Consider the following 271103-nt stretch of genomic DNA (forward strand, 5'->3'; position numbering starts at 1 on the left):
ACAATTGTTGCAGCATGGTTGTGATCAGCTCCTGTCCCTAAAAGTTCACTACAGTTATACCTTGGATCCCAAACGCCCTGGAACTCAGACATTTTGGCTCCCGAACGCCACAAGCCCGGAAGTGAGTTCTTTTTGAACCCGAACGTCCAACGGGGCTTCCGCTGCTTCTGATTAGCTGCTGGAGCTTTCTGCAGCCAATCAGAAGCCGCGATTTGGTTTCCAAACGTTTTGGAAGTTGAGCGGGCTTCCGGAACGGATTCCGTTTGACTTCCAAGGTACGACTGTATTAAACAGGACTGGCCCATTCAGCAGTGGAGTGTGTCTTCAAGGTGCCTGGCGCGGGCACACCCGGGCAGGGCATGTTGTGGAGGGCAACATGAGGAAGACACAACAGGACAGGCACGCGCTCTTCCAATGATTTGAAGGGCACATTCCTGTTGCGTCTTCTTGACAATGCCCTGCCAGCCCCACGCTGCTTCGCAAGGCTGTGGGATCGGACTCACAAAGCAGCGTGGGGCTGGCAGGGGCAGTGTGAGGAGCCAAATGCGCCCTTGAGAAAACTGCACCCGGGGCAACAACCCCCCTTGCCCCACCCCCACTATGCCTCTGGGCCCACCCATGAGGTGGAGTGTGGCAGCTGCTTCGAGCAGGAGAAGTCCAAGAAGAAGAAGACGAAGAAGAGTTTGGATTTGATATCTCGCTTTCTCACTACCCGAAGGAGTCTCAAAGCGGCTAACATTCTCCTTTCCCTTCCTCCCCCACAACATACACTCTGTGAGGTGAGTGGGGCTGAGAGACTTCAGAGAAGTGTGACTAGCCCAAGGTCACCCAGCAGCTGCATGTGGAGGAGCGGAGACGCGAACCCGGTTCCCCAGATTACGAGCCCACCGCTCTTAGCCACTACACCAAGAGGCTGTTCCCCCCCCCTTATTGCTGCCAGTGGAGAAGTGGCAACAGTTTCCATCAAGAAACAGCACTGCTGCAGATGCTTTGCAGGTGCTGCCACACAACACAGGTAAGGGGAGGCCAGCAAGGTGGGGAAGCACATTCCTTCAGATCCTGGGCTGCAACCTTTTTTTGCTGGCCGAAGACCCTAGACCAGAGGTTGTCCACCTGGTCCCTACGGCCCACTAGTGGGCGTTTCAGGATTCTAGGTGGGCAGTAGGGGGCTCTACAGCACAAGCTGAATCCTCCTTCCACCGAGCACTGGTGGGCGGTAAGGAAATTTTACCGTCAAGAAAGATGCATTAGTGGGCGGTAGGTATAAAAAGGTTGACTACCCCTGCCCTAGACAATCATGGGGAGCGTGGTTTGGGAACGTTTTCCTCCACCTGAGGAAAGGCGTGAAGGAAGATGAGTGGGGCAAGTCCTTTTAAAGGTCTCTGCCCCTTGCCCCTTGCTGCACCATATGAGGCCTAGTGCCTGCTATGATCTCGTGAGGGCAGAATCTCCTCCCACCCTCCGGCCACGACAGCTGCCATGCCACCCCACAACCAGACGTTGTTGACAAGCTCACTGGCCAACCATTTTGTTAACGTCATAATGATTAAAGTCAGGGAAGGGGAAGGTTATTGGCTACCACCAGAGAGTCCTTCTGCGGGTTCAGCTGCCTGAATTTTACGACAAAACTGGAATAATCACAACGAAAAGGTGTACTAACTCTCTCTACTGCTCTCTGCACTGGGAATCCCAAGTAGTTGCATGTGTCAGGATTCCTGACAGTAGCATCCTGTGGAAGCCTTTCATAGGATCATAGAATTGTACCATTGGAAGGGACTCTGAGGATCATCTAGGCCAACCCCCTGCAATGCAGGAATCTCAACTAGATCATATATGACAGGTGGCTGTCTAACCTCTGCTTAAAAATCTCCAAGGAAGGAGAGTCCACCACCTCCTGAGGGTGTCCACTGTCAAACAGCTCTTACTCTTTTATGGAGGGGAGCAGGTTGTTCTTAAATCTGTACACTGCTATCATGTTTGTTATTCCTACATACCAGAATGTACATCCTTTAAACTAATTCATTCTCTGACATACTTTGCCCTCTGCAAAAAAATAAATAAATCTATTTTACTAAACATCATAAAATTCACATACATAAAGGGAACTATTTAAAACACTCACAAGAGAGAGATTATTGTCATGTGGAAATGACTATTTATTGCCAATTGAGGAGGGAAAATAGAGAACAGCTTTCTCTGTGTGACAGATACTAATGAAAACTTACTCTGTGTGTCATATAATTTGGCGTAATTAGAGAAAATTAAATCATTTAGTGTGGTAATTGTAAAAAAAGGTCAGAACAGGAGTTCAAGAATACTCAAATCACTTCCATATCCTATTTTTATATTTAGCATCTTAGTACTGCGTATCTAGACCAGGGTTCAGTCTGAAAAATAATAATTCAGTAGTTCTAGTGTAACCCCTGCTGCTGTCAGTAGCAGGTATGGAACAGAAATTCGGTATGCCTATACTATTTACCAGCATAAGGTGTGACAATTTCTCTTCCCCCTTCTATGGGAAGGGCTATAGCTCAGTGGTACAGTAAATCTCAGGTTCAATCCCCAGTACAGCGGTGCCCCGCAAGATGAACGCCTCGCAAGATGGAAAACCCGCTAGACGAAAGGGTTTTCCGTTTTGGAGGTGCTTCGCAAAACGAATTTCCCTATGGGCTTGCTTTGCAAGACGAAAATGTCTTGCGAGTTCCTGCGGGTTTTTCCTCCTTTCCCCCCCCTTTTCCTAAGCCCTAAGCCGCTTATCAGCTGATCCGCTGATAAGCCGCTTAACAGCTGATCGCTAAAAGCCGCTAAACCGCTAATAGCGCTAATCCGCTAAGCTGTCAATGGGCTTGCTTCGCAAGACGAAAAAACCAATATACGAAGAGAATCGCGGAACAGATTCTTTTCGTCTTGCAAGGCACCACTGTAGCTCCAGGTAGGGCTGAGAGAGACTCAGGTCTGAAACCTTGGAAAGCTGCTTCCAATGAGTGTAGAGACAGTACTGAGCTACATGGACCAATGGTCTGATTTTGCATTAGACAGCTTCCTATATCCCTGTGTTCTTTAAAAGAAAAAAGAAAAAAAGTATACAGCTCTTCATCCAAAGCTCACAGGTCAGTGCACAACACAAAAATGCAAAATGAGAATGCAAAATACACAATAAAATAAAAACCATCCCCACCCTCCTACAAACACATGTTAAAAGCCATGGATTGGTAATCAGACAAAAGCCTGGTTGAAGAGAAACATTATTGCCTGGTACATAAAAATATGCAATGAAGGCACCCGGTGAGCCTCCCTGGGGAGAGCATGCCACAAGAGGGAGCCACTGCAGAAAAGGCCTATTCTTGTGCTGCTACCCTCTGGACCTTTTGTGGAGAGGCCAAATACCGGTAAGGGCCTCAGAGAATGACTGTAGGGTCCAAGTCAGTTCAGATGGGGAGAGGCGGTACTCTGAGGTACTGCTGTCCTGGGCTGTTCAATGCTTTATAGGTTGAAACCAGCACTGTGAATTGGACACAGAAACTAACTGGCTACCAGTGCAGTTAGACCAGGATCAGTGCAATATTCTCCAACTGTCTTGCCCCGGTGAGCAACCTGACTGCCAAATTCTGCACCACTGAAGTTTCAGAACCATCTTCAGAGGCAGCCCTAGATCTAACACATTGTGGTAATCTAACCTAGAGGTTATCAGAGCACAGACAACAGAAGTTAGGCTATCCCTGTCCAGATAGCCTACTGTGCTAGAACCATCTGGAACACTTGAAAAAAAGAGGCCACTGTACTGCAGTGATTTGGCTTCTGCCTGAACAAGTATGCCTGGGAAGCAGCACTGTTCTAGTCTACAGAAATGGCTTTCAGGGGAATAGGGACTTTTCTTACAGTGCCACACATTCCTTGGCTCCTTCTACCACTAAGGGAATAATTGTTTTATTATTTTAAAGAAATTTAAGCTACTGAGAGATATTACTTGTATGTGGTTTTATGGTTTTTATTATATGTTTTATAATATTATATTATTATTATATAAGCCCAGGGAGGGAGGGATATAAATAAAAAATTATTATTGTTGTTGTTGTTGTTTAATTAGTAACCGATTATATTACTTTGTGTATAATTTGACAGAAAAGAAACTAATTTTAAATAATATACTGCAGCAAAGATATGCCTGGCTCGAAATAAAAAACACAAAACGGTAAGGTTAAGTCTTTCAAAAGAAAGCAAAAACTGCAGCAAAATTATGTATGGCTTTTAAACACTCAGTTTTCTCTGCTGCTTTCATGATGCTTTTAGCTGTTTTCTATTTCTGTTTTCTATTAACTATTTCATTGTTCTTTAAAGGGCAGCATATACATTTTAATACATGAACAGAAAGTATACAAAAAATAATAATGTCTTGTCCTCAGACGTTACCATCAAAATACATGATCCAACAAAAGTAAGAAATGTTTATATTTAATGAATACAAAATCTATCAGAAATGCCAAGTAAAGTACAAACAGTCTATTATCTGATCAAGTTCAACAGCAAGCAACAAGGAAATTGAATTTTGCAGTTAGCAATGAAAACACAATTTCAAGCATTTTGAGGGATTCACCTTGACATTTCTTAATGGAATGGTGGACTCTTTATATTTCGCTTTATATTTTTTATCCCTTTCCTACTTTTCAAAAGATAGTTTGCTGGCAAAGGAGGTGGTGTCAGGACATGTAATTTCTAAAGAGAGGTGCACTGCGACTATCATTGTTGGAAGAAATGGCATCACTTTATTAGCCCAGGTTCTTAATTCTGAGCTTGCAAGCCGGGGAGATGCTGCGGTTGCTCAATCGTGACGGAAGCACTCTATGTATTTTTGGATGTACTGTCCTCAGTGTTCCTAATAAAATTGTATTTATATCCCTCCCTCCCCAGCCGAAGCCGGGCTCAGAGCGGCTAACAACAGTAAATAGTGTTATGTCCAAGGCCAGATCACTCATGAGGCGAAGTGAGGTGGTCATCTCAGGAAGCAGATCTGGGCCTGAGGAGAGTGCCGCTCACCGACTCCTCCTCAAATGAGGGTGCTCACCACGTCCTCTGCCCTTGCGCCATGCCCACACCACACCCCCACTGCCACTGCCTCTGCCACAGGTAGTGGGGAAACACTTATTGTGGTGGGGGCATACCTGTGGAGGCAGAGGCAGGACAGCCATCCTGACTCGGCTGCAGGCACACTGATCAGATGTTTGGAAGCTGTGGCTGGATGGTTATGTATGAGCCGGTTGAAGTTAAATCCTTCGAAGACAGAGGTCCTTTGGCTGGGTCAGGACGATATGGGATTGGGGGGGGGCAACTCCCATCTCTTGCAGGGGCGCAATTAGTGCCAGCACCATCCGTTAAGAGTTTGGGTGTAATCTTCGGCACCTCTCTTTCCATGGAGGTGCAGATTGCAGCTATAACAAAGGCGGCATTTTTTCATCTCCGCCAAGCTAAGCAGTTGGCTCCTTACCTCTCTCGCCCTGACCTAGCCGCTGTGTATCTTAAGAAAAGTGAGTTTTTCACAGAATTATTCTACCCTTATTTTCTTCAAATCATAGTGCTAAATTAAAACAAAGCAAATGTTTTGCCTTGCTTTTGCAATAAATATGCCCACAACGTAACTGTCTGTATTTAACTATATAAACATAACTCTTTTCACATTATCTAGTTGAGTAGAAGCAATCAAGGACCAACATTTAGAACAGGAAATACAAATAGATCAGTTCTGAACGTAATGTCCAAATAAAAGGTTTTGTGTTCCACGTATGTCTTAGCCAATACCAGTGTCAAACGTAACAACTTTAAGAAGCAGAACTTGCAAACAATGAACTTTTCTTTGTAATGTTCCACATCTGCCTTTGCAAAGTATGGCTGTTGTATGTAGCTGCTGTATGCAGGCATCAGACGAAGGATACGAAAGATCTTAACATGTGCATTTGCAAAATATAGTTGTTGTATGCCGGTGTCAGACGAAAGAACTTAAAACGTGACAAGGATTCCTGGAATAATACATTGTTTCGCCCTGCCGAGCTTTGTCAGCCGAGCACACTCTAAATAATGCAGATAAACATAATAATGTAGGGGTTTTTTACAAATTAGAAAATAAAACATATAACACACATATTGAGCAATGGATCTACATACCATATTTTGTGTATCAGAGACATGGAACAAGTGACATGGCAGATACTGCATTAAACAACCAGTAGTACTATGTTTGCTTTTATAGAGAGACACAATGTTAATTCTAATTACAGGTGGCAGCAATCTACAGCAAAGTTTTTTTCTCTTAAAGTGACCCCCTTGAAACCACCATGTTCAATGTAATTTTTTTAAGGTTATCAGTGGTATATCAATCAAGCATAACCAGTATAGTATAGTACTGTATCAATGTTTTTTTTATTTGCAGAATATGGAAAGATATTCAAGAGCATTGGCTATTCTTCTACGGTTCTCCGTGACACATTGTTGTGAAGAAGGATTTTAAACTCTGACAGATATGAAAGATCAAAAAAGACAACGGCTTCTTTGTGTTGATGAGGAGATGAGAGTTTGTTTGATTCAAATTAGACCTAATATAGATGAGACTACCCGGCGAAAGCAAGCTTACACCTCTCATAAGTACTTAAGGCACTTATGTAAGGGGCTCATTTACAATTACATTTTGGGACTGATTCATGTTCTTGTGTAGCTGCATTCTTTAATACTTTCTGGATGTCCCATGATCATATTGTAAAGTAGTTGTGTTCTTTGCTATGAAACAGACATTGCTAAGATTTGTATCTTTTTGTTTTCCAATGTCTTTCTTATCACTGTGGTGCGAGCAAATTGTTATTCTGAAAGTGTGGCCCAGAGAAAAAAGATTGAGAACCACTGCTTTAGGGTCATAGTTATCTTTTTGGATGCATTTTTTATAGCTACAAGAAAGCAACCATGTTGAGTAGCAAGCAGCTCACATATTACACAACAGATGAGCATCTTTTAATAAACAAACATGAAGAGGAGGTATTTGCAAGTGGATGGGTTTGCGTACTCTATTTAACAGGTGGAAAGGGATATAGAAAGAAAAGCAGCAGCTAGTTCTGTGTTTGTCCAGTCAGGCTAATATAGCAGAGTTGGCTGCACCTTGGGGTCATTTTTGCTTCCTCTCCTCTTCACCGGAGACAGTCCAGCCAAGCAGGGTACAGCAGCGGCGTAGCGTGGGTTGTCAGCACCCGGGGCAAGGCAAGTAATTTGTGCCCCCTAACCCGGGGCAAGGCAAGTAATTTGCGCCCCTAACCCCTAACCTGCCGCCGCTGCCAGCTTCTTCTTGCTGCTGCCTGGGCTGGGGTATTTACGGTAAGGTAGCCACAGCGGCAGCGGCGGGTCTGTGTCAGGTGATCTGAGGCGGGTTGCCGCTGGCGCTGCCGCCCAAACGACGCCACTTGCCCGGAGGAGGAGGAGGAGGAGGGCAGAGAGGCGAGGAAAATGCAACATGGCCCAGCAGCTGCAGCGGCGGCAGGGCTGTGAGGAGGGGCTGCCTGGCGCGCCCTCCGCGGCCCTGACGTGCGGGGACCGCGGCGAGCGCTGAGAGCCGCTGCCTGCCGGACGCCTTCAGCCCAGACGCGTGCACAGCTCGTCGGTTCCGCGAGACATGGGGCTCTGCTACAGCCTGCGCCCGAGGCTCTTCGGCGACTCCGGAGGCAGCAAGCGCGCCCCCCCCCCAGATGTTGCGCCTGGTGCGGCCGGCCCCCCCTGCACCCCCCATGCTACGCCACTGGGGTACAGCCTTCCAAATGGAACTCCATTAAGCCACATCTCCATCCTCCATACTATTTCTGCCTTGAAAGGTTTTATAAGGGCAAGGAATCTAAGTCTAAGAGAGAAAAGGGCTTGGGTAGAAAAGGAAGAAGACAGCCTTGGTATTCATATATTCAGAAATGTCCTGACAAAATGTTCTAGTTCCAAACATGGCAATTTGGAAAGTTACTGCTGACATTAGTGACCCCATGGGAATTATTTTAATCTATCAGCAATTTGTGTTTGTGCATTGGGTAGTCTTTGGAAAATCTAGTGCTTTTTTTGTCAGAAATAACTTATCTTTGCATACTTCCTTTCTAAAGCTTCCCAGAAGACAAAATAACCTAAAAGAAATTACTATACTAATTTATCTCCCCCACATTCCGGTAATTGTCACATTGTACCGGCCACAATTAGACTGAATGACAGTCTTTTCTCCGTTGATCATAGGAATTTCTTATATACACAAACTGCAGCACAATATCAATCTCCTTTGGCTGGTTTCAACCAACAACTGTGGCTGATTGCAAGTCATTTGAAAACACTGAGCCATGCATGAGCATGACAAAAGTCAATTTAGATGGATTTGCAGGAGCACAAAGACCTACAGATGTAACACAATTCAAAATGCTGCATTTTGGCAGCATATGTTTCAATCCATAGCCCCTGCTATTTCATTAAATGATGGAAGAAGGTCAAAAGTTTAATAAACTTCAATTTTATGTGCATATTGAATATCATTTTATATCTCATCCTAAATTAGTGAAGGTCGTAGTGACAATGATCAAGGTCAGCAGAGCAATTTATAAGGACGGCCCTCGGCTCTGCAGGAACAAAATTAATCACTTGACTTTGGATCATATCTTAGGACTATTAGGTGACATTGGGGATATAAATATACATTTGTGTTTTGTTTTTTTTAATTCCTTCCCTATCTCTTACAGCCCCAATTGAATTCACTTTTATGACACACCATCATCACTTGTGTCATGTTATACATCTCATTTAATTTTTGAAGTAGCATTATTTATAGAGCTTCCGAAAGCACTTCATGGAGAGTGTCAGCTATGGGCTAAAAGAAAAGAGAACGGTTTAAGGTCACATTTGAACAGAGCACTGGTAAAAGGGGAAGGGAGTTCTTGATGGAAGAGGCAGTTCAACTAGGACAGACATCATTAACTGAGGAAACTGATGGGGAGTCAAGTCGATAAGCAGGTTGAGAATTGGTTTGGATCAGACCAAAGGTCCATGCAGTCCAGCACTTTTGCTCCAAAATAGGCCACTCAGAGGCAGGTGGGAAGCTCACAAGTAAAGCATGACAGAGCCCCTCAAGGAGGGACTATAGTGCAGCTGTTCAGCTTTCATTTTGCAGGCAGAAAGTCTCCAGTTAAAAGGACCAGGTGATGGGAAAGACTTCTGCCTGAGACCCTGGCAGCTGCTGGTGGTCAGAATAAATAGTAGTGGTCAAGACAGCTTTCTTTCTTTCTGCTGTTTTTGCCTAGCATCAAGTAATCCATCATCCAGCCCAGACATGAGATGTGAAGCTACAGGGAGGCAGGCAGAGGGCCTTCTCAGTAGTGGCACCTGCCTAATGGAACGCCCTCCCATCAGATGTCAAACAGGTAAACAACTATTTGACTTTTTAGAAGACATCTGAAGGCAGCCCTTTTCATGGAAGTTTTTAATGGTTGATGTTTTATTGTGTTTTTAATATTTTGTTGGGAGACACCCAGAGAGAGTAGGGCTACTCAGTCACGTTAATCATGCTCAGGTTCCTGTGAGTCACATCCACATCATACATTTAAAGCATTCTTCCCCAAAAGAATTCTGGGAACTGTACAGTAGTTTGTTATGGGTGCTGAGAATGGTCACTCTGTGAGGGGGTCTCTACAGCTCTTGTGATTACTTGGCTATTCCTAGGATGACTGTTAAAGTGGTATAAGGGTAAAGGTAAAGGGACCCCTGACCATTAGGTCCAGTCGCGGATGACTCTGGGGTTGCGGCACTCATCTCGCTTTATTGGCTGAGGGAGCCGGCGTACAGCTTCCGGGTCATGTGGCCAGCATGACTAAGCCGCTTCTGGCGAACCAGAGCAGCGCACGGAAACGCCGTTCACCTTCCTGCCGGAACGGTACCTATTTATCTACTTGCACTTTGATGTGCTTTCGAACTGCTAGTTTGGCAGGAGCAGGGACGGAGCAATGGGAGCTCACCCCATTGCGGGGATTCGAGCCGCAAGCCCTAGGCTCTGTGGTTTAACCCACAGCGCCACCCACGTCCCTTAAAGTGGCATAGAAGTGCTTTTAATGCTCGGTGTGGTTGTGACCACTATTGCAATTCTGAGAGTGGTGGATGGGGGTGGGGGAAAGTGAAGTATTTTGAACGTGCTTCAGCTTCTTGTGAATCTCTCTCTCTCTCATAAAAATCATTGGTGTATGTGTTTCTTCATTTAGGAAATCATAAACCTCTCTACATTTGGAGAATACTTGGGTGATATACAGAAATAGGGTATGCAACAAACAATACAATTCATAAAACATTACTAAAACAATGTAACAACTTGGGACCGGTTTACCTACAATATCTCCTTACACCACATGAGCCCACTCAGCGGCTTCGATCAGCGGAATTGGCACTGATACAGGTGCATGTAATACCCATTCTGCATTGGTAAGACCTCAGTCGTTTAGTGTGGCAGCACCTGCACTTTAGAACCCCCTGCCTGCTGAGATTAAGCAGGCGCCCTCACTGTACTCTTGTCGCCGCAAGCTCAACAACTGCTACAATCGTAAAAATAAAAATAAAAAGCGCTCAACACTTTAGGGGTTAAATCCTAAAAAAACAACTTGGGGGGGAATTGTATAAAAAGTTCAACAACTTCAGTCCTAAAAAGAGCTCAATAACTGGTAGGCCCTCATTCATGGCCCTCTTTGAAAAAAGTTTGGGCACCCCTGAGTAAGGCAATAGTACTCTTTACAGTGGTGCCTCGCAAGACGAAATTAATCCGTTCCGCGATTCTCTTCGTATAGCGGTTTTTTCGTCTTGCGAAGCAAGCCCATTGACAGCTTAGCAGATTAGCGCTATTAGCGGTTTAGCGGCTTTTAGCGGATCAGCTGATAAGCGGCTTATCAGCGGATCAGCTGATAAGCGGCTTAGGACTTAGGAAAAGGGGGGGGGAGGAAAAAAACCCCACAGGAACTCGCAAAACATTTTCGTCTTGCGAAGCAAGCCCATAGGGAAATTTGTTTTGCGAAGCGCCTCCAAAACGGAAAACCCTTTCGTCTAGCGGGTTTTCCGTCTTGCGAGGCGTTCGTCTTGCGGGGCACCACTGTATTAAACTTTTTTATAGCTGGAGCACAGGAGACTAGGTATAGGTAACTTCAAAATTTGGTTACCATAATGCATACTTGTGCTTGGTCCGGATACTGCAGTTAATGCAGAATGCCTCAAAAACCAAGATCCTGCCAGTATATATCATTCCTGCTCAGAGATCTACACTGGCTGCCAATTTGTTATTGGGCCAAATTCAATGTGTGACTATTTGTATAGTACTTGCTAAATACTTTTTTGTTTAGGCCAGTGTACCCAAACATGTAATTTTAACAAGTAATTTTATAATATATGCTTTTTTCACATATCTGCTGGATTTACTTTTATTTTATTAAATTTCAGGTCAACTTGCTTTTAATGTTTGATTTTAAACGTGTTTTTTTAATGAACATTTTATGTTTCATGTAATCCACTGAGAGATTACATGTGCTTAAGCAGCAGGGCTTTTTTTCAGCTGGAACTCATAGAAACTCGGTTCCGGCACCTTCTCAGGTAGATGGCATTGCCATTGTAAGAAAATAAATTAAATCGTATCCTAGGAAAAGTTGGTGTTAGGAGGCACTCTTGATACTGAACCATCATCTGACTTTATTATAATTTTACACATCAAGAGTAAATTTTGATGGGAGACCTCAGAGGCAATAGCCAATTAGTTAAAAGAATCCCATTTAAAGCTATAGAGCTTAGTTGAGGGAGTGAATAAGTCCCTGTACAACAACATACATTAACTTTAAACTGATAAACACACACACCCCTTTCATATGACACCCTAACACACACACACAAAAGAGTCAAATCTTACAAGCCATATAATTTGAAATAGATTTTTCTGTATGCAATGAATACTATTTAATGTTCGCCAAATCATATAGCATAGGCATTATATGCATATACGATAGTAAAGCTCCAAGCTTTTTCAGATCTGGTCTAAACAAATTCTCTGTTCTTCCTGATCCTAACTGCATACTGACTGTTACAGTTATTGGTGTATTTTTCTTTCTTTAGTATGCTAACTGTACAAAACTGTGCAGCGACATTTTCCATTGTGCCAACACTCACTTCTAATCATGCTCTGTCTTGTCCTAAGATTTTGTGTTTTTGCATTTAACAAAATAACTGCAAATGTCAGGTATTAGAAGGACTGAAACACCCTTTTCTATTTGGCTGTCTTTAGACCCCCATCTTTTATTCATAGCCTTTCTCATGGTGCTGGAAGGCAGACTGTGTTGCTATAGCAATGCCCTGCATATCCTTGTGGATAGCTTACAGTTTTACTCTCTCTCTCTTTTTTAAACAACAAAGAGCCATTGATAGCACATGTTGCCAAAGGTTACAGAAGTTGAATGCTAAAATGGAAATATTTCTCTTTTATAGAGTTGCACTGTGGATGCATCCTGCAAATTCAAAGAAACAGGTAAGGGTATGACCTCTTTGTGAAGAAAGATGAATAGTTGAGTTTCAGGACATTATTCAGAATCAAACGCAACCTTGGTGTGTGTATGTGTTGTTGTTTTTTACTATTTCACTGTCGTACATTTATGGTGCAATCCTATGCACGTCCACTCTGTAAACCCCAGTTAGTTCAATGGGACTTACTCCCAGGCCAGGAAAGTAGATGTTGGGTTGTAGCTTCAGCCTCTCAGAACGCTGACGTGTTAGCACTTTTTCTTTCTTTCTTTCTTTCTTTCTTTCTTTCTGGAATAGTGCTAAAATACATGCGCGCGTGCACACACACACACACACACATACACAACATTTTCTAGCCAAATAATAAAATATTATTTCAGAATTAATGTAAGATCTAGTAAAAAAAAAACACACACACTCAGATATGGGAGCAGTCACTTGTATGATCTCTAGCCACCCAGAAGTAATATGAAGTGTGTCTGAAGTGTGTCCCTTTGGGTCACTGAAACACTTTTGCCATCATAATTGATTTCTCTCCCTCCGCATTTGGAAACCTCACACCGAAATAAACTCTGAACTGGCTAACAATCCTGTAAGCAGCATTTGAAAAGGCTATGTATGACTGCGAAAGCGAAGTGGTGGGAAGAAGATGGGAAAAACAACTTCGCAGCACAAATAGAGACTAAATACGAGTATTTCCTGGTGGCATGCATTTTGCTCGTTGTAACTCTGAAAGGGGATGTGCTAATTAAGGATGTGGGAGGTGAGGTTTCTCCCCACCTCCTTCACCCCAGTTCCGTTCAGGAACACCATAACTGCTTGTCTCCTGTGTGTGTGTTTGCTATTAGCAACAGCAGTCACTTAAATAGCCTCTTCCCCCTGCCTACTTGTTGCAGCAGCAGAAGTCTGGGGTGTTCACAGAAAGGGCTTTGTGGAAGACCTTTGTAATTCACGTGGCTCAGTCTGGAACTCGCATAGTATAATCGGAGTAATATTTCCCATGGATTTAGGAGTGAATTGTAAACAAAGGGCATCATGACAGTACATGGGCCAGGCTCCTTTGGGAAGGTGTGGGGTGTTTGGAGGGAGGAGGGCTGCCAACTTCCAAAATTCTGAAACAAGTGGCTGAAGAATGTTTGTCCTCCCTTGCAGGCAAGATATGGGTTAATTGAACACTGTGTGGCAAGGGTGGGCAAGGTGCAGTCCTCTGCCTAATTTCATGTGCCTGCATTGGGAGAGAGAGGAGAGAGCAGTCCCATCCATCTTTGGCTTAGATCCACAACTTACCCTGAAGGGGATACAGCCCTTGTCAAAATGGCGAAGGACCAGTGGTGGCTGGTGCACTTTGGGACTGATGAGGCAAAAAGCAGAGTCAGCCATAGGTGGAGCAAGAGCCAATGACAGACAGGGCCAACCAGGTGTGGTGGAGAAATTCCATTCAGTTCACATTTCAAGCCGAATTCATCATCTGTGTCCCGAAACACAGCCCTCTTTCAAACTTGGCACTTATCTGAATTTTGCAATGCAGTTCTCCAACCTGGTAATATTTGCAAGAAGGCACATATTGGGCGTGGGCGTGGGAAGTGCCTAGAAATGAATATGGTTGTGAAAATAACAGAAAAATGCATCAATAAACTGTGCTTATTAGAAGAGATTCACACAAAAACACTGCAGGAATTTAATGCGGACAATTCACAAATTGCTGCAGAAATGTGGAGAACTGAATTCAAGATTAGAAAAAGTGAGAAATGGAGAGGACTGAAACTGACAGATCCTTCCATCCCTAGAGACAATTAATTCTACTTTTGTCCTCCCCCCCCCATCTTCCCCTCTGTCAAGTTATAAAAAGGCAATGCTTATATGGAGGAGAAAGAGAAATAAATAAACATGTGGTACCTTCCCAAGGACAAGGGATGCAGGTGGCGCTGTGGGTTAAACCACAGAGCCTAGGACTTGCCGATCAGAAGGTTGGTGGTTCGAATCCCCGCGATGGGGTCGGCTCCGGTTGCTCGGTCCCTGCTCCTGCCCACCTAGCAGTTCGAAAGCACGTCAAAGTGCAAGTAGAAAAATAGGTACCGCTCTGATGGGAAGGTAAACAGCATTTCCGTGTGCTGCTCTGGTTCGCCAGAAGAGGCTTAGTCATGCTGGCCACATGACCTGGAAGCTGTACTCCGGCTCCCTTGGCCAATAAAGCGAGATGAGCGCCGCAACCCCAGAGTTGGCCACGACTGGACCTAATGGTCAGGGGTCCCTTTACCTTTACCTTCCCGAGACTTGTCATAAGTAAGAGGGCAGACAGCTGAGGGCAAACTGAGGTTGCTGGGGCCACGCTCCATTTGAGTTAATGAACCAGCCTCCACTGCAAAGGATCCTTACTGCTTTACCTTGGATTTGACCCATCTTCCTCACTGCCTCACCGTGATTTAAGAAGGGTGCTGCATAAGACCTGTTGCTCTGAGTTACTATGGATCTCTGTGAATGGTTTTAGGAGATGGGATGTTAATAAAGATAGCTGGTGCCTGGGATGGAGCCACCTCTCACAAAAGGGTCTCAAACCTTCTGCCCCCCCAACCCCAGGCTAAAAATTACTGAAGCCCACCAGTAACAAAATAACAGTGCAAAATGTAATGAAATGAAAGAGTAGGGTGCAATTTGCTGATCCAGAGCCTCTACATGGAGAAGGGTTTTTTATTTTATATCTTCCTTCCCCGTGCCTCTCAATATTTTTTTTTACTCACCAATCATTTCTTCTCTTTCCCCTTCCTGCTTAACTTCCACCAATGTCCATCCCCTAACTGCCAGCTTTTTTAATCCCTCCTTCCACCTCCTTTTACATTCACTTTTCCCTCCTATAACAGATTCCCTCTTTTATGCTCTTCATCTCTATTTAATTTCTGCTCCTTTGGGGTTGCTGCTGGCACTAGTGTCCAGTCATACAAAATGCTATTGCATGACTAAGGGTGTCTAGATTAAATCTTTCATCCTCTATTGCACATCACTGATATGCCTGGTGTTAGAAAAGTTTTATATTTGCCCCACACCTTCATGTAAACATGAATGATATTGCTTTGTCCATCATACTATTTCTTCCTACCCTTTCTGGACATCCACAGTAAATTGATTATATCTGTTCTTACTTTTAGGTCTCCTAGAGTCCCAATATTTGCTTTGCTTTTTGGAACCATGGTGTGACTCAGAATAGGAGATCTACAACTGGGATTCCAAGTCTTCTGCTTTCTCTCCAAGTGATGGTTTCCACTTGGTCTTTCCTCCTTGACAAATAAATCTGACTCTTACTTTTTGCCATTCCATTAAGGCCTTATTTGTAACAGTAGCTGGCAGGTTTTACAACAGAATCTGACCTTCGACGAGTATGTACGTAAACTATTTTTAACTTACCAAACATGTGGTAGCTTTAGAAGCAGTTTAGAAGGGAATATTTTAAAGGTCTAATAGCCTATATTACCACACTTTTTGCTTTGCTTTGCGATTTTAATATCTGCTGGGGTTCTCTCACCAAAGAGTACTTGCTCCAGATCTTGGCATCTGGAGAATTCTCCTTTTATCCTTTAAACAAAATATTACAAAAGCACCAACAGACCGGGTGATGCCAATCAGCAGCCATGCTGGGCTTCCTGTGTGTGGTGTCTCAGGAGCAGACCAGACAGAAGACTGTTCTGACTTGTCCACTCCTGGGGGTATAAAAGGCTGACCTTGCCTGCCCATCTCACTCCAGTCAGTCTGGACACCTTTAATGCCCATCCCTTAATGTTTGCATTAATTCTTACAGCTTTGCAGGTATGGATTTGCTGCCCAATTACTATGGACCGCCATTAGTCGCTGGTTTCTGGTCTGGGCACAAATTTTGCCCACAGGCAGATTGGCTTTGATCCTGTGGGTTTTTGCCTACCTCATTGCATAGGATGGTGAAAGAGGCATTGAGCTGGATCCTTAGGAGGGAGAGGCAAGGAATGGACACCTTGCCCCATTCCATAGGGGGATCCCTTTAGGGGTTCCAGAAGGTAATGCTTTCTGTCCAGAAGCCCAGTCAGGGACCGACGGGCCATAGTTCCCCCTACCAGTGGCTGAGTGGGATCTACCAGAAGCAGTCCATGCAACAGGCAACCACAGCATCAACCAAACCCCATCAGTTGTCTGACAACAGATCACTAAGCTGGCAGGCTGTGTGATTAAGGAATCCATGCCCAGTGTCTACAGAAAACCTCTTATTAAAGTTGTGGCCTAATTTTACATCGGGCACATAGCTCTGTGTCATTCTTTGCTACTGGCAATGTCTGAACAGAACATTATAGAAACAAACAATCTGAAGGGATGTTAAGAAAGGCTGACAGATAGGAAGTCAGAACAGACCAAATGCAAGTTGGCAGGAAAAGAACACAAACATGCCATCCATGGGGGAAACAGAGCACAGCAATGTGCAATGAAATATCAAATGATCCACATGGAATATTCATTCACCATCATGTCAGAGATGAGGAACTTTAGGCCTGGAGGCCAAATGGTGCTCAGGAGTCACCCCAGTTGCATATCCCTCAACTCTCCCGGTAAAACTGGGACATCCCGTTTTTTCTTGTGAGAGGACAGTGGCCATTTTGGGCACCGCGATCTAGCTCAATTTCACATTGTTTGGGGGCTACAATCATTTGCAGCACCACAAAAAGGGGGGTTTGGGATGCCACACCTGAAAAAAAGTGTTTTTCCAGGTCCATATTCTTGCATGGGTAACATAATTCACACGGGCATGTGACGATGTCCTAGTTTTTCATTGAGACATGTTGGAGGGTGTGCAGTTCACACTTCCACCCAGACCAAACCTCTTACCAGCAGTGCTTTGTCCCCTTCTTGGCATTTTTTCATGGCTAAAATGTATCTCTGAATTCTGTTCATGCTTCTTCCATCCTTGAATGGAGACTAGAGAGGAATATGTGAGTATGCAAAAACTAGCCTATTGTACAAAATGTAAAATTTGCACTCATTGTTTTGCCCACACCCACCACAGACATGTCCCCACCCTGCCACTCGCAGTGGTTGTCCAGAAAGGAATAAGCCATCAGATCGAAAAGGTTCTTCATTGCTGATGTAGATGAATGTGTACTAGAGCTTCCATCACTGGGCATCTTCTGAGGTTGCCAACTCAGCAAGCAGCTTGTTGCTGAGCCCAAAAGTTGCATAGTTCTGCCCCTACTGCTGCTGCCTACCTACAATTGCCTACCATCTCTGAGTGAGGAGTGACAGAGGGGAAGGACCAGCAGCTTCTGCTCACCCCTGAGTGGCCACATGGATTGCTGTAGTTCCAGAAGGAAAGAGAAAACGAATGGCCAGCAGTGAGAAGAAGGTGGATCCTCAGAACTCCTGGAAGCAGCTCTGAGGCACTTGTACTTCCTCCCCAGGAACTGTGTGTCAGGCTGCCGCATCAGTTGGCTCACTGCTCCCAACAACATCTTTATGCCCCAATATTCAAAAGCCCTCAGCCGACTGCTCTTGAATGCATTAAGCAGGGCAAAGTGGTGGGCTGGGAAAATGGCTTATGTGCATGGATCAAACGGAGAGAGGGGGGGAGAGGGGAGCTGTTCAGAAATAAGTGGATATAATGGGTTTTTAAAATCCAGTATGTTTCCAGAATTAACGGTGAAATCGACCACTTTTTCTGAAGTAACTGTTATAATCAGAGACAGTAGGAGGTGGCGTATGCCTCGCCATAGGCTATATGCTGGTGCCCTAAGATATCAAAGTTCTAATGTTTAGCAGCAGAAGTAAAATGGTGAAACTCACGCTTTCCCACAGCTTTCAAGGCTGCCAAAGTATATATTTGTTTTGATGGTTATGCCTGAACAGCAGCAGGTTTGCTGTATGTTTATATATGTAATTTTCAATGCTTTTGGAATCTGATGTTCATAATTTTGGCCCAAAGTACTTTTTTGATAGGAGTGGTATGTCTGTAGCTTTGCCTGCTGAGTGTTGGCTCTTTCACCCAGCTCTGGCCTCACCGTGAAGCAACGTGATTCACAGATCAATTCACTTTAGGGGACAGATTCAAGAGGAGAGTCAGGTTACTAACTCGGTAATCTCCAGCCTTTTGTATTATTATTTTTTAAAAATGAGAACTCTATTCCACTGTCTGTTCCAGATGTGAAGGAGTGTTTTGAGGCCCCTACTGATTTCAATGCCACACATTCCAAAAGCAATATAATTCTCTCTGTAGTCATAGAACCAAACACTGTACATGTTTATGTTAGGTTATGTTTTGAGAGCAAAGGTTCCAAGGGAGCTAACTGGTTTTATAAATGCAGGCTTCTGATCTATTGAACCAGGTAGAAAAGATGGCAGTGAGCAAGGGGCACGGGAGAGACATTGTAAGAGACCGAATAATAACAGGAAGAATAAAACATGACCGGTTCTCCTGGTTTGCTTGGTTTTCTTAAAAGGCAAAGTTCATGAATTTCAATAGGGACAAGTGCAAGTTTCTGCACTTAGACAGGAATAACCAGATGCCCAAATATAGGGTGGCAGACATGTGGCTTGACAACAGTGCATGTGAAAAGGGTATAGGGTATTAGTAGACCAGAAGCTTAATATGCTTTAACAGGTTGATGCAGCAGCCAAAAATGATAATGCAATTCTAGGCTGCATCAACAGAAGTACAGTGTCCAGATCAAGGGAAGTAAAGGTAAAGGGACCCCTGACCATTAGGTCCAGTCATGGCCAACTCTGGGGTTGCGGCGCTCATCTCACTTTATTAGTCGAGGGAGCCGGCGTACAGCTTCCGGGTCATGTGGCCGGCAGGACTAAGCCGCTTCTGGCGAACCAGAGCAGTGCATGGAAATGCCGCTTACCTTCCCGCCGGAGTGGTACCTACTTATCTACTTGCACTTTGACTTGCTTTCGAACTGCTAGGTTGTCAGGAGCAGGCCACCCGCGTCCCATTTTCTCTTGGTCAGGCCACACCTCGAGTCCTGTGTTCAGTTCCGGGCACCACAATTTAAGAAGGATTGTGTGCAGGGAAGGTCAGTCAATATGACATAGGGTCTGGAAACCAAGCCTTATGAGCAGAGGTGAACCAGGGGGTTGGGCAGGTTGGCCCTGCCAAGAGCGCCCAGGGGGGCACAAAAATAATGCCTCACTACTCTGGCTCAGAGTGGCTAGAAGCCACACTCTCCCCGGACTGCTCCTTCACTGCTCTGGGTGGCCAGGTGAGATGTGCAGGCTCCTCTGGCAAGGGCACACGAAGCAGGGAGCACCGATACAGGTCCTTGCCAAGGGTGCAAGGGAGCCTAGGTATGCCTCTGCTTGTGAGGGATGGTTTTCAGAGCTCTCTGGGAAGAGGAGGTTATTGTTAAATCCCTCTAGGAAGTGTAGCTCCGTGAAGGGAACGGGGGTCTCCCAGCAACTCTCACTAGCCTTGCCAAACTACACTTGCCAGGATCTTTGGGAGAAGCCATGACTGTTTAAAGTTGTATGAAATTACTTCCATGTATAGGGCTGATGGGGCCCTATACACTAATAGTGAACTCATTCTTCAAGTGCCTTTTGCCCATACAGCATCATCCACATACAAGAGGGAACTGTGAGCTTACAGTAACCTCAAGGTCTGCAGCCTTCCTACAAAAATCTTTGAGGGGGGGGAACCCTCAAGGGGGAACAAGGCCCAAAACAGCCCAATGTGGACTGGTCACAAAAGGCTCTGAAATAGCTCAAAAATGTCCAGTTTCTTTGCAAAAAAAAAAAAAAGCTCAACAACTTTTCTGTCTGTATTTTCAGTTTTTGAAATATGGCAACCCTAGCAGGTTGTCTCTTGGGGTGGGAGCAGAAACCAGAGGGAATGCAGAATGGAATGGAGTGCCCTGCAAAAGAGGATGGATGGCTGAAACATTGAGCAGGAGCACTCCACACTGCAACATTTCCTTCAGGAACTACTTATCAATTCCTATAAATCAAGACCGATAGAACTTCCTTGTTCAGAGATAGCATTGCTCTCAATTCAAGAGACTGGGAATTTTTGGCAAGGATCTTGTTCTTCTTCTTATGTTATACTTCAGCATTGTCCAACCCTAGCCAGCACCATGCTGAGGGGAGTTGTCCAAAACAACTCGAGGGCACCAGGTTGGGGAAGATTGTTATCATCTATTATACAGGCAAATATAGTCAAAACCCCAGAGAAGAAAAATGAACCTGTGCTTAATAGGGCACAAGTTTCTTGCATTGCCTGGACACTTTATCTTCCTTCGTTTGATATTAATATCATTATTATATGTAATTGTGCTGAAACAAATGTACAAAGAGACAGAGTGAAATAAAAAAACATGTGCATCCTTTTTGAATGAGAAGCTAACTGACAGATAAATGCCTGGGTAGCAAGGATAGAAATCTGTACTGAGTTTTTTTGTGGATTTAAAAATCCAATTAAAGGAATGCCTGATAAGGGAGAAATTTCTAAGCATACAGGTAAATGCTGCAGGACAACTCTACAAAACCAATCCAGTGGCGGCAGCTCTCAGATTTATAGGTATCCCGTTTTTCATTCAATAGTCAAATAGCTCTGACTGGTCAAAGTCTGCCTTTGTCCAATTGTGACCTCCATGTTCCTGTGAGGGACATCTTTGTCTCACTTTTCTTTGGTCACCGAGTTCATGTACATCAATAGGCTGAGACTCACAGTCCATTAACAAGCGTTTTCAGCTCAGCCCCGGGCCACCCAGAAGCCCTGGTGCATGTTCTCACTGAATGGCTTCACTGGTGGCCCATTCAAATGCTCTAATGTCAGGGGGGAACGACTTGAATGGAGGAGCCAATGTACACCATTGCTCAGGCAAAGTGACTGCAGGTTTCAACAAAGCCTCCCCTGTGGCGATGTTAAGCAGAGTTATCAATAGTGCAGAGGCAGAGGAAGAACTAATGCTCCAATCATGCCATCAACAGGTGGCCCAGATGCAGCCACTTCAGAGCAAAAACTGCAGGCCAACATTTACGGGTAATTCTATCCTCTTTCCAGTTCCAGCATACAGATGTCCTCTGCCTGCCTGCCTGCCTCCCTCTCCCACATTCTGTCAGCCTCCTTGAAGTGAATCCCTAAAGACTTTTTTGTTTCTCTGGCTATTCACGCAGACAGTAGAGAAACACACTCATCTAGTTATCAGGGAAGGCCAATTTACTTTTTTTTAAAAATGAGCCTGAGTTATTTGTTTACTCCTCCACTATTTTTTGAAAGCTCATTTTGTTGCTATTTTATATTATGTGTGTGTGTGTCTGTGTGTATCCTCCAACACAGTGGTGCTTATTCTTAAACCAATTAAGACAGCAGAAGCAAACTCCATTTTATTTCTGCAGCCGTGATGGTACTATGCTTTAGAAAATGCACATATGCATAGCATTCCTTTCCTTTCCTTTTTTTAAAGCAGGGTTTGCAAACTGTTTTGTTTTTGTTGTTACTCTAACATACCAGGAATGTAGCAGTTGCAAAGCATGGAATAGTGGTGGAAAGATAAATGTCCATGATATGCTTCACAACGGAAGTAATACACATGGCCACCTAAAAAGCAGGTGCCCTAAAACCATTAATAACAGGGCCTAAAATTATTGAGACACACACACACACACACACACACACATACCTGAGATGCTACAGTGGAAGATCATACGGGAGAACGTTGCAGTAATCAAGGTGGAACTCAGTCAAAGCACCAACCATAGTTTTCCTAGCAGGTCTGTAGTTACACAATTTTGCACACGTAGAAGTATCTTGGCTTGGTGATAGATTAAACACTGGGAAGTGGGTAGGGAAAGAAGCCTGCAGTGCTCGTGCCTGATCAGTAAGGCTGAGAATATACATGGGGAATATATGAAGGGTATGTAAGGCGAGAAAGACTTGAGTGTGAAAAAAGAGAAGACCAGCCTTGAACTTAGGGACTGTCTGAACAGGGCTTTCTTGTGCCCACCCTGTGGAACGCCCTCCTGTCAGATGTCAAGGAAATAAACAGCTATGCCTTTTAGAAGACATCTGAAAGGCAGCCCCGTACAGGGAGGTTTTTAATGTTTGATGTTTTGCTGTGGTTTTATAATTTCCTGGACTGGCTGGGGCAACCCAGTCAGATGGGTGGCGTATAATAATAATAATAATAATAATAATAATAATAATAATATCCCAACTTGATTCCTCAGATCATCTGTAGCAGCATCTTTGGTTGTTCCCCAAGTTGGTGAGGCTTCCTTGCTGTTGGTCCAGTCTTCGGGAATGCTCTTCCACCAGAAATTCAGCAGCTTAAATTTTTTTTTCTTCTGTATTTGCTGAAAACCCCTCTGTGCTGCCAGGCTTATGCAGACAATTAAAGGGCGGGGGAGGAAATCATTTACAAGTGACCCCTGATCTGTGATTTAGTTTTTTATGCAGTTTTTAATGTGTGTGTGTGTGTAGATATTTGTTGTACGATACATTGGTATTTATCAAGTTACGATGTGTAAGTAGTTTTATTATAATAATTTACAATAATGTTAGGTTTGGATGGTGATGAAACATCCAAGTGGGAAGATCAGCCAGGCAGATGTGAAAGCCATGTGAGGTACATTTGAAAGCCATGGGAAAGAGTGGGATAGAGAAGCTATGCCCCCCCACCCTGATGCTGCTAGACTCCAGCTCCTGTCAGCACAGGCAATAGCCAGCTGTGACAATTTTCTTCTGTTCAGGGGGGAAATCTAAGCCTGGGCTTCTGTGTAACAGACACTGACAGCCAAGTTTTTCACCTCAGTTCCGTCTGCAACTGCCACATTAAGGGGGAGTGTTAAGCCCCTTTCATATCATCACACAGGGAATTTAAGGTTCAAGGATGGGTCTTGAGGCAAATGGCAAATTCATTTCCTTCCTTCCTTAGTAGAACTTGAGCATTAGAGGGGGAAAAGATAAATGAGGTTTAGGATAAAAAAAGAAAACCTTATAAAATACTAGCATTACAAATAAAATATATTGGTTATAGATGAAGAGCTGAGAAACCCTAATTAAATTATGATTACCTGAATCAGCAAAGCTAGAATTAGGCGGCAAGCAAAATGTTATATGGGCCTCCTAAATGAGTGAAAGATGCTCAGATATTTATACCCGTGTTTTTTTCTCTGAAGGAGATAAACTTCGAAGAAAAACAGGACATTTTACAAAATATCCAACTATATGAAAGGATTCAGTGAACTGTTTATCCAGAATACATGCAACACAACTTTTGCAACAACAACAAAAATTGATTCGACATAGATTCCTGTCATCAAAGCAAAATAATTTTAGCAACAGCCGATAAAACTCCATCAAAAAGTAACAAAAACATTTTTTTTTAAAGTCTATGAGTACATAAATGTATTATCAAAGCCTAAATTATACCACAGCGTATCCAGTCCACATCTGAGCATGGTAAAAGGGTCAGTATTAAAAATAGCATTCACTGTGAATTCAACTAGTTTAACTAATCTATCATCACAAAAATAGGTGTCTTTTATTCCGGTTTTAGTAAGTTCAATTGTATTGCACTGGAGTGAGGAAAATGAGCTCTAGCGCCTGTTCCTATGTCTCTGGAACCAGCCCAAACTGGGGTAGAAGTGTGAATATCTGCCACATGCGGTTGGTGGTAGTTGTAACATACCAGTGACTTGAGGGCCACAGACTCCCGATCCATGGCGTAGAGCCATGGTTCCCAATGTGGGGTACACACCCCGCAAGGGGGCAATTTGATTTTTAAGGGGGGCAATTTGAGAACAGGAGTTCACTTTTTGAATAATAAGAATTACCGTATTTTTCGCTCTATAAGACGCACCAGACCATAAGACGCGCCTAGTTTTTGGAGGAGGAAAACAAGAAAAAAAATATTCTGAATCTCAGAAGCCAGAACAACAAGAGGGATCGCTGCGCAGCGAAAGCAGTGATGCCTCTTGCTGTTCTGGCTTCTGGGATAGCAGCGCAGCCCGCATTCGCTCCATAAGACGCACACACATTTCCCCTTACATTTTAGGAGGAAAAAAGTGAGTCTTATAGAGCAGTGCTCCCCAACCTTTTTATCGCTGCGGACCGGTAAATGTTTGATAATTTTCCCGTGGCCCGCTTGTTTTGAGCTGAGTCCCCCCCCCCCCCCGTGCACTTACCTCACGGCAGCTTCTCTTCAGTCCCCGCGTCTCCGACCTCGAGTCCTCAGTCCTCCCGTGGCGCCTCCTCGGCCAATGGCGTGAGGTTTGCCTTTCGGCCAATCAGGAAGTGGGAGGACCCACTCCCTGATTGGCCAGGAGGAGCATCAGTGTAACAATAGCGAATTTTCATTCGCTATTGTCACACAATGGGCGGGCTTGAGAGGGCGCAATGCTCTGCGCCTCGGCCGCCCGCCACAGTGAAATGATTTGAAGTTCCTTGGGCGGCCTGGTGCCAATTGATCCACGGACCGGCACCAGGCCACGGCCCGGGGGTTGGGGAACACTGTTATAGAGCAAAAAATACGGTATATATCATGGGGGGGATCGGGGTTTTAGAAATGTTTAGGTGGGGCATAGCTTAAAAAAAGGTTGGGAACCACTGGTGTAGAGGAAGAATAGCAAGGAGCCGAGAACAGTTCCCTGGGGGATTTCAACAGATAGAAAGGGTTTTGTTCTCAATCAAGAAAGTGATAGAGAAGGAGGAGGAGGAGAGGCAGAATTGAAAATCTGCATATTGTCCTTATCAGGTGTAAGAATTTTTCCATGCCAAAGATAATATATGAAGCAAAGAATTTCTTCATTTTTACTTTCCATTTCAAAAAGATGGAATCTTTAGAAAGCTAGTTATTATTCCTAAGGCCCATTGAAATTGCATTTGAGACTTCAAAATGGATTTCTTTAAAATAAAATAAAAAGTAGTACAGTGGATTGACAGGAAAGCAGCTGCACAGCAACAAATGAGAGTGAAAATTAATAAGAGACCAAGGCAAAAGAAAGACTATTGGTTTTGCACAACCACGGCAAATTGGCTGGATTTAGAAGAACACACTTTGATCTTTCCTACACTAATTACTGCTCCATGTTTGAAGGTTTTGTGCATTCATTGCCCTTCATAGAAAAATGAAACTACTCTAAAGCACGGCTGCAATACAAATGAAAAGGTGACATCCAACAAATAAAGTGTGGCAGAGGTCACCCAGCACAATAACTGTATAATGCAACTTTAAAATACCCTTTATATACAAACAATGACATATTTGCTGCACTTCTGAATAAAGAATTGACATTAAATGGAGTAAGAGTGTTCGAAGGTAATGAAAAAGTAATTGCACAGAAGACTGCCGAAGGAAAACTATGAATTGAGTGTTTTGGAGACAACACGCGAAAGTCAAATCCGTTAAACGTTACTGACGTTGGAACATTCTTGTTATTATGGCTGCAGCTGCAGCATGTACAGCTTTGACTTAGGAAACAGAGGTGGGAGAATACCATATATCTCATCCAAACACCCAGACCAGACTTGGACCTGCAACAGGTCAGCAACATTCCTGCTTGCTTTAGAAAGCACAGGCTCTGCACGCAGAAAGCCCTTCTATGTAACATTTATAAATATCTTCTCACTGATTCCTTGAGTAACTCAGAATTGACTGCAGGCAGGGAAATCTCGTAAGCTGAACATATGAAGCTGTCTTGTCCCAAGTGAAACCATTGATCCATCGACTCAGTACATGGGAAGGGTTGTAGCTTGTTGGTAGAAAAACTCTGGACATCTAGGAATGTCTCTTGCCTGAAACCTTGGAGAGCTACTGCCAGTCAGTATAGACAGTGCTAAGCTAGATGGGCCAATGGTCCGGCACAGTATGTTCTCCTATGTTCCCATGCCCTTCTCTAGGGATATCCAATTTGGTACCCTCCTGGGCCAAAGGGACGCAGGTGGCGCTGTGGGTTAAACCACAGAGCCTAGGACTTGCCAATCAGAAGGTCGGCGGTTCGAATCCCCGCAACGGGGTGAGCTCCCGTTGCTCGGTCCTTGCTCCTGCCAACCTAACAGTTCGAAAGTACGTCAAAGTGCAAGTAGATAAATAGGTACCGCTCCAGCAGGAAGGTAAATGATGTTTCCGTGCGCTGCTCTGGTTCTCTAGAAGCAGCTGGCCACATGACCCGGAAGCTGTACGCTGGCTTCCTTGGCCAATAAAGCGAGATGAGCACCGTAACCCCAGAGTCGGTCACAACTGAACCTAATGGTCAGGGGTCCCCTTACCCTTTACCTTACCCTCCTGGGCCAGAGTTCTTATACTAAAGACCCTTACCAATGAGGATCCAGTTACAGATAGGTAGCCGTGTTGGTCTGCCATAGTCAAAACAAAATAAAAAAATTCCTTCCAGTAGCACCTTAAAGACCAACTAAGTTAGTTCTAGGTATGAGCTTTCGTGTGCATGCACACTTCTTCAGATACACTGAAACAGAAGTCACCAGACCTTTCTATATAGTGAGAAGGTGGGGAGGGGTATTACTCAGAAGGGTGGTGGGAATGGGTGATTGGCAGATAGCTGTGATGAGCCTGTTGACAACTCTTAACGACTGCAATAGGTCTTACAGGAAAAAGCAAGGGGTGAAAAGGTGAAAAATGGCTTTGTCATGTATAATGAGATAAGAATCCAATGTCTTTGTTCAGACCAGGTCTCTCCATGGTTTTAAGTTTGGTGATAAGTTGCAATTCAGCAGCTTCTCTTTCCAGTCTATTTCTGAAATTCCTTTGTAATAGAACAGCTACTTTGAGATCTTGTATAGAATGTCCTGGGAGATTGAAGTGTTCTCCTACTGGTTTCTCTATCTTGTGGTTCCTGATGTTGGATTTATGTCCGTTTATTCTTTGGCGTAAGGTTTGGCCTGTTTGTCCAATATAGAGAGCTGAAGGACACTGTTGGCATTTTCAAATAGCTCATCACAGCTATCTGCCAATCACCCATTCCCACCACCCTTCTGAGTAATACCCCTCCCCACCTTCTCAATATATAGAAAGGTCTGGTGACTTCTGTTTCAGTGTATCTGAAGAAGTGTGCATGCACACGAAAGCTCATACCTAGAACTCAAGGAGGATCCAGACCATCTTAAGGATCTCCTGATCCATTAACTCCTAGCCCGATCACTGAGATCTTTGGGGGGGGGTCTCTATTGTTGCCCCCTCTCCATGGCTCAGATGCATGGATTGCTAACCACTATGACCTATGCATTCAGTGCAGTGGAATCAAGTCTGTGGAACTCCAACCCACTTGCGATTAGACAGGCACCCTTCTTGCTGAACTTCAGGCTCATGAGAAAGACTTTCTTATCCCAGTAGGCATTTCAAGGTAGTGTTTGGTATTAGGATTATTGCTTTATTGTCCCTTTTTTCTGTGGATTGTTTTTATGTGCACTGCTCAGAAGTGCAAATAAGCAGTATATAAAAGTCTTAAATAAATTAAAGACATCACCTTTCCGACCATTCGCCATGCTGGCTGCAGCTGATGGCAGTTGAATTCCACAACAATATGGAGGCTGTCGTGTTGGCCACCCCTGGTTACAACCATAACTGAAACCATTTCCATTTTTTATACCAATAGCAGCAACAAACCCCCAGCCTAAGCCCAGCCCAAGAGTCTCAAGTGAAGTTTAACATAAGAAGATAAGAGCCTGCTGGATCAGGCCAATGACCCATCCAGTCCAGCAGATGCCAATGGGGAACCCGCAAGCAGGATCCCCGCACCAGAGCCCTCTCCTTTCCTGCAATTTCCAGCAACTGGTTTTCATAAGCATTACTTCTTCCGGCCATGGAGACAGAGCATAACCATCACGGCTAGCAGCCTTCATCAGCCCTCTTCTCCATGACTTTATCTATAGATTTTCTTTTTCTTTCTTTGTTTGGACTATTATACCCCACCTTCCTATGCTGAAATTAAATTTACATTTATAGTGTAAATGTCCTAAAAATGTTTCCTTTACTGACCATGGAGCAGAGACTGCTTTGAGGTCATTGAGGTGACTATCAGCATTCACTGATGTATCTCTGCTTTTTAGAAGGTTCACAAAATTCACCTGGGATTGTCAGCATTTACCTGTGAATGACATCACTCACCAAATTTTGGAAATTCACCATACAAAGGGAGTAAGACATAGTTTGGTGTGTTTAGTCCCAGAGAATAAAAGAGACATACAGGTAAAACAATGTTTCTTATCAAACCAATGTCTGTAAGAATACTCAAGATGTCAAATAGCACAATTATTACCTCCTAAAGGGCCAATTTTAATCAGCATGGACAAATTTTAATTGATAGGGTTGAATGTTAAGGGCACACTTGTGTATTTTTCAAGGCTAATTGGATTGTAGTGTGTTACTGTAATGGGGAAAGGATAATGTTAAAGATGGCCTTTATGTCTAACACTGAGTGGTATTTTGTTCATAAAACTGTACATTATCCCACTTCATTCAATATATTTTAAAAGGTATCCATAGCAAGGGTTTGATAATATGCAAATTTCATTAAATGTAATTGTCACAGAGCAAAGCATCTCCTCTCCCTCTGAAAAATCCATGGTCTGCCATAGGCACTTCCCCCTACCATTTGGCAAGGTGAGGAAGATTCTTCCTATCTGTGGCCTACAGAGTGAGCTAGCACACTAGGGACATGGAGGTACCTTCTTTGTTCTGCCTGAATACACTCCTGTCTGTCAAGGAGGGACAGAGAAACCTCCTCAAGTTAGCACCTTTTCTAGACGACTAAGCATTTAGTACTGTTTCTTTCGTACACGCTGGACTGGCAAACACTTCACGATCCTTTCTGATTGGATGCTGACCCCTTTACCCCTCCAGCCTCCCCCATTCTAAGAAGCAAGCTTTAAAACAGAGAGTTGGGTTGTGCCTTTTGTCTCCATCTGCCTGAAGATGTCTGTCCTTCGCAGAACATGGGATCTGCTCATTAAGTGAGATGCAATCCATTAAGTGCTGAAAACCAACCTGGTATAGGATCACTTAATGTTATCTTGTGTTTTCAGTGCAACCTACTACATACACAGTGGGGCAGCGTGGGAGGGACACAGGCACAGTTGCCCCAGGTGCAAAATTGTTAGAGGCACAAAATCCCAACACCCAGTGCTGCCTCAATACAGCTGTGTGCTTTTGTTGCTGTACTCCATTGAAAACAGCTTCTCCATGCGAACCAGGAAGCGACTTCTCCAGACAACGGAATGACTTTTCTTTTCTTATCTCTGTGGCTGTGATCTCCTGGATAGTATACACAAAAAGTATCAGGTGTAATGACAATTGTAATAATTGTAATGACAATTATTAGACAACAAACCAACAACACCAAAAACTGGCTTATGAATATAAAGGACAATTTTACTAGAATAGTTATATAAACTCATAAACCTACTAAACAGAGAGACATTAGTGCATTCTATGTTTATGAGTATCTCCAGGCTTGGTTATGCACATTGCACTTTAGTTTGCTTACTGTTTAGTAGGTTTATGGTTTTGTATACCTATTCTAGTAAAATTGTCCTTTATATTGTTGTTGGTTTTTTGTATAATAATTGTGATCTCCTGGATGACACGAACACCATCAGGCAGTTGAATGTGCATGCATATTCCATCTGCCTCCTGCGTTGTTTTTGCTGTGTTAGCAGCACCCAAGTGATATCTATTTGGCACAAGCCTAGGCAGTGTATATGAAGATCCTCGGCTTTCCAGACAATAAGATCTCTCCCCCCCCCCCGCCCCAGCCTAGCTGATATGGTCCAAAGGAAAGCAGAACAATACATCTGGAACCAGCTTGGCTGCAGGAGTTGCCGGAAGGAAACTTACAACATGCCATCCAACTGCCATAGGCACCCCACTCTGGATTTGTGTAGGGTTTACTCCTTAGCCTTTTCTTCTCCTGAAGATATCCTGCAAGGAAGCGAGTCTCAACAGGATACAAAACAACATTCCGTGCATATAACAGAATCACATACACTTCCACTTACAAAAGGGGAAAATATTGTTGCACGCCACCCAAATCTCTGAGCGGTGTGAGATTCATGGGGTTCCAGGTGCTTACCCAAGGTTTGTGTTTCCTTCGGAAAGAGGCAGGGCAGAGACTGAGGAGTCTATGGGTTATTTACACATACAGTGGTACCTCGGGTTAAGTACTTAATTCGTTCCGGAGGTCCGTTCTTAACCTGAAGCACCACTTTAGCTAATGGGGCCTCCTGCTGCTGCTATGCCACTGGAGCACGATTTCTGTTCTCATCCTGAAGCAAAGTTCTTAGCCCGAGGTAATATTTCTGGGTTAGCGGAGTGTGTAACCTGAACCATATGTAACCTGAAGCGTATGTAACCCGAGGTACCAATGTATATGCAACCTGAGTCTGAAATGGAGGGGTTCACAGCATGAACACCCCACAAGGATATTGTTTCTCCCATAGCTGTAGCCTTTGATTCAAGCAAGAAATCAATCAGAATTCAAAAGTTGCTCTCAGACATTGCTCTGGCTCTCTCCCCAGTTTGCTGCTTCACTTCTAGGTCGCATCACTGCAACTCAACTCTAACTCTGGCTTTGTCCTTTTAACTAACTGGGAGTTTGGGGGATCATCTCACACCCAGCCCCCTTAATCCTTTGTTCTTTTAATGGCCCATCATCTAGGTGACCGCCTCATAAGGAAGCTAGCCTGACTATTATTTTAACACTTGCTGGATCATAACACTGACTATGCCTGTTGTGAACTGCTCTTGTGAACAGCCAGCATATTAATGATGCAATTGCCTTTCAGTGCTGTATGCATTTAATTGCCTTCTCACCTCAGTTTCTGCACCCCCTGCCCCTCACCAATGCTTATGTCATTACGTAAGTGTTTCTTACTTTTTAGGGTGCCACGGGACATTCTTGCTTGTCAAACAATGACAAAAAAATTAAGAATTCATAGGAACACTTAACATTAACATAAACGTACAAGCTCAACCAAATGTTCAGGGTTTACAGCATTAACCTCCCCAGAAGGTCCTGTTTCTCCCGTAGCCACAATCTTGGATTCTAACAGAAATCAGGCCTGGTTCTCTCTCTGCCTTTCGAGCCTGCAGCCTTTGCATCCAACTTCTAGCTCATATCACTCAGTTCTCCACTCTGGCCTTTTGTCTTTCTAACTAACAGACAATTGAGGGAGGGAGGCCCACCCATTTTTCCTCTGGCATGGAGCCACTCCCTTTGTTATCTTAATTATTCATACTTAGGCTGAATCTATGCTGGATCCAGGTATTAGAAGAGTCTTGCGTACAGCCTACTTCCTCCCCGCCCCAACTCATAACAGCAGGTACATATTGCTAACCAAACTCTTATACAGGACCTTCTTTTGCCCTAGGTACACAGGTCAGGAAATTGATATCTGCTGAGGCAAAATATAATATGTGAAGCAGCATTAAGAATTCAAGGACACTGGGCATGTTCTGTGTGATTCTGATCCATTATCATTCAATATTTAACATAATAATAGAGTGCAGGTTAAATCTGAATAGGAGATAATGTCTTTATCTGGGTTCAGGCGTTTCTGCCTCCTGTGACGCCTAATATTTAAAGTGCATTTCTCAGTGTTGAATAATAAGAGGGAACCTCACTGTTTCTGCTCTGCACAGCTGACCTTTTCTTTCAACAGGAAGCCACTCTTTTATATTAAGAAATGATTTGGAACATGCTCCGTTCCTATACTTTTCCAATATGCCAAGGTGTGCTACATTTCTGAATAAACAGGCTAATGAGGGCCGCAACCTTAAACACACATGATTTGTTACAGTTGCATCCCTATATTGTAGAGACAGTATTGCAGAGACAGCCCCCGTTTACACGGGCTCAATTTGTGTGCGACCGTGTATACACGCATCGTGTCGAACCCAGAAGTGACCTAGAAAGGTCATAAAGATGTCACTGAAATGTCACTCTAACAGGGAAGAATAGGAGCAGAACCAATCCCCGGCTTCTGGGCTTTCTTCCTCTTGTGGGGTTCCCCGCTGGTGCCTCCCCACCACTCCTCTGCATCCAGCAAGTCCATGACAAAGGTGCATTTGTTCATAAGAGGTGGGGGAGCTTCAGAATCTGATCCCCCCCGCCATGATTGTATCAGTCAGATTTTGGTAAAGAAGACTGGGGAAAGAACAGTTAAAGAATTGGTATGCCATAGGCCTGCGTATTCCCAACTTTATGGAAATCTACACAGAGGCAGGTTCTCAAACCCAGACTTCCACCTGGCAATGTCCTCTCAATCGCACGGACATTGAGGAGGCAGGGCCAGTGGCACAGCGCTGTTCTTCTCCAGTCATAGCATGGAACCCCCTTCATGCCATTAGGAAGATAGGAAGGTGTCTTCTATCAAGTCAAACCATTGGTCTATGAAGCTCAGCACTGTCTATACCAGAGTTTCCCAACCTTGGGTCTCCAGCTGCTTTGGGACTACAATTCCCATCATCTCTGACCACTGGTCTTGCTAGCTAAGGGTGGCGGGAGTTGTAGTCCAAAAGCAGCTGGAGACCCAAGGTTGGGAAACACTGGTCTATACTGACCGACAGCAGCCACTAAGATTTCCAGATGGGATTCTCTGAGCCCTACCTGGAGATACCAGGAACTGGGCCTTATATTTTCTGCATGCAAAGCCCTTCCTAAGCAATGGCAACTTTCAACATTTAATTATAACTGTTTGGCTCAATACTGATTTACTAGCTGCCTCGATATTTCAGGCAGAATGGTGGTATAAATCCAGTAGTTGGATAAATGCAAATAAATGGTAAGCTATGGTTTTCCCAGTAGTGATGTATGGAAGTGAGAGCTGGACCATAAAGAAGGCTGATCACCGAAGAATTGATGCTTTTGAATTATGGTGCTGGAGGAGACTCTTGAGAGGTTCGCACTAACTGTGAATAATCCATGTGTTTCAAGAGAGAATTTGCTACACTTTATGTAGAAGAGTTGTGAAAGAACAAAACTAAGCAGCTTCGAGGTGGATTTGATTAGAGCATCCTTGGCCAACATGGTGCCCTCCAGATGTTTTGAACTAAAACTCCCATCAGGCCAGGCCAAAGGAGCTGACTTAGGGAAGTGAAAAAGACAAAGGGCATAGATGCCATCTGGAAAAAGAGAATGAGGAGCATTGGTTTACTAAGCTGCATTTTACTAGACGTTTTGAGGCATTCTTCCCCACCATGTCAAGACTATTACCAAGATGGTGCTTACAATAATGATAACTCTATACCAGGGATAGGCAACCTAAGGCCCGTGGGCCACAAGCGGCCCACAGGGATCATTTAACCGGCCCCCAAGCCGCCCCTGAACTGAGCCGCCTGCTTGGCGAGTCCCTGCGTGCTGCACTAAACTGGTGTAGCGCAGTGCAGGGATTCACTTCCATGGCGCTTAAAATCATGTCTGCGCAGACACTGGAAATTGCGGGTGTGCGCACCATCCGGCCCATGGAGGGATTTCTGCAGGAGTGAACCAGCCCAGGCGAGGTAAACCTTGCCGACCCCTCCTCTATATGGAAGTTAATATTCCACCTGTTGTAAACAATATTATGGGTTGGGAGAGTCAGTCTGAATGAAACCCTGGTTCCTCTTCCAAACCTGGGGTCCTATATCTATGAGGATAGAATGCATTGTGGGATGGTAATGGCTTTATTTGGCTGGCTAGCTAAGTACCAAAATTTTGCATAACCTAAGAAGTTGCTCTGTGCCACAGAACAAATGGGTGGGCTCTTCCTCCACCCCCTCACCTTGCTGCTAGGTCAAACAATAGCTGTGTTTGTGTGTGTGTGTGTGTGTGTGTGTGTGTGTGTGTGTGTGTGTGTGAGAGAGAGAGAGAGAGAGAGAGAGAGAGAGAGAGAGAGAGAGAGATGGAATAGCTGAAAAACAGAAATAAGTTTGATCTGTGCTACACTGGGGGCTCCTCTGAAAATGATGAAGCAAGATCTGTTGGGGTGTTAATGCTGTGAGCCCTTCCATTCTATACTCTGGTTGTATATATGTATGAACAAAACCTTATATCCTACTTCATAGTCTCCAGTGGCCTTCACTCCACAGAAACCAAAGCTTGGATGAGCATTTAAAATGCTTGGAGTTTCCCATCACTCGGAGGTTTGGGTGGAACATAACATCTTACAGAAAGGTGGCTTTTATATGATGTGTATATGTTTTAACTTTTGTTTGCTTTGATAGTTTTATGAAGTACGAGTTATTTGTTTGTAAAATTGGGGACCCACCACAGACGAGCAGGAGAGTGTCTATTGCCAACTGGGGAAAATAGAAAATGCCAAAGCTATCGACATCTTTGACCTTGCACATATGTTCAGATATGTGCCCAGGCCTGTGTCTTGGCAAACAAGAAAATAACAAGAGGGTGTGGCATGATGGCAGTGGCCTTTTTGAATGTCGGATGCAGCCACTGCTCATCACCTCATCTCACTGGTTCTTGCAGGCTCCTCCCACCATTGCTTGTTCCACCAAGCCTGACTTCAGCTAGGCATAGTAGCACCAATTCAACTCAGCTTTGCACCTGCCACCTGCTGACTTGCTCTCCTGCTGGGTCCAATCCATGCTGTTGGATGAGGGATATAGCAATGCAAGGGGGGAGCAACTACTGCTGCAGGTGTTGAGTGGCTGGAAGGAAAGGAAACCCATGGGTGCACTGGTGCCCACAAAAACATGCAGCTGTAATGGCATATGCCACAACCCCACAAGCAACTGATGCTTGAACACTCTGCATAGCAGCTGTAAATCACTATTAATAGGATTCCTCTCTATTGGGTTATGGCAGCCAGCAATTACTGAGGTTTTGCTAATTAATTCCAAAACTTAATAGCTGCCACATTTGTTCACCTTTTAGAGGATCTGTCGCAATTATTATTAATTACTATTTATTACATGCATTTGACGCTCTATACAAAAGAAGAAGTCTCAAAGCGGTTTTACAAGAAAAAATAAAAACAGATACAATCAATTAAAAAGCACACACTTAACAATACCAAAATCCCTAAAGTGCTCATCAAACAACACAATAAGGTCAATTCCCACCCTTTCCTACTAAAAGATGGACACCATAGTTGAGGCAAACCCAACTACCAAAGGGTTGGGCAAATAAAAATGTCTTATCTGGAGGCCTAAAAACTGACAATGAAAGTGCCAGGTATGTTTCCATGAAGAAAGCATTCCACAAATTGGGGGGGACGACCACTGAAAAGGCGTGTTCACGCATGGCCACCCTCCACACCTCCCTCAGATGAGCTATATGGAGAAGAGCCCTGATGAAGGATCTGGGCTGGTTCATTTTTAATGGTTTCTGATCTTGAAAGCCTACCAGAGTGGAGGATGCATTCCTTTTAGTGAGAATAAAATAACAACAACATCACCATAACCATCAATGTGTATGGCACTTAATGGAGTACAAGAGGATATTGTCCGTTGAGGATGGAACTAGTCATTATAGAAGATTTCCTGCAGCCACCAAAAGAGCAGCCCCATCTCTCACACATTGTCTAGTAAAAGATGGTGCATCACAAGGCGTCGTTGTTCTCAGGGTTTCCTCACCCTTGCTGCACTTTGCTGGCTGAAGCAGAGTAGGGGCAAAGAAACTTGAAACAGCATTGTGTATATGCAGTTTCTTTTACAAAATATAACCAGAGAGAGAGGAAAAGGAAGAGGCTGAGATCTGAGGCTACTGTTTTCCATGGCAGCCCTGCATTTCCAAGACTCCTCCTAATAACAAATTCAGTGAGTGAGTGCTGAGGGGCTTATAGCCAAAATGAGATCACAGAGGAACTCTGAGATTTCTAGACGTACTCCCAAAAAAGTCTTTAGAGAAAAGGAACCTATGGAAGCAAAGAACAACCACCCCACCCCAAATCAGTTGAGTGAGGACTGAGCATAGACTGAGCATAAGCTACAGGGAACCAGGCAGAGGGCCTTCTCGGTAGTGGCGCCCGCCCTGTGGAACGCCACTGTGGACGACAGAGGACGAGATGGTTGGACAGTGTTCTCGAAGCTACTAACATGAATTTGACCAAACTGCGGGAGGCAGTGGAAGACAGGAGTGCCTGGCGTGCTCTGGTCCATGGGGTCACGAAGAGTCGGACACGACTAAATGACTAAACAACAACAAGGCCTGGCATTAGGTGTTAATATGTTGGGTGAATATGGTTTTGAATATTGCCAGGCCTCAGTAGGACTCATTTCTGAGCCAACCCTGACAGCCTGTTGGAACCAATAGCAACACATGAGCTGGGCCTTCTGGCTGTTCCCTCACTGTGAGACATGGAGCAAGAGGGAACTAGGCAAGGAGCCTTCTTAACAGTGGCAACGTCCTCTCATCAGATGTCAGTGAAATGAATGATAGAACCTTTAGAAGACATCTGAAGGCAGCCCTGTTCAAGGACGTTTTCAATGGTTGATGTTTTATTGAGTTTTAATTTCGTTGGGAGCCACCCAGAGTGGCTGGAGCAACCCAGTCAGATGGGCAGCATATTATTATTATTATTATTATTATTATTATTATTATTATTATTATTATTATTAAACACCATGAGAAAGGGGTCAACCAAGCCTAGAAACCCACATTTTCAAATGAAAGCTTGCAGACTAAGACTTCCCTACTTTTTTCACTGCCAGAAGATGGCAGGACAGGGTTCAGGAGCTTGCAGGAACCTGGGGGTAACCAGATCATATTAAGCTCCTAATATTATAATTGGTAGTGTGGAATTGGCCTCAGAACAATATGAGCTATAGCAACCCCAGTTCTGAATCAAACTGAACTCCCATTGCTAAGAACCACCGATCAGCTCAAGCAAAGCTATCTTGCCCTCCTGTATATGCCATCAAAGGTTTGCTTAGGATTGGAGCCAAGACTAGCCCACCCATGATGGAAAGTGAGTCAGCCACCTCAGACAGGCTCCATAGGGGCAGCAGATCTTTATTCCCATCCCTTGTTTCTGATGTAGAGCTTCATTCACCCCTTCTTCCCCTGCAGGGAGGGTGAGCGCCATTTTGTGATTTGCCTCAGGTGCCAAAATGTATTGGGCCAGCCCTGCTTGCAGCAATCAAACTTTGCAGAGAACTTTGAAAATAAATTGTAGTCTTTAATGCAAAATGGTTATCTATTTCACCGTTAAGGCATTTTCTGATTTGGAAAGAAATGAAAAATTGATATGCTCTTTTTCTTGCATGTCTATAAATCTCAGGATGACAAACAATTCAGTCTTGGCTTGATATCTTTTCTCTTAACCTTTCCCCCCACAACTCCTGTATTCTGTATTGTATTCTGCTTCTAAAAGTGATACTTAGTTTTAAGTAGATTGCAATTTAAGTTTTAAAGAGCTGTAATAGATTTCCTTGGATGAACAAAGCAGTAGTTATCAAGGGCAATGCCTGTAGGGACTTTTGAGATGCAAGAACTGAGTAGACCTGTCTCTTTAGGTTTCATACAGATGGTGCTCATCTCTTTAAGATGGCAGTTGTGTAATTGAGATACAGCCAGTACAATTGGGGATTTTTAAGTGTAGGCAAAGGCGGGCAGCGCCAATTTCCAAAACCAACAAACAAAGTGAAGTGAATCTCAAAAGGTGCTAAAACACTTCTATGCTGAAGCACTCCAGAAAGTTTGTTATATCTGATGAATGTGGAATATAGCATAACTTTTTATCACAAGCAATGGTCACTTCAGAGTTCCTGTGAGAAGATGCATTTTGCTAGACAACTGCACACAGTATTTCAAGTGTGGTGGTCGTAAAGGGATTATGATATTGGCAGGTCTATTTTCAAATAAAGAGTTAAATATAATGGCAGTTGACAGGGGCATTGATGGTGCAAGATTTTTCATGCTCCATTTCCAAATTATCAAAGTTGTTGTAGAGAATTGATTTGCAATCCAATTAAATTTTTTTTGTCCCCCCCCCAAGAAACGCAGCTGTTTTGTAGAATTTATCCCATTATCAGATCCAATATTTATCTTTATCATATGATATTACTGAAATCATATTTCAAATGGATGTGGGATGTACTTACAACAATGTGGCAACTGAATTTCGAAATGAAATACAGATATACAAGGAGATATTTGAAGAGTAAAGGAACAGAATAACAGAATCGTTTCACATCTCTTCATATCCCCAATATTCATTTATATTATGAGGCAAATCATTTAAGACAATTTGCTATTAGTAAAGAAAGAAAAGGTTAAAGTGTGGGTAAGAATGCAAAATGATTGTCAATATGGTATCCTGGGAGTGGCAGCTTTTTTCATTAATAAAAATCTTAAGAATCTAGAATAGGTTTAATTACAATTTTCAAATCTAGATGGAAGCAACTGGTTCCCAGTCATTTACTCCCTTTTTATTATCTACTTTTCTATAACAAGGATAGAATGCAGATTATTATTATTATTTAAAGTCAATAAACAGATTATATAGGATTAGGGCTTTCTATAATAATAATAGTCTGCCTACAACAAAACAAGAATTCCAAGAAATTTCAGATAACAAGAGAACTCTTGGTTATAACTTTGGCAGGTTAGTTCCTTTTTTTAGCAAAAGATATAATTAAACAGCAATAAAAAGAGAATTAATGTCATCTGAAGCCTTGATTGTGGCACGTGATTTTAGTGCCAAAGGACAGATCACTCACGTTTATAGAATATCAACAAAGTCAGATACAAGTGATCTAAAAGGATTACAGAAATGTTGATTAAATAGTTTGTTATGATATTGACTGCATCAAATGGGAAAGAATATGGAACAAGGTGCGTATGAAATCAAGCCTGACAAAGATTCAAGAATCTCCTCTTAAAATAATCACAGGTGACATTCTACTTCAGGGATTTTATCATGCATTAACCCTAGTCCATGCTGGTGCTGGGGGGGGGGGGGACATATTTCCACTTATGGTGGGAGTGTCACCCAGTAGCAGCATTTGGAGAGATGATGTTCATATGAATTAATTTCATAATAAAACAAGAATTGATATCAATCCCTTTGTCAGCGTTACTGGAGATATGAGATGGGCCAAATGAAGATGATTTAGATAACAAATTGAGTCTATATTTATTGTTAGGTGCCAGATTACCATCACAAGAAACTGGAAATATTCAGAGTGATTAAAATAATAATTTATGGCATAGTCAAATCTAGTCCATAGTTATTGCTGAAAAAGTAACTCAAAAATTAAGGGATACTAGAGGACAAACATTTTCATTTTATTTTCATTTATGTGGCCAAAAAAATATTTTATACATTAATGCTATCATAATGATTAAGGCCTTAAATGATAATTTTAGGTTATATGTTAGTGACTAAGTTTTAATTTATATATTTTTTAACTGTTGCTATATCTGTATTGTCCCTGTTATACCTAATTGCAAATTCAAATGTTTTATGACTTCCTTGATATTGTATGTGGGCTGGAACTGGTCTGTGACCGAAATAATAAAATTCATTCATTAATGACAATAACAATGATCAAATCCCTGCAATGAAATATGCTACTTCTCGGCTTTAAGTAAGAATATCATAAGGCCTTGGGACACAATCCTGATATTTATAAATAAAAGATACCTTTAAAAATGTTACTACCCCCCCCAAACACCAGTAATAATATTTTTTCCCAGGCACTGTGAATGAAATTATTCTAATTTGGATTTTGTGCACGCGATTAATTTTAATTTTCATTCAACTTTATTTCCATTTCTTTATTTTTGTATTCCATTGAAGCATATGTTCTTGTTTAAATGAATAAAAAGATTGTTAAAAGCCTGTCATGTAGGTAATGTTTAGTCAGAAGAAAAGCTGTCAAAAAGTTAAGAGGGGGAAACTCAAAGTGCCCTCTTCTGGCAGCTGGTAATAACTGCTAGTAAATTTGACTTAATTGTTGAAAGTTACTTTGTATGGTGTCATGTAACAGTACAGTCATCTTATTAGATAGAATTTACCAGTTAATTCTTGCTATGTGAATGCAATTTTTTTTTTAAAAAAAAATTGTAAATATAGCTACCCTGCTGTACACATAAATGCCTAAATGTATCTGGGGTTGGTGGAGGTGGGGAACAAAAATATTTCTCCAACCATGTACAGTTGTACCTTGGAAGTCAAACGGAATCCGTTCCGGAAGTCTGTTCAACTTCCTAAACATTCGACTTCCAAAGCACGGCTTCTGATTGGCTGCAGGACGCTCCTGAAGCCAATTGGAAGCTGCAGAAGCCCCGTTGGACATTTGGCTTCCAAAAGAATATTTGAAAACTCACTTCCAGGTTTCGATCATTTGGGAGCCAATTTGTTTGGGAGCCAAGATGTTCGAGATCCAAGGTACTACTGTAATACCTTACGTCGCTTCATTCTGTCACTTATGAGGCTAGACTGGCTCTCTTCTGGATGGAGAGCTACTATTATGGAGCCCTGAGCAAGACACATAATAATGCACCATTTTCAGATTTTACTACTAAAGTAGAGACATCACCTTGCCAACAAAGGTCCGTAAAGTAAAAACCATGGTTTTCCCAGTAGTGATGTATGGAAGTGAGAGCTAGACCATACAGAAGGCTGATCACCGAAGAATTGATGCTTTTGAATTATGGTGCTGGAGGAGACTCTTGAGAGTCCCATGAACTGCAAGAAGATCAAACCTATCCATTCTTAAGGAAATCAGCCCTGAGTGCTCACTGGAAGGACAGATCGTGAAGCTGAGGCTCCAATACTTTGGCCACCTCATGAGAAGAGAAGACTCCCTGGAAAATACCCTGATGCTGGGAAAGATGGAGGGCACAAGGAGAAGGGGATGACAGAGGACGAGATGGTTGGATAGTGTTCTCGAAGCTACCAGTATGAGTTTGACCAAACTGCGGGAGGCAGTGGAAGACAGAAGTGCCTGGCATGCTCTGGTCCATGGGGTCACGAAGAGTCGGACAAGACTAAACAACTAAACAACAACAAAAAATGTGTACCAAATTTCAGCCTTCTGAAATTGCCTTACAGTTTATGAAACAGTGAATAGGGGAAATGCAGGCAGTAGTGTTTAAAACCAAGGCTAATTTGTGGTCTTCCAAGTGGGCTGCAACTCTCAATGAACTCACATGAACCTGACTATTCACTATAGTCAATGAAGGGGGTTGGAAGCCAACGTTTGGAAGGTCACAAGTTAGTCACCCAGGAAAAAACCTCTAGCGGCCCATAACAAGGTATTGAGCTTGTGCAACATTCTCACACAATGTTCTTCAGCTGAATCAAAACTATTATTGTTACTTATTTAGTTATTTATTTAGTTACTTATTTAGTTGTTACTTATTTAGTTCATAATATTTATACACTGCTTATTGTAAATAAAACCTCAAAACGGTTTACAAATATGATAAAACAGTAACATTTATCACTAAGGGGGGGAAATAATTTAAAACCTTTTGAAAAGTTAAAAATAGGCAAATATGCAGGCAACTAGCATAGAATTACAGCGTTTGCTAAAATGCTTGGGATTCCCATATATATTCCATTTTGGATTGCTTAATGGTCACATAACAAACACCAATGACCTCAAGATGAGTGATTGCTCTTGATGCCTTGGGACGGTGGAGGAATCCAATAAAAGAATGGATGAATCCTGGCAAACTGGAGGTGCTGTGGGGGAGCAATTCCCTAGTCTAGATAACTGGTCAATTGCCTGCTTTGAATAGGGTCGCGTCCCCTAAAGGAGTAACTTCGTATCTGCAGGTGCTCCTGGATCCATTTCTGTCACAAGAGGCCCAGTTGACCTCAGTGGCTAGGAGTACCATTCACTTCCTTTGGCTGGTAATACACTTTTAGTCCTTTCTGAAGTGGGATAGCCTGTCCACTGTTGCACATGCCCTGGTAACCTCCAGAATGGATTGCTGAAATGTACACTATCCAGGGAATTTCCTCTGAAGTTGACCCGGAAGCTGCAGCTTGTGTAAAATACAGTGACTTGACTGGGGCATAATATTACCACTTTGTTACCCTGCTGTTGAAAGAACTGCACTGGCTGACAATTAGCTATCAGGAAGGAGTGCATGGACCTGTCAGTTTCAGTTTTCTTAGTTTCTCATTTTCCCCATCTTAAATTCAGTTCACATTTTTAGTGTGACTTTCTCCCAATAAACATTATGGCAAAACAATTTCCCCTAATGTAGTGCATTTTTGTGTGTTGTTTTCACTAAAATGTGCATTTTTATGCACAGTTCATTAATTTTCTTGTATGCATTACTTTGCTTGAGAACTGCATCGCAAAATTCAGAGAAACGCAAATTTCAAAGGATGGCTATGTCTTGGTTTGTGTATTGTTTTGCAAAATGTGAATTTGGTAAGTTTGCCTTGAAATTTATTTGTTTTATTTCAGGTAGTAGCTAACAACTGACTCAAAGAGTGGCTGTTTAGGGACTTGGAAGATTAGATAAATAATATCTCAGATCTTAGGAGAAGCTCATTCTACACTTTTCTTAGTTCATCAGTATAACTGTTGAAATATGTTTCTTTTTAATTACATGCTTGTAACTATGGCAACTATAAATATAATTACTCTCCGTTCTTAAGCTTCAGCATAGTGATTTCCTTTCAGCAAAGAGCAGTAAAAATAATCCTTCTTTAGAAGTCTGGACTTTTTCTCTCCTGAATATCCCTTAATTAGTATGCCATAGGATTAGATCCAGTTATAACTCTTTTGCAACTACAAGAAACCAAATAACTAATATTGAACAGATTTGGGGGAAGGGACGAGGAGGGGGTGTAAAATCTCAAGTTTGCTGCTTAAACACTCTGGTAGGAATTTGCTGCCATCTTCAGGCTTTCAGCAAAATGGATTTTGCAATCCCAAAAATGCACACCTTATTCTTCAGATTATCTTCTTGGTAGAGGATGAGCAAATGTAATTTTATTGCTCCCAAAACATAATACAACAAGCAAGAATAAAACAGCAGCCACAGTCATAAGCCTTATTTCCAGTTAGACTAACTCATATTTTATGCATATATTAGAGCAAATTTAATTCTAATCATGCCATTCACAAAGCATTTCTGCAAGACACCTCCCACTGATTTCAGTCAACAGCAGCAGTGCTCAACAGATTAAGGCTCCCTGAGAGTAAGCCCCATTGAATTTAGACTTTCTTCTGAGTAGCCATGGTTAGGATTTCAGCCTAAGCCCCTAAAGGCGGTGAATCAGCATAACTTTAGTACTCCAAAGAGTATTCATTAATGGTTCCTCGTCATCCTGGAAAAAAGTGACGTGGGGTGCCGCAGGGTTCTGTCCTGGGCCCGTTGTTGTTCAACGTCTTCATAAACGTTGGACTTGGATGAGGGAATTGAGGGGATGCTCATCAAATTCGCAGAATGCACCAAACTGGGAGGGGTAGCTAATGCCACAAAAGACAGAATCAGAAATCAAAATGATCTTAACAGATTGGAGAACTGGGCTCAAGCGAACAAAATGAATTTCAACAGGGGCAAATGTAAAGTTCTGCACTTAGGCAGAAATAACCAGTTGCACAAATATAGGATGGGGGACACCTGGCTTAGTAGGAGTACATGTGAAAAGGATCTAGGGGTCTTAGTGGACCACAAGTTTAACATGAGTCAGCAGTATGACGCAGCAGCGAAAAGAAAAGAAAAGAAAAGAAAAGAAAAGAAAAGAAAAGAAAAGAAAAGAAAAGAAAAGAAAAGAAAAAAGCTATTGGCTGCATCAACAGAAGTATAGTGTCCAGATCAAGGGAAGTAATATTACCACTTTATTCTGCCTTAGGACCACACATGGAATACTGTGTCCAATTCTGGGCACCACAATTTAAGAAGGATGTTGACAAGCTGGAATGTGTGCAGAGGAGGGCACCCAAGATGATCAAAGGTCTGGAAACTAAGCCTTATGAGGAGCGCTTGAAGGAGCAGGGTATGTTTAGCCTGGAAAAGAGGAAACTGAGAGTAGATATGATAGCTTTCTTCAAATAACTTGAGTGCTAGCACATGGAAGAGGGAACATGCTTCTTTTCTCCTGCTCTGGAGGGTAGGACGCGTGGCAATGGCTTCAAGGAGATTTTGACTAAACTTTCGAAAAAACTTTCTGACAGTAAGAGCTGTTCAGCAGTGGAACAGACTCCCACGAGAGGTGGTGGACTCTCCTTCCTTGGAGCTTTTAAAGCAATGGTTGGGTGGCCATCTGTCATGGATGCTTTACCTGAGATTCCTGCATTGCAGGGGGTTGGACTAGATGACCCTTGGGTTCCCTTCGAACTCTACAATTCTATGATCTTCATAACCAACGAAGAAGATGCAGTCCATTTCACCCTTCTTACAAAGATCCAGAGATTTCATAACTTGTTCTTAGACGCTCCTTACTTTATTGCGATCAACTGCAAGTCTCTTATCTTCTTCAGTGATCAAGCCAACATCCATAAAGATGGCAGTGGTGATGGCTAACACCATATCTGATGCTCTGCATAGCAACCTTATGTATTTCATACCCCATCTTTTTATTAGAAGTGGAAGGCATACTTTATTTTCCTAATGTCAATCATGGCTTCCGTCATTTCTATCTTGGGCACCAGCTATTTATTCTTCATTTTCATTAGCAGAGAAAATTATTTCATTTCATGGTACTGAAGCATTCTGCTTATTTCTCTGCTTATATTCAACAAGCCTCCTTGTCTTGTCTTCTTGCCGTTTCTGCGTTTTGACTTGTCTGTTATGCTTAGGCATAGGCAGGCCTGTAGCAATTTCAGCCTTCGCTGAATGGGGAGGGTCCAGAGTGCTGACACCATTCCTACAACCCATGTCCAGCTACTGTGCTCAGTAGGCCCCATTGTTCTTGCAGGAGGGGTTCTCTGAGGTGACGGAAGCTGGTCTGTGGTCATACGTTTGTATGTGTGTGGCTCTCATTCTGCAGCAGGGTTGGCAGTGACCAGGCCTAGATGTGTGGGTGCCTCTTTGGGGCTACGTTTCGCTAGCACCAAGCGACTCCTCTGCTTCCTCCCTCCATCACCCTTCCTTGGGGGAGCTGAGTTGGCTGCATTGTCCTGCCACAGCTATGCTGGAACGCAGCCAGTGCTCCATCTCCATCATAAGCTTAATTCATCAACAATAATGAACATCTTTGCAAGTTAAAAAACAAACAGCATTGCAACCATGAATTGCTGTTCTTCAGTGGTTCAGTATCAGAACCATTACAATACAGTGGTACCTCCGGTTACATACACTTGAGGTTACATACGCTTCAGGTTACAGACTCCACTAACCCAGAAATATTACCTCAGGTTAAGAACTTTGCTTCAGGATGAGAACAGAAATCATGTGGCGTGGCAGCAGCGGGAGGCCCCATTAGCTAAAGTGGTACCTCAAGTTAAGAACAGTTTCAGGTTGAGAACAGACCTCCAGAATGAATTAAGTACCTAACCCGAAGTACCACTGTACTGACAGTAATTCATTAATATTTTTGGATTTTAAGACCCCAACTTGATGGGTCTGGTTGCTGGGTTTTCTTGTAGGTTTGATTTCCTTCTTTCCCCCCCACCCCTTTGGCTAAAACACTGAGCAGGAGCACTCCATATTGCAACCATTTGTTACAGGTCACGCTTGCCTCCTGTGTTTGCCTGTCGGGGGGGGGGGGGGCGGTAAGAAAATAGAGGTACCGGTAGCTAGACGCTGAAGCTGCTTCTGCAGCCACCTGGTGGAAAAACTGAGCCTTGGGGAAATGACAGCAGAGGATCGGGGAGAGACATTTTTCAACCAAGCTCCTTGAGTGAAGCATTGAAGGGAGAGGAGGACTCTGTACTTATTGCTAAAGGTAAAAGTAAAGGACCCCTGGACAGTTAAGTCCAGTCAAAGGCGACTATGGGGTGCAGCGATCATCTTGCTTTTCAGGCCAAGGGAGCCGGTGTTTGTCCACAGACAGCTTTCCGGGTCATGTGGCCAGCGTGACTAAACCACTACTGACACATGAAGGACCGTGACAAGTGCCAGAGCACACAGAAATGCAGTTTACCTTTCTGCCGCAGCGGTACCTATTTATCTACTCGCACTGGTATGCTTTTGAACTGCTAGGTTGGCAGTAGCTGGGACAGAGCAATGGGAGCTCACCCCGTCACAGTGATTCAAACTGCCAACCTTCCGATCAGCAAGCCCAAGAGGCTCTATGGTTTAGACCCAGTGGCGTAGCGTGGGTTGTCAGCACCCGGGGCAAGGCAAGTGATTTGCGCCCCCTAACCCGTGGATTTGCGCCCCCTAACCCGTGGATTTGCCCTAACCCCAGAAGTTGCGCCCGGTGCGGCCGGCCCCCCCTGCACCCCCCACGCTACGCCACTGTTTAGACCACAGCGCCACCCGCACTTGGCTCAAGATAGGCTGCCATAACATCTGCCCATCTTTGTCTTCTAGAACAAGGTGGAGGAGCCAGAAATCTAAAGCATGAAATGCAGATCTTAAACACATTTCAGGCTCAGTTAACATTTTTACAGGTTTTTAAAACCATAATCGGGGACGCGGGTGGCGCCTAGGACTTGCCGATTGCATGGTCGGTGGTTCGAATCCCCACGGCGGGGTGAGCTCCCGTCGCTCGGTCCCAGCTCCTGCCCACCTAGCAGTTCGAAAGCACCCTTAAGTGCAAGTAGATAAATAGGTACCGCTTTATAGCGGGAAGGTAAACGGCATTTCTGTGTGCTGCGCTGGTGCTGGCTCGCCAGAGCAGCTTCGTCACGCTGGCCATGTGACCCGGAAGTGTCTGCGGACAGCGCTGGCTCCCGGCCTCTAGAGTGAGATGAGCGCACAACCCTAGAGTCTGTCAAGACTGGCCCGTATGGGCAGGAGTACCTTTACCTTTACCTTTACTAAAACCATAATCACTAGAAAGGTGAATCATATGTTTTCCGCTGTGGCATACCTGTATAATTTACTTACTTGCCTTATACAAAAAAAGAAAGAAAGACTTGCAAAAAGAAGCAAAACACAAAAACATATAAAATTAAAACAGATCCTCCATAAAATAATTTTTAAAACTCACCCCCTAACCACCATATAAGCACGATCACTATTCATGTTAACCAGCTAAAGAATACCCTAGAAGTAGCAATCGGGTGTTAATAGCCTGTGAGGAAAGTCCTTGCCTGGCACTGAAAATATGCAATGCAGGCTCCAGGCAAGTCTCCTGGGGAAAGCGTTTCATGAATGGGATCACCAGTTTCCTGTGCGTGCCAGGAATTTTTCAACTCAAACACTGAATTTTAAATTTTCAAATTAACGAACACCTGTAATCTAAGAATGAAAGCAAATGGATAAATGTATAGCTAACGGCCGATTCATACAGAAGCATGTGAATATTTTATGTGTACAGAAGCCTCTGGTCACCTGTAGCAGCTACTGAATGAATTGCCAGAGCGCCGTTCCAGCCCCCTCGGCCGTATTTCCCTCAATTGTCAATCTTGCTCTGCAGTGGGAGCATCTTCCCTTGCCTTTTCTATTGCCAGAGGACAGAAACTGCCTGAGGCAGTCAAAGCACACATGGTAGTAGTAGTAGTGCTAGCACTGGTGACAGGACTGCAGACGTGCTCTCTGTAAGGATTTGTCAAAGCTCATTTTGAAGATGCAGGAAACTACTTTCCGCTGAGTCAGATCATTGGTCAGTCTAACTCAGTACTGTCTGCACTGACTCACAGCAACTCTCCAGGGTTTCAGGCAGGTGTTTTTCCCAGTCCTATCCTGGAGATGCTGGGGAGTGAACTTTGCATTCACAGCATGAGCTCTACCAGTGAGCCAAGACCATTACCTTTGCTCACAGCCAGCCTCATTGCTGCAATGATTGCAGCCAGTCATAGTGTTGATGTAGCTAGCCAGTGGCTTCTCTGTATATAGCGTAGGTCCACAGGCTCTGGTTGTCGTAGAAACAAATGGTTTGAGAATAACAGCTGCTTCAGTTGTTTGCATGGAGTATCAGAACTATTAGTCCATTAGACTAGGCAATAAAATTTTAAAATATTTCCTCCTCCAAGGTGCTTGAATACACGGCAATTTTTATTTTATTTTTTTTAAAAAAGGTTTACACTACAGAAACCACATTCACAAGCTGTACAACTATTCAGATTCTCCATGACAGGTTCATTTATTTATATACTAGGTTAAAAAATACAAATATCTCATTACAAAAAAAGCTTTATCAAACTGTGTACATACAGTAGGTTTTGTCAAAGGCCAACCTGTCAGAATTACTTTATATACATTTGGCTAATATGTGTGACATGCAGAGTAAGAAGAAAACCGTTGCAGGCCAATTTCAGAAGCCTGGGATTATAGACTTTTGACAACAGTCAAATGGGTTTCGCATAATCGGTAAATACATTTTCACATAAACATGAAAGCAGTTTATAAACCAGGATAAGACTTTATTCTGAGCCCCAGCAACTAGAATCAATCAAACTGGCAAGTGAGAGACAATTCCAACGCAGAGGAGATGTGTCATATTACCAGCCGTAGTGGAAGCATGGTAACATGAATACAAGAAATAGTTATTTAAGCAGCAATGGCTGGCATCCCATGGTTCTATCCAGCAATGCTCAAGTGCCCCAGCTTGGACGGTAATGCAGATTGCTGCAAGGTTAGTGTGTATATGTATGTACAAACACACACACACACACACACACACATGTTTAAAGCACACACCTGTTGATACTGAAGGACAGATGAGATTCCAACCTGCAGAAGTGCGCAAAGGCCGACGCTGCCAATCCTTCATTTTTTATTTTTAAAAAGAAGACAATAGTCTCAGTGTACGTTGCTCTGAGCTCAGGCAGGCTCTTGCTGCTAGGCTGAGCTGAAACTGCTCTGGATGCAAAAGAGGCGACAGGGTAAAAATTTACAAGAAGAGCAAATTGTCAGAATCCTGCCCATAGGGCTCCTCACTTCCAATACACTTTACGCTCAAATTTGAACGATGAGACATAAAAATACTTGGGGTAGCATCCAACTAATGCATCCCATCAGCACAAGGATTCCTGCTTGTGCAACAGAACCACCCCCACTCCACAAATCCACTTCAGAGGGTTATGAGAACTCCTAGAACAGAGGGGAGGGGCTGTGGGAGAAGTTCCACTCAAGCAGAAATCCTTATGCTGATGGAGTAAGTTACTACTTAGCGCTGCTTTGGATAACTCCCTTGATTTTTCCACAGGATGCCATTTTCAAGCAGAGCAGACTCCCCTAAGATGCCCATCCAGGCCCACCATGATATTTGCTTGCTGGGATGAGACTGGAGTACTGCAAACACACTGATTAATTTATTTTACACATAGGGGTTTCAATTCAGGACTTGAAATAGAGAGTTAAGATGCATGTTAAGATTCCAGATTTAGCACCAGTCCAACCTAGAACGTAAAAACACTTTTGGCAGCCTTTTCCATCAGATGCAGACTTCCTTCAAAGGCTCATCTCAATGGATAGTAAAGTGCACAAAACCACCAAGTAACATCTCCTCCTCCTTCCACCCAGCCACGGTTCACGCCTCCAACACAGACCCATAGAATTGCAGAGCTGGATAGGACCCTGGGGTCAAATCCCCAGCAATACAGGAATCTCAGCTAAAACACCCATAACAGGTGGCCAGCCAACCTCTGCTTTAAAAAAAACTCCATGGAAGTCCACCACCTTCTGAGGAAGTCTGTTCCACGTCAAACATGTAAGGTAAAACTAAAAGATCTTACTCCTGATGCTAAGCTTACAAATGCTAACTTTTTGAGGTTGTTAAGCAGCAAACACCATTGTTTCTGCCCAGGATACAATTTTAAAGGATTACATATCATTGGACTACGGATATATTTAATTACAGAGCTATATGCAACAATACTTTTGGTTATCGGGTTACCATTTTCAGACCAGGCACTCTTGACCTTTGGAGAGGGGACTTAATACTAGCAGAAACGGAAAGAGTCCTTTGCTTTTGCACTGATTCTCTCCCCGCCCCCCGACGGTGCTAGTTTTAATAGAAATCAGTAACAGTTTTTCTGAAGTAGCCAAGCTAGGATAACTGTTTGGGGGGGGAGTCTCCACTTTTTTCCAGTTGCCCATCTAAGTATACTTTTCCATTAGGCTACATCAAAGTAACATTTGCGCAAGCTAACATAGGTTTGCAAGACGAAGATGACATGTTTTCTAAAATTCAAGGAGTTCTTATATATGTAGTGATAGACAACACAATCATCACATGATCCATTCATTTCTTTATATATATAAATAGCACTTCTTTCCCATTTTATACAAGTGGATTTAGACTACAGTCTTAGAAACTAGTGGCCATGTGGTGAAGAACCAAAAATGTGCCCAGGTGGTGTCTTTCTGCAGCATCCTCTCACTTCCCCCAGCAGCTCAATAGGCAGTTTTAAAATTGGCTCACACATTGAGCCAGGCAAGCAGCTGCAAAAGAAACTTAAAAGACCCCAAGCAGCTGCATGCGCCATTCTCCCCCATGCATGCACATAGCTTTGTAGGACTGCAGGCTTAGTCAGATGTTCTCAGGCTCTCCAAAAGGTTAACGTTTTCTATCTGAGACGCTGGAGCCGAATTAGAGGCGAGACGTCATGGTAGACATGATTATGTGTCACTTATTCTAAGACATTTGTATGAAGATTACTGACACTACTACAAATACACAGATACTGCCACACAAAATAGATGAGAACAAATAGTAAATACATCTTTCATCTCATGGCACATCTAGCAGGATAACACTGTCTGGTTGGTTTAACGGTCAGTTGTGATTATGCTTGATTGAATATTTTCCTTTCTGTAGCTGAGAAATATACAGTTTGGATTTGCTTCCATCAGGCCTCTTAAACCACACTTCATCATGGTTAATTGTTGTAATTATGGCACTGAAAAGAAAGGAGGGGGGAATCAGGAGCACATTAGTGTCCATATAAAACTACAGGATCACCTTAAACTGCACTGCCATTTATAAACGGTACTGTAATTATTGGTAATAGAACACACAAGCATTATAACAAGTGCCTCATTAAATTAAGGATAGTTAATAAAATACAGGAACACTGATATTGGAAGTGTACTAAACATTACTATGTCTGTTTACCAACCATTCACATCTTTAATAGCCGCCCTTTGTTAAGGAAGGGAAAGAGAGAGAGAGGCACGTGCGCAGGCTTAACAGCAGAGTGACTAGCTGGCAATGATGTAGCTACAGCAGCGCTCTATAGGATGCTGAAGTCAGTATCCTATAGTACAGTTTGCTTTTGTACAGGTGGAGACCATCCTCAGTCTGTCCAATTGATGTGCGGCTGTCAACACGTCAGTCCTTTTGGACCGTGAAGAGGGCATAACGGGGGGAGGGAGTAACGGGGTGGGGCATAATGGGCTGGCTTACAAACACTGACAAATGCAGGGACCAGAAATGGAATCTCTGCGCAAAACAGCTGCTGTCTGTATAGTATATTTTACAAGGCCTATCAGTAGGAATCCTACAATAGCATCTAGCTATTGTAAGTAACACTGATGGAGGCTCGATTTGTTGTGGGATTGCTACTGATAGGCATAATAAGGTACCCTATATGAAAGCATACTATTACTATAGGATACAAAAGTCACCTCTGTGGATGCTACTGTAGCTACATCATTGCCAGCTAGTCATTCTGCTATTGACTCCATACTGACAAAAGTTCTCATCGAGTGATGCATAGGCAAGCTTCTCTTGTCCTGCTGTGATTTAACTCATTTCTCTCTATATGTTTATAAATTAATGTTTATATTGTCTGTATGTACCAGGTATAGGCAAACTCCGGCCCTCCAGATGTTTGGGACTACAATTCCCATCATCCCTGACCAATGGTCCTGTTAGCTAGGGATGATGGGAATTGTAGTCCCAAACATCTGGAGGGCTGGAGTTTGCCTATGCCTGGTATGTACTATGTACTTTCCCCATACAAGAACATCATTCAGTATATAATATAAATTTATTCACAGACTTGAGTCTTGTGGGGTCTGCTTTGTTTATTCTTTTAACTAAAACTCTCAAGATTCCTCCAACCAGAGACAGGTTCACTAGGTGAATCCGGCCCGCTATCTTTACCTTACAGGGCATTCATCTTTCCTATCAATACATATCGCTTGTCCACGTCCGTACCACTCCCCATTATAATACAGCCTTCCATCTTCAGATCTTGCATTGTGTACATGTTTTTCCAACTTGACAGGGGCTGAAAGAATCAGTGCAGACAAAACAGAACAGGAGATTTAAGAAGGCAATTTCTGTCTACCTCATTTCTACTCTAAGTTTGCCTTTTTGCTTGGAACGCCTCCCACAACTATAGAACAGGAATGGGGAGCCTCAGCCGCAGGGACTGAATGCGGCCCCTCAGACCTTTCCCTCTGGCCCTGGAGCCTCTCCAGCCACTCCCCATTTCCACAAACTACACCCATAACTGGCTCTGCATTGCACCCTACTTGAGTATTTTTGCCAGGTTAGAATGTCCTTGAACTCTCATAATGCTCTTAAATGCCTGAAGGATGAAGAGGTTTGCGTGAGTAGATCAGTACTTGGTGCTCCACCAACTTTTGCTTCTACCACCCCCACCCCCCCAGTTTCCAAACCACACAAGACAAAAAACAGTGTCTTGCTGCCTAATCCGTACACAATTAAGAAACCCCATAGTAAACTCTTAGCATCTGTGGCTGAGAAATCCTGAGCTATTATATAGGCAAGGATTGAATAAGTATAAAGCAGATTGTCCTTACGTTCTGTTTTCACTCTATGTGGCCCCAAAGTAGCCATTGCCTGAAATAAAAAAATGGTAAGTTAGTCATCATTTCGGCAAATCAACTTAGGAGCTTTGCTTTAAAGAGCATCCCTCTTGAAACCTAAGCTATGCCCATTCATACCAGCCATTTTCTTTAAAAGAAAAAGGAATACAGAGAGCAACATTCAACAATACCTTTCTTATTGTGGTCCAGTCTTCAAGTATATCAAGATCTTGCAGCATGTACACTATATAGGGTCGTTAATATGTTAAGGGACTTGCACATTTCCAAAGAGGGTCAAGTTGTTTTTTCTTGTTTTTTTTTTATTAATTTTTTTAAAAAGATTTTTCTTTTACAAATTTATATAAACACATTCATATCCAATATAATACGAAATTCTTTTAGACTTCCCCCCGCTCCCTCCGCAATCCTCATAATTTTAAATTTAGTTCACATTTCCTTTATAGTTGTATTGCCAGTTTATAAATCTTTACAGCTCTTTTCCCTCTTACAATACCCTTTCTCCTCACAAAGCCTCTTTAAATCCAACTAGCGTTGTCTGTTCATCACAAATGTTTTCCAGATAAATCGTAAACTTTCTCCAGTCCTGAGTGAACTTGTGATCTTTTTGATATCTGATTTTTCCTGTCAGTTTATCTAATTCAGCAAAGTCTATCAATTTCCGTCTCCATTCTTCCAATGTTGGTAATTCTTCTTGTTTCCATTTTTGAGCCATTAAGATTCTTGCCGCAGTCACTGCATATTGAAAAAGTTTATGATCACTTCTGTTAATTTCTCTTCCTGTAATTCCTAACAAAAAGGCTTCTGGTTTCTTCACAAACGTATATTTAAACATCTTTTTCAACTCATTATATATCATTTCCCAGAAGCCTTTTACTTTCTTACACTCCCACCACATATGATAAAACGACCCTTCCCTTTCCTTACATTTCCAACATTTGTTACATGTCTTATACATTTTTGCTAGTTTAACGGGAGTGATGTACCATCTATATACCATTTTCATAATGTTTTCCTTTATCGTCATACATGCAGTGAATTTCATATTTTCCTTCCATACCTTCTCCCAATCTGCTAGCTGTATATTATAACCAAAGTCCCTGGCCCAATGTATCATAACCGATTTGACTTCTTCGTCTTTTGTTTGCCATTTCAATAGCATTTTATACATTTTTGACAATACCTTGTAGTCATTGTTTATTATCTCTTTCTGAAATCTAGACTCTCCTTCAATATATCTCCTCTCTTTACAATCCTTTTTAAACATTTCATTTGTTTGGAAGTAGTGCAACCAATCATATACATATTTTTTAACTTGTTCATATGGCTTCAATTTCCATTTCCCCCCTTCTTTAATTACAATATCTCCATAAGTCATCCAGTCCTCTCTCATGTTTGTCTTTTTGACACTCATGACCTCCAATGGGGATAACCAATGAGGTACATTTGGTTCCAAAATATTTTGGTACCTATCCCATATTTCTATTAGGGCACCTCTGAAAATATGATTGGCAAAACTTTTATGAGCTTTCTTCTTTCCCAACCATAAGTAGGCGTGCCAACCAAACCTGTTGTCAAACCCTTCCAAGTCCAATAACTTATTATTTTTTAGTGTTATCCAGTCCTTTATCCAACAGAGACAAGATGCTTCATAATAAAGTTTCAGGTCTGGCAGGGCGAAGCCACCTCTTTCTTTCGCATCAGTTAGTAACTTAAATTGTATTCGTGGCTTTTTGCCCTGCCAGATATATTTTGAAAGCATTCTTTGCCACTCTCTGAAGATCTTTGTCCCCTTGATTATTGGAATCATTTGAAATAAAAACAACATCTTTGGAAGCACGCTCATCTTGATTGAAGAAATTCTGCCCCAAAAAGATAGTTTCATCCTACTCCACACTTCGAGGTCTCTCTTAATAGTGTTCCAAGTTGTCACATAATTGTTTTGAAATAAATCAATGTTTTTTTGGGTTAACCATATTCCTAAGTATTTTACCTTCTTCGCCACTTCCATCTCTGTTTCTCTTTGCACTTCCTCTATCAAACTTTGGTCCAAATTCTTCACCATAAGTTTAGTTTTCCTCTTATTTAATACAAATCCGGCCACTCTTCCAAATTGGTCAATTTCTTTTATAACTTCTTTTAGACTACTTGTCGGATCTTCCACCGTAATTACCAGATCATCGGCAAAGGCTTTAACTTTGTATTGGTTTTGACCTACTGTTACCCCCTTTATTAGTTCATTTTGCCTAATTGAACTAAGCAGGACCTCCAGAACCGTAATGAATAACAGTGGTGAAAGAGGGCATCCCTGTCTTGTACCTTTCTTTATATTCACATCCTCTGTAATTACATTATTTACGATCAATTTTGCTCTCTGTTCTGAATATATTGCCTTTATGCCATTGTAAAAATCTTCTCCCACTTCCATAATTTCCAAATTTTTCAACATAAATTCCCATGAAACATTATCAAACGCTTTCTCTGCATCCACAAACATTAAAACGGCTTGTCTCTCATTACTGGCAGTCAAATATTCCAAAATATTTATTATGTTTCTTACATTATGTCTGCCAGGAAGGAAACCTGCCTGATCTTTATGGATATGTTCTTGCAATATCTTCTTGAATCTTGTTGCCAAAATACCCGAGAAAATCTTATAATCTGTGTTTAGCAGAGATATCAGTCTGTAGTTCTTAACTTGTGTGAGATCAGAGTCTTGTTTTGGTATGAGTGTAATAAAGGCTTCTTTCCATGTTTCTGGTATATCCTGTTGTTTCAAAATATTATTCATAACTTCTTTAAGTGGTACCGTCAGGGAGTCCCTCATTTCTTTGTAATAAGTTGCTGTAAATCCATCTGGTCCTGGTGCCTTCCCTTTTTTCATCTGTTTTATAATTTCTACTATCTCCTCATTCTCTATTGGGGCATTCAGTCTGTCTTTCTTTTCTGTCGGGATCTTTTGCACCTTTTTTTCTTTCAAAAATTTCTCTATCTTCTTTATATTGTTTTTCTCTCGTTTTGCATACAGATGCTTGTAGAAATCCAAAAATCCTTTCCTGATACCTTTTGGGTTTTCTATTTCTTCGCCATCCACAATAATTTTATTGATTGTACTTTGCTCTTTCCTTTTCTTAATTTGCCATGCAAGCCATTTTCCTGGTTTATTTGCGAATTCAAAATTCCTTTGTCTTAATCTTTTAATGTTCCATTCAACTTCTTTGTTTATAATCATAGCAAACTGTGTCTGCAGAACTTTAATATTTTGTTTTATTTTGGTATTATTTGGCTTTTTAATTAACTTTTGTTCATTGTCCATTATTTGTTTTAGGATTTCCTTCTTCCCTTTCTCTCTGTTCTTATTTTTGATCGCATTCTGTTGGATGAAAAATCCCCTCATTACCGCCTTGCTTGCATCCCACACTGTGCTGATCTTTGTGCCTTTATTCATATTCTCTACAAAGTATTCCGTCAATTTTTTACGGGCTTCTTGAATGATTCTTTCATCTTCCAAAAGGTAATCTTTCAGTCTCCATCTGAATGTTCTTTCTTCATACACTTTTATCTCCATTTTTATCGGATTGTGATCCGAAATTACTCTGGGTTGGATTTCTATTTGTTGGATTCTGGTGGTTAGTTCATTCGAGATCCAAATTTGATCTATTCTTGACATGGACTGATTCGGTTCCGAATAAAATGTGAACTCTTTTTCTAATGGGTGTCTGAGTCTCCAAATGTCAATTAAATTAAAATTTTGCACCAATGCGAAAAAGGTCTTCGGTAGTTTTCCTTCTTTACTGTCACTTTTTTCTCTTAATCTGTCAATTTCCGTTGATACAACTCCGTTCATATCTCCCATTATTATAATTTTTTGATCCATATATTCAAACAGCCTTTCTTCCAATTTCTTGTAGAAATCAGTCTTGTTTCCATTAGGTGCGTAGATCCCGACAATTATTAATTTTTCGCCCTGCCAATTGATCTGTATTGTGATTATTCTTCCTTCTTCGTCTTTGAAGATCTGTTGAGCTTCTATGTTTTTCCTTTCTTGTTTTTTAAAAAGGTTCTAGCAGATCACTTTGAAGTATGCTTGGTATAACGCAACTAAAATCTGTGGCAAGACAGATCCCAAGGGATGCCTTGGAGCGCCGACACAAATTTATCAGTGAAGCAGCATTGCTTCATTTCCTTGTATTCAAAAGGGCTCATTGTGTGGCTACACATCCTTTCGGGTTCTAAAGAATGAAAAGTTGTGGTTGTGGCAGGTTCCTCTGCATACATGCACAGAAAAACAAAGGCATCTCATTACAACTGTTGCCAAAATTTCTGCAAACTCTTAAGCTTTTTAAAAAAGTTGTGGGAGTTGGAGAATAGGAATGCTGGGTTATCACTAGATGGAGATTTTATGCTGTACCACCTGCCATCTTCTCTTTAATAATCCACATTATAACCAGGAGGGTGATATCCAACATTATTCATAATCAGACTAGAGCCACTGAAAGCAGTAGAACCAAGTCCACTCATTTTAATGGGTCTACATTGAGTATGATTTAGCTTTTGAGCATCATCCTGTTACTATAACCATACCACATACTGTGCAAAAAAAAGGAGTGACAATCCTAATGGACAGACCAGCTCTTAGTCCCCAAGAAAAATATTGTTCTAAATTCTCAGCTTTCAAACCATTGTCTTGTGTTTCACCCCACTTAGTTTCTTAATGAAAGTTTTATGAAGTGTTAACAACCAGCAGCACTGTAATTCAGCGAATATTATATCCAGTTGGCAACCATGAAAAGGATATCTGATACAACAACCGGTTTCTTCTTATCGGGACTGAAGGGATCCTTCCTTTTTTTCCTAGACTGAAGTTCATCATTCCATAACTCTGAGGAAATGTAAGAACGTGGCAGTTAAAACAATTCTCTTCACATAGCACACAGGTCTCCAAGCTCATCTATACATACAATTGATAAGCAAGCTGTGCTGCTTTAGGAACTGGAACTGCCACTTACACTGACTATCCCGTCTTATTAACATTTAGAAAAGATTTTTCTATATGGCATTAGGCCAAGAGAGAGACCCTTGCATTTGAGTGTTATAAACCATGCCAGTGACCAACTCCAACTTGACACAAGTATTTGGTCACTTCATGTACACTCTTCCTTTCCATTTCTCTTCCTTTCCATTTCCATAACCTTTATTTTATGGGCTGGCTGAGTCAAGACAATGCAGATTGAGAACTGCCCAAGTGCCGGAAGAAGGCTCCAGTGGAATATGGGAGCCGCTGCTGGCAGTGTGGCAGTGTGAGCAATGACCCCGGGGGATGGAGTTTCCCCCCAACCTGCTCTTCCATCTCATTTGCCCCCGTGATGAGAGCCGAAAGTCCCACCTCTCTCTCTTTCCAAGGTAGTCACAGCCTCTCTCTGACATACCCTCTCTCTGACACGCTCTCTGCATCCCCCACCCCAGAGCCACCAGTTACTGGGAGTAGCTCTGCCTACACAGAAGGGGATGTTTCACTGGTCCCAGCCACCTCTCAGGAGGCAGAGACACTTCCCTTATCACCTAGGTCCAGGAGAAGCCAAACGACAGTAATAAATAATAATAATAATTTATTATTTATACCCCACCCATCTGGCTGGGTTTCCACAGCCACTCTGTGCGGCTTCCAACAGAATATTAAAAGCATGGTAAAACATCAAACATAAAAAACTTCCCTAAACAGGGCTGCCTTCAGATGTCTTCTAAAAGTCAGATTGTTGTTCATTTCCTTGACATCTGATGGGAGGGCGTTCCACAGGGCAGGTGCCACTATTGAGAAGGCCCTCTGCCTGGTTCACTTCTCGCAGTGAGGGAACTGCCAGAAGGCCCTTGGAGCTGGACCTCAGTGTCCGGACTGAACAATGGGGGTGGAGACGCCCCTTCAGGTATACTGGGCCAAAGCCAGAGAACAGCAAGAGAACAGTAGATTCCGCACACTAGGCGTAGTGAGAGATTTCAGAAACGCTTACTGCCCTAAGATGGGCCCACCCCATTCCTATATATAGGATAGCAAAAGGGGTGTGGCAATGTAGGATCAAAGTCTAAAACTTTGGTAGTTAGAGTACCTGCCTTTCATATAGCTGTGTTTAGGATTGCCTGAAGTGCCTTAAACCAGTAATCTGCATATGTGCAGCGGTAATCTATACATTAAAGCCTTTGGAAAGAATCTTTCTTCAAGTCTTTGTCGTCAAGAACTAGGAGTCAGGACACTCCACCAGCTCTTAGTTACCTGAGGTAATGTCAATGCTATGTCGGTCTTCTTCAAGTCGTCTGATTTTCTCTTCCAGTTCACTTTGAACTGTGTCATACAACAAGAGCTTTTCACTCTGAAAGGAAAAGTTAACAATGTAGTCAAACATTAGCCAACGAAAAGCAGTCAACACATCATCTTCTACTGGATTGGGGCACTCAAGAGCAACGGAAGAAGCTTCCAACAAAGACCTGATGTATAAGAACCATTCTCTTGCTGGGTTCAGAGTGCCAGAGGCAATGCAAAAAGACTGTCTTCTGATGTTGAGAAAGGTAGTCTCAGGTGCGTGAGGCAGATGCAATAGCGCACAGAAGGGTTAACATCCTGCAGAACATTCAAGTGGGTGCATGGCATAACAAAAGCGAGGGGTTAAAAGGGGTTTTCGTCTTCCAAAGAAGTGTTTTGAATCTACAAAGCACCAAGCCTAGCCTGATAAATGTGAAGGGCTTTACCCATATTTTCCAAACAGTGGGAAATTATATAAACGCAAGAAAATGAACACACTAGACTTAAAAAAGGAGAAACCCAAAACCTCATTTTCCTTCTAAATATGTTATGATCTGTATGTAGCTACTTGCAAAGGGCTCAGGACAAGCAACCTGTAGGAACACATGGGAGAATTTCAAGTCATCTTGGGGGGAAGTACAGTGGTACCTTGGTTCTCAAACGTCTTGGTAATCAAACGCCTTGGTTCTCAAACGCCGAAAACCCAGAAGTAAGTGTTCCGGTTTTGGAACGTTTTTCGGAAGCTGAACGTCCGATGCGGCTGTTGGCTATTGTTTCTGGGGCGCCTGCACCAAACAGAAGCTGCCAAACGGACTTACGGAACGGATTAAGTCGGGCACTTTTGTTTTTGCTATTTATTTTGCGTTTTTGTTTTTGAGGCTTTTTCGGTTAATTTGTTTTTGTGATTGTGTGGAACACAGTTCAGCTACTGATTGATTGTGTGACTGCGGAAGTGGATAAAAGCCCCCCATGCAAACAATGACTATCATCAGTGCAGGTAAGACAAAATAATAATTTTAATTTTTATCACCTACAATACTATCTTATATATTTTATAGTACAGTACACTGATTATTGCTTTCATTTTATGGATCAATGGTCTTGTTAGATAGTAACATTAATGTTAAATTGCTGTTTTCGGGGTTGCGTTTAAAAGTCTGGAACGGATTAATCGGTTTTGCATTACTTTCTATGGGAAAGTGCGCCTTGGTTTTGGAACGCTTTGGCTTTGGAACGGACTTCCGGAATGGATTAAGTTTGAGAACCAATGTTCCACTGTAAAAGAAGCAATGCAGCTGGAATACAAAGACTATGCAACTAGTCCTGTGTACTTGGAGATGCTTTAAGAAATTTCAGCTTGTGTATCCCTGCAAAAGTAGCCTCCCTTCCTTCCCCACTGGCCACACAGTATATCATGTTTGGAACTTATTGCAGGGGGGCTATCAGTATGTAGCCGCCTTATATTCAAAATCAAATGGTGCAATCAAACCCTTCAGCATGAACTAGATCTTTGGATTCTGATCATTCTGAGGGAACTCAGGGTGGATTATGCAAATTAAAAACAGATATTTTGATTTATTTCTCCAAAAAAAAAAAGTTGGGAACAATATGGTTTAAACTTTAAACTGAATTCTGAATTTAAAACATGCAACGTCTACACTTATTCAGGTAACTCACAATTATGTGCATTTAACTTCTGCTCATTCATCTTCAGTGAAAAATAAAAATAAAAAGGGGGCAAAAAACTTTGCCAATCCCACCCACCACTACACCCAGTTATTGTTTTAACAGGAATGGGATTTTAACTTGGGTGGGTACTGTTTTAGGGGGGGGGCATTGTTTTAAATTGTTGTTAAATGTTATATGTTAATTTGGATTTTTGGATTTGTATTTGAGTTGGGGTATCGTTTAGGGGCTTTTGCTGGGGAGTGTATTGTTTATACATTAGTATTGTTATGCATACATTAGTATTGTTAATTGTTTTGATTATTTTTATTATGTATTTTGTGCTTTGTATATTGTAACTTTGTGCTGTGAAATGCCCCAAGACCTATGAGTATAGGGAAGTATACAAATTTTAAGGATAAGAACAATAACGTGTCCTTTGACCAGTCACTGTCTCTCAGCCTAACCTACCTCAAAGGGTTGTTGTGAGAATAAAATAGAGAAGAAGAAACTGGTACAACACCTTAGCACTTTGGAAACACCAGTCCATCCTAGGATATCTTGATGCAGAAACAAGCTTCCATGCAAACAATGGATATGGACACATTTCTGTCATACAAGCCTCTTTGAACCAGTTGATAGGGTGTGTGTGTGTGGGTGTGTGTGTGTGTGTGTGTGCATATATACATGTATATGTATATGTATATGTATATGTATATGTATATGTATATGTATATGTATATGTATATGTATATGTATATACACACACAGAGAGAGAGAGATGGGAATTCCTACCAAAGGCCACAAGGTATTTCATTAAATTAGCTGCACAGGACTAGTTCTGGATCAGAACTATTGTGTTTGACCTTCCACATACTATTGGGAAACCATGTACAAGTGCATTACTTGCAAGTGGAACATGCAACAAAATGCCGCAGCGCATCACCACCTCTAACAAGAGTGTTGCTTTTGAGAGTCCCAGCCACACAGCACATCCTCTGGAATACAAGGGCTGAAGGAGGGCACTTTTATTAGTCATCTGTTGCCACACCCCTTGTTCTTCCCAAGTGGCATTCAGCATTCTCAGTCCTCACTGTACTGTTTTGGCCCTTCAGAGTGTTTGTGTAATTATCTCCACCATCCTCAGGGTTTCCATAAGCACACTCATACTTCCCTCTTGGTTCCATTTCTGTTGACACTCACCATCTGAGTTTGCTATTAAAAGGAAGTGATTATTGCATTTCTTATTGTGGGAAACTATGAAAAAGCAGGGCATTAATTTTTGTCTCACAAAGAAACACTGTATTGTCCAGGTGCGCTATATAGCACCTGGTACTTCTGGAAAGCAATGCAGCCAGGATCCAAAGAGCTGCAAGGTTCATGCAAGGCTTTAATGTTGACCCAGTGGAATTTTTAATCCTGTTAATTTTGCTTGAATCAGGCCTTAGTGTTTTTAACTGTTTACAGGAAGAGCCTTTAACAATTACAGCTGGTGCTTTTAGGCATATATGGATCTACAGAGCTACATGACCAACGTTTTTGTGATCATGCTCTCAATGTAGAATGAAGTCTCAATGTAGAATAAAGTCTCTTCTTCACTGCAAACTAATGTTTTGATTATTACAGTAACCAGTTAGTATGCCTATGTTTTTCAGGGGGAAAGCCAGAAACTACAGAACTGTGAGCCTGAATTGAATCATCCCACCCAGAGCTCATTCAAAGATTTTCAGTGCCTCTCAATGATTTTTAGTACTGCATGAACCTTCTTCTGAATCAAATCAACGTCTGAGTTCTTGGTTTCCCCTCCAGGCAGCAGAAATACGCCACATATCACAGAAAAGTTCTTTGAAAATGACACCACACACAAGAGATGCAGTCAAAAATGTGGTTCAGGTAGCATCGCAGAACTGAAACAAATCACATGGCAGTGACCTGACCTAGCAACCACTTGTTTATGCAAACTTGAAACATACATAACTTAGCTGAAGTAATTTGCTTCATTTTGTGTTCCCAGTGTACCCCTCAGGTGGCACGCTGGTTTCCTTTTGAGATTAAGATTTTACACGGCTGATTAGACATGCTACCAAGAGCTTCAACATGATTTTCAAGAAAGCCCAGTAATTAAAATCATTGTTCTCTTTTCTGTGGATGAAAATGCTGTAATATTCTACGTTCAAAAATAACTTGTCAGCTGCACAACCTGATTGTGTGCATGTTTCTCCAGAAGCAAGCCCCAACAGTTACAGACAAATGAAAACTCTCTTCAGCTATGAACGGTACCTCACAGTGCTGGCGGGAAGCTTGGATTTCACATTCATATTTGTTTTTCACGGACTCTAAACAGAGCTCTCTGTAGATACCTACAAACAAACATTTTTTTTTGTTTAAACCTTCTGTGGGAAAGGCAAAATAGGGCCTACAGGCCTCATTTAACCTACCAGTGCATTTCCCCATAAGCTGCAACTTACCAAACCCTAAGGAATGGGGCATTTTAAACAGCGGTGAAATCCCAATCATGCCTGGCCCTCATGAATTCTCCACAAGTGAATTCTAAATTCCCCATCAGTAAAAGGCCCCTTTTCAGTTCAGCCCATTCAACCCAAGGACAAGGCTCTCTTTGCTCCACTGCCCATCCTGTGCCCAGTAAACACAAACAAAATGTCCCCTCATGTGCCCTTTTCACATTTCCCAAAACACATCAGGGCTGTGATACCAGGAAAACAGGCTAGAAATAAAGCTGCTTGTCCTGTCTTTTTCCTAGCTCTGAGTGCAGCCCGTTTGCTCCTCTGCTCCTCTTGATTCTTCAATGTTAAATGTGGTAAAAGCTTGATGAGATATTAACTGCCCACTTTCTATCTTGGACGTGGGCATAGAAGTGTATGGGAAAGCAGCTAAAGTGCTCCCCTCATGTATCCAGGCTTTGCTATTGTTTGCTTCCTATGCTAGCGGGAAAAGGGGTGGGAGGAAGAGAGGAGAGCCTAACTCTGCCTTGCTAAAAACACAGTAAATAAGAGAATGCCTTGGAGGCCAAGCAGATGAGATGAGAGTTTGATTTCATCTACTCTGGGTATTCTTATACGATGCCCTCCTTGAATTTTTCACCAACGAAGACAGAAGTGCCGAAGAGCACGGTGTAGTTAAAAAGGAGCAGATTTAAATGTTTTTGTTGGTATTTTACTTCTACTAACAAGAAGTACCTAGCTGAGTCAAAAACAACCCCTTTGCACACTTACCTGCCACTTTTGTTCGGATTTGCATGTTTTCTTGCAGAGCTGCCAGCGGTTCCAAGTACTCTGGTGCCTTTCCCGCAATGACCTCCTGCAGTTTTGCATCCACTTGGCTTAATCTCTCTTTGTAAAGTCTTAAAAAATGCAGATGAAAGATGGAGTGCATTGCATTAAAGTAGTGTAGAGAATACTGTATATTAACATTACTAAGAATACATTTTCCACAGCCAACAATGGCCAGAACCTAGAAAACCCATTGAACCTGCCAACCTTGCAGAAATTCAGAGGACTTAAAAAAATAATAAACTGTACAGAAAAATTATCACTTACACAATGCTTATACAGTGCTGGATCTTTACATTATGCTTCCTGATTTTAGCCCGCACAGATGAAGATCAGACATCCATTTAAGACTGTCTCCTAGTACCCAACACATACATACAGCTATATGAATTGGAACTCTTTGCTAACTAGATATTTACAGTATTTATTTCAAGTCTTAGTCTGGGAAACATGCAGAACATGCTATTTTTTAAAATGTTGAAATGCATATCCTGCTCTCAGGGAAGCTAACAATATTAATAACTCAGTAAAAACAGCACAGCAGCTGTAGATAAAACACAATGAAGTAATTTTTCTTTAATGAGGTTGGACTAAGGACTTATTATGGCTTAAACTGGTTTAGCACAAGTGAGTGTTGTTTCACAGTAACTGAACGTTTCAAGAGTCCTCACTATGGTGCTACCAAATACTTCCATTTCAGCAACCCAAAGAATTTCACACTCTGCACCAGAAAGTAAAACCATGTTTCCTGATTTGCAGTTTACAGGGCAGCCATGCACCTAGAGCTGCCACATTCAAATACAAAACAGGACCAGTCTGGCCTTTATTTGAAGCAGAATGTGCAGGAGAGTGAAATGAAGCATGCACACACTTTCACCTTGTAGCATCCATTGCTACCTAGAGTTTTGTTACTGCCCATATCACTTCCAGAGTTGGAGTCAAGCCTGGTAAAAACCGCTTAAAGTGTAGTGGATTGTAGCTATGTAAGGCGAGGGGTGGGGAAGTTGGTTCACTTCTACAGCATGATCCTGTTGAATGGTTTCTTTAAATGTAAAGGTTCATCATTGTTCCACCTAATGTGTATGTCTTTAAGGGGCCAGAGCAAGGGCCAGAGCAAGATAACGAGACCCAGCTTTACAGCTGTGAAACATAGCAGGTGCTGCTGAGTTGCATTGATTAAGGTGTGTCAGCATTTGCATGTAGTATATAAGGAGCAGCACCTAGCTCTCCCATTACCCTGGGGGTTGGGTTGGTGGTTGGGTCTGGTTTGTTGTTAATGTATTTAGTGTATAAGGAGTTTTTGTAATTAAAACCTTGTTTAAGTTATTTTTGAGTCCCTTTCTTTTTAATGCATGATCTCCCCAGCAAGCTCTCTGCACCGCTACCATACTGCAAATAGTCAACATCTTTGGTTATGGGCCCAGCTGCTGAGTGGATGACTGCATATTTTTGGACTCTGAGAAAGGTTTGAAAACTCCTTCTCCTGTTAGTGTAGTTTTTGTGGGTCTGGAAGATTTCCAGAATGGTTGACCGGGTTCCTGAAGCTGAGAAGGCTCTGGTCTTCCCACAGCTAACAGATGAGAACTATAGTTTATGGTCTTTTCGGGTGGAGGCGCTTTTGACCTCTAGGGAAGTATGGACCTATGTAACTGAAGACCCTCCTGACCCTGTAACTAATGCTTGGTCGAAAGGAGATGCAAAAGCCAGGGCGATAATTAATTTGGCAGTCAGCGACCAGCAAGTAGTCTATATAAGGAATAAGAAAACTGCCAAAGAAATGTGGGACAGTCTTGCAGCAGTGCATGTTAGAAAAGAGTCAGCGTCTGCATTGACGTTTTTCAAGCAGCTGTACCAGACGAAGTTGCAGCCTGGTGGTGATTTGGCAGCACACTTGAGACGTCTGGAGGCAATACGCAGCGAATTAATTCGAAGGGACATGGACATACCTGATATTCAGTATGTTTTTATCATTCTTTGTTCCCTTAATGAGGACTTTGATGGTATAGCTAGCCAGATATCTGCCGTCCCACCAGCACAATTAACTGTGGAAGGGGTGACGGCAAGATTAATGGGCGAGTTGGATAGAAGGGAGGCTTGTGCCAGAAGCAGTCCTATTTCCAGAAAGAATGAGGAACGCCATATGCAAACTTGTGGTGATGCGACTGCATTTAAAGCTGCAAAGCGTTGTTGGTTCTGCAATAAGCAAGGACATTTTGCAAAGGACTGCAGAGCCAAAAGAAAGCAAAGTACCCCCAAGCCTGTTTCTGCTCATCAGTCACAGTTGTCATCTCAGCAGCCAACATCGCACCGTAAAGACAGAAATGAGCCGCGAGCTTTTCATGCTCGGACAACAGATCGTAAAAGAATTAAAGATGCCAAGTGGAAGTCTTTTATTATCGACTCAGGAGCATCTCAGCACGTTTGCAATGATCGAAGCTTGTTTATTTCTTTCGAAGAGGAAATTGGTAATGTACATTTAGCCAATTCACAAGTCTTGCAGTCGCTTGGCAGGGGTACTGTTAAACTTGACTCTTTAAACATAACAATAGCGAACTGCATTTACTGCCCGTCAGTGGACAATTTATTGTCAGTAAGGTGTTTTGCTCATCAAGGCATAACTGTGCGTTTCTTAAGTCAATGTGTGAGTTTTTCGATGGGAACAAACGTCTATTGTATGCCCGGGAATCTGATGGTTTATATAGACTGTATTTTCGCACCTACTCCCAATTGCCTATAAACTGCAGAGCAGCACAGTCAAGCCAGGGGTTGAGGAATGTAAGGCCACATTCTGGGTGTGTCCATGAGGCGCACAGAATTCTGGGACACCTGAATTTTGCTGATGTAATTAAGACAAAGAATATTGTTAATGGCCTCAACTTAAAACCATGTAAATTCTTTATGCAATGTTTATCCTGTTGCAAGAATAAGATTAAGGTTGCACGCAAGGGTAGGTGCTCAGATAGGAAAGTAACTGAGCCATTTGAGCGTGTACATTGTGACTTAGTTGGGCCACTCCCACCATCATTAGGAGGTTCAAAGTACTGGCTCACCCTCATAGACCAGTATAGTAGAAGATATTGTTGGACTTATGCAATAGCTGAAAAGTCACAAGCATTTGAGAAGTACAAAGTTTTTTGCAACTGGGTAAAAACGCACTTTAACAAACCAATTAAGAACCTGTTTTCTGACCGGGGCGGGGAATTTGTTTCTGAGGATTTTGAGAAATTCCTGGAAGCGCAGGGGACTACTCATGAGTAATCTTGCCCCCGAAGTCCCTGGCAAAATGGGCTTGTTGAAGTTGTGCAGCGTGACCTGCAGGCAGGGGTTAAAACGTATCTGCACGATGCTAATCTGCCCAAAGACTTTTGGGCTGAAGCGCTTAATGCGTTTTGTTATGTCAGAAATCGCAGTTATCATTCTGGTTTAGATGTCACCCCCTATGAGAAGCTGTTTAAAAAACGCCCTAATCTGAAATACCTACGCATTTGGGGTTCAGATGTAATTATGCATTATCCCGCTAAGCAGAAATTGGGTGAGCGTAGTGTTCAGGGAAAATTCATGGGATACCAGCAGGGGGCGTACAGAATTTACATACCAGCAACTGGCAAATTTCATATTACCAGAAGCATGATACAAACTGTAAATTGGAATGGAGTTGCTGTTTTCCAAGATACTGATGGTATAGATAGTACTGAGGAAGAAGAGGAAGAAGCAGCAGCTGCAGGAAATGGTGCTTCTGAATTAATGGAAAAAGACAAAAAGCCTGTTGAATCTGATAATTTGTTTGATGATTTAAAGTCACAGGCACCCAAGGGGAGGTTAAATTCTCTTGATTTTTCTGACCGTGAGCTTAGCCTACAGGCATCTCTTCAATCTGACAGTGATGATTTACAACCTGAAACTTGTAATTTACTTAGTCCCATTAAGTCTGAGGAGTCTGACTCTCCTTCTGGACTAAGACGTTCAGATAGAAAGAGGCAGATGCCACAACAATTTGCAGATGAACATTTTAATACTGTGTATGCCAATAAGGTGGTTTTTGAGCCAAAAAGCTACAGTGACGTTCAGAATTTACCTAAGCACCAAGCTGCAAATTGGTATAAAGCTATGAACTCTGAGATAGCTTCTGTAAAAGAGCATAACACTTGGTCTCTTGTACCACAAACCCCAGATATGAGACTTATTGATTCAAAATGGGTTTATAGAGTTAAAATGAATGACAAAAATGAAGTTGTAAGGTACAAAGCAAGATTAGTTGCTAGGGGTTTTCGACAAATTCCAGGCGAAGATTATGATTTGTGTTATTCACCAAGTGTAAAATATGAAACAGTTAAGCTTTTGTTAAAAGATGCATCACAACGTGGACATTCTGTTTATCACCTAGATATAAAAACTGCATATTTGTTTGCAGATTTAAAAGAACAAATTTTTATGCGTGTTCCTGAAGGCATAGACGCTGCTGAAGGTTTGGTATGCAAATTAAATAAATCCCTTTATGGTCTGCACCAAAGTGGAAGGAATTGGCACCAAACTTTAGCAAAAGAATTGCTGGATATTGGTTTTTCACAAGGAAAGGCAGACAACTGTGTGTTTATAAAGGAAAGGGCAAACTCTGTAACAAAGATATGTGTGTATGTAGATGACGTGTTAATTTCTACAAAAACTAAACAGGAATATGAATAGGTAGTTTCACAGTTACAGAAGAAATTTGATGTGGTGGAATTAGGCATAGCTAAAAATTACTTATCCATGCAAATTGAGAAAGGCAAAAATGGATCTTTTCTGGTTCATCAAACTGCAAAAATTGATGATCTTGTTGAAATGCTACATTTAGAAAATGCAAATGGGAAGGAAACGCCTATGGTGTGTGGTTTCACCTTTACGGGTGAAGATAAGCCATTCCCTAACAAAACTTTGTATCGTTCTGCCATAGGCAAGCTAAATTTCATTCAAAGAATCTCAAGACCAGATATAACTTATGCTTTTCACCTTCTGGCAAAATTTGTGGAAAAGCCTACTACACAATGTTTCTCTGCTCTTAAGAGAGTGGTAATTTACCTTAAACATACCAAACATTATAGGTTGCAGTTTACATCAAGTATTGACAAAGGTTTTGAAATTTTCTGCGATGCATCTCATGCAGTGGAACAAAATAATTGCAGGGGTGTGTCTGGTATGGTGTTTTGTTATAACGGTTGTCCATTTGAATGGAAGTCCCAGACACAAACCATTATTTGTCTCTCCACAACAGAGAGTGAATTATGTGCACGCATTCAGGCCACTCGTGATGTGGAATGGTATCTGCAAGTATTTGCAGACCTGCAGATGCAGGTAACACTACCAGTAAAAGTTTACCTTGATTCCCAGAGTGGACTTGCTATCCTATGTTCAGAAACCAATACGCAGCGCACTAGAGTCTTGAGATTACGTTTGCAGTTTGTAAAGAAATTAATTGCTGACGAAATGATTGTATTTGAATATGTCCCAGGTGATAATCAAATTGCGGACATTTTTACAAAAGCACTTCCAAAGGTTACACATGAAAAACATGTACAAAGTATGCTTTATGTTTTTGTTCCACAATGATGAACCGCAGGGGAAATGTTGAATGGTTTCTTTAGGTGGAACAATGATGAACCTTTACATTTAATGTGTATGTCTTTAAGGGGCCAGAGCAAGATAACGAGACCCAGCTTTACAGCTGTGAAACATAGCAGGTGCTGCTGAGTTGCATTGATTAAGGTGTGTCAGCATTTGCATGTAGTATATAAGGAGCAGCACCTAGCTCTCCCATTACCCTGGGGGTTGGGTTGGTGGTTGGGTCTGGTTTGTTGTTAATGTATTTAGTGTATAAGGAGTTTTTGTTTTTGTAATTAAAACCTTGTTTAAGTTATTTTTGAGTCCCTTTCTTTTTAATGCATGATCTCCCCAGCAAGCTCTCTGCACCGCTACCATACTGCAAATAGTCAACAGATCCTTGTACCTTGGTTCTCGAATGCCTTGCAACTCAAATGTTTGGGATCCCGAACACCGCAAACCTGGAAGTGAGTGTTCCAGTTTGCAAATGTTCTTTGGAATCTGAACTTCCGACACGGCTTATGCAGCTTCTGACTGAGTGCAGGAAGCTCCTGCAGCTAATCAGAAGCTGCACCTTGGTTTTCGAACATTTTCAGAAGTCGAACGGATTCTGTTAGAGAACCAAGGTACGACTGCATAGAGAAGACCCCATTTCCCCACTTTCTGCTTGAATGGGAGGAGGCATGGGCATAAAATGCAGGTGGCTATGCCATCACAATTAGGATGGCCTTTTAGAATGTCCCACCCTAGCAGAGGGCAAAAGTTGCTTCTCCCTTTGCATATAAGGTCTAGGAAGACAAGGGTGAATTCTTCCATTTCAGATGTACAGCAATATAAAATTCCATGGTAACTACATTGGAAATCTCTACGCATCATTGTATTGATTATCTGTCCCTCACAAGGAGGTCCCAACACAGATCACAACCATGTAAAATACAATAAATATCTAGAAACTTCCCAAAATTTCACCAGCATACATTAATCTTTCAGCATAAACAATCATGATTGCTCCACAAACCTTTGGATCAGGGATAGGCAGACTTCAGGCTTGGAGAAGGTCTGTAGTCCATTAGCAGAACATACAGTGGTACCTCTGGTTACGTACTTAATTCGTTCCGGAGGTCCGTACTTAACCTGAAACTGTTCTTAACCTGAAGCACCACTTTAGCTAATGGGGCCTCCTGCTGCTCCCGCGCTGCCGGAGCCCAATTTCTGTTCTTATCCTGAAGCAAAGTTCTTAACCTGAAGCACTATTTCTGGCTTAGTGGAGTGTGTAACCTGAAGCGTATGTAACCTGAAGCGTATGTAACCCGAGGTACCACTGTATGCTTTGCATGCAAAAGACAATCAGTTCAATCCCTGGCAATTCCAGATTGGGCTTGGAAAGACCCTCATTTGAAACCTTGAGGCGCCACATCCAGCCAGTGCAGACAGAGGCAGATGTTTTGATGGTCTGATTCCACATACAGCAGCTTCCTGTGCTCCACTTACCTTTTAGTTTTACTACAACCCATAATCCATCAACTAGAGACAGGTGCAGAATGGCGGCAGGGGTGGGGAAATACATACTGAGAATTAAGGAAGAGGTCTCAGCCCAGGGATTTGTTTTGATAGCACATCTGAGCTCACAATTCTTTTACCCATAAAGCCTACTCATGCCTTCTCCCAAGCATCCTACACTTCAGCCTTTCCATTGTAGCTACTGTCACAATCCCATCAGAGAACCCTGTGAATCTACTGCAATTCACCCAAATTTGTACCAGTAGATCCCAATATATTTTATGCCTTCCCTTGCTTTACCAAATACAAAGCTAACCCAGGATGGTGAGAGGACTAGAATCCAAAGCAAATTCAAATCTGTAGTTTACTTACTGGTCTTTGAGGTCTGTAAATTGTTTTTCAAGATTGGACATCTCATCCAAACACTCCATTCTTCTTCTTTCACAGTCCTCATCGTCCATTTCTGAGAACAGAATTATTCACTTTAAAAATACACAACAGCAACTGGTTTTCCTCCAGTCTATTTTATAGAATTTATACTCAAACAGTTCATTAAAAAAAAACACACAAAAAGTTAATATTCCAAAGGATGAAGTTTTAAGAGGAATTAATGCTTGGCCATCTTTATTTTTTCCCTGCTGCACAATTCATCTTGGAATATAACCAAACTGGATCATCCATCACTAGTTCAGACTCACTTGAGCGGGCATGTGAAATTGAGATTTATTTATTTTTTGCCCCAACATGCATCCCTTTACACCTGTTTACACTGAATTGCACGTCATTCTACCGCTCATTCACTGACTTTGGACTTGGAAAGGCCCTTTTGGAGCTCTTCACTATACGGCAAGTACCCTTGCAGTATCACCAGGAGATGTGGTACTGGTTTTATATCAAGGCAATTTAAACTCATCTCTTTTAATATTAATGTGTTTCATGAACATGTGGATGGCATGCACTGCAGAATTAAAAATAAGGGGGGGGGGGAATCTGTTGCATTCTCTGTCTACATGTTAGGATGCTAATCAAGATCATCTTCTTGAAAGCTAAATATATGGACCCAAGGACTGGTAGTTACTGGGTAATGGTTTTTCCACAAGATGGAAAGTAAATGTCCATGACAGGAAAGAGCCTATTCTATTGTGGCTGCCTATTTCTGAAATTTGCTCCTGTGAAAGTTGCACCTGACACAACCCTTATTCTCTTTTTCTTATCCTTTTTATTTGCTCAGGTCTTTTAAGTTTCTAAGGTTTTATACTAACATTTTATTTTGCTTTATTGTTCTGTGCTTTATTATGGAGGCCTAAATCAGATAGAAAATCTAATAACAGATTTATGACTTTCTGTACTTCAATTATTTCAGGGGAATACACAACGCTTACTTGACAAATCAGAGAAGTGATACTTCCTAATTTAAGTAGCAGCTTTAAGCATTACAGCTGCTTCATAAAAGTGTACATATTTTAATAATCCTCTTAACTGCATCCCAACCTATCAGTGTTATTTCCATATTGCACATGGAAGGCTAAGGCTATGATGTCTTTGGACAGTGAGAGTACATTGAGGAAGTTTCCTGCTTGGCAGGGGGTTGGACTCGATGGCCCTTGTGGTCTCTTCCAACTCTATGATTCTATGATTCTAAGTGAACTAGAGACAACCTCCTGTTGACATGTTGCTCCTTTTGACACCACAGTGCACCGGCTCTTTTGGAATATTTTACAATAACAATCCTCCAGGATTTTGTTTATGAGTTTGCAGAGTCAATTCTGGGCTGACAAACAATGACCAACAGCAGTATAAATTATAGCATGAGAAAGTCTGTTGTGTACTAAGTGGTACAGATACATTCCTAAGAATCAACGCATGTCTGTTAACAGTTATCTGTTGACATTATTCTTGGGATGAGAAAAATGAACAAAAGCTTAACTGTTTGTCTAATTCAGAAGCAAGATACTAGCAGGTGGTGCTGTGGTCTAAACCAGAGCATCTTGGGCTTGCCAATCAGAAGGTTGGCGGTTCGAATCCCCGTGACGGGGTGAGCTCTTGTTGCTCGGTCCCAGCTCCTGCCAACCTAGCACTTTGAAAGGATGCCAGTGCAAGTAGATAAATAGTTACTGCTGTGGCAGGAAGGTAAATGTTGTTTCCATGTGCTCTGGTTTCCATCACAGTGTTCCGTTGCACCAGAAGCGGTTTAGTCATGCTGGCCATATGACCCGGAAAGCTATCTGTGGACAAACGCCGGCTCCCTCAGCCTGAAAGCGAGATGAGCGCCACAACCGCATAGTTGTCTTTGACTAGACTTAACTGTCCAGGGGTCCTTTACTTTTACCTATACCAGCAATGAATAAAATCTGTGCCAAGAATCTCCTCGTGATTTCTGAAATGAAGCTTACCTCTGCCACCATGCTACTTGCTTTGTCATTTCAAAAACAGATTTGGTGCTTCCAGAAGTCCCATCCAATCAAAAAACAATTGAGGGGGGGAGAACAGCACATACTAGTTGGGATTTATTTACCACACTCCACTGAAAGCACAAGTGACAAAAGTGCTCCGTGAAATATTGAAGAGGCCTAAAAAGAATGGCTTTGGACATGAGACTTCCCCCACCCCAGACAGAAACCCAGGTTAGAATTTGCTCATCCAAGTAAGTAGCTTAAGTGCTTGACACTTCAACGTATTACGAGTCTGAAATGTGAAGGTTTGATCAATGGGTTGCAACCTATAGCACTGCACTGGAAATAGCACAGGCAAACAGGCTTTCTGGTGTACCTAGGCACCAAGGAGCAAGGAGCTGCATGTAGTCTGCAGGGCACATGTGTCCTAGTGTGTCGGACTAGGACCTGGGAGACCAGGGTTCGAATTTCCACATAGCATGAAGTTTACTGAGTAACCTTGGGCCAGTAGCTGTCTCTCGGCCTAACCTGCCTCACAGGATTGTTGTGAGGATAATATGGAGAGGTGGAGAACCTCCTTGAGCTCCTTGGTGGTGTATAAATGCATTTTCCTCAACATGTGGCATACTTGCCCCAAAAGTCTGGCTGCCAATTATTTAGTGCTTTTCTAGGTAGGCTTGCTACCTAAATCCACTGGATCCACTCTGTGTGGTTCAGAAGAAACTTGGCATAATCCCCGCTGTGTTGTTGTTTTTTACTGATACTATACAATACGTCTTCAAAAAGTGAGGATGAATAATAGCCACTATTAAAATAGTGAACAGCACTGGGGAGTTGTCTGATGGAAAGTCTCCTGGGAAACATAGTTCCCTTTTTCCTAGGGTTTGCCCCCCCAAAAAATATTTGGATTCCAAGTTAGAAAGATTAATACTACAAAGTCAAATATTTCGAAGTGTGAAATCCTCATGTCAGAACATAAAAAGAGCCCTGCTGGATCAGGCCAAGGGCCCATCTAACCCAGCATCCTGTTGTCACAGGGGCCAACCAAATGCCTCTGGGAAGCCTGCAAGCCTAGACCTGAATGCAACTGCCAAACTACAGGATAAGGAGATTGTGCTGTGCCAGCACTTCATCCAGCCTCTTTCTTGCACACTGCACAGTGTTAACACTCGGCTTACTCCAGCAAGAAATCCTGATTCACATTCAGTTTATTTTAAAAGCTTAATGCAACTTCTATTTTGTAGGGATGATCGCTGGGTGCGGAGCACACTCCCCACCCGCAGGCAGCCTCAGCTGCCTGCACGCGTGACCTTGGGGTGAGGAGCACACTCCCCCTCACAGATAAAGCCACAGCTGTCTGAACATCTCGCCCTCTGTCTAACCTTTTGTGGTCTCAGTAGTCTGCAGTGTCCTGTCTGTAATCTTTGTCTCTTTTGTCATACATTGTGCAAGAGGAAAATGACGCGGTGGAAACAGGTGCCAAAATAACTTTGTACCACCCCACGATATCGGGACCGGAAGATGTGTAAAGGTCACAGCCCAAAATGTATCTGCCTGGGTTTGCATATTATGTCAATAAAAGGAGCCTCCACAGAGCTGGCTGGCAGCTTGCTTGCAGCTCACCTGTGCGCAGCTCACCTGCATTATCAACTCCTGCCTCATGTCCTTCACTTCACTATTTGAGTTTAAAATAATGTACACATATAGTACTGTTCCAGAAAGAGTTTTTCCCCTTAAAAATACCTAGAGGTTCTTACCGTAATACTGTGTTTTCGAACCTGACCAAGACTGAACTCACAAGATCAGTTGGTTTACAGAATGCATGTTACCATTAAATGTTTTTTTTTTAAAGTATTTGAAAGAAGACGGACGAGCACAAGGTTTAGTGTTTTAATGCTCCATATATTGGAGGGGGTTGGTGAGAGAAAAGAGCAAAACAGCCTGTCGTCTTTGTAATAAAGCATATTACATGTTCACAGGCAAATGCTCTCATTTTATGACTTTAACTGATGTTTAGCTTTTCTGTGTTGATTTACTTGTACACCACTTCAAGACAATTCTAATTAAGTGGCACATAAATTGGTGAAATAAATAAAATAAATTATATTTTTTCTGGGTTCCAGCAAGATTTCCATGGGTCATGAGCCTAGAGTAGAGCTACTAGCACATGGCCACTACTGGCTCAAGAGCAGTTTATCCAAGAGAGGTGTCTGGCCACAGAAACTAAACAACTGTTTGGTAACAACAGTTAATAAAAATAAACGCATCTGATAAAGTGGACTCTGGTCCATGAGAGCTTATGTCTTAATAAATTTACTGTTGTTTTTAAGATGCTACAAGACTATTGGTTTTGCTGCAACTGATGAAAACGTCTGCCTCTCTGAAAATGACTAGGCAGATCTCCAGTTCTGCCAGGATAGTGTTCATCAAACACCATTTTTATGGTTGGCTTAATTGCTCTGCCAAGCAATTCACTCCTCAAATGAAGGGAAAGAAACTTACTTCCTCTGTTGCTTTTGTAATGTTGGGATAAGTGTTGGAGGATGTGCACATAAAATGGAGAAAATGCACTATTAGTATAGTTCAGTGAAGAAAAGAAATGAGGGTAGGTAAGAGATTTTTATGGCACTATAACAGTTATGCCAAGAATGAAAAGGAGAAACAAGTGCTTTTGAGAGACTTTGCAAATCTCTCCTCCAAGACTTGTGAGGGGCATAATTTTGTGAGCCATGCTAAAATAATTGCAACTCTGTCTTGCACTCAGATTCCTGGTATAGCAACTGTACCTGCGCTATAGAGAGTTTCATTCTCACTTTCTATGCCTTCTTTTGCAGCATTCCCTTCCCATGCTTCTCTCCAAATACTGTTTGCAAAAATGTAAAGAATTTTATCTTCTCCCATTCCCTTCAGGTCCCCCCCTCAAATTCAATCTCAATCTAGCCAGTCAGATCAAACTACTTTGTGCTTCCTTCCCAGGGACCTTAGTTATTCATAGAATTCCCTTGTGTTCTCTATGACTCTACAGATGTTGGAGAGCTCCAGCTGTACCTCTTCACTGAAACTCATTGTATGCCGAACTGTGTGTGTGCATGCGTAGACAATCCATATTCCCAGATTTTAGTGTGCAAATAATTATAGCTACAGGTTGAGATGCTCTCACTTCAGTTTCCCTCTCTCCTCCAGTCTGTCCTACACGCACAATGTAGGAAACCTGCATGGGAGAATATACATACATGCAATTTCCCTTTAAAGATTGGGTACAGCAGATCTGTGCTAGGTCTGGCTTGAGTTTGGCTCTTCTCTGTATGCTTGCCTGTTGTAACACAGGAAGCAGTAAAAATATGATCTTGATTTCCCTGACCTGGGAGTAAGACCTTAAACTCAAAAGGAGCCAATTCTGAGTAGGCAGAAATAGAATCAAACTGTATAAATGGAGAAGATGCCTGAAGGCATTAAGATTTTTCTCTACTTTCTTCATCAGTCTGCCCACACATCTGAGCCCAGACACTCCATTCTGTTTTTCCCTTCCATTACTCTGAATCATTTCTGACCATATATGTTTGTCCAGTCATTTCCTTGCCTCTGCCTAGCCTCATATGCCTCTTCTCTTCCCCTTCTCAGATCAGTCTTATCCGTCTCCTCTATCTATCAATAAATAGCCTCCTTCTTGGAAGCTAATATATCTTAATCTACTCTGGAGCCATCTCCTCACTCATCCATCCACACCTGCATCTTTTTTTTTTTTTTTAATCAGGGTTGCAACTTGAAGGGGGGGGGGACAGATGAAGAAGTATGTGTGGGTGGATGTGGGTGTGTAGTGGCTTGCCAAATGCAAGAGAGGGCAGGTGGCTCCTGCAACTTTATTGGTTTACAGAAAGGGGGAGGGGAGCAGGCATCCCTGCTGAATACCACTAAGAGCCCTGTTTCTTTTTTTTGGGGGGGGGGTTGCCTCCGGAAGGCGCGGGCAAGCAAGAGGGATGCTACGCAGGTCTGCTCGGAAAGGATTTCCACTGAGTTCCACGGGCCCTACTCCCCTGCCAGCATGCACGGGGTTTTGCAGCCCTGGCCGAAAGCAAGCATCTTGCCTGCCTATTGTTACCCCGGGCGACACCTAGGGCGAGCTGCCCTGCCCTCCGCCCCACAGCCAAGGGGGTGCATGGGGGAAGCACCGGGCGGGAGAAGGGGGCGGGGCGGGCGGGGCAGGGGGCGGGGCTAGGTCCACCTTTTCCCACCCCCCGGCCCAGCCCGAGTGGGCAGGAGAGAGAGGGCGCCCCGCTGCCTCGCCGGCTTCACCTGAGCTGTCACCCTCCTCGGACACGGACGAGCTCTCGGACTCCTCCTCCTCGGAGCTGCTGCCCTCGTTCTCCCCGTAGTCCACCTCCATCTCGTCGTGGTTGTTCTCCTTCTTCTCCCGCGAGTGGACCGGCATTGCGCCGCCCAGCCCAGCCCGCAGGCGCTCGGCGTCGCTGGCTCCTTGGGACCGGGGGACAACAGCCCTCGGCTGGCCGCCCGCCTGCCTCCCCGACGCGCCGAAGCTCCGCCTCAGAGAAACCCCGCCATCCACCTTAGCCCCGCACAGCCTCACGCTCCGCGCCGCCGCTCATTGGCCGACGACCCGCCGACGGGCGTGGCGCGCGGGTGGGCGGCGGGGCGGGCGGCGGAGCCGGAGCGGCGCGTGGCGGAGCTTCGCTGCGGCGCGGAGGATCTCGGGACATGTAGTCTCTCGGAAGGAAGGCTTCACTCCCCCTAACCGCCCGCCCGCCCCTCAGTGGGCGGCCTGCCAAAAGAGCCGCAACAAATGATGAAGATGGTGGAAAGATTTATGAAAGGGTTTATTGAGGAGCCAGACCCGTAAAACCGTACATGGAGGCAGCAGCAGCAGGCACGGGGAATTTGTGGGCGCCCAGATGCTGCCCGGACTACAGCTCCCACTATCCTTGGACATTGGCCATGCTTGCTGGGGCTGATGGGAGTTGGAGTCCCAACGACATCTGGAGGGCCTCAAATTCCTCGCCGCTGTTGCGCAGGATGGCACTCTTTTAGAATGTAAGAAAGGTTCTTTTGCTGGATCGGACCAAGGGTCCCTTTTAGAGCGAGAGCCAGCCTGGTTTAGGGATCGGGCTTCAAATTCCCACTTCGCTACCCTATCTCTCAGTCTAAAGTACTTTGCTTCCAAGGATAAAATGAGCTGGGGAGAACTACTGTGCTGAATTTTTTTATAAAGGCATTGCAAGGTGGGGTGCTTGATTTTCAATCCACTCTGAAGACGAACTGTGAAATAAACATGGAGTTTGCCTTCATTGTTGTTGCATAATCTTTAATGCTTCAGCTGATCAGTCCGCTACATTTGCAAGTCTATTTTCACCTGTTCAATTGCTATATGTGAAGTTAGGCTATCATGCCAAAAATTTACTTTCACTGAGGTCACATTCACATCATACATTTAAAGCACCTTTATAGCACTTTTCACAGCAGTGTTTTTTTCTGGGGGTACTCAAGGGTATGCAGTACCAGCACTTTTTTAAAGGAGAAAAGCACTGGTTTAAAAGTGTGGCACTTCCTGTAACAAATTCATGGTAAGTACAGGCACCATTTTTCTAGAAGAACTGTTTAACAGACATAGCTTCCCCCAAAGTATCTTGTGAACTAAACTTTACCCATCACAAATAGAATTCTCAGAACCCTTATCAATTCCCAAGATGCTCAGGGGGAAGCAATGTTCTTAAAACGTTCTTTAAATGTATGGTATGAATGTGACCCTAATCTCATTTGCCATTTTGTTGTCTGTTGTTTGAAGAAACCCTTTTGGTCGCACTAGGGAGCCTTGTTTGGAAACAGTTCTTAGCTTCAGAGACCAGCATAGTTCCCATGGGGTCCAAATGGAAGAGGACCTCCTGCCACAAAAAGTTTTGTGCCAAATGAGTGATAGCAATGAGTGAAAGCAGTGTTTGGGAAGGAGCCGATGTCTGAAAAGCAATTCATGATTCAGCCAACCTTCACTAGTCAACAATTTAAGGATTTATCTTCCTCCTAATTTTGTTCTGCAACAACTGTGTAGTGCCTTCTCATCCAGGAATTTCTGGGCTCAGATGTCGTAGAACAGTAAGGAACCCCACCATGTCCCCACCCTGCTAATGTGTTCATAGAAGCTCAGAGAGCAATAGCAAGCACATGACAGGCCAGCTTATTTTATAGCTATCCTCAAAATAGTGGCAAGTAAAATGAAAGTTAGAATCATTAAGTTTGTATCTTGAAACAGTAGAGGCAAAAGGTGAGTTCTCCTGTGGATTGAAAACTGGCTAAACAAAAGGAAGCAAGGTCAAGACAATATATTTTTCACAAAAACGGGCAGTAGGGTCTGCACTTGAACTGTACCATTTAATTTATATATGATAGTGAATCAAGGGTGAGTGACAAGATTGCCAAAGTTGTAAATGATTCCAAATTAATCAGAATAATGAAAACTCTTCAAATAATGACTCTTCAAATGCTCCAGAAAGCCAATTTTAGTGACAAACATATTTTTGTTAATAAACAATTTCATACTTAACTGTAAGATATTAATTATAGTCTTTTGCCTCAATCTTTAAAGCTGCCTTTATGTACGATGAAATAGTTATTGTGTGATATGCTTTCTTGAACATTTTTTACTTCTATTTCAACATGTCATTTGATTGCAAGCTAATCTAAAAGTACATGCTGCAAACAATCTGGAATGTGTGCACAGATGAGAAAGGGTCTGGAAACCAAGCCTTGTGAGGACTGGTGGAGGGAACTGGGTATGTTTAGACTGGTAAAGGGGAGACTGAGAGGATATATGAAAGCTACTTTCAAATATCTCAAGGGTTTCCACATGGAGGATGGAGCAAGCTTGTTTTCTCCAGGCTAGAACCTGAAGCAATAGAAAGGAGATTCCAACTAAACATCACGAAGAACTATCTGACAGTAAGCTGTTTGACAGTGGAACAGACTCTGTTGGGAGGCTGTGGACTCTCCTTCATTGGAGGTTTTTAAGCAGAGGTTGGATGGCCACCTGCCATGTATGAGCTAGTTGAGAATCCTGCATTGCAGGGGCCTTGGGGTCCCTTCCAACTCTATAATTCTATGGTTCTTTTAACTTCTTAATGCCTGTAAGGTATAATCCCATTGTGTGGGGAAAAAATTCTGACACCCATAAAAGAGTACAAGTGAACGGAGAGGAAAATTAAAGGTTAAAAAATTAAACAATTTATATTTTTGCTAATGTACAAAAAGTGCAGTGTTCAGGCCAGAACCCTCACAACACTTTCAGCAATTAAGTATTGATCCCAACTGCCAGAGTTGGCATTTGTGTAGATATATGCACAAAACCACAAATACAACAGAAAGTTTTAATGATGATAATGTATAATATTTTACAACAATGCTGGAGATGTTGAACCAGGAAAGGGAAGAAGAAGAGGTTGTAAGAGAAACTGAATTTGATATTTGTGCAACATTATGCAGCGGACAAAAGGCACACTAATTTTTCTCTGTTTTTACCACTAAGTATGGGAACCTGCACAAAGCCTATCACAAAATTCCAAGAGAGTTCAAAGTATGTAAGGATTAAGCATCAAATACAGAATGTCTCGCTTTCCCTGAATATTAAGTACAGAAACATATAAGAGTCCATCCCAAAGAAAAACAATGAAAAAATAGAAAAATAAATTTGTCCAAGGAGCCCAATGTTGACCTATAGCTGTGGGGTAAACAGATTTTTAAAACTTGAGTACAGATTATGTTGGTTTGCAGACAATGAAAAATGAAGCAGTAATCCTCTGCACATTTAAGTAAGAATAAAAGAAAAACCTCTGAAGACAGTAAGACTTTCTTACAAGTAAATATACTTAGATTCACACTACATGAGTATCTCTTGTATTGATGAGGACAATATGAAAGTTAGTTCTCTATTGCATTCAAAAATACTATTGTGGGGGAGTGAGTGTTTAGAGAACATTCAGGCAGTATTTGATATGAAAAGGTAATTTAGGGGCAAAATGAAGCAAAGCGCTACAGATAGTAACTGAGAATAAAGGATAACTGAGTATAAAGCAGTGAAGGTGAACAGAACAGGCAGGAGGTCACGTACAAAGAGGGAAAGGTACGGGCCAGAAAACAAATGTACATATCTGGTGCCTGTTAATCTAAATTCCAGGTATGTTAATCTGTAACCACAAGAAGTGGTGCTTTAGAGACTAACTAGTTTATTACAATATTTGTTTTCATTGGAGCTCAAATGCAGCACAGGATAACCTAAGATAAAAACTAAAGCTAATATGAATACAAAACACACCCTTTGTTATTGGTGCACCAAGTCTATATGAAAACAAGGCAATGCATGTGACATTCTAACTTTTGGTAAAGCATAACTACAAGGAAAGGGAAGGTGTTATTTTTATAGTAAGTCAATAATTCACAATCCTGAAAAATATAAAGTTGCTAATTAATTTCATTCTATGATTCTGTTTCCTTATCCCCTTGCAACTAAAAGTGAATGGATGGACACACACATTGCATGCATCCAATGAAAGCTGATGAGAACCCCTGCTCTCTCCCTGAATTTGTGCAGGGAGTATTTGTCCCTTAAGTTTGCTCCAGTACCCATTCACCTGTCCTGATTGTAGTGCAAGTTTAACTGGCTACATCTGGCCAAGTAGGATTTTACTACCACTACCCAAACTTCACTGGCTGTAGTTTTTTGTTTTGCCTACTAAGTCTACACTGTTAGGTCAAGGGAGGAGGAGTTAATGTTAAGTGTGATGCCACTGGACAGGTTAAGATGTCCAGGTGTAGGCACAACTGTTTGATACTATTCTTTTTAACTCATTTCACGATCTACTCCAATGGCACCTTCTGGTATTGCAGACGCCACTGCCGATTCACATCTCTACCTACTGTGCCCTAAAATACCTGAAAGACAATGCCACGAGAAGAGTATGAAGCATATTATATTCTTTTCATATGTTTTGATGTGTTTAGATTGTTTGCAATCCACCTTGAGTACTAATGGTTGGTATAAATGTTTAAACCCCCACCCCCACCCCACACTACAAGTACTCAAAGCAATGTGGAAAAAACTAATCTACAATAAATTATGTGCATGGGAGTGGCTTTCATATGACAGATTCAGAGTGTGGCAACTGGGGATAGGTCAGTATGTGCACTTTTATGGGGAGTCAGGAGACAAAACTGGAGCAGTTAGGAAAGATGGAAATACTCCTTCTATTTTCAAGTTTCTTACTTTAATGCCCTTCTTTGTTCTCCTGAAGAGACTATGTAAACTGCTGAATAGCAGCACTGATGCTAAATTATGTGGGACAAGTTCCCAGAGGACAGGCTGCTCCTGTGTAGAAATGTTTCAGTGGTATGAGAATGGCACTTCTTTTGCAACTTTGCTTGCAGACAGAATGCTACACTGAATGTGTGAAATGGGAGACAAATGACCTTACCTCTGAGATTGATTCTAGGGATTGATACTTGCACACCTGAGCTTAAATTAAACACTGAAATTGTTTGTTTTTCCTTCCTTCTGTTTTGCTAGCTGTGCAAGTGAACTCAGCCAGATATATATAGCTGAAGGAAAGGGTTTTTTTTCATAGTGGGGACTGACCTCTAGGATAGGTAATTACATTCTTGCACAATCCTATAATGTATCAGTGACCGGAAAATGTGCAAGTGGAAAAGAGGGCTTGTCCCCTTTCAGAATAAAATACCAATTCAAAGTGAATGGACATATAAAACACTTAATTTAAATTAATTAAAAGTGCATGAACATAGTGCAGAAGTTCTTCCAAGTCCTGACAATGAACATGATTTCAAGCATTGAGCCATAAGAGCCAACTATAGAAGGGCCACTATACTCAGCAGATAAACTGCATGCAGATTTGCGGCCTCTTCTTAAAACAATCACAGCCAAGAGGGTTCCAAACTTTTCCTTTCAGTTGTTTAGCTTAAGAATTTTTATATTTCTGAATCCCTAGATTTTATAGCTCTAGCTTCTGCCAGAAATTTTTTTTCTAAAAGCAATGTACAGAACACCTAAAGTAGCAAAACTGATTTCCTCACCGGACAGGCACCACCCTTTGCTTCTTTAGAGTACAAATCTAACTAAGCATGCTTACTCGGGAGTAAATTCTAATGAGCCCAAAGTGGCTTACTCCCATGAATCTTCTCCCCCCACGTGAGTAGTAGTAAGAACTGCAAAGGGGCTTGGCGGCACCCAAAAGACCAACAAATGTATTGCAGATCACGCCATAGGAAGTTCGTCAAGCTTTCAGGGTGCCACAAGACTCTCGGCTGCAGGTGGTCGCAGCCTCGACGTCCGAGCGCCAATAAACCACGCCACTCTCCTCCTCTGCCCTCACGAGACCCCACTGATCAAGGCTCCCCCAGCACGTAAACGAAGGCGACGCTGGAAGAACCGCCTTCCCTTTGAGTCCCCCGGCTATGACGTCAGAGCGAAGGCGGTTGCCATGGGAAGCCTGGAATTCGCACCTGACGGCTGTCGTGAAACGTTGGGGGGGGGGCAGTGCTCGGAGAGTAAGGGAGGAGGGAGGAGGAGGAGGAGGAGGAGGAGTAACGCGGTGCTGCGGAGCGAGAAGCCCTAAGCCAGCCCTGCCTACCTCGCCACAGCCGCCGCCAACCCTCCCTTCACCAACCCCGCGCGCCCGAGAGCTTCGAGTGCGCCGGCCGCACCCGCCCCTTCGGAGCCTCGGGGCGCCGCCGCCTGCTATGTAGGCTGCGCTGACCGGGGGCGCGGATCCGGAGGCCGCAGCGCACCTCAGGTTTCGCCGGGGGGTCCCGGCGGCGTCGACTGTACGGGGAGGGCGTCGGCCAGGACAACAGCGCGGCTGCCCGCCCCGGGGGCCCCGCAGGCGGGATGTTCTCCAAGAAGCCTCACGGCGATGTGCGGAAATCCACGCAGAAGGTGCTGGACACCCGCAAGGACCCGCTCACCCGCCTCAAGCACTTGCGCGTCGTTATCGGTGAGGAAGGGGAGGCGGGGGCCCCGAGGCCCTGCTAGCTGCTGAGGGTCTGGAGGGGGGCGGGGAGGGGGGGACCTTGGTTGCAAGGAAAGAGGCCGGGTTGGAGAAGAAGCCCTTGCTGGGCTGGTGCCCGAGCGAGGGGGGAGGCCGTCCCGAGAGCTTTCTCCTCCTCCTCCTCTCCCCTCCCTGCCTTATCTTTGCTAGAGGCGGGTGGGAAAGAGAGGCTGGACGGTGCTTGGGGTGCTTTGAGGTTGGGGAGCAGCTGCGTTTTTGGCGAGAGGTGAGGAGAAGCTCCATCCCAACTCATTTGTTGGCATGACAACCTGATGGCACTGTGGGAAATGACAGGCGAGGAATACCTGGAGAGTGATGAAAATATCCACCAGCTGCCTGTTTTTACACACGCTCATGCTATTTACACACACACCCATGCCTGACTTGCCTTGCATATATTAAGATGAGGCAACCTGTTTTGCACCCTGTGTTGCGATAATGTTTTGGGGGTTGTTGACTGCTGGATAAATATGCTGCTTTCATAGGTGCAGTTGGGATGGTTTTCAGCCCTGTGCTTTGAGTTTGTGTTTGGGCATGTCTAGAATGCCTTAACTTTGTGGAATCTGGTATAGGGTTTCTTGTCTTCTTATGCTTACTGCCCAGAGTAGTACTTACTTCAGGCTGTGCAGTCTCTGAGAACACAAAGCTGAAAGTTAGGGACACAAATTGTTCTACCTATGCAGTTTGGGATCTTGTCTTCAGCTCAAGAGTGTATTCGGGCAAATCTGCCCCAGGAAGCTTCCTGCTTTTCTACTAGTGCATTCCAGCACCTGCCTAAGACTATGAAAAGTTGCAGGAAGTGAACATTTGGATGGGCTCTGATACAGAGATTCATTACTTGTTTCTATTTGTGGTCCATTTTGATGAAAATATGTATTGAGATTGCTGTCTTTGGTTGGTGACATTCATTAAAATAAACATAACATATTATAGAGTTCTAGTATTGTGGTGTGGGAAGGGGCAGCATAAATTAGCTAATCTTAATTAACTAATCCCTGAGGCAGGAACTCAGATACTTGTTTTGACTGTGTAAGCCCAAGGGTTTGATAGCATTGGATCTGACTGCTTTTTTTCTACAAACTTGTTACTCACTCATGCTTGATTGAAGTGCATTATTCCACATGTTTTCATGATGAGTTTTCATTCTGTTGGCTTTGCAGGTGTCAGCTTATTTAAGATGAGTACTTTATGACAAGTGTATGATAAAATGCAGAATCAAAAATGTTTCAAATTACTTGAGTCTTCTTCAGAGTTGTAGTCCTATGCATGTTTACTCAAACCTAAGTCACACTTTAACCATTGGGCCTTACTCCCAGGAAAATGAGAGTTGGATTGTATCCTGAAGCTTTCATATGCAAGCCTGTATATCAGCTTACAATTAACAGAATCAGCAGCTGGTGATACACAAGTGTGTGTGTGTTAGGGTATCTAATGGAGAGAACCCTGCTAGTATTCAGTATTGTAATTTATGCATTTATTGATTATTTTCATTTCTATACCTCTCTATATAGATTTTTAAAAAAGCTCAAAGTGGTTTGCAACACATTAGAACATCATATAAAACAATCCAGAATCATCATCTTCTTTGGTGATCACTTGTAGCTATAAGATTGTCTTCCATGAACACGGTCTTAACAGTGAGTCCGTAAGTGACTGTGGAGGCCAATTCTGGATCCATATGTCCTTCCACGGTGGGGACATAGGTTTCTGGGCAGGAGTTGATCACAGTCAGGGTTTGCCAAACATGCCTTCTTCTTAACTTGTTTCTCCTTTTCGCCCTGAGTTTGTGCTTCTTCAAAGTCCATGACACTTTGGTAAAGGCTGTTTTCCAGTTGGAGCGCTTGCAGGCCAGTGTTTCCTAGTCATTAGTGTTTATGTTACATTTTTAAGGATTTGCCTTGAGAGCATCTTTAAATCTCTTTTGTTGTCCACTGGTATTTTGATTTCCATTCTTGAGTTGGGAATAGAGTAGTTGCTTTGGAAGACGATAATCAGGCATCCGAACAACATGACCAGTCCAACAAAGTTGATGTCGAAGAATCATTGCTTTGACACTAGTGACTTTTACTTCTTCCATTATGCTGACATTAGTTCACCTGTCTTCCCAAGTGATGTGTAAAATTTTTTTGAAACACCATTGATTGAATATTTCAAAGAGTTGTAGATGGCGTTTATAAGTGGTCCATGTTTCACAAGTGTAAAGTTGGTAGTACAATAGCTTTGTAAACAAGCATTCTGGTTTCTCTGCAAATGTCCTGGCCCTCAACACTCTGTGATTCAGTAGGGAGACTCACACAGCTCAGGCGATGCTGTCTGCTCTTGTTGAAACATAACTGCCCAGGTTGGAAAAGTGATCAGTGCTTTCCAACATTACACCATTAAGTTGGATTTGTGGTGCTGTAGAGGGGTCGTTTTGTGCTTGTTGGTGCAGCATTTTGGTTTTTTGGATATTGAGCGATAGGCCAAGTTTTCCATAAGCTGCTGCAAAGATATTTAGGATGATTTGGAGGTCATCCTCTGAGATATAAAAGATGTTGTGTAAGAGAATACACAATGACTTGTGTTGCATGCATCTTGAGATTATTATTTTTTTGTGGCTCTGTGTAAGAGATTGCACGAGTCATTGTGCTAGCACCTTTTTGAGACATTGTGGAACATATCGTAGAATGCTTAGCACTACAAGAAGCACTTTGCTTTTTTGTGCTAAGTCAGGAAAAGCCCTTCTGCTCACAGAGCAGCATTGCTGGATCCAACCCACTGATTGTAGCTGCATTTCAAAGGATACCATAGAAATGACCTCTGTTTGCCCAGAAATACTTGTTTGCATGATATGTTTTAAAGCAGTTTCTGTCCTACTCTTTGGATAAAACCTTTCAGCCCAGCAAGCACAATAGGCCTAGATTCCACTTGATAAGTTGCCTTTAAAGTAGGAAATATTAAAAGCAGTTTCTGATGCAGTTCTTGAGTAGGAGAGAAGCACATCCTTAAAGGTGTTCTTTGGATCACAGCCTATCTAAATATTTTGTGGTACCAGAGTGCTATAGTGGATGGAGTGTTTTATTTGAAAGTGTGGGGTTATATATAAAAAAATCCAGTCTCACTCAGTTATTTGAACTCTTTAGCGACACTATCCCTAAGGCTTTGAATGGGTTACAGGGTTAGAAACATACAATCAATTTTCCATTTTTTTAAAATCAAGATTTTAAAAAGCCAGCTCTTAATCTCATTCTCAGTTAGAGGCTTAACACTGGCTACCAAAAGCAGAAGGCTTTAACAAGACTCTGAAGGAACACTGTTACTTTATTGTGAAACCTCCAATGAGAACATTTCTCTTTGCCCACAACAATGATCATGTTTCATTTTATGCATAGTGATCAGATCAATTGGAAGTTACACTTCTCAGAAGAGTAAGTTTGTAAAGATGTTTCCGGTAGTTACATTGTCTACTATTTTGAAACTCATATGGATGTTAACTGTGCATTGAATTACAGTGGTACCTCGGGTTACATATGCTTCAGGTTACATACGCTTCAGGTTACAGACTCCACTAACCCAGAAATAGTGCTTCAGGTTAAGAACTTTGCTTCAGGAGAAGAACAGAAATCGTGCTCCTGTGGTGCGGCAGCAGCAGGAGGCCCCATTAGGTAATGTGATGCTTCAGGTTAAGAACAGTTTCAGGTTAAGTATGGACCTCCGGAATGAATTAAGTACTTAACCCGAGGTACCACTGTATTCCTGATGAAAGAACTGTGTGCTTAAAGCAAAATTATTTTAAATTTATTTATTTGTCACATTTGCATTGCAAATCATTTGCCATTTACTATTTTGAAATACATATTGTCTATGAAATATATATTGTGTATTCAGGTAGTACCACACCTGTTACTTTTAATTCTGATTTTATTTGTGGCTTTCAGGAAGTCTGTACATTCCTAGCCTTTGAAATTGGATCCACTGTATCAGAGGTTTACTTTGGAAGTGATAAGTTGATCCATGATTTAAACAGAGACTTCTCTGAAAAGTGGCAATAGGGACTCCTGACCCTTTCTGTCAGTGTTTTGAAAAGTTGCTCATTGCAGTGTTATAATGTATGACCAGTCCTATAGAATACTGTGAGTCTTCTGAAAAATGTTGAACTGGCATTAGTTTGGCTACGGAGTCAAAGTCTGGCATACTACAAAAATACTATGTCATGTCAATTTTGCATGCTGAAAAATATCTAAATATCTCACATTTCCCCCCAATGGCTAAAGGTATTGGAACTCCTATATGTGATTTGTTGGGGGATGGGAGGCAGAGCAGTAAAATTTATTTAGGCTGCAATCCTATGTAAACTTGCATGGGAATAAGTCGAGTTGAAACTAAATTGCCTTTCTTCTGCATAAGCATATTAGAGTTTTGCTATTAAGTGTGTTTTTAAATGTTATATTCAAAGGGTTGCATCAAATGGGGTTGCTTAGCTTTTGTAAGTGAAACAGGGAAACAGGGAAGGAAGCAGTTTTGCCACGTTTTCCAGCTTTGATTTTAGATTTGAGTTGCATTATATTCTAGTATTTTCCATTTTGGATATGCCACCCCACATCACTGGTCTTACTGTATTTTATTTTTAATTTATTTGTTAAATTTCTATACTTCTCCTCATCTGCGGGACACAGGGCAGTTTACAATATAAAAACACAAAAATACATAACATAATAACAAACAGAAACAATACACACTCACCCCACAATTTAAAAAGCCATATATTGTATTATTTAATTAGCCAAATTTTGCTGACTATTCCTGTTTACTTGGAACATTCCTGAGTTGGAACCATAGAAGAATTCAGGAGAGGAGAAAGCTGCAGAAGTTTATTTTTCTGGATAGGTAATAAGAAGTGTAAGTTACCCCAATGAAAGGATTTCTTAATTCAGAAATATATTGTGCACTGTAGAACATATTGGCACTTTGAGAATTTGTCCTCTTTGGGGTTTTTCTTGGAACCATTTCTGCCACAAGAAATTTAGTAGCTTCTAGAGCTTCAACCCATTTAAAACAATTTTTAGTTGAGTAATCAATTCAATTTGTATATGGGTAAAGATAATATTTCTGAAGCAATAAATATATGATTAATCAATTAAACCTTGTAGCTCTAGTCACCTTCTCCTGCTTAAACTAATTGTAATGGAGCGTTTGTAGTCTGTATGGGAATACAGTATGTTGTTTCTTTTACCTTCCATTTGGGCAAATCACATGGAATCCACAGGAGAGAAATAAAACCTGTATATGAATGTTGGAGAGTGTTGGACACAATGCTTCCTGCTGTTTGCCTTGCCTTGCCACTGACTGTTTTAGGGTTATGAGGCAAGCAGCTCCCACCCGTGCCCTTGCTAACAAATGGCATGACAAAATATTTTTTTTAAAAGAAGGTGATATGGGAGACAGGAAGATAAACTGCTGCCTCCCCAGTGGCTTTATAGAATATTTGAAAATATTTTACCATGGTTGTATAATAGTTGCTGATTTTACACATGAGCATGAAAGCAATACCACCCCTTTGTCAACACAGGCTAGTATACTGGAACATAACCATCTGAGAAGCTAAAAAGCCCTCTTTGGTCATTCTGCCTCACATGATTCACAGTTGTGTGCAGCAGGCAGTGGGGCTGCACTTGCTGACCCTGTTGAGTAAGCCATGCAGCAAAGTTACTCTGTATTCTCATACTTGCCTGTATATCAACAAGGTTGAAACTGTCTAGGCTAGGGCATAGAGCTTGCCCAGACACATGAAAGAGCAGGAAAGTATTTACCATCCTGGTTTTTAGCAATCTTTTATTGCTTCTTTTGAAGGGGGTCTCAAGGGTATGAAAAAGGAAAGGACTACTTATTTATTGTTGTACCTAGATCATCCTTCAATTTCCTCCATCTGGTCTAATTTCTGGCCTGCAGGATCGTCTGGGAAGGGCAAATACAAAAGGTCTGCTTGTATAATAAGATGCAGCAAACCTGAAATGAGATTAGGAAAATGATTTTCCAGAAATTGTGGGTGACTTAACTTCCTAGTATTATTCTCTGATGAAGTAGCTTCAGAATTTTGAAAACAGGGCAGTGTTGTACTTACTACAGAATGAAGCCCCCCACCCCTCAAAGTTCCTAGTGTATATCTGGATGGCAGTGCATTATAAAACATTGCAAATATCTCCCAGGACCATTTTTTAAAAGCATGTTATATTGAAGAATCAGAAGTATCATTTCCCTACTTACTTGCACTCTTTACCTAAAATGTGCATTTGCCAAGTGGGTGCATGACAAGAGTTACAGTGGGGAGGGAATCAAACTGCAAGGCAGCCAATCCATTTAAAACACACACAAACATACAAACATACAGAAAAAAACACACACACATGGGAGACCACACCTGCATAACAGCATAGTTCCACATCCAAATCAAGGTAAAGGAAAAGGTTCATAATAACCCAAACTGAAATTTGCCACTGTAGATAAGTAGATGTTGTTCACAGATTGACATCTGTGCGGCAGATTCCCCTGGCACTGCAAAAGTAGTCAAAACACTCTGTTGCTTTAACATGGGAATGTAGCTCCTTCCCCACCTCCTTGAATTTTATTTTATTTAGAACAAAATCTAAACAGTTTAAGCAAAAAACAACACACAAGTGAACATAAACTACATTTGAGATAGTGACCTTCTAGTGCTAGTGAGTGCATTTTGTGCTGTATTTGCGTGTCAGAGTGAAGCCACATGATGATAAGCACTTGTATCAAAAGCATTCTGTATGAAACCTTTAGGTTGCTTCTGTGCTGACAGAGAATTCTCATTACATTATGATACTACTCCAAATAAAAATTTCCACACCTCCCCACATTTTTTTTATATATATAAAAAAAACCCTACCATCTGTTCAAAGATCATTATAGTGTATTGCAGGGGGCTTACTAAATATAAATAGACACAGCAGTGGAAAGGAAATGCTTAAAATTATGCATTAAGGTTGTTTGCTGATTGCTTTCACCAAGTTGTTTACTTCTGTCTTACCCATGTCAATGAAATGAGCAATAAAGCCACATATGCTTGAGGATAAATATACCTATATATACATGCATTATCCAGGTTTCTATAATGGATGCCATGACAGTATTCTGCTCCATATAGCAAATGGTAGAACTTAAGTTCTTTGTTTACCATTGTCTTAATTTTCATTCCTTCCCCCTATTGCCTCCCGTATCTTGAATTCTATATTGTAAAAGATCTGTCTTCGTGGTGTTACTCTGTAAGGTGCCATGCATATTCATGGTGCTGTATAAATTAATAATAATCATTCTATGCACAAATTGGGATGCGGGTAGCACTGAGGTCTAAACCACTGAGCCTAGGGCTTGCCGATCAGAAGGTCGGCAGTTCGAATCCCCGCAACAGGGTAAGCTCCCATTGCTCTGTCCCAGCTCCTGCTAACCTAGCAGTTCAAAAGCCCACCAGTGCAAGTAGATAAATAGGTACCGCTTCGGCGGGAAGGTAAATGGCATTTCCATGCCCTGCTCTGGTTTTGCCAGGAGCATGCTTAGTCATGCTGGCCACATGACCCGGAAAAACTGTCTGCGGACAAAGGCTGGCTCCCTCAGCCAGTAAAGTGAAATGAGCGCCGCAACCGCAGAGCCGTTCGCGACTGTCAGGGGTCCTTTACCTTTACCTTTTTTATGCACAAATTAGATTTTTAGCATTTATCTAAATGAGTGCTTTAGGTTTGTCCAGATGTTTAAATGCTGTAATACCACCACCACCACCCACGCACACCCGGCCAACTGATTAAAATAGCATTGTTGTGAAAAGCTGTTTACAAGTATTCAGTTTGGTGCGGTGCTAGGAGAGAGCAATGGGTTGTATTAAATGGGTAGTATAGCTGATGGTAAGGCTTCCATCACCAGAATGGAGATGAAAGCAATTTTTGGATATTCCCACTCTGCCTTGCAGCCCCTGACCCTGCAAACTGTTAGTGATTCTCCCTTCCCCTTTACTTCCCGGGACCATCCAGAGCTGATCTTTTTTCTTTTCTTTTTTTGCCGGGGGGGGGGGCTTCAGGGAGAGGAAGAATAGCTGAAAATTGTTTTCCTCTTCTTTACACTGACAGAAGCCTACCATCAGCTGAATAATGCTGTTGGCTACAACCCTATGTCTTTTGCTATGTAAAATGCCATGTCTAGGGATGGTTTCTCTCTCTCTCTCTCTCTCTCTCTCTCTCTCTGTGTGTGTGTGTGTGTGTGTGTGACTCATGCTTATCTTGTGTCACTTACCCCAACATTTTTTTTAAAAAGTGCCATTGGTGTTAGAAAAAGGAGCGGGTAAGAGAATAGGCTGAAGGAGAGGGCCCATAATGCACAGTGATATTCACACAAAAAACGAGCAGGAAAGAGCCATAGCACATCTTTTGTATGCAGGAGGGCCCAGGTTCAACTTCTACCATCTCCAGGTAGGACTGGAAAATATCCCAGTCTGAAACCCTGGAGTGCTGTTTGTTTGTTGGTTGGTTGGTTGGTTGGTTGGTTGTTCATTAAATTTGTATACTGCCCATACACCCATAGATCTCAGGGTGGTTCAAAACATAAAATTACAGTATAAAAAACACGAAATAAGCAATAAAAATAAAATTAAGACAACCCAATAATCCCCCCTCCCACAACACATTTAAAAGGGCATTAGATGTAATTCAGCCCAAGGCCTGGTTAAAGAGGCACATTTTCGCCTGACACCTAAAGGTGTATAATGAAGGTGCCAGCCAAACCTCCCTGGGCAGAGCATTCCACAAACTGGAGCCGCTGCAGAAAAGGCCCATTCTTGTGTTTCCACTCTCTGAGCCTCTTGTGGAAGGGGCACACACAAACATGCCTCAAAGGATGATCTCAGGGTCTGAGCAGGTCCATATGGAGAGAGATGGTCCTTCAGGTACGGTATTTATCAATCTATTGATAAGCCATAGCTATAGGAGAACCTAGATCAGTCCAAATGCACATGACAGGACTACAACAAAGTATGTATGAGCTAGGCATTAAATGTTGAGGTGTTTGTTTTGGGAAAAAAAAGTCTAAATGTCTGCACACCCCCTAAAAATTGATTTAATCAAATACCAAAGTTTTTCCTTCTTTATTGTGCTACTAGGCATTTGGCACAGTGGTTTTAATCATCATCATCAAGTCCGTATGAGGCTGCTAAACTGGAGGTTGTATTGGAATCTAGGCAGAAGTCTGCCTCACATTGCATGGCAACAATAAAGGAACAGTTATTAATATCTACATATGCCGCCCGAATGTTAGCATAAACAAAAGCTCCTGCCAAGTACGGTGTCTGATCTCGCAAACAGCTCCCTAATGCAATAACCCTCCAACTCTGAAGGTTGGGCCTATCCTTTCTATTGTTTAGGTTGCTTGAAATCACTTCCTGACAATCCATTTTTCTTAGCCAAACTGTTTTAAATAAATTTCTGCCATGCTATCTTTGGGTGATCCCTCACAAGGCAGCTCACTGTGAAAAACGCTCAAAAGAAAGCAGCTGATCAACAATACATGAAAACAACATTGGATAAAATCAAATGCAGAGGACCAACAAAACACAGTAACAACAAACGTGGCCAAATAAACAAGTCTTCAGGGGCCACTTAAACTTTGGCTGCAAGGAACTAAGGCCTCCTGAGGGCAGTGGTTAGTAATTGCTATTCTGTGCTACAGAAATATATCAAGAATTGCCTTAAAGCTCTATTGCAGTAGAGTAGACTCTATTGAGTACAGCAATGACGTTATAGCCTAAGTGCAGTGACCAAGGAAAGATCAACATTTTAACAGAAAGTCTCCTTAGAGTTATGCCAGGTCAAGGTCTGTAGAATCTTGTCAAATATGACTCACGTCCAATTTATGTACTAATTCTACCACCCATTCTTGGTCCTTGCATGCTAGAGGCCAGGGACTTCTCTCTTGCTATATACAGATAATTTAACATAACACAGTATTCATAGCAATGCTGATTGCTGCTGTTAAGTCACTACTTAACCTTACATACTTTTGAGCTTTGCAGAGATCTGTCATGCTTGCATCTCATTGCCTTTGGGCCTAAAGTTAACATTTTCTTCTCTCTTCTTGTGTTCATGCACACATTACATCTATCTTTGCAAAATGACAGCAATGTTTCATTCATCTGATGAGTGAGTTCTAGTCCATGAAAGTTTGTGGCACAATAACACTAAATTAGAAAAATCAATTCTGCCTTGTGATATTACCAAGGCTTTAACATGCTAATTTTCATATTCTTTGTATGAGTTGTTAGAATTGAACTTTTTATATTATCCAAAGACAGCACAAGAATAAATGTATTATTTGCTTCCAAACTTTTTATGAACTGTGGGGAATTGGTATGGTGGGGGGGGGGAGGAGCACAGACTGTGGGGAGGTAAATTGCAGGGGAATCTATAGCAACCTTCCGTTCACCTGTTTTTTGAAATCCAGCTCCCCCATAACTTCCCTAGTGTAAATAAATGGTTTCACGTAGTTTTATCCTTAGCTGCAAATTACTGAAACTGGGCTACTGCCTAAGTGTTTGCTTTTTCTGATTGATTTGAAGAGGAATTCAAACAGAAGGTCTAGCTTAAAGTTAAAAAGTGTGTGCAGTTCATGAAAGTACCGTATGCCTGACTGAAGATAGTTACAGGTGCCCACATTTACACAAAGAAGTGCATTTAGGAGATCCAGTCTGGTTTGTCACCTTCTGAATGTGTATTTTTGAAAGTGGTTATAGTTTTTACGATCTCTCAAACTTTCAATAGGACCTATGGATGTGCATAGGGTTCCATATATCATAGTTGCTATGTCATCTTTGGGAAATTGCTGTCATAGTTTACAAAATCAGGACAGTGCTTTAAGCCCTTGTTTGAGTTGAAGGCACTTCTGCTTGTGCAGATTTTTTCCCACCCCATCTGCACCCCCAGAAGCTACATCCCATGCTATTCTGGAGGGTCCTCCAACTCATAGGAATGGTTTGCGGTGAGCAGTCAAGGTTCTGCAGCAGGAAGATAAGACCTGAGAAGTTTCAGTGCAGAACTGGAAAGAGGGAGACATTTTTCACTAGTTTCACTTAGCAGCATTTCTTTTTCTGTTGAATTTTGTTTTGATGTAGCTGTCGGTTTTGGTGGTGAAATTCCTCTTGATAGCAACCAGGAGGAGTACTGCTACTCCCCAGTAAACCCCTCCCTGCAAACTTGCAAAAAGAATAAATCACTGAAATAGCCCTTAAGATTTGCTGCTTTTGAACAGGCATTGAATTGGAGGGAGGATTTTTTTGTTGTTGAAACCTATAACATCATTTGTGCAGTGATGTGTTATGTGCACCACAACATGTTGTTAATAATGGCTTTTTCCGACTTGTTAAAAGATCATTAGAATATCGTCAGTAATTCACATTTTGTTTGTTACATTCTCTTAATTTGATCTCCTTGTGTATATCTTTTCATTATGTGAACATATCGTTCCTAGTATTATGCTCTTGCATTGCACTGCAAAAGCTACCCCCTTCTTCACTGATGAACTTCTACATGGCATTTATATTGGGCAAATATACATAGCATGGGTAAACAGAGAATCCAGATTAGAGAATTCTCTAAAGGTGACAGTTAAGTGTTTTGCTATGTATTGATATAGGAAATAATTGCATATTAAACTCTGTGCCTGTCTTCTGAGAAGTAAGTCCAATTGAGTTAAATGGGGAGTTACTTTTAGGTAAGTGTACATAGCAGCAGTGGGGAATCTTTGGCCTGCGGGCTTAATTATACACTCCAGTCTCTCCAAATAACTTGCAAGGCCATTTTTTTTAGACCACATCCACTTGGGTAATGGTATCTGCTGCCACCTATCAATCTCTTCTGCCACTTTGTGTTTAAATCACAATTTTTGTAGATTTCCATCTGACCATGGCACTTCCTACTTCAATTTCTCCTTCCATCACCACTTTCTGTGTGGCATGGGTTTATTTTGGAGGTCCCTTTGGCAGCATTTAAAAATGGTACTTTTCGCAGTGTCTGGTATCTGTTGCTAAGGTTATTACTGGGACACTCTGGACACTGTGATTTACTTCCTGCCTTCCTTTGCATGACCAGCTTGAAATCAAGGTGGACTCCAAAGGAAAAATTGGGACCATGCTTAGAACTTCTAAGGAAAAACTATGTATTCTTCCACATGACGGAGTGGATCCAGTTCTCCACCAGTGTGTAGGAGTGTGGCCTTAAGCTATGAACATTTTGAGTCCTCCTTAAGAAATTGGTACCACTGCAGGTACCAATAATAGAATTTGAGAGTGTGAGGGATAGACCATCAATTAAAGAGATTGTGTTTGGATTATCAAGAAATTACTCAAGGGGCATTTATACTTGGTGGGCGTGGCAGAGATTAAAATGTGATTACGGTAAATAGTTCATATAGTGAGTTTTAAAAAACAAATTATTTTCCCCAAATATGTCTCCTTTTCTCAGTTAATTTGGCCTAGCTGCAGCTGTGACATAAAACCCCTAAACTATCTCTGTAAAAATATAAGGGGGTATAGAAGGTTATAAAACTGGTTACTCATGTTTTGTAATGTAATTATTAACTGATTTTTCTATTGTCATTCAGGAGTGTTAAGTGTTTTGTAGTGCTGGGTAATAATGAAATTATATTTTGTTTGTTTTGCAGAGAATGCAGAATCTATTGATCTTAAGCAGTTTTTCGACCTACATTTTTCACATATATATTACATCTTTTTTGAAAATTTTGTGACTATTGAAATTAGTCTTAAACAGAAAGGTAAGAATTTTTATTAAAATGTTTGACTTTGATTTTAATTTTTACATTTTGCATACATGTCATTAGCATTACCAGCCAGTGCTACATTTTCTTCTGCAGTGTGCTGGGTCTGATAAGTTCAAAGTTTTTAACTTGGTTTACTAAAAAGAAGTAAAATAAACATGCTAAACTATATCACTCTCTAGAGCAGGAGTAGCCAATGTGATATCTTCTAGATGCTGCAGCCCCGGCCAGTGGTCAGGAATGATGGTGGTCGGATAGAGGACAACATATTGGCTGCCCCTTCTCTTGGGCATCAGGAATATTTACAATGCAAATTATCTAACTTTGCCTTGGGAAATTTCCCCTGTTCAAAATTTTGGAAAACCCAGAACACCAAGCTATATTATTAGATGTTCCGGTGATTCATTGTTTAGGCTGCTGCAGTGCATTCTTCATGGGACTGCCCTTGAAGACAGTCCACAAACTGTAGCTGGTGCAGAATGCAGTTATCAGGTTACTTACTGGTGCCACAAAGTGAAACCATGTGTCACTGCCTAGCTGATTTAAAGAGTTGAGTCTGTACTATAAAGTCCTTAACAGCTTGGGACTCCAGCATTTGAAAGAGTACATCTCCTGCTAACCTGTGCCTTAAGGTGTGAAGGACAGGCTCTGTTTGTAGTTCCATCAACAGTAGTTTGTTGTGTGATGCTGTGGAGGAATGCCTTCTCCCTTATGACCCTCTGGAACTCCCTCCACTGGATATATGGGCATCTCTCATGTTATCTATTTTTATATGTCATGAAAATGTATTTCTGCATTCAAGACTCTGAAGATGGCTGATTTCAATTATATTTTTTTCTGCGTAACTGTTTTAGGGTAAAAATAATTTGTTTTATGATTTTGTATGTGTGTTGAATTTTAATGACATATTTGTGTACCCGCCCACCCTGTGCCTGTGGGTTGAAGGACGGGTTATAAATATGATAAATTTCTCCCTATTAGGCAGCTGGGTAAAATAACATAAATTTCAAAACGATAATAGTTTATTATTACAGAACTGTAGTTATTTTCACTATCTTTAGTTGTTGAAAACAATCCTGTTTTTGAATTTAGGTCACAAGTCACAGAGAGAAGAACTAGATGCAATACTTTTTATTTTTGAGGTAAGATTCTTCCAATGTAGAAATTCTGTTGTCGTCTAGGTCTTTTATTCTGATCACATTTTTTATACATGTTCTTGTAACGCAAGTGGTAGCGTGTAAAAGTTAAGCTGGAAAGTCAAGAATTAGTCTCTGATGAAGGGATAGTTAGCTGGACTCTTAGCACTCCTTGTCAATATGGCCAGTAGTCAGGGATAATGAATTGTAGTGCAGCAACACTACATGGGCTCTTCATCCCTGCTTTAACGATTTCATAAAATCCATTTGTGGATTTTAATTACCTGTTGGTTTTTTTTTTATTTTTTAGTAGTAGTAAAATCATAGAATTCCATAGGTGGGATCATAAGGGTCATCTACTCCACCCCCTGCGATGCAGGAATCTTTTGTTCAACGTGGGGCTCAAACCCACAACCCTGAGATTAAGAGTTTTATGCTCTACTGAATGAGCTGTCCCAACTACAAGTAGGACTCAGTCAAATGGCAGAAGGCAGAAGACTTTGGGGGTGGTTTTCATTGACTGTAAACCAGAAAACTGTTGTTAAGTATCCAGAAGGACTTTTGATTAGGTTTCATGTTACATACCCCTTAACACATACACCAAACTGACATTAATTAAAATTTCTCTTCCTCCCACTTTTCTAAAGAAAATCTACCAAATTCAGTTTAGAATTATATAACTCATCTGTCCCAAACAAAGATCGATTCATCCAGACTGGGGTATACACAATAATAAATCCTTGACAACTGATTTCGGCTAATTTCAAGGAAGTGATACATTTGATATAATTCTATGTCATATTATAAACAGCTGCTAGTTCAGAGTCTTAAATGCCATGCAGTGTATGGGTACTTAAAACTAGGGTTGGGAGGAGGAATCCCAAATTCTTCTGTTCTTTGAATTTTAGTCATGATTGCCAATTGTTCAGACTTCAAACAATTGAAAAAGGCGCATGTAGAGCTTCCTCCCTTGCTTGCAGCTTGGTCTGCATAGCTGGAACTTCCAAATTTGATGTTTGATATAAACATCAGCTAAGGATTTTTGTTGGCATTCTTTAAATTAAACCAATGAAGCTGTGTCAGCTTTGATCATTTCACAAAAGAAAACTGAGTCAATAGTAATCTGAAGTGCCAATTTGTCTCCACTTCTCAGGTGACGTTAGAATATCCCATACAGACACTTGTTGGCTGGGGATAAGAAATTACAGTGCAGCTTTTTTGTAATTCCAAAGCACATTTCTTTTATGGTAACATTGTTCTTGCTTGAATTTGTTAGCAACTGAAGTGAATGTCTAATGCCAACAAGGAAAAAAAATTCTGAAATGGAAAAAGTAGTTGGAAAACTTGTGAATATCTGATCTGAAAGCCCCTGAGGTCCTGTAATTAAAGTCCTGTAATGAAAACCAGGACCACCTTCAGTTACTTTAAGACAATACATAAATGTGTTAAATGACATAACATAAGATTATGCAAACTAGTTAGTTATTTATTTGTTTGTTTAAATTATAAATTATACATGATAAATAAATAGCTTTAAATTCACTATATTTTAAACACTTTGTTCACTCTTTGAAATAAGGACAAAAAAAATCCTTTAAGGAAGGCTGGGAACCATTTTTGGCTTATTTACAGAATCACTGCAAAGAATTGGACTCACTAGTAGTATTTTTTTTTTTAATAATATTTATTAAAAATTTTCAAATATAACAGAAAAGAAAAACATCCAAATTTAAGGCCTTATTTTCAATGTCATCTTTCCAGGACTTCCCCTCCCCTCCCCCTCTTGTATTCCAATTCTTTCAAATAGATTCAGCAAATTCTTACCCTTACTTACCTGGCAGGGGAGATACCATGATCACTAGTAGGTTTTGAGTAATCATTTACAATTACAAAAATTTACACAAATTATAAGTTAAAATATAAAAAAGGAGCAAAAAGGAAATATGCAGGAAATAATATTATTTTGAAATAAACCAGAGAAGGGGGCTGAGGGAAGTCCAGGGCGAATGGGGAAATTTTGGAATTATGAAGTATGTTATTTGTTATGATGTAATATTGGAAAAAATTGAAAACTTAATAAAAATAATTTTAAAAAATCATTATATTTTATGTTAACCCTTCTTGTTACAGTAGATTATTTTGTTTTCACTTCTAGTGATGGTGGTCTTCAGAAGTTTATTATCTTTGAAACTTTTAAAATACCTGTTTCTAACGGTCTTTTATTGATAATTTTAATATTTTGTTTTTATTTTGTAATCCTCATAGAGATTTTATTTCAATGAAGCTAAATAAGCATTTTTTAAAATAAGTAAATGATACCTGATAGCAGCCATTGTGCCCTAATGATTGTTCTACGTATTTATTGACTTCTGCTTTTGTAGAAAATTTTACAACTTCTTCCAGAAAGAATTCATCAAAGATGGCAGTTTCACAGTATTGGTATGTATTGGTAATATGGTAATGGCACTATCATTTTTATTAATGTAATCAGTATTCTCAAGCATCAAACAAATGCTAACATTGCTTTATACAGTGTTATCTGCTGTCACGTCTAATTAGTGCTCTTGGAGAGAAAAATATTAATGTCATGGACTGAAGGAGGAGTGGCTGAATTGATGGCCTGGGAGCTAGACCAGACCTCAAAGTAAAATTACCCAGCCCCTGGCATTCTGATAAACTTTAATTAGGGTCTGATTTAAAAAGTTTGATCACTGTGTTTCAGTTGTAGGGGGAAGAAATATTTGCATGTTCCAAGCATTAGAGATATCTTACATCTCTTGTAAAATTAGTGATGTAAAACATCTCATTTTGGATTTTATATCTAATGCTGCGCTGTGCCTGAGGGCTTATCCTCCATGACTGCAACAGAAATGTGGACATTTGGGTGGGTGGGGAGGGCCTAGTTTGTGGGGCAAAATGCACATCTGATCCACATGAGAAGCAGAGCCACAATACAGAAGTTGGCCATCTGGGGCTTAGCGTACCCAATTCAAAATGTTTCTTTTGTTTTGTCACTGATTAAGATAAGTTAAGGAAAATTCCATGCATTTGCTACTTTGCCAACTCATGCACACATTAGTATGTAAAATTGCTGGCAAATGCTGCATATATTAGTCATGTTTAATGCCTCTTCATGGCGTGTTACAAAGGCACAATGAATTCATTAATTGATGGGAAATTCATGATTGGAATTGAAATTAAAATATAATTAACATACATATACTTTAAATTATAAACAACATGAATTATGCATGTTTCGTACTCCCACAGAATCCATCCAACGCTGCAGTGTCTTCTTTAATTTTTTGATGGCAAACTAGCTATTACTTTTGCTGAATGTGATAATTGGAATTATTTTATTGTTTGTATGGAGAAAAGTATAGGTCCAGTTTTATTAAATGGATAGAGAAGGTGGACTTTTCTCACTTCTGGCATTAAGCTTGTTGCCAGAGGGCTTGAAGGCTCACCAAGAATAATCAAGAGTTTGCCAAGGACTTGTTATGAAGACTTTATTAAGTCCGACCGAGGGCTCTCACACATTAAAATGGCAATGAAACAACAAATACTGAATGTGTGGTTTTTCTTTTCAGGATTAATTTTAAAGAAATTACTTCACACAGGGAATTCTTTAAAGGTATGACTGATAACCATCTTGTTTTTTCTTCGTCGAAGAAGGGGAGGGAGGTAAATAGTATTTCTAATGTTGGGCCAAATCTTTAGAAAGCTATTTAAAGGTGTCTCATTGATTGTAATTGGATTAATCTAAGAGTTGTATCAGCACTGAGTTCAGGTAACTGTTGAAATTGTAAATTTAGCCTGTAAATGTGAAATTAAAACCTTTTATCACCTTGTTCTTCAAGATTCGTCGTGAAGGTGTACGTCTCTTCCTCTTGTGGTTGCAAGCACTTCAAAATAATTGTAGTAAAGAACAGCTATGTATGTTTTCTTGTTTAATTCCTGGATTTCCATCACCGCAGTCTGAACACGGGCCTCGAACACTAGATAATCTCATTAATCCTGTGCTCAGTGTTCAAGAAAGTAAGTATGTAATGGTCATGTAATGGCATACAGTATATTTGTGATTAGTTGTTGGCACCTGACTGTCTCAAAAGACAGTAGAGTATGCCTCTGGGGTGAAATCAAACCACTGTGTTAGCAGCACAGAAGTAACCCCCCCCCCCGGGGTGTATGGACGTCCTGGGCTGCCCAGACAACAAGCCTTTGGCCTCGCTGGTGTGGCCCAAAGGAAAGCAGAGCAATACTTTGACACCAGCTTGGCTGCAGGAGTTGCCAGAAGGAGGTGTACAAGGCACCATCCAAGCATCTTAGGGACTCCATTCCAGATTTGTGTAGGGTTTGCTCCTTCGCCTTTACTTCTCCTGAAGGTGTCGCACAATCAGTGGAGGTTTAGGATCAGAGCTTTCCTTCTCCTGGATGGGCTACCTTCCCACGTCTATGAGCCCCATCTGCCCCTCACTTCCCTCCACAGCATGTGCAGAAACTGCCTTCTTGACCGTTGTTCAATCCGCCGGAGGCTGTCTTTGCACGCAGGGGAAGTCCCTAGCTCACCGAGGGTTTGAGACCCATCAGCTACCCTCACCTGGTTTAACCAGCCAGTCAAAGCCGTTCCCGGGGTGTGGCCGCTGTCACATGCTGACAGCTTCTAGGAGCCACAGGTGAAAGCTGAGTGGGGAGTGGGGACCGAAGTTGTACACAATACCCCAGAAGGAGCATGATGTGTCCCCCACCAGAACTACTATCCTTTCCTTACACACACCCCACTACCCTTGTCATTAGTAATGCAGTCCTAAGCATATTGACCCAGAAGTAAGGCCTTCTGAGTTTGAAATTGAGTTTAGTGACTGAGATGGAGAGCATATTGCAATCTTTCACTTGTGATTCTGCACCCTTGGAAGGAATTACCATTGAACTTAGTGGATCCTCTTTTCCACCTGCTGCCTTGTGTGTCCCCAAACTGCAGTGTGTTAGCCATTGGGTAGAAGGAGGGAGCACATCCTTTTTGATGATCCAGCCCTTGCTAGACTCCTGGTTTTTCAAGTTATTTCTACCTGAATCAGAAGTAACTCAATGCCTGGAGCTTTGGGGGAAGGCGGGATTGCTAGAAGTGACATGCACATATCTACATAATGGATGTTATGTTGCAATTCATTCCTATCCCAGAAGGTTGGTTGATTCATAGTTGAGCACAGTGTTAAAATAGTTCCTTAAGACAGAAATGGTGTTCCTTTATTGTTCTTCTATGCGTAGTTTTGTGTTCACTGATAGAATGCTCCCTGCTTTAAACAAAGGAAGCTATGTGCTTATGAACTGAGAACAATCATGCATTAGCTTTCATAATGTATCCATTTTATTTATTTGAATTTAAGGCATCCACAGTATACACTGTAACATACCCAACCTAACAACCTGAATATTTATTATTTGAGCAGCACAAGTGACTGTAGAAGAAATCACTCCACTTGTCCCCCCACAATCAGGAGATAAAGGACAGGACGATCTAACAAGCTATTTTTTAGAAGCACTTTTGAAATACATAGTAATTCAGGTATGTTGTGTTGCCTGCATTTACTTGAAGAACTGTTTTTCTAACTAATATGTAATTTTATTATTGTCGACTGCAGGAGATCCACTCCATTCCAATTTCTTTCTCTTGCTGAATAATGGTCATCTGTTTAATGCCATTTTAACAGCCTAATCGCGGGGGGCGCGGATGCTTTAAGTTTAGTAATATGTATAAGTTTGGAGCTGCTGTTCTGAGAGCAGAAGAGCTCTTTCCATCCCCAAAAGGGTTGGATCCACCAGAGGCGCCTGTTCTGCAAACTAGATTTTTCAACTGGTGGAAGTCAGGGGAGGATTTTATTATTATTATAATTAGTATTATTTTTATTTGCTGATTCCTCATCTCTTCTGCATCCCCAGATCACATCCCACACTGTTCTAGGGAGTTGGTTCTTAGGGAGTTACAGGGGGGAAAGGGAATAATTTAAATTTTTCCTTCCATCCTGTGTGAGCATCCATTTTGCACATTTCTGTTCTTTGCAACTTTGGTTCCAACTTATTATGTTTACCTTAATCTCTCAGAACCACTTACAGTGGATATATTGTTATATTAACTTAAAACACTTCAAGAACTAATGATCCTTACTTCCCTGTTAGAGTATTCTAATGCACATAAATGTCTCTCCCAGTGTCTTCCTCATAGTTTCTATGGGTGAATCTGGCACAAAGCAAGCTTTGCTGTCTCCTCCTTTTTTCCTTATTTACTCTCCAGTATTGAAGGGTAGATATGAGAGTACAGTGCAGTTTTCTATGTCTTTTCAGTTCATGTTTTCGTCCTTGCAGCAGGTAATAAAAAGGAAGGTGAGTGTATAGGGTGCAGAAGCTGCTTCCCTTGTCTCCTCCTAGCTGTTTCTCCCTTGGCCCCTCTCTTCTGTTTCAGAAAAAATGTAGTGGCAGCAGAGTATCAATTCCTCTGTTCCATCTTGCATGCAACTCAGTCATATCAAGAGACACATGCTAAAATCTTGTACAGTGAAGGATCTGGAAGCTGGGCAAAAATGAAATTATAATTACTGCACTATTTCTGCACAGTTTTAAATAGGAGCACATTAACATGCAGAGAGAGAAACTGATGGAGAACGGGTAGTTGAATATAAATAATATTGATTCCACATACCTGTTACATTGGGATGTACTGCTACACTCTTTTTGCCTCCAGAATACCTGTAAAATAATCTAAAATTCATTTTTGTAGGTCAAAAGCCTGGAATGGAAGAACAAAGAAAACCAAGAAAAGGGATTTTCATTCTTATTTTCACATTTTAAGAAATACTACTTGCCTTATATTTTCCCAAACATGTGTAAGGAGAGCAGCTTGTATAACCCTGTACTTGGTAAGCATTATTTCAGTATCTCTTAGAAGCCTTCACCATTTGTAATATGATGTATGACACAGGGGCACAGTACTTCTGTGCTCTTCTTCTGTAGGATCAGGTCTTACATAATGGTAATGTTACAGAAAGCCTATGCCTAGCTTTGCCTATACCTAAACTAGCAGCTCTACCATCCTGTATCTGTATTCTTACTAGGATTTGAATGGAAAAACTTTAGCTGGTTTAGTGACCCATTCTTAAGCATCTTTTGAATATAAATGTCACTTTCTTTGCATTGAGAGGAATTCAATGCTGCAATATTATGATTGTGTTCCATTAGCACAAGCATCTCTGCTTGCCAGATGGAACAGTCTCCCCTCTCCTCCTCCTGTACGCTGTTGTGGATTTTGTCCTGGACCCTCAAAGCCAATTTTTTTTTGGGGGGGGGGTGGAATGCGGATGAAGGAGAGGTCGAAAGCCCCTTTATGCTAATAGGACTTGTTGCTCTGGCTCCTGCTAGTACAACTATTCATATTAATCTGGCCCACTTTGTTGTAGACTGCAGTAAACTTTGGGTTGTATCCAGCAAAGTTATCCCATTTCTGCCCCTTCCTTTTCTCATGTGCCTGCATGTTACCCTGCACATCTGCTGAGGGTTGCAGAGAAACCAGAACACATTTGGGGAGTATACTGGGGGACGAGAGGGATTGGAAATTCGTTACAAAAGCAGAAGTTCTCACACAAACAGGAATACTTCATCAGGTGCAATCCTTGATTTCAGTAATGCTGGTGCTAAAGTTGTCTCTCGTGTTTAGAACAATAATTCTTAAACTTAGCCATTTTTGCCTATCTTTGGGTAAACTCTTCTTTGTCTGCGTAGTATTTGTAATTGTGGTTTTCTTTGTACAAGGTAGAAAGTGATAGAATCCATATCTACTCCACTACCCAGCTTTATTACACTGGACTATGCTAGAGATCCCAGAAGTACCTAGACTGTTAATCATGTACGCAGCTGCTTTCCTAAGTGGTGGCCCTCTTGTGGCAAGTTGATCAATATTCAGCAACATCTTAGCACATACATATGACTACATTCTAATAAAATGAGTTTAATCCTGAGGAAATTTAAGGCTGCTATATTAGGCCCTGAACCTCAGCACATTTACTTGGAAGTAAGTTCTCTTGATTTCAACAGATCATTTCTAAGTAAGTGTGCATAAAGAGTTTCAGCTTTAGTTTGCTTTGCTATATTTTCCTAACTGTTTAAAGTCTCACTCTTTAATAATATAGTGTTTAATAATACTGTTTGAAATTAATGTGAAACATTTATAGCCATACTTTATATTAGGGGGGGGGTGTGGAAGCATGGCATTTGAAATTATTTGCTCTTGTACAATTAAATTTCTGTAACTTTTATGTACTGCTTCAAACTTTTGAGGCAAACTCCATGTAATATCTTTCTCTCTCTCATATAGATATATATATATATAGAGAGAGAGAGAATTGATTTGTTTGGATGGGTTTCATTGCAAAATGTATTACATCTTAGTAATGCCTGGTGTAACTCCTATCTAGTTGTATAGTGGCTAACTACTTTTTAATTAAAATTCCTTCATCATCACTTTTTTTATGTACCCAGAAATCTGAAATGGGTATATTGGCTTTGATTGGATGCTTTCTATCCCCTTATTATTTAGAAATTGTTTTCTTCTCTATAGAGATACCACAGACGAGACCAAAGCCACATTATGTAATGATAAAGAAAGATGCTGAAACCAATGAAGCAATATATTGCACAAAGGAACCTTTCCTTAAGGCCCGGGTTATTGTCATCCGATGGTTGGTGTCTTTCTGGCTTGAGCCAAAACCTCATGCAGGACCTCAGATTCCTGGAATGGAGGGTGAAACTGTGCCAAAGAATATTCAGGTAGAGCCAAAAAGGTGATTTGGGTGGGACTGAATAGGGATGAGACAGATCCTACTATTTTACTTATTTCACATTTATCCCACTCTCCTTTGAAGGAGCTCTTGGTTCTCCTCACAACCATGATAAGTCTAAGGTCATTTGGTCAGCTTTGTGGCTGAATAGATTCTGGCTTTGATTTAAGCACACACATCCCTCGTGTATTCACACTTGATTTCAAATCATGCCTCCTACACTTTAGTCATTGCAGTACAGTTTATTTATTTATTCCTTTGTACAAACAATAATATAAAACACTCTCAAACATCAGGGCTGCGTACAGCAATATAAAAATATTTGTTAAGCTGTTAGAAGCAGTACAGAACCATCACTAAGAAGACTGGCGACTCAAGAAAACTGTAAACAGCTTCATAGGCCTATCAGTATAAAAAGTCTTCAAGAGGTCCCTGAAAGTCAAATCCTGGATGCATGCCAAATCTCTACTGGAACAATGTTCCATTGTCCAACTTCTGGTTGACACCAGTGCTCTTCTGGATGATCTCAGTGATGTCCTTAAGGTATCCTGAATTCAAGTTGTAGAGAACTTTGTATACCAACTCAAGAGGCTTGAAACAGGCTTGATAGCATATGGGCAGCCAGTGTAGATATTTTAATGCTGTCGGCTGTCTGTCCCCGCCAGCAGTCTAGCCACTGCATTCTGCTGCCCCTGGAACTTCCAGATCAGGCCCAAGGGCAGCTCCACACAGAGCACACTGCAATACTCTATTGCAATTATTGTTTGGGGAGAAATTAAACTTCTTATTTCATACTTTAGCCAGTACACCACACCACCTCTCAGCAGTGCTTTCTCGCAGTAGAACCATTTAACCTAGAAGGTCAGGCTGTCATAAGTATATTTTCATTTCTGGTTTCAGAGAGCAGCTGCTAGCCTGGTATCTAGAGAAGACAGCAAAAATGACAGTACTGACAGACCTGATAGAAATGCAGAGCCAGAACAGTCTCATTCCAACACAAGCACACTAACTGAAAGAGAACCCAGTTCCTCCAGTCTTTGCAGTATTGATGAAGAACATCTAACGGACATTGAAATAGTTCGCAAAGTGTTTTCTTCAAAGAGAAGTAACGTTAATTTTCTTACAGAAATCTTTCGTCAGGTAAATAATTCCTCTATTTCTGAAAAAACATGCATAAACTTCTCTATCATACTCATCCAGAGAGAATTAGTAGTTGTCATAACCCACTAGGCATTTGTCTATTTACAAGTTTGCTTCTGGTTTTATTTAAATAAATGCTCTCCCCTGTAATATCAATGTGTGCACCATCATCGTTTTTCAGATATTGCTGATAAATATTTGCACATAGCTTGGCATAGATTAATGTGAAAGTGAGTGTCAAGCATCTGCAGTTTGGTCTTGCTAATTGTCAGTTAAACTCACCTGACTTCCATTGCTCTTACGATTCCTAGCAACCTATACAAAAAGGGCCTGTTGGCAGGCTGGGTAGCAGCCCATGTTTACAACTCTCTATGTTCTATACACTTGAACTCACATGTTTTTGTTCTTTGTGTTTTTCCTTCCTTGCCCTTGGCTGCCCTTCCAGATGTTCATTTGAAAGTCCTGTATTTGTTCAAACCAAATTTGTCTATAATACTTCCTTAAAAAAATGAGAAATGCCTTGAAAGAAACTTTTCACAAGAGCTGGATTCCATTTGTACAATTTTGGAATAGATGCAGACCAGCAATGTTAGCACCAGCTGATATTTTGATGACGTTTTGTTGAACTATTAAGTCTTCCAAAGGACCTAGCCATTTTATATAGTACAATTTTCTATCTATTGCTGTTGGTAAATGGATATGGAAATAGTATATTTTCTTCTTTTTATATTTTTGTGCACTGTATTTCTTCTCTTTATATATTTGTCCATATATCTATTCAGGTAGTAAAAAGTACTTTAACATGAAAACCAGTTGGGTAGCTTTTAAATCAATTCTTTAAGATGAAGTACATGAATGCTAGAATTGTTGTAGGGGGCACTAATGTTCCGTGATAAATGCTATGAGCTTTCCCCCCTCTACTAGGCATTTTTACTGCCAATATGTGAAGCAGCAGCTATGAGGAAGGTGGTAAAAGTATATCAGGAGTGGATCCAACAAGAAGAGAAGCCTTTATTTATGAAAGAACCAGAAGAAGTTGTGTCACCAAGTATAGACTGTGATGAAAATATTACAGAACATAATTCATCAGAAAAGGGAAAAGAAAGGGAGGAGGTAAACATATCAGAATTTCTTCAAGTTGTTCAGTTTCTATTTTTACAAAGTAGCAAATGTACTTCCCATATCTCCACACAGCAGCATTTTCTTACATTACAGATTTTGGGAAAGAGATTAGCGAACAATAAGATGTAGACTTAAAACAGTCTAGTGTCAATCATATTTGCTTTGACTTAAATATACTAGGACATATCAAATGATATTCCATCAAACACTTTTTGGTTTTGGCTTTCTAAACAGATGTTACTTTTTAATGCTTTGTCAGTATTAAGTGCACTTTCACCTTCTTCCTTTTGTTGGGAATCAAGCTGCACCATAACGATTTACTTGAATCTGGCTTTTCTCTCTCTCGTGGTGTTTATATGGCATTCTTCATCATCTGGAAAATGATTGCTGGGAGTTTAAGGATTGCAGCAATAGCAGTAGTAAAGGTTACAAGACTTCCTGGAAAGAGACAACCCACGCGTCAGTGGGAACTGACTTCTGCAACCATAAGAAAAAAGAGGTGGCAAGTAATCAAAGCTTGAAGCCCACAGAAGGGGGAAACCAACCTTCTAAACTGCTAGGTCAAAAGATTAGTAGAGAAGGAAGTTCAGGCTTTAAAACAGGAATGAGAACCCAGATCTAAATAGCCTACCCATAAGCCGCTCACCACTTGTCTAGAAGAGATCTGTAGTGTAGCTGTGCTGACACTTGGATTAAACGCAGATACTCCAACTGGAGTTAGTGGAAGTGTTTTTCCACCTTATAATAAAATAAATTGTTTCCAAAGGATGAAGAATGTCATGCCTTCAAAAAAATAGAGAGAGGAGAAATGAACAGAGAGAATGCAGAACTGTGAATTTTTTAAAAGCAAAAGCTGAAAATTTCCAAGCAGAATATGAGCCATCCTAGTATGGGTTAAGCAGGCCCTCCCACTTGCTCTAGGCAGAAAATTGTGTGTCTAAATTTCTGCTAGGAAAGGTTCATTCATGGTAAGTACCCATTGTTCCATTCCACCAATTGCTTGGTGGAGGAGCAGAAGGGAAGGCGGAACATACCATATTTTTCGCTCTATAGGACGCACCGGACCATAGGACGCACCTTGTTTTAGAGGGGGAGAACAGGGGGGAAAATTCTCCCCCTCTCTGCACAATGCCCCTTCAGCGAAGCGGCAGGAGAAACAGAGCCCCTTCCATTTTTTCTCCCGCTTCGCTGAAGGGGCGCTGCGCAGAGAGGGGAAATTGTGCAGTGCCTCTCCAGCGAAGCGAAGCCTGGAGAGCAAGAGGGATCGGTGTGCACCGACCCCTCTTGCTCTCCAGGCTTCAAGCGGCTATCCGCAAGCCTTCGGAGTGCGGCAGGAACTCCCGCTGCGCTCTGAAGGCTTGCGGATAGCCGCCCGAAGCCCCCGGAGCGCAGCGGGAATTCCCGCTGCACTCCGGGGGCTTCAGGTGGCTTCAGTGAAAGCAACATGAGGCCTCCGGAGCGTGGAGGGAGCGCTCCCTCTGCGCTTCGGAGGCTTCGTGTTGCTATCGCTGAAGCCAAGGAGCCTGCATTCGCTCCATAGGACGCACACACATTTCTCCTTAATTTTTGTGTTTTTTAAAAAATATTTTTTATTAACAGGCCAATCACATCACATTATCCAAATCACATTAGTTCCAAATTATACAGCCAAATTTTAAATTTTGTTGGGGGTACCCATACATCAAGCTCCGCATGAGTCCAAAACTCTGAACAAGTCCAAACATCACTTATATTACTACTTTAATTAGACAGTTCTATCCAGTTCAATCCAGATAGTCTTTTATTACTTTCTTTCTCTTCTTGTTGTTATCGTATATTCCTTTCTTTGCGATCTCTGATAATTTTCACAAGCAGATTGAAAACAGGCATCCTCTGTGTGGGTTTTGTACTCTCCAAAGATCATATCGCTCAGGGACAGCCTCTGTTCAACGCTTCCATAAAAAAAAAAAAAAACTTCGGTCTGTCCTTTACTTTTCTCAGGCTTGCCAAATAAATCAAATGAATCAGGAGGCTCAGTCAGGTCAAGATTGCGTTCCAACATTCCTTCTCTTTCCAATGGTCCTGATTCTCCTCCCCCTGTCCTTCTTTCTCCGGCAAGCCTGTCTTGGCGAGACGCCATTTTTTAACTGCATCATAAAAATTTTCCTCTTTCTCACCGTTCACCAATCCTCTCTCCTGTTATAATCCATCCCACACAGTTCTTGAATTCCTGCTTGTGATTAGTAAAAATGCAACGATCTTATTTCTATCTGGGGTGAAGGGTTATTAATATCACATCGTGCAAAGAAAAAAAAAATTCCTCCACCCCCCTTCATTCCAAACATACAGTCTCCTAGTGGTGATTCATCAGAAGATTTACTTATCCGTCCGTCACTCCCGGTCACAGAGATCCATTAATCAGCAGTCTTATCTCTCGAACATTACTTGATGTATGTGCTTCAGCTTTATTCCAATCGTATGTTTCCAATTATAATTCGGAGCTGAAGCTAACCAGCACGCGCTAATTGGAATCAGCGTCAGGAAGATCTGACTTCACCAAGGGCTCGTGCCAAGTGTTCGGCACCCCTATCTCTCAGATCAGGGGGTGCATTGTGAACACCGCTGGCAAGGCAGCCCCCCAGTCTCCTGGGGGGGGTAGGAAGACTGCATACTTCCCATAGCAGCCCCTTAATTACCTCATATGGGTCAGAGAGATGTTATTGTCGGCCATCTTCCAACGCGCCACCTGGTGGCCCCTTCCCCTTAATTTTTGGAGGGGGAAAAGTGCGTCCTATAGAGTGAAAAATACGGTAATTCAGCTTCCTGCTGCCCCTCCGAATAGCTGGTCCTTAGGCTTTTTCAAGAGCTGCACAAGCTGCCCTTCAGCTTTATTATTGGGAAGGAGAACCACATGTGCAGCACCCTTTCTGTATGCCATGCCTCATCAAGCTGGGTTAACGTGTGAGACTGAAAACGTATCTATGGGAAGTTGGAAAGAAAAAATTCCCTCCTATATGTTTTAGGAAATCATGGGTAATTCTGGTCCTGTTCGAAATCCAAGCTGGACAAAAAATGGTTGTTATCAGGAGATTCCCCATAAAATAGCTGACTTGGATGTCATAGAACAAGGCATACGAGCCGGGGTCCAAGCAGTACTGCAGGTAAGGGATATATTCTCATTTCATTTTTCCATCTCACAATGAACATTTTCCAAATATATATACTGTTGCATGCCCTGTAACCTTTGCGTAATATTTTCTTCTGAATATAAATATACAGGAACGTACGTTGCAGTGCTAACAGTATAATCCTATACATTATTTCCATTTTTAGCAAAGTTGGTTTATTGAGTTAATAAAACACTGTTTTCCACTTGATTTTTTGTTCCACTGAAGTTCTCATATCCATAAGTTTTCACACATGTATCAAAATGCATTGCGGTTTCTAGGATGTTGCTGGTGAATCCAAACCAGTCTATATTAAGCCATACATGAAAATCTAATGCTATTGACTAGATTTCAGAGGGAATGTATATGTTGTTCACTTGAACTGTGCATCTTCCTCTTATGGCAGCAACATTCTGCACATCCCACAAAAAAACACTCCCCACCACCACCCAAAAAAGCCCCCTGCCTGTCATGAAAGGAAAACTGACAAAATCCTCTAGATTCACAGAGGATTTATGTTTTTGTCCATAAAAGGACAGGATGGTAATTAGATTAGGAGGAGGGAGATGGAAAACTGCAACTAATAAATAAGTTGAATGGGCCACAGTCCATATCAAGGCAGTTCCAAAGTCTGGCAACTCTCGTAATAGCATAATATATAAATGCAATTACTCAGATGTCACAGAAAATAAACCACAACTAGAACTGATGTAAAATCTTTGACTTTATGACACATTTAAATAATTGTTGCCGCTTACTAACAATTTAGATGACTAGATTAGGTTAGTAGATTGTGTCTACCCAATGCCAATTTAGTGCAGTGTTTCATAAACCCAAAGATTTCGCTTTAGTTCATGTCATGTTTTATTATGTATGACTGATTTATTGCATTTCTGTTCAGCTCTGTTTACAGTTTGCAGTAGTCATTTGTTAGAAAAATCTGTCCAAATGAAGTTATAACCTCTGGTTCTGGAGGAGAGTATAATTTTGGGATCACTTGGGCAGAGTATAAATTTAGGATCACTTGGGCATGTTCCATTGTATTCTGTTGGCTCTAACTTTGAGTGCCTAGTAAGTCTAAATGTTCTTCAGTGCATTTTATTCCAACTGTGATAGCAAGCAGGTGTCGAAACCACTCACATTTTTCTCGGCAAGTTTCAGACAATTTTAAATTAAATCTAATGTTTGCATTTATGTTAAGTATCACTTTATGGAATATATGCAGAGACATTTGAGTATCTTTCAGGGCCCCATTCTGAGCTTCTAAAATGTAAAAAAACAAAACCACAACCCTGTGATTTGTACTTGTGTTTGAAGTGTTTTTCCACTCATTAAAGTATGCCAAATTAGACTTTATTCAACTAACCCTGATGACATCCCAGTGCTTCTGCAGTAGTAATATGATTAATCAGTGCAGCCAAGTTTAGCTGAATTCTCAAAATAATGGTTCTTATTTCCCTTTAATCACAGGTTTTCATAACAAATTCCTCAAATATATTTCTTCTTGAGCCAGCAAATGAGATTAAAACACTGCTGGATGAACATACGGATATGTGTAAACGCATTCTTAATATCTACCGTTACATGGTAGTGCAAGTAACCATGGACAAGAAGACTTGGTAAAGTGTTTGTTTTTTATGATGGGGTTACACTGGTTTATTATTATTCCTTCAAGTAATATATATGGGTTATCTCTCCATGGCCAGGAAGCTTATTTGATGGTCTTCAGCAAATTACTTGTTCTCAACCTAATTTATCTGCGGTATTCTTCCTTGTAAGGCCAAAATGTGTGTCATGTATGTCATTATGAGTTGGTTTGGAGGAAGGGCATTGAGATGCAAATAGGATGAATACATAATGTAACTATTAAGTAATACCTCCTAAGTGTGCAAAGTCAGCATTGTTTGAGTTAAGTCCCCCCACCCTGCATAGAAAATGAAAGAAGCTGGAAATTTAGTTCATAATGATCGTGAATTAATAACCTCTATATAGTCAATGCAGCTGCATAGTGGCATGTGTCAAGTTCCTTCACTGTCTTTCTGTGGATGCCAGGAGACTGAGGGTGAAATACATTTCCAGAATCCTCTTCAACTTCCGTTTCACTGGATCTGGTTTGAGTAAGATGTCAGGAGGAAAGTAGCAACGAATGGTAAAGGCCATAACGTCAGAGGGATCAGTTAAAAAACTGGCTTTGCCACCGAAGTGCTTCTCATGAATAATGCTAAAAGGTGCTTGAGATGCTTAAGTAAAATGTATATGAGTCCACATATTATACAGAGTCTTACGTTGCTTTTCAGGGAACAGATGCTGCTTGTGCTTCTCAGGGTCACAGAATCGGTACTGAAAATACCATCTCAAATTTTTCTACAGTATCAAGGAAGAAAGAATTCAACATTAGCAGGAAGGCTTGCTGGACCTCTTTTCCAGGCAAATGAATAAATATTAATTTTATTATTGTTCTGAGTCTTATCAGGTTGCGTTCAGCTCACCTAAGGTGACTTTCACTCAGCACTGCATTCAGATGAGATACCTGTTTACCTACTTACATTTTCATAAGCCACCTTACAGTGCAAGCTCTTTCAAGATGCATATAATTTACTTTTTAAAAAATGCCATAAATTACAAACCAGAGAATAAATCATTATGCATGTGAAGTTCAGTTGCACGTAAGAATCACTACTAAATATATAGACACCCCACTTAGAATATTGCATTGATTTTGTACTAGTAATAACTTGAGGATTTCATGCAGCTAAGGCTGCATTTCTCCCTGTATGTATCCTTAGCTTATTATTTTTGCAAAATATATTATATGATCTGTGGAGATTTGGACTACTAATGTGATTCTTGAGAGTCACTATCAGTGTAAGTGAAGGAGATGGATGTGCAAGGTAAACACATCTTACATCCTGAGTCTGACATTTAAAGCTGTTCTAGAAAGATGAGGAATTGGTAACATCCAAATAGAAATAGGGAGGGAGAGAATATGTGGTGTTATGGCAGAACAGTAAGTTGCACACACGTGTGTGTGTAACAGAAGCTTTATGGCTACTTTAGAAAGGGAAATTTAGATTTGGGAAGAGATGATTTAGAGCAGAGACATGGGAGGGATAAGGGTGCTTATCTCTTCTATTATTTTTCTGCTGTAGCTCTTTCTTCCTGGCTGTTTTCTCCCACAAGGATTAGGACACTTGTCTTAAAAAGTAAATACATTTCTGAAATCAGATACGGCAGAAACTCAAGGGTAGAGAAAGGGATAAGCAATTCTTCCTCATCACCATTTCTCCACTCCCAACGCAGTTTAAACCTAATAGAAGTAGCCATTAGATTTTTTTTACACACATGTTTGTAAAATGGTTGTCTCTCTAAATTAGGTGATGAAGTGCTTCTAATATATGAGGTTAGGTCACCTATGGTGGTGATAAGTTGTGAAGCTTCTTAAAATCCTGTTTGGATAACATTAGCAAACTCTGCTAATAAATAATACAATGAAAATGGATCAGTCTTGCATATGAAGTGGATTCTCAATCAGATCACTTTGTTAATGTGCTTTGGTGACTAGGGGCAGGAATGTGATGAACTTGGAGTAAATATTTCTACATGAAAATACACAGGGGCTCATTTAAGGCAGTGTGCAACCTTTAATCCCAATAATGACAGAACTTGCAGGTGGAGAATCCTTTATTTTTATATATCTCTATTAATGGTAGGGGAACCATTATTTGAGTTTATACTTAATCATTTCTTTGAATTTATTTTTGTGCTTTTGTCCTACCAGGCTCTGATGCTTTGTGGTTTACATTTTCTATTCTTTGTTTTCTTTTGTTATATTTCTTTTCGGGGGTGGACAAAGCAATAAATATATATATATATTAAGAAAATACATGTAAAAATTAATGTGAGATGTACTGTGGCAGATGGGGACATTTTTATTGAATGAAGTTGCTTATGGGTGAATGTTCCATTTAGAATTTAAGGCCAGCACAACATAAGGCTGACTGAAACATCTGGTCCTATATCTGTTCCTTTGTTCTAATTGATTGAGGCTGTTTCTTACAACTTAGTTTAAATCCCCCAAAGCCCATCCAAGTTTATCAGTTGTTAACAAAGAAAGGAGTGAAAATAAACACTTTAGTTAAAATGTATTCTCCACAGTTAACGTAGCTATGCTGCTCTCTTATATTTTTACCGTGTCTTTGAATGATTTGAGTTCCCTAACTCTCTTATGTTGCCATGTGATAAATATTACTATATTCACTATCTGCGTGTTTGTTTGTAGACTCTCATAGTAGCTTGGATCAAGGCAAATCTAAATGTGTACATCTCCCGAGAACTTTGGGATGACCTTTTGTCAGTATTGTCATCATTGACTTATTGGGAAGAGCTGGCCACAGAGTGGTCACTGACTATGGAAACTCTAACAAAAGTATTAGCTAGAAACTTATACAGCTTGGATCTCAGTGACCTGCCGCTGGATAAACTAAGTGAACAGAAACAAAAGAAACATAAAGGCAAAGGTAAGGCAGACAGGCTTCAGAAACTAATTTAAAAATGTCTGTTAATGTATGAAAGGAAGTATATACAAATGATCATTGCATAAGAGGTGAGGTGGAAACTGCACGCATCCTTTAAAAATATGTGTGGGAGAGATACTGAAATATCCTTAACAATGCTTACATTTAAGTACAAACTACATTAGGATATGGTATAGTAATCATGCTTGAAGGCCAGTTTTATGACCCTTCAGTTCATTTTTAAAAATCCGGATGAATCATCCTTTTGAAGAGTTAGTGCACATTTGCCCCACATCCAGTGCAGTTGCTGATTATGGCTTCAGTTTCTGGTTTCTACAGGCAAATAAATCCCTCATTAAAGTGGAAGTTGCCCATAATGTCTCAATGTCTGAAATTCTGAGGAGTATTGGGTCTGTTTCTGAAAATACCGTATTTTTTGCTCTATAAGACTCACTTTTTCCCTCCTAAAAAGTAAGGGGAAATGTGTGTGCGTCTTATGGAGTGAATGCCGGCTGCCAGCTATCCCAGAAGCCAGAACAGCAAGAGGGATTGCTGCTTTTCACTTCTGAATCTGAGATTCAGAATATTTTTTTCTTGTTTTCCTCCTCCAAAAACTAGGTGCGTCTTGTGCGTCCTATAGAGCGAAAAATACGGTATACTTTGACTTCTTGGGCGAAGCAGCAGGCTCATATACTCATGAAATAAATAGTCTACAAGACAGGACTGCAGTTTACCACTTGATGTGGAGTCCTCCTTGGGCAGCAAATCTGCTCTTAGTAAATGATTAAAATAGACCTGGCGCCAGGAAAGTGTTCTGTTTTGAGTGTGAGGCTGGAACCCTTGCCACCTGCAGACCTACTCATGAATGAGGACTCTTAACATGATTCTAGTTACATGTGGTAGTCGTGTTGGTCTGCCATAGTTGAAACAAAACAAAACAAATTAAATTAAATTTAAAAATTCCTTCCAGTAGCACCTTAGAGACCAACTAGATCTGAAGAAGTGTGCATGCACACAAAAGTTCATACCAATAACTAACTTAGTTGGTCTCTAAGGTGCTACTGGAAGGAATTTTTATATTTTTTAAATTTTATTTCTTAACATGATGTTGCTGTTGCTACTGCATATGCCAGAATGGGAATGTTTACTGTATTTTGCTCTTTGAAAGCACAGGTGGCATACTAAGTTTTTTTTTTAATTTGAACCAAACTTAGATGGTGCCAAGAAGCCCACAAGTGAATACTTACTATGATTAATAGTAGTAAATAAAGTAACAATTTGTGTTGACTCATAGCAGGCATAGTTCTGTCAAATTATAGGGAAGGTTTATAAGCCTAAATGTTCAGCACAACAGTAGTAATGGTGGCTTGTAACAGAAAGGGAAGAGCATTTCAATTAATGAGTCCCTGCACAAGGACTTCCACTTATGTGATGGGACTTTCCTCCCTCCTCTAGCTACACTCCTGAAATTGGCTTGGAGTGTTGGGAACACCCCCAGAACACACGAGGGGAGATCATTCCATCTGGGAAGCCAAAATACTTGCCCTGATGGAAAGATTGCCTTAACACAACATCAAATTCCTGCCAATAGATTAAATAACTGGTTGGTATAATTGGGTGTGGCTTTAGTAGTGAGATTTAAATTAAAGAAGATGGAACACACACACACACACACACATATATTTCTCCATGGGGAAGCCTTTGCTTATTTACCCGAATGATACTCAGAATAAATTGTGATTAACATTCCTTTTTTATGTTTTTGATAGTTATCTACAGCTTGCTTATGTTATAGATCTTTCAATATAGAATTGAGTTGAGACCAAAAATACAATTATTATTTAAATACTGTTTTGGTAGTAAAATGTATTGAGTTACTTAATTTAAAGCTGGGTAGAAGACATAATGATCACCATTGGTAATTATTATTATTTCATTTCATTTATACCCTTCCCATCTGGCTAGGTTTCTGTGGGATGGACAGATATGTAATCATTGATATGTTCTGTCTCCCCTCTACCTTTCAGGAGTTGGGCATGAGTTTCAAAAGGCATCGGTTGATAAGTCGTTTTCAAGAGGCTGGAGCCGTGATCAGCCTGGACAAGCCCCAATGAGACAGCGCAGCGCAACAACTACTGGATCTCCAGGAACAGAAAAGGCCAGAAGTATTGTGCGACAAAAAACAGTTGGTATGTAATAGAGAACATAGATGTTACACAAACAAAGTCAGAAGGGAAATTAATAGACCGAATGCATGTAAATAACTTTCTACATATGCTTTGGGTGTGTCACAACTAGTAATACATTTTTGTATGCAAGTCTAGACAGTCTTGTGTGGTGTGAGATGGAAGAAGTAATTGCCCTTTGACTGTTAGATGCAAATTATTTTTACAGATATACCCAAACACGTGGTCACTATGCACTGATCCTGTGATCCATTATATATGTCCCACATAAGGATTTGTCTTATACAACTGCAATCTTGTGTAGATTTCATCATAGACCCATTGCAAGCACAGCATCTACAGTTGCTACTACATGTGCAGCTATCCCTACTTCTGATGGCATGCTGCATAGATACCTCTGTTTCAAAAGACATCTGTTATGGACAAATTTATGAGCTAGGCTAGAGCACAGCATCCTAGGATGTAAGGAAAACTGGCAAGATCTTTTCTAGTAGCAAGTATTTCTGTGTGTTTCAAACCAGAATTAGCTGGCTTTGTGTTCTAGCACACCTGTTACAAAAAAAAGAAAGAGCTATAGCTAAGATGTTAATTGGACACAGCTTGTACACTATCTCTGAGGTGGCAACCAACCTTGGAAGGATCCCAGACAACCTGAGACCATCTCCGTCATACATATTTTATTTCATTTCATTTCACTTCCCCAAACTTTTCAAAGCTGTCACTCACACTATATATGGCAGTATAAAATAATATAATGCTACAATCAGCCAACCAGCAGCTTAGCCATCCTGGCACAAACATGTAACCTGTTCTCACATTTCCAGTACTAGCTGAGACTTATAAATATCTGACTTTTCACTATTGATCTTGGAATGTTCCAGTCTAAAACAGAAAGCTGTGCCTCTGCATACTTCTCATTTTCTTATTCACATGAAACTATTAGCTACTTTCCCCCAGACATACGACTCTTGGCACTAAAACCAAGAAAGCATTTGATATGAGAGCAAATTGATTATTAATAATTAGGCATATCTGAATCTCTAACAAGCCCCTCCCCTTTATTGCTTGCTGCCACTTGTTACAGAGTTTTGTATTAATTACCAAAGCACTCCCCCCCCCCCAGCCTTATTGAGCTCTCAAATGCGGTAATTTCTTTCCTTAGTTGACTCAGTGCCTTCATAGCATGCACATATACTATAATTGCATTAATACCAAACAATCTGGACCCCCACAGTTGCAGCAATTGGGTGAAGTGCAAGACTTAATATCCAGGTATTAGTTGGGTTCAACCATGAAGAATTTCCTACCAAGAATGTTGTGTCCTTTTCTTAATGAACTGTCCCTTAGTCCTTACCTCTTTTGCTGCCCTGTCCCAAGTGTAGGACACTATTGTTAAACTGAACAACAACAGCCACTATATCACCCACCTCTGTGCCTACGTCCATTTCAAAACCTCAAATTCATTCTCCAAATGGAATCCCTCTATTTAATTTGATGTCTTCCGTTTCGCATGTCTTCAGTTGTACCACTTAGTGCAAATTCCTTTCTTGTTCTGTCTCTAAGTTTTTCATGATAAATGCATGGGTTTCCTTTTTTCATTCCCATTTTCAAAGTGTTTTCCCCTCTTTCCCCCCAAGTCATGCACACCCACTCATCAGCTGATGTCACTGGTGTCTGTAGCTCATGAGCAGGACCCCATCCTTTAAACTAGTGAGAGGACAAAGGAGCCTGGACAATACTGGCCTCTGTCTCCTCTCCCTGCCACCCACTTAAAGGAAAAATGCAGAGCTGCTTCAGAGGTGCTTTTGCCAAGTGCTTTTAGGCAGTCCACATGCTCCTGTCCCGAGTGGTTCAGGCTGGAGTGTGGTGACTGTCTTAAAACACTTCGCAGGTTCCTCAGTGCCCAACTGCTAGAGGTGTGCAGGGACTGCCCATATGTCAGACGTGTGATAACATAATGTTACAATGTTATTGACAGGTGGGCAGGCCCCTCACACCTATCCATGAGGCCAATCTTGATAAGGATCTGGCCCATGGAACCGAAAAAGTTCCCCACATTTGATACAGAGTGTTTCACTAAAGGGAAACCCAGATGTGAGACCTGAAACACTGTTACGGACTTACTTGTGCTTAACCTGAAGCTCATAGGATTTTATGTCCCAGTGTGCATCCATTAACTCTGATTGTGTACCAAATGTTAGCATAGCAGTTAGCATAGTGGCCATTGTACAGCCACAGAGACTATGTATCATGTTTGAGGCTGCTGTTATTCCTTATTAAAAAGGTAAAGGGACCCTTGACCATTAGGTCCAGTCGTGGCCGACTCTGGGGTTGCGGTGCTCACCTTGCTTTATTGGCCGAGGGAGCCGGCGTACAGCTTCCGAGTCATGTGGCCAGCATGACAAAGCCGCTTCTGGCAAACCAGAGCAGCACACGGAAACACCGCTTACCTTCCTGCCGTAGCGGTACCTATTTATCTACTTGCACTTTGACGTGCTTTCGAACTGCTAGGTTGGCAGGAGCAGGGACCGAGCAACGGGAGCTCACCCCGTCACGGGGATTCGAACCGCCGACCTTCTCATCGGCAAGTCCTAGGCTCTCTGGTTTAACCCACAGCGCCACCCACGTTAACCACAGTATGTTGCATCAAAGCCACTGAAAACTGCAAGTCCACAACGATTGCTTAAACACAGGGGTGAACTCAGTGGAGACAAAATTCATGAATGATTTGCTGGCAGGTGTTGTACCAACACAATCTGCTTTCCCGGCATAACAGTTTATTTCATTGAACTTTGGGGAAATCTGGCACCATGAAATGGTTCTTCCCCTTTTCACTCATATTTGTGCAGAAAGCAGAGACTGTGTTTGAAATCTGGGGTACATTGGCAACCAGAGGCAGATCCAGTTTAAATTCTGATTTCTTTCTGCATCCCATATCCTTTGGTTGCCATCACCACAGTATGGGCTCCTTCAAAGGACTAGAGATGACAACTCATTCTTTATTCTTGGTCACTTTTGTGTAGGCTATGAACAAAACTTTATCACTATAGCTGTTTCAGCCATCACAGTCTCATTCAGGTACTCTTGGAATTTCCTCCACATGGCCCATCTTTCTGAGTTTTTGGGAACTTTTCTTAATTCCTCCTCGGATTATGAGACCAATGCCCTCACTTGGCAATAGAGATGCAGGTGGCAGTCAACCTAGTGGTTGTCAGGTTGCATTGGTGTTGGCCCTATAGTTGGTTGACCCACCTCTGGAGTAAAAACATAAGTTCTGCACATACATTATGTATCCCTACCTTTGTCCTTTGCTTATGGGTGTTCCCCAGATGCATTCCAAAAGAACATGGAAGCGTTAGGTAAGTTCTAAACTAGAGCAAAAGGAGTAGACCATACATGAAGCAAATGGGTGGCATTTTCTTAGGTATTGCGTTCCTTTAAACTTGGCACCATCATTGTTCAGAGAACCCTGAGACCCAGTAATATGCAGAGTAAACAAAAATAATGAGCATAAAAATAATAAGAATATTTATCCATGGGTGAGGTCGCAATAGATAGAGATATATAATATATATGAAGCCTAATGAGAGAAAAAAGAAAAGTGAACAAAAGGAGTCAGGGGAAATGTAATCATTTTTTTTTCTGAGGTTTGTATACAAATAGCTTACACTTTGAGGGCAAAATTGCTCAAATCTGTACTGAACTTGTTGCCACAGTCGAGTTTCAACCTGCTCATGGGCATAGGTGGGCCACCAGTGCTTCTTGGCTGTCATCTACATCCTCTGCAGGAGTAGGAGGATCGGACCAGACCTGCACAAAAGTAAGAGCAGGCATGGTCAGTATAAACATAGGATCTCCCCCATCCAGGCCCCTGGTGCAGTCCAAGAGGCCCAGCTGTGAGGGACTCCACTCCCATGCCACACACGGCCTTGTAAGGTACAAGCATTTGTTTCTTGGAGCTGCAGTATGTTTGCACATGCACCATGGGCCAAGGGTTAAAGGTGAGGCTTTCTGCTGGCCAAACTCTGCAGTTACTTGTTGGAGGGTGGCAGGGGTGTGAACTGTTTTCTGCCCTCTTGTGTGAGAGTTTGCAGGGTGACATGGTTGGTTCCCAGACGGCTCTCCCATTTCCCAGACTGATCTTGGGGGTAGGTGGGCTCCATGAAGGCTTTTCTGTGTGAGGGTCCTTGCTCGCTGGAGGGCTGGTTCCAAGTGCCTGTTTGAGCATGAAGCTCAGGAGAGAGATGTGAGCAATAGCTGCATTCCCTCCCCTATGCTGGGGAGGTGGGCTTTGCTGAAAGTGCAGCTAAAAGTTCTCTTGTTTCTGTCTTTGTAAAGTAGTCTGTGCTCAGTGTTCCTGGGGGTGCAGAGTGTCCTTCCTCCTTGGTGCCCATTCTCCAGAGCCCGTCTCTAGAACCCAAATTCCCTGCATGAGGAGTGTGTGAGGCATATCCCTGCGCCATGCAAGGTGTCGTGCTGTTTGCGTTTGACGCATGCTGAGTTTATATCCTGCTGGTGCTGTGCGTTGATTTGCTACAGGCCTCCTCAGCACCTGGAGCTCTCCCATGCTGCCATGGGTGTAGCTGGCAAGGGGAAGCAGCCCAATTTTCCCAGATTGGTCCTGCCCCATTGTTTTCTATGTGACAGGTCTGTCTTGGGCCAGCCGTTTGATTAGTGGATATTCCATCTGTTTGCAGGGCCACAGTCATGGCCTGAGGGGAGTGAATGTGACAGCCAGGCACCCTCACCCCCAGCAAACCTCTTTCTTGCCCTCAGCATCTTCCATTTGGGGGCATTCTGCCAGGTGGGTCAGTGGTAGAAATAATAATAATAATAATAATAATAATAATAATAATAATAATAATAATAATAATAATAATGTGGTACGATTTAGTTCCTCTTCAACTACACCTTTCGCTGATTAACATCTTATACTCCTTTTAAACGTGTTTGGGGAGGGAGGGTTATTGGTGTTGTAATTTTATGTTGTGAACTGCCCCAAGATCTGTGAATGAAGGGCGGTAGACAAATTTAATAAATAATAATAGTTCTGCCCACTGGGCTACTCATGAGCAGGGGAAAGGTCTGCCAGCACTGGTTTGGATGGCTCTGCCATATCCTAACTCACTCCAGCCTGATGAGTCTGGGTTTGGGATTGCACAGTAAGTCTGATTATCACCAAAAACTATTGAGCGTTAACTTGGCTACATAAAGCGAATATTGTGGATAGAACTCATATAACATGAATATAGTTAGTAGGCTCTTCAGATGCATTGGGCACATGAAAGTCATTCACTCACTTCAGCTATGTAATCAGTCCATTTATAAAAAGTCCATTTGTAAAAAGGTCCTTCAGTGCTTTAAATTGAGGAAGAATTTGGGCTGAGAATTTCTTTCAGATTCAAACGGAATGAGCAGTGCGAAACTCATAAAGTTATTGGGGATGCTGGAGTCTGGATTGTACTAAGTTGAATGTGTTAAAACCCTGAAGTTAACAATGCAGTCTGCTTTTGCATTTTAAGATTCTGATGCAGAACTTTATGATCTGAAAATAGAGACGATGTTTGCACTTCCGTAACCCCAGCAAATCTTTAATAAAAACCATTTTTTAAAAGATTGTGATGCAATTAGGAGCAGTGGTCTATGCTGCAATTTATAATCTTGTAAGGCATTGAACTACAAAGCCATTGCTTAGAATAGATACCAGGGGATAATACCAGTGTAGTAACTTAGATCCAAGGAGGGCATAGGTTAGGCAGGAAATTTGGATTCTCACCTTGTGTTTAAAAACACTTGCTTTGTTTTTCTGCCTCCATGTTTTAATGTTTCCATTTAGATGGCATGTTTTGCATCCTTTTTTGCTGTATTGGTATATTTTAGTTAAATGTTATGCTTCCTCAGACTTTTACAATTTAAGACATCTTTGCTCTTTGTTTGCTTAAAAAAACTGAATTGTTTAATGTTCTAAATTTAATTTCTAAAGCAATTCCTGCAATTACTTAAAATAATGCTATTAGGAAATCAGTAGAACTCATTGTTTGAGGATATATACATACACAAGCTATTCAAGTCAATGATTTATTTACATGGAGAAAATAATATGTAACTCAAGCTGACAGTTGCAGCTATTGGGAAGTGATCCCATAAATATACTGGCTGAAAAATGTGCTGCTTTGAGCTAGTTGCACTTAGTTCCCATTGAAATAAATGAAACTTAAGTCATGAGTAACTCGACCCAATGGAACCTGTTAAAGTAACTTAGGCTGCAATTCTACACCTGCTCACCTGAGTGTAAGCCCCATTGAACTCATGGGACTTGCTTCTGAGTAGATGTGTATAGTATTGTACTGTGAGTCTGAATCCAAAGTATATCAGTCACATGCTACATTCCCTTTACAGATACCTTTGACAGGGATGGAGTGCAAGTGAGGACATATTTTTAAATGTCTGGACCTGTTCATGAAGCTTCTATGACCAGAAAGGAACCTAGTTTGTTTTCATTATTGGAAGCTCTTCAGACTAAAAGATGCTCACTTAAAAAAAGGAAAAGTTAGATCAGAGCAAGTGCAAGACATGTGCTTTATCAGTGCACAATTGTATACACTCTTTAATGTTCATGCCATGGCCTTCAGCTTGTTGACATTTTTCAACTTGGGAAGAAATTCTGTTGAGCTCAGTGGTGCTTCTGAGAATACACACCTGTTAGTGTTTTACTTTGAATACACAGTAATTGTAGTTGTCAAAATATAGGCATTATTGCTGTCTAGCATTTTTTAAAAATCAACTCAAATTGTTTTATGTGCCCACTGATTATTATTTTTCCTTACAGCTCTGCCAATATCTGCCGTGCTGAAATGTTTTAATTTAAATTTTCTTCCTTTTTATCTTTGTTTTCTCTGTTGCTGCTTTTTCTGTGACACAGCCTTTCATTATAGTCACTCTTCTTTTTTTTCCTTCCCCACTTCTTTCTTTTCCTTTTTTAAAGCCATGAGAAGCCGATCCATTGGTGAATGTGCTCTGCCATCGGCCTATATACGCAGTGCTAAAAGTGCTCCTGTTCTGATCCATACTTCCAAACCCTTCTTGCCTGATATTGTTCTCACTCCCCTTTCTGATGAGCTTTCAGGTAGTGCCACCTCTGCTAATTTCTGCACCCCCTTTTCACTTTTTTAACCCTTCTGCTTTCAAAGACTGCATAATCACTACATTTTTCAAAGTAAAATGTTTAGGGGTGGGGAGGAAATGGGGGAGAGATGAGAGTGGATATTTTGAGTTTTGTGGTATGCTATATTTACAGCTCATTCTGGAACTGTGAGAAGCTAGCGCTGTGCCAATTCCTATAGAAGTAATTCAATGTTCTGCTTTGCAGCTGAATTTTTAAAAAGTTGATTTGACACAAATATCTGAGATATATTGTTGAACTAGGTTTTCTACATCAAATGCCGGGGCAGAAGGAAGAAGAAAAGATTTCTCTTTGAAAGTCTTCAGCCTGGAGAGGTTGAGGATATTTTCTATCATCGCTGTTTGGTCATTGTATTTTAATTTACCGGCATCATAGCCTTCTCCTTTTGATTGTTTATTATAATCAATGTCTTGCTGACTATGTCAGTAAATGCATAAGAATTACTAGAGAGGGGTTTACATTAGTAATTACCACATTAAAAACTCATCAGTAGACCCAAAAAAGTTTGTTATTACTTATAACAGTACAGTGGTACCTCGGCTTACATACGCTTCAGGTTACAGACTCCGCTAACCCAGAAATAGTGCTTCAGGTTAAGAACTTTGCTTCAGGATGAGAACAGAAATCATGGTCCGGCGGCGCAGCAGCAGCAGGAGGCCCCATTAGCTAAAGTGGTGCTTCAGGTTAAGAACAGCTTCAGCTTAAGAACAGACCTCTGGAACGAATTAAGTACTTAACCCGAGGTACCACTGTATTATAAACACTTAAGTGCTAACTGCTGTGTATGTTTCTTTTAAAAGACACAACTAGCTGTTCTTTTGTTAACAAAACCCTTGACCCATCTCTAGAAAAACAACATTTTTTAAGCCCCCCAATGAACCATATTATAATAATGATTTTTAAGCTCCGTTCATAGGTACTGTGTCAGTGCTAGACAGCTTCAAAAAATGCTTCACAGCTATGGTGGGTTTTCTGTTGAAGCAACCACATTTTATCTCCTGTGCCATTGAATCCCAAGCTATAAATGTATTGTGTTTTTGTTCACATTTCAAATATGCTGAATCATGTATACTGTGATTCGTTGTTTCATAATGCCAGTCAGTTTCAAAGGCTTGTTCAGAGATGATATTTGTAGTAGCTATTTCAGAAGCGGGGTGTGCGTTTTCTTTCCTGCTTTTTCTCGTCTGTTCCTCTCTTCCATTTTCCTGCCTTATTCATTCTTTCTTTTGTTTTCCTTGGTGTCCTTGGCTCTGGGTCTTTTTGGGGATTATGCACACATGAAGGTGATGGATGGTTGATGAAGGGCCCTGGGTGAGAGGCAGGGAAGGAAAGAGATCCCAGGGTGAGAGGCTGGGAGAAGAAAGGGATGCTCCCAGGTAAGAGCTGGGAGGGTCTAAAATATGGGTAGGCAAACTAAGGCCCGGGGGCCGGATCTGGCCCAATCGCCTTCTAAATCTGGCCCACGGACGGTCCAGGAATCAGCGTGTTTTCACATGAGTAGAATGAGTGCTTTTATTTAAAATGCATCTCTGTGAGTTATTTGTGAGGAATAGGAATTCATTCTTCTTCTTTTCAAAATATAGTCTGGCCCCCCACAAGGTCTGAAGGACAGTGGACTGAAAAAGTTTGCTGACCCCTGGTCTAAAACTTCCTTTGTGAGACAAGGGTTAAGAGCCAACCGTGAGAGAGGACTCCACCTTTTCTTTTTGTTTCTGCTTTTATTTAGATTAGTTTGTTTTTAATTGTATGGTATTATTTAAAAACCTTAATAAAATTTTACAGGGTGGGTGGGAAACAGAAGTGAGATGGACAGCAAAGTGTTGCTGTGTGAAGTGCTCCTGTTGAGGGGGCCAGCCAGGCAACTTTGCTGTCTTCAAGCACACTCCAGTCATTCTCCCTTAGACCTGCAGCTTAGGATCAGTGAGGCTCCACAACGGCTAGAGGAAATAATTTTTTAAAAAAGTTTTGTCTTGTAGTTCTGTTTATTTTTTTCCTAGACTCCCATCCCTTTCTTCCCCTACCCCCAGCAACATGTCCAGACAGGCACAGGACCTTTGAAGGGACGGACTGTCTGTGTTCACCTTTCAAAGCAACACTACAAATGCCTTCCTTTTAAGTATGGCCATCAACTAAAGGAAAAAAAAAACCATGTTAATTTGAAATGAGGAGAGTATATTTTTCAGACAGTCTTGACACAGCTTGTTGTTGGTTGTTTTTTTTTAAAAAAAAGTTCTCATGATCTGCTATTACAGTGGTACCTCGGGTTACATACGCTTCAGGTTACATATGCTTCAGGTTACAAACTCCGCTAACCCAGAAATAGTACCTTGGGTTAAGAACTTTGCTTCAGGATGAGAACAGAAATTGTGCTCCGGCGGCATGGCAGCAGCAGGAGGCCCCATTAGCTAAAGTGGTGCTTCAGGTTAAGAACAGCTTCAGGTTAAGAATGGACCTCTGGAACTAATTAAGTACTTAACCCGAGGTACCACTGTATAATATGGAACATTCCCAGTTCAAGCTAAAAGAAAATATTGTGTTGTAAATTATTAAACAGTTCAGAAAATCTGTGTGTTTCTTCTTTAGGTTCCTCAAAGTGGCACCTTCATTGATGCTATATAACTGTGTTTAAACTTCATCAATTAATAATCTAGTCCTAATCATTTATCAGTTGGACTATTGCTATCAAATAATTGTAGTTGCCATGGACGCTGGTAAAACTAATGATTTTACAATGTCATGCTTAGATTTCTCCACCAAGTTCATCCCACATTTTAAGACCTGCTCACCTCATTCCACAGGCTATTTTTGTAGGTTTCAAAAAAATGGAACAATCTGTGTTTTATATCAGGATATGTTGACAATGACAAGATTATGTTATCTGTTACTTAGGAAGTCATTTTCTGTATAAACTTATCAGTACAGCTAATGTCTCTAAAAAGTTATCAGCTCAGCTTTGTGTATTATGATTACTGTTTTTCGAGGCAAAACTATTATTTTGTCTTAAGAATCTGTTAATATGACTTGTCAGCCCGAAGCAGAAAAATAGAGCTGGCTATTTAGGATTTTTTGACAAATTGGAAATGGAGAAGTGTAGAAAACATTGGGATCCTTGCATATAATCATAGTTAGACCTTAGTAATCCTAAACAGGATTGTGGAAGTCTTGTGCTTGTAAATTTTGGGTAGGCGTTGAGATGGGTCAGTGGCCTAACAGAATAATGCAGCTTCTGACATTCCTAAGAAGACTGTGCTGGTGGCACTTCATGTTTTTGGGTACCCAGAACAGTAACAAATGGCTGCACAGGAAACAACATGGAGTTTAACATTTCTGGGTGCAATCTTGTTTTCTCCGGGGAGCAGCCTTCCCATCCCAACTAAACTGTGTACATTGCATAGTGGTAGAACAATTCTACACTTAGATTCTGCAGCAAAAATATGTGAGACAGGATTATTTTAGGTGTGTGTGTGTGTGTGTGTGTGTGTGTGTGTGTGTGTTTGGTATCTTTTCTCTACCTTTCCGTGAAACAGTCAACCTTACAACCAAAGTAAAACAACCAAAACATAGAAATAAAACAACACACAATGTTTAAAAATGTATTAGAAGAGAATGGTATTCTACGAAGAATTGCTGAAATAAAATAGGTTAATAAGAGCATCACAAGCTTCATATTTAAATTGAATGTCATCTTCAGTGTTTGCATCTTCAGTGTTTGAAAGGGTGCAGAGGTGCTTCTGTGACTATTTAGAACTCATTTTGCAGTGTGTCCCCCTGGAGCTGTAGCCCAGATCCACTCAAAAGGAAATCTGAAGGGTTGCTATAAGAGCTTCCAGGAACTTCTTTGTTGTGCATTAGAGTCTAGACCTTATATCAGTGGGGCTTCTGCAGGAAATTATGAAAGAGATTTCCTTTGGGTTTTAAGTGTTTTGTAGGTGTGTAAATTTTAAGACAGCTAGCTTTTGTTCTCTTCTCTCACCTCACCTCCTAAGAGGGTATACTGCTTTCAGCAGAATTCTAAAACAGCAAGGGAAAAGGTGAAGTGGGCTCTTACCTGTAAGTATTATTTTCCCCCCTCATTCTTAGTGCTAGTTCATCTCATCCTGAGGGAACAATGGATCCTTCGTTAGGATTCATTTTTGGCCACTTTGATCATTAAGAATAAAGATAAATCAGCTGTAGGTTCAGTAATTGTCAGACTTCCTCTGGATCATTGTATTAGCTTTTTCTGGTTCTTATAAGAAACTAGTATCCAGTTTTTTAGAGGTGCTTCAGAAGATCCCAACTGGAGACTGAAAGATGTGTTCATTCGTTTGTAGCTAGCCTTTCAGAGTTAGGGAACCATCTGCTTTCTTTCACTTGAATTATGGACATACCTACATAGGTGTTTTGTATGTGTGTGTGTGAGAGAGAGAGAGAGAGAGAGAGAGAGATTTACTTAATAATTAAAGATGATACAGCTTCCTCAACATATTGAGTCAACTTGTGGCTAGAAATATTGTCAGTTCTTGGGTTACATATTTTCCTAAACAGGCTATATTATAAGTCATTATTTCTGATTCCATGAATTAGTATTTCATAATTTATTGGCACAGCCCTAGCTTTAACAGCATTTCCATATTTCCCATGATCTTGCTCTGTTTCCATGCATGTTAATATTTTAAGACTGTTCTGATGGTCTAACTCATATCTCACACTGTACTAGATAGCATATGTGTGCACGTATGTGCACATGTGTGTGTATGTATATGTGTTTAACAACATTTTAGTTTTTGGTGGAGAATATTTTATGGTTCTTAAGGACTTCTTTTTAAAGTGTGTCACTACCTTGCAGTAGTGAACAAACAAAACAATAGTGTATATATTAGATTTATGTACTTGATTTCCTAAATACATACTTTTTCTACAGACATGGATGATGCTCAAATCCTCCCACGTCCACCTCGCGTCAGACATTTTTCACAGAGTGAGGAAACGCCCAGTGAAGTTTTTGATGCGTTGAACGAGGAGCAGACACTTCCACGAAGTAGCAGCACATCTGACATCCTGGAACCATTCACAGTTGAGCGAGTCAAAGGTGCAGTTCCTGTCATTGACGATTCATCCCATCATGCGCCAAGCTTACAGAGTTCCACAGAGGCCTCTTCAATATGTAGATCCACTGAAAGTCATGTTACTGATACAAATAGCCGAGAGTCCTCTCTGGAAGTTGGGGATAGTATTTATGACCATCTCTGTCATTTGGTAGGCCCGGTAGAACTTGCAGATACAGCCTTTGAACAAAACCAGTATGTTGACCTTGAAGGTGAAGATGATCTTCTTTCCTCTCTGAGAGAATATCTTAAGGAAAACGAAGAACTTTGCAGTAGCATTGAGATAGATAAGCATGAGCCGCCTTCTCATGAAGTTGATGCAGCAATAAGTAGGAATGATAAATTGCCATTGGATGGAGTAGAGCATACAGACCAGACTGTTACATGTGCAAGTAGTACCACTGTTGCAGAAAGTGCCGATGATGCAGAACTGCAATTGGAGCAAAACCAAAGTGGCTTTATAAGTAATATTGCACCTACACAAGTAGACAGTTCTACAGGAAGCCAAGCTGATAAAGCTAAACATTTAAACATTGATAGGCCCATCCAAAATCTGCCTGATCCCAGGTCAAGTAGCCCTAGAGAAAAGGAAACGAAGAGGTATTTGTTCAGACAAATTGCCACTGATGTAGATGTATCTGTGGAAGCAGTGCTAGCTGAAAAGCATAAAAGTGCCCTCTTTAATGAAAAAATAACCAACACAAGTGTTATGCATGCAAAGAAAATGCCACATAAAGCCTTAGTTAACCCTGAAATGCTTCACATTACTGGCATGAGCAAACTGTCACCAACTAAGAGAAGCATATCTGAAACGGTAACCCATAAGGCTAAAATAATGAAAATAGCAGCTAAAAAGCGAAACAGTGTCCATGTTACTTTTAGGCCATCTACTGAATCAGTTCAGTTTTATAATCCTCTAGAAAACAAAGAGGCCCCCTGGAAAGCAAGACTTCGTAAACTCAGTGGTTTCAGTAGCGGGAGCAGTAGCAACAGCAGCAGCAGCAGCAGCAGCAGCAGCAACACAAGCACCAGCTCATCCACAATGGCTGTGCTGGTCAAACCCGGAATATATAGGCCTCTAGATCCAGCCAGTACAACTTCTGCTTGTAGTAGGCAAATTAAAGAATCAGGAGATGTTCCAGCATTCGTGTTGCAGAAGGAAAGTATTGGAATAAATCAAATGTCAAACCGTAGCCCACCTAAGCCATCGAGTCAGGAGTCGGGACAACAGCAGGGCTCCCTGGGTGGTGTTTATAAATCTGTTGTACATGCTCTTTCGAAGCCGAAGGCAAATGTTTCCCCACAGAGGCAGAGCAGAGTGCCAGCAGAGGCTCCACTGAGGGATCTGTACAGTCATGTAATGGGCTATTTTGGAAAGAAAGCTGCAGGTGAGCACTAACAGTGTGCGGAGCACAATAGGAGAAAGGCAGCACCAGTTTGGCTTGATGCACCTGAAGCAAGCTCTTATAAAGCAAATCAAAAGGCTTTGGGATGATCAGTGCTTTTCCTGTTTGGTTTTGCATGCGCATATGGCCAGCTGAATTTCCCCCCTCCAGCATAAGTTACTTTGATAAACGTTAAATTACTAATGATCCTTTTTAAAAAATAATAGTGAACCACTTTGCTGCTGAACACTGTAAGAGTAGGGAAGAGGAAGAGATAGTAAATGACCTACCAATGGATCCTGTCTTTATCATATACTTCTCCTGGCAAGCCTTGAAAGCCAGTCTTCAATATATATTTGGCATTCGTATGCTGTCCAATAGGGGGAAAAATGGTTTAGATATCTCCTATTTATCTTCCTAGTGATCAGTTATTGCAGTTCAGCCAATTGTAGGTTCAGTTAATTTTTCTTCCTCCTCCTCCTCCTGAAAATGAGACAAGAAAATTTTGAAGTAGGTTTCAAAATTTCCTGTTTGGACTATCTTCTTAAAACAATCTGGTATGGATTTTTGTCATTTTTATTTGAGCTATTTCAAAATATGCTTCAGTGCTTTCTGTGTGCATTCATTGGAATGGATGCACTGACTTCCTAAGCGACATCTATCACTGCTTTCCCTCCCCCCTGGGGTCATGGAAGTGCATAAAGGTACCATGATAGTTCTCCTTGAGCTAACTGTGAGCCTCTATGTGTTAACCAAAATGGGCAAGGCTGGCTGTCATTCTAATATCACCATCTTAGTTCATGTGTTCAGTAACTTTTAAAAGAACAGTAAATTAACTTTCAGCAGTGAGGTAGGTTTATTTTGCGCTTTTTTTTTTTTTTACATTGTATGCTGGCATGATTAACAGAATGCTCTGTAATGCATCCTGCATTGAGATGTTAATGCCATCTGAGGGCAGTCTTTGTAAGCATATCACAGTAGACTGGGTAGTAATGTAGATTCTTTCCGGCTAATTTGTTCAATATGCTATTTAGTAAAAGTTTCTCTTTAAAAGCAATGTGCAGTCTGGATTCTAGGAGTATATAGAACGAAATTTTGAAATTTAATACTTCACGATTTTAATATCAAGACCATGTTATACCTCAGATTAAGAGTATGGTTGCTTTGTAGTCTTTTGAGGGGATAACACTTTCTCAAAAAAAAAAAAAAGATAAACAAGAAAAATAAAACCTTCAAGGTAAAATAACACAATAGTGTAACAGAATTAAAAACAGTGTAATTCTGTGCAATATTGATCATAAACCACTGACCATTTTAAGTCTTCTGTTAATTTTTGAATCATGTCATCTTTCATTGTTCATTAATTTATTTAAGTGTACTCTGTGTCTACAGTACTGCATTGAAACACAATTCATTGGTACATTCTACTTATATGTTTCTCATTAGCATACACCCGCAGAGTTGGGGGGGGAATTATGCATCTGGTGATATGGAGGAATGAAGAATGTGTGCTTAAAGCAAGCATTAACAACTTTAAGTAGTGCTTATCTGTAAGCTTTCTTGCTCTTTTAAAGGTCACACTGGAAATTGACTAACACCTGCTCAGTGGTGATGGGTAGGGGTGGGGGGCGTTGAAGGGTGAGGGTAGACTTACTAATTCCTAAAACTAAATTTATTTTATGGGAGAAGGTATTTTTAACTGCATGACATTCTTTTGTATTTACCGGTTTATTTCTGTGCTTTAAAAAAATATTTTGTTATTGAAACTGTTCTTTACTATATACAGTCATTCATTTGCTTTTAGCCAATAGAGAGGATATGAGCCCAAAGCAGAACCCTCTTGGTAGTGATAATGGCAGTAGTAATGCAAATATTCCTGACCTCATGGATGAGTTTATAGCTGAAAGACTGCGCAGTGGTAGTGCTCTGGTAAGCTTTCGCAATTTTCTTTTGTCCTGAAATATACAATTGTAATGCTAAGCAGTTTACAAGATCACCAGTTAATTATGACTGTAAAAATGTTAATAACTAGTGATGTTTGTTAGTTTGATGACCTCAAATGAAAATGGCTGCAGTAAATGTTATTTGATGGAAACGGAGCTGGACTTAAAAATCGGTAGTAGCTGAATCATTTAGCTTTGTACAGCCCTTGTCTCTGAAATAGCAAACATGAAAATCTTTTCTGGCTGCAAAAGTGTTTTCTCAAACTATTTCTTCAATTGTAATATTTCTTCAATTAGAATGTGACCAGAAGAGGGAGCAGTCCAGGAAGCTTAGAAGTTCCAAAAGACCTTCCCGATATACTGAACAAGCAGAGCCAAATGCGCCCTGCAGATGACCCAGGAGTGCCTTCTGAGTGGACGTCTCCTGCGAGTGCAGGCAGCAGTGACCTTGTCAGTTCCGACAGCCATTCGGACTCCTTCAGCGCCTTCCAGTATGACGGCCAAAAATTTGAAAGCAAGTATTCCCGCATCCAGTTTCCTCTAAAATCATAATACTTCCTCTACATTTTTTTTATTTTTTTTTTGCAATAGACAGCTTTATGCAGAGAAATTTAGAAGAGTGAATGTGCACAGGTTCTGTAAATGATCTGGAGCAAAGTCCACAAGGAATGTGTTTGGCTTATCATCCATTTTATAAGAGCACACAACTTTGGGAGAAGTTATTTTTGTAGACCTAGATCTGTGAAAGAAACAACAGACAACAGTACAACCTTCTAGGAACCCTGGCCCTATATGCACGCTGGTGGGGAAGGAACTTCTCAACTTTGCAATCCTTCTTTTCCACTGTGATGGTTTCCTCAGGGTCATGAATATGTCCCGCACACTACAACAACTTGGGTGCATCATCAACAAGAGCTCATTGTGTGTAGTTTAGTTTCAGACTTTCATACTTGATCTTTGATGTGGTTGTGGGGAAGATCTCCCTGTTTTAGGACAGGCAGAACAAGAGCTATTTAGCACTTTAGACTATATACCTAGTAAAGCTACAAAGGGCCGTAATAGCTTGCATCAAATGATTCACTGGTTGAGATTCCTGTCCAGTAGCTGCTTATTCCTTTTCAACAACAGTTCACCCTCAGTTGGTGGCTAAACCCTGATCATATTGTTTTTGCGCACACAGATACAAGCCTCTCAGGAGGGTATGTGATACATGCTGCCAAAGCCTTTGCAAAGTAGAAGATTATTATTTTCTAGGAAGGAGAAACTTTTTCTCCAGAATTTCTGCCTCCTTGTTTAGTCATAAGATCCCAAAACACTGGATCATGTTGCTTAGATTTGTTGGAATCTGCACATGATTGCACAACTCACTTGCATTAAACACAAGATGAAAGGTAGCAAGAATGCCCTTTGTAGGAAAGTCCTATGTTTTTGAAATTGATCAGGTCTATACTTTTAGTTAGGCCATTGAGATATGTATCTATTTCTCTCTGTAGATTTCAGCTTTGGCCCTGAAGGTGGCACAGCAACTTCTGCAGAGTCTGATGCAGGTTCAGGACCTCAGCAAAGTGCTGAAGAACAGGAAGTTGCTAGTCTAACTACACTCCATATTGATTCTGAGACCAGCAGTCTCAATCAACAACCACTATCTGCTGAAGCAGCAACTATTACAGGTAATAATAATAATAATAATAATAATAATAATAATAATGTATTATTTGTATCCTGTCCATCTGACTGGGTTATTCCTCTGTTGCAAAGCAGTGGAGTGAAATTTATGAATATTTAACTCATTTCTAGAGGATTAGCCATTTTATTCTGTGGCAGCAACAAGACGAGTTGGGGTACCAACAACTTAAAGACTAACGCATTCATTTTTACAGCCTTCCTCTTAGAAATGGTGAAAAGTATAGCCTATAAAGTTGATCTGAATAATATAATTTGTGGGGTATATTTTGCCAGTTAAATTGATTTAAAACAAAAACAAAAACACCAGAGTATTGTTTTCTGGAATAATAGACCTCTTCATATCAAGTAGAGTTTGTAGCCATGATCCAGAGGTCTGCACATGGCAAAACTACATCCATACTAACCTTTTTTCCCTCTTCATCTGTCACCCCTATAAACCATCAAGCAGCTTTTAAATTTCCCCAAAGTTGAGCAGGAAATCAGCCTGCTGAAGACCTCAACAGCATATAGTAAGCATCCAGGGGCTAGATATTTTGTTGCTGCCCCCACTTTTGATACATAAGATATTTGGAAATCATTCCTATAACAAATAAAATTACGAATTTACCAGTACCAGCAACTTAAATTTGACTGTATAGGTGTCCAAAGTGCTACTAATAACATATTTTTAGATGTGTGCTTGTTGTTCCTCTGTTGAGCTTTGTATGCTACTTGCAAATCAGAATGAAGGCTGAGTAAATGCATTTTTTATTCTGATAGCTAAAATGTCATTTGTAGGTTCTGAAAGCGCATCACCAATCCAGTCTGCTCTTGGATCACGATCGCAGACACCATCACCTGCCACTCTGAGTGCAGATCACAACGAACAGAAAGATCTACAGCTGGATGAGAAGCTCCACCACTCTGTTTTACAGACACCAGATGACCTAGGCAATATCTTAGATAGAAAACTTAAAGAATAGCTTTTATTTCATTTCCTATACAGTGCTCACTATTTTAAGAATTGGGTAGTCTCAGAGAACAGTGCTTGTGTTTTCTGTTTGCCGTTCATTAAATTTGTCTTACTAATTATGTTTTTAACACCTGGGAGAAAGTAAAAATGTCATCTGCTTGATTAAAGCAGGAGCATGGACTATTTATACATTAAATAAACTGGGTAAATGTGGCACAGCGGGGGATTGAGGGACCATATCTGCTCTGTTCCACCTGGCTAGCATATATTTTGATGCAACATATTAATGGGTTTTTCTTGGGAGGAATTCAACATCTTGCTGTTGTGGTCATTCTGTCAACACAAGCATTTCAGCTTGTCAGATGGAATGATCCCTCCTTCTTCCCCACATGTGGTTCTCTGGGGGTTTTCCTGACCCCCTTAGAGCCAGGGGGTCATGAGGAAGGAGGAAAGCCCCACTGCACAAACGGACGTTCTTGCAGACCTTGTATCATCTCCCCCCTTAACTTCTTAATCCACCTCCAAATAATAGCTGGCCTGAAGTTTTGTTTGTTTTTCCTTCTGTTACAGAAACTAGTGATTTTCCATCTGAATGCTGCAGTGTGATGGCAGGAGGAACAGTCACTGGATGGCATGCAGATGTCGCTACCGTAATGTGGAGACGAATGCTAGGAATTTTAGGAGATGTCAATTCCATTATGGACCCCGAAATACATGCTCAAGTTTTTGATTACCTTTGTGAACTCTGGCAAAATCTTGCTAAGGTATTTGGAGAACTGAATATTTTTAGCCGCTCAGCCTAAAAAAAGTATTTTAAGGTAGAATTGAAGCAGCAAATTCATTTTCACACAAGTTTGCATTGTATTTCTAAATAATTTCAGATTAGAGACAATCTTGGCATTTCAGCTGATAACATGACATCACCTTCTCCACCAGTTCTAATTCCTCCGTTGCGAATTCTGACTCCGTGGCTATTCAAGGTAAAGAAAAGTGTAGCCCATTCTGTGAATATGAAAATTAAAATGGGGTAACGTATCAAAGTGTTAACATTGTGGCTTCATTCTTTAATATTAGGCAACCATGTTGAGTGATAAGTACAAACAAGGCAAGTTACATGCTTATAAACTCATATGTAATACAATGAAGCGGAGACAAGACGTTTCTCCAAACAGGGACTTTTTAACTCATTTCTACAATATAATGCACTGTGGACTACTTCACGTTGATCAGGTAAGGAGCCTCAATAATTTAAACTTTATTCTGAAGCACATTTCTGAGCAATCGTGAACCCAGAAAATTAAAAACGTGTTGCAGAGTATGCCTTTGAGAATTTGCAAACATAATCCTCACTTGGAGTTTTTATTCATTGTAAATTATGTTTTAAAGAAGTGGTTTTCAAACTTTCTGATATTGGGGAACCATTTCTACATGCTGCTTGCCACTGGCAAGAAAACTCTGTATGTTGTACAAGAAGCTGGGGAGTGTTATAGGGTACATAGTATCAGGCTACTGGCTGGGCCTTTCTTGAGTAAACTTAGAATGCACCCAACTAATTCTTGTAGAATGCACCCAACTAATTCTTCCCTAATTCAGGGAAAGAAACATGTAGTATTGAACAAGCTGCGTTTCAGGACCCTTGCCTGCCACTTCTGATCTCTTCATTGATAAGCTTCCAAGAAAAGCATAGGATTTTTTGAATAATATTTTTAAAAACGATTGCTTCTTAGAGACAGAGGCTTAGCTCTTGCAAACAAAAGATGACATGGTAGATCTGTGTTTGAGCTGCACTCTTTTGGATTGTAGATGGGTCCATACCCCTCACTCAAAAAACAAACAAGCCAACGAGCTATCAGGGAGAATTTCTTTTTTAATTGACATCTCATTTTCTTTGTGATTGAATGCTCCTCCAGAAATAATTAAAAACCAATCATAAGAGTCACACCTACAGTCTAAAGTAGTAGAGCCTATACACAGGATTGCCACCTCATATGCTGTTCATGAGAACTAGCCCAGAGTCTTTGTTCTTCAAGTCTGAATATAGGCTGTCTTACCGTAACTTAAGTGACAATTCATGCAATACACTGCAAGATTTTGTCTCATACTCACAGTTTCAACTCCTTGCAAAACAATCTAATTACCAATTTATAATAGTTCTGGTAAAGCTATGCCTTTTGGGTATAATTGCCAAGAATCTGTCATACTGCTGAATAAGATACCTTCCCAGAAATCTAAGGGTCGTTGGCAAATAAGGAGACATTGGTTCCAGTAATCTTACTCATCTTCTCTTAGAGTTAGCAGATACTTTAGAAGGAAACTCTACTCCCATTTGTTAAATATTTTGTTCTGCTTTTTACTGTCTTTCATTTTCTTCTTTCTCTGATGGTCAGTTCTAATTTGGAGGCATTTCTGACTAATCATTTTGCACCCTCAAGACAAATTTAGGTTTTATTCCCATTTTCACATTTGTGAAAGCCACCTAATACAAACGTTCTCTGGGCAATTAACACTAAACAAGCACAATAAAAATAGTAGCAGAATAAATACTGATTTAAAGCCAACAACTCCCAATGTCCTAGGCACATTTTGTGACAGGGAATTTCATCAACGTGAGCAGTTTCTGAGCTCTACATGTAAGATTTCAGATTAAAACTGCAGAGTGGAAGGAAAAGGAGGATCTTTTTCTGCCTCCCCACTTCCAGCTACTCTCTGAAGACTGGAGAAGAGACCCTCTTAAGAATATGATGGAAGTGGGCTGGGGAAAGACTCAACCATGTGAAAAATGAACATAATATTTTAGCTGCAGTTCATTCATTTCCTGCTTTGTATTCTAGTTATTAAAAAAGTGCCCATAACATAGGTTTAAGGTGCTGTTTAGCTCCTAGCTTTCATATCTCAGTTTCTAACACTGGGAACGACAGCAGTACAGAAGTTCTCAAGTGCAGTAAACATTTAAGATTGAAATTTTAAGACTTGAAAAGCCTGGAGAAATAAAATGGACTTCACCTGGCACTGAAGAGATCAGTACAGCTTAATAAAAAATGATACCAAGAGCAGTAATTCAACTTTTCTTGAACAAATTTGTGAATAAATTATTTTGAGAGAATGTTCACATCTTGATAAGTTCCAGTATAACTGCAAATCCTATGAAGAAATGTGGCTAGATTTGGATAATAGTTTTATTCTAGTTCACTGGGGAATTATTTTTCATTCAAGTTCAGTTTGACTCCCTAGCTACACTTGGACATCATGATGATTTCCTCATGGTTTATTGTTAAGGATATGAACGATACACAAGCCTTGGGCTTGTGTAGCACACAAACCCTTCCTACTCCTGAAGGAAGCTTTTGCTTCCTTTTTTTGAACACAGCTTGTTGTTTCATCCAAACCCAGCAACCTGTGACTAAATCTTAACACTGGTTTGTTTCAAATAAACTCCTTCATACCTACACCGTGTAAACAGTTTGGAATGGAGACAACACACTAAACTGTGATTAATTCAAAACAGAAGCTAACAGCTTCTAATCTCCTTGCAACTGAACCAAAGGGGAAAGGGGGGGGGCGCGGAAACCCAATATTTGCTGTGACTTATTCCCATCAGAATAAAACATAGATTATCACAATCTCTAAATGCTGCCATTGACATTCTCAAAACAGGGTTTCATACTATTTATTTTGTCCTTTCGTTAGTCTTTTTATTTAACAGAGTGTCTATTATGGAAGTTGCAAGCGATCTGTCTGTTAAACAGTTCTGTGCCTCTTTTCTTCCAAGGATATCGTCAATACAATCATCAAGCACTGTTCTCCTCAGTTTTTTTCACTTGGTTTACCTGGTGCTACCATGCTGATCATGGACTTCATTGTCGCAGCTGGTAGAGTGGCGGCATCCTCTTTTCTCAATGTGAGTTTCCATTAACAAAAATTATTGCTGCTGTTTAAAATTATTTACAGACCACATTTCGTTGTGGAAAATAGCAAGGCAGTTTGCAAAATAAAACCAGTACAACAAAGTAACAATTAAATATATACCAGAGTTCACTAAAGTCGGTACTGAGGATTGGTTCCTTGAAATGCTGGTGTGAATAACTAAGTTTTTGCCACCAATGTAACTCCTGCACCACAGGTGCCTGACATATCTCTCGGAGGTCATTCCACAGTGGGAGGGCCACCACAGAGAAGGCCCTCCTTTTGTTGTATGACTGGGCTGGTTTGTACAGAAGGAAGTGCTTTCTCAGATAGCCTGGTCCTAAGCTGTTGCCCAGGTTAATTATATTCAGCAATTGCTATTAGATTTTCTGTGGGTGTCCATCCGTCAAGTAGGATCTAGCACCACCTGGTATCCAGAAACAGGATATGCAACTAAGAGTCAAGGCATATCCAATCCCTTCCAGTTCTGACTCCTGTCCATTTCCTGCCTTTGCCTGAGATGGATTGGTGGTCTTAGCTCTCCTTTTGGATTTTTTTCTTGTGTTCAATATGAGTGTTTTTCCTTTTGTTCTCCAGGACGGGCGTCCCCACCATTTATGTGGGGGTTACATTCTGGGGCCCCATGCACATAAGTGAAACTGCCTAAAGTAGGGAACATCCTCTAAAAAGCCTCCAAATACCTATTTTCCCCCCCTTCTGTCTCTCCACACAACTCTCTTTTCAACTAGAGTTGAAGTTCTGGGGCCAGCTGGAGGCCATGCAGAAAAGCAGCTGTGGGGGCTGCTGTGCTACCTTACGTGTCAGCTGTTAGGTGGGGAGGCCTGACAGCCTAAACAAATCCCCACTCTGCCTTCAATCTCTTTGGGACTTCCTCCTTCCTCATTGACCTCCTCTTTGGGCTCTCTCCCGCCATTTCCTGGCATTCTGTTTTAAATTTATTTCCCGGCACTATGCATATACGTAGTTGCACATGAGTAGAACACATGTGGGGGGATGTCTGTATTTAGCCTTCCTTTTCTATAATTAAAAAGAGGGATGGAGGTCTATTTATTTTCTTGCTGTCTCCCCACCCGCCACTTCACTTCCTGGGGTCTGTGAGTCTTTTTTCCACACTTGCTATCCCACTCACCTTTAGCCATGAGGTGGTGCTAGATCCTACCTAATGGATGGTCACTGGCTAAAAGCACCATTTGGGTGAGTCCAGCAGTCCATTTATATACAGCTTATTTTTATATATAGCTATGAGTTATATAACGCACACACACACACTGTGTGTGTGTGTGTGTGTGTGTGTGTGTGTGTGTGTATGTGTGTGTGTTACTAGGATGTTGTGTACAAAGTTTACCAATTAAAGTCTTTCTAAGTAGGGACTTTGTCGCCTTAAAAGCAACTTAGCATATTATATTTATTTACTACAAAAGTGTATTATTATAAAGCTGTATATTAGATAATGTACAGGTTGTTTACATTCTTGCCACGGTGTTTTATACATCCAGTTGCTTGCAAATTTGCCTGCCTTACACTGTGCTCCTTTGCCTTGGGGAGCTTGCAATCTAAATTTAAATATTACATGAAGATAGGAAAGGGGGAGGTAAGGGTATCAAACAGCAAAAACCGCCCTGAGACCTCCAGGTATAGGACGATGTATAAATTGAATAAATAATAATAATAAAGAGGGAAGGTCTGTGAAAGGCAAGCATAAAGAACGAATGAAAGAAAATGGTGCTATTATGTTGTGCATGCTTTTAACTTGGTTCTAAGTTACCTAGAAACTGCTATGCATAAGGTAACTATCAAACTGAATAGCTAACAAATAACAATAAGCTGTAATAGCTGAAGGCAGCCCCAGTGCAATTGCATTCTCAAAAAAATAACTCTGAAGCGTCCCTAGCAGGTCAAACATATCACCAGCATATGAGCCAATGAAGCACTGTAAGCAGCTCATCATCATTCTGGTCCTTGGGTGATTGAAGGGGCAATAAAGTAGAACAGGGCTTTACCCCATCCCAATGGCTCATGGCTCATAGCTCTGGCCAGCTTTCTCAACCCCAGTGTACGTTCTGCAGCAGGAAGCCTCTTCTAGTTGTAGGGACTCCTTGTGTAATTTAAAATCCTGCCAGGGCTACGTGGCCTTTTTCCCACTCATGTTGCCCCTTCATGACTTCAATACCCCAAAGAGACCTATGCTTAAAACATTTCATTTCAAGATGAAGGCTAAACTTTATCATCTGTTTGTATCTTTCTCTTTTTCTCAGGCACCAAGAGTAGAAGCACAAGTTCTCTTAGGCTCTCTGGTTTGCTTTCCCAATTTATATTGTGAACTCCCAGCTCTACACCCAAGCACTCCTGACATTGTTGTGTCTCCGTTTACAGATGTTAAGGTAAGTTTTGAAATGCTGTGTACTCTGCATATATTTCCCCTTGTTTAGCTGTTTTCAGCTGAGGAGCAGCTCCTGGCACAATCCTATGCATGCCTATTTATTATTATTATTATTGATCGGTTTGCTTGTTGAATTTGCATCCTACCTTTCTATAGTTAAGGCAGCTAATAATAATACAGATGCAGTGAAAATAGTGCCTGATTAAAAAAAAACCACATAAGAACAAGGCAGGTAAAATACATTAGTAAAAGCAACAAAAAGAACCAGTTTCAACATATATGTTAGCTAATGGGCTAAAAGACATATCTAAATAAACAATATTTTTGCCTGGAAAAGGTTATCAAATATGGGACTAGGTAGATGTCCCTTGATAAGGAGTTCCAAATACTGGGAGCAGATTCTCTCTGTAGAGCAGAGTAGTCCAACTCAAGCCCTCATGCTGCCTTTCCAAAACTGGGTAAGTGAGGCACTAGGACCCTGCCATAGCCTTGTGCCTCCTTCCCAAAGCCCAGGGCCTCACTCAGTTGGCTTTGGGAAGGCAGTGTGAGGAGAGGACCTTCCGCACCATTTTTGAAACTGGTCTTCCAAGGGCAGGACAGAGCTGCTTTCAGTTAATTGCTTAAGACTAAACACAATTTGCTCTGTGGTTAGCTAAAAACAACGGCAAAGGATTCTGATCTCCTTTCTGTTGTTTTGGAGAAGAGGGGGAAGTGCACATACCCAATGTCAATTCATGTATTGATAAATATTGTTTATTATTATGTCTAAATGCAGCTGTTGTGGTCAGTGGAACAAGTAAGTGTGTATAGGATAGCAGCTTCAGTCATTTTTCTTCTTTCTTGTTAGGAGATATTTTTGTGTTCAAATCATTCATCATTGCTATTTGCTTAACCAGAGCACTTGGGTGGCAATGTGTTTGGGGTGGTTTGTTTGTTTTTTTGAGAAAGTGGCGGCTAGTAGCAGCTCCTCACTGTAAGGGAGTGGATGTTTGTGCATGGTATGGTACGCAAAGCTGGAAGATTCAAGAGAATCAGCAGGGATGTATGGCTGAAACAACTTTGGATTCCTTGTTCCATTGGATACTGTCTCTAAGGAAATAGTATGAACAAATAGTATGATAGTATGAACAAATGCAGAGTGTTTTGTAACTCTCTCATTTCTGTGAACTTTTCCTATCACATAATAAAGCTTTATTTTAAATTTAAGGGGTTTTTGGATGACTGACTTTGAACATTCTTACTTTAGGAACTGATCATCAAAACGGTATTAAGTTCTGCCAGAGAGGAGCCATCTGGACCGGCAAGGTATGAATAAAGAAGGATCACCGCAGATCCTCGAGCAAATAGGTCAATTTGTGTGTTCAGCTAAATTATTTAAATAGCACAATATCGGTTGACTTTTGGTGTTAATTTGAATCATGGTTTTCTTTTAAATTTGCCTTTGCTCAACTGCATTATGAGTTATCCAGAGAATATATCTGAGAAGGAGATAGATAAGCATTCTTAAAATCCTTTTAAATTCATTTTAAAAGGAAGTAGTAGTAGATTATGGTTAATGAAACAAACCAATGAAAAAGTAGTGGCATGCACCATATATATTAGTTTAGACATTAAGAGATGGCTTCTCTAAGGCTGCAATCCTAAACGGGCTTACCTTACTCAATTGAACTCAGTGGAGCTTACATCTAATTAGATGACCATAGGGTTGCACTGTTGTCCTACCTCAACAAACTCTTAATATACCACAAGTTTTCTACTCCCTTGACATTAGTTTTAGCTTGGCTGAAGTCAGTGCTTACATTGCTATCTAACATTGTTTTGCAGATGTGTTGCTCTTTGTAGCCTTGGCATATGGATATGTGAGGAACTGGTGCATGAATCCCATCATCCTCAGATCAAGGAAGCTCTGAATGTGATCTGTGCATCATTAAAAGTAAGCATGTAACCATTAGGATTAAAAGGGCCCTGTGCAGTGTTTCATGTGCACCCTGTGGCTTTTCTGGCCTTCTTTTCTCATTTTCCTAGAAGGATCTCTAGGCAGCACTAGGGCTCACATAGATAAACGCTGGCTGGTTTCTGTTCATAACTACTAAGGTTACAGTCCTGTGTACGCTCACTTGACAGTAAGCCCTGCTGAACCATGTGAAAGTGCGTTAAAGCATATTAACATCACATTCATATGCAGGTTACATACGTTGTAACATTTGTTTACTCAGAAGTAATTCCCAACATGTTCTGTGGGGCTTACTTTCAGGTGAGTGTGCATAAAATTACAGCCAAAGATTAGAATATAAGTAAGATTCCACATCAGCCTCTTCAATTCCCTTTCCAACAATAGTATTCAACCAAAGCATCCCAATTACTTTTATATGCTTGGTGGGGGCGTACCTAAAACTGTGCCAATTTTTATTCAAATTTTCCAGGTCTCATAGCTGTTACAAAGCAATGGTTTAATTTAAAGTAATTTTAAATATGAATGCTTAAAATATAAAGTTTCGTACCTTAATACAGCACACTTCTTTTAGGTGCTTCAGAGTAAGGGGAAATAATTGGTGTCATTTTTCCTTCTTCTTTTTAACAGAGATTTAAAGTTCACAAATACAGTTTTGTGCCCAGAAGAATCACACATTGAGGCTCTTATTTGGAAACTAGATCACACATTATTCAAAGACTCTTGGAGTTGGCTATTTTTCTTGCAGAGAGACATGAATTGAGTATAGATACCAGATACTATGTTTCTTGTCAGTTGTATTGACAAGTGTAGTACGCACACTATTGAACTGGACAAAAGCAAATTGCAGGCTTATAACACAGATGCAGCAACACTTTCTGAACTCCAACCAAGCTGCTCTATCAAAGTATAGGCAGTGTTTATTTCCTCTAGACAGTGTGAAGTCACAACTTTTGTCTCTCAACCACCTTGAAAGCCTTAGTACAAAGATCCTAATTGCTCTTCTCAACCCCTGCAGTTAGAGACTGTGTTATGTGCCGCTCCAAAATAGCTCGGGTTCTAAGTGACTACAAAACCTCATCCATGCTACAGAAAAAACTCTATTGCTCAAACCATTTTTTTAAGCAACGGGTGAAGCTGAACCACTGTTGAAAGTTTAGGCTAGAGAAAGGCATACTGGCTCTATGGATTGACTCCAGTGGACCAACATGGAGCTTGAATTGGTGTCTAATAAAAGAACTCCTTTATAACAGAACAGAGCATAGTATTTTAACATCAGGCTTTTTTAAAGGGACCGTTGACAAAAAGTCACCATTATCAAGAAAGTAAGTTCTTTAACTTCTCTCTGCTGAACCCACTGAATAGGTTCATAATACAAAGAGTCACAAATATAGGCGCAAAAGCTAGATTTTAGTTGGATATCAGGAGAAGCTTTTAACAGAAAGAGCAGTTAGACATAGGGACTAATTACCTAGGGAGTCTTCGAGCAATGGTTGGATTGCCGTCTGCTGGGGATGCTCCAGTTCTATAGCTTGATGCTCTAGCTAAATTTCCTTCATTGAGCAGGGGGCTGAACCTTTTTAGCTAAAAGATTCTCTGATTTAGATGTTAAAGGCAGGTTATTCAGAACTTTCAGAAACCTTCCATCATGGAGATTTGCAGTAAATTAAGATTAGGGTCAAAGCATGTCCCCTCCCTGAATAAAACTCCCCAGATATTTGACGACTTGACATCACACCTGCAGCAAATTAAAAATGCACAGCTTCGGTGCAAGTGCAATGTATTCCAAGAGCAAGAACTTAGCACAGCCCTATATGTTGTCCGAGGCAGGAGTGGCAAAACTTTGGCTCTTCAAATGTTTTGCTTAACTCTTCAAGTCCCATCACGGTGCTGCAAACCAAGCTTTTATGAGCAGCCTGATTTGAAGATTATGATTCCTCAGTTGTGGCTATAATTTAGAAAATTATTTTTTGTGGGCGAACGCATATAAGAACTAAATATGCAGTAAGCCCCCCCCCCCCGGTCTTACTTACTTGTTCACACTGCTTCTTACTCTTTTAGACCACTTTTTCTCAGACAGTGATCCAGGATCCACCAGAGAGTCCTGGGCCTTAATGCCACAGCTTGCCCAGTGCCTCCTCACTTGCCTGCCTGTCCCTTAGACATGTCATTGCCTTCGACGGTACCAACGGCAGCCCCAGCAGCTCTTTCCTGCTGAGTAAAGATGGCCAGGAGAGAAGAGATATTTAGTGGGGAGAAGGGAAGAAAGTCAAAGGAAGTGTGGAGGGAAATTAGAAAGTGAGATAAAAGGTTAATAGTTAATAAAACATTTAACTGGAAATAGAAGGAAAGTAAAGAAAAGAGGGAGGCTGTTATAGGAGGAATAAGTGAATGTAAAAGGGCCAGGGAAGAGGGATGAAAGAAACTCACATGGTGTGGGGAAATAAGGTACAGTGAGAAGAGAATAGGGAGAAATTACAGGAGATGGGTAAAAATACTTCAAGAGGCATTTGAAGGGAAAAGCCTTCCCCATTTAAATCCTCTGGATCAGCAGCTTCTGTCTAAAACTGGGAGGCTGAGTCACAATACCTCCAGAGCAAAGGTCTGTACAGTACTTGGCTCGAGGAATGCTAAGCTATGGAACTCCTTGCCACAGGGAAAACACTTGTGGCAAATAATTTAGCAATTACCAAAAATGGATTAAGTATCAGTAGAAAGTCACATCAGTAATTGCCAGCTAATTATGCCATACTACTTGCATCTGCCACCATCTCAATTGGACTTAGGGTTAGAAAGCTTGAGAAACCCTGTTTTAGGCAGTTCTTGGGTACTTCAGATCTGCCCCCTATTTTTTTCTGAATAAGAATCATTTTCATAAAATAAAATTACTGCTTAACCTGATAATATTTGCCTTGAATACTTCCTGACTATTTTTGTGCAAAGGAGTAGCTATTAAATTCAGAGCATATAAGTAACATAGTAAACGTTGCTGCTGTTTGTTACCGGAAAACACATTTGCCTCTTGCATGCAGTTTGAGCTTCCCACAGAATGAAAAACCTTCCCACAAATTGGTGGCATGTAATTGCTGACAATTTGAGTATGTAAGGCTGCTTCCAAGGTCCATATTTGTGGTACTTACGTATAAATCCGACAATAGAACATCTCCGACTACTTCACCTATTGTCTATCATGTACAGGGTCTGGCTTTTTTGTAAAGCCTGTTTTCAAAGAACACCTCCAGCTATCTGCATTTGATTTGTTGGAGCGTCTGAATTTTTCTTTGATGTTCATCATAATAAGTTGGAAGCCACCCAAGCCCTCAGGCAGGCAGCAGACAATGTGTATTCTGCCTGCTGCATTCTGCTTTACCACTTCCTCAGCATCCCCTGGCAGATCATAAGAGGCTTTGTCGTTAAGGCAAGTGCTTCAGCATGGCACTTACAATGCCAGTTATGGTCTTACAACTCAGAAAGGGGTGGAAGTTGCATGGTTTTTTTTTACAGCAAGTTTCCACAGTATTTAATCATCACCCTCTGCTGCCATCTCCAACATGAAATGCTCACAATACAAAAGCTATAGATAATTTAAAAAATCCTGAGTGTACCTCTGCCTTAGCTATTTCACAAATTCAGCAGAATCATGGGAGGAAAACTTAAGGCCATTTCATTCCATGGCAGTGTTTTCACACCACATGTGACCATAGTTTAGTGCAACATAAGTGAGCAGGAACTATCTGTAGTGAGCTTCCCCTTCTTTCACACAGCTGGAAGGGGTTTAGTTTGGTTAATCATAGCTAGTCATCTCATCTAGGCCCAGAACCATGATTAACATTAACTATGATTGTTTCAGCTAGCCATAGTTTATGTTAACCATACTTTTTCAGTCTAGTTGATAGGACAAATTATGGTTAAGCAGAAGCAACAGCTTCTGAACTGCTCCCTGCTGTGCAGGAGTAGGAAAAAGAAGGAGGCAGTGCACAAACTCTGGTTTCATATGACATGTGAGTGAGGCCATTAATGACTACACAAGACATAGAACCATAGAACTGGAAGGGACAACAAGAATCATCTAGTCTAACTCCCTGCAATGCAGGAATCTTTCACCAAACATGGGGCTTGAAGGCAAAGACATGAAAAAGTGGTCCTGTGGTCATATGCATTCACAATGCACTTTGCGTACCATGCCCTAGAGCTCCTGTGTTTTCCATTATATTGCATATTTACACAATTAAAAGAACAAAATATTGTGACAACACTTGTTAATTTTTTATTTTATATCATATTTTACATTTTGCAGATTTTTAGAGTCTGATTTGCATCAAATTTGGCCACATAACATGGTGGGGTTTTTTTTTAAGGAAATACTAATCTTGGCACAACGCATGCAAATACAAAATGTTCATCCAAATAAATCTGTTGTTTTTCAGCACAAACCTCAGACCTTTTGCTGGTTGCTTGCAATCCACAATTGTTGACTGTATTTGGATGTTTCTTTATTTAGGTTTTAGATCCAAATAAAGTAGTCTGTTTCTGATTTAAAGCTGTGCTGCTTCCTTGACAAAAGACTGGGTTTTTTAAAATTTGCTTTGAGTGTGTGTAATTCTCCTCCAAATGTGTAACAGTCATGAGATGCTAGTCCATCACATGGTGTGCGCTAATACTGAAATCCATGCATTTATAACTTTTTCTGTTTTTCTACAGTTTCCAAATAAAACGGTTGCGCATGTTGCTTGCAATATGCTTAATATGTTGATTCATTATGTACAGAGGCTACAAATGTACCAAGCAGATTCACCATTAAAAATTATTCAGGTAAGTATAAACATGAGGAAAAAATGGAACTTTAGCTTTATAATCCTCGCTTTAGAAATATGAAGCAAAATATTTTCAAATGGACAAAGTCAGAGTTTTTTTGCCATACAGATTTTCAGTTGTCCGAAAACACCCAAATGAGGGGTGTTTTGTTTATAATTCTTCATTTGGAGTGTAGGTGTTGGTAAATGTGGAAAAAAAGCTAAAGGAAGGAAATGTAAAAATACTTAACTTTATTATATATATTATTGAAATGTAATCTACCTCCACAGACGGTGCCAGTGTGCTTCAGAATACCAGTTGGTGGAAACCACCTGAGAAGAGAGGGCACAGAACTATATGCAACATGTAATTCTGTCCTAGGGTGCAATGTTGCTTCAGGATAACCAGTAGCACATTGTGTCCTCTTTCTAAAGACAATTCCATAATCTTGAAGTATTAGACAAGAAGCAGCAGATCCTTTCTATCCAGATCTCCTATAGCAGGCATGTCCAAAGTCCGTTTCGGGGGCCTAATCCGGCTTCCTGGTCGGTTCAGTCTGGCTCCTGTGGCAGCTTATTTCCTGGGGTAAAATCCTTAAAAAAAAAAAAAAAACACCTCGACGACGACAACAACAACAATAATAAATTATTATTTGTACCCCAGCCACTCTGGGCAGCTTCCACAGAGACCAAAAATACATTAAAATGTCACACATTAAAAACTTCCCTGAACAGGGCTGCCTTAAGATGTCTTCTGAATGTCAGGTAGTTGTTTATCGCTTTGACATCTGATGGGAGGGCGTTCCACAGGGTGGGCGCCACTACCGAGAAGGCCCTCTGTCTGATTCCCTGTAGCTTTGCTTCTTGCAATGAGGGAACCGCCAGAAGGCCCTCGGCGCTGGACCTCAGTATCCGGGCAGAATGATGGGGGTGGAGATGCTCCTTCAGGTATACTGGGCCAAGGCCGCTTAGGGCTTTAAAGGTCAACACCAACACTTTGAATTGTGCTTGGAAACGTACTGGGAGCCAATGTAGGTCTTTCAAGACCGGTGTTATGTGGTCTCGGCGGCCGCCCCCAGTCACCAGTCTGGCTACTGCATTCTGGATTAGCTGTAGTTTCCGGGTCACCTTCAAAGGTAGTCCTACATAGAGCGCATTGCACTTCAACCCTAAACAAGTTTGGTTGACCCTTTGGTCTGCCCTCAAATCTGCCCTTCATCAAATCTAGCCCTCTTTGAAAAAAGTTTGGACACCAAGTGTAACAAAAAGTACATGAAATTTTGCAAAAACAACAACAACCCAGTGCACAGATCTGCCTTTGTCTACAGACAAAGTCTTTGAAGGAGGTCCTGTGTCTCCTCAGACTTCCCCCTCCCCACAACTGTAATTTGAGTAGCTCAGTGCCTTACAGCACATGTCTACTCAGGAGTAAGTTCTATTAAATTCAGTGGGGCTTACTCCCAGGTAAATGGGGTTAGGGTTGCAGCTTATATACCATGTTTTAAGTTTAGTGACACGGGTGGCACTATAGTCTAAACCACCGAGCCTAGCGCTTGCTGATCAGAAAGTCGGTGGTTCGAATCTCCGCAACGGGGTGAGCTCCCGTTGCTTGTTCCCTGCTCCTGCCAACCTAGCAGTTCGAAAGCACGTCAAAGTGCAAGTAGATAAATAGGTACCGCTCCGGTGGGAAGGTATATGGTGTTTCCGTGCGCTGCTCTGGTTCGCCAGAAGCGGCTTAGTCATGCTGGCCACATGACCCGGAAGCTGTACACTGGCTCCCTCGACCAATAAAGCGAGATGAGAGCCGCAACCCCAGATTCGTCCATGACTGGACCTAACGGTCAGGGGTCCCTTTACCTTTACCTTTAAGTTTAGTGAAGTTTCTTTAAATGGCTTTGCTACGTCATTTATGTTGTTGTAATATAAAAGAGAAGCATATATTATAGCATTATAATTGCACAACCTTCTACTTCATTCATTTGTGTGGGCCAATTTAAATCATTGAGATGCAAGGGTACATCTATTTACTTTAGATGCTTTCATTCTGATTGGTTATTGCAATAGGGGATTAAAAAGAGGGGGGAAGGTGTCCTAACAGTGGCCAGGATCAAAAGCACTCTGAATCCCTACATGCTGGTAAGCTCTTTAGTTCCTCCATTCAAGTAGCTAGAGGTAGTTTGAATTGCCCCTGATTTACATCTTCTTTTTTGGCTGTCTTCCTGATTTCTTTCTCAATATCATCCTCAGTGTTTAGTTGGTGGACAGGGCATCCACAGCACTAAATTGCGTTTTAGACCTCCTATTTCTGCCCACAGTCACTCTGAAGTTTGTGCCCTCTTTAGCATGTAGAGTAAATCTTACAATGCATCCCTCCTGGCCTTTACTTAGATTCTTTATCCAGGGATGAACATACCCCACTGATTGTCACTATTGTGCAAGCTTTCTAATAAGCACACTCTATGTTATCAACTTGTAAATGTTGTTCCAATCAGCACTGAAGCTTTGGGAATGAACATGCGAACACCTAAACAGTATATTTGTGTTCATTTTTCCTTTTCATAAGCAGTTTTGTTTGGCTCTTTGGTTTCCTTAAATCACTCTTTCTGTATATTCATCAACACTTCCTGTATCCTCATAGCCACTTTGAATACTAATAACACAGAGCTCCTTCCAGGAAAACCTAAATAGATGCTAAGCAATATGGCCTCAATCCAATGTCTGTGCCCTACTTAACATTATCATATTTAAACCCTGATCAATTTGATGGGGTACGGAATAGTTTGTGTTAACATAACTGTTGGTACACCCTGAGAATAACAGGTTCAGCTACTATGCAGCCTGCCAGTGGGGGTGTAGCCAGGATTTACGTTGGGAGTAGGCAGGACGCCCACCTGTCATCATCCTCTGTCTGGCTCTAGTCCAGCAGATTTGGAATGAAATGTCTCAGCAACAGTTTTAAATTACTCTCTTTTGCCCCCAAATGCGCAGAAAAAATCTGCCAAAATCTTTCTACAATTTCTACTTTTATTTAAGCATTTTTATTTTCTTACTTGATTGGGGGGGCAGCTGTTTGATTTTATTGTTTTATCTTTTTGTAATGTGCTTTGAGGTTTGTTTGTTTTTTACAATCAAGTGGTGTATAAATTTTATAAATAAATAAAATGAAACACACTGTAACAGTCACCTACTCTAATGGCCCTCACATTTTTAATCTCACCCAAAAGAGAAATATGAAGCAGGTACCATAACAGAATGCATATTTTTTTAAAAAAAATAAAAACAGATAAATATGTTTGGGCACAACAATGTGCATGAGAAAGAAATATTTCAGTATATTTCATTGAAGTGCAACGGATTTTGCTACAAGCAGTTGAAGGCAATAAAATAAAGCAAACACCAATTCTAAGTGCATGCTGAAATCAAGGGAACTGACTTCTGAGCAAATGTGGTTAAAGATCAATTCTGCCAGTACTGATAGCAGCAACTATTAAAGGCTTCGATTCTGGAATTACTCAGGCTCTTAAGCAGCTTCACAACTGCAGCCTAAGACTTCAAAGAGCTTAACAAATGACTTGCTAAGTGATGGTGGAGTGGGAACACTCTGAATTGGAACAAACACTGCTGCCTTGTCTGTAGTAATAATAAGAAATTATAACAGCTGAAAAATAACCATTTGCATTGATTAATTTACCTGCAAGGATTATCCAAAACAACTGATTGCATTGACAGCCATCATATATCCCTACACAATAGACATTTTCTATACCCCAGTAAACTAAAATGAAAAGTGGGAATAGACCAATGTATAAAATTATAGGTAGTATAATGAAGGTGAAACTTTCTCTCTCTCATCATGATACTGGATTCCAGGGTCACCTGGGGGATTCAGGATAGCCAAAGGAAGTACACCGTGCATAGTGGAAGTCACATCCACAAGATGTATTGATGGCCACCAACTGTTAGACAAATTCAGGGATGCTAAGACTTATCAGTGGTTACTAGTCATGGCAGGTGTTTTCTACCTCCACTTTGGTCAAGGCTATATGTTTCTGCAGACCAGCTGGTTGGCCAATGTAGGAAACAGATAACTGGACTGTATCAGTAGGCTTTTAGTTTGAACCATCAGGGTTCACACATTCTTATGTTTTAATGTGGAAATGTATTTAAATATAGTGACCCAATATAGTGATCAAAAGGCAAATGACTTCATAGGAGGGTTTAAACATCTTGAAGTAAATGGTTATTTTGATAGATTTAATATGTTTTGGTATGTATTATGCATTGCATGTAAATTGTTATTTCTTTGCTACACTTACCTGCTGAAGAGTAATGGGACATTCTCATGACACTTGGAACCAAAGTGTGTGCTGGTTGCAGGGGACAGGGAGGGGGTTAGTTCTGCTTCAGTTAGTTTGTTTGTCTGTTTATTATAGTGGTTTTGGGTATGTTTGCAGAGGGAAGTTTAACAGTGTGATGCAATTGTATCAGCTTATTTTATTCAGGACATAACTTCCTCTGCTTATGTATGTATTCTTGAAAACCTAAGAAAAAGTTTTAAAATACAAAGGCTAAACAAAAACTACCAAAAACTGTTTTTCAAAGTATGTCTGCCAATGGATTAAACAGTTTATTTAAAATATAAAAATGGTAGAACTGTAACAGCAAAAATTTATTTCCCATAGATCCTGATAGCAACCATCACTCATCTCTTGCCCAGTACAGAAGCTTCTTCTTACGAACAGGACAAGAGGGTATGAATTATGTCATCTTTCTTAAGTATACTCTGGTCCCAGCCATTTGTTTTCTTTGCAATAGAAAGTGGATTATATCCAGGGTTTTCAGGGCTGCAGGTGAGAGAATGGAGTGGGATGGCCTATTGCTGGAGTTTTCTGCTCATGTATAGTGTGGATACCATCCAATAGTTAGAAAGACTCATTGAAGTGACTGGTTCCTGCAAGAAACTATAACCTTTTTTTGAGCATTCAAAACATATACAGGCTGCCACATAATGTATCTGTTTTTCTTCTTTCTGTATTAGGTAGCCTTTAATCACTCTGCTCCTGTTAGCAATAGGTGTATTCCATTCAAAGTTAAAAGTGTTGTGCTGAACTCTCCTAACGACACTCAAATAGATGACTTTTTAGTGCGTTCATGCCATGTACATTTGGCCCCCCAAAAAACAGTTGGACATAATATACAAACTACTGTGCTACCATTGAGCTAGATTAATGCTGAGGCTAAATTAAGAAAGGACAAAAACAGAGAGTAAGCAGATTCCTCTTTATGGTTAGCTGTAATTTAGAAATCCTTCTGTTGCAGCTGGTGGTCTCTCTACTTCTCTGTCTGTTGGACTGGATAATGGCATTGCCTTTAAAGACACTGTTGCAACCTGTTCACACTTCAGGATCTGAAAATGATAAAATGGAAAAATCTGTTCTCAATTGCATATATAAGGTACCTGCTGCTGCTCCCCCTCCCCCTTCCCCTGCTTTGATTTATGGTGCGGGTGTGTTACATTTTATTTAATCTTTAAAGTTTTTACTAACAAGGTGAGAAGAATAAAAGGGTTGGAAGAAACAAGCAAAACAGATAAACAATACAAAACAGATATGCAACTTCAGAAGGCCGTAACATAAAAAGACAATCCTTCCAAGTACCAAGCTCCTAAGCCGTGAAGGGCATTGAATATGACAAATAGCACTTCAGATAACCAGTAAAAATTCCCTCAGTGGTCATAATCAGATGGCCATGCCTTATGTAACTGCATGCTGCAGCCTTGTTACTCTCTTCATACGAGCCAGGAAAAAATCTGAACTGGGAAACTATGGTTAATGGCTCCCTAACAAACCATGGTTTATCGTTGTCTTCATATCCTTGTTTGTTTAGAAGCTGTTGAATATAGTATCCCACTTTGGACTTAATGGGAGATGGTAGTTAACTTCCTGGCTTGTTCACTTACTTGCACAAAGAGAAGGAGAGAAGTGGCTGCATGTGGGGTTCATATCTCTGTTTATGAAGAGCGTTTTGAAAATCTAAGCACATGCAATTGGGGTAGAATAACTGTCAGTAGCTACAGTACATATCACAATAGTGAAATGTCTGTCTAAATTACATCTCATGGCATACCTGTGAAACATCATAGTAAAAACAGAAATTTGGAGCATTTAAAAAAACCTCCATGGTCCCATCAGGGTATTTAATTTGTCTTCCTAAGAATATTATAGGTTTATTATGGCCTTTCCTCCCATGCAGATAAAACTGATGACAGATTTTTATGTTTGCTTTTGTACTTCCAGCAAAGCATCACACACTAACTACTGTGTCCAGTCTGTTTATTTTTATTTCTTTTGTTTGTTTCCTTTCTTGATACTTTTATTATGTTAAACTTCATTTTTATTCTTAGGTCCTTCATGGGTGTGTTTATGGATCTCAGTGCTTTAGCAACCCCAAATATTTTCCTGTGAGCCTATCTGATTTGGCATCTTCTGATTATGATCCTTTTATGCATTTGGAAAGTTTGAAGGAGCCAGAGCCATTACATTCTCCAGATTCAGAACGGTCGTCAAAACTCCAGCCAGTCACAGAAGGTCTGTTTGCCTTGATGAACACCTCCCAAATAATAACTTTGACCAAATAATGTAGATTTCCAATACTGAAGTGTCTAAAGTGTGGATTTTATATTACATCTAATGCCATTATGATCTCTAGATAGTGCTAAATCAATGTGGAATAAATCAGTGTAATTTTGAGCAATTGCAACTCTGTTTACTAAAATACGTACATAAAAATCCATTTAATATGGGTCCTTTTGCCCTCTGTGCAACATTGCAAACAACTAGCATTATGTATAATTTTTTGGTTTTAGAGGAATTATCTTAATCTTTTCCAAACAATCAGATACAGAATAGTTGAGTTCCGATAAAAGCAATTTAATATAAAGTTGACATTTTGTTTTATATTCGTAAAGAAATGTTTTTGTGAAGCTTCATTGTTTCCTGAAGAGCTTTCCATGTTGGGAGTATTTTATTTTTTTCTCAGTAAATACACCACCTTGAAATAAAGGTTGCAAGAAGTTTTAAGCTGAATTTTTTTCTTTTAGCAAATATCAAATGGTCCTGGTGGACGGAAATTTGGAAAAGTTAGGCTTTAATACTGATACCAAATATTCTGTGTAGTGTCATTCTCCTCCTGTATTAAGCTGTTCCCTTTAGGCTTCCTTAGTGGCATTAAGGACTAGATAAATGCAGAACCTTTTTGTAGCAGCTGTGTGCTAACAGCAGGTGATTTTGTGGTCTGTAGTGACTCCGTGCTGTTTTTTTTATGTGGAGAAAATGGCTAATCATTGTGCCCTTGTCTAAGGCATGCTTCATCATCTTCAAGTACTTTTTTGGCCAAAGAATTCTGAACACAGAGCTGTCCTCTAATAAGCTCAGTATTGGATTGAACAAATCTGATTTGAGAACTATTGGCAGGAGGAGCGGTAATTATTAAATTTACTGAAGAATGAAGCAAGGTACTGTAGTTGGCTTTTTGTCAAATGGCTGTGGTCTTATTAGCAAAGAGTAATCATCTGCAGGGTCAGAATGAAAGAAACATCGAAGGATTCATTCTGCCCTAATTACAGTTTCACCTATACATATTATGCAAAGCTAATATTTAAAGTATTTACCAAAATTAACTTCCCCTACATGTTCCATTGCAAGTGTAGAGAATTGCAGTAGCTTTTTGTGCCTTTCTGCTTTTGTATACTATAATAATGTGTAATTATGGGTTTGCAGCAAATGCTGTGTGATTTGTTTAATCTGGCAATTTGAAAAGACAACCTTGAATAGCTCCCCCCTCCCACTCTTTAAATGAATGTCTCATGCACAAAACCTTAGCATTGCTATCCTTCATTTGTACATTTCCCCACAGGACTAATGCTTCTGGTTTCTTGTTAAAGCCCTAAATTTATGTATGTGGTGTTGTTTTATATAAGTTAGTAACCTAACTTTTTCCATTTAAAATAATTTCCAAGGAAGTTGGGTCAGATTAATGAGCTACTGTTCCATGGAATTTAGTGCTGGTTTAGCAGTATTAAATATTAAGGATGGTATCCAACATAACTCATGCTCAGAGTGTACCCAATGAAATCAATGGACTTCTTACACATCCGTTGATTTCAGTAGGTCTCATCTGAGTATGTCTGATATCAGGTATCACCTAAGTATTTTTCACTATTCCCCAGCAATCTGTAGTTCCTGGAACTCTTAAGAGCGATTGAGAAAAGAAAGCTTTTTTTTAAAGTACTCAGGGGTAAAATCATGTCAGAAAGCAAGACCCAGCCCTAGATGTTGGGAGGTTCACAATGGAGCCCTGGCTCTTTGTTTTCCCCTCTTTCTGGTCAGCCCTTCTCCCCCCACCCTTATTTTTAGCTGCCTGGTGTGACTGACCGTTTTACTGGGTCCATCAGGGCATCAATTGTTGCAATTGCTGGACAACAGAAATGTATGATCCTAAAACACATCCTGGATATGTGGCAATAGTGGCAAGATGCAGGGCTTTGAACCAGTTAAGCACCCCAGATGTCCAATATATGTCTTGTTGACTCTATGATAGCCCAGTCCCAAGACATCCAGTTGATGCAAGCCCACTGGGTTTTCCAACATTCAGTAATATGAAGAATACTTCATGAAAGAGAGAGATCCAGTCTCATTTCTGTTTTCAATATAGCACATCCTTGCCTGTAAGAGACTGAGCTTTGGTAGGGATTTCAGGCATATGGAAAGATAGTTTGGTGCATTTCCAATAAACTGAGGTGCATTATAGGATACTAAAGCTGAAGAATCCAGGACAGTGGGCACCCTAGTTTGGATTTGTCATCACCTCCCTGTGTCTGTCTACTTTCCTTGATGCTTGGATGCTTGTATCTGTTTTATCTTATGCAGAAGTGTTTCAGGATAAAAGCTCTTGTAATGCAGGGTGCTTTGAGAGGCACTACTCTGAAATTTCAGCTACCCTGTTTTTCTACAAAACAGGCAAGTGGACATGGTGACAAATAGAAGGAAGAGCTTTAGTAGGTGTACTAAGTGAAGCATACTGTTGCTTCTTCCAGATGAGTATGCCTTGAAACCCAAGAATAACTGTTAAGAACTCATTGAAACCCCGTAACAAGTATATTGAATCCCATGGTGCGATAGACATGTGAAACTCTAGGAGTTAATATCAGCGAAAAGGATGGAACAGCAGCAGCAGAGCTGGTCCCACCATGAAACGTGCTGCCTCAAGCAGTAAATTTCAGCCACACTTGAAAGGATAGCAGATTGTCAGCTACTAAACTGGCAAATACATTTCATTTGAATTGTCCTCCAGCTTCAGAGATGCACAAGCCTTCTTTAACAGAAAGGTTTGTGCACATCTGCTTTTGAGCCCTTGCTACCTTTTAACTACATGAGTAAGAACATACGTGCTTTGCATCTGCCTGTCATTCTACCTGATAGTAAATCAAATCATACTACTCATGATACATGTATGGCAGAAGATTCATTAAGCAGTTTGAGTCGGCTGGTGGTTAATGGCAAAAATGTAACAGATGTCTACTCAGAAGGGGCACAGCAATCCATACCCCTGATTCACAAAATTGGTGTGGGTTAGATAAGGTGGAGGTATCAGTCCACTCAACCCTGTCCAGATCTGCCAGCCTCCGTTGGAGGGTGCGGGGGACTTCACTACTATTGAGGAAACCCCACCTGTACAGAGTGCTCCAGTGCACCCGAATAAACAGCAAGCAGAAGCCACTTTGGCGGGGTGAGGCTGCAGCACCGGATCCTCTGCTCATTGTGCTGCTGTCATGCTTTCTGGACAGCACAAATAGATGCAGGGAGCTGCTGCATTAAGTCTCTAAACTGGATGGGCCTTATCCCCAAGTAAATGGGTATAGAGCTGAATTCTAAGTGTAGGGTTATGCTGTTTTTACCCTCCTGTTTTCTTTTACTGGGTGCCTTTCAGTATTTCTTTCTGGAATTGTCGTCGTGTTTCTGCTATGTATGCTGTGATTGTCTTTTTTGAGTGTGATGTTATTTTTAATGCTACATAAAATGTAATATTTTGTAACTTTAAATTATAAAACTTAAATAGCCAGCACTGAGAAAGACTCCTGGCACCTTTATTTTCATCATATATTAATGGGTTTTAAGCACTATTAAAATCCAGAAGTTATAGAAATTTATTATAACTGATGCCAGTCATACATAGGAGTAAATGGTATGAATAGCACTAAGCCAGTGCAGATGTGATGAGAAGACTAAGTAAGCAATGAAGTACTGTGGGGAAAAGAGGGTTGGGTGACAGAGCTATCTCTCAGAGTCAACCAGAGTCTCGGAGATAGTTACTCCCTGGTTTTTAACATTTAGCTCTTAACAGTGTTGTCTCTCTCTGAGCTGCATCCTTTTATTATAATCAGTGGGTGACATCTGAAGAACAGAGATTTTCAGGAACCACCCCAAGTACATAGTTTCCATTGATTGAAACCAGTGTTGAAAATGGAAAAGAAAAGAATCATAGAATTGGCTTGACAGTTGTGCCTTTCTATAATCCAAGGGAGGTTTTGGTCTTACCACCTCATGATAGGTTGACCTCAGGATATATATGGACAAAGAGGAGTCTCCTAAGGAAGGAATTGCTTGGTTGTTGTTTTTATGAAGACAACCACTTAATCAAATTCTGAATAACCTTGTATACTCAATTGAAAAGTAAAAGTCAGATGGACTCATGAAGCTGTCATGCATTGACAATATGCACAAACTACACAAATTAAGCAAGAAACCCTGTTGCAATTTGCTACTGATAGTTTTTGGAAATTATCATTGGAGAAAATCAACAGGAGGTCTGCTATTAGAATTTACATAAAAATGAAAGTATGGGCAGCGCTTTTCAAGGCACCATGCATTTGGATTCAAGGGTTCAAAAAGCTGTTTGTGAAACCTAGAAATGTACCATTAGTATAATCTCTGTGTTACAGGTAATTATTAAATTCAAATAACTTACATCAGGGTAGGCAACATGGGGTGCTCCAGCTGTTTTTGACTATCAACCTCAGCCAGGAATGGTGGGAGTTGTAGTCCATAGATTCTGGAGAGCATCAGATTGGCTACCCCTGCTTAAATGTTTGACAAAATTCTAAATTAAAATTTCCAAAAAGTGGGAGTTGCTTGGCATAACCTTATCTGAATCCATAGGAGCACATGCTGAGCAGCTGAAGATAGGTATGCAGTTCCCTTTTAGCAATATTAAAATCCTGTGAATCAGCTGTTTGTCAGGGACAAGAGCTGAATCCAGATCCCACTCCTCCTCCAGAACTCTCTGCACAAAGCCTCAGCTGTTTTATTTGTGTGCAGAATATTTTCGGGAGGATTCCCCAACTCTCTGGAAGCGATTTGCAGGCATGCTGGGGGCTACCGTAAGGAAAAGAAGCATCATTCTTTGGTACAGCTCCAGCTGAGAGCCTCCTTCCCTCTAGCTAACAGCTATCATTACTGAGGCCATCAGAGGGAAAGGAAGAAGCAGCCCCTCTGTTGTTCTTAGATAATTCTCCGTGGCCTCTTGGATTACTGTGTGTCCTGTAGAAGAGAAGGGCTCTGGATAACAGAAAGTCAGTTAGTCTAAACAGTGGCTAAGAAAGTGCTGTTGAAATTCCAAAATCTTTCCATCCATTAGAATAATGTTACATAGACTGAGAAATCAGAACATTCCAGGAGGGAGATGGAGCCAGGGTGGGGTGACCTGGGCGCCAAAAACAATATTGGTATGTAGGCATGGCAGAATGGTTCGCAGGTAGATGGGTAAAAGGATGATCACTGGGGGTCTTTACTAGAAGCATTGCCTGGTGGGTTGTTCTGTAAATTATATGGAAGCATAATGTTCCTGCTTTTGTGTATAAAGTGAATTATCCTGCTATGTATAGGAAACTAATTCTCTTTTCTCTATATGTTTGGGAGGGCTTTGCCCTGAAGGGCAACATATAAAGTCATTAAACAATAAAATAATAGAATTTGGTCACTATATAAATAATATTGTTTTCATCACATAAGCAGTTTAATAGTCATTTATATGCATTTCTTATGGTGCTCTAAATAGGCTTTGTATGGAACCTTTGCGAAATGGTCTGCTACCATTAAAAGTAGGGGTCTTCTGCAAGTGGATTGTACCAGCAGAGTGATACTCTGAATTCTAGAGGGGTAGCTCTGTGTTAGAGCGTTGCAGGAAAATATGTCTTGTGGCACCTTAAAGATCGCTCAATTTATTATGGCATAAGACTTCATGGGAAAGAGTCCACTTCATCAGATGCTGGAAATGTTATCCTGAGTTGCTGGGGGTGCAAGTCTGGGCACAGTAAAGCAAAAGCAGGCATCAGGGCAGCACTGCAGGGCCTGCACTTACTGGTGCAAGGCAGGCATGCCAATCAAGCCTGTCAGGTGCACCTGCACTGCCCCAACTTCCCTGCCACTCTGCCCCACCCCTCACTGTCCCGGTATGTGGCAGTGGTGGTGCTTCCAGGAGGCTCCTGCCTTACCACACCACCCATTCCTGAGCCAGAAGGAAAGGAAATGTAGAGAGAACAGACGGTGATATTTACGCTATTAACCGTGACCATTCACAAAGTTGTGTTTTCATAACACAAACATCCTGGCAATTGAAATTGGCTCGGGTGAGAGACCAGCTGCCATTTGGCGCTTAATTTCCTTGAACTGTTTCTATTCCAAGCAACCATTATAAGAACAGCTATGTAACTTTAAGAAGTGGAGCATGAATTTTCTCTTTCTCTCCATTCCATTCTCTTTTTGTGTTGTGCATTTTCACTTGTAATCCTTGAGCAGGGACTGAGTATGGTATTTAGTAAAGTTTAGGCACTTCTGAAATGATAAATAATAACAGCATCATTGACATAACACTGCCTGTTTTGCGTTTATTGTTTGGCACAGAAATCCTAGGACTGGATCATCGAAGTGCTTTTTTTCTTCTTTGTTCCTGTTGCTTGAGAGTGCACATGATCCCTAGGGGAATGTGTTTTTCACTGTGACTGTTCTCTGGTTTCACGCAGATCACCTCAGAACTCCTCAGACTTAAATGTTTCCTTTTGTGCCTAACCAGCATTTTAATTTTTTTTTTATCTATATAACTTAATCTATTGCCCTTTGTTTTGCAGTAAAATCTCACATGCAACAAGGACTGATCTCTGTGGCAGCTCGCACTGTGATCACTCATTTGGTAAACCATTTAGGCCATTATCCCATGAGTGGGGGACCTGCTATGCTCACGAGTCAAGTGTGTGAAAACAACGACAATCCTTACAGTGAAAGCCTTGAACTTTCTCCTGAGCTCTTTGAGAATCCCAATCTGCAGTTCTTCGTGTTAAACAGAACAACTTTAGTTTCCTGTATACAAATCCGAGCGGAAGAAAACATGCCTGGAGGCGGTTTGTCTGCTGGGCTTGCATCAGCTAATTCAAATGTTAGAATTATAGTGCGTGATCTCTCTGGCAAATATTCCTGGGATTCTGCCATTCTGTATGGACCTCCACCTATTTGTGGTTTGTCCGAACCAACTTCTTTTGTCCTCTCACTACCCCATCAAGAGAAGCCAGAAGATGTGTCAGAACCTACTGTGTATGTAGAAGAAGTATGCGTAAAGGATGGAATTGCACTCCAGGTTAAAAAAAGATGTAGAGAGACTGTACCAACATGGGACACAATTAGGGACGAAGAGGATGTCCTTGATGAGCTCTTGCAGTATATAGGAATTGCTAGCCCAGAGTGCTTGCAGAGGACAGGTGTATCGCTCAATGTTCCTGCTCTTCAACCTCTGTGTGTTTCAGAGAAGCAGGAACACGATGTAATTAATGCAATCCTTAAGCAACATACGGAAGAGAGAGATTTTGTCGAAAAGCACTTCAATGACTTAAATATGAAGGCTATGGAGCAGGATGAGCCAACTCCGCAGAAGCCCTCTTCGTCATTTTACTATTGCAGATTGCTTCTTAGTATTCTGGGAATGAATTCTTGGGATAAAAGGTAAAAAGATAACATTATTCACTGTTAAAGACTAGCTACTCTTTCGTTTGTACTGTTCAGAACTGAAGTTGACGTTATAAGAGAAACGTGGTGGCTGCTGAAAAGAGCAGCAGCACATTTGTCCTCCTCAACTAATACTTCCCTGACCCACCAACTTTTCCCATGCAAATGAGCAAGGGTAGCCTAAATCTAAGACATGACATGCTTTGTATTATCAGAGGTTACCTTGGGGCAGGGGCTGCTGGGCAGAGAAGGAGATACAGGAGTGCTGTTTTTTGAAGTAGCCTCATATCTCCCTTAATGTCTTAAGAAAAAAACAGGAATGCGTTGCAGGATGAGACCAAAGTCCTATCTATTCTGGCATCTTGTTTCACACAGTGGTCAACCGATCTGGGCATGAGGACCTTCTGCTGTTGTTCTCCAGCAACTGCTGTCTCTGATTCCGGACGGAGCATAATAGCCATCATGCCTAGTAGCCACTGATAGCATTATCCTCCATTAATTTATTTAATCTCCTTTTAAAGGTATCTTAAGTTGTGACCATCACTACAGTTGTCGCATTAAAATTTAACTGTGTTTTGTCTTGTTAAAGGGCAGCTTATAATTGCTTTTAGTGTTATTAAATGTTCTGACAATGCTTAATTTAGTTAAGTGTTCTGATAAACTTGCAACAGACTGGCAGAAAATCATTTTCATCCCTCCCTATAGACAGCAGAGGAAGGAAGGTCATTTTGCTTTTTGTGTTGCACTGATTCCCCCCTCACAGAGTTTGGTTAGGATTTATATAGAGGACTGCCCTTCTTTGTTCTTAGTCTGAACTCCTATATGGCACCTTTAACACCTTTTATTCTTAGTCAAGACTGATCATATTTCAAAGTTTGGGTCAGCAGTTTGTTTTTATGGACATTATTTTTAAGGAGGGGTTATGTGTAAGCTTCTAGGAGAATATGTAAAATGATGGCTTAAGAAAATTTAGCAGACTGTTCCTTGAAATATTATGCAGATATCACACAGCAGACAAACAAAAAACAGCCATTTCTTCTGTTTGATTTATAGTAATCTTGACTGTGAATCAAGAGCTAATAAATCAAACGTTTTAAAGCATTTTTTCCATTTACAATTATTTACTTCTGCATAGGTTCCAGAATGAAAGGGTTTTAATACAGTTAGCAGATACTTAATTAACCCATCTATTATGGACAGTATTTCCCTGGGGAAAGCATCAGTATATGAACAAAAATCTAGAAATCTCAATTTAAAAACATACTGTTTTTTATGAGAGAGAGTGAGCTAAACATTTCTACAGCAGATCCACTTCTTTCTTTTCCTTTTCCTTGACATGTTATTTTTGTCAAAGCAGACTATTCTCTTTTGTTGGCACTGTTCTTAGGAGTCCTCTGCTCAAAGGTTTTATGAGCAGTGCCAGAAGTACAAATAGTAAGTGGAAGATAGCTATTTTACAGTAACATCATTAGGCTTTTAAAATTCTATAGCTAATCTGGGGGAACCTCTCGGCTTTGCTTACTCTGTTATATTGCAGCCTACAGTTCAGTGTTTTTTGTTGTGTTTTTTGGCTGGCATGGAAGTACCTTTTTATCACTAAGCAGTTATCGCCTGGCCTACTAAAGAGCAGGTTTTATGTGCACCAAAGGGAGTCCTGTTCAGCCCTCCAGATTAAATGGGAAGAAGGGGAATGAAGTGGGGATTATGTTCAAGTCACTAACAAGGATGCAGAAGACCACCTGGGATAAAAAAATAACTATATGTATATATTATTTTTAAAAGATCTATTCATCTTTGATATGGAAAATGTCTTACAAAAGGCAAGAAAACCGTAGGAGATTGCATGAATGGAATTGAAAATGCCTTGTGCTGTCCTATATCTGTCATTGCACAGGCAATGAAAACATTTGTTATATTTCCTTATCTAGGAGGAGCTTTCATCTTCTGAAAAAAAATGAAAAGCTGCTTCGAGAACTTAGAAATTTGGATTCAAGACAATGGCAAGTTACCCGCTATGAACCCTTTTTAATCTGTGTTAAATCATCTCATTGTTGAAAATGCTTTTGTAGCTAATGGTTTCTACTTCAGCATGTGTTTCAAGAAATGGTGTTTGTGATCAGGGTGCGAATTCTATCAATTTCCAGGATTTACTGTTAAATAATTGTCTTTAGGATTGAAGTGTCAATTCCTACACTGTAGTTAATTTTAATTCAGTTCAGTTTATTGGTGATCTAAGCCATAAAGCTGTAAAAAGAGTTAAAAGTAGTTAATTTCTTAGCTGTGGAATAAAGTCATTGCTTAAGCCATCATTGCTTTAAAGGGAATGGAGCTGACTGCAGGTGAAGTATTCCAAGAAGCGAGGGAAGAACTATTTCCCTCAAGACTGAATAATTCCTTTGGAGGGCAGTTGCTCAAATTAAGGAGTACTGAAGGTTTTTATTTTATTTTAAGCATCTACTTTTATTGAACAATTTACCAATAAACAAAACAGGTAGCATTTCAGCATATTGCCTGCTCATATCTTCAATGATAATTACTATGCATGGGGAATTGCTACTGAAATCTGTGTGTTCATATCTGCCGACTATATTCATGGCCCTCCAGATGTTTTGAGACTACAATTCCCATCATTCCTGACCACTGGTCCTGCTAGCTAGGGATTGTGGGAGTAGTAGGCCAGAAACATCTGGAGGGCCGAGTTTGAGGAAGCCTGGGTAAGAGTAAGTTCAAGAGTTCTTAACTTTCTCAGTGTTTTCCTTACACCTCTGTTACCCCCTAATTTGTCCATTGCAACTGCATACGAACCATTATTCTGAGCCATGAACTTAAGTCCTTATTTTTCCATGTATAAAATGCCCCCATGTATAAGACGCCCCCTATTTTTTAAACCCGAAATTAAGTTGTTTAGCTTTTTTGGGGGGTGGGAGAGGTCACTTCCGCCAATCGCTCACCCGCCTGCCTGCCTGCTACTGCCAATCGCTTGCCACTGCTGATTGCACACCTCACTGCAGCCGCCAATTGTCTGCGCAATCGCCGCCACCAACAGCCCACTTGCCACAGCCGCCAGTCACCTGCCCGCCTCACCACAGCTGCCAATCACCTGCCCATTTGCCCCAGCCAATCATCAGCAGGCCTTGCCGCAGCCACCAATCACCACTTCTGATCTCTTGCTTGCTGCTGCCCCCTCTGCATTCACTATCCATGAATAAGACGACACCCAATTTTTGCCTTTTTTTTTTTTTTTTTGCAAAAAGCATCTTCTTCTACATGGAAAAATACGGTACATTTAACATGAGTGTTCAGCTTTATGAACTTGGCAAAAAAATTGAAAGGGGGCATGCATCCAGGGGAAAAGACTTTAGTAGTCCCACCCACCATTGAATCCAGTGTGTTTTGACTATACACAATTTTGGCATTAGGTGCAATCCCTGGAATGTAACCACGTCATAAGTTACAGGCTTGCTGTGTATAGGCAAGCATTTAAAGGAAACCAATCTAATAAGCATACCTTCAATGAAAAAAGGAAGTGATAAGTGTAAAAATGTTAGAAGAAAAAGCATTTAAGACATACTAGCACTGCTTTTTTCGCAGTTATCGCCCCTTTTCTTTTGCATATCTCATTCTTTAGTGACTTCAGAGTACATTCTTATGTAATTGCAGTCCTATGTCTTACAGCCGAGAGACTCACAAAATCGCAGTATTTTATGTTGCTGAGGGACAAGAGGACAAACACTCCATCCTTACTAATACTGGAGGAAGCCAAGCCTATGAGGATTTTGTAGCAGGCCTTGGTTGGGAGGTACCTTTTTTATTGTTCTTTGTAGTAATTCAGGTTGACTGTATGTTACCATTATAATAGTAGCTACTGAGGAATTCATCCAAAGACTGGTGAGAAAGAACTCTTGTGTCCTGCAGGCTAGAACATTTGTCCAGGAGTTGATATTCTGCCTGGTTCACAAGTTGTTTATAGAGCTTTCAGGAGAATGGAAAGTCGAGGATACCAGCCAGCTGCCTGAAGTGGGATTTCCACCCCCTCTCCATCAGGACTCTCAAAGTGATATAAAAGGAAGAATTCATAGTCTTCCCTAGGTCACTTTTCCCTTAAAATTCTTGTTTGGGTGGTGGGATATGAGAAATTGGGGATAGGAGGAAGTTGGTTTCACAAACATTCTAACAATTTCTCAGAAATATGCTGTACCTTCCAGCAATTATGTCTGTGAAATCTGCCAGTTCATGTCCAGTAGTAGGAAGATAGTATCTGATTGGCTTACTGGTCCTGATTGTTCAGAATCTAGGACCAAAATAACATATAATTATAGGAGAAAATCGGCTCCATCTTACTGCACAAATGCATATATCTTACCATTATCCCTAGATAGGGTAACAAGAGGATAGCTGAAGTGTAGCTATCCTCCAGCTGGGATCTCTGGCGCCTAGAAGTGCTAGTGCAACCTGAGGTGGCACACTGCATGCCATGAATGAAAGTACCAGCAGGGCAACAGCCAGAGAGTTGAAAGCAGCCATTAGAACCTAATTGTGTGTATGTTGATGTGGCGATGGAAATAACTGCAGAGGAGATTAGACCAGAGCAAAGTCCTCTTCAGTACTCTAGGGTTACAGTGTCTCCACCCCACCCCCTACCTGATGTTTCCATCAAGTTCCTCAAAGCTTAATAGTTTTAATCATCCAAGTTCTCAGATAGTTAAACTGAAACCTTATTTACTGGCCAAATGAATCCTGGAAGCACTAGATACAGGATGATGGTGTATTTGAAGGTTTGCCAGAATTATACAGACTCTGTAATCAAGAGCATGGCTAGGAACATGCCTTAGGATAGAGAAAAAGAGTGAACAAATCAATGAGGCAAAAACCCAGTGCAGTGGCCACGCAAGAGCTGCCTGGGTGTCCAAGAAGTGTCCCCTGCTCTTTGTGGCAAATCACATCCACATCCCACACAGATCCCATCTACACAGGTTGAAACACAATGTGTATCTGCACCATATAGTAATCTACATATAAGTGTTTGGGCCTGACCAAGAGTGCTGTGTCAGCGCATGCTGGGGAAAATCAAGGCCCCTTACCCAGGCATGCAATTTGCATTTGGTGCCTTGCAAAGAGTCCACCAACAGAACCATAAAAATTACATGGCAAGTCTTCAACTAGTAGCATACCTGCTGAACAAATATTGGGTTCAATACTAGTCAATGGCTCCCAAGGATTTCTTCTTCCCATCTCTTCTTTTTCCATGCATATGTTCAGTATTAAAAGAAAATAAATTCTTTTTCCTTTGGAATGAGCTGACGGCATGCCCTGTTGTGGGCACATGGAGGTGACCCTTTCATTGGTCTCTTAGGTCTTGTCTTCTCGGCAAGTGGGATGTATTAAACCATCAGGCAGGCCTCATGCCATCTATTTTCTGTCTCCATACATGTGTTAATGGTGCAAATAGGAATAATCATTTGGCACCATAGAATTCACATTTAAAACATGCCATAGAAATGATTCTGATAGTGTTTCCACAATTTTGCCATCCTCCTTCCTAAAACCTCTTTCCTCTAGGCTCTGAAACTGAAAGTACTAATATGTCAAGTATGTTGGGGTGCTCTCGTGCTTGTATAGAGTTGGTTGGCTTTCTATTTATTTCTGGTTACCATAATTTTCACTCCATAACATGCAGTTTTTTCCTCCTAGAAAGTAAGGAGAAATGTCTGTGCGTGTTATGGAGCGAATGCCTACGGATGACGGGGGAATCTGCTGCAGTCGTGAGCAGTCCGTGGCTCGCTTTGAAACAGCAAAGCGGGTGTAAGCGGCTCCTGTCAGCGAGCCTAGCTAGGGAGGAGGGAGAGAAGCAGAGCGGAGAGAGGAGAGGAGCCGCTTACACTCTGTCTGGTTGGCTGCTTTAAAACAACCCCGTGCTCTATGTCCCTCTCTCCTCCCCACTGAGCTCGCTAAGTAGCAGCAAAGCTTTTCAGCCAGCCGAGCCGGGGAGGAGGGAGAGAAGCAGAGCGGGGTTGGCTGCTTTAAAACAACCACGTGCTCTCTGTCCCTGCCTGCAGTTTTTTGCTGTCCGATTTTGGATTAGCCACTGTAGGGGCTGTGTGTGTGTGTGCTTGAGCTATCGTTCTCCTCCTCCTGCTTCCCATTCACTCTCCCAGCGCCCCTGCGCTCTCCCAGCGCCCCTGCGACTTTAGGATTGATACTCTGTGGGGGGGGGTGTCGTTCTCCTTCTCTTGCTTCCTGTTCACTCCCCCAGCACCCCTGCGACTTCCAGCGCCCCTGCGACTTTAGGATTGATACTCTGTGGGGGGGGGCATCGTTCTCCTTCTCTTGCTTCCCATTCACTCCCCCAGCGCCCCTGTGACTTCCAGCACCCCTGCGACTTTAGGATTGATACTCTGTGTGTCTGTGTGTGTCTGTGTGTGTGTAGGGATTGTTCTCCTTCTCTTGCTTCCCGTTCACTCCCCCAGCACCCCTGCGACTTCCAGCGCCCCTGTGACTTTAGGATTGATACTCTGTGTGTCTGTGTGTGTATGTGAGGCTTCGTTCTCCTTCTCTTGCTTCCCGTTCACTCCCCCAGCGCCCCTGCAACTTTAGGGCGACTTTAGCACAGATCCACATGAATCCTCAGGATTTTTGCATTGGGCTACCCCAAACTCACCATCAGATCACATGTCTGTGGCCATAGCATGAACCACAAAAATCATACATCCACTGTTTCGTTTAGAATATTTTTTCTTGTTTTCCTCCTCTAAAAACTACGTGCGTGTTATGGTCAGGTACGTGTTATAGAGCGAAAAATACGGTAATTAGGATCCTTTGGTACTTCAACGCAGTAAAGTGGTAACAATGGATCAGTTCACATCTGAGTGCTTTATATGCTTTTCTGAGAGGCATGTGTGGGACTTGATATTAAGCGTTTTCTAATGTGGTGATGATTTCTGTGCTTTTTAGGTGAACCTCACAAACCATTGTGGTTTTATGGGAGGGTTGCAAAAAAACAAAAGCACTGGACTGACCACTCCATATTTTGCTACCTCTACTGTGGAAGTAATGTTTCATGTATCAACTAGAATGCCTTCTGATTCAGATGACTCCTTAACAAAAAAGGTAGGTGTTTTGAAATTACCTTATCCTTTAGGTTGATAATAAGACCAGGGAATAAAGAACAAATAATTTATTCAAGGGTTTGAGATCTTATTGTGGCTTTTGGCTGTTCATACCTGTTGACAAATCAACTCTGCCACGTTTCATCACAGTCAATACAGTATCGTGGTGCTTCTAGATAAGAAGTATACTAGTCTGATATAAATTTAAAGGATGCTTCCTATCATAAAGGAGCTTTGGTACAAAGATCCAACATGTTTCAGCTAATCCTTTCAATAAGAGAGGGCCCTGTAGTGCATTGTAGCACTCAGCAGTGTACACACTTCCACATATATTGGAAGACGAAAAAAGGAGGTATGAATATTGTTGCCTGCCCTATTTGCCAGCACAATGACTTACAGAGTTCTGAATCACATGGGGGAGTCTACACATCTGCAGAACAGGCTTCCTGCTTCAGATCCCAGCCCCAGTATATGGAGGGTGGCAGTGCTGAATGATGGCAATGCGAAGGAGTGGGAGTGTCCTGCAAGCACAGCCCCACTCCTCAATTCATGAGATTCTAGGATAGGGCTACAGTTAAGTTCAACCATCTCAGTGATCTTCTGGGGCCCGTGTAAAGATCTCGCTCAGCTATTTGTTGTAGTGATAGGGAATATGTACAAAAGGACAAGGTTGGGTCTTAATCAACTCAGACTTTATCATACACACAATTTTTATTCTGTAAACCACCATGTGATCCTCAGATGAAGGATGGTATAAAAATGTACTAGACCTCCCTTCATCCGAGGATCATGGGGCACTTTGCAGTATAAAAACACAGAGATACATAGCATAATAACAAACAGAAATATTAACCTCCCCCCATTCTGAATTGAATTTTCATGAGGAATAATTGCAATCCCCTATATCGATCATGGATAGGATTCAGCAAGTTACTTATACCTTTCAGCTGAGGGAGTCATATGCTAAGTTGGTCAGTATAACCTGCTTGAAGCAACATATGTTTAAAGGTATGAAAGAGAACTGTTTCCAGACTATCCACCCATTTCTTTATCTACCTTCAATGTATCATAAAACTGGAAAATCCAGGGTATTTAGAAATTGATATCCCACAGAGTTGCTAGAGGATGCACCCTTCATCCTTAACATCTAATATGTAACGTGAAACGTTTAAATATATAGGTATGCAATAATTTAATGTGTTTACAGCCAACCTCTATGATCAGCAAGTACCAGCTATTTTCAAACCTCCCTAAGAATAAACTGCTCTGCACCATTGGTATTTTTTTCCCTTGTTCAAATTTAATAAATTCCACATTAGTGGTAATAAGTTGAGACCTTGAACATTTGCCCCATTACAAATGAACAATTGGCTATCATTAGACTGTGCCCCCTCTATTCTGTACATATATCTTCAGATGTGCTAATCCATTCAGCAGACACATTAATGAGCGCTGGTTGAAGTGTAATATTGGAGGAAGTGAGGCCAGTTGACCTCAGCGTGGAGTTTAATACTTGTAATTGAATTAGATCGTCAACAGTTAGTGTAGAGAAATAGCTATGCCTCTGGCTAGCTTCAATTATTGATGACTCTTCATTTTATGTTCATCCTGTAAATAATTTTCTGTATTATTTTTTAATAGACTTCGTTCTTTAAAAATTTTCTTTCGTATCCTGAAAACTTGTGCCACACTGCTAAATATTTTTTTTAACTGTTCAAGATGACCTTCTCCAAGCTAGGCAGCACTTCATAAAGTGCATTCAGGCCTTGGTTGGCATTAAGATATGAAACACTAAACCATGGTTTAACCTTACAAGAACAAGCCTCAGTGTGCTGTATGTTTGCACCATCTTCCTCTGGCATAGCCATTAGATGATTTTACATTTCTGGGTTTCAAAATGACCTCTGTTCAACATGTCATCCAAACCGTAAGCTGTGGTTAACCTTCACTATGGTTAGTTGGAACAATGGCTTGAAATTGGCTTGTTTCAACTAATCATAGTTAAGTTTAACCACAGTTTGTCAAGGGTCAGTCTAACATTGAAGAGAAAACTTACAAACCCTTTCAAACAGTTGTGCCAGAGAAGGGGGAAGCATACAAGCCTGAGGCTCACTGTGGCTCTTTTTTTATAATCCAAACCAGTCCTGTGCATCTTCTGTTGTGCAACACTTCGTGAATGGGCTACCATAAATGAAAGCAAGCTTTTAGTTTGGGACCCTTTTTCCCATGTACTAGATGTTCATGTAGGTTATTTTCCACATTTTGGAGCTAAGTTGTAGACAGTGGCCTATGACGGTGTGTAGGTCACAGCTTCTACTTGTAGCTAGCAATTCTGAACTGGGGGAAACTTAATTCTTAATGAAATAAATGGGACTTAATCAAAGGCATATGTTCTATTAATTTCAGTATAACATTGATTTCAGTGCACTGTAGGTTGTGCTCTTAGATTTCTTTTTCTGCCTGCAAAATCAGTGCATATTTTTAATAAATAACATAGATATAGAAGCATTCTTGCTTCCATATTTGTTCTTTTGAAACATTTTCAATCAAACTTTTCCTTAAAATAATAATAATAAAGTAGTATCTAGTGAGCTTCATCTTTGAATAAGGATAGAGTTGTCTTTCTCCCCTTCCCTCCATTTTTCTTTCATTCTGTGGAACAGCCATCACAGATCTAAAAGCACAGGCTGGGTTTTCGTATATCATCTCGTACATGATACTCTCCCGTGAAAATTATTGTGTCAAGGCTGAGCCCTAAGTAGTGGTCTGAGATGAGCCATGAACCAGGAGAAAGGAATTCATAGTTAAATGCTGAAGCCAGAAGATAAGACTTGAAGAACAAGACAGGATCAGAAAACAACCAAAGAATACAGAAACCCATCAAATACATTGTTATTTATGCAAGGTTTAACTGGAGCAGGAAACTTATCTTTCCTGCTTTCTTGTCCATGAGGATCCAGTGGCCATACTGGGTGGGCAAACTAGTTCTGTAGTTCACTGCCCATGTAGACGCTCCAGCCTGTGGTTTAGTGGCTCACCACACGAGGCAGCCAAAAACCATAGGTCTATCCATCTCACTCGTATCAGCTCTAATTTAGGAGCATGGGTGTGTTTGCTGCCTAGCCATCCAAGCCCGTAGTCTTTTATATACACCGCGTCATCCACTCCAAATTCCTTATACAAGGTTATGAAAGCATAGCTTCATTTCTGAAGCTGGAGCCTTTTTTACTGCTCACACAGCTAAAGACAAGGAGCTAGCGAAGCTGCATAAGCAATATCTTGTTTCCAAGCTGCATGGATAAAACTTACTCAGGTACAGTCAAATACTGACTCTTTAAGAGGACTCTGTGATTGAAGGTACATTTCAGGTTTTAGAGACTCGATGGGGGTGAAAGAGGGAATTCTAGACAGCCTAGTTATCAGATTTGAATAACAGGGTACAAGTGAAGAAAGAATCATTCATGTAAAAAAAATGCTTCCCTAGTTGCTGAATATTCACAATCAGTCTGTACACATCTGGAGCGGAGAATCAGGACCTCTGGTTCAAATCATGCACACTTGGGGTGGTACTCAACTAAGTTTTTTTAAGAGTAGACCCAGTGAAATCAATGAATCTTAGTCATGTTCATTGATTTTAATGGACCTCTTACGAGTAAAACTTAAATGAATACCACCCTTGAGTATAAGCAATTTTATCTTTAGAAGTGAACTACATGCCATACATATCTGAGGTAGGAATGCTAAAGGGCTTGGGCCTTCTCTTTTTATTACTTTGAGCAATACACTCCCATTTTATATAACTAGCTGTTTTTTGGAAGTGACCCTTAATTTCAAAAGCCATTTGCTATGCCTCATGGACAGTTGCCATTTGAGACATTTAAGCATGAATCCCCCTTCTGTATGCCTGATTTGATGTGTTGGGTTCCTTGGATTCCTACTATTATGTGTGTGCATGTGTATGATTTTATTTTTCTGCATTTGAAGATTTATCATAGATACAGTCCCAGTTCTTAGGAACACATGTGCTTTCAGAAAACTTTGTTTTCCTCTTTTTTCTTCCAGACTCCTTTTTCTCTCCCCTAACAAATCACCAGAGCACTTTTCAACCACCTATCCCTGGTATTAAAAGCAGTTTGGCAATTTAGCATGGGAAAGGCTTCCTGAAGTCAGAACTGGAATTACAAAAGCAAAACCCTTAGCTAGTTCATGGCCTTCAGGAAGTTGTAATGTCTTTTCTCATCCGTTCTTTAGATCAGTAGGTTCTACACATTACTGGTAATTCTGGCAAGAGTTCAAGGGTTAATGCAATAGATAAATAAAAGGAACTTTCTGTAAATTGAGCCCTGCATTATTTCAGTTGTCTTCTCTTTCCAAAACTAACTTATTTAATTTTTTTAAGTAAATACTTGAATTCTTCCTGCCAGTGTTCTTTGCTTTTACTATCGTTTATTACTTCAATTATACTTCGTATCACTTAGAACAATCTGCCATTTGGAAATCTCAGTATAGCCTGCAGCTTAGTATTAACTCTGGCTGGTATTGTAACATGTACAGCATATGACATTAATGTATCAAATTAGATTTGATCGTCCCTTCTGGTTATATTTATTTCACATTTCTTTTGTATTCAGTTAACATAAACTTATTAGGAAAGCTGACACATGGTGATGGCTATAAAGTAAGAATGTTTTAAAGTATTTCGATTTTTTAAAATGAAATTTCAGATATCTCTGCTTTTCCAATTTGTTGGTTTGTTCAGTGATGGAGTAGAAATTGTAACCCTGTGCTGTAGCAGAAGAAATAGTTAAACTAATCTTCATTGTTGTAGATTACCATTCTACCTACAGTAGTCACAGACACTGGACATTATGGTAGCAACCCTTCCTGCAGAAAGAACTATCAGTGGTGAAAAGAGAAGTTATAAAAGAAAAGCAGTGGTGGCGGCAGAAGCAGCCCTTTTTTTCTGAGAAGTTTTGTCTTGTACTTGGTCAGGGCAAAGAGGCATTGGCTACAATCACAATTATCTAGTACCCAGGCACAGTCCAGAAGACAAATACAACAGTCTTCCCCTAAACGCTGAGTATTTCAACATTTGAACATCTTGTGAGATGTTTGTGTTTGTGTTTCTTGTTGCTGATGTTGCTGTTAAGTGATGTTGTATTCAGTGGTTTACAGAATCAATAAAATTGCCACAGAATAAAAACAAAAACCTAGTGTGACAACAGCTACACAAAAACTTGTATATCATACAAGTCAGATTTAGACTAAATAGCTGCAGATCAAAACATCCATCAGCATCCTATAAAAACAAACTGAAATAAAACCTGCTTTCTGAAAACTAGTAAGTAGCGCAACTGGTAAACCTCCTGGAGCAGAAAGTCCCACAACTGTTTCCTTCTCTTCCTCTTAAGTTTCTGGAGGTACCCTTGGGCCTGGGCTGATAAAGTTCCATTTGCTACCTTACATCTTACCTTGGGCCCCAGGGTAAGGGGGCTTTTACCCTCGCTGCAGTCCCAGTCCATATAGGGAACCTGTGCCTGCTATTTGCATGGGAAAATTCCAGTGGAAGGCTATTTTCTCTAATGCAAATAGCAGGTAAAGGGGGCTCGACTGAGATCAGGAGCACAGGAAGGTCAAAGGGTTAAATCTCCCTACCCCCAGCACCAGGATCCCAGTGGAACAGCCAAGACAGTCCAGGGCAGTTCCCCAGCAAACATCCTGGTCCCCCTGCCAGCACCAGCGCTACCCTCAGGGCAGAGGGTGAAGGAGTTGGCTGCTGATATGAGACAGAGAGGTTGCTTTTTAGAATGCAGCTTTTCTTTGTATCGTTCCCAGAGCACCAACCATGCTCTCTCCCTATTGCTGCCTCCACGTGTCTTCCTTTCATCCACATCCTCCCCACACTACCAGCACTGTCATCCTCACCACTAGTTGTGGAGGGGAATGAAGGAGAGAAAGTTAAGCTATAACAGGAGAAAGGATTGGGCAAGGTGTAAAGGGAGGGGTTGGCGGGTAGGCAGGGTTGCTGAGCGGTACAAATGGGGCTCATCCCCTGTTACAGGGGTCAGCAAACTTTTTCAGCAGGGGGCTGGTCCACTGTCCCTCAGACCTTGTGGTGGGCCGGACTATATTTTGCGGAACAAATTCCTATGCCCGACAAATAACCCAGAGATGCATTTTAAATAAAAGCACACTTTCTACTCATGTAAAAACATGCTGATTCCCGGACTGTCCGTGGGCTGGATTTAGAAGGCGATTGGGCCGCATCCGGCCCCCGGGCCTTAGTTTGCCTACCCATGCCCCATTATATAAACATGCAAATTCTATGTTAAATGCAGCTGGCAAGCATCAATTCCAACTATACTGTTTGTGAAAAAGTACTTTCTTTTGTGTAGCCTGAATGTTCCAACATTTGGTTTCATGGGATGACACACACATGTTCTTATGTGAGGTGGGGGGGAGAGAGAGAGACTAGTAAAATTTTGATTCTTAGAAGCAAAGTTCAACTCACTAATCATTGTCATTCAAAATTGTTTCACTTCCATATTTTGGATAAGAATGCTCATAACAAACCTAATAACTCTTGCAAAGTTTTGTAATTGTTAAGGCAAGAAATTGTCTTATGTCAGTCATTAGAGGACCTTAGGAAATCAACTGTATGCGCTGGAGACTTTCTTAGAATAGGTAACAATCAATTATGAATCTTGTGTGTGTGAAATCAAGTAAATGGCAACATTCTAAAATACAATATTTGGAATCCTTACTTTGGAGAATATCCCATTGATGAGAGTGTGGTTTGCTTATTAGTAAATTATTAGTAAATATGTGTAGGATTTCACTGCTAGAGTTAATATTCAAAGGTTTTGTCTATGAGAAGTATGTTCTCCATTAGTTCATGATATGTAAACAGTGAAAGCTGACAAATTAAAGTGAAGAGCCAAAGCTGAATCAATAAGATACTTAGCTGAAGAACTTGTGGGCAACTTGTTTGTTTAAAACTGACACGTCTGATTTTTTAAAGTTCTCTCCTCATCTTGAAATAGTTTTTTGTTCCAATCTTAAAATGAGACCCATTCAATCTAAAATGGGTTCCATACTCTTAGCTTAGTGATTTTTCAGATTCCGCACTATCTTACAAACTTTTGCATATTTATTACTTTTCTTGTTTCAGCTAAGACATTTAGGAAATGATGAAGTTCACATTGTCTGGTCAGAACATACGCGAGACTACAGAAGAGGAATAATTCCTACCGAGTTCGGAGATGTGCTCATTGTTATATATCCAATGAAGAATTATATGTTCAGTATCCAGATTATGAAAAAACCAGAAGTAAGCTTTTTATTATTATTATTCAATGCAGTTTTATCCTTCTCTTCAGGGAAAAGAATCTCTTGAGTGGCTTATATAAGAGCAAAAACAAACAAGGCAGTGCCTAGACTTTTACAATCTTTTTAAAAATGGCAAAAGAGGAAAAGGGGATGGGGAGAGAAAAGGAAAGTAAAGAAATTCAAGCCCTAGTTGTTAATGTTAGAAAATTATCAACTTAGATGGAAGCATTTCATGGAGAGGAGAAGCCAAACAGAGCTGGTGTCTCAGCAGAGCCAAATGGCTATAACCCAAGGGGATAGTAGCTGCTAGAATTATGTACTACACCGTTTAGTTTATAGCAGTGTGTTAGGGCTGTGCAAGACGTAGAAAGGGGAATCGCATTCAAATAGTGCTTTAAGGTCCTGATTAGTGAATTTCCAATCAGAGTTTCTCATTTCAGACATCATGGGAGACTTTAGTTTAAACTAACCAGGACCTGTGCACCGATGAAAGGAGGAGGCAAGGGAAGAAATGAAAGGAGAGCATGATGTCCCATGCTCACTCCTTGCTGCTACACTATTGTTTAGCAAGCTGAGAAATGTATGTCTATACCAGTCTTGTGTGCACAGATGTCAGAGATTTGTGCAGGAATGTTAAAGACAAGAAGGATTCTTGGCACAGTATTCAACAAATTGTTTGGGTTGTAGCATGATAGTACCAACCATCATTTGGGTGACCGGATAGATCCAATCCAGTGCTGGTTGGGTATATTCCCGAGTCAGAGTCTGTATACTTAGCAGATGCATACAGCATAAATGTGTGCCATTCCATGCTAAATCAGGACTCTTTTTTTTTTTTAATCATGCAGCTATATCCCAACAGGTGATTGTGATTGCTTGCTCATTAGTTGTATGTTAAGATTGCTCTAATGAACACCGGGCCGTAAACTTATATTAGCAATTTTCTTTCAAAGTAATCATATCCCTTCAGCAAATGTTCCCCTTCTCCAGTCTCACTCAGACTTTGACCTTCAAGAACATGGCATTCGTGATCATTATTTGGTTTTGGCATTAAACTAAGCCTGAATGAGGTAAATTATTCAAATGGTTATTAAAGCAAAATAAGGAGAAGGATTATTTTTCGCTGATAATATCAAGTGATCATATCGGTATACTTTTATAAGGTGCAGCATCTCCTAGAGTATTTTGAATAACTACTATGATTAACTGAAGGTGAGAAGAATGATCTAGCTGAGCAATCCTTTGTTAATGCTGATTGCTAATTGTTATAGAAAAGAATGATTTAATGGCCGGCTTTCTCAATTTCCTGATTCAGGTCCCATTCTTTGGTCCATTGTTTGATGGTGCTATTGTGAATGGAAAAATTCTTCCTATTATGGTTCGTGCAACAGCTATAAACGCAAGCAGAGCACTGAAGTCACTCATTCCATTATACCAAAACTTGTATCCTTTTAAGTAAGACTACAATCCTGTGCACATCTACCCGAAAGTAGACCCCATGAACACAGTGGGACTTATTTTCAATAAATCCATCAAGGATTATTCTTCACCCCATGATTGATATTGAAGAGTTCAATAAGAGCAGGGGTTTTGTGAAAAAAACAAAAAGCACAAGCACAAGGGTAACAAAATATTCAATAGAAATAAAATATAAAGCTCAACTGGATTAATGCATTAACAGTACTTAAAGATATGTTTGTAGTAGAAGTACTGTTGACATATTTTTTTTCCTGCAATACTAATTTTATAATAATAGCCTTCTCCTTTCGTTAGGCATATTGTCATTGGTGGAAAAGACTGTGCCATTTTAATTCCCTGTTGCAAAAGGAATTGCAGCTTTTTCCCACCCACCAGAGAAAGAGTGAACTGGTTTAGATGTACCACTAAACCCCTCACACCCATGCCAGAGTAACAAGGCTCCCTAGGGAAGACTACACTCTTTCTCATAATCCTAAACTGTACTTTTGTTGACCGAGGAGAGGTGTGTGCATGATTGTGTGACACACATGGGATGTTAAGCTGTTATAACACCAACATGACTGCATATTTTTGTAGAGAAGTCTGGAAACAGTGGTACTGTTTTGTTCAGGAAGTGTTCAATAGCAAATCAGCATACGTTGAAATGAAAACATGAGGTAAGTCAGTTCATTTAAAACCAATGCCGTATACTTTGTAAAGGAAATGTTGATTAAAATAGGCAGATGTCTTGCATCCTATGTACAGCAGTCAGACGGCATTCACATTAATGGGAGAAATCTGGTGTCAAGTGAGCAGACTTCCACTCTCACAATGGGACTTCATCATCCTTCTCGCCCCCAAACAAAAATCTACACACGCACAGACCCCACAACATCCCCTCCCCCAAATCTGCATCCAGCTCCTGACCTTCAGAGCAGTTTTCAGGTGCATTCAAAAGACTGCACTGGGCAGGAGAGGAAGAAGAATTCCTAGTGCAGCAGCCGTAGCTTATCGGCGCACACACAAACGCTGTTGGATTTCACTTGGTGACTCCAGGGAAATGGGTATGGGAGGACATTATCTGCCATGTTGTTGATGAATGAGATGGGTAAAGGGAGACCAGGATGTGCTTCTTCTTCTTGCTGAGGAGAAACATAAGAGAAAATTGCTTAGAAATAACCAACATACATTATAAAATACATCTACATGTATCTGCTTATCTGTGGGGCTGTGTTTGTCCTTCTATCTACCTTCTTAGAGGAACCTGTCTATGCCTTAGCAATGCGACATAAAATAGTTTGGTAGATCTGCGCAACTTCATTTATCTTATTAAAATTCAAGAAATGCTGCTAATAATCTAATTCCCCCCACCTACCCCCTGTTTTATTTATTGTATTTATTAAATCTGTATACCGCCCTTCATCCGAAGATTACAGGGTGGCTCACAACATAAAAATACAAAATGAGAACACAAAATGCATAATAAAACAAAAAGCATTCCACAACAGGGAGCCACTGCAGAAAAGGCCCCTTCTTATGTTGCCACCCTCCAGACCTCTCATTTTCTTATTGATAATAGTCTTATTCAGCCAAAGAGACCCTTTGAGTCTTGATCCCATACCCAAATAAAATCACATTTAAAGGTAAAGGTAAAGGGACCCCTGACCATTAGGTCCAGTCGTGACCAACTCTGGGGTTTATTGGCCGAGGGAGCCAGCGTACAGCTTCCGGGTCATGTGGCCAGCATGACTAAGCCACTTCTGGCAAACCAGAGCAGCGCATGGAAACTCCGTTTACCTTCCCGCCGGAGTAGTACCTATTTATCTACTTGCACTTTGATGTGCTTACGAACTACTAGGTTAGCAGGAGCAGGGACTGAGCAACGGGAACTCACCCCGTTGCGGGGAATCGAACCGCCAACCTTCTGATCGGCAAGCCCTAGGCTCTGTGGTTTATTTTATAGAATATTTATTAAAGTTTTCAAAAATAATACAATGTAAAAAAAAGAAAAAATGGCAAAAAATACAAAAATAAAAACAATTAAAAACACATAAAATTTCCATTACTTATTTTCTTTTAACTTATTTTCCAGACCTCCTCATACCTCCCTTTTTTGTATTCCAATTCAAATTGTTAGTTCAGCAAATCCTCACCATTAGTTTTTACTTATTTCTAAACCTTTTTTTCATATTCTCTTAAGCATTACAGCTGGGAACCACTTAATTTCTGTCCAACATCATTCTAACATTCATTAATTTTACAATATTTCTGTAAATAGTATAGTCTTTAAATTTCTTCCAGTCTTCTTCCGCCGACTCTTTTCCCTGGTCTCGGATTCTGCCAGTCATTTCTGCCAGTCCCATATAGTCCATCACCTTCATCTGCCATTCTTCCAGAGTGGGTAGATCTTGTGTCTTCCAGTATTTTGCAATAAGTATTCTTGCTGCTGTTGTGGCATACATAAAAAAAGTTCTGTCCTTCTTTGGCACCAATTGGCCGACCATGCCCAGGAGAAAGGCCTCTGGTTTCTTCAGGAAGGTATATTTAAATACCTTTTTCATTTCATTATAGATCATTTCCCAGAAAGCCTTGATCCTTGGGCACGTCCACCAAAGGTGAAAGCCTAGGCTCTGTGGTTTAACCCACAGCACCACCCGCGTCCCTAAAATCACATTTGAGAGATAGCAATTGCATATGCTATCTGTTGATCTGCCAAGCACTGCAAGCTAATTTGCCCCTTTCCCATTTTTTTCCTGTCTAAGACTGGTGAAAGATTGTTAGCAGTAACATCACTTTGAGGCTTGGAAGTTTTGTGGTTAGTAAGAGGTGTGTGTCAAGCATTTGCAGTTTTTCCTAATATTCATGCAGTACTAACTTTAGGGGCTCCTGAATTGGTATGTTAACTGAATAATAAAATTTCAGTGCTCTAAACATAATATGATACTTAATATGTGACCATCCTGATAACAGATTTTCACATGCAAGAGTTTTTACTTGCATCCTTTTGTTGAGTTTTTACTTGCAGCTTTTCTTTTGCTTTAATTTCTACATCTGATTATGATTATAAAACAGATACTGAAACACTGTGGGTTTTTAATACTGTGGGCAGATGAAGTAGCTGTAAACTTATATATTTTAAACACTGATAACCAATATCTTTTTCACAGTTACCTAGAAACAGAGATAATTTGGAAAAATATAATCACAGGTGATGCATTGTAAGCCTCAGAATAATGAAAATTCTAAAAAGATTTAGACTTACTTTGTGCCAATAATTATATAGATGTGTCAGCTATTTTATACCCACTAAATAGTTCTGAGATTCCAAAGCATAAATTGTGTGATTTGTGCTCATTAAAAGTAGTCTGAGACTTATCTTGGGCACATCTTGGCTAACTATGTACCTAATGCTGCTCAGTAAATTACAAGAGTATATTGATTGGCATATGCTGCCTAAATCGATCGCCCTGACAGCCAGAATTACAGTAATCTGTCAGTATTGATGACTGTCTTTCAGGCTTTGAAACCTCTTCTTCATTTGTCTTGTCATGCCTTACTTGTTTCTGAAGTGCATTTTCTTGCAGCCTCCAGTTTTGTCATGGTAGGTACTTTATAGTCCTTTTTTTTGTCCCTCGAGACCAATTTATTGGCTTGATCATGCAATTAGAGGTAAAATACAGCACTAGGGAGCATGGGTAGGCAGTGTTCTGCCTAACAATTGGACCTTAGGTGTAGTGTAGGCTTGTTCTCAGCCATTTATTAGTTACCTGTTGAAAGAGCAGGGTTTTTTTTTGTTTTTTTTTAATAATGACTAATTCCAAAGCATCACTTTAAATGCCTTTGATTTTAAGCACTAGACTACTGATTGAGTAGACATTTGTGATTGGTTTTAAACTCTTGTATTAATGCTTGCCATATAGATTGTCCACCTATGCCTTATTACAATTATTTAGGGATTTCTACATTGATTATCCGTATATGTGTGCTTGCTGCACTGTTGGGTAAGGGCCACGTAAATGTTTTATGCTTTGTGTTCCCTCCCCTCTTCTGCCCCCCGCCCCCCGGTCTCCCATGGCTCGTGCTCAGAATGAAACATTTTAGATAGGTAGAAATAAATAAAGTAATCACAGAGTGCTCCCCGCTGTACAAGCAGAAAATCTGTGGGGTTTTTTTCTACTGAGAAAGCAAAAGATTTTAAAGAATAAAAAAAATGAAGTAACATTGATTTGTTGTACTCATCTAATTTGCCATTCACAAAGTAGAGAGGTAGTCTGCAATCTTTGCTCCATTGCTAAGCAGTGTGTGTGTGTGTGTGTGTGTGTGTGTGTAAAAAACCCCCACAAAAACCTTGTTTCAACATGTTTTTGTAATGTTTATTCTTCTTAAACACCACATCCAAATATCCCTACAATTACCAAGGGTTTTTCTAAAGTGAAATGCGCAAGATTGAATGTTGTACTAGATTAGTTTAAAATCTTTTTGAGGGAAGAATTGCACAATATTTGGAAAATACTGACTGCATGAGAAATCATTACACCTGCTTTGCCCCAGTGTTGCTTAGAGAAAACAGAATAGAACATTTTCTAAAGAATGTATTATGAATGTGCTACATTTTAGTGCGCCATTTTAAGAGCATTTGAATAATCTAAAATGTGCATTTGTGCTCATTTTATTTTTCACATGAAAACTTCAGCAAAATATAGGAAGTTTTAATACTGTTATTGCCTTTTAATATTGCTGTTAGAACTTAATGATGTTGTTTTTAATGTATTTCTTTTAACATCATTATATTAAAAAATAAGGACAAAGGTCACTGATTCACCCCTTTTGCTTGAAGCACTTCTACTTATTACCAGTACGGGCTTTTGAAATCTTTTAATTCTGGTTGCCAAACCACAGTTTCCATCCATCCATCTGTTCTTGCTAATTGTGAAAAGGTTCAATTTTCAGCAAAGCCATGCATTTCACAGAAGGTATGTGAGGTGAAATTTCACAGGGGACATGATGGATCCTGATTCTCAGCGATAAACCTTTGGGGCCAGCCGGGTTGGCATATGTTTCAGCATGATATGAAGGCTTGGGTTCCCTGGCTTCACTTTTTTGGCGTGGAGCTGATAAAACCTGGTTGTGTATTGTTTCACTGGACACCAATCATGGGCAACAGGAACTGCCCATTTTAACTCTCTGTGGGAAGGAAGCCCAGACCCTGTTCACAATAGTACTATTGTCATGTTACAAACTATTCTGAACAGCTTGACAGCTTTAGGGAGGAGGGGGAAAGGGGGTCGCTTTGCTAATTGGTGCTCCAAGGAAAGATGGGGAATGATCTCGAGTTGATATATTTACACTGTTCTTCCATATAGGCTACCAGTTTTAATAATAAACACAAAAGCACCATTCTTGAACAACTGCCCAATAAGGCTTTTATATTAATCATTTTATACATACACATACACACAAATAAACTATAATAACCAATTACAATAATCATAAAAGGACACAGCATAAGGATTTTGTACGTGGAGCAAAGTTACATTAATAGACTTATAATTTAATGTAGATTAACCTTTAATGGTTTTGCCGTTGTATCACCTACAGTAGGATCCATAGAGTGCTACCTGTTAAACACAAATACTGCTGCGAAGTTCTGGATCTTCAATATTCATTATGTTCTTACGTTGGTCTTTTATCTCCCTTCAGTTTCATGTTAAAATGTTGAATACTGATTGTTGCTTCTTGCATAAATAAGTGAAAACAATAAAATATTTGTGGTAGAGGGAATGGTCCTCTGGAGTTGGCTCACACAAGATCTTATTTTGGGAGAAGCACAGATGTTCAAAGTTATCATCTGATCAAGCCTACATAGATTTACTTGTGTAGCTGTAATTCATATAATTTTATGCTTAGGTTCTAAGTGGTAGAGCTTGGATAGTCTGTGCTAATATTCACATGTTTCACATCCACTCCATCTGTTTGGTTTAAGCTGGGGTGGCTAACCTGGAACCTGCTAGATATTGTTAAACTCCAGTTTCCATTAGCCTCATGGCCCATTAGCATGGCCAGTGGTGATGGGAACTCTAGTCCAACAACATCCACAGGTTAGTCAAACATATTTTAGAGGGTTAGAAAGAGTAAGCAGTGGTCAAAGTACAGTTTCTGCTCCAATTACTGAGAAAATATATTAATGCTGTATTTCATAATGGTAATTCATTGAATGTCCATTCTTCCTTATACAGCAGTGTAGATTATATTTAAGTCAAGATTAATGGATAGATTCTGATGTTAAAATCCAGTCTCTGAACCTGCCGTTCCCTGGAGGCATATAGTGCATTAGTTTAAACCAATATGCAGCTTATCATAGATACTGTGACACAGTCTTAAATGATGGTTTGCTGTGCATTGTTACTGCTTTCTCTCCTAATAAAATCACTATTTTGTATTCTTGATCATTACAATATTAAATAGAAATGTAATCAAATTATTGCACATTTAGATACAGATAGCTCTTAAGTAATTGCCCACTGTAAAATTTCTGATCCCTCTTCTCCCCCCCCCCCCACACAAATAAGGTCTTCTGTCAGTGTGCATATTCAATAAAATAGAATACTTGTGTGGCTTAGATTGGTTGAAGCAAAATCTTTTCAAGTCGTCTTCTTTTTAATCCTCATTTTTTACCTACTTTATACTCTTCAAGCCACATTTCCCCTTCTCTCACTCACCCACTCTCTCACTCACACAAACACACACTTCTGCCTTACGTGAAGACCTGCCAATGTCTGAGCCATGGGAGAAGTTTCCTCTTCACAGAGCAGCCTTCAGCTCTACCTAGGCTCTTGTGGGGGAAATCAGCCAAGCTCACCCAGATGGGAAGTTGAGAAAGAAAGAGTCACTGAGCTTCTTCTATGGCAGCAGTTAGGAACCTCTAGCCCAGGCATGGCCAAACTCGGCCCTCCAGATGTTTTGGGACTACAGTTCCCATCATCCCTGACCACTGGTCCTGTTAGCTAGGGATGATGGGAGTTGTAGTCCCAAAACATCTGGAGGGCCATGTCTGGCCATGCCTGCTCTAGCCCCAAGCTTAATTCGGCACACCAGATCTTCTAGTTTGGCCCATGAGGCTGTTTTAGGTGAGCCACACCCACCTGCTCAACGTATAAAGGTGCAGCTGGGCCAAAACTTTATATTTGACTTTCTTCAGTAATGTTTCATCCGGGGTTGTTTTGTTTAATAGTTTAATGTAGGTAGTAAACTGCTTTGAGTTTTTTCCACCTTCAAAATTTAAAGTGCTGTAGAAATGATGATGATGATGTTAATGACGATGATGATAGGAAGTTTACAGCTGACCAGCAGCACCTGAAAAGCCTTGTGCACAGCTCTTTGCATCATGTCAGGGCTTGTAAAATGCAGGGATGTATATGGAATGGGTCAGCACGTTGACGTTAAGTGACTGACAGGTGAGGCAGCCCCACCCAACTGCAAAACCTAGCCCATGGGGCAGGGGTAAGGATCCAGTTTCCCACACCTGTTCTATAGACCTTAGATATCATTGTTTCCTTGAAGGAAGGAGTAGTTCCTACTGCCTTGAAAAAGGTATTTATTGAAAAGGACCTATATTGAAGAAATCAAAATTGGGCCCTATGGTCCTTGATATTTATTGTTGTATCTTTATGGCCACTCCAATATCTCTTCTGAGGGGTCCCCCAACTCTCTGTAGCAGGTTTGGGGTGCCTAGGTGAGGAAAGGGAGGGGAACTTCTGTTATGTAAGTAGAAGTCCTTGCATGAACAGGATGACTTTCTTGGATTGCAAGAAAGTCCAGTTTCTTTTGTACCGTTCTTAAGCAAAGTCAGCTGCAGGCGGTCATGAAATAGATTCTTTTGATCCATTTCAGTGTGGTTTCTGACCTGTTTATGGGTTAGGAACAGCCTTGATTCTGCCGGACCTGTCAACAGCTTTCAGTACCATTGGTCATGGTATCTTTTTGTGTTAGCTTGACAGGTTGGGCTTGGGTGGCGCAGGTTTTTTTTTCTGCCTTTGGTCCTTACTGACAAAGCAGGCTCACTTGGTAGCATTGGCAATCTCATTCACCTCATGGCCTTTAACTTATGGGATGCTGCAAGTGTTTACGGTGTTTTGGAAGGTGGCTAATAAATCTATTAAATGAAAACAATCTACGGTATATTACAATGGTTTATGTAACCTTATGTGCATCTTTTGTTTTTGTTTTTAGGATGCAGTCCTAAAATCACTTATAGTCATGTGATTCATATTAATTAAATCAATAGAACTACTTGCTAATTTGTTATTTCAGATTGCAGCCCAAATTGGTTCATAGAGATAACAATGTAAGGCATGGGATCACGTTCTGTGGTTATAAAACCTATTGTAATAAAAGAAGTTAATACTAAAAAGGAGCTGTGAAAGATACTGGAATATTTTTACTACCACCTCCCCCCTCACAAATATGTGTCAAGTAGCTACGTCTCAATATGTTCTGGATTTTATCTGACACCAGTGTCTATTACTGGGACTCCATTTGTACTGCCGTGGCACCTGTTATGGATTTTGAATTATCTCACAGCCCGTGGGACTAAAATGAAGAAGTACCAGGTGTCAGGCTTGTATCTTAATTCATAGAATCATAGAATCATAGAGTTGGAAGAGACCACAAGGGCCATCGAGTCCAACCCCCTGCCAAGCAGGAAACACCATCAGAGCACTCCTGACATATGGTTGTCAAGCCTCTGCTTAAAGACCTCCAAAGAAGGAGACTCCACCACACTCCTTGGCAGCAAATTCCACTGTCGAACAGCTCTTACTGTCAGGAAGCTCTTCCTAATGTTTAGGTGGAATCTTCTTTCTTGTAGTTTGGATCCATTGCTCCGTGTCCGCTTCTCTGGAGCAGCAGAAAACAACCTTTCTCCTTTCTCTATGTGACATCCTTTTATATATTTGAACATGGCTATCATATCACCCCTTAACCTCCTCTTCTCCAGGCTAAACACGCCCAGCTCCCTTAGCCGTTCCTCATAAGGCATCGTTTCCAGGCCTTTGACCATTTTGGTTGCCCTCCTCTGGACACGTTCCAGTTTGTCAGTGTCCTTCTTGAACTGTGGTGCCCAGAACTGGACACAGTACTCCAGGTGAGATCTGACCAGAGCAGAATACAGTGGCACTATTACTTCCCTTGATCTAGATGCTATACTCCTATTGATGCAGCCCAGAATTGCATTGGCTTTTTTAGCTGCCGCATCACACTGTTGGCTCATGTCAAGTTTGTGGTCAACCAAGACTCCTAGATCCTTTTCACATGTACTGCTCTCAAGCCAGGTGTCACCCATCTTGTATTTGTGCCTCTCATTTTTTTTGCCCAAGTGCAATACTTTACATTTCTCCCTGTTAAAATTCATCTTGTTTGTTTTGGCCCAGTTCTCTAATCTGTCAAGGTCGTTTTGAAGTGTGATCCTGTCCTCTGGGGTGTTAGCCACCCCTCCCAATTTGAGACTCAGTGTAAACAATATAAACTTAGTAATACGATTGTAGGAATGGATTGCAGCCCAGCAGTTGAGTTGGTTACAAACAGTTGGGTTACAACTTTCCTTCATGGATGGTAATGAAGGAATTAGTTATTTAGCCTGATGAAACAAAACAGAACTACACTTGTCATTGCTGTATGAGGTCAGGCTATTCTTAGAAGAATTCATCTCAAAATTTAGGTTTTTGGTAATACAAACAGTAGTATTTGGTAATACTACAGTGAATCATTTTCTGACAAATTTCTCTGGGAGGCAAAAATTAAAATTGGTTTAGGAGCACTATCTTAAAGCCCACTCGTATGCAAGTTTAGTCAAAAATAATGCCCACTGGGTTCAGTGAGCTTCTTCCCAGGTAAGTGTGCATAATATTTGCATTTGTAAAACAATCACAGAAGTATTGTGTTTTTAAAAAACAACAACATAGGATAGGATATAGGTTTGCTTCCTGATTTGTTAAATTTAGTATTGCAATTATTTCAGCATCTATTCAGTCAATAAGATTCCTGAAGCTGAAAATGCATAATTAAACACTTAGCAAAAATGAAATAGCCAGGGCATCTGCTTTCAAGTATAATAGTGCAGTTATGCATATATCTAACTAAGAGGTCCCATTAAATTTAATTAGACTTATCCTGAGGTGAGTATGTATAGGATTGCAGCCTGTGCATGTATAATTTACTATTGTTTTAAATTAAAAACAAAACAAAAATGTCACCTGTTATTGGATCCAAAATATTTCCTCTTGTATATTTTATCACTGCATTTTGGATTTTAAATTGTATTCGAATTAATTTTATGAAGAGAGTTTTAGAAATATCTAAAACAAATGAAATTGGGTGTATATCACTTGTATGGAAAAGAAGCAGATGAGGGGAAGCAGAGGATAGGAAGAGAGATGTGAATTATTACAAGCATTGTTTAACAAGTTACTCCTTTCACAAGTTGCTATTATACCCAAACTCTGAGCCAGTCGTACTATTAGGCAGAATGAGGCGACCACCTCACCTGATTTCAGATATCATGAGAGGGCAGCAAATTGTTAGTTTAATTAATTTATTGTTGTATTTTTACTGCTATGGAAGGAGCGGAGTCCTTCGGTGATTTTCTACCTCAGGGGCCAAAGTAATTTGATGGGGTATTATGCACATTGATGCAGAGGAGCGGGGAATAATAACTGTTTCTCCACATCAGGCAGCAAAATATTTTGGGTCCGTCCCACTTCTGGAAGATACTCAGGAACTGGGAAAGAAAATGTCGCTGGTTGGAAGTGGTTCCTGAAAATTCGTCTGTTATTTTCCTCCTGGACATCCTTATATGCCAGCCTCTGCTTTTTAAAATGTATAGCATGGGTGGTATTGTTGAGAGGGTGTTTTCAGCCCATCTTGTTCTTGCAGCAGACGATAAACCAATGCGGTAATTTAAATTATATGCAACCCTACACTATAAAGCAAAAATATGCTTCTTCCCCATCAGGTGATAAACAGGCCTTTCTACACCAGCTATAAGCTAAAAGAGCATCCCAAAGCAGAACACGAAGTCAAGCTCTGAACTTAAGGTCACAAGACAGATGGCTTTTAGAATCTGTAATGCTACCCACTTTGTTGTTTAGATTGTAGTATGTGAAGTGTGTGGAATAAGGATAAGATTGACTTTGGCTACCTTCATATGTACTTCAAGGCCATGCTGTTTTGGTGCTTAAATGGAGGTTTTTCAGTATGCAAGGGTTTTGTTGGACCAACACTGGGTGCCCAGAAACTTACACTTATGAAGGGAGAACTTGCAAAATTCTTGCCCGTTTTTCCTGAACGCTAGCAAGGAAGCATTGTATTTTGTCTTCTCTTAGATAAGCTTTCCAAAGCATTTTTCCTCTGTAAGAGAAGATAGTCAGCAACTCCCAAGATGCTGTGTACATCCTTTCTGTGGAGCTCAAGGTGCAAACACAATCACATCAAAGGCATTAACTTTGAAAGGGCATTGGCTTTTCAGATATGTTTGTGGGAGGGAGGTTATTAGTTTGTTTTGGTTTTATCATGCATTTTGTGTTCCCATTTTGTATTTTCATGTTGTAAACCTATCATCTTCCGAGTGAAGGACAGGATAGAAATTTAATAAATAATATTAATACTAATAATAACTTCACTTCTGTCCTATTTGTGTATACGTACTAAATATATATATATATATACTAAACCTTAAAAGGTTTCATTTAGAGACCTCTGAAACAGGAGCATTTTAAAAGTAGGTAGGTGTCTCCACCCTGCTTTTCATAAAGCGTTTTACCCATTCAAACAGACTTTTAAAAACAGCTTGTTTTGATAGCAGGCTGTTCTCCTGTGGGCCTTCAGCCTTTGCTTCCTGGCAGCACCTTTGGTGCGAAAAGAGAGTGCTCAATTGGGAGACTATCAGTGCCAGCATGCATAGAGTGATAAGTTAACACACCACTGGGAATTTCTGGGGCCCACCAAGATACTTCACTTCTAATGTGCTAACAAGCTCATTTTTCTACCTCTTGCCTCTTCAGTTATTTTTTTTTCTCAGAAGAGCTTAGAAGTTGAGTGCATCAGGCATAATGAAAAGCTCTGTAGGAGGGAGAAGCAATAACCCAATTTTTCCCTTTTCAGCCAAATAGAAAATTAGTTTCTGGTAATACACAAAGGCCAGTATTTTTTGTGCAAGGGGCACTGCTGTGAATCAAAGGACTCTATTAACTGCAGAAAATTCAGCAGCTGTGAATCTCCCCCAATGGAAAAAAGTGCTTTTCAACAAGTTGTGAGATATGTAGTATTATTTAGACTTCAACCATCAGTTTCATCCTCTACCACTTATATACAGCCTCTTAAAAACTGTGCTATATTACTCTCCTGTGTTAAGGCTCAATCTTGTGTATGTCCCACAACCTAAGAACCTTCACAACAAAAGGGTTTTCTATTCCTCCGTGTCCTAATGTTGCTATTTATGGTGTTTTCAAAAGCAATTTTAAGGGGACAGATGAGCATAAGCAATGAAGCTGATGAAGATCTATAATAGAAGTAGTTTGGGTTTGGCTACCTATTGTAAGTCAAAGCTCCCTTTTTTTTTTTTTTTTTTTTTTTGCACATTTGCGTCCTAGGTGTGAAAATTATTGTCACTGCACAGTCCACTTAATTACTGAAATATAGTGGACAAAAGTGTGGGTTTAGTATGTTTTCTTCTTCTTTAAAAATATATAATTATGAGAGAATCTTTATTAGTTTTAATATTTTGTACATCAGTAAGCACCTAAAATGTTTATACCATTCCTTACAACCCATTGTTAGTTCCCCATTCCAAAGATAAGTCAAGGCTTTTCAAATGGGGGTTTATGAATCAAAGAAGGGTATTTTTCAAGGTGGAAAAGGGAGGAATTGCTCGTTTGGTTGCAAGAAAGGTTAAGGGTAGGAAGAATATTTGGCTATGGTGCCTAAGAAATAGTTGATAGGTAGTGAATGAGTACGCTGCATTGTTGGGGGTGATTTGCTTTAAGCTGAGGGGGCTCAAATTGTAAAAATTCATGGACCCACAAATCTATTAGGGGGGCAGGGAAAGAAGCAAGGTAGGGTAGGGTAGCTACCCATCTTAGAGACACACTATCTGTGCAGAAAAATGGGCACAAACATCTCTGACCTTTCTCCGAAAGCCAGCACAGGTGTTTATTGCTCTTGCATGCTTTCTCCATATCGCTGGGAAATGTCCCTAACAAAGAAAAGGCTGGGGTAGAGTGCAGATGTTATCCCCTACCCACTGGGATTTGTGAGCGGAGAGGAATTATGTTCTGCAGGTGAGCAGACGTGTTCCTGCAGCCAGATTTTCCCATCTTCCTTTTAAGTGCCTTTTAGTGATGAAAGGAAGTTGCCCCTTTGCTGCCAAAGCATGCTGCCCATCCATCAGCCAAATTATTATTATTATTATTATTATTATTATTATTATTATTATTATTATTAAGGGTCTTTGTCACCAAAAGGATTGGGTGCATGTGCTCAAGGTCCAGTTTCCCCTTCCTGCTGCCACTGATGCCAGACATCCTTATGGAGTGAAAGTGGATTGCTGTCTTCTCCCCCAAGGCGAACAGAAATTGTGTTCCATGGTTCTTGAACACATGTGCGTACACACACCTGATAGTTTCCAGCAAGGGGAGCTCAGCCCCATCTCCTCTAAAGAGGGGAATATTCTTTGTTGAGATTTCATAGGTCTCATTTGTAAAAAAATAAGTAAATGGAACTCCTGCCAAGTGTTTCTCGTCTTCTGAAAGAAATACATTTAAATGACATTAGAAGACATTGCTTCAGTAGAAATAGCCAAAAGAGCTGCATGCAAAAAATAAATAAATCCTGTTTTTAGAAAGATTAATAATCCAATGAGTACAGCAAGACAACTTCTACAAATTGTACGAGGAAAGTAACTGATTTCGAATCCCACTAAATCAGCCTATGACACAAAGTCAGCATGGTATTTTTTTCTTGATAATTGTATGTTGCTGCCTGCTGTTCTACATTTTGACAACCATTTCCATAGTTGCTTTCATGAACAGCAGAAATATTCTCTCCCTTTCTCACTCTCTCTGTGCTAACGGTAAAATCAGGCCCTCTGGAACAAGAAGCCTGGAGAGGGTTCTTCAAAAGCAACAACACTTCAAGATACTGGTCTCTTGTCAATATTATCAGCAAAAGAGGATGTAGGGGAAAAGGAAGAAGTACAATACTTTGCTGTCGATGTCCCGCAGACACTTTCTTCGCTGGTACAGGGATGCTATGGCCATTTTGCAAATATACCTACTTGTTTCAATAGCATAATTGACCAGTTATTTTTCCTAATACACAGATTTAGCTAGGTATTTATCTGAACAGTTTAATTTCTTTCAGAATTATGGGGAAGGCTGTTTTTAAGTGAAAATCAATATGGACTTTTCGTTCTGAATCTGGTTTTTTTAGTAGTAAGTTTTAGATATTAAAATCTAACATTGAGAGCACTGATATTTTTTAAAGACCCTGTTGGGTGCTGTTCTGGGGTTTTTATTTTGTAACATGTATTTACTGAAACCTTGCTTCTCTCATACTTCCTCAAATCATTACATGTTATCTTATAAGCAAGGGTTTACAAAACCCTTAATAAAAAAACCAACAACCCTTGTTTATGTGATAACATGCAACCCATTTGAGGAAGTATGAGAAGCATGGTCACTTGTTTTAATTACTTTGCTTCCTTTGACCAGAGGTGCATTCAGAAGGTTTTTCACATTTCATTTCTGTGTAATTACTATCGAAGTGTTATCTTTGATAGTGGAAGTTGCTTCCAGCAAGAACCATGACCACCATTGGGATTGGAGATATGCCTCGTCAGCATTTGTATTCAGCTGCTGTTGTATGAGCAATGGGAAGTTGAATAATACCTGTTAAAGACTTCTGCATAAGCTGAAAATGCTGTTCTAGTTTCTGCTGTGACTCTGATCTCCATTGGACAGTGGGTGTGGCTAAGCCCTTCCAGAGCCTATATAAGAGTTCACTGCCTTTGGGGCAGCTCCAGAAGGGTGATATATTAGGTTATTAGTCATATAGGAAGAACTTCTGGGGAACCTTGAACTCTTTCAAGCTCAATAAAGAGTTTTAGCTAATGTATTCTAGGTTCAAGAGGATGGGTAGATCAGTACAGAAAGATGGTGTGATACTGCACATTCAAGTGAGAGGCAAGAACATAGGGTGGGGCATTGGGATCCTTTGAACATATTCATTTAAAATATTGTATAATTACAGGGGGTCTCTCTTCTATATCAGCCTTCAGAATTGGTAGGAATAAAGCTCTGAATTAGAATCATAAAATTAATATATGCATAAATAGATTGGTTAAAAGGAAACAACGTGGTTCTGTCATTGATCAGAATGTCATGCTGGCTGCTTTATTCTGAACTTTAAATTGATCCTTAACTTTTGGATAAAATTAGCTATGAGGAAAGAGCTCGATATCTGCAAACCATTGTCCAGCACCATCTTGATCCTTCAACTTTTGAGGACTATGCAGCTCAGGTTTTCTGTCCAGCACCTTGCCACCATTTGCCCTCTGAAACCGGTAAGAATGCAATAAATGCCTAGATTTCTGTTTGATGACACTTAAAATGCAGTATTTCTAGTCAAACTACCGATATTAAAAAAAAATATATTATTTAGATTTCCATGCTTAGGAAGCTGCATGTTGGGCAAATACAATTGTATCCTTCGTCTATCAAATTTGAGCACTCACATACAACTACTCAGTTGTTGATCTGTAATAAACCATCATTTTATTTATGAATGTTCCTAGATACCTTTGATTCCTCAATCTAAAGACTGATCTGTAAGCCCAGTTGATGCACTTTATCTTCAAGAAAGGTTGATTTTAGTCTTCATTTGGGAACCATGAAAGCTTTGCTGTTCTCATCCACTTTCTAATTTTAATCTATGAATGGTTACATAGTCATTTTCCCCTATATATTTTTTTTAATCCTCTATATACAATGCTGCATTTTCAGTTACTAATAAAACAATCACACAGGGAGCAATCCTATGCACAAGAAGATAGCATAATAGCAAGTCGGTGTAAGTTAGGCCGACGTAAAGTTACAGCAGATCCAAATGCCACTCAACAGAAGACAGTAGGAAAACCATTGTGTTTTATGCCAGGTTGCAAAGTCACATGACAGAGCTGAACAGACTAAGGATTTGGAGCTCTCTGGTCCCAGCCCCTTTGGGGGGACGTATACCAGCCTCGGCTCAGCCAAAGTCATCTCAGCTGTTTGAGCCCCAACTGAGCCAGGATGAGCAAGTTACGACAGCATATCTTCTGCTGAGCCATGGTTGGGGGCTTACTGCCAGCTGAGCCTGTCTGAACTGGGAAGCAGCCGGCTGAGCCAGAGATCTGCCGTACATGAATCTGCTCATCCCAATGACTCTTGCCATAGGATTGCCCCCTAAGAATCTAGAATAATCACTGAAGGTATCTAGAATAACTCAAGGCCTACCTGTACAAATAATTTCTTGAACTCCTGATGATTATATCATTTATTTTATTTCCCCTCTTTAGATCATTAAATATCAGTTCTTTATCAGAAGGTAAGACAAAGTGTCCAAAAAAAACCCCCTCTGTTCTTATTAATCTTTTACTAAAGCTCTAAGCTTGTAACCACGTTGTATGCAAACTTTCCTGATCGCCCTTATTTTCTCCCATTAAAAGAAAGAGAAATTCACACTGATTGAGAAATTCCCACTACATTTTTTTCAAGTTTTAGTCTTTACTAACCCCAGGTCTGCATGAAACACTAACACTGTGGTTCTGGGATTAAGGGAACTAATGGGAGAGACATCTGTTGAGCTAGTAACACTCGATTGTGTCTGACCTTTTGTTTCTCAGCATGAACAAATAGTACTGGGTGACAGTGGTGTGCCTTGTACCCTGTACTGCTTTTCTTTGATGTTAGCACATACTTTTAGAATTCGATATAACAGAGAAAGGAAAGGGAGAAACAACTTGTTTGTTGCTGACAAACTGTTACGCTGTCTTGAAGCAGAAATTAGAATATTACCACTGATATTACTCACCTACTTGCAATAGAGACAAAAAAACTCAGAGCAGTTTTCTTCTTCGGAAAACAATAGATGGAAATCTAGTGACACCAACAGAAGACGATAGATGCAGCTGTATTTGGATTTGCACATATGATTTAGAGGAAATAAATAAAAAAAATGTTTGGGCCCCAAAGCCATATGTTTTCATTTCCTTCCAGTGCTGATCATTTTTATCTGAATGTGAACAGGAAATAGAAGCAGAGGTGCACAATAAAATGAATGCCTGAGTGAAAAGCAACAACAGCATTCATGAATAAAAATAAAATTAAGGCAGTAGTTAAAAATACTAAAGTCACACAAAAAGGTCCTAATGGTGATTTTTAATATCTTATTTTGTCTTAATTAAGTCCACCATTTGATTTTAAACAGGCAAAATTACATATCTGTGTTTTAGTGATTGTAAAGGCTTCTGACCAAGTGATATGTAGCAGAGCTAATTTTATGGTACCTGCTTCTTTGTGTATAAGGGACAGAAATATGTTTTCATAAGCTTTTGCCTTCCTCCATTAGTGAATAGAGTACCTCACAATTTATGCTCAGGTGCATATTTTCTGAGATGGATTGAAATAGCTTCTCAGTAAGATCAGTTGTAAAGTGCTGAGTTGGAGAGATGAATGAGTGATCCTCTCTCTATCTCCTCTTCTGAATTCAAGAGGTACTTTTAAAAACTACTTTTTAAAAACATTTTAACAGCTGTCTGATAAGTAATAATGATGCCTGTTGTTAAAAGTGCATTAAAATGACATTGCCATCCTGTTTTTTAAATCTTAATGTTACAATGGCTTTTGCTTGTTTGGTTGTTTTTTTATATGGAAGAAATACCTGGAAGCTGCCATCTGTAGCTGAATATTGGTATTCAAAGAGAATGGAGTACTTACACTGAGTCAGCTCAGTGACCATCATGTCCAGTATTATTTGGAGGCAACTGTAAAGGCCTCAAGTAGTCTCTCCATTCTTGTTACCTAATATCCATTAACCAGAAATGCCAAGAATTGCATGCAGAGCCTTCTAGATGCAAAGAATTTGTGGATTCAGCTTCATTCTTTTGTGTTGACATGTCAGGGTAATAAGGCTAACATTCTTCTGGAGGTAGTATGTTTTTATATGTATGAGAAATATTCTGTCAGTACAGTTCTCCATGAACAGGGAAGTTGGGAAAGAATGTAATGTAGATCATAGCTCTAAAAAAATTTAGGTTCTTATTTTTTAAATATTTTTCATCATCTTTCCATCTGCCTGCCTTTATGTAATATGCCCAATTATTTTGGAGTCCATATAAATGAGACCTAATATGAAATATGCCAGTCTCCCACTGGAGGGATCTCCAAACACTTCTTCCCCCAGACATATAGGTGCCCAAAGTTTGTCTCATCATATTAGAAATACAAATGTCGATTGGGGTGGGAAACCTGTGCAAGTCAGATGTATTACAGCCTGATATGACCGTGTAACAATTTCAGATATGGTAAATGAAAGGTGTAAATTAGAGAAATAAATTACAGAAAAAAAGGAAGACAAATATTTAAGAACTACCCTGGTCAAATATTGAGCTATCGGCATTGGGAAGACACTAGTAAATGTGGTGACTCAGAAATCATAAGAGGTTGAAATTGGTTTAATGATAGATTCATGGTTAAACATCTTGGACAGATTATTAATCAGCTGCTGGGACAGATTTTATCATATAAAATACTTTTTTAAAAAAAAAGATGGATGGCCAGCACTATTCCCCTCAGAAAATAAAAGGTTAAAAATGCAACCCTAAAATATTTAACAACGCAGTCCTGTTCAAAGATAAATCTCACTGTGAATTCAATAGGTTTTACTCTTAGGTAAGTGTGTATGGGATTGCAGCTTAATTAAATCTGTTGGTTGCAATAAACAGAGAAGACATTATTCCTTCTAAATTATTTTTGAAGTATGCTAAGTGATGAGTTCCCATTCTGGCAAAATTACTTGCATGCATAGATAATTTGGTAAGATTCCCCAGAAAATGAGGTGCAAATATAATTGTAAACGTATTTTCAAAGAGCAACAAAAATAACCTCAGGAATTATCACTTCATAATAATTCTTTCTTCTAAATTGTATATGCAGATAATTATTGAACAAACTGAAAGATTGAGCTGCAACCAATGAAATTATAGGAGGGAGGGCAGGCTGAGTTTATCAAGGGAAACATCACTTTCCCTTCGTTAGTAAATATGCACAAAATCCAAGGAGGCATTTGTATGCCGTTTTTTTAAGATGGAGCTGCAACTTTCAGTACAATTAATTGTAATTAACTGTGGTTATAAACTGTGGACTACCAGCCTGCACACATTGCTGACAATTTACCGTACAACGGTTAGAGTAGGAACTGCTGATGAGTTCCTGTCACCAGGGAGGATGAGACAATGTGTTTACTGGCACTATATTTATTTAACTTTTATGTTAACCTATGGATAAGAATAAGGATTCTGAACACCAGTCATCAGTCTGTTGGTGAACCCAGTTGGGTGAGTGGGGTATAAGTAGTACATCATCATCATTAAAATGTTGACTTCTGTATGTGATGATACGGTCTTCTTATCTATCACATAAATTGAATTCAAGCAATTTGGAACTGTTTGTAAAACAGTATTTAAAAGTGAATTATAAAACTGTATTTTGTGACCTGTCCTCCACAACCCAACTAGTTTCTTATACAACACTGAACAAGTTACCTATTTCATCATGTATTTGAGGGTTTGGGTTTCTCACCTAGCTGAAACCAAACTAAAAGCGGTTCGGCATCCAACACAATACTAAATGTTTTCTGAAATATGCTGACAGTTAATTGTATCTAATCATAAGTAGAACAGACTTCCACTTGCACAGTAGGACTGCAGGCCCCTGCGTACCCCGGAAAATCTGCTCTGGATGGTTGGGAGGTGTGAGGGGCTGCAGTGGAAGGAGGAAGAGGAAGTCCCATCACTATCACTCATAATAAGTGTGATTTTTCAAGCATGTCCAAAGCAAGAGGCAACTAAGTAAGGAATTGGCAACCACTTAGTATTACATGGTGATAAGAAAAGTGTTATCAGAGCAGAGGTCCATATAGCTCAGTCTGTTCTCATGTAACTGGTCATTCAGAGGTTCATAAATAGGACAGATTCCCCCAGTCCATGGCATTGGAGATGTACAGAATATATTTCTGGTTATCGTGGTTCAAGGCCACTGATAGAGACATACTCTGTGTATCCTCTTTTATGCAGTGCTTTTTTAGGGGGTGCTCAAGGGTACACAGTACTGGCACCTCCTTTTGTTGTTGTTAAAAAGTGCGGTACTTACTGTAACAACTTCATGATGAGAACAGTCACCTATTTTTCGAGAGAGAGAGAGAGAGAGAGAGAGAGAGAAAGTACTGCATTTATGCAGTATCCCCCAGCAATATTTAATCTATGCAATCTGAGAGACATCTCGTTTTGAAACCTGCTCACATTCAAGTTTGTGTCTTAAATTTTATTTGTGTATGGTGGGAGGAACAGGTGTTTTCTGCCACAAGAAATGGTGAACCAGTGGCATGCATCTGCAGCCAGTTACATGAACTCCAGTGGGAAAATGCATGTCAAATACAAAAGTTAATCACCATGTTGGAAAAAGTTACACATGAAGTTCCTTTCAGTGATGCTGATTTTCAGTAACATTTACTAAGCAATCCCCCTCCACGATACTTGTTATAATCTTTATCATGACCACTTACCTGTCATACTTTCCTCTTATCTAAACAGCTCTGCTTGTGTAAATGCATGCATAAACTGAGCAGAGTGGTTTCTGCCTCCCTGTGATTGGATCCAGAGCCATTCCAGTAATTTGAATGACATAATGACAGTGGCATCATAATGGCATGGGTGCCCATGTAATCCTGGCTAGTCTGCACTATTTATTTCATCATTCAGATGTTTTAAGAGCACTGTTCAATCCAGGCATGGTTGAGCTACAACCACACCACTTGAGTGATTTACAAATTGCACCAAAGTCTATCTTTATTAAGTAAAAGAACCTATCCTCCTTTGTATTTCAGTTCCTTTTTATATCTTTCCTAGCTCTGGTCCGTATTGTTTATAACATTCTAAATGTTTATATACTGAAACCTCACATACTTTCTTTTCTATTCTTATCCCTTTTATAATTAGAGCTAAGGAGTGTTCAGATAGTGGATTTTATCACCTCCTTGTAAGATGGGTGGAATGCAAATATAATAGTTCTCCCCCACTTGTTTAAAACTGAAGGCTAGCAGGTGATCTAAAATATATATATTTGTCAACTTCCATATTAATCACTACTGCACTTTTAGGCTCTAGTTCTGCATTTTCATCAATTGAAGGTTTGTTTTGTATTTATGCTCATTAATACTGACGTTAGTATCACCTGCTTTGGGATTAAAGTGAACATTTATTACATGAAAGAAACCAAAAATGCCTCACACATGAAACAAAAAATATGAAGGAAAAGAGAAACCCAGTATTAATCTACTCACCCATTGCTATCAAACAAAACTCAGATACAGTAAGGCTGCAATCCTGTGCACACTTACATTGGAGTAAATCCCATTGAACACTGTAGGAATTTCTTCCAGGTACACTTACCTAGAATTGTGCTGCATGTACATGTCAGACTTACCTGGCTCCTATTTTCACTAAAGCTAAATGCATTATCATTAATTTCCAGTTACTTGCCAAGTTAAAGAAATTATTCTGTGTCCAGAAACCACACTAAGTATTTCTTTAGCATTTATATTTCTTTTGCAAGTTGGTGAATTTTTCTCAGTGGAGTTTGCTCAGTGGAAAATGCTTCAGCACTACGGGAAGAATTTTAGGAAGAACTTCATTTCTTTTTCATGGGAAACCGGCTAGCTAGGAGAAGCCAACTGTTGCCATGTCATATTTTATTGCAGATAATTTTGGTAGAAATGTGTAAATGATTCACAAACAGGAAAGAAATGTTTGTGCCAGTATGGTTGTGTTATTTATAGCAATGACCCTGCTGAATCAGAACTTATTTTTATCGAACTATTTTTTTCTTTTCTTTTTTTCTTTTTCTTTTTCTTCTTCTTTTGTAACCTGTAGCCGGTGAGTATTCTTCCTGATCGTTGAGGTTCGTTTTTTGCATACTAATGCATCCCTCTTTAACCTTTAGCATGCACCGTTAGCGACATAACAAATTCTAACTTTCTCCTTTCTGTACTCATCTGTAAATGCCCTCCAACCTCTGCTGTCCGTGTCTCATGTCTCACACCTGTTATCTTTTTATCTTTTCTCCCCCCTTTTCCTCACTTCTGTCCACCTCTCCTTCATCACTTCTTCATTCTCAACAAAGAAAGAAATGGTGTGATATTTCTTCTCCTTCCCAAACCACCACTAGAAAGCATTGGCCACTTCAAGGTAAAGGGCAAAGGCTTGAAACGGAAGGTCTTTCACGCTAGCTGTGAATGGTATGCTATGCAGAGCATCAGCAATTATTTTTTACGCTCTACCTCATCATTTGAAATCATTTGATTCCTTGTAAAACTAGAACAAGATAGAATTTATTAACATGGGGGGGTGTTAAAAGACAGCCTTTCCCTGTAGGGAAGAGGACTTTTCTGCTTAGTTTTGGGGGGGGGGGGGTTGGAAAGTGCAATAAATTTTCTACTCTTACGATTAGCAGAATGTTTGGAGCTGCTATACCTGGATCATAAAAAGAAACACACACATTTGGAGAGCAAAAGCAGAGGTTTTGTCAGTTTCAGAAAGTGTTTGGCCAAAGCAGACGCAATAGCATTTGAGTTATTAGATCAGGCTTATGGCAGTGTTCTTTAAAAGCAGTGTTAGACTTCTGACCCGACCATGATGGTTTGCAGTAACCTCTTTAGGAAATCTAGCTGAGTGAAAGCAAGAAATGTGTCCTGAGATTTATATGCCTTCAGCAGGAACTCGGACATGAATGTTGCTGTTCTAACTTTGGAGATAGTGAAAACATTTTCTTAAAAGTGGTTTTCTGTATCAAAGCATTTTTCATAAAGCAGTAGTAATACTAAAATACTCAGGTCATTTTTAAAGTGGTAATTTTATCCAAATGCTTCAGAAGCATTCATAATGTTATAGGATCCAAACGGGTCGCACATGGAAAAACCCAGGGATTTTTCAGAGGGGGACCTTCCCACTGCAGCCCTTCATGACTCTGAAAATATGCCTCTTGAAGGTTAGAAAGCACCTCAGAGGAAGATTTGGCGCAATAGGTCGTGAGGTGGCTGCAAGGGGATGGTTGGCCATTTCCGTGTGAATGTGACTTTCCACTTGCACATGGGGTTCTTTGAATTCTGACCTATGTGTAAATTTTAATAAACTGTTCTTGAGCAAAAAAAATACTATTCCTGATGAAGATGTCGTGGATATGCCCTTAGAGGAAATTATTTAATTTTAAATATTATAATAAATTACTCATTTACTAACTCAATTACAAGGGAATCCTGTTGAAATTGTTGTAAACTTTGGCCCAGTAGGACTTCTGTACTGCCATTGGCTATGAATCTGATGTTGTGTGTGTATAAAGTCCCTTAAAAGCAATTGGCTTCTGGTGGAATCCACTTGGTGCTGTTGTGATCATAGAAGCACTTTACTTCCAGCAGATGCCTATGTTAAATTTTTATTTATTTTATTTACGGCTATTAGCCCATAAAATATGTACAAACATAAAAGGACAGAAGCATAAAAACGATGCCTATGTTAATAGAAGAGGGTATGCTATTTCTGCTGATTCCCCCTCCCTGCTGCATCCCTCAGCACTCCCTGAAAATCAGCTGGGGGGGGGGGGCTTGCAGAGCAGAGTGAGCTGATGCAAATGGAATCAGCCAAAATTGCTTCCCCTCTTCCGTTAGTGGACATCCGCTAGAACAAAAGCTTTTCTCTAAGGGCAAGGGCACAAACTATATGTCCAAATACATGCATAGTACTAAAATAAGGTTGGACTTTTTTGTTTACATTTACAATAGGGAACCAATGGAATGTACGTAGCTCCTAAAATATAGCTAAAGGAGTCTGAACTTAGGGCTGGAATTGACGATGTATATTTGATAGGCAACAAGTATCTGATCACAGATCTCTCTCTCTCTCACACACACACACACACAGAGAGAGAGAGAGATCTTTACAAATGCATACAAGAATTAATCTTCCACAGCTTCATTAATTAGGTAGATTTAAGAAAGAATTTTCTTTCCTTTCTGGCAGCTGAAGGCTGAACACGGAGCATGCTTAGGAGAAAAACACTGACCTGTTTTGCATCTCTCATAGAAGTCTGGACACTGCAATAAATCTTATCAACCTAACTCCTTTGCTGCTGTTCCTGCACCTTATTTTGGGGGGCCTATATGTGGGAAGGGTTTGTCTCAGATTCATCTTGTTCCTTTTACAAAGATACCAAACCATGTAGTGCATCCAGCTAGCATGATCTATTCACGCTTCTGCCCTGTTGAATCCTGTAGCAACTCATGTGATGAGGGTGTTAAGTAGAAAATGGGTGCCAACCTCAGTCCTGTATAGTATCTCCCCAGCCTCTTGCTGTGTCCTGACCTTCCTTCAGAGCTTAGTTAGATTTGCCATCAGCCTTCCACTCATATAGAGTGGAATGGGTTTGTTAATGATTGTAGCAGATGAGCTAGTATGGTTTCTTCTGTGTCTAAAGAAGGGGCAGGTATTTGTTGGGGACTTGCTCTTTCCTAACCACCAGCAGATTGTTCTCACATATGGGGGTCTTCTTGTTTCCCATAGGCTCCTACCCAGAGACTCAGGCGTCCGAAGCTCCAACAGCAGCGCAGATGGACGGGCCCGATCTAGCCTTCCCCATTTCTCCCCGGACTAGCAAGAGCCGCATGTCCATGAAACTACGGCGCTCCTCTGGCTCAGCCAACAAGACCTAAGAATGGGTGAAGCCTGCAGCCCCTTTTCCTGAGATGTTTGTCTCCCCTCTGTATGGTATACTTGTCCCACATTTGTCCACTTGTTTGTTTATTTTAGAGAACCATATTGGAATTTTATTTCAAACTGAAAATACCTTGGCTTTCCTTAGAATATTTTTATCTAACTCCCTGCTTCCATAACTTGTCAGTGTAGGGTCATTTCTGCACCCGTTTTACCTTTCCTTGTGAGACCCTGTTTTAACCTCTGGGTCTGTTGCTAGCCACACCTGGGGCTGGAGACTGCAGGCATGTTTCTCTGTTTTGTTGTACAACCCTCTAAATAAAAAAGTACCATTTGCAAATGAATGTACTATTCAAATGAAGATGCACCTCTGGAGTCCTCTGCAAAGGTCACTAGGAGACACAGAATTATGTACAGAGAATATATGTGATAAGAATTAAAGCCCTTCAAGTAAACAGAGGCCCATCACCATCTCTCTTACTGTCATTCGCTGCTGGACAGGCACCACAGCAAGATCCCAGTGCTGAAATGCTAACAGCTTTCTACTCTCCTGCTAGTATTTGCTTTCCAGATGTGAGTTATGGCCACTGTCAGCCTTCCTCTTCCGAAAACTGTCCCTTGGTCTATCTGTAAGATATGCATACTTTCAAGCCCTTTGCCATGTCAGTCATTTGCTCTGAGCTCTCTACCATTACTGGGAAGAAAAAGGGACTGTGCCCTTGCAGCGGCAGATGTATGCACAAACACATTCCACTCCAAATTCCCACTACCCCCAGACGTATTTTCATACCGAAAAAACAACTATGTTGTTCGCCATATTCTGCTATAACAAAATGTAGCATGGCACCAGTACTAACTGCATGTGTAAATATCTGTCCTTCACCTGGGCAACTATAGAAATATATATTGATGTATTTGTTCACCGTGTAGTATATACAAATTTGTAATGGTTGAAAAAAGACATGCTATTTAATAATACAATAAAATTATTCTTACCACCTGTGTATGCTCTGTATTCCACTGCAAATATTGGAAAGATTGCTTAAATCAATCACAGTATTATTAGCTTCATGAGGAGAGTGGAGAGCAGGCATGGAATGGCTCGTGGTTGTAAGATTGCAAAGCTTTTACAGCAAGCTTCTTAATTGACAGTTTACGGTAATTCACAGTCCCTTTTTGGGGCAATTCTGCACATAAATATTAAGTTCTGTGATACTTCCAAGTGTATAGGATTGCCACCTTAGTCCCACTTCATAGTTCCAAGATAATGCTTGCCTAAATCCTTCCTTTCTGGCTCAATAAATTTTGCTTAAGCGGATTGATAATGCTGTACAAAGTGAATAATTCAATGTTGAATTAATATTGCTGAAAACATCCTTGCAAAAATAATAATAATGAATGCCTGTTTGGGTTCCAAAGTAGAACAAGTTCAAATAGCTACATTATAATAGCAGCTTAAAATTGAAGCAGTTGACAATTCCTTGACAGTAAAATGTCTCTTTGGAAACTCTCTTGAAGAATGGCTTTTAATTTTTTTTCCATTAAGGTAAAATCATTATATAACTTAGTTCCTAAAAGTTAAGTATGTAGAAATACTTAACTTCTACATACTTGGTCACATAGCATGCTGTATTTTTCAAGTTTCAAAATAATTTCACTAATGTTACCCTAGTTAAAATGAAGTTGCCTTTCCGTATCTCATCTTCCATCGATCAATACTTCTGCACAACAGTTAAATCCAGCTATAAGTATCAATTTACAAAGGACTATGCAAATTTAATCAATAAAAATTGCCCCCTATCTACAGACAGGTTTGCAAAAGTGGACTTCCAGCAAATGTATCAGTGAAGAAGTTGGAGAGGAAATTGACCACCAGAATTTCTAAAATGGTTACTAGATTTGAAGGCTGGGGTCCAAAAAGATGTCTGCTCAAGTAATGCAGTACACTATTAGACTTGTACATTTAACAACTGATCCTTATGCGTTAGTGCAAGCTGTTTTTGAAGCTCTTTGGTTTGCCATGTAGGATGGGGGTGGCTGTTAAAAAGAAAGACTAATGCTTTGTTTGACTAATTGAACAATTTTCATGAATTTCAAGATTCATTCTGGCTGAACATTTTGGACTTCAAAGTAGCTTCCTGCTTTCTCTTTTTGTATGCACTCCCTTTTGCATATCATATTTTTTAAAACTTAAAAGAGTAGAACAAGATGCTCAGAAAATAGGCAGAATAAACTACCAAAAAAATCATCAATCCAGAATTTAATAGCCAGCAATGAGCAAGAGCAGACAAAGGGAACTTTGCACATTGTATGTATGTATATATTTATATATGTACTTATATGTATATATAATAGGACTGCACGCTGACTTTCTACAAATATCAGACAGTGTTGTAATACAAGATACAACGAATAAAACACTTCACAGCAAATTAAACTCTTTAAACCCTCAGAGGCTGGAGAGGCAGATTCCACTAATTAAGTATGAGGGCTAACTAGTTCTCCTGGAGAATTAATATTTTTTTGTTAAATACAATGTCGGAATGTACTTTGATCCTAGGGACAGGAGTGACCGGAATGAAATCGTTCAGGCCCCCATTTTCCCTAGACAGCTTTTACTCGCAGGCAGGCACACAGATGGCTCTAGGTTTGGCTATAGTATTTCGAGTACACAGAAAAATGTCTCTCCACCCCACACTCACACTTAAAGCAATGTCACATTTTTCAGTCCTGTAGTGGAAGGGGTGATTCTTACTCCGCCTCAAATAGACGGTTGGCTCGCTTTCCCTTTCGCTTTGTTGAAGTGACAAATTTTAAGTACTGTACGTGGAAACTGGATTCACAGAATATACAGTGCACTCTACCCTTTCATAAGGCAGTAAGGCTAATTTGTGTTCATACATTAAAAACGTTTGGCATGACGTACTTCTAAAGTCTGGTGATTTCCTTGGGCTATGCACTGCGATTTTCCATAGGAATTACAGTTCGGATAGGATTCGTTCGGGTCTCCACCATCAGGGATTGAGGATCAAGGCTTAGGGGGTGAAAGAATTCTATCGTATAAATCGGTTCCCGCTAACTGGAGAATCGGTCAGTCTGAGCATCTGGCAATTTCATAGTTCAAGTCTGGTAAAGAAGCGGTTCGAGTGGGTGGCACATACCCCCCACTTGCGCACCCACCCCCCATCTAGCAGCCCGGCCTGACAGGCATCTGCAACAGGAGCACCTGCCTGTTCTCCGACGGGTGGCACTTATTGATGTGCCGGGTGAGGCCGGGCGAGCTGAAGAAAGTCGAGGGGCAATGTTTGCAGGAGAAGATCTGCTGCTCGCAGTGCGCCACGCTGCCCTCGGGCTGCCCCAGGGGCAGCAGCAGCTCCTCCCGCACGGCGTGCCACAGTCGGTGCTTGTCCCGGATGTCCGCCGAAGGGAAGTGCGCCCCGCACAAATGGCACGGGAACGTGATCTGCTGCGCAGGCGGCGGGCTCCCGCCGTAGCCCAGCGCCCCGGGGGCCTGGTGGGTGCCCAGGTGCTTCCGCAGGTACGCCTGGCGCCGAAAGGTCTTGTGGCAGTAGGGGCACAGGAAGAGCTCGCCGCCGGACGCGCCCAGGCTGGAGCCGTCGGCGGCGCCCGCTTCGCAGTGCTGCTGCTGCTGCTGCTGGGCGGCTCGGGACGGGGGCGGCGGCGGCGGCGGCGGCGGGTCCCGGCAGCAGGAGCTGTCCGCGGCGCCGTGGTGCTGATCTGGTCCGGCCTGGCCGCGGCTGTTCTCTTTGTCCTGGGCGGGGCCGGGCGCCGAGGGCGGGCGCGGCTTGTGCCAGCGGCGGTGCGAGGCCAGGTTGGCCGGGCAGCTGAAGATCTTGTGGCACTCGGGGCAGCGGTACTCGACGCGCACGATCCGCGAGCAGCGGTGCTGCGCCAGCGCCAGAGGGTCGGCGTAGGGCTCCTTGCACAGCTGGCACACGAACTCGCCCAGCAGCGGCGGGCCTGCCCCGCGGGGCCCCTCCGACGTCCCCTCCGACGCCGCCTTGATCCGCAAGCCCAGCACGGGCGACGTGGTCACCTCGTCGGCGAAGCTCAGCTTGCGCACGGCCTTGGGCTTCTTGGCCGGAGGCGCCTTGGCGCGGGGCGCCCGCTTGAGCGCCGGGTAAAGCGGCGGCGGCGGCGGCGGCGCCGACGTGGCCGGCAGAGAGAGCGGCACGGGCAGCGGCAGCGGCGTGCGAGGAAGCAGAGGCAGCTTCTCCGCCGCGGCCAAGGCGGGCCCCGCAGGGAAGGACTCCGCCGAGGCGGGAGAGCGCGCGCCGCGCTGAGGCTCCCCGGCGGCGGCGGCGCTGTCCGAGGTGCCTGCGCCCCACACGGCCGCCAGCGGGGCGTTGGGCTGAGGCAGCAGCTGTTGCTGCGGAGGAGGCTCGGGCGAAGGCGCCGGGACGCGGGGCGTCTCCTCCGCGGGGCAGGGCGCGGGGGGCAGTCCCGGAGGGGGGCGCACCCGGTAAGAGCCCCCCGGTCTCCTGCTCCGCTTGACGAGGAACCCCCGCGGCATCTTCCGCGACGCCCCACGGCAGCGCTCCCTTTCCACCGCCGGCTCCGCGTGCCCGACGGGAGTTTATACCTCAGGCACCTCTGGGGAGCCCGCGCGTCATCCTCTCTCCGGCCCAGGGCTGCCAATGAGGAGTTGGGAGGGCGAGGGGAGAGGAGAGGGCGGGGAGGGGGGGGTGAGGGAGAGGACTGGAAAAGGCGGGAGAATCGGAGCGGGGGGAGGGGAGGCCACTTTCCCAGCCTGCGCCAGGAGGTGGGGGTGGGGCCGTTTACCTCAGCGCGCGCCCCGCGAGTTTCGCGCCCAGCGGCCCCCCCCCCCCGGTGCCTGGCCGCGCCGAACTGCCCTCTCGGCCCGGCGCCCTCCCTTTTTGCCTCACCTTCCCGGGCGAGCAGAGCCTCCTTCTTCGGAACTTGCCTCAGACGGCCAACGCGCGGGGAAAAGTCTCCTCAGCAAGCGCTAGTCCAGGGGATCCCAGCTCCCCGCGCGTGGAAGCTGGGAGGCGCCTGGAGCTCAGCCTCTTCCCTTCGCCAGCGGGTGGGCTTGAGGTGCAGCCCCCCCCCCCCGTAAAGCAAACAACCGAATCTCCATCTTTTCCTGGGTGGGAGCAGGGGTGGCAACTTGAATCAAATATTGGGGGGGGGCGCATAATCGATCCCATGACGGAACACACCCACCCACTACTGAATGGCAATGCCCCTCAACTTTGGGGAGGCGGCTCCCTCAAATATTTTATTGGGGGGTGGCCAGAGGGAGTTGGCTCCTATGGGGGGGAGGTGCGGGGGGGGGGACTCCAACAGACAACAAGGCAACCCTTTCGCAATCCAAATTAGTGATAACAACGATCCTTCTCTTGATTTGCTTTATTGAAAAGAAGCCCCTGAAAGTATCTTGCCAGTTCCTCGACAGACCCGCTGCCCTTCTTTGGGTATCCCGTTTCTCCAGCCGTGCATGCACACGAAAGCTCATACCAAGAACTGACTTAGTTGGTCTTTAAGGTGCTACTGGAAGGAATTTGTTTTGTTTTAACTCTGAGGAAGTCGCTTCTCCAGCTCTGAAACAGCCGCGACTCTGCTAGGAGGTGCTTTGCCAATAAGTTCAGGGTATCTTCCTAGGACAACTTAATCGGAGTCTTCTAAGTGGAGCAGCCGGGGAGCTGTCCAGCAGCAGCCGTAGGTTTCTTTTTCGGATCTGGAGCCCAGGGAAGAAACGGGGACGACATCTTTCTTCAGCGGCTCCCCGCCCCGCCCCCCCAATTTATTTCCATGCAGCTGCAGTCATGCTTCTGGCAACCCTGCTTGCTGCTGGAGAAACAGAAGGCTGCGGATCTTTTCTTTCTTTCTTTCTTTTTTTCTTTCTTTTGGGGAGGGTGTGTGTAGAAGGACTGCTTCCAACATGGCCTTGAGTTGCAGTGGCGTAGCGTGGGGGGTGCAGGGGGGGCGGCCGCACCGGGCGCAACATCTGGGGGTTAGGGTTAGGGGGCGCAAATCCACGGGTTAGGGGGCGCAAATTACTTGCCTTGCCCCGGGTGCTGACAACCCACGCTACGCCACTGTTGAGTTGTCATCCCCTCCGAAAGCCAGCAGGACTTAGCTGGGTTTCAGAATCTGTTTCCAGTTCCAGGTTTCAGCCTTGACAAATGCAGGACCTCGGGGAATGTAGACAGTCTCTTTCCTTCTCCACGAAGTGACCACTAGCACCACTAACTGTTTGGTTATCTAGAAATGCAAATTGCTATGCAAGTAACTTCAGCTGCAGAATGTCATTTTAAGAATTTAGTTTGCTCTGATTCTCTCACAGCTTGACTACTGCATCTTGAACCTTCTCTTGTCAGAACTTCGCTTTCAACTTTATCCAAAACTTTGCTGTGAAAATTATTCACCTCCCTCAGTTGTTAGATAATAGGGTGACCTTCCTCAAATATTTATTCCATCCTCTTTCACATCCAGTGAGTGGAATAAAGTCTTCATTCCTACATTGGAAGGTCCTCAGGTGTACATATGCAAGAGCTACAACATAATTTATCCCAAGTCATCAGTGACAAGATAATCACATTGCTTCCTTTTATCAACCAGGCATATGAAAAGGGAAAAGTTGCAGATTGAGATGTGCGTCAGTAATAAGGGGGGGGGGGGAGATAAAACCCAAGGCCTAGCTAGCCTGCCTTTTGTTCCCACAGTGGCCAGCCACATGCCTATAAGTTCAGAGCTAGACTTGAGCACTATAGTAACAGCACTGATCTATAGCGGATTTTTTTCAATAAATGTCAGGAGCCAGAGTCAGGTGTAGATCAGTGATTTAAAAAATGCTGGTGTCAGTGTTAACTATTTATTCAAACAAACCAAAACAGCACAGGCCTAGTGATTCCTGCAACTCTTCCCAGTATGAGGCAGTTGAAAGGAGTGAAGGTCTCCGTCTTCCCCCAGCTGCCTAAGCTTTTTCCCAAGCAATCAGAGACTGCATCTATGTGCAACCAATCTCTCCTCTGCTCTTTTCATTTCTCTGTGTGTTCTGGGAGACCAGGAGAGGAGCTGACCACAGCAGGAGGGGGAGACTTCCTGGATGCTTCAGTAGCCAGTCTCATCTCTATCTCTTGGCCCTTCTTTCTAATCTCTGAATCAGGACTGCTCTCTGCCTCAGTTTCTTCCTGCTCACTAAACCCTGTTGCCTCTTCAGCTTCTGACACCTCCTCCTCCCAGTCTTCTCTCTCTGACCACTCATCATTGTCTCACAATCAGTCCCCTGGCTCTGCGCCTTCTTTTCCTGGGGGTTCCTTTGGGGGTTCCATAGCTGTTGCCTCCCACCACTCCTCTGCATCTAGCCAGTTTATAACAATAAAGGTAATAAATAATATTTAACATTTGTACAGCACTACCAAGTAGGGTGGCACTGTGGGTTAAACCACAGAGCCTAGGACTTGCCGATCAGAAGGTCAGCAGTTCAAATCCCCGTGACGGGGTGAGGTCCCGTCGCTTGGTCCCTGCTCCTGCCAACCTAGCAGTTCAAAAGCACGTCAAAGTGCAAGTAGATAAATAGGTACCACTCCAGCGGGAAGGTAAACGGTGTTTCCATGTCAGAAGCAGCTTTGTCATGCTGGCCACATGACCTGGAAGCTGTACGCCGGCTCCCTAGGCCAATAAAGCAAGATGAGCACCACAACCCCAGAGTCGGTCGCAACTGGACCTAATGGTTAGGGGTCCCTTTACCTTTACCTTTACCTTTACCAAGTATTCAAGTATTCACGTGCATTCTCGTGTTGTACTCCTTACAACAACCCTGTAAGGTAAGTCAATATTATCATCAATATGGCAGATGGGGGAAAGGAGACTGAAAGAGAGCGGCTTGTCTAAGACCACCTAATGAGATCATTAAAGAGGTAAGACTGGAATCAGGGAATTGCTGATTTGTAGCTCAGTCACCAGTATGAAACACCACCTCTCTGTGTACACAAAATACAAAGAAGTCAACTGACCAGTTATGGGAATCAGTGGGATAAAAGCAGGAACACTGCTCATGTGGAGCTACTGATGCTTCTCAAAAGACCTTAATGTTGCGAAAGAGGAATCCAGCCCGAAAGAGGCTTCCATGCTTGAAGAACAGCAGCATATTTTGACTAGGAATCAACAGCGGACCACATGTTGTTTTCCGGTGCAACTTGTTCCAATTTCTTTCATCCCCAACCAATTATTCTTCCCCATCCTTAATAAAGCACATTTTTGTTTTTTTGCAAAAAGTGTTGTGGGGTTAATAAATAGGGAAAGGTAGGCACTCTGGAACACTCACTCTCTGAAAACAACAATCAAAGCTTTCTTCTAATTCTTCTTACACCATCAGATACCACTAGAAGTAAGAGTGCTGACCTGGTGGGAAAGATTTGTGTGAAAGGCTGCACACATTCGGCTCTGCTTTTCACATGTGTGCCCCTGCGCTGTGAGAGATTTGACCAAACTGAATCACCGCCTCTCACGGGGTTGAGTGCACATGTGAAGGGACATTGCAGAGCTCCTGGTTTAGAGCAGGCACTACTGTAATTCTCTAGAGAGTTGTGTCAGGGCTAGTAAAAGCCTGGGAGAAGCTTGCTTGCCATTCAGAACAGCTGGGATCAGAATCATAACTCCCGTGAGAGATCTACTGCAGACTCCTGAGACACTAGAGGGAGAGAGGTTCTCAGGGATTAAAATGAGTGATTTACACCACACAGCTTTGCTTAAAGCAGCGCTCCAGTTAAGCAAGAGATTATGGAGCACAGAGCATTTTCACAGAGACTGTTATATGTGAGTGATAAACCCTTTCTGAATTTACTTGCATCTTGGGGTACAGCAAAGAGGATAAGGACTATTTGTCACTGAAATAACAACAAAATACTTCCCCCATAAATATTCAAGGAAAGAGCTAACATCATTTGGCAAGTATATATACTAAGTGCATTTGCTGGAAATCTATATAGTGGCATTTTTTCCCCCTCCCAGAAATCTATAATGTCTCCATCAATAGGCCAACTCAATCATCAACTCTTGAGAAGTATGGAATATTTTTCTCTTTGAAATGCCCCAGATGCCTTGAAAGTATTTCACACTTGTTGCAGTTCAAACTGTTTGTCATTTAAAGGCATTTTTATGAGCTCCAGGAATAAGTCATTTTAGGAGGGGTGACTCAGAAGTCTTAACAGAAGACTCTAGTAGAGGCAGGAGATTTACTGTATATCAAAGCTCTTTTCAAGGTGTAATGTGTAATGTGCGTTTTAATTAGGGGCCTACAAGATGGCATAGCTTCAAAAGAACCTATTTCCAGATCAGTGCAGTGTTTCCTTTGGACTCTCTTAGAGTTAAGCTTGAAGTGATCACCCACTTCTTGCTTATCCTTGTGCTCCTGGTAAGGAAATAGTCAGCCTTCAACACACAATCAGCCTTGACAAGAGTAGGCAAGGGCACCTATAACTGGCATAATAGAGCTGAATACTGCTGTTTAGCAGGAGATTCCAACTCAACATCAGGAAGAACTTTCTGGCAGTAAAAGCTGATTGACAGTGGAACAGTCTCCCTCGGGAGGTTGTGGACTCTCCTTCCTTGGAGGTTTTTAAGCACAGGTTGGATGGCCATCTGTCATGGATGCTTTAGTTAAGATTCCTACATTGCAGGAGCTCAGACTATAATTCTACCAACTCTACAATTCCATGGTTCTTTTTTTTTCTAGATTTATAATATTTTATTAAGTTTTAACAATAACAAGGTTATAAAACAACAAATAAAAAAGACACAAGAAAAATACATAAATACAAAAATACAAAAATACAAAAATACAAACATTTAACATAGGAAAAAAACAAAAAACAAAAAACAAAAAACAAAAATCCCTCTTTTTGATTTCTCCTCTTTAGTTAACTTATTTTCCTGACTTCCTCACGCCTCCCTTTTTTGTATTCCAATTAAAAATTGGTTCAGCAAATTCATATCCTGTTAGTTTATCCTTAATTATTTTTCCTCACATATTATAGCTTCAAATTTTCATCTATTATCACTCCAATCTTACATTTTGCCTTATTACTAGAACCCGTTCATTTCATTTCAATGTCATCAACCTTCAAAAATTTTGCAATATTTCTGTAAGTAGATTTTAAATTTCTTCCAATCTTCTTCCACCAACTCTTCTGCCTGGTCTCGGATTCTGCCAGTCATTTCTGCCATTTCCATGTAGTCCATTACTTGCATCTGCCATTCTTCCAGAGTGGGTAGGTCTTGTGTCTTCCAATGCTTTGCGATGAGTATTCTTGCTGCTGCTGTAGCATACATAAAGAAAGTTCTATCCTTCTTTGGCACCAATTGGCCAACTATGCCCAGGAGAAAGGCTTCTGGTTTCTTACAATTCCATGATTCTTAAGGGGTGTTCTATCTTTTGTTTTATGGTAATATGAGAATAACTGGGAGCATTCTGGTAGTTAATGCTATGACTTGAAAATGGTTATGCCCAGGGCTTTCTTTTCAGCCAGAACTCAACAGAACTCAGTTTCAACACCTCTCAGGTGGGCACTATTGCCATTATAAGAGAACAAGGGAGGTGTTCATGGTGAGTTCTGGTAGCTCTTTTTCTAGAAAAATAGCACTGGTTATGCCTGTTTGTTTACCTGTTTACTATATTTTTATTCCCCCTTGCTTCCAAAATGCTCAAGATGGCGTACTCACTTCTCCCATGTCTCCTTTTATCCTCACAACAAGCTTTGTGTGGCAGGTTGGACTGAGGGACAGTGACTTACTTAAGGTCACCCAGTGAGTTTCATGGCTGAGTGGGGATTTGAACCCTGGCCTCCTAAGGCCTAGTGTCCAACACTTTAGCTACCTCACCTCAGCTGGTGAAAACCATGAAGGAAAATTTCCAAAAACTTTTATCTCCAAGATACTCCCACTGAGGGGCTTACAGAGTGGTCTTTTCTCCCCTGAAGCAAAATAAACTGCACGTGCTGCACATTCACACTCTGTGCAATCGATATGTACTTTATTCTGTTCTTTATTATCAGGTTTCTCCTCCTCCCCATAATCTGAATTGACTCATTAGCAGTTATTCTCTGCATTCTGGGAACATGCCCCAGCTGACTCTCCTTGGTTTTTATTTTATTTTTTAAAAGAAGCATTTCAGTACTAGCAGCTTTGTTTTCCCAGCGCTACAATTATGTCTCTTTTGCTTGTCACTGGACGGAAGCTCTGGAGGACAGGGTAGTTTAAAAAGCATCAAAACTAGTTAGGGCTGATTTTCTCCACAACACTTATTTAAATCTGGAGAGAGAGCACACAGAATAATACCTGCTCTCCATTACCTCTCTTCTATTTCACCTGTGACTACGTCCTTATTGACCTACAAATCACTAAATTAGGTACTAGAAAATCATCTTCCTCCAGCTCTAGGAAAGTAGGAATCAGCAACCACCAAGTGATACTTCCCATTGTTGTTTCTATTAACTTTATACCTACTGCATCAAATCAAATTAATCTCCAGCTTTGCTATTATAAGGACTGCCATGTTTTTTCTCATTTCTGCTCTCTGGCTTACAAGGGTCCTATGTGATCCAATTAGTGCTAGAGACAAATTTAAGCAACTGCTAGCACGTGCATTTTTGGAGGGAGTTTGTCATTCTTTCTTCTTTTCTTTTTTCTTTTGTCCCATTGTGAACCAATGTTCTGCATTGGACACAATTTAACTTCAATCTGATAGGTTCACAAATTGCCCTCTGAATCAACACCTTAACAATGTCATAGGGCTTCCATTATGTCCTTTTCCTGCAGCAACTGTTTCTCTTCCACTCTGGTTTTTTTTTGGGGGGTGGGGTTGCTTTAACATTCGCCCTAAAAAGAGTTATGTGAAACTTGAAAGCTACCTCACCACTTCATAAACTTTTAGTTGGTCCTAATAAAGGTATTGTGCTTCATTTGTACTGTTTCTATCTCTGAAGGGCAAACACAGCTGTACGTCAAGGAAAATATTGGGAATGAAGAATAAAAGAGAGAGAAGAAAATAGAATAGGAAGCGAACAGAATGATATAACATATTAGAGCTTTTTGACAAAAACTCAGTATGGAGACTGGAAGCTGCTTGAAGGAGGAAAGAAAACAACACATTTTTGATATTTCAGAAAATACCTGGGATATAGATGATGAATTGCAGGATGCACTACTAATGAAAATCTAGCATGAAGAGGCTTGAATACACAAAAGAAAGAATAACTTCAGTGGTGCCTTTGTACATCAGCTAGGACTGCTGCACTCCTGTTGCCTTGTGAATTGCCTGGGTATTCCTCTTAAAATGAAATGTGCATTATTTCAATAAATAAATAAACCACTTGCCTGGGGGCAAGCCTTATTAAACTGAATGGGACTTGAATTCTAAATATGCAGAGGATGGCACTGCAATTCATCTGACATGGGCTTTATACAGGCATGCAGTCATTTCACCATATGCACAGAATGAACTGCAGGTCAGCAATCATATCTACAGGTTAGATATTGACAGTAGAGCATAAACTAAATTATCAGGAAGTAAAGATAATGGAAATAAATATATATATATTCTGAGTACCAGAGCACAAATACAATGCATAAGCCCAACAATCACCAAATATATCAGTTTTGGAAGGATCCAACAGTTTTCATTTTCCTACAGATAGCTGATGAACCTGGAGTTTATGTTGTAGAATTGGTTTTAATAAGCATCTCTTGGCATAACCAAAGTGGATTGAAACGGTATGTGGATTTTAGGATATGATGAAATGAAGAGTTCTTGAGGCCAGAATTTAAAGTGAGGATATTCTGGACCGGTAATTTCCAAGGTGTGGTATGTGTGCCCCCAGGAGTACACAAAAGGCTTTCAAAGGGTACATGGCAGAATTACCGTATTTTTTGCTCTATAAGACTCACTTTTTCCTTCCTAAAAAGTAAGGGGAAATGTGTCTGTGTCTTATGGAGCGAATGCAGGCTGCGCAGCTATCACAGAAGCCAGAACAGCAAGAGGGATCACTGCTTTCACTGCGCAGCAATCCCTCTTGCTGTTCTGGCTTCTGAGATTCAGAATATTTTTTTTCTTGTTTTCCTCCTCCAAAAACTAGGTGCGTCTTGTGGTCTGGTGCATCTTATAGAGCGAAAAATATGGTATATATTAAAAAAAAACTTTATCAAAGGGTTGTTATTGTTGTTTACCTGCAAAAACAATTCAAAATAAAATAAGGAAGGGGCATGTGATTATACTAAGTTTGGGGGAAACTGTGATTATACTGAGTTTGGGGAAAACATTCAGTTGGTAGAGAACAATGCAGTGACTCGTATGCAGATAAAATTTAGACCAATAGTTCTCAGGTATTGAGGCTGTGGAATTGCAAGATGATATGAGTGGTTGATGCAATGGCCTCCAAGCACCCTTTCAATCACTGCAAAACTCAATTAGCTCTTGGTTGCTCTGGGAAGCTGCTGATCCTAAAGCAAATTGCACAAAGACTAGAGAACAAGTAGTGCAAGTCTCACTCTGAAACTGCTGGGTTAGATGGGCCTTTGGCCTAATCCAGTAGGCTCTCCTTATGTCCTTGGTTATCAGATCTCAGCACATGAACAGAATACTTTGGGTTTATGAATTTCAGTAGTTAGCCCAAGAACCTGGAGCATGAAGCGTTTCAGGTCCAGGAGGATTGCCTGAAGTCAGCCTCCGAAATGGATGGAGCAGGAAAGCAGTAAATTGTCTGTAATACAGACAAAATGGTTGACATTATTGTCCTAGTAATATCCCAATCTTGCTATTAATGACGGATTTATGGCAGATCCTACTCAAGCATCTTTTAGTTTGCTTTTTCTTTGATGTTGCATTTCAAGCATTTTAGAGATGTTCTCAGTTTATTAAAGTATTTGGAGGCAAGGCCCAAATTTCATATATTGCAACTAACTTCACTGGCCCTATCCACCACCTACAAATATGTTTTGCTGTAAATTACTGGAACTGTTTCTGTTGATAGTCAGCATAATCAAACATTTGTAAGCAGGCTGTCTCTTCAATCTGTTCAGTTGATGCACTTTACCTGATCTTTCATTAAAGTAATCAAAACACTTGCTGTGCTGCATCTAATGAATGTTGCATGTATGATTAAGTACTTTCATTCATATTGCAAGTTTGATTTAATGTAAACTGCCTTTCAGACAGCCATTAGCTTAGCTCCTGTGTGAATTCGATTAATTGGCTGAATTCTTCCAGATGCCCATTAAGTATTACAGGAATTTCTATGTAAAAACAGCAGGGACTGCCTAGCAAAGAACTAAACAATGATATGTTATATTGCTGCCATGACTTACAAAAAGCTGGATTCATTTTCATTAATAAAACATCTGTACTCTTGCACAGCTATGCATCAAAATGCATTTATTTTATGTTTATGCCTCTTATGACTATAAATAGATGGTTAAACAGAAGCACAGTGTGTTCTAAAACATGACACATCATAGCCACCAAAATGCATTGGGGGGGGTGGAGATAGATGTGTTAATACATAGAATGAGCATCTTAGAGCTGTACCAGGAAAGGCAGCTACTTCCAGCTTAAGACTATTTCACATAAGGTCTATTTTCAGGGAAACTGCAAAACATTCACCTCTTAAATGTTTTAAACATTTACTTGAATATGAGTTTATTTAGCATGCCCGAGGAACACACCCCTCTGGTATTTTTGCTACATAAAAGAGATCTTACAAAACAAGATAATTGGGAACTATTCTTGTGTGTAGTACTCATTTCTTAAAACAATTAGTTTCATTTACATACATATCTGTCCCATATTTTTTCCATCATGGAGGTAGTCTTCCATCCAGAAACTGGCCACACCAGGCATAATAATAATAATAATAATAATAATAATAATAATAATAATAATACCTTTATTGTCATTGTATGACCTGTGTACAATGAAATTAAATGAGCCTCCCCCCCAACACTCAATCTCTTATCAAACAACACACCACCTCGCAAGTCAATTTCGCTATGTTATTTTTCATTCAGCAGCCTAACAGCCCACAGATAGAAGCTATTTTTTAGCCTGTTGGTACGGCTGATTATGCTTCTATATCTCCTGTCCAAGGGTACACGATTAAAGAGGTGCTGGCCAGGGTGTGAGTCATCCCTGAGAATTTTTGTCACTCTCCTAAGGCAATGATCCCTTGCAATGTAATCTAGCAGACTCAAGGGACAGCCCATGATATCATGTGCTGTGTTCACCACCCTCTGTAGAGACTTTCTGTCCGTGGCTGTCGGACCAGTATACCACACTGTGATACAATATGAAAGGACACTTTCTATTGTGGACCGGTAAAAGGAGCCCATCAGTTTTTGTTTAACATTATTCTTTCACAAGACCCTTACTTAGCTTCAGCAAGATGGTGGCCTCATGTGCCTTCAGACATATCCTGGGAATAAAAGTTCTTAATGATTGTGGGTTGCTCACTTGTTTCTGGATTCATTTATGTGGAGTTGTCACCTACAGTGGAAATGGACATTAGAAAAAGAGTAGTAGATGGCTTGGTATCAGAGAAAAAGTTTTTAAATTTTGTTGAGTTATTTATTTATATCCCACTCTTTTACGTAATTTACCCTGAGTGGCTTTATAGCATAGCCATAACATTATACAATATAATCATCAAATTCCAACTAACAAACGCTTCTCTTAAAAATATAGAAAAAATATAATGCAACCCAAACTAAAAATGTAAGAGGAAATTAAAGATGTCACATTAGCAGCAATGAAACTAGGGGGTTGCATGTTAGAAGCCTGTTCAAACAGGGACATGTTCAGTTGCCAATGGAAAAGACAGAAAGAGAGAGCTTGGTGGATTTTGAATGGCAAAGTGTTCCAAGGCTGCAGGGCTGCTCCCTCTCTTGTCTTCATCTGAGGAACGTCCCAATACAGTACCCAGAGCAAAGCTTGTGAAGTTGCTCTTAACTCCCAGTCAGGCCTTTATGGATGCAAGCAGCCCCTAAAACAGGGACTGCTAACTCGTGGCCTTCTAGAAGTTATTGGACCCCAACTTCCATCAATGGTCAGGGATGGTGGGACTTTTAGTCCAGTAACATCTGGAGTGCCACAAGTTAGCCATGCCTGCTTTAGGGCATCAATAGTTGCTGGGCTGGAATCATACTTTGGATTGAATGTGGAAGCAAAGAAGAAGCCAGTGGAGCTTCTCCCCTTCATTCCCCCTGTCCCTACTGCCAAGAAAAGAAGCCCTACATTTAAAAATGGGGGTGGAGGGCAAAACACCAACACCAGCACCAGTGGGGGCAGTAACAGAGGGAGCTTGGGGTGATCTAGACCTTCCCCTTACCACCTCGTGCCACTGCTAATAATAATAATAATAATAATAATAATAATAATAATAATAATTTATTATTTATACCCCGCCCATCTGGCTGGGCTTCCCCAGCCACTCTGGGCGGCTTCCAAAAAAAAGTTAAAATACTGTAATACATCAAACATTAAAAGCTTCCCTAAACAGGGCTGCCTTCAGATATCTTCTAAAAGTCTGGTAGTTGTTCTTCTCTTTGAGATCTGATGGGAAGGCGTTCCACAGGGAGGGCGCCACTACTGAGAAGGCCCTCTGCCTGGTTCCCCGTAACTTGGCTTCTCGCAGTGAGGGAACCACCAGAAGACCCTCGGTGCTGGACCTCAGTGTCCGGGCAGAACGATGGGGGTGGAGACGCTCCTTCAGATATACTGGACTGAGGCCATTTAGGGCTTTAAAGGTCAGCACCCACACTTTGAATTGTGATGGTGAAGAGGGGAGCAAAGAGGAGAAAGATGTGAGGTGGGCAGCAGTAACAGAAGAGGACAGTTGTTAGGGAGCTGCCCTGCCCTGCCTGTTCCTCTGAGGTTCATTTGGGTCAGTTGTCCACCGGCCTGGATTGTCCACCTGCTGTTCTGTCATCAAGCAACAGTTCACAGGGTTGCCTATTGGTGGCTACACAAACTGCAGAATGACAACATCCCTACCATTTTATTATATACCAAGATTAATACATGTCAATGAAGCTTGCACATGAGAATTTCCTGCTATATGTGCCCCATGTTAACCAACGGAGGGGATAATAATAATAATAATAATAATAATAATAATAATAATAATAATAAATTTTATTTATATCCCGCCCTCCCCAGCCGAAGCCGGGCTTAGGGCGGCTAACAACACTAAAACAGTACAACATTATAAAACATTATAAAATGAATTACAATCAAAATTGATGGCAACCATAAACTAAAGTTTTGTAAAGATTGCCAAAGGAGGGAGTCAGGCTGCGCCCTGACCAAAGGCCAGGTGGAACAGCTCTGTCTTGCAGGCCCTGCGGAAAGATGTCAAGTCCTGCAGGGCCCTTGTCTCTTGTGACAGAGCGTTCCACCAGGTTGGAGCCGCAGCCGAAAAAGCCCTGGCTCTAGTTGAGGCCAGCCTAACCTCTCTGTGGCTTGGGACCTTCAAGGTGTTTTTATTTGAAGATCGTAAGTTCCTCTGTGGGGCATACCAGGAGAGGCCATGTGCATTTCCAAAGTGTATTGGGCCAGCCTTTACATTGAGCCTCTGTAAAAAGGCCCATATCTGGATGTGCTGCAAGCTCTTAGGATAATAACATTGTCCTGTGTAATTTATTTTCTGCTTAATGTATCTCCCATTTTTCTTCTTCCCTTCCCGTTTCTTCTTACTTTTATCATACTCTCAATTGCACACCTGTTATACGCACAAATATAATGTGTGTGTGAGTGCGTGCACATGTGTGTAGTTTGGTAAAGTTCAATGCTATTTCCATTAAGGGGCAACAAACTTCTCTATAAAAATGTAAACAATGCAGGAAGAGTAATAATGCAGGCAGTGTATTCTGAGTCATTGTGATAAATGTTCTTGTAACTTAGCAAACAGCCAAGCCTGTAAAATGAATGCATTTAAGGAAACATATAACAACAGTCTATGCACTGCTTCACTAAATGCTCTTTAAAAATGTGAGTTTTTAAGGTTATGCCTAGTGAATAGCTAGTAGGTTGATATTTTGTGTCAAAGCATTAGTCTGAAAAGCTGATGTTTGAGATGAGAATGCCTCTGCATGTGGAAGGTTAAGCCTCAAATCAGAAGGTCAGCTTGTAGCATTATGAGTTGCTATATTCAGTAATGTACCTGGATAAAAAGCATTTTTTAGATTTCTTACATTTTTAGAAATAAAACTCATGCATTGTCATAAAACTGCAGTTTTTAAAAAGAAAAGAGAATTAGGCAAGCCAAACAATTGGTAATTTGTAATGTATAACAGTTTTCACTTTCATTGAAACATGGCAAACATGGACAAATGACAACTTCTTTTGAAGCCCGAGGTACTGAAAAATTAAATCAGCAGGCTTTGTTATTGATGTTGTTTCTAGCACGAACATTTTGAAATCCTTCCCTTTCATGTGACTCTTAGAAATAAACGGGATTGTAGGTTGAATCATTTTAGCGATTAATTCCTCTAACAGATTCATATCCAATCCTCTGGTGTTTTCCCTCCATGTCACTTTTGCCCCCTAAAAACTGGCTGTAGGGCCTTTTGCAGGATAAAGAACACAAGAAGAGCCTGTTGAATCTGCCAGTGGCTCGTTTGGTCCAGCATCCTATTCTCACAGGGGCCAAGCAAATGCCTATGCCATGGGAAGCCCACAAGGAGGACCAGAGAACAACATTACTCTCCCCACCTGCACTTTCCAGTAACTAGTATTCAAAGCATATGGCCTCCAATAGTGGAGGGAGACTAATAGCCCTCAGAGTTAGTAGGCACTGATAGAGTTATCCTCTGTGAATTTGTCTAATCCTCTTCTAAAGCCATCTAAGAAAGACTCATCACTGGATTTGGGAGAACCACCAATGACCCTCTTCAAAGTGGCAAGAGGTAAAGGGAGCAAATCAAATGGGCAAAGAGATCTCTCACCTGTGCAAATATTGGGGGGGGGGGAGAGATGTAAGTGGGTGGACTCTGAAAGATCCACACACCAATTTTAACCTGCAAGATTAAATCTGCAAGATCCACACACCAATTTTCTTCAGTTGTCAGCAAATGATGGGCTTCCCTTTAGCCTTCTAAAATTTATAGTTAAGAAGGCCATCACGAAAGGTAAAGTTGAGTGAGTACCCTCTAGCTACCTCCCTACCCTGTCACACCCCACTATACTAATCTCTCTCTCTCTCTCTCTCTCTCTCTCACACACACACACACACACACACACGCACACACACACACAGACACTGTAAACTACCTAGGAGAAGTGAGTAAACTGACAGTGCCTCCTTCTTTCATGTTCTCTGTTCTGCTCAGGGGACTTGGGAAAGTATAGGTTCTCTCACTTTATGCTGGACAGCCAGGAAGCATGGAACAGACTTGTGGTGTCTCTAATTTTCCCGAGAGCCTTATGTGGTGCAAGGGGAAAGGCAGTGAGGTCAGCTTAATTGGGCTCTTACAGGTCTCCGGGTCCTGGCATTTGTCCAAATGAGCCAACCTCTGGCACTAGTCATGATGATGTCCACTTCATTCCCTTCTTAAAAAAAAAAAAGGTGGTTAATAGATCTCTGTTGAGGGGAAACAACCATTTACTGTAACTAGGCTTGTGGAGATGTGGGAAATTTTTGACCAGTCTATAACTTCCCTTTTTTCAGTGCTTTTTTCTGGGGGTACTCAAGGGTATGCAGTACCAGCACTTTTTTTCTAGAAGAAAAGCACTGCTTTTTTACATAAGATATTGGAGCTGTTAGTTCTTTCAACATTTTGGGCATTCCTGGATGATGATGATTTATCTTTATCTGTTTCAGCTGAGCTTTATGCCTCTCCCTGAGATGCCAGTACAAGATATTATGGGAACTGTATGGCTGCCACTGAAAGCGTTACACTCCCATCATCAACATAATTATAGACATAATCTACCAGGACGTGGGTGGCGCTGTGGTCTAAACCACTGAGCCTAGGGCTTGCTGATCAGAAGGTCGGTGGTTCAAATCCCCACGATGGAGTGAGCTCCCATTGCTTGGTCCCTGCTCCTGCCAACCTAGCAGTTCGAAAACACATCAAAGTGCAAGTAGATAAATAGGTACCACTCCAACGGGAAGGTAAACAGCATTTCCGTGCTCTGCTCTGGTTTTGCCAGAAGTGGCTTAGTCATGCTGGCCACATGACCCAGAAAAACTGTCTGTGGACAAACGTCGGCTCCCTCGGCCAGTAAAGCGAGATGAGTGCCGCAACCCACAAGTCATTCGCGAGTGGTTTTAACTGTCAGGGGTCCTTTACCTTTTTTAAAAAAAACAAACACCATTCTACCTGAAAGCATCAGGCCCATCAAAATATTTTATTGTAAGGCCTACTGGAATAAAAAGGTCTTCACTATCTTCCTGAGGGATCATGGACTAGCTATGAGATATGTTCCCACATAGGTGGGGGGGAAGGTTCATTCTGCATTTACATTTCAAGACTACCCTGTCAAAGAGATTGTGTCAAATGAAAGATTTATCTTATTAAAATAAAACTCAAAAAAATTAGCCAGGGGTTGGGGAACCTCCAGGTGTTACTGGAAGAAAGCTCCCATCATCCCTAACCATTACTAACCAGGGATTGTGGGAACTGTAGTCCAACAACATCAGGATGGCTACAGTCCCATCCATCTGTTCCTTCAGCACCATCACCCTTGCCCTAAACCAGGGTTTCCCAAACTTGGGTCTCCAGCTGCTTTTGGCCTACAACTCCCATCATCCCTAGCTAAGAAGACCAGTGGTCAGGGATGATGTCCAAAAACATCTGGAAACCCAAGTTTGGGAAACCTTTCCCTAAACCCTCAGTTCATTTCATGCCAAATTACACAGGTCTTAGAAGGCTTACAAAAGAGGTTTGAGAGAGCTTTCAGGAGATCTTGCTCCCCAGTCTTGGCCCCTTGCCAGCTGTCAGCAAAACCCACCTGAGACTATTATGGTAAAGCAAACAAATGTAGGTGCTTGTTAGACACTGTTCATTCTCCCCATAAACTATGATATTCTAACTGATAGAGGTATAGGAAACAGATAGAGGATAAGGATAAGGACAGATAAGGATGACTACTTTGGCTGTTCCTATTGGATAACTGTGGGAAACTAACCTGAAATGTGGAGGAAGTTAAAACTGTGTCACACTTGATGCAGCAGCCATGCTGTTTACATCAGTGTTACACCAGTGTCAAATCGTGACAACATGAAGTGTCAAAGCCAGTAGCACATCCCTGAATTCAAGGATACTTAGAGAGAGCCTGAATTGACCATGGCAGCTCATAATTATGAGTATACATTCCATCTTTATGGATATGCATCTAGCCAACACATTTTACATGTGGTACGATCAAAGCAAAGATGTTCTTGTATAAAGTAAGCCTTAGGGCAGTCAGTCTACTCCTTTGTGTTTGTAAGTCACAGGAACATTAACCATTCCAGGTGAAGGTGTTGCAGGAAACCCGCCCGCCCCCCAATCATTTAGTTTGTACAAACATGAGACACACTCACACACGACATACGTGATGTTTCTGTTATAAATTCATAGAAAATCAACTGTACATCGGATCTACACCGTTCCACTTTTATTTTGCTCCATGAAGGAAGGACTATCAAAAGGGGATGGTTTGATACAGGATGGCCATAATCCCTTGAGTGTACCAACACGTACCCAGTTGGCATGCCAACCTTGATGGTCCTAGACAGAAGACCATCAAGGACACAAAGAACTTGCATATGGGAGTGGATTCAACACAGACTGGAACAAAGGCAGGAAACTGCTAGCTCCCCTTTGTCCTCTGGAAAATACTCATGGGCAGGGGGAGAGGAGGGACCAGCCAGGTGACAAGATACTCAGGTTACCTCCCGCAACCCCTCCTTTTTGTGATGTATCAATGATGTAGTCATGATGGAGTTGTGATGTAGTTCTAGGGGTGTAGCTTGGGGGATTAGTAGCTAATAAAAGTTGTTCAGGGCTTCCATCTTGTTTCACCTGGTGGCAGGTGGGAGTCCTGTCGCGACAGTCTTCAGTAAAGACCAAGCCTACTGGCTTCTGTTTTGCTCTGGTGTTCCTGGCTGGTGTCCTTGTTTTTTGTCCAAGGGAGCCCTCAGATTTCTCCGTTAACAAAGGAACCAGGCAATGAATATAGACATAATTTTCTCTAAAGGAGTTGTGTTGTGTTTTTTAAGAATCCTCCCTCAGTAATTCCAGAACCCCCTATGCCACCTCTACAGTAATCTACCTTACAAATGAGAAAGTTGCGATTATAATTTGTCATTATTATAAATATAGGATGATGGGAACTATGTGCACCATACAGAAATTTTTAGAAAGGTCATTGATTTTTTTTTGAAAAGGCCCTACATCTGCAAATAGGAAAAGGACAAAGGTTTGGATGGATGACTAGAGGGTGGAGTAAGCAATTCAGGGTGGAAAAAGGGAAGCGTTTTTGAGAGATAGATAGATAGAAGGTGGAAATATAACAAAGTGGTTTACAGGAGGGGAAGGTCAAAAGACAAGTATAATTAGTGATTCAAAGATAGCACAGTACTTAAAAGGAAGTAGTTAGAAGAAGCATTAATGGTTTTTACTACTACTGTAAAAGGGCAGGAAGGTTTTCCTTTCGTAAGTGGAAATGAGTAACGTCAGTGGGGAAAATATAATAATTGCAGTTGTTAAAACAAAAAACCTGAAGCAGAAATTTAAGCGCAATACTTTTGACTGAGCACACCAAATACTATGGAGCTTTAAGTTTTAGTGGGACATGTTTCACATTTTATTTGTGGCCACAGAACATAAAGATGTAGGCATTACAAATAAAAGAGACTTTTGAAAGTGTGGCCTATTATGCCTTTCCATTACTGTAGTTGTTTTCCAAAGAACCAGGCAGGACACAATGATTTTAGACTATCCTGCCCATAGATATATTTATATTGTTCCACAGCACACTACCCCAAACAATGAGAGGTGCAAAATTCTAGGGGTTCCATGCGCTCACCTGGGTTTCATGTTTCTTTTGGAATGAGGAACAGGTGGGATACATAATATATATGGTTTATTTACACATATTTACAACCTGAGCCTACGATGAAGAGCTTCACAGCATTAACACCCCAAGAGGGTCCTGCTTCTTCCATAGCCACAGCCTTGGATTCCATCAAAAACCAGGCATGGCTCTCTCTCTTCCTTCCCAGCCTGCTGCCTTGCTTCCAGCTTACATAACTCAACTCTCAACTCTTGGCTATCCCAAGAATTTTGAAGCCTTGCTTAGATTTTAACACTTTCTGGATATAGGAATTAGAAGGCATGCAGCCAACTGCCCCACACAACCTCATAACAGTATGTTATATAGTGGTACCTTGGTTCACAACCATAATCCGTTCTGGAGGTCCGGTTGTAAACCAAAACAGGTTGTAACCCAGGGTGCGCTTTCACCAATGGGGCCTCCCCCCCAAAATAGGTTGTAATCCAAAAAAAGGGAAACGCACTTCCACGTTTGACGTGGTTGTAATCCAAAATGGTTGTAATCCAAAGCGGTTGCAAACCAAGGTACCACTGTAATTCCAGGGGAATCAAGTTTATTTCTGTTAGCTAGAGATCCATTTATTGCAAGAGTCCATGTGAATTTGGCTCTCTTTTTGAGCCCTAGAAAACTGGAAGGTTTTGCCTTGTAACATTTACTGTGCCACTGTGATATTACTTTTTTAAAAAAATAATGAGGCCTATGCTTAAAACACTGTTGTCTGTGTGACAATTCTTCTTACTACGTTGCTGCCAGAGAATACAAAATATACAATTCAGGGGTCAGCAAACTTTTTCAGCAGGGGGCCGGTCCACTGTCCCTCAGACCTTGTGGGGGGCCGGAGTATATTTTTTTGGGGGGGGGAGAATGAACGAATTCCTATGCCCCACAAATAACCCGAGAGGCATTTTGAATAAAAGGACACATTCTACTCATGTAAAAACATGCTGATTCCCGGACCGTCCGCGGGCCGGATTGAGAAGGTGATTGGGCCAGATCCAGCCCCCGGGCCTTAGTTTGCCTACCCATGGATAAGATGATTAAAAACAAGCAAACCTGGAACAGATTCTGTTAGAGCAGAACAGTGCATGCTCTATATGAGAAAGCCTTCTATAGCCAGTAGTTCAAGAGCCACAAAGTCATTACTGTAAACTTGGGGTGGGAAACATTTGTATGTAGATGGAGTGTTGCATTCGCTCAAAGAAAGACAAATGTGGGTAGGGCCGGACCTGGCAGTGGGCCACCCATTTTCTCTCAACCACTATTCCCCTCTTCCTTCCCCTAATTTTTTTCTCTCTCTCCCTCCTTCCCTCTCCCCTTGCCCCTGGGGAACATTTTTTGTTGAACCGTTGGTTGTATGTCTGTTTGCTTGTTTATTAGAAGTACAGTGGAGGTGTGTACTTAACCTGAAACTGTTCTTAACCTGAAGCACCACTTTAGCTAATGGGGCCTCCTGCTGCCGCGGCGCCGCCGGAGCACGATTTCTGAAGCAAAGTTCTTAACCTGAAGAACTATTTCTGGGTTAGCGGAGTGTGTAACCTGAAGTGTATGTAACCTGAGGTACCACTGGACTGTATTTATATTTGACCCCTCCAGCGAGTTTGCCTCACTCAGAACTGTTCACAACCATCCAAATCAACATATAATACAGTGGTACCTCGGGTTAAGAACTTAATTTGTTCTGGAGGTCTGTTCTTAACCTGAAACTGTTCTTAACCTGAGGTACCACTTTAGCTAATGGGGCCTCCCAGTGCTGCCACTCGATTTCTGTTCTCATCCTGAGGTAAAGTTCTTAACCCGAGGTACTATTTCTGGGTTAGTGGAGTCTGTAACCTGAAGTGTCTGTAACCTGAAGCGTCTGTAACCCGAGGTGCCACTGTACTGGGAAAAAGGAAACAATCCTGCTTGTTGTGAAGTTGCTTAGTGCTTCGGATAAAGTGCAATATAAGGACATGATCTGAAGCAGCCAGGCATCTTCCTTGCTAGATGTTGCCTAGCATCTCACAAAGATGTTATATGGCACAATTTTGGATAGGCATGAAGTGGGCAAGACAAGGGATGATTCACCTCTGTGAATCATTTATTTTGTAACAAAAAACGAAACAAAAAAGCCCTAGGATATATATCTTCTAAATAAATAACATGTCATCCCATACATTTTCCAAGCAACAACCTAAAGACTTTCCATTAACACAAGTGCTCACTGGAGATAAAGTGATAAGATACCTCTTGCTGCTACTCATAACTATATAGTTATGTTTGCATGCAACACACTTTACCATCTCATTCTTCATCACCACAGATATATTATTATATTCAGATTTAAGGGATGAGGATCTGAAGTAAAGTAATGGTGACTTTACGGATTTGTTGTTGTTTAGTTGTTTAGTCATGTCCAACTCTTTGTGGCCCCATGGACCAGAGCATGCCAGGCACTCCTGTCTTCCACTGCCTCCCACAGTTTGGTCAAACTCATGTTTGTAGCTTCGAGAACACTGTCCAACCATCTTGTCCTCTATCATCCCCTTCTCCTTGTGCCCTCTATCTTTCCCAACATCAGGGTCTTTTCCAGGGAGTCTTCTCTTCTCATGAGGTGGCCAAAGTATTGGAGCCTCAGCTTCACGATCTGTCCTTCCAGTGAGCACTCAGGGCTGATTTCCTTCAGAATGGATAGGTTTGATCTTCTTGCAGTCCATGGGACTCTCAAGAGTCTCCTCCAGCACCATAATTCAAAAGCATCAATTCTTCAGTGCTAGGATGCTATTTTGAACTCACTGAGTGATCACCTTCCCTAATCACGTAAATTTTGTTTTTGTTTTCCTTAAATATGACATAATTGCAGGTGCCTCAACTCCAGAAATGGAGCAAGAAAATAATTTTCCCCACCTCTCAAGAGTTAATAAAGCCTTAAAGAGTTAAAGAGTGCATTATCACTCAAACTGATGTAAAGGAAGTCTTACTAGCACTAAGTGCTGTGTGAATTGCACTATTATCTGGCACAAAGACCTTAAACACCATAAATCACACCAGGGTGCATCCCCCTCTGGCCGCTGATCCATAATCCCCCAATGCCCTGAGCTTTCAGGAGGTAATCTTTCAACAATAGGATGAGCTGAGAATTGTGTTCTCCTAGGATTTGTGTTGCAATTTAATGTGTGTAGCTTTGGTGGTGACAAGAGCCACTTGTATCCCATTCAAAATTTTCAGGAATTTAAAAACACCTTTTATAAATTGCATGGGGTGAGGTGGGGAATCTAATTAATTTCAGAAAGTGCATGCTGCCCCTCAATTAAAAAAAACATTTTCAAGACTACAGAATATGTTTATTCACTCGTCCCCTCCTTTCTAGCTAGTTTCCAGACAGAGAAATTCTGGACTCTGGGGCACCTCAATATTACCTATTTCAAACAACGGTGGAATTAGTTGAGTTCTGTCACATTTTACCATTGTTCAAGCATGGATAAAGAATAAAAGTGTTAGAACATTTCTTCAATAGCTATTGACAAGGCCTGAGAGCACCAAACTGTTCCTTGTTTAAGCCACCAACCCCATCAAATATATTTGTTTCCTTTGAGAGAACAGAACACAGATTATATTGACTGAGTAACCAAGACTGTTTGTTTGTGTGCTACAATTATTTACCACCTTGCTATAATATAATTCACATTTGTATTTTGAATATAGTATTCATGCTCTCATGTTACATTTCCCCTTTGTTTTTCTAAGTCTAGTGATTATCTTAAAGTTCTTCAAGCCATAATGACAAGATTTGTAAAGGGACATGTCTGGGGGAAATCAGTTATAAACTATAGTCCTTTACGTGTTTTTCTTCAGCCCAAATGTCTCCATATTGCTGTGATTCTGGTGTTGCAAGGGATTGGAATAGATGGCGCCTTGGATCCCTTCCAACTCTACAGTTCTATGATTCAAGGATCCTTTCATTGACATTGGCTCTCTTTTAAAAACTGCATCAAATTAAAACTTACACTGATAAATTGTCCAGTAAATATCACAGATCTGGTGCTTGCCAGCACCAGGAAAACACTGACCAAAGGGACATAGGCATCCATCCCCATGCACAAAATGGCATCATAACCATCAACAGACCGCAAAAGATGTAGGTCAGGCCTGTCCAACCTGTCGATCACGATCTACCGGTTGATCGCAGGCTGTCCCTGGTCAATCCTGGTTGATCGTGTGATCTTGAGTGATCACGCACCCCCCAAAAATAAAAAAATAAAAATAAAGCTCAACAACTCTGGTGAATCCAATGGGTAGATCACTGCCAGTTTATTTATAGTGGGAGTAGATCACAGTTTCTTGGAAGCTGGACACCCCTGATGTAAGTGAACTGTGATTTAAAAGTGGCTCTGAGGTGGCCCTTCATGTCACGTGCCCCCTTCCCTAGTGTTCTTTTCTATCTCCCACACAAACCTGACCTCTGTGTAATCCCCAGTCTTCCCTACCACTCCATTTTTCTCCCTCAGTTGTCTCCTAGATAGCTTCCCTTTGCTTCCTACTATTTCAGTCACTCATCTTTCTGTTCAGCTACTTGGGTGCTGATCTGAGCCTCGAGAAGTAGAGGTGAAAGAGCAAGTAATAGAGAGTGTCATTCTTCCCCACTTCCTCTTTCACCTCCAAACTTTTCAAGACTCTGCCGCTCCGGTGCCAATATGAGCCTTGAAAAGTAGATAGAGCTGAAAGAGGAAGTGGAAAGGAGCTTTGCTCTTCCAGCTTCCTCCTTCAGCTCCATGTAGTTTTCAAAAGAGAAAAGGGTAGCCCCTCACCATCTCATGATCAAAGGGGGAGTGAGGGGGCTCAAAGTCTTCAGGACCACCAAGGAAAGTCCTCAAGGGAACCATCACCCAAAGTTTGGTAGAAGGTACCACCTGAAAATGCAACAAACGTCAGCAGCACTGACAGCATAACTATATGCATGCTTACTTAGAAGAAAATTATACTTTGTTCAATAGCCTTGCGCCCTTATTTGTTTAGGTTCACAGCCTTAAATATTCAAAACAATGTGATAAAAGGAAGAAAAAAGAAGAAGTATAAAGCTCAAAATGGACACAGGAGCAGGGTGAAAATTTGCTTCTCGCTGCCTGTTTTCAGTGTAGGCCCATCTAATTGTGGCAGGTTACAGACTGTGGCTAAGGACGCGGGTGGTGCTGTGGTCTAAACCACTTTGCTCAGTTCCAGCTCCTGCCCACCTAGCAGTTCTAAAGCACATGAAAGTGCAAGTAGATAAATAGATACCGCTCTGGTGGGAAGGTAAATGGCGTTTCCATGCGCTGCTCTGGTTTCGCCAGAAGTGGCTTAGTCATGCTGGCCACATGACCTGGAAAAACTGTCTGCGGACAAACACTGGCTCCCTTGGCCAGTAAAGCGAGATGACTGCCACAACCCCAGAGTCGTTTGTGACTGGACTTAACTGTCAAGGGTCCTTTACCTTTACCTTTACAGACTGTGGCTACGCTTCATGGTGGAACAGAAATGAACCCATATGTCTGAAAAGGAGCTCAGAGAATGTGTTGATTGAAGTGGTTTTGTTAAACAATCATAGACAACTCTATAGGAAAGCCACAGGATATATGGAGAATGGGCAGGAAAAACATCAACATGGTAAGTCCTCAGTTGCCCTCTGCATTTATTCTGAAGCATCTTACATGGCTTGAGACAGGGTGCCATGCTAAAGTAATCATTAATTATAATTCATATTAATTAAGCATCATTGCTTCCAGTTCAGCACGTTGAGTTGTATCACATCTCAGCCTCATCCTATCCAGAGTCACAATCAATGGGCCTAACTCTGCCAAAATAAAGCTGCATTGCTACAGTCCTATGGATGCTTCTTTTGGAATAAGTCTCATTGAATTCAGCTAGACTTACTTATGTGTAGACATGTTGCTCAAGGTTCCTCAGACAACATTGATTATCAGTGTTCCAGCTCTGCTACAATCAAACAACCCTGTAGTTCATACAAAAGCTGTCCAAAGGCAATGAAGTTTTGGGGAGTCTTTGTTAATTTTAAAACATAGTGAGTCACCAGCATCCGGTTAAAAATGCTTTGTATGCATTCTTCTGGTGAGAGGGAGGGGAAGGAAAAAAAGCCACAGTTATCAGAAATCTGTCCCTTATTCTATAACGTGGGAATGTGTTTCTGCTTATTTCTGCCTCTTCTCCTTCGCTCTCCCGCCCCACCCCGATTCATTTTATGTTCTAAATCCCATCAGAAGGTTAATTGTGTTAACAGGAGTTACTGCCACAGGGGAAAGATGTGATTGAACGCTGAGTGCAGTTTTAGTTGATAACCTCAGAGTGACTGAAAGGGCACAAAAAGGGGGCCGATCTACTCTGAAGGGGCTGTCAGTCACTCAGGAAAAATGCGGCTGCTGGAGAAATGGCCTTATCTCCCAGGACACAAGGAAGAAAAGCTATCAAAATAATCTCAAGCCTGCACTCCTTCTAGCTTGTATGTCTCTGTCTGCAGGCCTGGCAGCTGAGCTACAGATATGACAAACTGGGCTTTTCATCGGGTGTGAATCATAAACAAACAAGCACAAGGCTCGGTATATTCTTGGGCACAGTTTAAATGGCACAAAAACGTGCAATTCATCAGAAAGGCTAATGCGCAATGGTAAATAACAGGATTTTATTACACCAGTGAACTGTTGAAAGAAAGAAAGAAAGAAAGAAAGAAAGAAAGAAAGAAAGAAAGAAAGAAAGAAAGAAAGAACCCAGCAACAATGGCCCAGTCCAGTGAGAAAATTATGTACACAAAATTCTCTTCATGGAAATGGGTAAAACCAGTAACTCAGTTTGGACGGGGGCCTCACACACAGAGCTGTAGCCAATACTAGTCCCACTTAATTTTAATGGGTCTACTCTAAGTAAAATATTGCTATATGTTGGATAACCCACACAGTTGAAACTACGCTTACATACCTTCCAACGTTTCTCCGATGAAAATAGGATGTCCTAAGGAAAAGCGGGACATTCCGGGATCAAATCAGAAACCAGGGTGGCTTCCGAAAATCTGGCACTGTCCCTGGAAAATAGGGACACTTGGTGGGGTGGGTCTGAGCGTATTTCCCCTCTTCAACAGGCAATCAGTCTGTGTGCAGGAGCCTGTGGGCTTTTCAGGCAAGAAGCTGTAACCAGCAACCACTTACAATTTCATAGTTATGACATGATCAATTTATGTATTATATATCACACCCATCAACTAAGGAACTTGAGTAGCACACATTGTTCTTTTCTACTTGTTTTTACCTGCTCAACAACCCTGTGAAATAGGTGGAACTAAGAAAGTGTCTGGTTGACCCCAGGGTCAGATCTGCTATGAAACTAAGGAAGCTTAAGATACAGGGCCCTTAATCTTTGAGGGGTCCCAGAAGTGGCTTTAGTCCACATTGCTTAAAAATTTGGGGTCTTCTAGACCCAATTTGATTTTTTTTTTGTTGTAGATATTTCAAAAATCCCAACGTTTGACAGTCAGTAGCACAGCTGTTGTAAAGGTGTGGTAATCTGTCATGGAACAACCCCGTTGAAGAAGATAACAGTGGTTACCCAGACCTCATTGCTGGCTGTGATGGTGCCCCCATGACAGTTCAAGCATAAAGGCCCCCAAGATGTAGGTCTGCCACTGGTTGACCCAAGGCCACCCAGAGAGTTTTGTGGCTAAGCAGGAATTTGAAGAGGTCTCCCTCTCTGGTTCTGGACCAGAATACTAGCCACTATAGCACACTGCTTGTTGGGACAAATTGTCTTCTCCAGAATAAATATCTAAAAATCACAGGCTTAGTTCACACAGAGAGGATGAGGTAGTAAAATTACATGACATTAGACAGCAAGGGTGCATCACAAGACAGAATCCTCCTCTGTGTAATAAGCAGTCCCTGCACATAGAAAAAAAAATAGATTTTGGGGAAAATGCCCTGTTGAAAGCAATGATTCTTCAACATCAACTTCGTTGGACTTGTCATGTTGTCTGGATGCCTGATTACTATCTTCCAAAGCAACTACAAAAAAAGAGGTTTAAAGGTGCTCTCAAGGCAAATCTATATAAAAAAAAAGTAACATAAGCATTGATAACTGGGAAACACTGTCTTGCGAGCGCTCCAATTAGAGAATAGCTTTTACCAAAGGTGTCATGGACTTTGAAGAAGCACAGATTCAGGGTGAAAAGGAGAAACAAGCTAAAAGGGTTTGGCAAACCCTCACATTGATCTACTCCCACCCAGAAACCTATGTCCCCACTATGGAAGGACGTGTGGATCCAGAATTAGCCTCCACAATCACTTACAGACTCACTGTTAATACCATGTTCATGGAAGACAATCTTACTCAGCTACAAGTGATTGCTAAAGAAGAAGTTAGATTTGTATGGAGATAAAGCTTTAGGGATTGAATCAAGTGTCTGTTCATGGCATCCTCTTTATTTCTCTCTCTCCTACCCTCAATTTTAAAAAATATATCCTGCCTTTTCTTAGTTCAAAGCAGCTCAAAAACTCATTTGCCTTCCTTCTGCCATGCTGATACAATAATAGTGTCCTAAAATTGTCTCTCAAGTATGCATGCTAATCTTTAACATACTATTTCCCTTAGATATTAGATATTCCTCTAACAAACCAAACCCAAATACCTTATTCTGCTAGAGCTCGACTGTTCCCTCCTGCACCCGTTCTGAGGTGAAAAGGTTCCGCAGTGATGAAACTAACAACACAACTTGAACAAAACAACCAAAAATGCTTATTGACTTGATAGCAGGGAAAGCCAGTTTGAAGTATTTGATTCCTGACACCAGTTAAGCAAGTATGTGCAAAGTGTAAAACCTGCACTTGTTGATTTCTGACATAAAAATCAATGAAACTGTCCATAACCTTCATCTCTTTGGTTTAACTCTCCATAGTAGATCAAAAGAGAGTAATTAGATTTCTGCCTGACTAGCGGGGGTAGAAAGCTGTTTCATTTTGGATCAAAAACCTTCCCAGTAGATTACACCTCCTAACCGTTGCTTATCAACACTTAACAATTGCTTCTGTATTTGACTTTGACAGAACTACCAGAATGCTACAATCTAATTTCCAGAGAAAGATGATGAAAGGCTTTCAAAGTTTTAGTTTTGTTCCCGATTTCAGTATGTATTCTCCGTTGTGCTACACATTTTGGCTATCCAGATTTCTGGACCATCCAATCTTAATAATCACCTCAATAATTAAAATAAAGCAGGAGAAGCCTTCATTAATGGACAAAACAATCTTTAGGTTTAGATTTAATGCACCTGTCTCACTCTGTAAATAAATATGTCTCTGTTTTCATGCTCCAAATGAGACTAAAGCTATGTACATGCTATATCTTTAAAGCTTATTCAAAACACATTCTTTCCCTCAAAGGATTCTGGGCACTGTAATTTACCCCTCACAGAGTTTCAATTCCCAGCAACCCTTAACAAACCACGTTGCCCAGAATTCTTTGAAGGAAAGAATGTGCTTTAAAAATACAATGTGCACACAGCCTCATGGGCGTAGCCAGGCTTCATGTTGTGGGAGGGGGCAGAACCTCAGTTAGTTAAGTATTTTTATTGATTTACTTTCTCTAGAGGGGGGCAGCTGCCCCTCTGCCCCCTCCCACCGGCTATGCTCATGCACAGCCTAACACTCTTCCATAGATTTACATCTGGCAACTTCTTTAATATCACAAACATTTTGCTGCCTGCCACTGGAGGCAACTGTTTTAGCTGCCGTCTGTTTATGCTGCTAAATCAGGTACAGTGGTACCTTGGGTTACAGATGCTTCAGGTTACAGACGCTTCAGGTTACAGACTCCGCTAACCCAGAAATAGTACCTCGGGTTAAGAACTTTACCTCAGGAAATCGTGCAGCGGCAGCGCAGCAGCAGCAGGAGGCCCCATTAGCTAAAGTGGTGCTTCAGGTTAAGAACAGTTTCAGGTTAAGAACAGACCTCTAGAACGAATTCAGTTCTTAACCCGAGGTACCACTGTAATATTAAGGGGGGAAGGACAAGGTAAGCTGAGGTTTTAAATAGCCCCTATTGGTTTAGCATTGCTGTTGCCAGTAGATGAGCGTTATTAATATCTGCTTTAAGCAAAATATCACTCCGGAATGGAAGCAGCTTGGAAACATCGAGAGAGCACGAAAAAGCAAACAACATATAGCACTGGCAATGCGCTAGATGGGAAGTAATCAGCTGGAAAATATGTGACAACTTAACATCAGTGATGGACAGATGCGGTGTATTCATGTGTGGAGGCCGAGGGAAGCGGCTCAGTGAATTCCAGGCCACAAAAGCAAGCTTTGGAGACAGATTCCCATCATGCACACCATCTGGCAGCTCCCATTATAACCTGTGGGAGTGCCATATACTATTCTTTGGGTGAACATTGTTTAATTCTTTTACAATACTCAATTCATATTTAATTATAGACATATGAAGGTATCTGGTGTTTAGATAGGGTTAGATATTAAGCTCAACAGACAGACAGACAGACAGACAGATCCAGCACTGTAATGAGGGTGGTGCAACCAGCCTCCCAACAAGATCAGGGGGCGGCAGGAATAACCACTGCCAACAGAGAGTGTAGTTTAAAATAATTGTTATAGCATGAATTTCATACATTCAGCTATTCTTTTAATGTATATTTCATTATCAGAAAATCAAGATCACTCACATGTACTTAGTAATAATAATTTATTATTTGTACCCCGCCCATCTGGCTGGGCTTCCCCAGCCACTCTGGGCAGCTTCCAACGAAGATGAAAAATACATTAAAACTATTATAAACAGGGGGTAATAATCCCACATGGATAATTTTTGCATATTTTATCATGGGATAAATCTGAAAATCATCTTTAAATGTGTGGCATTTGTTCAATTTGTTCAATTACAGCTCAAATTTTAGCTCAGCTCCCAATTTGTGAAAGCCTCAGTTTTATCAGAATGAATTAACTCAACTTCATAAAACAATAGTCAGGTATTGTAACCAACGAAGGCTCTTCCACTAAGGATACTGAACTGCAGCTGCCCCAATGGAAATGTCAAGCAATTTTTAAAAAATAAATAAATCCTGAGCCGTCCCCCCCAAAAATCTTAAAGCCGCACACTCTTTCCTGTCCCACATGCATTTTATACTTCCATGAATGCTTGTGGAGGCATTTCTGTTAATCTGTTCCAAGGCCAATTAGCAATCAGCATATTTCAGGAAATCCTAATCCAAAGGTATACCTATGGCAAAAATATCTGGGCAAAAAGCAGGTGCCTGCTTTTCAGCCTCCACTTGACAGCCCCCCTCTGTTGTTATGAGAGCTATTCAGCAGCCACTATATCAAATTAGGGAGGATTGCTTGAAGAACAGCCCTGCACCATGTCACAGCCCATCAGAATGATACATCTGTTCTGAGCATGCTCAGAGCTGTTTCCTTGAAGGCCAGATTTCCTCATAGTAACCACAGAAGCAACAGTGAGTGTGTCCTACTTTGATGAGCTTTTTTTTAATAGTCTGTTTAGTGTCCTTGCATAAGCGAGCAACAGTGGACACCTGTGTCTTAGAATCATACAATTATAGAACTGTGGAGTTGGAAGGGGTTTGTCTATAATAAATACCTATTATTCCCCTGAGATATTCCCATTTTATAGATGGAAATGCTGAGGATAAAAGGTCATGACTCAGCAGGAATTCGAACTCCTCTCCAATGTTTTGCCCTTTTCTTGGTGGCTCAGGCTACTTCATATCACTGAAATATTAGTCTTCATTACATTTTTTTAAAATTGTGAAATACCTGTGTTTGGCATCATCAGTCACAATATAGTGGGTTAAAAAAGGCTTGTGGTTAAAAGAGAAATATATAATAAAACCTGAATATCATAGCAGTTAGAAATAGAGTGTTTCTTCTTAAGGAAATGTTGAAAGAGGCCTGAAATCAACTTCCATATGAACACAAATATATATTTGCACAACTAACCACATGTTCACAGTTCATTCTGTCTGTTGCACATACAAAATGCTCTAGCTATCAGATTTAACACCTATATCTCAGTCTATAACCTCCTTTACTTGGGGGAAAGTCCCATTGATTGGGACTAAGATGCTTCTAATTGTGCTCAAGATTACAGCCCCAAACAAAAGATTCCAAAACTTTTGCACATGGTTTGGTGCATCTGTGATATTACAGTAAAAAAAAAGTAACAATATTTATGTTTTGAGGCATTCCCGCACCAATTAAGGTTTCTTTAAACAAACAAAAGCCACTGTCCTGTTATGCCATTCCCACTTCTCTGTATCATATCTTTCATTTTGTTCAGCAAATTTATGTTTATTCTGTTCTTGTGCTTTTTTAAAACAGTACATCAGTTGGAGGGATCGAATCGTAACTGCACATAGTGTTGATTTGCCACATATTTGGATTTACTGCATATTCGATCCTTCACCCTTTTTCTGGTTTTACACTAGACTCCACAGTGTGTTTTAATCTGTTTGTCTATAGTATTGGCTTTCTCAGATCAATATTGCAAATCTAATCTGTAGCATTCAACCAGTTCCTCTCAATGCAGCTCAAAACTATCCAGCATTACAAATTGTGATTTGCAACATTTTTCTCATTGAAACTTTGTGAAGAAGAAGAAAACACAAGGGCCTAAATAAAAGTCTCCATGTTAAGGTGTAGGGCAGATTACATCAAGGGTCAGTCTCTAGGCTGAACTCCTCTGTAGTGGACAAATTTGTAATATTACTCTCCCCCCCACCCCACCATGGCTTTGTGGCAAACTTTTATGGGCCTTATAATAAGTAACTTCATTCATTTGCATGATATCACATTATATTTTCTTAGAACCAGGGAACATTGGAAACTTAGGACAAGACCCAGTTCAAGTTTAGCAGTCTGAAGTCCCATTGGCTTCAAACTGAAGAATTAAGCAAATGCTTCTGGCTACAGCCTCATGCACACCTACTTGGGAATAAGTCCCATTGAATTTAATAGGACTTAACTGGGGTAGCTAAGTCAGTAGACTCTTAATCTCAGGGCTGTGGGTTTGAGCCCCACATTGAGCAAAGAATTCCTGCATTGCAGGGTGTTGGGCTAGATGACCCTCATGGTCCCTTCCAAATCTGCAATTCTATGAGTCTACGACTTGCTTCTGAGTAGACATGTTCAAGACTGCACGGCACAGCTCTCCCATTGAAGCCAATGGGACTTTAAAATGCTTAACTTTAGCTGGATTTTGCCCTTAATGCCCAAATAGTGTGATTAAATAAGAAATAAGGCAAATGTCACACGGTGTTATCTGTGGCTCTTGCTAATGCTCTCTGTTCTATTTCACATTGCCCAGCTATTTATTTTAATCATATGTGATTTCCCCCTTTTTCTTTTCTCATCTCTGCACAAGAGGCACCTTTCTGCCTTTGTGAAAGTCACACCAGTCAATGTGCTTCTTTGACACGTAAGGGGCTGAAACACAACAGACTTATGCAATTGCGCTCCCTTCTATAGCCTTCCTTTCTTTGGCTTCCATGCTCTTATTTTTTATATATAGAGAGAGTGTGATTATGAAAAAGATACAGCGAGATCTGCGTTTGTCTCTGTCCCAGTCACACGGGCAAAGGAATTGCACACAAGCTATTTCCAGGCAGGCAATGTTCTTAGACCTTTCTCTATAGATGCCAATTAGAAGATTAGCATCTTTCTTCTCCAGCCCCTCCTTTTCTATTAAATAGTCACACAAAAGCCGAGCTGACAAATTGCTCTCTCCATGGTGTTGCACGAAGACAGACAATAGATGATCATCATTTACTATACTCAAATCCTATTAATCAGAGATTAATGAGAACATGTCTAGTGGGGGAGAAATTACCAGAATGTGGGGATATTGGCTTGTTACTCATGTAACATCTGCTCTGCCTTTACCTTTAGTGTCATGTCATCTTTTATCATACTGGAATAATGTTTGGTCCAGAAACATAATTAAGATAATGGGGACCTCCCTTTAACAATCACCTGGCTTCAGGGAAATGTATACTTCTGGGACACTTAAAGGTTTTTGTGTGAGGTTTTTTATATATAAAAAAGCCATACCTGTATTTTTAGCAAATGTCATTATTTTTCTTAGCAAAAAGAAAAACCAACGATTGTTGCCATTTTTCAGTTTTAGTATTGTTTAAATCTGATATGAAAATGATGAGTGATTTTGGAGGGTCCGCTCCATAGGAGGTGAACTATGAACCATAAACTTCAAAGAAATATGTTGAAGAATATGCTTTTCATTATGAAATATTGGGAGTTCGTTCTTAGATTTAACAAGGTATTGTGATTTTTTTTTTTAAAAAAAATGTGTCTGATACATCCTTTTTGTTTCAGGAAATTTCTTTTTTATTGTTAGTGTTTTTTAAAAGGTGCTGGTCAGCGAGGTCTTTCCTTGCATATACTGATTATTTGACATTCAGTAATCTTCTGTCACTTTTTTCCCTTTGAAGTGCTATGTGGTTATTTTTTCCCCTTCGTGAATACACAGCTTGGAAGCCAAAACTTGTTGCAGCAGAGAGATGAAAATACAGCGTGCCTATCCCTCCAATAGGACAGTCGCGTTTTCCTACAAGAAGATTGGGAGTGAGTGGGGCAAATAACATACGAAGTAACCCTAAACCCCCTGTTTGCCTTTAAGACCTGAAACTTGACAATTTGGTCTTAAGTAATTAGTATTCTTTTTGAAACCTCCTAATGCTGTTATCCCTCAGTATGACGGAAGCCATTGCCAGGATAAACAATAAAGCAATTACATCTGTAATCAGCCAATCAGTAAGGAGGGATTGCAATCTATACGTTTTATGTGCTTTAAACGTACTAATTGGCCCGGCTTCCTAATGGCCCGGGTAGATGCTTGTCTCCATCAGAGGGCTGAGATGATTAGCGCGCCGCGTATACACGGTTGCCTTCTTGGATTAGCCGTGATCTAAGGCTTTGTGATTAAGCCGTGATTCAGCACCACAGGGACGTGAACAGCTCCCGCAACCCCGCGCTGCCAGGCGGGCGGGGGGAAAGGGGATTGCAGAGAGCTTCTTAATTAATTTTTAATTATTGCTAATTAGAAGTACTCTGCTTTTTTAACATCCTGATGGGGAGAAACAAGAGCGGATCCTGCTTCTGCTGCTTCTTTAGCATTATTCCGTTAATTAGTTTCCCAATGAGGGCTTTACCGGGGCAAGGTCAGACTCTGGCAGGTCTCAGGAATTAGCGTTGAACCGAAATGAAGAAACCTCACATTGGGGTGAAGCGGGAGGCTAAGCCCGGGAAGCAGTTTATTTGGCTTTGCTGATCTGTTTGAAAACAGGACCGAATTAATGGCATGCAGCTTCGGTAATATAATACAGGTAATAACAACAACAACAACAACAACAACAACAATAACAATAATAATAATATACAATAACATAATAAAACCTTAAAAAGCTTCCCTATACAGGGCTGCCTTTAGATAGATAGAGATAGATAGATAGATAGATAGATAGATAGATAGATAGATAGATGATAGATAGATGCTTGAGGTTCATTAGGAGACTTGTAGTGAATTATAGAATTGTAGAATTGGGAGGGACCACAGGGGGAATCTAGTCCAACCCCCTACAATGCAGGGATCTTTTGCCCAACCTGGGGCTCAACCCCCCCCCCCGAAATTAAGAGTCTCATGCTCTACCGACTGAGCTATCCCAGCAGACCCAAGGGTTCAGGATTGGAGCATCTGCTTTCTATGGCCCCAGAGTCAATCCCTGGATAGACACTGCCAGGCAGTTTATACAAGATTCAGCTACATGGACTAATGGTCTGACTCAGAAAAAGGCTGTGTGTTCCTACACTGTTAGAGCATGGTGCTGATAATGCCGAGGCTGCAGGTTCAATCCTTGCACAGCTACATATTCCTGCATTGCAGAGGGTTGGACTAGATGATTCTCAGGATCCCTTTCAACTCAACAATTCTATGATTCAACAGTTGTGAAACCTGAAAAGCTCTTGATTTAAAATCTAGGGTGATGCCAGAAGAGGAGCCTTGGGAACCATACAAAGTGCACCCTCTATTACTGAGCCATAGCCGCCTCATTAAGCTACAGCAAGGCAGTGTCACACAGAGGGGTCAACTCACCAAGGGCTGCTACTGCAGCATCTTCATTCACTTGGAGTGGTAGTGCTTGATGTGCCATTATTTCAGGAGAGTTTTTCAAAGGACCACCAGAAGCTGATTGTTCCTGTAGTGGGGCAACAGACCTGTACAGACACACATGCAGCCACGTGTATGATGTAACGTATGGTCCACTTATGTAAAGTGGTATCTCAGTTGCCCATCTTCCTTTAACCTTTTATCCGACGATGGAGCGAATCAGGCACATATATATCCCCACATTGTGCATTCCATTGGGAACATGAATGCTGCTTTGTTGCTGCGGTGTGTATGCAGTCTTCATTTCTTTGTAAGATTACTTACTCTCTCTTCACCATAAAGTCCCAGAGCTGGCTACAACAATATAATATGCCATTCTAAAAACAGATAAAAGCATTCCAAATGGAGCAGAGTGGTATTAAATACTCAACAGGAGAGGTGGGTCCCACAAAACAAAATACTGCCAAAAGGTCAGGGTAAAGAGGGACACATCTTCAGCATACCATGAAATCTGTACAGCGAAAATGCTTGATGCATTTAGGGGCTGCCACAGAGGAAGCCCTCTCCCAGGGCCACAATTCCCTGCACTTTCAAGCGTGTAGGAATTACCAAGAGAGCTGCCAGCTCTGCCAGTCTTAGCACACAAGATTAGTAGGGGCCATTTAGGGCTTCAGACATTAATGTGAGCAACTTCAGTTGGGTCTAGAAACAAAGAGGCATTTTTAATAAAAAAAATATAAAAGGTAAAGGTAAAGGGACCCCTGACCATTAGGTCCAGTCGTGGCTGACTCTGGGGTTCCGGTGCTCATCTCGCTTTATTGGCCGAAGGAGCCGGCGTACAGCTTCCAGGTCATGTGGCCAGCATGACTAAGCCGCTTCTGGCAAACCAGAGCAGCGCACGGAAACGCCGTTTACCTTCCTGCCGGAGTGGTACCTCTTTACCTACTTGCACTTTGACGTGCTTTCAAACTGCTAGGTTGGCAGGAGCAGGGACCGAGCAACGGGAGCTCACCCTGTCACGGGGATTCGAACCACCGACCTTCTGATCAGCAAGTCCTAGGCTCTGTGGTTTAACCCACAGTGCCACCCACGTCCCTTTGAAATAAAATAATTATGTGTGTGTGTGTGTGTGTGTGTGTGTGTGTGTACACACACACACCAGCCCTAATATATGCAGATTTATTTAGTCCATTAATATCCCACCTTTCTTCCATTGTAGAACTCAAGCTGGCATGCAAGTTGGTCAGAGACTGACCAGGCCCATTAGTGTTGAGGAAGTTAACAGATGTTGCTAACATTAGAAAACCTTAGACCTGCTGTGCTTCCTCAAGGTAGCTGAGCATGAGCCTTCTCTCTGGGACCATCTGCAGACCCTATTTACTAAGGAAATCAAGATATCTGTGTTGCAGAAATCCCCTTTGTTTCCAGCCCTGCCTTTGCTTCTATTGTGTTCTTGTACGGATCTGTTAGCCTCCATATGCTTTCATTCCTTCTGCCCTTATGCCACAGGGTGCCGCAAGGATAAATTGGTTAATCTCTGTAAGGCACTTACAGCACAATCCTAAACTACTCAGAAGTAAATCCTGTTGAGTTCAATTGGGTTTGGTCCCAGGTGAGTAAGTATTGGATTGCAGCCTAAATTAATAACACGATAGCATGCAGAGCAGTCATTTGCACCCTGCATTGCTTGGAATCTAAATAACTAGGGCTAAGAAATGGACAAATGAGAGACATTATTCATCCTTTCCTGCAGCAGACCCACTGCAAAAGGTCCCAGGGTATGGTCTGAAGGCACATTTAAACAAATAAATGGGCAAATAAAAAATATTATCATTATCATAAATTTGTATACCGCCCTTCATCCACAGATGTCACAACATAAATTTTGAGAATTGGGCCCAAAACCTAATTGGCAACCAGTATAGTTGGGCCAGGATCAGCTTAAATGGACTTGCCCCGGCAAGCATCCTGGCTGCAGAATTCTGCACCAGCTGAAGTTTCTGAACCGTCTTCAGAGGCAGCCCTACATATAACACATGAAGATGAAACTAAGCAGCTCTGGGTCTGGTCAGTGCCAGGATGGGAGACGGCCTAGGAACCACCTTGGAAGAAAGGTGAGATATAAATCCATGCCAATACATAAATAAATAAATAAAAACATGCCACTCCTCACATGCTCTACGAGATCTGCACATTATTCATGTATGTAGATGCCAACAGCCTGCTTCCCCACTGGACCATGTGTGGCTGGGAACACAGGTGATCTCTAGGTGTTGTTTACACAGTAAGGGTTGGGCTGTGAACTGGTTCAGCCACCAACATTGGATTAAAACTGAAGGTATAAAATGACCACACTGCCAACATTGTAGCGGATTTGTTAATCCACCACCCACTACCCTCAACAAAGACTGTGCACACTGACAACAGTGGTAGCAGGGATCTACCAACAGCCTACTGATCAATATGGCTAACTTGGCCTCATATTTCATCCCCCCCCCCCTTCCACAACCGCAAACAAATCTCACTACAGTTCAATAGAACTGGAAAAGGCAAATAAACATGCCTTGCCCCCCAGTCTTCTCTCATCGTCAATGTAAACCAATAAATATACAGAAAAAGAACCTACTCAATTGACACTGACATAAAAACCCCACAAACATATTTTAAAAAACCCAAACACAACAAAGACTGTGCGCCCAGGTTGCCTGATGGACTTCATTTTTTTGCTCCACCATTGAGAAACAGTGACTGGGAAGCATCAGCTGCTGATTTTCTGCTTGTTGTAAATCTCTTAAGGACATAGAATCTGTGTCAGGAAAAAAGGTAGCAACCCCAATGGGGGGGGGATCCACCAAAAGATGTGCAGATGTGGTCTCATGTGTGTGAATATTGGAATTTAACGGTTGAAAATATGGTAGCTGCCAGGCTACAACCACTTGCCTGGGAGTAGGTTCCACTGAACTCAACTGAAGTCTCTCTTTCCCCCCTCTTCTTCTTATATTCAATTTTTTATTTATACAAAACAAACACATTTGGGGGGGTATAATAATGGGCAGTCTAGTATGTCTGCTTCCAGCCAGCATTCTGTAACATTTCTCTGTTCAATATATAATCCCATCCCAGGCCATAGCTGTCAATGTTTCCCTTTTTTAAAGGGAAATTCCCTTACTCCGAATAGGATTCCTCGCAAGAAAAGGGAAAAGTTGACAGCTATGTCCCAGGCTGCAGCATTGCTGAAAGCTATGAGCTTTCCACCTTGTAGCCGTGTTTTTCTAATTCAGCTCTTAGCTGATTGGAGAAATCATCTTCCACATGGTCACCATTCCAATTGTCTTCCCACACACATGCATCTTCATCTAAACCAGCCCAGTCTTCAGCTGGGAACTCCTCGAACTCGTCATCCTCCTCCAACAGTCCCAAGTCGACAGGCTGTTTCTGCTCCAACTTCATCAGCCTCACGCCATTCTAGAGCCCACCAGCAACTTTCCCACTCTTTTGCTCCCCTGGCTGGAGTCACTTCTGAGTAAACACACATAGAATTACACTGTAAAAGTATCAGCACTTCTTGGTGTTTACAGTGTACAATGCAAACTAGATGTTAGTTTATCCCCACGTGACACCTGTTAGATCTTGAATGTAACATTTACATACAATATGTAAGAGGAGTTGTAGTCAATCAAACATGTTTCCAAAATGCTGTTGAAGTTTAATCTCACAATATGTGCTTCATTCGCATGTATGTATATATCTGTATCTATATATATAACACCTAAATATCATTGTACTTTCTGAATGCAGAAAGAAAGAAAAATCAATCCAGTCAATGGAGTAGAATGAAACTAAGATGAGAACCAGGTATCATTAGCACAACCTGTTAACATTATAAAACATTAACAAAATTAACATTACAAATCAAATGTAGATTTAATTTCACAATTTGTCTTCCTCCTTAATAATGTTAAGAACCATGCTCTTATAAAACCCAGTGTTAATTACAGTAAAATCCATCAAATCAAATTAAACATTTGGAATCAATAGTGGTTATCCACCTACTGTTCCTAATGGCAATCATGTCTTTTGATGAGTGTTTCCAATATGCCTTACTTTTATCACCTTCCCCAACTTTCAGTGAACCCAATGTATGCTAATTCACACCTGATAACAATTGGCTTTTGCCTGGACTAACCCTCTGAAGCTGATGATAAAATGTGTCAGCTGAGATCTTTTTTTCAAGAAGCTGCTAAAACATTTCTCATTTGGCCAGCTTGATTACAATGCCAGATGAAAGGAAACTGAATAAATATACCTACATTATTACTCCACCTCACTCCTACATTTTGCTTAATAAGTTATGATGTGTTGTCCATTACATTATATTTTAAAAAGGAAATCTTAATGCTTACTTTGGAACTTGCAAGCCATCACCTGTGTCCTATACAATCCTATGCATACCTACCATACATAAGACCCAGCGATTGCAATGAGGCATACTCTTAGGCCAAGTGGGTATAGGACTGCAGCCTCAGTAATCTTTACAGGTCTTTTTTCCCCCATGTGTCTTTAGGCCCTAGATATGTAGGAGATAGTCAAACTACTTATCTATTTATCCCAGTATTGGTTACTCTGGCTATTAGCAGCTCTCCAGAGTCTCCAGCAGGCCTCTCTCATATCTCCTGCTAGCTGATCCTCTATAACTGAGGTGACAGAATGAATTTGGTGTTGGTTGGGAAAGCAAACAAAAAGGTATGCCAAAATCCAGGTTTGGGGCAAGTGCTCTTTGGTGAGAGAACTCCAGCAGAGATTTAAAATCACAAAACATGCAGCAAAGTAAAGCATGGGAATATGGGCTGTTAGACCTTTAAAATACGCCCTTCTAAGTTCCTTCCAACATTTTCTACTTCCCCAGCAAAGAACAAGACCATATGTTTGGTGAGTTAAAAATGGTTTACTTACAAACTCTTCAAATGTCAGATTCATGTTCTTTTCTATACAGCATTCAGAAAACATAGGCAGCAAAAGTTTGGTTGGTCCAAAGCGGTGAAAGTTCCTAAATTATTGTTACAGGAACTTAAGGAGGGCTTTGTAAAAAGCTGGAGTAACCAGCTCAGACTTCTTTATATGTCAGAGGTCACATGGTAGATGGAGACAAACAATAGACTTGACTTCCACCCTCTCAAGGTGAGGAGGAGTGACTTAGCTAAGTCTGGCAGGACAGCTTACTCTGTGGCATTAACCCCTTTATGCATTAATCAGACTTAAGATTTTGGTTACAGGAAGCTGGTTATCCTACACTGGAATGTTTGTACTCTCTCACTGAGCATGTTGTTTCCAGAACAAGGATGGGGAAATCTCTGACCCAATAAATGTTTTTAAGAATATAACACAAGAGCATAAGGAAGGCCTTCTGGATCAGGCCAATGTCCCATCTAGTCCAGCATCCTGTTCTCACTGTGGCCACCCAGATGCCTTTAAAAACTTGCAAGCAGGACCTAAGCACAGCAGGGCTCTCCCCACCTGGAATGCCCAGAAACTAACATTCAGAGGTCAACTGCCTCTGACAATGGAGAAAGAGCACAGCCATCATGATTAGCAGCCATTGATATATTTCTCCTCCATGAACATGTCTAGTCCCGTTTTAAAGCCATCCAAGTTGTTGGCCATTGCTGTTGAGTGAGTTCCATAGTTTAACTATGCAATGCATGGAGAAGTACTTTTTGTTGTACTCCAGTTCCCAGCATCCTTGGCCACTGGTCATGCTGGCTGTGGCTGATGGGAGTTGCAGTCCAACATCTGGAGAGACACAGGTTTCCCATCCCTACTATGAGTCTTTTAACTCGTAGGTTTTCAAATTGTGGGTTGAGACCACCTGATGAATGATAGGTGCTAGGACTCTGGAGATTATCCACTGCTGCTGGAAGACAAGCACTATTTGCGGTGCCCTTACTCTCTCACTCTCTCTCTCTCTCTCTCTCTCTCTCTCTCTCTCTCATCTGAAATCATAGTTCTGCAAACAGCAGATGGGCAAAAATCTTTCTGTGTCAGTAACACAGAGACACTTGGGTCAATATGGCTAATTATGAGCAACCCCCAAATCCAAACGCCTTTGTAATTAACGCTTTTGTTCCTTTGATCACTGCCACTTTTATCGCACCCAGAAGGATGCTAAGCTATTGACAGGGAACTCTGAAAACAATGTGCTCCTGACTCTCACAAGTTCATGTAGTAAACCACTAATGCAATGTACTTATCATCATAATGCATGATGAAAGGCGAGCAACAGGCTGTGGCAAGAATGAACCTTTGGTTTTCTAGCAGGAGAAAATCAATTCAAAGAGTAAGCTCTTGCTATGTATTTTGTGTACGAGATTTCTTTGGTACTAGATGTCAAATGTGTGTGATGAACATTTCCCCATTTGGCAACAATGCAGGAGACACAATGAGATAAAGAAAAAGTCTCCCTGGAGGCACCCATGTCTGCAAATTCAGAAAACAAGGAAATGTTCTTGTATGAACTACGGATTTCTCTCCTAAGAGCAGAGGACCCAGAACTTATTCGTGAGTTCTTCCCTCCCCTAATTTTGTGGGAATGAATTTAAGGTGAGCTGGCAATGTTGCTGGGAGCTGGGCTCTGATCTCTTTCCCTGTGCCTGAATTTCCCAAGGGCCTGAATATAAAAAATTAGAGATCATGGAGAGGTGCACACTTTTGGCATTGCCTTTAGATCACCAAATAGCTTTGCATATTGTAAGTCCTGGCAAGAAGGGGAGTGGCCATTGTGGGGCAGGGGCAAGGCTAGAAAGAAGGATGGGACCTATGATGGAAGCTGGTTCGAAAGACTTTGCAGCCTGTGGGTGGATGGCTCCCCAGCAGTGTTCGAAATCTTGCCACTTCTGACACAAGGCACTTCTAGCCTGCTGCTATTTTTTTGGGGGGGGGGGGAGAGATTCAATCACATCCCAGCAGATTCAGGTTGCACAATTAAAGCTGTGGGCCAATAAACCCAGTTCCATCCCAAACTGGACATTTTGCAGTAAGGAAAGTGACAAGGAAACACACTGGAATGTGTAGAATAACAATTGTTTGATGCAGCATTGTATAACAAGGAAGGAAATCAGAATGGACGCTCAAGTAAAGAGCAGGCTTGGCCTAACCTCCCTTTGAACTTTCGACAAACAAATCAGGATGAACGCTCAGTGATCATGTCCTCTGAAAGCAACTGCAGAAGCAGAAAAGAGTCAGATCGCTGTGGAGAAACTAAAAACCTTTACCCATGTTAACACAGCAGTCAGATAGTTTATTGGAACATTTGTGGCGACAGAATACATTGGACAAGACATTACACCTATAAAGGGTGGGTATGTTGCCTGTGATACAAAACATTATTATTATACATTTACCCTGCCTTTTTCCCTGACGAGATTCAAGGCCAACCAATGTGCAGATCACAGCCATACAGCTTGAGCTGATGAAGAAACAGCAACTGCAGCACAGGCAGGCTGCCATTGGCAGAGGCAGAGCTACTGGAGCCCCCAATCTATGCCTGGCAATGTGTGTGTCATCCCCTCTCTCTCTCCCAGCCGTGCCCTAAGACTACAGTCTTCCAGGAACAGAGAAGTGGAAAGCAGATATTGAAATGGATGGCTTAGGTTCGGAGGGATTAATTATTCGGAGCAGCTTTTGCCATCTACTCTGCAGCACTATCTTTGGGAGTTGGTGACATCATAGCTAAATGCCATGTGATTTCGCCACCCAAAATGTTTGCTTGGAAGTAAGACTGCATGATTTCAATGAAGCAGAGCTCCGAGCAAGCATGCTTAGGGTGGATTCATGAACTGGTGTGTTAAGGATAAGAGGTGCCAGAAAGATGAACCAGTTATTAAGCCTGCAGGTGTATACACATTCATGGGACAAAATTGTTGCGGTGGTGGTTGTTTAAATTTATATACCACCCTTCATCACAAGGTCTCAGGGTGGCTCACAGAATAAAAAACAAGATAAAAATACAAGTAAACAATTAAAACAAAAACAACAGACAGAACATTTGTCATGGCATGACATTGAATCCCACCCCACTTGTTTTACTGAAAGTTCATCTCACCCCTTATATATCCCATTGATCACTGTGATTTGCAGGGGACAGCCTCCTACAGATGCATGCCCTCCAACATTTCACCGATGAAATGTCCTATTCAACAATAATAATTCAACAATATAATAATAATAATAATAATAATAATAATACCCCACACATCTGACTTGGTGGCCCCAGGCACTCTGGGCATCTTACAACATATATAAAAACATAATAAAACATTAAACATTTAAAAAACTTCCCTATACAGGGCTGCCTTCAGATATTTTCTAAAAGTTGTATAGTTACTTATCTCCTTGGCTCAGGAGCTGCATAGCTCTATACCCTCCAACATTTCTCCGATGAAAATAGGGACGTTCTAAGGAAAAGTGAGACATTCCAGGATCAAATCAGAAACCAGGATGGCTTCTGTAAATCCGGCACTGTCCCTGGAAAATAGGGACACTTGGTGCCTCCTTATCAGGAGGTCCATTCCACACAGGCTGGGATCTGGGCCCTTAGTAATGTGCCCCCTACATTCCTCCCTTTGAATATTAGACAGGCATCATCTCTGTTGTCCTTTCTCTTTCAACAAGCCTTTTAATCTGAGGTCTTAGGCAGTCTGTGTCTGCATTGGAATTGGTTTAAAGACGTTTTTGTTGTTTTATTACTTGTTGTTGCTGCCCCGGGCTCCTTTGGAAGGAAGGGTAAGATATGCATCCTTTGGGCTGAGAAAGGTCCCCCGTTCCTGTGTCACATGATACGGAGCACCACACATGGCAAAAACTGTGAGTTTCAAGGGTGGTCTATCAATTTGTGAAGGAGGAGTATCAGGGGGTCAGTCCACAGTACCCAAAGCCATCGAGGATGACTTTGAGAGAGGCCAGGAATGCAAATGCACGTCTTCCATGTGTTCGCCATACGGCTGTCTCTCCATCACATCCCTAATAAAAGTTTCACTTGCAGGCCTTGAAATGAATCATTCAGTAAAAGCAATTAGCAGTGGAAAGGCACTAGACACTTGTAATTATCTAAATGCTTTCCCATTAACCATGTGTGGGGATAGATCTCTACAATTAAATTTGTTGGTGAATGCTAATTGCAATCTAGTGAATAACATTTTGTTTCATTTGATTAGGTACGAGAATTTGACTCAGTCACAATTAGATTGCAGCAAATAGCTTGCATTTATTTTATTTTATTATTTTATTACTTTTTCTAAAGATTTTGATCGGCAAGAAAATGAATTGTGACACTGGTAGACCTGAAAACGAGACTTTCAGTAACAGGGAGCTTATTGCGGGCTGAAGCCACAGTGGTCCCGGTTTGTGCACATGTATTGCTGACACCTGCTGTGTTACGATGGAACTACAACAATAGAACTATTTTTTTTCTCTCTCTCTTCTCAAGTTCTTTTATAGATCAAGGTCAGTAAATCAAGTGGCACTCCTAACTCTGAACCCTAAGAATTCTAAATGGTGAGACCATGACAAACATAACAATGAGATGTTAAAACAAAACAAATTCCTTCCAGTAGCACCTTAAAGACCAACTAAGTCAGTTCTTGGTATGAGCTTTCGTGTGCATGCACACTTCTTCAGATACACTGAAACAGAAGTTTCCAGACCCTTCTATATAGTGAGAAGGTGGGGAGGGGTATTACTCAGAAGGGTGGTGGGAATGGGTGATTGGCAGATAGCTGTGATGAGCCTGTTGACGACTCTTAACGACTGCAATAGGTCTTACAGGAAAAAGCAAGGGGTGAAAAGGTGAAAAATGGCTTTGTCATGTATAATGAGATAAGAATCCAAGGTCTTTGTTCAGACCAGGTTTCTCCATGGTTTTAAGTTTGGTGATAAGTTGTAATTCAGCAGCTTCTCTTTCCAGTCTATTTCTGAAATTCCTTTGTAGTAAAACAGCTACTTTGAGATCTTGTATAGAATGTCCTGGGAGATTGAAGTGTTCTCCTACTGGTTTCTCTGTCTTGTGATTCCTGATGTCCGATTTATGTCCGTTTATTCTTTGGCGTAAGGTCTGGCCTGTTTGTCCAATATAGAGAGCTGAAGGACACTGTTGGCATTTTATGGCATACACAATGTTAGACTATGAGCAATTAAATAGTCCCGAGATGGTATGTGTGATGTTGTTGGGGCCAGTAATGGTGTTGTCCGGGTGTATGTGGCAGCAAAGTTGGCATCTGGGTTTATTGCAGGCTCTGGTGCCAGTGTCCGTGTTAGGTCTGGTTGTAGTATTATTGTGGGTTAGGAGTTGTTTAAGACTGGGTGGCTGTCTGTAGGCAATGAAAGGTCTTCCTCCCAGAGCTTGAGAAAGAGAACTGTCATTGTCCAGGAGAGGTTGTAGATCTCTGATGATGTGTTGTACTGTTTTAACTTGGGAGCTGTATGTGATGACTAGAGGTGTTCTGTTATTTTCTTTTTTGGGTCTGTCTTGTAGCAAGTTCTCTCTGGGTATCAGTCTGGCTCTGTTGATCTGTTGTCTAACTTCATCTGTTGGGTATTTTAGTTCTAAAAAGGTTTGCTGTAGATCTCTTAGGTGAGAGTCTCTGTCTGTAGAATTGGAACAGATGCGGCGAGAGAACTTGCTACAAGACAGACCCAAAAAAGAAAATGAGAGAACTTGCTACAAGACAGACCCAAAAAAGAAAATCTACAGACAGAGACTCTCACCTAAGAGATCTACAGCAAACCTTTTTAGAACTAAAATACCCAACAGATGAAGTTAGACAACAGATCAACAGAGCCAGACTGATACCCAGAGAGAACTTGCTACAAGACAGACCCAAAAAAGAAAATAACAGAACACCTCTAGTCATCACATACAGCTCCCAAGTTAAAACAGTACAACGCATCATCAGAGATCTACAACCTCTCCTGGACAATGACAGTTCTCTTTCTCAAGCTCTGGGAGGAAGACCTTTCATTGCCTACAGACAGCCACCCAGTCTTAAACAACTCCTAACCCACAATAATACTACAACCAGACCTAACACGGACACTGGCACCAGAGCCTGCAATAAACCCAGATGCCAACTTTGCTGCCACATACACCCGGACAACTCCATTACTGGCCCCAACAACATCACACATACCATCTCGGGACTATTTAATTGCTCATCGTCTAACATTGTGTATGCCATAAAATGCCAACAGTGTCCTTCAGCTCTCTATATTGGACAAACAGGCCAGACCTTACGCCAAAGAATAAACGGACATAAATCGGACATCAGGAATCACAAGACAGAGAAACCAGTAGGAGAACACTTCAATCTCCCAGGACATTCTATACAAGATCTCAAAGTAGCTGTTTTACTACAAAGGAATTTCAGAAATAGACTGGAAAGAGAAGCTGCTGAATTACAACTTATCACCAAACTTAAAACCATGGAGAAACCTGGTCTGAACAAAGACCTTGGATTCTTATCTCATTATACATGACAAAGCCATTTTTCACCTTTTCACCCCTTGCTTTTTCCTGTAAGACCTATTGCAGTCGTTAAGAGTCGTCAACAGGCTCATCACAGCTATCTGCCAATCACCCATTCCCACCACCCTTCTGAGTAATACCCCTCCCCACCTTCTCACTATATAGAAGGGTCTGGAAACTTCTGTTTCAGTGTATCTGAAGAAGTGTGCATGCACACGAAAGCTCATACCAAGAACTGACTTAGTTGGTCTTTAAGGTGCTACTGGAAGGAATTTGTTTTGTTTTGACTATGGCAGACCAACACGGCTACCTATCTGTAAATGAGATGTTGTGAGTTGTTGTTGTTGGAATAATTTTTATTCTCATTTTCAATAAGCAAAACATAAAACACAGAATAAATGTGTTTCTCTTTAGAAAATGATGTAGAAAGATGTGGGGAGGAATATCCCACCAAATGGAAAAGGAAATTAAAGGTCATCTCCCATTCAAAGCCACATTCACCCCAAACATTTAAAGCACTATACCACTTTAAACAGCCATGATGGCTTCCCCAAAAGAATTATGGGAAATCTAGTTAGTCAAGAGTGCTAAGAGTTGTTAGGAGACTCCTATTCCCTTCACAGAGCTACAATTCCCAGAATTCCTTGGGAAGAGGGATTGACTGTTAAATCACTCTGGGAATGAATCCTTCTGTCCCGTTCTGTGAGGAAAGGCAGGATATTAATCATCATAGAGTGGACACTTAGGACAAGGTTGACTTAAAATTTTGAATGCAAAGATTGAGGCAAACCTCCTTTGTATTGTGTGTGCAAAGGACTTTTGCCTTTAATGGCTGCTAGCCATGATGTCAGGCGTCAGAGGAACCAACCCCCACGGCAGGTTGCCAGGAATGGACAAGACAAGGAAAAGTCCTTACCATCTGCTTTTTATTCAATATTTACAGAGAGAGGCTTGGGAATGCAGCCTCTTGGACTAATGGTGTTGCCCCGAGTGGGTCTCCACCCCCTCCCTCTTTCCCTTCATGTGTCATTACTATTCGTGCTGAGAAGTGCCCTCTGCCTCTGAGCTCTCTGCTCTCCTACTTTCAATGCCTGCCGGGTTCTGGGAGAGGGAGGAGTCTGGAATGCTTTCTAAAGACACTGTGTCTATCAGCTGTCCCCCCTCTGGGGCTTCTTCTTCCTTCTCTCCCATTATTGCCCAGCTTTGTCCTCTCATCTGCCTCTGAGCTGTGACCTCCGTTGTAATTCTGAACTGTCTTCTTCTCCTCTGAAAGGATCAGTCTGGGGAGGCAGTCTCCACCATTCCTCCTCTGCCCAGTCCCTGACACATGATGACTATGTTCTGACTCGGCAGTCAGTTATGCCTCTGAATATGCCAGTCACTGGGAATTACAAGCGGGCAGAGGGCTATTGCACTCATGTCCAGATTGCAGACATCAGAAGTGGACTTAGGAGGAGCGTGGCCAATTTGGTCGCACTGGGTGCGAAGCATCAGGGACACAGCTGGGGATACCGCAACTATTATCTAAATAGAGTGTGAAAGGCGGAGGGGCACCAAATTTTGGCATCACACAGGGTACTGCTGAAATTTGAGACCCAAAGGTCCACCACACTTTAGGCTTCCCACAGGCATCTGGTTGGCCACTGTGACAACAGGACGATGGACTAGATGGGCCATTGGTGCTGACCTTTAAAGCCCTAAATGGCCTCAGTCCAGTATATCTGAAGAAGCATCTCCACCCCCATCGTTCTGCCCGGACACTGAGGTCCAGCTCCAAAGGCCTTCTGGCGGTTCCCTCACTGCGAGAAGCCAAGTTACAAGGAACTAGGCAGAGGGCCTTCTCGGTAGTGGCGCCCGCCCTGTGGAACGCCCTCCCACCTGATGTCAAAGAGAAGAACAACTACCAGACTTTTAGAAGACATCTGAAGGCAGCCCTGTTTAGGGAAGCTTTTAATGTTTAACAGACCACTGTATTTTAATATTTTGTTGGATGCCACCCAGAGTGGCTGGGGAAGCCTAGACAGATGGGTGGGGTATAAATAAATTGTTGTTGTTGTTGTTGTTGTTGTTGTCTAATGGGCTCATCTTATGTTTTCACATTCTTATCTTCTCCCTTGAATTACTTGGACCCAGGTAAATTGCATTCCAGACAGGAGTTGCCCCACTTTGGCCGCCTGTATAGGTGTCCTTCTGTCAAACAAATCTTGCATAGTCAGCAGCCCCCTCTGTATTTATCAGGATGTCTAAATTTAGAATGGTCCAAAATGGATCATTTCAGGGCACAGTGGAGGTGCCAATCTTCAAGCCCAGAAATTCTAGACCAGCAAGGTGAGCTTCAGGAAGAGATGCTCAGAATGTCAGAAGGTGGATAAAGTCATCCTGAACAACCTCAGCCTTGATCATGAAATCCCAGCAATAGTGTCAGTGAGCCATGGTATTTCAATGTCATCATGAATGATATGAATTAGGTGCTTCATTTGTTACAGTAACCTTACTCTTTGCTTTCAGCCTGCTCAGATTGAAGAGCTTTCCATCTGTTTGATATATGATTTCTACTGTGGTGGGGAGTTTCCCTTTCACAAAGTGTAGGATCATGGCAATGAAAATAACGAATATAGTTGAGGCAATAACACAACCTTGTTTAACACCTGATCCCACTGTAAATGGTTCACTTTAAGAGCCATTGTTATCTTCGACTGTTCGATTGTTGAGCCGAAATGATGTTTACAAATTTATCTGGGCAGCCAGTTTTCAGAAGGACAGTCCACAGGGCATTACGATTTACAGTGTCGAAAGCCTTAGTCAGGTCAATAAACACCATATACAGGGGGTGGTTTTGCTCTCTGCATTTTTCTTGAAGCTGTCGAGTGGAGAAAATCATGCCCACTGTCCCCCTAGAAGGCCAAAAACCATTTTGGGATTCAGGAAGGGTCACCTCTGATATTGTTACGAGACGGTTTGCTAACATCCTTGCAAGAATTTTGCCGGCCACAGCTAACAGAGAGATGCCTCAATAGTTTCTACAATCAGTTCTGTCACTGTAAAGTGTAGAATCAGGAGTCCAAACCATAGCTGTCAAGCGTCCCTTATTTGAAGGGACAGTCCCTTATTCCAGCGCCATGTCCCGCTGCTGTCCCTTATTGATGGATGTCCCTTAAATGTCCCTTAAATGATGTCCCTTAAATTTCAAAGGAAGCAGCTCCTCTCCCTCCCTCCCTCCCTGCCGGCCAGGGAGGAGGGAGGCTCCAACTGTGTTGCTTGGCTGTGTTGCTCACCCAATAAGAAGTCTAAGAACGACTGGGGGGTGGAGCTTGCATGCCTTGTGCTGATCAAATCGGCTGTGTGGCCTGGGGACTCGCCTTTGCTCAGCGCTTCCCAGCGGAGAGGTGACAGTGGTTTTCCTTGAAGCTTTGTTTGGCTGCTGGCTGGGCTTTCTGTCTTTGGCTCAGAGGGGCTCAGAAGTTGAACATACCTGTGCTGAGTGCTCGGATCAGAATCGGATGGATACGTCATCGACAGCCCACTCACCCTTGCCGGCGAAAAGGTCTGTCTGGAGCGGGGGCACATGGTGGGGGAAAAGGAAAGGAGATCTTGTGGGAGGGGGTGCTTTTGAATTTGTTTTGGAGGCTCCTTCGATTGACTTATGGGGGAAAGAAAGGAGCTGGTTGACTAAAATGGTGGGTGACTGGTGATCTCGTGGCGAGGGGGGGAGGCTGTGTGTGTGCGGCTAGTTAATGCAAGCTGAGGAGGTTTTTGAATGCTGGACGCCATTTTGTTGCATGTGCTGCTGCAAACTTTGCAGTGCAAAGCCAGGCCAGGGAGCCATCTTAAGTTGAGGCTGCATAGGCCTTGTGGTGCTCACTGGAAGGACAGATCGTGAAGCTGAAGCTCCAATACTTTGGCCACCTCATGAGAAGAGAAGACTCCCTGGAAAAGACCCTGATGTTGGGAAAGATGGAGGGCACAACGAGAAGGGGACGACAGAGGACGAGATGGTTGGACAGTGTTCTCGAAGCTACAAACATGAGTCTGACCAAACTGCAGGAGGCAGTGGAAGAAAGGAGTGCCTGGCATGCTCTGGTCCATGGGGTCACGAAGAGTCGGACACGACTAAATGACTAAACAACAACAACAGGCCTTGTGGTGCATGTGATTCAGATTCTATTCAGTTGAACCTCTGGTTACAAAGTTGTTTGGACAGTGTTCTCGAAGCTACCAGCATGAGTTTGACCAGACTGTAGGAGGACAGGAAGACTGGAGTGCCTGTAACAGGTGAGGCTGCAGGTCCCTTATTTTGGCTGCTGATCCCTTATTTTCAAGGCTGCTGGTTCCTTATTTTCAAATCTGTAAGTTGACAGCTATGGTCCAAACCCTCTCTTGGTAGCAGCTTGATGGAGGACGGTTTTCCTGTATCTCAACTGCTTCCCATTGCAGAAGGAATTTAATAAATACTGCCATTTCTGAAGGAGTGTTGTGAGTTTCTTTAGATTTTAGACTCTGGAATATGCAGATTTCCCCACCCCCACTTTCCCCTTAATTCTTATTTTTATTTCTTTACAACATTTTTGAGACTGTCTTTCAAGAAACACGTGTTGCCCACCTCTGAAGCACACATCTCCCTCCTTTTTCTCCTTCTTTGGAAAAGACTGCTCCATCCACTGAAAGTAAAGCCTACCTTCAGTTACCTGGGAAAACCTTATATGAAGACAGACTACTACACACCACAGAGTGTTACATTTTACAATACCACAAAAGCCATAATTCTACAAAGGGCTGTTTCACTACTGCAGATTAATTCTTTTATATGCAGTCTGTTAAGCCCAAAGGTCATTATGATTTAATTGGCATCCCCGCCCTCACAACTGATTATGAGGCTGTAGCAATCTAAAACATTTAATGGACATTAGAATAATTATAGAGGTCTATTAACACTCCTTGCAGCTCCATTTCTCTAGAAAAGTATATTCTCACTGTCCACCCTCTTCCACTTTAAACACATTTGTTAACTTCATAATGCATGTCATATCCCAAACTTTGAGTAGTTAAGAATCTATAGGAGAGAGGATGGTGTTTTCCATTTCAGACATCATTCTGGCTGCCATTAGATAATGATTGGTAATTTCTACATCCTCCTCTGGTATATTATACTTCACATAACCAAATAGTAATTTCTACATCCTCCTCTGGTATATGAAATGGAAGTCCATCAACCTCACCAAGAAACTTGCACAGGTACAGACTGATATCTTCTTTCTTACTAAATGCAAGAACCTGGACATTATACCCAAGGGTCTTAGAATTAAGAACCCTCTACAATCCACGTATCCCACGGAATATGCAAGAAAACTATGCAGCACTTTCTCTAAGAAGCTGCTCAAACATCTGATCAGCGTTCTCTACTCTAAACAGAAGCTAATAAAGGAGGAACTCCTTGTATTGGACAACTCTATCAGGAACCACCAAGCTTGGCAAGAGTTCCAAAAGGAAAAACAAAACATTTACCACTCTCAACTGGAGCTACTGAAAAAACAGATCTGAAGAAGTGTGCATGCACACGAAAGCTCATACCAAGAACTAACTTAGTTGGTCTTTAAGGTGCTACTGGAAGGAATTTTGTTTTGACTATGGCAGACCAACACGGCTACCTACCTGTAACCAAATAGTATTACTATTGGATCTCTTTGGAGACCATAGAATTGTAGAATTGGAAGGGACTCCAAAGAACATCTAGTCCAACCCCCTGCAATGCAGGAATCTCAAATAAGCATCTATGATAGATGGCTATCCAACCTCCAAAGGGAGATCTATATTAAAAAAAATTTATTTCCATTAGTACATAATTCCAGAATATCTGGATTGTTGGATATGTGGAATATATTTGCTCTAGGTCAGTGGTTCCCAACCTTTTTTTGGTCATGCCCCACCTAAGCATCTCTAAAACCCTGATCCCCGCCCCCCGTGACATATAATTCTTATTATTCAAGAAGTGAACTCCTGTTCACGTGGAGGAAGGCTAAAAGGTCATTAACTTGGTCTAAATCATTCTCGAATTGTCCCCCTTAAAAATCAAATTTCCCCCTGTGGGGCGTGTGCCCCATGTTGGGAACCACGGCTCTAGGTATTTTATGTTTGCACTCTCTTTTTCTCTCTTCAGAGAACCCCTGCTTATCCTCCAGAGTTGGCTCCAGATTATGGAAGGCACTTGGATGGAAGATGTATTGGGGGGGGGGCTTTCCTTGAGTAACCTCTCTTCCCCCTCATCACTGTGCCAGCTTCCCATTTGTTTGACTTTTCTCCTGTGTCCAACAACAAAGCAAGTGGCGACGGCTGCTCTTTCTCTAGCACTCCTGCCATTGCTCCTATATTCCAATCCAGGGGAACAGCAGCAAGAAGAAGTAGCAGCATGACTGGTAAGCTATGGGGGCTGGTAGAAGTGGGCCTTGGAAGGTGCCTGGCAGTGTCAGACCTTAACACCAATCTTAGTGCTGACCTCCTCTTCTCTTATTTCTTTGGTGTTTAGAAATCAAATGCTGTTGAACTTGTGTGTGTGTGTGTGTAATTTCTTAGTTTCTCAATGTTTTGATTTTTGTTCTTGCCCATTTTAAAGATAGGCTGGTTTTGTCTGCATTTTAAGTCCGTGACTGTATGCCACCTGCTGTATTGTTTCAAAACATGTTGGGATAGAAATGTTGTGATTAAATAGCTAAACCTTGGAGCACTTTAAAAAAAGTGTAAATCTTTTTATTTCTGCATTTAAGGCATTCCCCAGAAGGAACCTCCCCAACCTTTTCTTACTGGCCATCCAAAGAGAGAGATTTCGCAATGTTTCACCTAATACACACCTTTGTGTCCTCAGAGTGGGATTAATGCCATGCACGCTTTATGAAGCCCCATTTAAAAGTATGGATAAAAGTATGGATAAAGCCAGGGGCGCCGACTTATAAAAAATATTGGGGGGGCCCATACCGGGGTCCTGCCCCGGGAAGTTTTCTAAATTTTAGATGAAAATTAGTGAGTTTTAAAGTTTTTTAAAAGTATTTTAGAGTCATATGATCAACATTAGAACCCCGAAAACTCGACTCTCTATAACTCCACACTTCGGGAAACTCGACAAGCCTGAAACACTTTTTGGCTTTGAAAAAAGAAACAAAACATAAACACGCACGGTATTTTCGTAAAAAGCTAATTTAATTTACAGTAACAATTATGCTTATAGACTATTACAGAGCAGTGAATATATAGCTCTGAAAAGACTGAAATGATATTTAAATAAATCCTAAACTATCATTAAAAGAATAAAACATAAAATATTGCTGTCGCACAGTAATAGCACTTTGATTAATAAGTGAAATAGCTAATTTAAGCTTACTTTGAATAAGGCTGAGGGTTCATTAAATAAAAATAATATCTCAAAGTTAATGCTTTAATACAGTTAATAAAGTTAATACAGTATGCCTAATACTGTATGTAAATACTATAATACTGTATGTAAATAACGGGCTTTAATTGGGTCTTACACCCTAAAAATATTTAAGTATTTGAAAATAACTAATACAGTACTATAGTAATATAGAAATACAGTACTAAACTAGTACTAATATTTCGAAACTGAAAATTTAACATTCTGTATGTATTTAATTCTCTATTTTATAAAGATTTTTAATATCTGACAGTGAGTTTGGAGTAGCCCAGTGCAAAAATCCTGAGGATCCATGTGGATCCATGCTTTGTAACCACGTTTTTGCACCACTGTGACCCTAGGCAACAGTGGGTGCGTGATTTTTTTGGTGCAAGATGTAGCCATGGACATGCTATGTGATCTGATGGTGAATTTGGGGTGACCCAATGCAAAAATCCTGAGGATCCATGTGGATCCGTGCTTTGTAACCACGTTTTTGCACCATTGTGGCCCCAGGCCACAGTGGGTGCGTGATTTTTTTGGTGCAGGCTGTAGCCATGGACATACTGTGTTATCTGATGGTGAATTTGGGGTGACCCAGTGCAAAGATCCTGTGGATCCATGCTTTGTAACCACGTTTTTGCACCATTGCAGCCCCAGGCAACAGTGGGTGCGTGATTTTTTTGGTACAGACTGTAGCCATGGACATGTAATGTGATCTGATGGTGAATTTGGGGTGACCCAATGCAAAAATCCTGAGGATCCATGTGGATCCGTGCTTTGTCACCACGTTTTAAATGGGGAGGGAAGGAAAAACACAGAAGGGACAAGAAGCACAAGAGGGGTGTGCGGAGAAGCAGCTAGCTAAGAATGCAGGGGAGGAGTTTAACGGGGTGGGGGGGAGGAAAGGAAGGCAAAAGTCACCCCCCCCCCAAGCCAGCCCTCTCTCTATCACCTGCATGTTTTTCGGCTGCCTGCGAGTCCCTAGAGCACGGAGAGGAGGAGGTGGTGGGCTGGAGCCTGCACGCAGTGTGACTAGGAAAGAATTAGAAGGAAGGACTCGATCCTTTCCTTAACCCTCTGCTTGCCAGGAGGGCAGGGGATTCCCTGACCGCCCGATCTTATTTTTGCCTGATTTTTACCCCTGCGCTCCGGCTCCAGGGACCACACATTCGCTCAATAACACGCACAGACATTTCCCCTTACTTTTTAGGAGAAAAAATCTGCGGGACCACACATTCGCTCAATAACACGCACAGACATTTCCCCTTACTTTTTAGGAGAAAAAATCTGCGTGTTATAGAGCGAAATTTACGGTAATAATTTTCTTAAATTATTGGGGGGGCAGAGCCCCCCCAAACGAATTTTTGAGGGGGCTCGGCCCCCTCAGGCCCCATGGAGTCGGCGCCTATGGATAAAGCGCACCTCTTCCAGAATGCAGCAGCTAGGCTCTCGACCAGTGTTAGCCAAAGAGGCCACATAAAATACCTACTGAAGGAACTACCCTGAGTTCTAACTGTTTTCTGTCTCCAAGTCAAAGCGCTAGTGCATTTTTAAAGCCCTCGGGGGGGGGGGGCTTTCTCCTACCTACACAAACATGGCGATCCTACCTGGCTGGTGACTGGGGACAAGACAAGGAAGCCCAAAAGTTCTGAGCGACTGCTGGTCTTCTGGCTACTGCATGAGCCCAGCCTGTCCATCTTCCAACCCCGTAGCCACAGAATAAGTGATAGATATGATGGAATTGCATGAAACATAATGTGCTGCCCATGCTTTATTTTGGCTGCTGAATATGCATGACAAGGGTGCACCTATAGCCATGGAACACCACACGGTGGCGCTGCTAAGGTGTGTCTGAGCAGCAACTAGTGATTGCTTTCAAAAGCTGTGTTCCTACCAAGCTCACCGTGCATTTGTTGTTGTTTAGTTGTTTAGTCGTGCCCGACTCTTTGTGACCCCATGGACCAGAGAACGCCAGGCACTCCTGTCTTCCACTGCCTCCCGCAGGTTTATCAAACTCATGCTGGTAGCTTCGAGAACACTGTCCAACCATCTCGTCCTCTGCCATCCCCTTCTTCTTGTGCCCTCCATCTTTCCCAGCATCAGGGTCTTTTCCAGGGAGTCTTCTCTTCTCATGAGGTGGCCAAAGTATTGGAGTCTCAGCTTCACAATCTGTCCTTCCAGTGAGCACTCAGGGCTGATTTCCTTCAGAATGGAGAGGTTTGATCTTCTTGCAGTTCATGGGACTCTCAAGAGTCTCCTCCAGCACCATAATTCAAAAGCATCAATTCTTCGGCGATCAACCTTCTTTATGGTCCAGCTCTCACTTCCATACATCACTACTGGGAAAACCTTTTTGAGTCCACAGCTCCCTTGACCAATTGCATTCTTTCTGCAGCACCCCTGGGGGCTCAGGAGCCCAGTTATGTCACCCCTTGCTGGCAAAGCTGGCAGCCTCTCACCCTTTTTCAAACACCCTCCCTTGTGGAGTGTTCCCTTGGCCTCCTCTCCTCGGAGACCTCTGAGCAGCCGCTGCTGGGCCAGGGACTTGTCAGTCCCTTCCCAACAGCAAGGGCTGGTGAACTGGCTAGCTGGGCTTCCTCACCTGCTTGCTTGCTTACTCTGAGGCTGCTTCAGCTCCTGGCAACCAGCACCCCCTGGCCAGCCCCAGAGGCAGCATTTGCCTGCAGAGCTTGTAGCCAGGCCTGCTGCAACAAACAGCTGTGCAAGCCTTTAGGAGGCAGAGACACAAGAAGGCATCAGAGGAGGGAGGGCAAGAAAGAAGGACAGATGCCAGGGTTGCCTGCGGCACCCCTGGCCATCCTTCAAGGCACCCCAGGGTGCCACGGCACACTGGTTGAAAACCACTGCGTTGGGGGGATTGCTCTTCATCATGCAGTCTCTCTGATTAAAGAAATTCTGGTAGCTCTTCCCCATTCATAGTGGGGTCATGATCCAAAAAGACATTGCATTGATCAGAAATGCTTTACAATAAAATGGGGAAGGGTCTGCATTGCTGGGAAACATTTGTTCCTTGAGTTGCCAACTTTTTTTTTCTCTGGCAGGGCTCCTATACCTGCCTTCCTGCTTGTTCTTTGCAAATGGAATAGAAACGATCTGGCCGCAGTTTTTTAAAATGACATTTCTTTTCATCCATCCACTGTCGAGCAGTTCTAAAATTTGTCTTGCCTCAAAAAATCCTTCTCCTTGACTAACTGAACTTTCAGATTGCTACTCTAAGCAATGAGGGTGGTGTTGCATGTTCTTTTGAACCCTTCCCAGGCACCTATGCAATATACCATGGCCGCAAGGGAAGGAGATGGTCGCCTCTTCATGTTCCTCTGTTTGTTGATCTGCAGAGCCCTCAAGATTAACTGAAAGGATAGAGTTAACCGATCTCCACAGGAATAATTAGGTAGATCTCAGGAGGTAACAGCCAGAGGACATCTCTTGTAAATTATAGCCACACCATGGAACTTCTAGGTAGCTCTTTGAAAGGAAAATAATAATAAAAACACCCTCTAATTCTTTTGTTCACAGAAGTGGCACGAGAACATTTCATCTTCCCATGCAGCCTCTTTCTAGTGCTCCAGGACCCAGGCTGATTTTAAATTCTCTCTCAGCTGCTGTAAGATAGCTGGAGTCATTACAGAAACATTGCTTCTCTAGATCAGCGGTACTAAAAGAAAAGATCTCAAGATACTGGGCTTGGGGGGCAGTTATATGGTCGTGGGTTGTGTTCAACAGAAGCCAGCACCTCAGACAAAAGTTCTGTTTCCTTGTTGAGAATGTTCAGGTGAAACCTTCCTGTCTTTATACATCCCTGTTGGTAAAAGGGAACTGGAAAGCATGGCATGAGCTTCATCTGTTCAGTGTTAAGTGCCTGCAGGGGGGGACCGACCACTGACATGACAAATGAACCACTAGGAGTTAAGCAAAGTTTAGAATTCCACATTGTTTGTGACTGATTATGTTTGAGAACACAGAGACCGGCTTCTACCAGTCTCTGTCATTTGCCCAAGTAGCAATTGCCATGGGGTTTTGCTAAATGCAAAATAAATTAAAATAATAATAATGGATGCGTGGATTATAGAACTGGTTTGCTGAGTGGGTAAGTGCCAGTCCATTAGCTTCTTGACAGGTAGGTCACTGAGGCAGGGAGGCTGGTGCAGGTTGGTAGGGAGTTTGATGTGACCCATCTGGTGCTTCTGGTGTATTTACTCAGGAGAAGAACAAGAGTGTTCAGTAACTGTAGCTGCATGCAATCTGATACTCGCCATAGAGAGAGATCCACTGAAGTCAATGGGGCTTACAACTAAGTTGACGTGTACAGGATTGCACTGTTTGCCTTTGAGGAAAGATTATTTCTCAACAGCCCCTGCCATCTGTGCCTTACAAGTGCAGCAGCCAACACCTGAATCAAGCAGCCTGAGTCATGGAGAGGTGAACAAATTCTGGCTTCTCCTCAACTAATCTGGGTAGAAGGTCCTTTTCTATGAATGTGTATAACCAAACGATCTCAGCAGGCACCTTCTTGCATAAAAAAGGAGTGTGATCTAGACCCTGGAGAATCGAACCCTTTTTACACGGAATATTTCATCATAGAAATGTAGATTTGGAAGGTATCCCGAGGGTCATCCAGTCCAACCCCTTGAGCTGCTGGAATCTCAACTAAAGTATAAAGAGGAAGCTGGATAATGTGGTATTAAAAACACAGCCATTATTATTTCTGTGGGTGTGCCTCTCCTCTGCTTGACCCAGGAACTTATGGATTCCGGGTCTCACGGACCTTTGCTTAAAGCATGGCAAAGTGCCATGCCTGAACAGGCTGAATGGAACTGAGGTGTCCCTCCAGCCAGGCCTGTGGGGGCTGCCCTTGGGGGGGGCCACTGGCAAGAAGCACCCCGATGCACCTGCCCAAACAGTGGGCAGCCAGAAGCTCCTACCAGCAGCATCTCTGCTGTCAGTAGCCACCAGAACCACCCGCCAAGGTTGCAGGTTTGATGCCCATATGGGACAGCTGCATATTCCTGGATTGCAGAGGGTTGGACTAGATGATCCTCAGGATCTCTTCCAACTGTTCATTTCTGTGCTTCTAAGATTGAGGATTCTGAAGAGGGAACTGATGCCGATTTTCTCCTAAAGTACAATTGTATCTTACGCACCTTTAACTTGTGCGATTTCAACCATACATGGTTGAAGACCACCTGGTTGAATTTCTGCAAGTTAAACGCAAGCAAGGCAGAGAAAGCTCTTTTCACACTGGGAAAACCTGGTACAAAAAAGTGCCTCTCTCAGTGCACCAGCTTCAAAAGGCTAGGGATGCTCACACGAGGTTTCATGGGAACTTGGGACAGTCCTGCGAGATCTCATGAGAGCATCACAAAACCACTGTGCAGAGGAGCCTTACTTGGTGGGGACAAGGCCCGTTCAGCACACCAGCTTCAGAAGGTTTGGGATGTTTGTGTGAGGGCAATTCCAAGAGGATGCTTTGAGTACAGTGGTACCTCAGGTTAAGTACTTAATTCATTCCGGAGGTCCATACTTAACCTGAAACTGTTCTTAACCTGAAGCACCACTTTAGCTAATGGAGCCTCCTGCTGCTGCCGTGCCACCGGAGCACAATTTCTGTTCTCATCCTGAAGCAAAGTACTTAACCTGAGGTAATATTTCTGGCTTAGCGGAGTCTGTAACCTGAAGCATATGTAACCTGAAGCGTATGTAACCTGAGGTACCACTGTATATGTTTTTGCATATACACAGAACCCTTGGAACCAAACACCTGCATAAGATGCGATTGTACTGTATTGAAGAGTTTTTAATGTTCATTAATGTTAATTAAAATGTACACATTCTAATGGCAGAGTATTAGGCCATGACAGATGCGCCCTCTCAGATCAGCTGGTTATACAAACAAACCATTCTTTTTTGGAGGGGGCTGCCTTATGTTGCTTGTCTATGTTGTTGTTTTTATTTTTATTTTATTCTGGCAAAAACGAGCCTCAAAAGCTGGAAATGGTCCTAGTCTCTTGTGATTTGGAGCAGGTCTTGTGAGAAAAAAGCCACCTCAGATAAGACTGGCCCTGCCAGATTTTGGGTACTATTAAATAGCATCTATTTAATAGCAAATAAATTTTGTTATAGAAATAACAAAATTTATATACCACTTGAACAAGTTATAGCTTCCTGCAACAATGGAGAGGACACTCAGGAATGATCATGTTAACAGTCTGTTAAATCTTGCTATTCCATAGCGAGACCAGGGGATCAACGGGATCAAGTTTTTTCTGCTGGATGATTCCCCGGAGCATTCAGGAACTTCTCAGGTCCCATCCCATAAGTCTCCAAATCGGCGCACCACCCATACATTGCCACTCCAAGTTCAAACTTCACTAGGTCATGGTCTGACCATGACAAAGGAGTGCAGAGGCATTGCATCTAAGCCCATCGCAAGATCAAGAGGTTTTCGGCTCAATGATATTGTCCACAGAAGTACCATAGCAACACCTTGAGCCTCCGGTCTAGCCTGGTGCTGTACCACGTACCCAGATGGGCATGGCTGAGTTAGATTTGGGCCATCCAGTTCACCCATCCAAGTCATGATAAAATGCACCAGGTCAGTCATTTCACCCATGATCAAGTTGTGGATGAGCATAGTCGTATTACCAGCTGACATGGCATTCAAGAACAGCTCCGCTAAACTGGAGGGCTCAATAGATAAGCTACCAGTAACTTTGGG

At 41.4% G+C, this 271103-nt stretch overlaps 3 protein-coding genes, 1 long non-coding RNA gene and 1 pseudogene across 14 annotated transcripts; 1 reads left to right on the forward strand and 4 right to left on the reverse strand.

The window, feature by feature from the left end:
• Positions 1 to 48573: 48573 nt before the first annotated feature.
• On the reverse strand, positions 48574 to 78584 carry BRMS1L (BRMS1 like transcriptional repressor). Its single transcript, XM_081865281.1, has 10 exons — positions 78270 to 78584; positions 71956 to 72046; positions 64450 to 64577; positions 63497 to 63576; positions 59525 to 59621; positions 58055 to 58138; positions 53430 to 53494; positions 53233 to 53272; positions 52568 to 52694; positions 48574 to 51359 (listed from the first exon to the last, which is right to left on the reverse strand). The coding sequence occupies exons 1-10, from the start codon at positions 78403 to 78405 to the stop codon at positions 51236 to 51238; spliced, it is 972 nt and encodes a 323-aa protein (XP_081721407.1). The 5' UTR covers positions 78406 to 78584; the 3' UTR covers positions 48574 to 51235.
• Positions 78585 to 84528: 5944 nt separating this feature from the next.
• RALGAPA1 (Ral GTPase activating protein catalytic subunit alpha 1) lies at positions 84529 to 207213 on the forward strand. Of its 10 annotated transcripts, none has more exons than XM_081857402.1 (42): positions 84529 to 84982; positions 97736 to 97846; positions 98942 to 98991; positions 101367 to 101424; positions 102576 to 102619; positions 102846 to 103023; positions 104436 to 104551; positions 105761 to 105899; positions 107594 to 107802; positions 108714 to 108953; positions 109878 to 110066; positions 113078 to 113215; positions 114692 to 114840; positions 115519 to 115648; positions 117501 to 117738; positions 119763 to 119924; positions 126907 to 127047; positions 132008 to 133579; positions 135381 to 135505; positions 135817 to 136033; positions 137013 to 137189; positions 137983 to 138135; positions 138728 to 138921; positions 139039 to 139137; positions 139232 to 139387; positions 141927 to 142055; positions 144337 to 144462; positions 145708 to 145766; positions 146286 to 146394; positions 151114 to 151224; positions 155888 to 155956; positions 156525 to 156659; positions 157609 to 157792; positions 164389 to 165253; positions 167185 to 167256; positions 168932 to 169055; positions 172208 to 172363; positions 179534 to 179692; positions 181007 to 181134; positions 196638 to 196762; positions 203634 to 203748; positions 206066 to 207213. In XM_081857402.1, the coding sequence occupies exons 1-42, from the start codon at positions 84877 to 84879 to the stop codon at positions 206154 to 206156; spliced, it is 7848 nt and encodes a 2615-aa protein (XP_081713528.1). In that variant the 5' UTR covers positions 84529 to 84876; the 3' UTR covers positions 206157 to 207213. The 10 variants fall into 10 exon arrangements, with proteins under 10 accessions (XP_081713528.1, XP_081713531.1, XP_081713533.1 ...); XM_081857405.1 differs by having other exon boundaries at positions 203634 to 203698; XM_081857407.1 differs by lacking the exon at positions 203634 to 203748 and adding an exon at positions 197753 to 197781 and having other exon boundaries at positions 84530 to 84982; positions 206066 to 206202.
• LOC309344942 lies at positions 203924 to 206069 on the reverse strand. Its single transcript, XR_014157946.1, has 2 exons — positions 205017 to 206069; positions 203924 to 204928 (listed from the first exon to the last, which is right to left on the reverse strand). It is a non-coding gene; the product is annotated as an uncharacterized lncRNA (long non-coding RNA).
• Positions 206513 to 210835, reverse strand: INSM2 (INSM transcriptional repressor 2). Its single transcript, XM_081863649.1, has one exon. It carries the CDS (start codon positions 210747 to 210749, stop codon positions 209403 to 209405), a length of 1347 nt encoding a protein of 448 aa, XP_081719775.1. The 5' UTR covers positions 210750 to 210835; the 3' UTR covers positions 206513 to 209402.
• A 37836-nt stretch (positions 210836 to 248671) lies between these two features.
• LOC309337283 (26S proteasome complex subunit SEM1 pseudogene) lies at positions 248672 to 248928 on the reverse strand (annotated as a pseudogene). The gene has a single exon. The product of its transcript is annotated as a 26S proteasome complex subunit SEM1 pseudogene (transcript).
• Between the last annotated feature and the right edge of the window lie 22175 nt (positions 248929 to 271103).

Source organism: Podarcis erhardii (genome assembly GCF_964252035.2).
Source record: "Podarcis erhardii genome assembly, chromosome: 1".
Lineage (NCBI taxonomy): Eukaryota > Metazoa > Chordata > Lepidosauria > Squamata > Lacertidae > Podarcis > Podarcis erhardii.

Bases quoted from the DNA above. Each gene is read 5' to 3' on its own strand.
- BRMS1L (XM_081865281.1), bottom strand. From the start codon at position 78,405: ATGCCGGTCCACTCGCGGGAGAAGAAGGAGAACAACCACGACGAGATG. The intron at 59,622-63,496 runs GTACCGTTCATA...TTTTCCTTTCAG, and splicing joins CTTCCCGCCAGCACTGTGAG to AGTGAAAAGCTCTTGTTGTA. The intron at 53,495-58,054 runs ATATCCTTTTCA...TAACATATTAAC, and splicing joins GAAACCGGTTGTTGTATCAG to GACCCTATATAGTGTACATG.
- RALGAPA1 (XM_081857402.1), top strand. From the start codon at position 84,877: ATGTTCTCCAAGAAGCCTCACGGCGATGTGCGGAAATCCACGCAGAAG. The intron at 108,954-109,877 runs GTAAATAATTCC...CCCCTCTACTAG, and splicing joins TTACAGAAATCTTTCGTCAG to GCATTTTTACTGCCAATATG. The intron at 127,048-132,007 runs GTAGTGCCACCT...CTTTTTCTACAG, and splicing joins CCTTTCTGATGAGCTTTCAG to ACATGGATGATGCTCAAATC.
- INSM2 (XM_081863649.1), bottom strand. From the start codon at position 210,749: ATGCCGCGGGGGTTCCTCGTCAAGCGGAGCAGGAGACCGGGGGGCTCT.